The 246,057-nt window shown below is 36.5% G+C and overlaps 4 protein-coding genes and 1 long non-coding RNA gene across 6 annotated transcripts; 3 read left to right on the top strand and 2 right to left on the bottom strand.

Moving 5' to 3' along the window:
* Nucleotides 1–8,533: 8,533 nt before the first annotated feature.
* LOC134654604 (uncharacterized) lies at nt 8,534–151,203 on the bottom strand. The gene is made up of 3 exons (XR_010097343.1): nt 151,029–151,203; nt 68,300–68,571; nt 8,534–8,559 (listed from the first exon to the last, which is right to left on the bottom strand). It is a non-coding gene; the product is annotated as an uncharacterized LOC134654604 (long non-coding RNA).
* Nucleotides 151,204–157,145: 5,942 nt separating this feature from the next.
* On the top strand, nt 157,146–174,227 carry LOC134654545 (apoptosis-stimulating of p53 protein 1). Its single transcript, XM_063509995.1, has 5 exons — nt 157,146–157,172; nt 169,968–170,111; nt 171,525–171,649; nt 172,399–172,598; nt 173,368–174,227. The coding sequence occupies exons 2-5, from the start codon at nt 169,976–169,978 to the stop codon at nt 174,152–174,154; spliced, it is 1,248 nt and encodes a 415-aa protein (XP_063366065.1). The 5' UTR covers nt 157,146–157,172; nt 169,968–169,975; the 3' UTR covers nt 174,155–174,227.
* A 5,663-nt stretch (nt 174,228–179,890) lies between these two features.
* Nucleotides 179,891–187,529, bottom strand: LOC134654575 (proteasome subunit alpha type-1). The gene is made up of 7 exons (XM_063510043.1): nt 187,416–187,529; nt 186,764–187,014; nt 185,325–185,484; nt 184,629–184,754; nt 182,918–183,001; nt 180,822–181,016; nt 179,891–180,097 (listed from the first exon to the last, which is right to left on the bottom strand). The coding sequence occupies exons 1-7, from the start codon at nt 187,416–187,418 to the stop codon at nt 180,077–180,079; spliced, it is 840 nt and encodes a 279-aa protein (XP_063366113.1). The 5' UTR covers nt 187,419–187,529; the 3' UTR covers nt 179,891–180,076.
* A 13,544-nt stretch (nt 187,530–201,073) lies between these two features.
* LOC134654583 (FMRFamide-related peptides-like) lies at nt 201,074–241,116 on the top strand. 2 transcript variants are annotated; one of them, XM_063510052.1, is made up of 3 exons: nt 201,074–201,218; nt 239,322–239,464; nt 240,612–241,116. In XM_063510052.1, the coding sequence occupies exons 2-3, from the start codon at nt 239,331–239,333 to the stop codon at nt 240,997–240,999; spliced, it is 522 nt and encodes a 173-aa protein (XP_063366122.1). In that variant the 5' UTR covers nt 201,074–201,218; nt 239,322–239,330; the 3' UTR covers nt 241,000–241,116. The 2 variants fall into 2 exon arrangements, with proteins under 2 accessions (XP_063366122.1, XP_063366120.1); XM_063510050.1 differs by having other exon boundaries at nt 201,077–201,218; nt 240,603–241,116.
* Nucleotides 204,402–205,956, top strand: LOC134654544 (uncharacterized). The gene is made up of 2 exons (XM_063509994.1): nt 204,402–204,508; nt 204,809–205,956. Exons 1-2 carry the CDS (start codon nt 204,418–204,420, stop codon nt 205,954–205,956), a joined length of 1,239 nt encoding a protein of 412 aa, XP_063366064.1. The 5' UTR covers nt 204,402–204,417.
* Nucleotides 241,117–246,057: the final 4,941 nt, after the last annotated feature.

Here is a 246,057-nt window from a genome sequence, read left to right as displayed (position 1 = left end):
TACACCAATAGAGTCTAATCGTATGTATATTTAAATGGACCTTATGTATTGTACAAAAACGTGCCTTATTATTGGTGCCTTGGGAGACTTGTGCCATAGAAAGGCATTCTGGGGGTACAAATAGTTGTATGGAGAGTCACAAAATATATGCCAAACATTTTAATGTAATTAGACGGTATACGGCGGTTATGCGACTATTTCATTTTGTAAATACGTAATGTCTTGAAGCGATGGCCCACCGAAATAGTTTGCTGACTAGACTTTCCACCGAAATATACACAGTGTATGAATAGAAGTAGGTTATTCGCGTTTGCGTGACAGATCCTTACATTTATTGCACTCAAATGGTGTATAACAAGCTAATATTCCCGAATAGGAGTTTTATGGTACGCGTGCGTAGATAACCTACTTTTCCTTGTTCACTATGTAATATGATTTGATAGGCCAAAAATGCTTTTGTAAATACAGGCTGCATATATGTTAACATTTTGCTTCTCTTGGTTAAAAGCTGCAGTGAAAATTTTTCACAAAGACGTATCATTTTCAAAGTTACATTTTATAAATACAAATGAGAAACATTTCTGTTTTATTTTGACATCTAAATGTACGTCTGTTTAAAAATTAATTTGTAATAAATAAATATTAGGGCGTCCGCTAGCTGGCGCGGGTGCACGGAGTGGGCGCACGCGGGCCATTTTATTTAAAGTTGTCCCCTACACTTTTTTTTTCAGAATTGGATTTTTTTATATTATTTCTACTCATAATCACGAGCTCTTTTGATCCTAATAGGAGAAAAAAAGTGTCTTAAAATTTCCATACATTTCTCGATCTTTCCATTCCGTGATCGCCATACAAAGTCTATGAAAAATGGTAACGGAATGGAAATAAAAATCTTGGGACACTTTTTTTCTCCTATTAGGATCAAAAGAGCTCGTGATTCTGAGTAGGAATAACATATTTGAAAAAGAAAGTGTAGGGGACAACTTTAAATAAAATGGCCAATTTATAAATGTATTTTTTTGTGACAAGAGAAGCGTTTTGTCTTTGGAACTTGACGAGTGGACGCGTTTCTACGTGCAATATTGAACGTAAAATTTATATATTTATTAATTCCACTTGTTTATTTTATACTGAGATCTGACTCACACTGAGCGTTTTTATTTAAATTAAACTTTAAACTTGAAATTGAAACGTAGATTATTGTAATTTATCAATTAGGTAACTTACTTTTATTTGTAAATTTTGTATTATAGTAGTTGTAATTTTGTAAATAGTCTGAGAGTAAATACTTCAAGAATTAGCATATCTGTATTTAGTGGTTTATGAAATGTAATTTTAATTGTTAGCAATATTATTCGATGTTAAGTATTTTTTATAACATTAGTCTACTAGATTTAGTAGTAATGTAATTATTACATTTTTGTAAAAAATGTATATTTTATATAAACATTTACGCGGAGTTTTATACATACTTTTGTATTTGTTACGCAGGTGAATTTGGATTTGCCAAATTAACATAATTAAGTCTTGTTTTAATTCTTCCATTACAGAAAGGGTTGATTATATTTTGTAGAAGCAGACGCAGGTCGATATCGGAAGTGAAAATATAAATGATAAATTAATACTTTTGTGTTTGACTCTATCTATTTCCAGAATCCACCCTAATTATTAAGTATAGAGTCCGTTTAAAATGACTTTGCACCGACTAGAATAAAGTGAGAGAGTGTCATTATAAACGTTATATTTTAATAGAAATTTGACATTAATGAGGATGACATTGCCACACTTTGTCATTGGAGATACCATGCAGATTTAGCTTGGTCTATAACTCTAATAATTAAACATTAAGAGCTTGACCAAGCGCGCACCACGACTTTTTGTCGTGCGATAATTTTGTCGCAGAAATGCAACGTATGTGTTTATATGTCAGTGCGCGTAACGGTAGGTAATACGACAAAAAAATATGTACCTATTAACAGCGCGATTCTAAAATCGTGTCGCAAAAATTAAAATCGTAGTGCGCGCTTCCTTATGGCTCCTCTACACGATGGGCCAACGCCGGCCACTCCAAGGGACGCAGCCATGCGGTAGAATAAGATAAGTAGCAATATCACTTGCTCCCTCTAACGCATAAATGCGCGTTTCTCCGATGTTGATGGTGCCATGTGCACTACGTAATTTTATTTGACAATGACTCAGATTACGTAGTACAGTGTAAATATACCGTCCTGTTCGACGGAGTTGTATAAACGACCATAGACTTCGACCACGTTAAGTTTGCACCGACTTGTCAGTGACATTGCATATACATCCCGTAGGATCGCCATACGTGACGTACTTATCACTTTGCAAGAAACTTTGCGAGGTCGGACTCTAGGTCGCGGTACACAAAATAAACAACATAATTTACAGTACAGCTTAGTTGACAGTCGGTTAGAGTATAGTCACCTGCAATAATATGTTACTCTTCGAAGGCCGAAAAAATATGTGACACGCTCTTATGGCTCTACAAATAAGATCGTATCAGATATTTTTACGGCCTTTGTTGTGTAACATATTACTGCAGGTGACTGTACGTGTGATAAAATAGGTGACTGCTTGCCATCAACCAAGCTGTACGCTTATTCGCCACCAAATATAATAAAAAAGTAATTTAAACTGTCGCTTGCGTGTCGCGTACCCAGTATTGCCAGAATAAGCCCCCAACAGGCGGGAACCAGTAAAAATGTATGTAAGTATACCTGCCGCACGCAAACTACCAATCGCGGTATCGCGGCCATCGCTAGATTACTGGGTAAAGTGTGTACGCTAGGAAATGGTGCGCCGGATAGGAGGTTAATAAAACATTTTGTTATGAACTCCAAAGATATTAAAAGAAATTGTAGTGAGTATTGTATTCTTTCGGCGCGACTGTAACTACTGTGTTGACACACTTAAGAGGTCGGTGCTCTGTTTTAGATATAGAAACCCTCTATGTATATGAATACACTCATTACATTCTGTTATCAAAACGAAAAAACTCTAACAAGTGGCAAAATCCACGTAGTGTTATTGAACTATTATAATTATCTGGGAGACCGAGCTTAGCTCGGAAGACATAAATGCTAAAAAACTCAAAAATGCGCGTTTTCCCAGAGATAAGATCTAGCTAGATCTATTTTTAGCCCCCGAAAACCCCCATATAGTAAATTTCATCGAAATCGTTAGAGCCGTTTCCGACATCTCCGAAATATATATATAAATAAATAAACAAGAATTGCTCGTTTAAAGGTGTTACATGAATTGCTCGTTTAAAGGTATTACAAGAATTGCTCGTTTAAAGGTATTACAAGAATTGCTCGTTTAAAGGTATTAGATTATAGATAGAATTAGATTAGATAATAGATAGATTAGATCAGAGGTTCCTAACCTGGGGGTAATTACCCCCGTGGGGGTAAAACTGGTATTTTACGGGGGTAATAAGCTAACCTAATATAACAATACAACAAATGTACACGGTTTATTTTTTATTACCATTGGGAGGAGGGGTAGAATCAGGTTCCCTAGTTAGTCATAGGGGTGACCGGACTGAAAAGGTTAGGAACCACTGGATTAGATAATAGTGTGTAGTATTGAAAGATTTGAGTGAGTGTTTGATCTCCAGTACCTAGATCTCTGAAATCTGAATACAATGAAGGACAGAGCAAAACGAAGAAGAGAAAACGAAATTCTTACTCCATTACCTACCATCCGCGGAATGTATGGTTTGGAATAGATTACCTACGTAGAATTAGAGGTAAATGATGTTGGTGTTTTATTCAAATAGTAGATTCTTGTATGAGAAAGGCCGAGGAAAAGGGCGTCAGTTATAGGAAAAACCGTATGTAGCGAAAAGCGCATACGAACAGAGAACCCTGGGGTCGCTGGCAGTGAACGTGCTAGCAGACGCCCAAAAGTTCACAAAGTATCAAAAGAGTGCACACTTATTTACTGAACAATCTTTACCAGTAGCTCGCAACGTCCGGTCTAAAGCACGCTTAAATATAGTCCGGATTGCCCAGCGAAGGAATTCCGTTTTTTGGTCGAACTAAGGAGGTTTGGGAATAGATTACGCAATTTTTTGAAGATATGTCACTGGAGGAAAGTAGGTACACGTTAATGTTTGCCACACTGACGATCGAAAGAGTCGCGAAGTTACTTTGATAATTTTTAATAATGACCGTTTGTCGCTCGATTACCACGTAACACAGTAGTATATGTATATGTATCACTAGTATGGTTAGTTTATTAATAACTATTATTAGTTTCATTTGCAAGAGACTAGTGAGGACTAAATTAAAATTAAACTACTCGTTTTTCCTGTAAAAGGAGCATGTAACTTAAATTACCTACATGAATTTAACTCCACCTACTCCCACAATTAAGATGAATCTGGCTGGAACTGCAAGGTGTGACTATAAAATTACAAGTTGGCGAAAGTTTTAAAGTTGGAAATGTTCTCGGAAATTTCAGAAAAAAATTATAGGAAATTATACTGAAACTCATTTTATAACGGACAATTTCGATTTGAAATTTTTTCCATTTTTGATGCTTTTTCGCAGGATCTTGATCGTAGTGATCGAATCAACAGCGAGCATATGCATCTTGGTCTTGGCTAGGGTCCCGGTAGGTGTGACTTAGAAATAGACACACAAATGACCAAACGGCGGCGGGATGCCGCAAACGATACATACATTTTAGAGAATAAATTACGCTCCTTCTTCGTCAAGTGAAAAATGTTAACAAAAAATATAATTTGTCTGCTATAGTTGCGTATCTTCAATTATTACATAGTCTATATAGGTTAGGGTAGCTAATGCGGAATTTCATTGTAAGGTTTTTTCGTCGTAACGTGAAGGAAATCTGATTTAACAGCCATTAATAAAAATTAGGGGAGATGCCGGGGACGCATTTGAAATATGTTAATATTTGTTTACAGTACGTCCCTTGTCCCTTATTTTTGTAATTTAAACTGACTTTAGGTAATATTTCTTGGGGATTTTTTAAATGATTAAAATCCTCGATTTCTCGAACTCTCGAACAAGACAGGTGCCTTATACACATATATCTCCCAGGTTTCCATCGCATGAGTGATTATTCCTTTTTAGTTTTTATCGCATGAACGGCTTTCAAGCAGGTTATTTTCTACTTACTTATGACCTTTTATTAAAACAGTACACACTGGGTCCTTTCTAAAAAACTTAACGCCGCTTAAATTAAGCAAAAATGTAATATTCATAGCTTGATACGCTAGTTTTCTAACCCTAAAAGGTCAAGAGAATCAGTCAGGCAAACAACACATGGGTGGTGCAGTATTTAAAAAAAGTTGTAGTATTTTTGATACAAGATAAATGTAGTAATAGAGTTACCATCAGTCAATTTTCTATAAATTCTACATAAGGCAGCTTTACGGCTAAAATACTTACTATCCTTTCATCTGCAGTAGGTACATCTTTACCTAGCTAGGTATGGGGAGGGGATGTCACTACTTATTAGATACAGTCTGTTTGGAAAGAGAAGAGTCGCGGAATGTATTGGGCCCCATACTCTAGCTACATGTGTCAAGTACCCATAGTCAATCCTTACAATCTTTTACAATATAGACTGAAGTCCCTATCAAGCATGTGGTGCGTTGGTGCACAATATATTTTGTGAATTTTGTCACTACATATACGCCAAGGCACAAGAATAGTCAAGCTTTCCTATGTAGTCGGTCCATACAACCTTTTAGAAGACATTGACGTACATATATCTCGGGACGGGCCTTACGTGCACTAAACATGGTACTAGTTCAGCGGTGTCACTCACGATTTCGAGCCAATCGTGCAGTCTAACGCAACTAGATTCGACCAATAGTGCGCGTAATGCGAACTCGTCAACCAATCGCGCGCGTGACGCGAACTCAACAACCAAACGCGTTGTAGCATTGTCACACCGCTGTACTGGCCCAATTCATGCCCCATTTTTATTGCCCGTAAGGCCAGTCCTGAGATATACGTCAATGTTAAAAGAGGCCAAGTCCCCAACGAGCACGCGGTGCGTGTCCGCCACGCGCCGCTGCCCGGAAGTCCCTCAGTTCCCTGGTAGTCGTTAAGATACGGGAATGGGGGAAACGGGATTGTAATGGTCAACTTATTTATTTCAACTCGTAGGTTGTGTGTCTTAACTGGACATTTCTAATGAAAGTTGTATCCCCAACTTGCATTAGACTTGAATTTTTATATTATTTCCACTCAGAATCACGAGCTCTATCGATCCTAATACAAGAAAAAAAGAGTCCGAGTTTTTTGTCCGTTTTTTACGCTCATAGAAGGTTGCATTGAAAACCGTAACCAAATGGACCAAAAATTTTGGGGTCATATTTTTTCTCAGTAGAAATGAAAAAAGCTCGTGATTCTGAGTAGAAATAATATAAAAATTCCCAATTCTATTTTAACACAAAAAAATTTGGTACAACTTTAAATAGAATGCCCAATTGCCTTTAACCTAGTTGGTAGCAATATCTAGTGATCGTGATACCTTTGAATCCTGGTTAGGGAATTTATTTCTAACTCTTCACCTCGTCATAGTACCAATGGAGTGCCATGAGTAACGTGTCCTGCATACATCTCTATAGGTAATGTCAGTCACCTGTTAGGCCTATAGGTAATGTCAGTCACCTGTTAGGTATATAATGCCTCTATTAAGCTTATATGAGTACTTTAGTCGAATACGGAAAGAAAAAGAAATTAAAACTATGTAGTACAGTAAAGCTTTGGATTCCTCCGAATGCGGTGCCGTCATATAGCGGCCGTCTCCATACAAATACTACGACATCCATATTTAGCCGTATTATTTAGTATGGAGACGGCCGCTATATGACGGTGCCGATGCCGCTATCCTAGGAAAACCGATCTTAAGCTGCAGAGTAAAGGACCTCCTGCAGGAAATTTGGTTGATGTTTGGGGCGTCATTTTATTTTGCAGCATATTGTACAATGTACATACCTCATGATTGCACATCTCAAATAACAACAAACTGTTTGAGACAATTGAAAAAAAGTAAGCAATCTTATCGTTTCCATTGTGCTCCAGACAACATTTAGGTTTTTAGAACATATCCTGTTCAAGAAAATGTATCAAATTTTCAGTCCAACAAACTTGTTCAATTTCGCACCATTTGACAAATTACCACGCGCAGCCTACATTCCTATTCCTGTTTTCTACTTTACGTATACCCCAGCAATAATTCGTTTTTTTTTAATCAGTGCCAGCCCGTACAATGGTGCCAGTACTCACGTGGTTCTATTTGAATAGCCGATGGTTCAATGGTGCCGCTACCACATATTTGCGGGCCAAACATTACATGTACAAGTCATGATTTTGATTAGGAACGTCGTTAGCACGATTTGGCTGGTGTTATTGCTCTATTACTACTCAATGTAAATATTGGTAAATTACTTTAAAAATAGGCATCGTCTACGCAGTTTTGTACGAATAAATATAGAATTAAACCTGATATACTTATAAACTGAAATAAGATATACTTCCTGATATACTTCTCAAATTTATGGCTTCTTAACTTTTTGAACGGGCATTTTCAGAAAAAAATGTGGCTTTTTTTTAAATAACTGAGTGACATTAGAAATAAGCGCGAGCGACAATTACAAGTCTGTGGGACTACTACGCGTCAAAAGTATCGACCATTGTCTCTGACTCTGACAGGTCTTTGACTTTTTGATACGACACGACCCTAGTTTTTCTCACTTGATCTTTGGATACTTTAATATGAAATAAATTTTATCTTTATCTTATATTACCTAAGTAACTGCATCTGGTTTTTCCTCTACCTCGCTATGAGTTAACTACGTGAGAAATAATGGCGAATTAAAAATAGGGCAGTGGTATTTAACGTATGAAACGGCATCTGTTCCAATATTTTTACGCAAGCGAAATACTTACCAGAACTACCCTTTTACTCTGTAATTATACACGTAAAATATGACCGCGCCTGTCATTAAAATTGCTTTGGAGACATAGAACCTTGTCCAAGACAATCAACTATCTGATACTAGAGTAATAGTATACGTTCTGGGCATGGTGTTATTGTGACAAGGTTGTTGGTAATAGGTTGACGTACATGCCCAAAAATGGTCCGATCCCTGGGATGCCATGGCGCGTGCTATGACAGGTGCGTGCGCAGCTGTTAGTCTAACTAACAGTAGACTCGTTTTAAAGGTAGAGGTAACAAGTTGTCAAATTGTAATAGTATTGGTACAGTGGGCCAAGAAAGTGGTCTACCAGTTTTGACAAAAGTTTCTGCGAGATCTAACGATCGCTAAGCTTGACAATTGTCACTGACATAATATTAAATAGACCTTGTTGTCTCATGACGTTCAAACGAACCTCAACCGTAGGGTGGTAGACCACATTTTTGGCCGACTGTACAGGTACGAAACTTTGTAATCCTCGTCTATAGGACCCAACTGACTTATTTAGATTCTAGCAATTATGAAGAAAAAATATATCACATCATGTTTTTTTAATACTTGTTAGAGATTAACTTACTTTTTCCGTAGAAATGCTAGACTTTTCTGGAGAAAGCATAAAATGTACGCACCATGTACCAAATTTCAAATGCGTTATTTAGATAAATTAGTTCCACTTACATAGTTACAATGAAATGTGTGTTGTCGTCAACTGTGCGACGGTCTTGGTAGCTCAGATGGGATGAGCACTGTAGGTACTAGTGATACAGTGGTCGTGGGTTCAAGTCCCAGCCAAGACAGTGAAGTTTTCCACTTTTAATTTATTTCTAAGCTTAATAGCAGCGTTCGCAGACGTTTCTGCTTATACAAAATTAATTTAAGAGGCCGGTATAAATTTTAGTCGCAAATATGTAAAATTGATAGATTTAGTCGATGAAATTGTACACCTCTTGTAACGTAATAGAAATAACAAGTACTGTTATCTATTAGCACGTCTTCTTATTTTGCACTTCTACAGATATTTTTTTTGAAAACAGACTCACTAAATTTGTAATGTTTTTTTTCTGATGGACGTTTAGGTAAACGCGCTTAAGCACTGATTTTGTCGATCTTATTTGTAAATTTCGTTGGTTGTAAGTTTGGACTGCTAAAAATGGTAATTTTGTATTACACAATGAGTAATACAAAATTACCATTTTTAGCAGTTTGGAGTACAGGATATGTCATATCCTCCACCTTTGATATACTACATTTTTGTTATACGATATTGAACAAGAGTAAATGAAAGTTAGACGAAATCAATTTTCACCAGAAATTACTTCAAAACAAGTGACAATTTTTCGTGAAAATCGACTTAATTTCAACGTAATTTCGATACTTAAACAATCTACAACATTTCCTGAAACTGTTTTATGTATACATCATTTTGTATAATTTACCACTATAATTTTTTGATGAATTTTTAAAAACTGCCCCTTTATTGCCGGTGACGCACGCTCGGGACCTCATTATTAAAAGGCATGATGAGAAGACGTGCTAATAGAAACCAATACCTATTATATTACTCATATTTAGATATTACTCATATTGTAAAAGGTGTAAAATTTCAACAACTATCTCTCAATTTTACATTTTGGCTCTAAAATCGTTAACGGGCTCTTAACAACCTGCATTACAATAATGTACTTCAAACACATGTAAATGGAGTCTCATTTATGTGCCCAAAAGATGAAAATCACCTGATGCACAGCCCCACATCCGCTCCGAGCCACGCTCCGTGGACAGACGGACCGACGGAGCATATAATGAGCATTTCGGCTGTTCCGACAGACTGACGTAATTACGAATAAATATAGTGAACTACTCTTTTGTGTGTCGGGTATTGTGTAATTGATGTGGTTATTACATGAGTGTACCAAAAAACAAACGAATTTTTGGACTTTTTGTTCGTCAAAATGACTCAGTGATCTATCAATAATTCAATATACAATTGATAGGTAAACATTTTGTAAGTTCCGTACCAAAAAGGTTGAAAAGGAACAATTATGGTGCGGCTCTGTCAGTCTGTCTGTCTGTCATATAGCTAATTGATATCTATAGTTATAACCCAGACGTAAAGTGTTTTTTTAACTCATGAGGCTAATGCAGAGGGGTGTTAAAAATGGAAGGTAGGTACGTATTTGAGTGTATATCTGTTCCGTCTGTGGCACCGTAGACCACAAGTTATCATTTGGTAAACCACATTGTAGCAAAGTTCAGCCCGATAACCGTATGTCTTCGTTTGTACATAGAAAGTGACATCAAATAGTCTGTCAACGGCTTTCTACAGGGTAAATGCCCATTTTCCGTCATTATCAATTTAACACGACTGTTGTGCCACGTGTGGGCATTAGTCTGGTTTGTAACCGACGTATAATCTCTAAATAATGGTAACCATTATTGGTATACAGTGTTTATAGTTGCCATTAGATATCCTCCTAAGACCCAAGGTCCTACCTATAGTACTTCTTCAGTTCGATGAAATTTAAACCATATTCAATTGGAACAGAGTTGCATTTCATTTGTTTCGTTTAATTTTCAAACAAATAAAAATCTACTCTACTCCCTGCACTATAGGTTCGAATTTCAGTGGCAAATTTTGAGTTTTTCTATTGTATGGGCCTGGGCCTTAGAAGGATATATCGGAGCTGATTAAGCGTTAAGCTAACTTTGCACTGACTTGAACGGAATAAAGTGTGGGAGTGTTATCAAAAGAGTAATATTTTCATAGAAATATGACGTTTAATGATGACATTATCGGTATCTTTCGGTTCAGCCTATGGTTGACTGGTAGATAATGCCTTTTGGCATTAAGTCCGCCATTGTACTTTTATGTATCGTGCAATAATGTTTAAATAAACTTTTACTGGCACAATCTTCGGCTACATTGTCCAAAAACAAAACCATCAGATATTCTAAAATATTTGGAAATGCATATTACAAAAGCCATCAGATGTCACTGATTGCCCTAAAGGAAGCTAAACTGATCATATCTCACAAATGATTACATCTTATTGCACAATAAAATGTTTGGTTGCTAGTGTTGCTACCCACAATACCCACATTGGTGTTTCGCAACAATTCGTGTTACAATTTTCTCCACAGCCGTTTGTTTTGACCAGACCACACACATATTGTGGTTATGTTATGTACCAATATGAAACGCTGTAGGGAATTCACGTTTAAATGTGCATATAATTCAATAAGTAATTGGGATTGTATGACCACGAGTTTAATAATATATAAACCATAAAATTTTCGAACTTGAATTAATTAATGATCGGATAAATGAAGGCAATTAAAGTTTGTTTAGGCCTCCGGGGTGGCCGCGACTGGATTTGAACCTGTATCTTAAAATTCTTATTTTCGCTGGTTAATCTTATCTCCAAAAGTTTGTTGTCCCTAAAATATAAATAAAACAATTTCTTATTAAAAAATATACATATTATATTTATATAATTTTAACTTTGTCTTTACTAATTAATCTCACTCCTGTTTGATAGAAAAACGAGTCGTCATACGTGAAACACACGTCGTTGAAGAGTTCCGTTCTAGTCTTCATCAGCATTTACACTTTTTTTATGTGTTAATACATAATTAATATGTACAAACAACGCTATATGTACCTATTTATGCCTAATAATTAGCCACGTTGGTCCAATTTTGTCAAAAAAGCAGGGTAGCCCAATAGGCTAGACCGGCCGGTCCCGGGTAAATTAGGGTGTAAAGTCTATTTATTTTTTCATCTCCACAGGAAAGTCGCATACGCAATGAATTAAATTCATACTAAAAAGTTTTGGACCCTTTTGTCATGTAACAATACGTCATACTAAAACGAAATTAAAAACCTTTATAACAAACAGATTATGAAATAGATTATGGTTATTGTATAAACAGACTAGCGACCCGCCCCGGCTTCGCACGGGTTAACAAATTATACATAAACCTTCCTCTTGAATCACTCTATCTATTTAAAAAAAACCGTATCAAAATCCGTTGCGTAGTTTTAACCTTTTAACCCCCATAGTATACGTCATCGAGCGTGCTCGTGTCGCCGGGGTTACGAAGTTACACGAAGTTTTGTCTTATTTTTCAGACGAAATGAGCCCGATTTTGTATGTCTTATATATCAGTCTATTGAGTCTATGGCGGTTAAAGGGTTAAAGATCTAAGCATACATATGGACAGAAAGACAGCAGGAAGCGACTTTGTTTTATGCTATGTAGTGATTATCGCGGCCGTAAAAGTAGAATAGCAAACGTCCGAGTCAAATCAAGTAAATTCCGTTATAAAAGGAAACTGAGGGCCTACCGCGAACCACGTTCGACGTGTTGCCTCCCTGTCACACTTACGTTCGAATTTACAAGTGCGACAGAGAGGCAACACGTAGCGTCATTGTTTGACAGCTCTCACTTTCTTGAGATGACCCTCACGTAGGGCCTACTTCCGTGGGTGTGACGGAACGACTTAGGCACACTTGTACCATCCCACAAATCCGGGGTTAAGCGGTTAAACCGTTAACACAGTGTCAAATTCTACTGGTAACCATGGTAACTCCAGGTTTAACCGGTTAACCCCGGGTTAGTGGCATGGTGCAAGTGGGCCTTAGAGGTCTGTTTGACTAGCTCTTTAAAAGGGCACTAACAAACAATTGTAGTTTTAACTTGTCCCCCCGTCCTAATACTAGTACCAATTACAAATACCTATAATAAAATTCATAACATTATTAAATAGAACAAAGTTGCTTTTATTTTATTTCATTCGATTTTTCTAATGCCATTGATTCAAATGTGAATGCCAATTTTTCTAGTTTGATGGATCGCTATTACAGGTTAAAATAAAATATTTTACACTTTTTAATTAAGGATTAATGCCTTGAAACAATTAAAATGAAAACTAGACTTTGTTTGCAAGAGCAGACCCCTTCCAAAACCTTAGAAGGTTAAATTTAACTAGAGATAGAAAAAAAAACACGAAAACATGACTTATTTTGATTTATTTTCAGTTGTAAATGGTTACCCTGTAGGTGTAGCAGTATAATTTTAATATTAAATAGCTACTGATAGAGCTTAGGGATCTAGGTACCAAGCAAAATTTTAAACAAGTATATTTTCAGAGTACTAATTGTTATAAAAGGTAAATACCCACGCAGTGGCCAAATCTACCGTCACAAGTTTCGCGCGGCCATATATTTTATTTCCTTCTAATTTCTTGGCTTTACACCCCCATTTAACCGGTATTTTATACTAATATCTAACTACTGTACTAATTACTTATATACTAATTTCTACTAATATACTAATGTATGTATACTATGCTAATTTCTTGTTACTCGATACTTTAATTAAACGATGGCTAACTCGAGCACGTTTAAGCTAGGTCGTCGACCCCCCAATCTAGTTGTAAATAATATACGCTAACGATCGACTGCTGTTACGGGCTTCTAATGAATAAACTAATGCTACCAATAGCACAGTTTACACATAACCAGTAAATCGACTGCGGTGCAACACGATTTTGAACGGAACCAAATTCCAAAACGGTAGACCAAATACCGAGGCGATTGCATAGTTAGGTAAGAATGGACAGTTGGACACTATTGATCTAAACTATATAATATATATTGTTGTGATTGAAATACTTTTTTTTACCAAACCGAGGAATGGAGGTTGGTTGCCAACTGGTTGCCATAGTGATGTGGTCAAAAGTGGAATATCAAAAAAAAAAATATCCTTTACTTTTTGGACTTCTGTCTGTTGTATTCTTACAGAGTATAGTCAAATAAAAATTGTAAACGCTTCTAGAGTCGGTGCGGAAACAGAAGAGTCGTAGAATGTATTGGGTCCCATACATTTCGCGACTCTTCTTTTTTCGCACAGACTATAGTTGAGCTACTGCGGCTACACTTATTGTGATTTAACGTTACCAATAACTCGAATGGCCTTCGGTGTCTAAACTGGTCAAGGTAGAATCGGCTCTAGTAACAAACGTTCATTTATTATTTAAATTAAATATATTAGTTATAGTTAGTACTTGTATTACTCAGATTTGATCAGGTTGCTCGGACAATGGACAGTAAAACTGATATTTACATAGATTTTCTCTCAACTGGGACATCTGTTATGGACTTTGGAAGTACAGTCGGCATCCTGGCTGGCTACAAATATTTTAGAAGACGACTGTACCAAAGTACAGTCAGCATCTGAAGTAGCGGAGCAGACTACAAGTCAAAAGTATTCCCTAATAAGTACCTACTAATAACAACAAAAAGAGATATAGGTACATATATATTTATGTAGAACAATTAGACAGCTATACAGATGACTTTGAACGGGAACTGTACAGATATATCTCTTTTTAAAGAAAATTTCCATGGCAGATTATTTTGGCGAGTTAATTGCTGACTGAACATAGACAAATTTTCATTTTGAGTGGTTGTGTAGTAGGTAGATACAAAATACTTACTTTATTTTTTAAAATTATAATTAACTAGCGACCCGCCCCGGCCTTGCACGGGTTAACAAATTATACATAAACCTTCCACTTGAACCACTCTATCTAGGTATTAAAAAAAAACCGCATTAAAATTCGTTGCGTAGTTTTAAAGATCTAAGCATACATACAGACAGACAGAGAGCGGGAAGTGACTTTGTTTTATACTATGTACCCAGTGATAAAATTAATATTATTTGCTGATGCATATGTATCCTTAGCATGAAAATATAATGTTCTTTTTTTGTTCGATTTATCTAAGCCGTATTCTTATTTTAACTTTTTTCCATATTCCCTACTATACTTATAGATGTTTGTCACATGTAATTTGTATTCTTTTTCTATTCTTTACTTATCATCCAAAGAACCCTAAACAATCCTTAATGAATCACCTTTAATTGAAATCAACATTACCGCTATAGTTCAAGTTACAAAGATATTCGAACGTATTTTTTATATGATCAATAATTTACGTTCACAGAGCTTCTGTTCAACGATGAATATACAATTTAAGGTGTGTTTATACGGGTAATTTTAGGCAACAGTAACAATTTTCTTTTAATGACCAATATCTAATAATGGGGTCTACAAGGGGTAATGGGGTCTACAAGTTTCATGCGTACTATTAAGTATCAGTAGTATGTTCTTTAGGGTTTTGTCTCAGTTTTTTCTTTCATTATTAAAAAAATCTTACAAAGGCAAGGCATTTTAAATCAAAGTCACACCTGAACGAAGATATTCCATTTAATTTTGGACAATATTTAGTAACCCTTGGACTATTGTTTGGTGGTTTTACGGTAATGGCATTTATTTGCTTGTTTATCACCGATATTTGACATTGACGTTTGTGGTGACACTTCCACAGTCTGTCCCTGCATAAAGTGTAGTTCTATGGAACTTGCTAACCATGTAATTGTAAACAAACCGCCATATTGAAATTGTTAAAATATATGAATTTACTAGTGACTTGTTTACATAGTTAGCAAGTTCCATAGAATTACACTTTAAGTCTGTGTAGCAACTTTTACATTCTTTGTATTGGGAAGTTTCAGTAATATGTGGAGTAATACGGCATTTTATTAAATTTGCCCCCTTCCATTTGCCCCAGATTTATCAATAACAGTAACTGTTGATGGGCAATTGCTCAAAAAATTGCCCGTGTAAACGCACCTTTACAAAGATATCGATCGAGTCATTATGTCTAATGATTTCGATGATCAATGACAAGTTAATCTATTGATTGGGGCTTTTGTACTACGAGTAGGCATTTATTGGTTTAAAGGTCAACAATTAGGTAACAAGTTCCAATCTTGTTCGTCCAATCCTTGCTTGTTATACCAAATCATTACAATAATTTGAAATTGATACATTTAATTTAATTATAGGTCCGTACATGTACTATAATCATGTAGGTATTGTGTTCATTGATATAAATTTAACATAACATTATAACTATCGTAAAAATTGTTATTCGAGATTAAATACAAGCCATTTTAGAAAAAGTGTAATGTCACTGATTGCCCTAAAGGAAGCTAAACTGATCATATCTCACAAATGATTACATCTTATTGCACAATAAAATGTTTGGTTGCTAGTGTTGCTACCCACAATACCCACATTGGTGTTTCGCAACAATTCGTGTTACAATTTTCTCCACAGCCGTTTGTTTTGACCAGACCACACACATATTGTGGTTATGTTATGTACCAATATGAAACGCTGTAGGGAATTCACGTTTAAATGTGCATATAATTCAATAAGTAATTGGATTGTATGACCACGAGTTTAATAATATATAAACCATAAAATTTTCGAACTTGAATTAATTAATGATCGGATAAATGAAGGCAATTAAAGTTTGTTTAGGCCTCCGGGGTGGCCGCGACTGGATTTGAACCTGTATCTTAAAATTCTTATTTTCGCTGGTTAATCTTATCTCCAAAAGTTTGTTGTCCCTAAAATATAAGTACATAAAACAATTTCTTATTAAAAAAATATACATATATATTTATATAATTTTAACTTTGTCTTTACTAATTAATCTCACTCCTGTTTGATAGAAAAACGGGTCGTCATACGTGAAACACACGTCGTTGAAGAGTTCCGTTCTAGTCTTCATCAGCATTTACACTTTTTTTATGTGTTAATACATAATTAATATGTACAAACAACGCTATATGTATGTAGCCACGTTGGTCCAATTTTGTCAAAAAAGCAGGGTAGCCCAATAGGCTAGACCGGCCGGTCCCGGGTAAATTAGGGTGTAAAGTCTATTTATTTTTTCATCTCCACAGGAAAGTCGCATACGCAATGAATTAAATTCATACTAAAAAGTTTTGGACCCTTTTGTCATGTAACAATACGTCATACTAAAACGAAATTAAAAACCTTTATAACAAACAGATTATGAAATAGATTATGGTTATTGTATAAACAGACTAGCGACCCGCCCCGGCTTCGCACGGGTTAACAAATTATACATAAACCTTCCTCTTGAATCACTCTATCTATTTAAAAAAAACCGTATCAAAATCCGTTGCGTAGTTTTAACCTTTTAACCCCCATAGTATACGTCATCGAGCGTGCTCGTGTCGCCGGGGTTACGAAGTTACACGAAGTTTTGTCTTATTTTTCAGACGAAATGAGCACGATTTTGTATGTCTTATATATCAGTCTATTGAGTCTATGGCGGTTAAAGGGTTAAAGATCTAAGCATACATATGGACAGAAAGACAGCAGGAAGCGACTTTGTTTTATGCTATGTAGTGATTATCGCGGCCGTAAAAGTAGAATAGCAAACGTCCGAGTCAAATCAAGTAAATTCCGTTATAAAAGGAAACTGAGGGCCTACCGCGAACCACGTTCGACGTGTTGCCTCCCTGTCACACTTACGTTCGAATTTACAAGTGCGACAGAGAGGCAACACGTAGCGTCATTGTTTGACAGCTCTCACTTTCTTGAGATGACCCTCACGTAGGGCCTACTTCCGTGGGTGTGACGGAACGACTTAGGCACACTTGTACCATCCCACAAATCCGGGGTTAAGCGGTTAAACCGTTAACACAGTGTCAAATTCTACTGGTAACCATGGTAACTCCAGGTTTAACCGGTTAACCCCGGGTTAGTGGCATGGTGCAAGTGGGCCTTAGAGGTCTGTTTGACTAGCTCTTTAAAAGGGCACTAACAAACAATTGTAGTTTTAACTTGTCCCCCCGTCCTAATACTAGTACCAATTACAAATACCTATAATAAAATTCATAACATTATTAAATAGAACAAAGTTGCTTTTATTTTATTTCATTCGATTTTTCTAATGCCATTGATTCAAATGTGAATGCCAATTTTTCTAGTTTGATGGATCGCTATTACAGGTTAAAATAAAATATTTTACACTTTTTAATTAAGGATTAATGCCTTGAAACAATTAAAATGAAAACTAGACTTTGTTTGCAAGAGCAGACCCCTTCCAAAACCTTAGAAGGTTAAATTTAACTAGAGATAGAAAAAAAAACACGAAAACATGACTTATTTTGATTTATTTTCAGTTGTAAATGGTTACCCTGTAGGTGTAGCAGTATAATTTTAATATTAAATAGCTACTGATAGAGCTTAGGGATCTAGGTACCAAGCAAAATTTTAAACAAGTATATTTTCAGAGTACTAATTGTTATAAAAGGTAAATACCCACGCAGTGGCCAAATCTACCGTCACAAGTTTCGCGCGGCCATATATTTTATTTCCTTCTAATTTCTTGGCTTTACACCCCCATTTAACCGGTATTTTATACTAATATCTAACTACTGTACTAATTACTTATATACTAATTTCTACTAATATACTAATGTATGTATACTATGCTAATTTCTTGTTACTCGATACTTTAATTAAACGATGGCTAACTCGAGCACGTTTAAGCTAGGTCGTCGACCCCCCAATCTAGTTGTAAATAATATACGCTAACGATCGACTGCTGTTACGGGCTTCTAATGAATAAACTAATGCTACCAATAGCACAGTTTACACATAACCAGTAAATCGACTGCGGTGCAACACGATTTTGAACGGAACCAAATTCCAAAACGGTAGACCAAATACCGAGGCGATTGCATAGTTAGGTAAGAATGGACAGTTGGACACTATTGATCTAAACTATATAATATATATTGTTGTGATTGAAATACTTTTTTTTACCAAACCGAGGAATGGAGGTTGGTTGCCAACTGGTTGCCATAGTGATGTGGTCAAAAGTGGAATATCAAAAAAAAAATATCCTTTACTTTTTGGACTTCTGTCTGTTGTATTCTTACAGAGTATAGTCAAATAAAAATTGTAAACGCTTCTAGAGTCGGTGCGGAAACAGAAGAGTCGTAGAATGTATTGGGTCCCATACATTTCGCGACTCTTCTTTTTTCGCACAGACTATAGTTGAGCTACTGCGGCTACACTTATTGTGATTTAACGTTACCAATAACTCGAATGGCCTTCGGTGTCTAAACTGGTCAAGGTAGAATCGGCTCTAGTAACAAACGTTCATTTATTATTTAAATTAAATATATTAGTTATAGTTAGTACTTGTATTACTCAGATTTGATCAGGTTGCTCGGACAATGGACAGTAAAACTGATATTTACATAGATTTTCTCTCAACTGGGACATCTGTTATGGACTTTGGAAGTACAGTCGGCATCCTGGCTGGCTACAAATATTTTAGAAGACGACTGTACCAAAGTACAGTCAGCATCTGAAGTAGCGGAGCAGACTACAAGTCAAAAGTATTCCCTAATAAGTACCTACTAATAACAACAAAAAGAGATATAGGTACATATATATTTATGTAGAACAATTAGACAGCTATACAGATGACTTTGAACGGGAACTGTACAGATATATCTCTTTTTAAAGAAAATTTCCATGGCAGATTATTTTGGCGAGTTAATTGCTGACTGAACATAGACAAATTTTCATTTTGAGTGGTTGTGTAGTAGGTAGATACAAAATACTTACTTTATTTTTTAAAATTATAATTAACTAGCGACCCGCCCCGGCCTTGCACGGGTTAACAAATTATACATAAACCTTCCACTTGAACCACTCTATCTAGGTATTAAAAAAAAACCGCATTAAAATTCGTTGCGTAGTTTTAAAGATCTAAGCATACATACAGACAGACAGAGAGCGGGAAGTGACTTTGTTTTATACTATGTACCCAGTGATAAAATTAATATTATTTGCTGATGCATATGTATCCTTAGCATGAAAATATAATGTTCTTTTTTTGTTCGATTTATCTAAGCCGTATTCTTATTTTAACTTTTTTCCATATTCCCTACTATACTTATAGATGTTTGTCACATGTAATTTGTATTCTTTTTCTATTCTTTACTTATCATCCAAAGAACCCTAAACAATCCTTAATGAATCACCTTTAATTGAAATCAACATTACCGCTATAGTTCAAGTTACAAAGATATTCGAACGTATTTTTTATATGATCAATAATTTACGTTCACAGAGCTTCTGTTCAACGATGAATATACAATTTAAGGTGTGTTTATACGGGTAATTTTAGGCAACAGTAACAATTTTCTTTTAATGACCAATATCTAATAATGGGGTCTACAAGGGGTAATGGGGTCTACAAGTTTCATGCGTACTATTAAGTATCAGTAGTATGTTCTTTAGGGTTTTGTCTCAGTTTTTTCTTTCATTATTAAAAAAATCTTACAAAGGCAAGGCATTTTAAATCAAAGTCACACCTGAACGAAGATATTCCATTTAATTTTGGACAATATTTAGTAACCCTTGGACTATTGTTTGGTGGTTTTACGGTAATGGCATTTATTTGCTTGTTTATCACCGATATTTGACATTGACGTTTGTGGTGACACTTCCACAGTCTGTCCCTGCATAAAGTGTAGTTCTATGGAACTTGCTAACCATGTAATTGTAAACAAACCGCCATATTGAAATTGTTAAAATATATGAATTTACTAGTGACTTGTTTACATAGTTAGCAAGTTCCATAGAATTACACTTTAAGTCTGTGTAGCAACTTTTACATTCTTTGTATTGGGAAGTTTCAGTAATATGTGGAGTAATACGGCATTTTATTAAATTTGCCCCCTTCCATTTGCCCCAGATTTATCAATAACAGTAACTGTTGATGGGCAATTGCTCAAAAAATTGCCCGTGTAAACGCACCTTTACAAAGATATCGATCGAGTCATTATGTCTAATGATTTCGATGATCAATGACAAGTTAATCTATTGATTGGGGCTTTTGTACTACGAGTAGGCATTTATTGGTTTAAAGGTCAACAATTAGGTAACAAGTTCCAATCTTGTTCGTCCAATCCTTGCTTGTTATACCAAATCATTACAATAATTTGAAATTGATACATTTAATTTAATTATAGGTCCGTACATGTACTATAATCATGTAGGTATTGTGTTCATTGATATAAATTTAACATAACATTATAACTATCGTAAAAATTGTTATTCGAGATTAAATACAAGCCATTTTAGAAAAAGTGTAATATAATACATAAAGTATAATAGGTATGTATTTTGGATTGAAGGGAATAAGTAGGTCGTGAGCCTACCAGCTTAATTATTACTTAAATTCTGCTATTTACCTATTCAATGAGTTCGGCTTGTTTTTTCCAGTGTAGTTTTTTAGCTCTTGCCTTTTTTGAATTAGAAGAGAGAGCATAATCGCTTTTCGAAGTTCGCAGCAGCTCCACATTAACTTAGTGAACTTTTCTGCAGCTACGACATGTTAGCCATCTATTTCGCTTAATAATTTATATTAAGCGAAACAGTTGGCAAACATGTCGGCTTTATAGCCGCTTGCTCATTCCACATCATGTAAAGCGGAAATAGGCCGACCATCACAACTAATGGTAGTCTTTGATAGCCCATCTACGGTTACAACTCACTTGTAAAGATTCTAGCTCACCGTAACTCCCTACAAGATACTGTTTAGTGTTCCGTACGCAAAGGGTAAAAACGGGACCCTATTACTAAAACTCCATTGTCTGTCTGTTTGTCTGTCACCAGTGTCAACTCATGAACCGTGATAGCTAGACAGTTGAAATTTTCATAGATGATGTTGCCGCTAACAACAAATGTATATAAATACTAAATTTTGATTTTGATTTTGATTATGAAACAAACGTGTTATTTTTGCCGTTTTTTGCGTAATGATACGGAACCCTTCGTACGCGAGTCCGACTCGCACATGGCCGGTTTTTATATAAAATCGCAATAACTAAATCGGTCTAGGCACTTAATCCCATTTTATAATATGTAAAATAATTTAGTGACTTATCTACAGATTTTATTCCGTCGCAGTAAGGTTTAAAATAGCCGTATAAGAGGAAAGTGGAAGACCACTTCACCACACAAAAGTAGGCCATATTTTCCTTTATGGATATTAACTTTATATAAAATATTTTTACGCAATTCGAGTTATATTAACCAGAGCTATGCCCTCGCTATGCCCCTTTGTTTGACTTTATTCGCTTTTTAATTATTATAAGTTTTAAAAATATGTTCAAATATTCCTGATCCTTAATCTTATAACAATTAAAACATTGAAAAAAGTCAAGCAAAGGGGCATGCATGCACTTTTAATATACCTACGTCAAATTGAATGAAAATATTTTCCATAATCATAATAATCTTTCTTTCTTTTTTGCGTTCATGTTGGTACAAATAAATACAGATGAAAACTTACAAAACTAAGGCGCAACCTTGTGAGGGATAATGTCAGCATCAAGGAAGGAAAATAGTTTAAAACGTTTGTATGGACAAGCGGTAGGTCCACTTTCCTCTTAACGGTGAAGAAGTAACGCGGAGTTGTGATATTTCACTCTTAATTAGATTGAAAGGAAATGGGACTCAAATGGACCGTTACGGAAATGTGTCTCATTGAGATAAACGCATGTTAAACGTAACTAATATCACTTGGAGTCTCATTCAGATTTAAAGCCCCGTAGGTTCGTGTTCTTCTCTCACTCTCACTGAGCTTAAGCGTGACGTGAGCCAGATGAATGTGCGTGCTCGGGTCTCGGGACCGTGAATGTGGACATCATAAATTTATTATTTAAAAATTTTTTAGGTTATAAAAATGAAAAAAGCGATCGCTGAGATTCTTATAAAAATTTTAGAAGATATTTTCGTATTTTTAGCTTTTGTGCATAAATTGTTACAAATTTTTAAACTGCTTTTTTTGCCCTATGTTCGTGATTTATCAAGCGATAGTCAAAAAGGCAGGATTCTAATCGCTGAAGTCCCTAGAAAAAATCCCCAAGATTGCTAATTAAATTTTTGGCAACCGTATTGCTATAAAAAGCGGTACAAACTTTCAAAAACTCCGCTCTCTGAACCTACGGCACCTTAACAACATGTTATGGATCTGGAAAGGTTTTGATACGACCTTTACGATCGTGTTGGTGATTAGCGCATCTCACACACGACTTTCACTTCATTTCGCATGCACCGATCAGCGTGAGCGATCTTCAAGGTCGTATCAAAACAAGATCTAAACCGTAACAAGTTATTAAATCTGAATTGTGCTCTTGGTGTAGTTACAGCTTTATAGTCGGGTCAGCACAGTTTATAATGTATGAGAGCTCTACATGAATTCTCACACTAGAGATTTTTTGAGATGTGATAACCTATGTTGCAAATACTATATTTTTTAAAAAATCTCCACAAAATATGTCACATGGTTTTAATAAATCCAAACTATTATTAAAATAGAAAAAATATATCAAAACATGAATCCGACACTCGAGATTTTTTAATATGCAGTTCTCAAACATATACTCATTATGTATTTATATTTTCTCCCAGCTTGACACCAAAACCAGCTCCCAATAATTTTCTTTATTAAAAATATTTTTTTATATAAAAATAACAACTATGTGTACATAACAATTACATGTTAATTAAGCTCTGTATATTTACTATATCCTACAAAAAAATCTCTCACGTAAATTAATCCATTTAATTACTATTAACCATTTTTGTTTTGAAAATGTTTTCGTTGCTTCGAGAAAATGGACAGTGGGTTTGTTTCTCACTTTCTCAAATCTCTTTCTCATGTTAGTGTAACAACAAAAAATCTCCCACGTATATGTAATATTGTATGGAATAAAACCATTATTAAATCATCCAAGCTATTTAAATTACCCTAAATGGCGGGTACTGATTCACTGTAGAGAACGTTTTATCGACTTCCATATCTCCGTCTCACTTCAATGTTCGCGGCAGACGATTGTTCCGCTTCAACAGCCGAGAGTTCGCGATCCGGTCGACCGTTAATTCTCCCATGACTATCTTACCCAGTTTCATCGCTATGCGTTGCGCGCTTACTTAACACACCTCAGGCCAAGCTCCTATAAAACGCGCAATGCATGCATGCATTGCGGTATCTCCTATACGTCACATATGTCAGCTATGAGGCTATGACAGACTGTGGCAGTTAGTTCCAAACAAGTATACAGACTTGTCTACCCACCATAAAGTTTAGCGTAAAGAGAATATATCACTCCTTAGTGAAAAACCATACGGTTTGTGCGAAGTTGAGCGTTATCATCGTCAATGCTAATAAAGATGATGGTTTGACTTACGGAAATGAATAATATATGTAATATCATTTTATTTTATATTTCCAATTCCCGTTTCATTTACACCCAATATTAAATCATTTTCCGTAATAAAATGCGTATAGAGTCGGACCAAAAAAAGTCTGCAGCGGATTTGATAGCCCACGCAGTGCAAGTGTTGTTTATACGTCATAATTTCATAGAAGTTTGACGTTTAAAATAACACTTGCACTGCGTGAGCTATCAAATCCGCTGCAGACTTTTCTTGGTCTGACTCTATAATTACTGTCATCATCTGTATTTATTTTATTTCTTTAACCCCCGTTATTCATAAACGCGCTACAAACCTCAATTAGCTAATAATAGTAATAATCGTTTGTCCTTATCTGTCACTTTAACTTGTGTATTTGTAAGTAAGGGATAAACATAATTGAACTAAATCAGGCCCGTAAAGTTTATGAATAAAGTGGTTAATCTTTATTGCACAAAAGAAAAACCTTATAGTACAAGAGGCGGACTTAATGCCATAAGGCATTCTCTACCAGTTAACGATGGCTTGTCCTCCGGCCCATTTGATCGATGACCTCCTTTGATTATTTATTTTTAATGGACGCCAAAATCCAGACTTCGAGGAACTTCGATTTTGACATTTACCACAGTAATGCAGTCGGTAGCAATGTCGCGCTTCAAAATTGCTGCAGTCGACTGCATTGCTGTAGAAAACGTGAAAAAGGTCATTCAAAGGGACGACAATAACTTTGAGTTCTTTGTACCTACCGCGTATTTATGCAACTGATACAATTCGAATGGATTACTTTTCTGCCACCACTGTGTAACCAGTTTCTCGTTTCGCGAATCAAAGGGTGAATTCCTTCGGTTTTGGCGCCACATTTTGTAAACAGTTTATATATACGACTGGAAAATATCGTTATGTTGTCTAAATGTCGTGAATGTTTGTTTTTGCATTCCTGTCCGGGTTATTTCGTGAGTATGTTTTGGTGAGTCAACATCTTCATTTGATTTTACGCAATTGTTATTGTTTTTATCTTTAGATTAGTGCACTCGCTGCTACCAAGGTGATCCTTGGTATTTATAGTTTTATAAGATACTTAAATAAGAAAAACGGATTAGTTTGAAGTTTGTTGATGCAAAATAATTTGCCAAGATGCGAATCGCTAAACAGTTTCAACCGCCCGCCGTGGATTATCATCATCGTTAGTAACATAATGAAACGGAAAACAAGAAAAAATTTAATCTTATCACGATATATATATATTTTTTTATTTTTTATTTATTTATTTATTTAGAAACAAACAGTCTTATAAACATGTAGGTAAATAAGCTAAACAGCTAGAATTTTTTATAATGTAGACCTATAGTTTCCTATATGCAAAACATATTTTGTAATAAACTTAATACTATGAAATGCTATCTGAGTAGGTATAACAACTGTAAAAAGTAACAAATAATGAGATATCTTAACCTAACTTTCACACGAATTTAATAAAGAATAGACCTTCTTTTTAAATAACCCTAACGAACTGCCAAATATATCTGCGTTCATACACTTTTCATTATACAACCTGTATATATATGGTAGCAATATATATGGTAGCAATAATATTAGTCTTTGGTAAAGGAAAACTTCATGAGGAAACCTGCATAGGCACATCTGTGAAGAAATTCAAAAGAGTTGTGTGTGTCTTGTGTGAGGTATAACAACTGTAAAAAGTAACAAATAATGAGATATCTTAACCTAACTTTCACACGAATTTAATAAAGAATAGACCTTCTTTTTAAATAACCCTAACGAACTGCCAAATATATCTGCGTTCATACACTTTTCATTATACAACCTGTATATATATGGTAGCAATATATATGGTAGCAATAATATTAGTCTTTGGTAAAGGAAAACTTATATACACCGCGGGATTTAATAACCCGAAAGATTTAAACCAACGATTTTAGAGCCTAATTAGAGTATATAAAGTTATATAACACATAGTCCAAAAACCCTTAATTTAAGAGATATTAATTATTTAAAACAAATCACAAGTAAAAAAATCTCAATTCTAACACACCCTTATGCGTGACGTAGCCACCAACTAATTTTACACGCAGACGCACTAACTACATGGTTATTAGCCAGTTTCACTTAATTAAGTTTGATATCCTACAAAAAGGTTTCACTACCGAAATTTTGTTCTGTTATCAATCACGAGAGTACAAACTATTTACCTTTACGATAACTGGCTGATAGTTTGACGAAAATGACGAAATTGATGTCAATAAAATGACATATTTGATATGTCACACAAGATATGCGCAAGATAATATCTTTAAATTTGATTGACTGTAATAAATAAAATTCATTTAGCGGATATTCACTTTGTGTACGGATTTGGAAACCCGAAGAACTATGTGCTTCCGGCACGACGGACCCACTTCAGCCTAGAAGTTCGTAAATTGGCTAGACGAACAATACCCTGAGAGGTGGATTGGCCGTGGAAGCAACGTCCTAACCTGGCCCGCCCGGTCACCCGACTTAACGCCATTGGTTTTTTTCTATGGGGAACTCTGAAAGATAAGGAAGGAATACTCAACACCAGTGAACTCTGGAGAAGAATTATTAATAAAAATTCGAACGGCTTCCGAAGAAATAAAGAACACTTTTGTAAACCTAAATAATGAAATCCGTTTAAAATTAAATCTTTGTGCTGAAAACGGTGGTACACACTTCGAAAACTTAATTCATTAAATTAATAAAAAAGCGTAATTGTTTAACATAGTTGTTTATTTTACTTTACTCAGTATAAATCAACACATCGAGAATTTAAAATACGTACTGATAAGCATGATCGATATTTTAACAAAAGGTCATTCAAGTAATCATCCCTTTCCAGCTGTAGTATGAGTTAAAACAATAAGAGGCATGTTTTCTTTCGGATATAATCATGGTTAATGGCTTTGGTTACCTCACTCAAAGGAAAAGATTTTATCGCAAAGTTTCAACAATAATAACTGCACTGTACCTACTGTTGTAGTAATTAATAAAGTTTTGATACAATTTGTGGTATTTTGAGGTGCCAATCAATTGAAATAATTTCAACGTAAACATGATCCTAGACATAACTTGACACTTCTTGTCATGGAACACATGTCACTGCATTCGCCGTGCATCGTATGATATCGGAGTGATTCATGAAATGTCATGCTCGCTCTCTGTTTCTCTACTTGAGATTAATTAAAATCGCTCACTCTCTGAATAAAGGTTTGTTCACAAAGAAGCGGTAAATTAATATGATTTAATTTGTACTGAAATAGTAGTTTAATTAAAATATATAATTGGACCCATGTTGATATAACATTATTTACTCGTACTGTCGTCAAAAATACGTGATTTAAATCTTTCGGGTTATTAAATCCCGCGGTGTATAAAATGAAATGATGCATTAATAAAACTTTAGTTAATTAACAATATTATATTAAATCATTAACAACTTTGACAGCACGATCTCTTCGCAGGTAGGTGCTCTACAAGGAGTTTATATTACAACATTATTTCCAAGAAATAATCTCTCATTGTTACGAAAATGTTGGTAGGGTGGCTTTAGGTTACTTTTCGTTCATATCGTCTTGGATATGGGTGAACATGGTGTTAATACACTCGGTATCAATCAACCTGTAAAGATATTGTAGCCTGGCCTTTTCTCGAAAAGTCTTCTAGAAAAATTTACGCTCATGTCGTCTCGGATATGAGTATATTTGGTATCAGTGCATTCAGTATAATATCCTGAACACAAATATATGAGATGACAAGCGCGAAAGTGGTGAGGGTAGTTGCTATGACGCAAATTTTTTACCATTTTTCTTTTAAACATACCATGTGGGGTACCAAATGAAAGGGCCTTGTGAGTAGATCACCAATATATAACACACTGTAACACTTTTACTACTTAATCCAACAAATTATTTGAAAACGTTCAAAATTTTCACAATGAGTTGAATTCCAACTGCTCTAAATTGACTAAGATAACTTGATCCCAAGTTTCCTTGCAATTATACGTAATCGAGGGCCAGGCTCATACTAGTTCTCATGTCGCGATGCGCTAACGCTAACAAAAACTAAGCGTTACGAATTGCTGACATTTGCTTCTTTTAGTTTCACTCTACTCAAGCATCGGATGACAGGATCGTTGAAAAGGGACAAACATATCCTTTGACGTTACGTTACTCTTCTCGTGAATTGTCAAATTTTAAAATTCGAAATTAGCTTTGGAATTTGTCCGGGTGGCTATTCGAAGTATAACTTGGTGGACGGTACTTACTAACCAAATAAGCTTGAGATCCAGTATCATAGATAGTTGTAAGACTTCAAGGGTCTATTTATATCTGACTGTGCATCCTGTATTCTAAACGTTTTGTGAATAGATATAAAAATTGACACCTATCATTTTTCACATAAACACAGACACTTTATGCATTGAATTATTAAACCTTAACGCAATGCCATAAGTCATAAGGTATATTTTCCTAATATACCTTGATGCTAATTCGAACTTTGTTATAAAAGATGTCATTTTATATCATTCGCGCGTGCATTTCACTCGTACTAGATGAAATATGTATTGGTGCGAGCGAGACGGTTGGGCGAATGATAACAAAATGATATCTTTTTGACATCTTAAATAAAGTCTGACTTGGCCTCTGTGGAAGCCTGGAAATACAGCATACTTCATTGACTTTTTATGCTGGAAATTGATTTAATAATTGCGAGAAAAATAAGTATGTTATTCTTCAATAATTTGTACAGTTACTGTCAAAAAACTAGAAGTGTCCATTAATTGTGTAGAACATTATTTGCTGTTTGTTTCCAATATCATGCTGCTATTCTGCGAATATAGCAGTTCCTCAGGCAGATAAATTAAACATGATCGAAACAAATACTATTAACCACAATAGTAAACTTTTCTCTCAGTGTGGGATATTCTCGGTCATGAAAAACTTACAAAGTTATTGTTTTTTTCATTAAATCTATAATTAATATTATTGTCGGGAGAAATTCTGACCGTGTAGTCGTGTAAGCTTCATAGTCCATTCTTCAAAAAATCTCTAGTGTGAAATTACTGTTTAGGTAGTATAAAATATAAAATAAAAAAAATGTTATTTCTCAAAAACGGGAACAGATATCAAGTTGTTAATTCGCAGCCGGGTATTCAATATGATATATAATTCACCCGTGTAGAAACATTTGACTGTGCAATTAATGTAACTTTAACTTTATATTGACTCCACTATTTAGTGTCAATCAGGAGTTTTATGGTGATTGTGCGTCTTGCTTCCTTCTACATAATACTACAGTAACACTAATACTCAGAGATGGCAAGAGGTAAAATTCCGTCATACTAGGGACTATTCCGTCCACGAGCGTATATTTCTTTGCTTTTAAATCGTAAGAAACAAAACCATCTGCTTTTTATTGCTGAAACTACAAGCGATCGCTGCTTTGTCGCTGAAATTATCAATTTTGTTCTTTGTTCGAGAAAAACGCTAGTAGACAAAATAGTCCCTATGACGGAATTAGCCATGTTGATCTTAATATTTAAAAAAATATGTGTTGTATTCTATTCCTACATAATTATGTATTACTTAAATCTTTCTTTGTTTCTTTCTGCCTTACTGTTGAGTGGCCAATTACAATGGATGAGCCAATAACTATAGCAGGCATTATCAGACTACAGAAAAAATGTTTTAATCTACCCGCAATAACACTAATCACGGCGTTTAAATACCGTTAATGTCTCATGAATAAATATAAGACTGGTCCGGAAACAGTCCCACTAGCTCCATATGAGATGAAAGAGTACGCCAGAGAATGCCCTAGACATCCAGATCTGGAATAGCTATTAACTTTTTTCGCTTAGTTAGATGCTATTCGACACGCATTAGAGACATATGGCTATGGATGCGAGGCAACTTCTTGTAGCTTACCGAATGTATATCCCTTTAGGCCTTTAACATCTTGACAGATGATATGCAGCGTCTGTAAGCGTGGAACAACGTCTCTCGTGGCTGTATAAGCCAATGAGGGACCGGCATTTGCCACCGCATTTGTGGCAGCTGAAGTAGGGAGCCATGTCGGCAGTGCCATCAGGTGTATTGTTCCTCTTGGCGCGTTTTCGGGCAAGGTCTTGGAACAGTTGGAGAATTTCGCGACCTTTCGCGATGGCTCCCCTCCATCCATCGCGATCGGACGCGAGCTCCTCCCAAGTGTCATTACGGATTGTATGTACTGAAATCAAATTTCTTACAGAATACGATACATACATACTTACATATATGACAAAGAGGAGGGTATTAAGAATTGTACCTACAGCTTAATTAGAGGTGTCTTCTCGACTCGCACGATTGTCAATAGTAGCGGTTATATTAGGACGACCCTAGCTAACATTGCACCGACTTTAATAGAAATAAGTGTGTCATTATTGACATTATATTTTCATTTTTTTTTACATGAATGATGACATTGCCACACTTTGTCTCTGCAAATGCCATACAGAACTATGTCCGATTCTATGACTAGGTTATTTAATTTACTTATTTCAAACTGTATGGGGGACAGGTGATTGGTATGCCCTCCCCTGTTTTCCTTTTTTCTTTGCTAGGATACTGCTACCTATCCAACGCATGGTATAGCAATGTAACTTAACAACGAAACCATAGTTATTGTTTGCTATTGTTTTTTAATGGGAGGACAGGTGCGAAGGCGCGAGCGCATGCGCCAGTCCCCTTCCAACCTGCGTAGCCGCCGCGCGCGCCTCGCTCCTCCAACCGACCAATCACGTGAATTCCAAAAACAAAAAACTACGTGAAATTCAAATTTGGAAGTGTGTGTGATTTATAACATAAGTGTGAGTGTGTGTGGAAAGTTGGAAACATTTGGATTGTTTTGAAGGATAGGTGAGTTTTGGGTTTAGTTACGAATAACTACGATTAATGTTGGTGGGATTATGAAGGTTGATCCTTCGTTGTCTAAGGTAAAATGACTCGAAGGCATAGAAAATTGGGGGAGGATTTTGATAGAATTATGGACCTTGTGTCTATGCTGTTAAGATATATTTTGATTTTGTATAGGTACGTTCTAACTTTGTTGTTTTGATAGTATCTAGGTAATTATTGTTATTATACTATGCTCATAAGATTCTTATAAGAATGATAGAGGATTTAACTTAGTTTACTTACGATGAGACGTGTTTTAATAAATTACAATACATACATATATCGTTATTGATCCATTTTGATTCACGCTCAAACTGACTGATAAAAATTATATGGGTCTTGTTTTGGTTCCTATAGCAGCGTTGTTATTTGAAAAAAATCTTACCTTATCTGAAATTAAGAATATATAGGTACTTAGTATATTTTAATTTTTATGAAAGTGATATCCAATATCCTGAAAAATGTAACAAAATGAAATTGTTCAAATTCTAAAAAAACAAGTTATTATAATTTGCTAACAGATATTTATTAAAACTTTATTGCACATCAAAAAGGTACCAAAGGCAGATTAATGCCTCATAGCATTGTCTACCAACTCTACTACTCCACCATAGGACAAAACAGAAAAATGTCAAGGTGCTGTGAGAAGCGTTTAGAAATGTACAACCTATAATCAAGTACGTATAGCATCGTGTTGAATCGACCATAACAATAGTTTGGCTCGAATTTAAAACACGTGTTAAACATAATATCTGGGCGACCGAGCTTTGCTCGGAAAACATATAAAAATATAACATATAAAAATTAAAAACTCGGGGATAAACATAACATAATTATAAAAACTCAGAGATTAGGCCTAGCTAGATCGATTTTTCGCCCCCGAAAACCCCCCTATAACAAATTTCATCAAAATCGTTAGAGCTACGCCGCCCCCCAACAAACAACGGCGTATGCACCGAGACTTGCATTAATAACATAACTTACTAACATAAAGTGTGTAAACGGCTCCCCTGTCTACAAAACGCTCAGAATCAGAAAAGCCTATCACGCTCTACGCTCATAAGTTCTTACGCCATTTTATTCGAAAGGAAGTAAAGCATTAGCATATTTTTTACGTCAGTGTTTTAGCCAGTACCACTACCACCAGTTTGGCACTGCACTGGCATAAACGTCATCGAGAACGTAATTTACTTTCTATGCATCTCGCTCGTACTCGCATATTAGTGCAAGCGAGATGTAGTTCTCGAAAGCGTTTATGTCAGTTTTGACACTGTCAATGACTCATGGTACGGGCTCAGGTGAGGTCATGCTATTGTGGTACGGGACTAATTTACTTATCACAGAACAAGAGAATGCAATTATGTTTTTTTGGCGATGATTGACAAATATTTTGATGGAGGTTGGCATTGGATGGGATCACGTGATCTCGAAACTCGTTGTCTTCTTTTGTATCCAAGTAAGAACTCTAGTTTTATTTATTTATTTATTTAAACTTTCTTTTATAACTTATAAACATTTTTCAAACCTACCTACCTCAACACAAGTCACTCAGCTGATTGTGGGCCTAGGTCGATCTGTGTAAAATTGTTCTACAATATTTATCTATTTACGCTAGTTAAAATACTCGTACCGATAAAATTATATTTTCCTTATACAGGCTAAAATTCGTTAAACATACATACCTAAATTCGTTAAACCTATATACATGCGGGAGTCAACTCCGTAGCCCTTAAGGTCATCATGAGCATTACTTTGTAAATGAACTTTGGACTAGCATGTACAGTCAGCAGCAATAGTTGCTAAGCGGGCGAGGTGTTCAAAATGATCTTGACGCGACTTTAGTGTTAAAATACTAAGTGCGTCAAGGTCATTTTGAACACCACGCCCGCTTAGCAACTTCTGCTGCTGACTGTACATAATTATGTTTATTCGCTGCATAAAGCAGTGAATCATCATAAGGAATGCAACAAGAGTAAACTTCCAAATCGTCAAAAGCACGGCGCGGCATGCTTCCGCTCGTGACCGTTTTTATCTACTTGTCGGCCACAGAACGTGTTAAGCATTAGATACACCTGGCCCCTATTTCACCACGGTGACAGGTGTGACAATTATAAAACATCACTGTTGCTGACGTCACAGGCATCCATGGACTACAGTTACCGCTTACCATCGGGCGGGCCGTATTCCTGTTTGCCACCATTATTGTATTATTTATAAAAAACTTTATTATATCGGAAAAAAACAGATATTTCTCTTGCGGAGTTTATGACAATTGTTACAAGATTTAAAAGAATTTTGAGTAATTCTTGACAGGAAATGAGTTCTGTTTCGGAATTTCGTGACAATTGTCGTGTTTCTTGTGACAATTGTCATTAGCTTCGCAAAATAAGTACTTATTTTTGGCAATATAATGGAGTTTTTTATTTATTAAAATGTTGGTGGCCAACAAGCACATCTCCCGTCCGATAGTAAGCGGTTACCGTAGCCTACGGAGGTCTGTGACGCCAGCAACAGTGATGTCGACAATTGTCGCACCTGTCACCGTGGTGAAATAGGGGCCTGGAGGCCTCGCGCGCCCTAGAATGTTAGATGATGAAAGTATTTATACGAGTAAATCACATAAACTGTATACAGAACGAGTTAAGTATTAGACACACTGTGTGCAATATAATTTGGTCAGGGTCCTTAATTTACACAGACATCAAGAGGTTATTAAGGTAGCAACTATGCGGTCATAGTCTACCACTGGGACATTTATTTACTGGCTATCCAAAAACTCGACTGATCTCGCGTCAATAAGAATATGCCGGCATTAGGGTAACATTCCATTTCTGATCGCAGCTGCACTACTGGTACTGAACGCGTCGCTGTTACTGTCAATTTCCATAGTAAAATGAACAGTAGTGCAGCTGCGGTTGGAAATGGACTGTCACCTTAAGTGTCACAGCAATTTGTCCGCAAACAATGATCGCTATTGGAGCCGTAATGGGGTTTCCAAACACCCTGTAATTTTAGAGAAATTCCTGATCGTATCGGACCAGTTTCTATTTCGCTTTTATATGATTGTTGCCAACGCAAATAACACTAACATAATTTGTTGTATGTATACCTGCAATACAATATATGATGAGTTGATGACAGTTCTTAAATAAAATAAAAAAAAAATAGTTTTTAATTTTATTATCTTAGGCAGTGGAGTTGAATCACCTTTAAAATTTATATAAAATTTGCGCTAATAAAACTTAATTAAGTTAACCAGGCACTTTTATTAGGTACTAGGTTTTTTATTTGGAATTTTTAATGTTATTTCTACCAATAATTACGAGTTTCTTTATCCTAATGAGAACGTGTTCCAAGATCCTCCACCTCACCTCTTTTCATAGAATTTGTATAGCGATGACGGTAATGGTCCACGAGCCAGGCGCAAATTTCGTCAGTCATCGCCTCCCGGGTGAAAACTCGTATACTGGTTAACGGCCATATATGATGAACCCTCGTGGACGTCAGCTGCCGCTACGTTGGTGGGTTGAGGAATGGCAGCCACCGAAACACGTAAAAAAAAATTTTTTTTTCAGTCATCGCCTCCCATTTAGGGCTTGCAATTCGAATATTCGAATATTCGAATTTGTCGAATATTCGACCTGTTTTGATATTCGAATATTCGGCCGCTCAGGTTTCGAATATTCGAATATTTTGTATTACTATAAAAAAATCTATGTCATCCGCTGTAGTTACACTTTCTGTGTGTTTTACGGATATTTACAGTGAATGAGGAACGGTAGGTACCCAAATATGAAGGAAATAATATTTTTACTGAATTCCTCTCGATAGACTTCGTGAATACAGTGAAACCTAACCTAACTCAATTTAAAAGAAAACTAAATCAAAAAGTATGTTATTTTTACGGTGCGTAAGTTTTAAGTTAAAGGGTCATTCTGTTTATTCAGTACAAGCGTACGTTAAGCGAATTTTTGAAGTCTAAACCTTGCCACTTATCGCAATTCTCAAATTTAATCATACCAAACCTGCCCAACTTGGTAATCTAACCATGCACCTTTAGCTGACGAATAATCCACCCAGTACTCAACTAACTTTTTCCCTTAAATATTCCAATATTATATAATTAGCCGACCATTACGAATAATAACTTGCCAAAACAAATAAAGTGAATAAAGATTCAAAATACAATGAAATTAAAGGCCTTTTTACAGGCCTCTGAGTGATTACAAGTTAATTTACATCGGAAAAAAATTACCTACTAAAAAAAATATCTTACATACACTAGGTGTTTGGATGGTTAAAGTTATATTATTTCACGCAACGACGAATTTATAATAAGTTTTATCTAGAAATATTAAATACGTCTAATTTTGGCGTTTTACTTGTTTTGTAAATGTGGGCATCTTATAAATAGTAGGATGATAAAATCTAGTCAATTAAGTGGATTTCTGCCAAATATCCTTCGTTTTAGCAATATGTGAAAAAAGCTTTTGAATAAAACGATAATAAACCGATTTCTCGTTCCTTTTCTTATTTTTTATAATATTCGAATAATTATTCGAATATTCGAATACGTCGTCAGAAAAAGTCGAATATTCGAATATCTGAAAGTTTCGAATATTTGCAAGCCCTACTCCCATTTGATACTTAGTCAGATGAAAGTTTAGGTGCTATTGTTAATAAAAACAATCCTCAGCCGGTTGTATCGCGGTGGAATCACCGTCAGCTGTACACATGAACATGTAAAAAAAATTTTTTTTTTCAGTCATCGCCTCCCGCTTGATACTTTGTCAGATGATAGTTTAGGTGCTATTGTTAATAAAAAAACTCGTCAGCCGGTTGTATCGCGGTGGAATCACCGTCAGCTGGTCACATGAACATGTAAAAAAAATTTTTTTTTTCAGTCATCGCCTCCCGCTTGATATTTTGTCAGATGATAGTTTAGGTGCTATTGTTAATAAAACAAATCGTCAGCCGGTTGTATCGCGGTGGAATCACCGTCAGCTGGTCACATGAACATGTAAAAAAAAATATTTTTTCAGTCATCGCCTCCCGCTTGATACTTTGTCAGATGATAGTTTAGGTGATATTGTTAATAAAAAAAATCGTCAGCCGGTTGTATCGCGGTGGAATCACCGTCAGCTGGTCACATGAATTTATAAAGCAAATAAATAAATACAATCTAAAATTTAAAATAATTGGTTTCAGTCATCGCCTCCCGTTTGATACTTTGCCAGATGATAGTTTAGGTGCTATTATTAATAAAAAGAATCGTCAGCCGGTTGTATCGCGGTGGAATCACCGTCAGCTGGTCACATGAACATGTAAAAAAAAATTTTTTTTCAGTCATCGCCTCCCGCTTGATACTTTGTCAGATGATAGTTTAGGTGCTATTGTTAATAAAACAAATCGTCAGCCGGTTGTATCGCGGTGGAATCACCGTCAGCTGGTCACATGAACATGTAAAAAAAAAATATTTTTTCAGTCATCGCCTCCCGCTTGATACTTTGTCAGATGATAGTTTAGGTTCTATTATTAATAAAAAGAATCGTCAGCCGGTTGTATCGCGGTGGAATCACCGTCAGCTGGTCACATGAACATGTAAAAAAAATATATTTTTTCAGTCATCGCCTCCCGCTTGATACTTTGTCGGATGATAGTTTAGGTGCTATTGTTAATAAAAGAGATCGTCAGCCGGTTGTATCGCGGTGGAATCACCGTCAGCTGGTCACATGAACATGTAAAAAAAAAATATTTTTTCAGTCATCGCCTCCCGCTTGATACTTTGTCAGATGATAGTTTAGGTGCTATTGTTAATAAAAAACATCGTCAGCCGGTTGTATCGCGGTGGAATCACCGTCAGCTGGTCACATGAACATATCAAGCAAATAAATAAATAAAATCTAATATATGTTCATATGACCAGCTGACGGTGATTCCACCGCGATACAACCGGCTGACGATGTTTTTTATTAACAATAGCACCTAAACTATCATCTGACAAAGTATCAAGCGGGAGGCGATGACTGAAAAAAAAAATTTTTTTTACATGTTCATGTGACCAGCTGACGGTGATTCCACCGCGATACAACCGGCTGACGATTATTTTTATTAACAATAGCACCTAAACTATCATCTGACAAAGTATCAAGCGGGAGGCGATGACTGAAAAAAAAAATTTTTTTTACATGTTCATGTGACCAGCTGACGGTGATTCCACCGCGATACAATCGGCTGACGATTTTTTTTATTAACAATAGCACCTAAACTATCATCTGACAAAGTATCAAGCGGGAGGCGATGACTGAAAAAAATAATTTTTTTTACATGTTCATGTGACCAGCTGACGCTGATTCCACCGCGATACAACCGGCTGACAATGTTTTTTATTAAGAATAGCACCTAAACTATCATCTGACAAAGTATCAAGCGGGAGGCGATGACTGAAAAAAATTTTTTTCTTTACATGTTCATGTGACCAGCTGACGGTGTTTCCACCGCGATACAACCGGCTGACGATTTTTTTTATTAACAATAGCACCTAAACTATCATCTGGCAAAGTATCAAACGGGAGGCGATGACTGAAAATAGTTTTTTTTTACGTGTTTCGGTTGCTGCCATTCCTCAACCCACCAACGGAGCGGCAGCTGACGTCCACGAGGATTCATCATACGTAGCCGTTAACCACTATAGGAGTTATCGCCTGGGAGGCGATTGGTCATGGAAACCTGTTCGTGGCTCGCGGTCTATAATGGAATGGAAGAAACAAAAAATGTATGAAAATGTTCGGACAATTTTTTTTTTCACTATTTTGAACACAAGAGTTCGTAATTCTGAGTAGAACTAACATAATAATTATTATTATATTGTCAAAGCTACGTTAAATAGTTTTAAATCTTAAATTTGTAATGTTTATACGTATGTTAATTTTGAACGTTTGAATTTTAATAATTTTAATTTTATTTATTACGATTTAAGTGTTAATTTAATTTAATTTAATTTAATTTATTTGACTTAGTGTGTGTTGTGTTACTTGTGTTATGAATTTATGATTAATTATTAATTTTAAACACTGTTTGTTAATTTATTATGTGTATAATATGGACTATTTGTCTGCAATAAAGGTTACAATTACAAAATAATAAATTCCCAGAGAAGTGTAGTGTCTAACTTTATATAAAATTGCCCATTACGCAATAATTACTATATCTCATAAGTTAGTATATTTGTATAGTACCAAAATAACCATGCTCATCATCTTTTTTTAACATATAAGAACATATATTATCTTACCCACGGAGCGACATTGCCAAATCGTGACTATAAAAAAAGAAAATGGGTGTCACCCGTTTGTAGAAAGCGTTCGTTGAAGTCTTTTGTATGCCGATGGCAATAATTAAAACTTTTACCTTCCCGAGCATGACCCACACATAGTTTATATACCTATACTATGTAGCTATACTTATAATTTATAGATCTAGTAGCTATACTGATACTTTATAAATCTGCAGTCGAAATAATCGTAGCTATACTTATAATTTATGGATCTAGTAGCTATTTATACTTTATAGATCAGTCGTAGCTAGCTATACTTATACTTTATAGATCAGTCGATCTTAGAGCTTATTAAAGATCGAGACCTTTGTGAAAATTGGTAACCATCAGTGAAAACTCGAGTATATCAAATACACTAATCCATTTTGAAAAGTTAAATGTTGGTGTTACTCGTAAGTATCACGGCTTTTTCACAATTTAAATTAAATCCTTCGGCTATATCATTAATAGCTATTTCAAATAAAAGTATACTGCTATGATATGAAAATGAATGAAAATTAGTAGATTCATTATTAAATATTACAATTTTGCGTTAGCCTCTCTTAATAGCCAAGGGACTAATGGATGACTCACGTTAGAACGGCCCGGGTCCGGGCCAAGGCATCAGACACTTCGTTTCCTATAGAAATCACGTGATCACCGGCAACCTGTGGTAGAAAATGAAGTGTCGGTGGCCTCAGCCCGGACTCGGGCCGTTCTAGTGGGAGTCATCCTAAACTCAATGGTTGAAATCTACGTTCGGCAGTTAGAAAATAATACACTGGTGATTATGATTTTTTATTAAGTAACTATGATGGTCGATGAGCGTGCGACTTGCAATCCGGAGGTCGCGGGTTCAAACCCCGGCTCGTACCAATGAGTTTTTCGGAACTTATGTACGAAATATCATTTGATATTTACCAGTCGCTTTTCGGTGAAGGAAAACATCGTGAGGAAACCGGACTACTTAATCTCAATAAGGCCTAGTTTACCCTCTGGGTTGGAACGTCAGATGGCAGTCGCTTTAGTAAAAACCAGTGCCTACGCCAATAACTGGGATTAGTTGCCAAGCGGACCCCAGGCTCCGTGAGCCGTGGCAAAATGCCGGGACAACGCGAGGAAGATGATGATGGTCGATGAAGTCAAAAATTCTACAATACATTAGTTTCATAGCATACGGATGTAGCTATAGCTATTAGCTAGCTGTCATGCGCAGGAGTCGCCGCCGGTCGCGCGCGCGCGCAGCATGCTAATCCATGACGTGTCATTGTTACAGCAATTGACCAATAATCAACCTTAACACGTTGGAATAGGTGTCACGAATAGACAGTTACTGTCACAATTCAGGGGCATTCTTGTTTAGTACCTAATGTTGTACTGCCCTTCTAAGGTAAAAGGCCGTATTTTCAAAGAACACTATATGAAAATACGGCCTTTTACCTTAGGAGGGCAGTGTAGGCACTGCGGTGGTGTTAAATAAGCATCCTACTGGTAATCCATGGATTGCTTCGAGTATAATATCATAGCCATATTGCGTTGCCGAAAATTCGTTATTAGAAAATGTAATACAACTAATTTATTTAACTTTCATTGTATTTTTTTTCTATGCCAAGTTTAATGCAATTTAAACATGTTATATTTAAAATAAAGGGTTACTTCTCAATGTATGGGAGCGGCTTTTTGGCGGCGGTTTCGTATCACTTTTAAACTAACCTAACCTAACTTATCACTTTTTTCTTACGCAGAATTTTCAGGAATAACTATCAAATAGCGTCAAAACTTGAATTGCTTGAATTTTTTCGATCTAGTCCGTTAAAAGGTTATTATTAAATTACTATTAATTTATAAAAGTTAATTCAAGGTTTAAAAAACCGCTATTATTTATATTTTGCAAGTCAGCTGTAAATTACTCAAAGGCCTTGGCCAGGATTTTCCTCAGCAATTAGTTTAGTTTAATTAATTCCTGTGTTTAGCCTTCGTCATGGTGCAAATTGCTGTATTGTTGCCGTAAGTTTTAATGATCTGGCTTTTATCTGATTTGCATTCTATCATGATTGCCGGTGATTAAATAAATATTCAAATGTCACAATTTTGACTGGCTAAACATATCAGTACGGCTACCATCACTTTGGCACTGACAGAAACGCCATCGGGAACGTAATTTACTTTCTATACATCTCGTTCGTACTCGCATATTAGTGCGAACGAGATGTATAGAAAGTAAATACGTTCTTGATAGCGTATATGTCAGTTTTGACACTGTCAGTGACTCATGGTACGGGCTCAGGTGGAACAGCATGAGGGACTGATGCAAACGGGGAATTGTTTAGGCTCCGAACTTTATTTTTTACTTATTATATTTATATATTATAATATAATAAGTAAAAAATAAAGTAAAAATAAATAGTTTTTACTTATTAATCTCGTTAATATTTCTAACCATTTTTGAGATAAGTACAGTTTATTAGAGTCTGTTCGGAAAAAGAAGATTCGTGGAATGTATTGGGCTCCATACATTCCACGACTCTTATCTTTCCGCACAGACTCTAAACATTAGTGCAAAAATCTGTCTTTCAACCCTAGCAAGTAGATCCGATGAATGACATGACATGTGTCGATTTAAAATGTAAATAACTTTTGTAGGTTTGGTACTGATATAAAAATATATATTTTTTACTTTTTATTCCAGCTTTACGATTATAATAATTGGATTGTAGAACACTTAGATGACACTATCCTTTCAGCTCAGTCTCTAGAAATGTTCCAGCCTGTATAAATAGCAGTCGAATGTTTATAAATACGCCTTGCCTGTTTTATAGGGTTTTCCTTTTCCGGGTTTTAGGGTACCACTCTGGAACGGCCCCAAACACAGCGTACAGCGCGTCACGTTTTTACCACGGCGCGGCGGTGTTACGTTACATAATGGACACGTGGATGCGGTAGCAATAAAAAAAGTACAATTACAATGTATCAAATGTGTCTTTGTCCGAATCCGGTATTCCTCTAAAGGCCTGTGCACACCGGCTGCGCGTGTGCGTGACGTGCACGTGCGCGTGCAGCGTTGTAGTATACAGATCCTTATGAGAGACGGCACACCGCTTGCGTGACGTGTGCGTGTGCGGCTCCAACATTTTAGTGCACGCGCACGTGCACGTCACGCACACGCAAGCCGGTGTGCACAGGCCTTAAACGTTTGGGGCATAGCCAAGATCGTACATCGACAAACGCGAAACGAACAGACGGTCTAGCATGAGTTGCGTTCTCGCGCGCGACTCCATACATCAAGCGCGACTTTAAGCATGGAGTCGCGCGCGAGAACGCAAGTCATTCTAGACCGCCAGAAAAGGTATATGTATCGGGATGCTATAAAAAGTCACGTGATAACTATATCGTTTTGATTGGGGTTTTCTATGAACGCTTTTCATCTTGCCTAGGAGGCCCCCTGTAGGCTTAATTATGGTCGCCTATACTGCGCATCAATGGCATGATACCTACAGTGTTCTGTACCTACTAACCTTTAAACGAGCATTATATATTTATTTATTTATTTATATATTTATTCCTGGGATCTCGGAAACGGCTCCAACGATTTCGATGAAATTTGCTATATGGGGGTTTTCGGGGGCGAAAAATCGATCTAGCCAGGTCTTATCTCTGGGAAAACGCGCATTTTCGAGTTTTTATATGTTTTCCGAGCGAAGCTCGGTCACCCAGATATTGTGATATAATATAATGCTACATGAAATCTGCGCGCTGAATTTCCACCTGACATCACGGATCACAGAACCTGACAGAAAATACATACCTAATATATATATATGTATTTAATTTTTTTAACATATTACCATTAAAAAAAAAATTGATCAATAATGTAGATTGTAGAATATTCTTACACAAATGGAAAGTAAAATGAACTACTTATCCACAATTGAGCACGGAGTGCTTTTGAAAAGGAAAAGCCAGTCAAATTAATTTCTTGTCGGAACAACTGCTTACAATAAAATACATACCTACATTACAATACATTATATTAAATGGCGTTATAAATACCTAATCGTAAAACACAACCTTCCTTTCTATCAAGCCAGTAACATAGTACTAGGTACCATAGAGAAAAAAATACATAGAGTGCTCACTCCATACATCAGTTTTAGTAACAAAAACACTATTAGCATCTAGCATCGAGTAGCGGAACTATCAGTACTGCTACATCTATTGTCAAGTAGCAGTACTGATAGTTCCGCTACTCGATGCTAGATGTAGACACTGAAATTAATAGTCTGAACTGATGTATGGAGTGAGCACTCTTGTCTTACTGTATTCTCTATGGTATTACTGAGGAATGCATGTTAATTATAAGATGTAATTTTTTTTTTAAAAGATGTGTCCCGCCGAGTTTGTTGCCGGTCCTATATTGGGATACCCTCCTCCAATTGAGGGGGGATTTAAATTTTCTCGGGGCAGAGGTGTAGGGTTGGAGCCGGTCTACCTAGCTTTATTTGACGTTCATAAGCGCATTGTAATTATGCCTACTTGAATAAACTATCTTTTATCTTATCTTAATGCTTTTCGCTACTTAGTCCATTTTAAATGTTAAATTCTCGCTGTGAAATGGCATTGACATTCCAGGTACAAACCTGTCACCCGGTTTTGACAGGTTTTATAAAACATACGCGATCACTAAAATTCACATCCATATACTACGTCACGGTTGAAATAACGAAAGCAGTACACTAACTCTTCATCGACGTCGAAAATCTTAAATACATAGTAGGCAATAGGTATACTGTGGAGAGGAGTAAATTTACGAAAATAAATAATATTTCATAGTCATGGCCTATTTTTTTATTACTATTCGGAGATTCAACAGCTGTTAACATCAACTGAAATAAATATCATATACTCAGAAAAAGTGACCCAAGCCTCTAGTGCCCCAGGCTGGAATCGAACCAGCGTCCTCTGCTATCGCGGCAGGTGCCTGTTACCTCTCGGCCACCGGGGACAGCGGCATACTGAAGGCTTATGGCGCCCCCTCTTAACATGTTAATAGGTTTTATATAAATGTGATACAAAAAGCCAATTACAGGTTCTCACCAGTAAATACAGATTAAGAAAAACAATTGGTGGTTAGCACTATTGCACTACACATTCATTTCAACACCAAAGGCAGTAGTTAATTTTGAATTCGTAATACTAAAGAAGATTCAAAAGAAATGTTCTTAAAACTACTGTATAACATAACAACTGTTGTCATTTACAAGTGTCACAACCGTTTCACACGTTGCTGTGAGTTGACAAAAGCATTTCGTACGGCCGCTTGAAAAGATACGATAAAAATGGCAAGATTGTGCTAAAATGTACGCCGAGTTTTTCTGTTTGTAAATAATGTAAAGTAGGTCTAAATATCTGGCTTATCTGCAAATGGAATTTAGGAACAACATAAATATATTTTACAGTACATACACACTTGTGCGTAAAATAGCACTTTTCGTGCGATGTCGAAACTTTAAAGTGCCATATGTACTGTAAAACGTTGTTCGATACACGTGCGAATAGGTAATTCGCAACTCGTGTCGATTTAAAACACTCCCTTCGGTCGTGTTTTAATTTATCGCCACTCGTTTCGAATTTCCTCTTTTTCGCACTTGTATCGAAAATAACTATTTCTTAATTAAGACCGGCGGCCGCCCTTTTCGGCTACCGTAGTTACCGTACCCCGTAGTATGCATCAAAGATAAGATAAAATAAGATAAGATAAAATATAGTTTATTCAAGTAGGCATATTACAATGAGCTTATGAACGTCAAATAAAGCTACACCGGCTCCAGCCCTACACCTCTGCCTCGAGAAGATTTAAATCCCCCCTCAATGGGAGGAGGGTTTCCCAATATGGGACCGGCAACAAAACTTTCTATCTTTGAAAATTTAAAAAAGAGATGCATGTCTCTATAATAGACCAATTACACAATATGTTTGAACGCGAGATATATCTGTATCTAAAAAAGTATTCCAGGGTGGCAGATACTTTTGGCGCCTTGTTTGATGCTGATTGTAACTATGTATGTTTTATCATTTGTTCCGCCGTAGCTTGGAAAGTACTGCGTTGCATTAAGTTCAATTTTAATGCGTCTTCTTTAATCATTTTAAGCTTTGTTGCAGTTCTCGTGTGTTTTCATCAAAATGACACTGTTAAAACACTTTTATTTCTTAGCAATATCAAGTGCCAACCCAACATATTAAACTTGAGAAGTACTTACGCAATAAAAAACCTTCATTTTATAACGATGCTATAAAAGTCGGTTGTCGGTTAACGCCTCCATAATACGCTTTTAATTACCGGTTACCACCAACAATGCCTCCAACACATTTTATACGGATACGAATGTAGGAAAGTTTGTTATGACTATTATGATAGCCATATTCGAACCTTAAGATACGTCAAATATTAGATATAGAAACGATATGGATCGGATATGTCAGTATCAAACAAATGACGAATTTGTTTGAAGAAACGTCACTTTTGACACTTGTTTGACACTGACTTATCCGTTCCATATAATAATATCCATATCGTTTCTATGTCTAATATTTGACGTATCTTAAAGTTCGAATATGGCTGTGAGTCGTTTAATATTGTGTACCTACCCTACCAACATGGGTTGAAAGAATGCACTATTGAAATAGAAAAGCTCTGATAAATATACGAGCCTAAAGTCTACTTTTTTATTCGGTAGACTAAAATGACATTTCATAGTATGAAATGACACATGATGTTCATACTATGAAATGTCATTTTAGTCTACCGAATAAAAAAATAAACTTTAGGTATAGTCTGTTTTTTTTTTAACCATGAAGTACATACTTGCCAGTAGTCAATACTTCGGTTAGTTAAAAATACAAAAAGCACACAAAGTATTCAAACGTGAAATAAGTGGTACTATTTTAACGCGGCTACTCGTTTTAACCAGTTGCTGTGGATAGAAAAGCATATAACTGCGATAAATGATAAAGCGCTACCTTAACAAGACTATAAAACTTAATTGCATTTATATAATAGCTACTTAATAGTAGTTTATGTGACTGCTACATAATGGGAGGCATTAAAATACGAGTGTGGGTTTAAGAAACGAACGTTAGGATCACACGAGTGTTTTAATGCCTAATTATGAACAGTTACATACACTACTTTATCTAAACACATACTTAAAACTAACTAAAAGATAAACTGTACGTCAAATGGCGGTGAATGAAAACTTTTTTCACGCATGTCACACATCCGTAGTATTTTTTAATTCCTAGACAAAAAAATGAAGTCACTATTCTCATGTCACTCGAGATCAAATATCGTGCGGTTTATATTAACAAAACATACTAAATTGACGTTTCGTATCGATAACTGTTTTAATATCTATGGATACTAGAATAGAGACCCACTTGAATTTTGACTGCTGATCCAAATTTAAACTCATAACCTTACAAAAATCTATAACGTTATGTACATTAAAGTACAAACTTTCCTACTACCACAGATAAGAAAGTTCTCATAGTAAAATTGGTTGTAATAAAGCTTGTCATTTCCTACGGTTTCTGAACGCATTATAGAGCACTAATGACGTGTGTGTAGATAAAACTATATTTAATTATTATTTATTTATTTAATGTCTCCACTGGTTATATTTAAGCCGTGTGTTAAAACTACGTAATTTACGACGTTATTGCATAGGGTGCCATAACATCACGCTTTTGCTAACATACCTAAATACAAACACCATTGAAACAAGAATAATCAAATATGATTGCGTTAAAGTGCATCTGACTCGTAATTTCCTTGTGTTTTAAGCACAGTTTAATTAGTGCTCTTTAAATTAAATATGAATGTCGCCTGTCTAGCCAGTTTAGGGATCCGCAGGCATTGGCCCATGATACACTGGAACTGGAACGTACTTCCAGCATGTCTCTAAAGGTGACAGTCCATTCCCAACCGCAGCTGCACTACTGTTCATTTTACTATGGAAATTGACAGTAACAGCGACGCGTCAGTACCAGTAGTGCAGCTGCGGTCAGAAATGGAATGTTACCCTAATTCATTTTCAGTTTCGCATTTCACTTTTCACAACTTGAAGGTTTTGATAGATTAATGAAAAAATAAACTTCTAGCTGCAATGAATTAGAACCGATTAGGAAGACGTTTATTCAGAGTCAACCTGAGCTAACTTGGCACCGATTTGAAAATAACAAAAGTAATGTGTATCTTTATAAACGTCATATTTTTTTATAGAAATTTGACATTTATGATGACATATCGTTACACTTTGTCATGGTAAATGTCGCGTATAGTTAGCTTGTTCCGACTCTAATTTGCTATTTAATTCAATCCAATAATTGGTATTGTTATTTAATTAATTAAATGTAGGTAAAAAAGCGCTGGTGGCCTAGCGGTAAGAGCGTGCGACTTGCAATCCGGAGGTCGCGGGTTCGAACCCCGGCTCGTACCAATGAGTTTTTCGGAACTTTTGTACGAAATATCATTTGATATTTACCAGTCGCTTTTCGGTGAAGGAAAACATCGTGAGGAAACCGGACTAATCCCAATACGGGCCTAGTTTACCCTCAGGGTTGGAAGGTCAGATGGCAGTCGCTTTCGTAAAAACTAGTGCCCACGCCAATTACTGGGATTAGTTGCCAAGCGGACCCCAGGCTCCCATGAGCCGTGGCAAAATGCCGGGACAACGCGAGGAAGAAGAAATGTAGGTAATAAATACACCTAACTCTTTGGCGCAGAATAGGACAGAGTGACGCTCTCTTGTGTCAGGGGCCAATATCCTTTTTGGGTCATTGCGCCAGTGATATACATACATCACTGGCAGGGATGTTGCGAACATCTGCATCCGCATCCGCAACCGCGGAACGTCCGCATTATTTTCAACATCCGCATCTGCATCCGCATCCGCATTAAATCGATGCGGAGCTTATGCGGATGCGGATGTCGAACAAGTCGGTACAGGAACGTCTTAGCGGCGGCGTAAGTGCTAGTTCATTTCGTCATTACCTGTAACGAAATCGTCTAGATCCAGAAAAGTCGGCCAAGTTACTGTTTATTAAATATAACGCACCTATATTCTTGCTCAAATACTAAACGTTTCGTTTTTTAGGGTTCCGTAGCCAAATGGCAAAAAACGGAACCCTTATGGATTCGTCATGACTGTCTGTCTGTCTGTCCGTCTGTCTGTCCGTCCGTATGTCACAGCCACTTTTTTCCGAAACTATAAGAACTATACTGTTGAAACTTGGTAAGTAGATGTATTCTGTGAACCGCATTAAGATTCTCATACAAAAATAGAAAAAAAAACAATAAATTTTGGGGGTACCCTATACTTACAACTGAAACTCAAAAAAAAATTTTTCATCAAACCCATACGTGTGGGGTATCGTGGGATAGGTCTTCAAAAATGATATTGAGGTTTCTAATATCAATTTTTTCTAAACTGAATAGTTTGCGCGAGAGACGCTTCCAAAGTGGTAAAATATGTCCCCCCCCCCCCTGTAACTTCTAAAATAAGAGAATGATAAAACTAAAAAAAAATATATGATGTACATTACCATGCAAACTTCCACCAAAAATTGGTTTGAACGAAATCTAGTAAGTAGTATTTTTAACCGCCTTCAAAAAAAAAGGAGGTTCTCAGTTTGACCCGTATGTATGTATGTATGTATGTATGTATGTATGTATATTTGTTCGCGATTGTCTCGCGTTTGGCTGAACCGATTTTGATGCGGTTTTCAGAAAAGTGTTTCTTACATTCTGGAGAAGGTTTTAGTATACATAGATCTGAGCTGATGCTGAACCCTGGCTGTACCTAGTGGAACTCAGGTTTGGTGCAACATAGGCTCACGCTGTTTTGGTCATCCGACACGCCTTGATGAGCACTTGGGAGAGCAGTACCCAAGGTAGAGCTGATGCTGAACCCTGGATGTACCTAGTGGAACTCAGGTTTGGTGCAACATAGGCCCACGCTATTTTGGTCATCCGTCTCATCTTGATGAGCACTTGGGAGAGCAGTACCCAAGATACAGCTGATGCTGAACCCTGGCTGTACCTAGTGGAACTCAGGTTTGGTGCAACATAGGCCAACGCTATTTTGGCCATCCGTCACATCTTGATGAGCACTTGGGAGAGCAGTACCCAAGATAGAGCTGATGCACCAAACCACCCTGGCTGGCAGGGTTCACCCTGGCTGTACCTAGTGGAACTCAGGTTTGGTGCAACATAGGCCAACGCTATTTTGGCCATCCGTCACATCTTGATGAGCACTTGGGAGAGCAGTACCCAAGATAGAGCTGATGCTGAACCCTGGCTGTACCTAGTGGAACTCAGGTTTGGTGCAACATAGGCCCACGCTATTTTGGTCATCCGTCACATCTTAATGAGCACTTGGGAGAGCAGTACCCAAGATAGAGCTGATGCTGAACCCTTGCTGTACCTAGTGGAACTCAGGTTTGGTGCAACATAGGTCCACGCTATTTTGGTAATCTGTCACATCTTGATGAGCACTTGGGAGAGCAGTACCCAAGATAGAGCTGATGCTGAACCCTTGCTGTACCTAGTGGAACTTAGGTTTTGTGCAACATAGGCACACTTTGTTTTGGTTAAACGACTTGTCGTCGTGTGCCTATGTTGCAGAGTTCCACTAGGTGGGTCGATGAACTTTTTTCTAACTGCCTTTAAAAAAAGGACGTTCTCAGTTTGACTCGTATCATAATCATAATCATAATCATAATCATAATCATTTATTTCTTGAATGTGGTACAATAAAGATGTAAAAAAAAAGAAACAATTTCTGAACAGCACATCCTGCCTGAATAGGCATAGAAATATTGAATACCTACTACCTATAACTATGACTAGATTCTTATGACCTACCATGCAGCATGCAAAAGTAATACACGATATTTAAATACTACATTATACTATAAAACCTGCGGCATATAGTCTAAAAATTCTTTCAATGAGTAAAAAGCATTTTGTACCAAAAAGTCCAACAAATATTTCTTAAATAAAGGCATTTCGGATTCTCTTATTAATTTGGGCAGCTTATTATACAATTTGGGTGCCATGCCATAAACACTTTTTGCACGCAAGGCTGTTTTTGATTGCTGATATGAAATTTTGTGTCCCTGCCGCGCACTATTATAAGCAGGAAATTGATTAATATTTAATTTGACATACATAGCAATTTCAAAAACATATAAACATGGCACAGTTAATATTTTCAAATTAATAAAATATGGCTTGCATGAGTCAGGTATCTTTAGTCCACAAGCAGAACGCAGACACTTCTTTTGAGCCATAAACACCAATTCTCGTTCAGTTGAGTTACCCCAGAACATGATACCATAACGCAATGTAGCTGTTACATATGCGTGATAGGCAGTAAGTACCTCAGTCTGACTTACAACTTTATTTAAATTATACAATGCATATGAAAAACTATTTAACTTCTTACATACAGTGTCAATCTGAGGTTTCCACGTCAGTTTATTATCTAAATTTAATCCTAAAAATTTCGTATTATCAGTTTCCTCAATTATATAATTATTATATGTCACAGTTATATTATTAATCATGTTATTCTTTCTTTGGTAAAAATTCATAATTTTAGTTTTTTCTAAATTTATATGTAGATTGTTGCAACTTAACCAATTTATTATTAATTCCAATGTATTATTTATATTGACTTCACATGTCTGTGGATCTTCACCAGTGAATATAACCGTGCTGTCGTCGGCAAAGAGAACCATTGGGTAGTCAATAGCCTGTGGCAGATCGTTTATGTAGATGAGGAATAATAATGGACCCAATACGCTTCCCTGCGGAACGCCACGACTAATTTATCTGTATTTTGATGAGAGAGTGACTTCATATCTCGTTTTTAAACTTAAGTAATCTATTTGTACTACTTGTCTCCTATCAGATAAGTATGACCTTAGCAAGTCATGGACATTGCCGCGTATTCCATAGCTATATAACTTTTGCATTAAAATTTATGTATGTATATGTATGTATGTATGTATGTATGTACGTATGTATGTACTTATGTATGTGTGTATGTTTGTTCGTGATTATCTCGCGTTTGGCTGAACCGATTTTGATGCGGTTTTCAGAAAAGTGTTTGTTACATTCTGGAGAAGGTTTTAGTGTACAGTACATGGATGGTTTGAAAAACCAATTGGACCAGGTAGGTGGCCATGCTATCGGTATACCTACCAACAAATTTATGTTGCTGAAACCGATTTAGATAAAATAGTGGGAGTGGGAGTCGGACTCGGACTGGGACTGGGAATGGGAGTGGAAGTGGGAGCAATATACATACATACAAATCGTTTAGCACCAAAATGTCATATTATGTTGTGTCGCGATTATCATCGAGTTAGGCCATCACCAACATTAGTAGGTAGGTAGTAGGTAGTTACCAAAACTAAATGGAGAGCCTAACAAACTAGTATTTTAGCCCAAAACCTAAAATAAATGAAGTACCTACCTATCACTAAAAAGTAAAAAATAAAATAAAATAAATAAAAAATAATTAAAAAATTAAAAATAAACAAAAATAAAACCAAAATAAAATAACTTAATATAATATCTTTTTTAAAAAAAGGGAACCGCCTTCAAAAAACTAACCCACTGAAAAGTACAAAATAATTTTTATATGGCACCCCTTTACGTGTCCAATCCCTATCCCGTCGTAAAGCAAATTTTTGCCAAAAAGTAATTAATACCTAATAATAAGAAAATTAATAATCATCCGGGTAATTACTTAGTTTTTGAAGGCGGTGCCAAACCAACAAAAACAGTCTTTACTACCAATCAGAAAAAAATACGAGTACGTAGTACCTACAAGAACTAAATTAATGAGTAAACTAAGTATGTCTTTATAATGCAAGTAAGTGCAGCGTTCTTCGTTGTCTAAAAATATCGGTTCTCAAAAATTTTGGTTTGGCACCGACTTCAAAAACTAAGTAATTACCCGGATGATTATTAATTTTCTTATTATTAGGTATTAATTACTTTTTGGCAAAAATTTGCTTTACGACGGGATAGGGATTGGACACGTAAAGGGGTGCCATATAAAAATTATTTTGTACTTTTCAGTGGGTTAGTTTTTTGAAGGCGGTTCCCTTTTTTTAAAAAAGATATTATATTAAGTTATTTTATTTTGGTTTTATTTTTGTTTATTTTTAATTTTTTAATTATTTTTTATTTATTTTATTTTTTTAATACGTCAAAATCCCCTAAATACGGAACCCTTCATGGGCGAGTCCGACTCGCACTTGGCCGCTTTTTTTTAATAAAAAAATACTAAAAATGTAATATTTGACGTTTTCTAAGTACCTAATCTTGACATCCGCATCCACATCCGCATCCGCGGATGTCAACCTTTAAATATCCGCATCCGCATCCGCATCCGCGGATGTCAAAAAATCTGCATCCGCAACATCCCTGATCACTGGCTGTTTGTATCATTTAAAAAAATAAGGTAGCATTGTACGTATATCAAAGAACCCTTGAATATTTGTTTTCGCGCTTGGCCCTTTTTATAAACGATATGGTAAGGATAATAACCTGACAGGAATAAAGCATTGTTTTTGTATACGTTTATTTATAGTACCACGTTGTGTGGCCTTAGCAGCGGTTAATAGTTAAACTGATGAGTCGTTTACGGCTACCATGAGTTGACACTTGACGTTTAGGTTAGCGACGGCGTAAACTCTATCGCAGTCTATCTCGCTCGCAATGACGTATTGATGCGATAGAGAGGCATTGCGATCGAGTTTACCCACTCGCTAGAGTAAATGTCAAATTTCAAGTCATGGTACGCGGCTACTTAGAGCAAACCAACTGTAGCTCATGGTATAATAATTATAACATACTCCGCCTGGTACTCTCTTCCGATCACGTGACTGACACAAGCTACGTCATCATGCGACAGCGCTATATGATAAGATGCAATAGCGCTATATAAAGTGACAATGTTATTGTGACGTAGGCTTGTGTCACTCTGGGAAGAGAAGACCATGTTTTATTAGACTATGCTGTAGCTTACGGTTACAGATGTGGGAATTGCGGAATGTTTCAAAACTGCTGGAAAAAATACCAATGCTAATACAAACTCTTGAACACCCAGTTACTTTACTTCCGAGTTTAGTTATTGTACAGTCGTCTGCAATAATATGTTACACAACGAAGACCGCAAAAAAATCTGACACAAACTTATTTGTAGAAGTAAAATATTATTGCAGGTGACTGTACATCAAACCAGAATTATAAAAACTTACTATTACAGTAAAAACGGATATTTAAATAGCCGTAGTATATTAACCAGTTCTGGATATGTCGGGACACAATGTAAGCTGTTTGTCTAGAACAGGACCTATTAAAAGCTAGTCTGAGCACGTTTTTCAGGATTTGTGCGAAACAAAAAATGATTGTTTTGACTAGAGGTCTACAAATTTAAATAGCTTGTACGTTGTATGCGTAAGTCTAGATATAATTAAGAGTGTCTTTACGTCCTATTTAATTGCGTTTTTATTCGCTTTTTATCTTAACAAATTCTTAAACGATTATAATTGATGATATGAGAATTCTATAACTGACTTGAATTGATTTTTACTATTTTCGTTTACGATACTGTTTATGGATATCGACAATTCTCAATTTTCTGGTCTACATCCAGGATCTTATTTATAAAAATGTCCATATATAATAAAATAAAATCTCTAAATAATTCAAAATAAACTGTTAAACTGTATACTTAAACAGTTTAAAATAATTATGTCTCACGAAAGTTTAATATCTATAATTCAAAATACATTAAAATTAGCTATAAACTGAATAAAATCAAACTTATACCCACCTAGAGGGATGTTAAAAGTCCCCCAAGTTTTTAGGTACCCTGCGGAACCCCCCAATAAGGCTGGTTAAATGTGACATTATCTATGAAAAGGGACCTTATTGTCGATGGCGCTTACGCTATTATTAACGATACTCCGATATAAATACAATACCGCGCGACGCTGTGCGGCGTAAGCGCCATCGACAATAAGGTCCCTTTTCATAGATAATGCCCCAAATTTTCACGCTGAATGACGACGCCAATTCGTTTGGCCTAGTAATGAGCCAGATTGGGTCACTCGTCACCTCGAGGAATCTTTTTTTACGCCCCGGATGTACGAGCGTTGTGACTCCACGGGCCAAGGGTCTACCGCAAACCCCGAAAATATGAGGTTGTTTGAGAGACCTGTTATATACAAAATCATCTCGTCGCCAGCAGGTCTACTTCAATATTCGACCATCTATGCAGCGAAAAACAAAAGTAGATAGGTAATTATTTGGTATTCACATTCGTCACCTATCACTTTTTCAAGATAAATAGCCTAGGCTTTATTTAACGTAATGCTAATTTGTTTACTGTCAGCTTATCTTTTGTGAATAGTTTACCATTCGTTTTGTAACAAGGAACCAACTAATTAACGTAGGATCGTAAAATTAGTGCAATTTACAGTTGGAAATTAGTTAAAAGGACGGTGGCGGGACTACAGACGGTGCTACAAATGGCATGCGAGTGTGGCCTACTCCACATCAGTAAGTATCAAAATTACGTAGATTAAGTAAATAAATCCACAAAACCTTCTTCGTGTGGCCCGGTGTTCATCGCGATTGCAAGACCTGGGCACAGAGTTGCCCAAACATGTGTGTGCTCTTGCTAACCGCTTGTTTAAATACTAACGTTACCTAACAAATAATAACCACTGTAATTCTAGAAATTACATATTGTTTACTAAGTGCGTGCATTTATCATTTACGATCCACGTAGGTTCAACACCCACATGAGTTTAGACGATTGCCGGCTAAGCGGAAGCAACGAATTATTTATTTATCGTATAGCAATAGGTACACACACTTATTAAATTAACAGTTAACATCAAAATGTACAATGTTTATTGTTTAGTTTGTATTTTTATGTCCCAATAAATACCCAAGGCAAATGTACAATTCCGCAGGTACAAACTCGCGTTTATTGTCAGGTTTTTAAAATCCTCAACTGGGCCATTATATCTGGTAACAGGGCACTGAAATACCATATGATGTATGGTCTGTTCTGGGTCTTCACCATTGACTTATATCTCAGGACTGGCCTTACGTGCACTAAAAATGGGACTAGTTCAGCGGTGTCACTTACGAATTCGAGCCAATCGTGTAGTCTAACGCAACTAGTTGCGACCAATAGCGCGGCCGCGCGCGCGTGATGCGAACTCATCAACCAATCGCGTTGCAGCGTTTTCACACCGCTGTACTGGCCCCATTCATGATCCATTCTTATTGCCCGTAAGGCTAGTCCTGAGATATATATTATTATATTATATATGTCAATGGTCTCCACACTCGACACGAATTCAATCGATCGATCAAATGCCGCAATGTATTGCAAACCGCTTGCGATTATCGGTGACGTTAGGGTAAGCCATAAGCCATAAGCAAATGCTAATAAAATATTAATGTTACCAGTTGTTTGATCTATTTCGTAACACTTTCTTTATACGTTACGCTCGTAAATAAAACGGGATATTAAAATTATTACATTACATATCTTATTGGTTTGCGCGAGTTCAAAAAAATACTTATTTATGATCCACTTATTTACATTTAGGCTAAGTTTACATAATTAAATTGGCTTTCTGAGTGAAAAGGAACCTTAAATTTAATTACATTGATATAGGCAACGGTAAACCAAAGATCTAACTTTTTGTGTAGTTACAAGACAAAAAGCGGGCCAAGTGCGAGTCCGACTCGCGTTCTAAGAGTTCCGTACATTAAGTCCGACTCACGCTTGACTGCACATTTCTAATAAGTTTTCCTGTCATGTATAGGTAAAGAACTATTTTGTGTATTTTTTACAATATTTTAGACCCACTATTTTTATAGGACATTATCACTCAAATTGACTAAGTCCCACAGTAAACTAACCTAAACCTAAATACAACCAACATCACAAGCCTTATTGAGCGTAGGTACTTTGGGGCTAGGTCGTTATTTGTAAGATTATTCCCATAATATTTGTTTATTTATAATTTGTTATTACATAATCGATGTGATAAAAGTGGAAAATGATGTCCGATGTTTAAAATACTTACCCAAAACAATTCTTACCCAATTAATCGCATATTGAATCCATATCCTTCAATCAAAGCCATTATCAGGCCACTATAATGACCGCCATCACAAAAGCCCTTTCAAATGATCTATGGCTTACACAACCGGCGTACGAGCAATGGAGAAAGTTGCAATAAAACGTAATAACTTACGCACACTCTTATCCTAGCAAACTGAGCTTTTAGAAACGCTGCCTTTCGTTGTAGGGACAAGGTTTAAATTCCAATGCGATCCATGAGAAGATGAGGCTTTGTGTAAATTTAGTTTTTGACTTTCGTTTTTCAAACTATTAACGGCTTTTGTACTAATAAGGTTAATAGTACAAATTGATATTTGCGAATTGGGCATTGTTTTAAGTCCTGGGTTACGGTAATAGATATGTTGGGTGAAATTGATTGTAAATTGTAGTTAAAGATTTAAAAAAAGACAATAGATCGTTTGCATTCTTTTATAGGACTCTTAAAAGACTATCAATAGGTAATGAATAGGAAAAATACACGATCTTTTGACAGGTTGCGAGCTTGGTCAAAGTTCTTTTCGTCATTCTTATAATTATTTACTCACTAGCTTGTGCCCGCGATTTCGCCTGCGTGGAATGATAAATGAATAAATTATTTATTTGCTTAAAGATTTGAATGATGATGGTTCAAAAATGTTCCTTCCTCGGGCCCCAAAATTTCTCCGTGACAGCGTCAACAGCGTCAATTTGACATTAAGAATCCATACATGATACTATATCAACACATGATAGAATCAACACATTAGAGAAAATCATGTGTATATTTGATGTGGACGCGACCAATATCTACTGGTATTTAGTATGTAGCAGTAGAGCCGTAGAGCGAATACTTATGGGCCGTAAAAGTAGGATAAGTAAAAGGTTGACAATACTGTAATAACATTAATAACTAACTAACAATGGCTCAGCGACCCAAAGCGGAGGCCTACGGCACGAAAATGCGCAAAAGTCCCGATCTTGGGCTAGTTTTAGATTCGGTTGCAATTAGGTACCTACGCGTGTGTGGTTCAGCCTTTAGTCAGCCGAGAACTCTGAAACTTGACAGACACAGACAGTATTAGTAAACGCTATTGCCATTACATTTACGGATGGGTTAGCACAACCGGCCCTTAGGCGTTCTTCACATTGGATTTGGGCGAGTGGGACATCGCTATATCTATCTATCTAATACCTTTAAACGAGCATTTCTTGTATATTTATTTACATACATATTTCGGGGATCTCGGAAACGGCTCTAGCGATTTAGATGGTTATATGGGGGCGAGAAATCGATGTAGCTAGGTCTTATCTCTGGGAAAACGCGCATTTTTGAGTTTTTATATGTTTTCCGCGCAAAGCTCGGTCTCCCAGATATTATACGTACCTATATACGCATATAGCGCTGTTACGCATGAGCGTATATGAATAGTGACGTGAGCGTGAGTGACTTGCGAATTTGCATCAGCCGTGTTAAGGTGACGTTTGGATGTTACTTGCAGCTGTTACATTTAAGGTGACAGTCCATTTCCAACCGCAGCTGTTCATTTTACTATGGAAATTGACAGTAACAGCGACGCGTTCAGTACCAGTAGTGCAGCTCTGCGGTCAGAAATGGAATGTCACCTTTATACTATTGCGGCGTCGCTGTTGCCGTTGCTGATGTATCTGTCAATTTCCTTTGAAAAATGAGTGACGTTTGTCTCCGCAATACTGCCGTGATTATGATATCATTCAGTCAGTAATTTTATTAAGGAAATTTACAGAGGCGGCAACAAAGACGCCATAACAGTAATGCCAGCTTACCGCACTGATCTTTTCCGATCTCGGCAGACAATTTTAAGCCGAAAAACTCACGTCCACACGATCATCTCGTACATATCGCGACAATCTCCACGTTGCCTGAGGCAGAGGATACTAACAGGAACCCATTTCATAAAATACACCGTTGTTCAAAACGCATGTGTTCAAAACGCGAAGGTTTTAAATATTATACTCAAATACATACTTGTAGTAGTCCAGTAGTACTACAGCTATGTACTTGGGAACTTTTGGACTATAGTTCTGTTTTGTGATTTTGCGGTACTGTAGCCTCGTAAGACCCAAGGCAAAAATAGCGCTTTTGAATTTAGAACTTTCTTTTATTTCTATATGAGTTCATCTCGAATTTAATTTGTACTTGTACAAGTACACGGAGACATATGAGGGTAGAGACGGTATGTGAATTTAATTTATTCAGTGCTATTCTATGATACGTCCTAAAATAAAACCTAGTCTTCCAACGTGTTCTGTACTTTGCACCGTTCAAGCTTACTTTGCACCGAATTGAACAGAACAAAGTGAGAGAGTGTCATTATAAACTTCATATTTCCTTAGAAATTTGACATCAATGATGAATGTTGATATTTCCACAAATCATTGTAAATGTTATGCAAAGTTAGCGTGGTCCGTGTAGAAGTCTTTACACAAAATAAATATTCTGAATTACGCCCCTTACAAACAAACGCTTAAACACACAACACCTTCAGGGGATAAAAATACCAAGAGAACGACTATTACCTCAACTTTTGTAAAACTGGCCCACGACAGCCCCAGGGTTCCAGGAACTCGGTGCCCGTTTCCCCAAATTATTTATTACGTGGCCTCAAATTATGGCGTCGGGCCACTAAACACGTCACGACGTTCGCGGGTTAAATATACGGAGATATGTGGGCCTGGGGGCACGGGACGGTTTGAGAAGTGTCTTTCGGGGCCTACAGAGCCAAATGGAACGTTGTTATTAATTGTATTTGTGGGATATCAAAGCGTTTTCACCGCTTTTGCTATAAGTCATCGCCGTTTTATGTTATGGTGATGAAAGAATTGAAAGATGATCAAATGTAACTGTTTATATGAAGAATTGAAAGAGCAGATTCTGTCTAAATTTGTCACCACGCAGGCTAAGTATTAAAGTCAGTTAAAGTATGAAACAATAGACGCTACTTCGCGATCGCTCTTAATCGATATCGGTAACGTGATGTGGTGCTTTTACAAAGTGTAGTGCGGTAAAAATGTCCTAGTTTAACTGTAAACCAGATCGACGAGCATAAAGTACATAGATACATTTAGTACTTAGTAGTCATTGATTTTAGTGTGGATGCTACGGTTAAATTTTTTGCTTGTATTACAGGGCGCGCCCGGTATAATTGTAGTTTCGATGTCATTTATAATTTTTACGATTATTCGTTGCATGCAATACGGAAAGCGATTAAACGGTAATGTCCAAGATTTTATATTTTAGTATAATGAGCAGGAAACCCTTTGCACGGGTTTTTGAGGCAATGTAGAGACACTCACAGTAAGCTATCTTCAAATATTATGGAATTCGAACCCCCTTAATACTCCTGTACCTACTCAGATATTTCAGAGCCCGTACCATGAGTCACTGACAGTGTCAAAAGTAACATTTACGCTATCGAGAACGTAATTTACTTTCTATACATCTCGTTTGCACTAATATGCGAGTACGAGCGAGATGTATAGAAAGTAAATTACGTTCTCGACGGCGTTTATGTCAGTGCCAAACTGATGGTAGCCGTACCTATTAATCCCATTCTTTTTCAGGTTAAAAACTATCTGTGAGTGTGAGCCAAATTTCAACGAAACCCGTTCAGCCTTTTTTGCGTGAAAAGAAATGAAACATCCCCAAATAGAATAGACATTCCTACTACAATTCAAGTAAACAAAATCAGAGCAATTTTTTTACCGAACGCATACCAAAATATTATTCAAGTATTTTTTTAGTTCCATAGATCTGTAGTAAAAAATCATCAAATAGATAGCAGAATAAGAATAAACAATTTCATTTTTAGTACTTCTTGTCCATGTCTTGTACTTGTGGTGTTGTGTTGTTGAAGTCAAAGTCTAATTTTGACTTCATGTGGGACTCCTCCTATCCTGGGCTATAACCGCGAAAATCGAAGTTCGCAAATTGCGGGCATTTTTCTCGGTCACTCTAGTTACGCCTTCATTGGAGTAAAAGAGAAAGATCCCCGCAATTTGCGAAAAACGGATTTCGCGGTAGCCCCTCTGTTTCACAGATGGACTACTCTATACTAATCTACTCTACTAATGTCCAAGAAGGTTTTATTATTATTATAATGAGGAACCCTTGCGTTGCGTGGGGCGCGGGTCAGTTCCTGGGCGGTTCCGTTCGTGTGCCTTATCGACCAGAGATCTCGATTGCTTTGCCCGTGCAACCCTAAAATGGACTGAGTGGTTAAACCCTTTAAAAAAATAAGGTGATAACTGTGTATGAAACGTATAGGTAGTTAGTACTTGTTGGAAGTGAGGTGGTTGATATTGTGTAGCATATACGGATGTATGTGTGGAAGTACCACGAAATCGTTGTTTTTAAGTAGGTTTTGTGGAGAGGAAAATTTATACGCATGCTTTTAAAACTGTGTTATTAATTATTTACATTCTATATAACGTAGTGACCAAACAACGGTGACCTTTTAGAAAGGTTTTAAGTCCTAAATACTAAATGGCCTGTTTCTGAATGTGTTTTCTATTAATATGTTATGACATATGATGTGCCTATTTTAAGGACAAGAATTCAGCCCTTGTATATGATTGCACCCAAATGGTTATTATATTATAGAGCTGGAGCTGTTTTTACTAGAGTTAGGGATTTGCACCATTAACTAACCCGGGGTTAACCGGTTAAACCATGGAGTTACCATGGTTACCAGTACAATTTGACACTGGGTTATCGGTTTAACCGGTTAACCCCGGGTTAGTGGATTGGTGCAAGTGGCGCTTAGATAAATAACTTGTAAGCCAAGCAGTAATTACGATTTATTTATTTTATTTTGACGAAAGGTATTTAATTTTTTAGTTTATATACTTTTTACATAAACTACAATCTAAATTAAGTAAGCCTCTTCGGTAAACGGGTAAAATGTAAAAGCATATTTTTTGTTGAAATTGAATATCGCAGTGTAACGGAAACAGCTGTTATTGAAGAGCACCGCGAAACCTCAAAAATCGCACTTGCATATAAAAACAACGGATGGAGGCTAAAAACATTGAAACTTTCAATTTAGACTAATTTAAGAGAAATTGGAGCTTTTTTAATCTTGATAAGTATGTCGATGCATTTTATGATTTTATTGATTTCGAGTTAAAATTTAAACCGCTTGAAGTTAAAATTATCTTTTTAAACCAAAATGAAACTATTGGAAACCAGTAGGTACTGTCAGCTGCAGAAAAAAACTGTTATTTTTTTTATACCAAAGTTAACATCTACTTTACCTTAAAGTCTATTTTTTATTCGGTAGACTGAAATGACAGTTAATAGTATGAACATGAAATGTCATTTCATACTATTAACTGTCAGTTCAGTCTACCGAATAAAAAAATAGACTTTAGGTGTCAGGGTCGGTTGCAACACACCGTCTGTCACCACTAAAGCGTTCGTTAAATTTTATTGTATGCGAAGTTTCATAGATCTCAGCTGCGTGACGTTGATGACTCTGTTAATTGTGACTGGTGCAACTGGCCCTTATTCCGACTCACACCCATCATCTGTAATCTCCGTTAAATGTTTTGACCATTCGAAATTTGAAAATGGGCCCGTTGATTAGTCGAATGCATGCTCATCTCTAATTGGTTGCGCCCCGTGACCAAGCGAATTGCGCGTGCGCCACCACAGTGTTCGTCTCAAAACAGTACGAAAACATTGACTTTAAAAATGCTTGTTTTTAAAGTCAAACTGACAAATGCTTGTTTCAAATAACTCAAATGGTTTTTATTTCAAATCCCGTTAGGGACATTTATTTTAACTCAAATCATATTACTTATTTCGAAGTTTTTGAACGCATAAATAATATTTTATATGTAGGTACTTTTATATTCATCATGTACCCACGTCACATACCTACTCTATACAAGGCAACTTGAGATATATTATAATATCGTAAAAATACCTTTAAAAAACCTTCAATCAAGAGATAGCTGTGTATTAGGCCCTAAAAGTCTAATAAAGAATTGAAAAGAGGTAGTTACTCATGTTACAAATCTAACGACTTACGTCGCAGGACTTTCACGCATATAAGACTAGAAGGTGTGAGTATACTAATTTAAATTTTTAACAAGCAGAAACGTCTGCGAACGATGCTATTAAGCTTAGAATAAATTTAAAAGTGGAAAAATTACTGTCTTGTGTGAGACTTGAACTCACGGCCTCTGGATCGATACTCCAGCGCTTTGCCGTAGCCACCAAGACCACGTTAAGTACTGTTTAACACACTGTTTATTGTGTCACGATACCGTTGACCTGTGACTCACACAGCCATATTCATTCACAGAGTAGCTATCTTGTTGCAGGACTGTTGTTACGAATTATATATACCTAGCAATCAAAAATGTTATGCTCTTTATACTATTAGAATATGTAGGTTGAAGATGGGCAGATGGGTTAGAAGTCTCTGTACTATTTTGTTTCAAAGCTAAAAGAAACGTTAGAAAAGATAACGGTAGATATTTTTGACGCGCAGTCTGATCCGCTAGTTATGATGCTGACTGTATAAAGTTTTGTTAAAGTTTTGCAACAAGATTCCCACTGAACAACGTCTATTGGTACCCGCGAAGCCTTGAGTGTGTACGTGCGTGTTAACATTTTATTATTAGTCGTACAAAATGGACGTGTGAAAATGTATCCGCTAGTTAACGCACTATGAATTTAAAGTATAATTCTATTTTTAATTTAACGTTTTAAACATTTTGTGAGTAATTACATACCTAGTGATGTTAAGTTTTTGTGTGGTATTAAGACTTATACTAATGTTAGTTTTTTGTAGAATCCATGAATATAGTATGTAGCATATAGTATTGGAAGAACTCTAGGTACCTTACCTTCTATGTATATTATTACAAAAAAACCGGCCAAGTGCGAGTCGGATTCGCGCACGAAGGGTTCCGTACCATTACACAAAAAAACGGGGGAATATTTATTCTGTTCTGTTTTTAGTATTGGTTGTTATAGCGGCAACAGAAATACATTATCTCTGAAAATCTCAACTGCCCAGCTATCACGGTTCATGAGATACAGCCTGGTGATAGACAGACGGACAGCGGAGTCTTAGTAATAGGATACCTAACACTTACCTACGCTACTGCAACGCTCTCGATTCGTATAATGGAAAAATATCTTTTGATTGTTTACGCAAATATAAGTGTAATTGATTAATTTAATGTATTTTTCAATGCGTGAGTAGACACGCTAAGATTGGTTTTAACTTCGCAATAAATATTTATGTTTCTGCTGAACATTGCAATAATATATCGCATCAAAATTTTACACGAAATTTAAAGGAGACCTAAATCTTTACGGATGCAATATTCATGTTTGCATTTATTGCCAATAAAAAGTACAAGCAGCGTATCTTTATTATATTCCAAAAAAGTTTCAACCAATTAAAGTACGTATTAATAATGCATTAAATCTGGGGCCAGAATCTCAGAGAGAAGATTAAAGTTTTTAAAATTGCAGTGATTAGTTTAAGTGTACTGTAAAGGTACCTACATATTACTTCCATAAGGATAATTTTGTGATATAACGGATATTTACTGTTAAGATGAAGAGTGTCAAAAGCTGCAAAAAACCGGCCAAGTGCGAGTCGGATTCATTCCAAGTGTACATTAAGTCCGACTCACGCTTGACTGCACATTTCTAATAGATTTTCCTGTCATCTATAGGTAAAGAACAATTTTGTGTGTTTTTTCAAAATTTTAGACCCAGTAGTTTCGGAGATAAGGGGGGGGGGGACAGGCAGACAGACAGACGCACGAGTGATCCTGTAAGGGTTCCGTTTTTCCTTTTGAGGTACGGATATACATAATATACATACGAACAACTTTCATATAATCTTTCAAAAAATCTATTACAAACATGCATAAATAATTTCAAATCCGAAATCGGTGACAATCTCCATTTCATATTCCAACTCATTTGTTATTTCTGAGCAATAAATTTAAATAACAATAACACAACGACGCCGTATATTACGTTATGCTAATTTAACAATAAACTTAACAGTAATGACTGGGGGACGTGTATTTTGAATGGATAATACGATAATTTAGACTAAGTAACGTGCGGACATTTTGCTTTAGATGATACAAAAGTGTGGGAATAAAAGACAATCATAGAAATCTCTCGTGTCTTTTGTACATGCATTAAGATTGTTGAAAAAATATAATTGAGACTTTGATGAGATTAATTGGATAAGCAGCTAATTTAAAGAAAATTTTCATAGATGGGAGTTATATTTAGTTTACGATAGAGAGCCAGAAACTAAGAATAGAACAAAAATAAATTATTTGTAAGCACAAAACAGAAAAACATAGGAAAGAGAAAGTGCCACGAAATGGTCTCATCTCAGCATGGTGCTGGCAACTTCCAGCGCTGATCTTTCGGGAAGAACATCTGGTGGATATAATAAAGACAGTTCAGGGAGTTCAACCAACCAACCATGACCAGTGAAACCTGTGTCGTCGAAACGTCGGTAAATAAAGGTATGTGAAAACATTTCGCGTTAGAGCCGTCTATAAATGTGAGTTAATATGTGTTCAAAACGCGAAAGTTTTAAATATTATAAGGGAGTTCAACTTTAAAGAAAAAGGTTTTTTTTTATAACAAGTAAATGGCGTTATATAGTCTGAAAAACACAACTTGTCAGTCATAACCGTCAGGAAAACTATAGGTACCCCTTTTTTTGGGTGCTAGTACTAGCGTAAGACAAAGACAGCATGATTCTCTCCGTCTATGTTTTAAATGAGACAGTCCTGGACCAAAATTTATTAAGAAAATGTGTAGGTACCTATTGCCAATTTTAGAAACATGTTATCTCTTGTCACCCCATCTACTGTTCAAGGATTAAAACGAAACATGTGACATGCGACGAAAGCCGGGAGTCATTACCCCATCGTGTCATGAATAATTTTATGAGCACGTTGAATGGCTACTGTCTACACGACTAGATACCTACACTTAAAATGACGTCATCTAATGTAACACTTGTAAATGCGTCACAAATTTATGGGATCCCGGTAATGGGAGGTAAGTGGTATTCTTTACTTGGTATGTAAAAGCTTACAATGTTTTAAGTAAAGTGCATGAGAAAGTTTTTATGTGTAAGCCATATAAAGATACATTTGTTCACCTTCTTTTAAGGAAATATGTTTAGAAATTCCTTAAACGTATAGGTTTGTTTTAAATACCTAGTTGTAGACACAAATCGCCGGCTGAGAATACGTTTGTGCCATATCCATTTTTAAGCAAAATCGTTTTTTAATTATTTCTAAAATAACAAAAAATATGCTATAATTGACACCAATCGGTTTTTGGAAAAACATATTTTTCAAAAATGTTGTGCTATATCCGCATTTTTCTATAGGATAATTACACTCTGTTAACAGAAAATTATCACAAAAGTGTGACATATCAAAAACTTTTGTGTCATATCATACATTGTAGGTACGTTTAACATTTACTCATCAAAAACGGATATGGCAATAATAAAAGTGCTTTTATTTCATGATTACCACTATATTCACAATATTTGTATAGTACCATAAATAGTAAATATATGTGCCTAAAAGATAAATAAGTTCAATATTTCCTAAATGTAAAACTTTTCGAGAAATATATATTTTTTTGCTTCTTTTCGCTCTCCTGTAAACCAATGTAAGTGGCGTATAGCACAAACGTATTCTCACCCAGCGAAATAGTACGGATAACTCTCTGGACTTTGCATTTTCGACGAAAACACTAAACATACAAAATTTAGTCCCCTACACCAAAACAGATCAAAATAAGAGAAATCTACTCTTACGTGCTCCAAACGGTTAATGCCTCACATTCATGCTAAATCATAATCAAAACAGTAAAGTATCTACTCGAGGACTGCATAATAGCAGTTTGCTACATATGCACATATATTACAGGTTGTTGTTACCTATTTCTGTTAAACAGCTTATATTATACGCACCGGAATGAAACCTAGAATCCTAGTAACGGCGGGACAGTCACGTTTTGTCACAAGAACGTGATTACCATCTCTCATACCACGCATGTGACGTAATGGCAAACCCACAAGCAGGCACGTTGTGTAGACCAAGTGTCATTCTGGCGCATTCAAATATACCATTTTCCGGATTCGCAATCCCGGTTTTCGTGGTTTTCTGATATTAGGTACCTATTTGTACTCGTAACTGAGTGGTGCAGAGTCTGGCAGTTACAGTTTATATTAGTTTGTTTCAAGTTTCAAACGTGATAAGTAGTCTAAAATACGTATGTCATGGATTTATACACAAATCACCTACAAAATTAGAAAAAAACATTTATGATAATTTCAGCATAGATTGTACAAAGATCATCGTATCTGTGACTAAGCCAAAGGTCGTAGGTTGTCGGCTTATCGCAAGAAGACGATACTCGTAAATATCTTATTTATTTTATGATGATGTACCCGTTTGCCTGTCTCTGTAGCTGTAGCTGCCATTGCGAAATCAGTTTGATTTATGAACATAAGTACTTATTGCTTTTCCTTTTTTTCTAAAAAAAGAAAGTGCCCGGTAGTTGGTCGAATATTCTATCAGACTCGAAAAAGAGTGTTAGAAATACGATCTAAATATGCCAATGTAGCACATTGCAACATGTGTTTAAATAAATCTCATCATAAATGTCGAGGTATCAGCATGCATGCTGTTAGTATTGCATAGTTATGGATGTATTCTCATTACCACGAAAACTCATAAACATAAATAATATTAACACGTTCCTTTACTTTGTAATGAAGTCGTGAAGTGTTATTGATCTTTAATAAAATTCGTAATCGATATACGGTTAAAATTATGGTGTGAAATTTTACGGTTTTGATGGTTTTATTTATTTTAGTGACCTGCATTTGGATGTTAATGTTTTTTTGATTAAATCATATTTTAATTGCGTCTTCTGGAAAAAATGTTTTATTTTTATTCTCCAAGATATTGATAAGTGAAAGTGTATATGTTGAGATAATTTTTACTTAATGATATAAACATGACTCAATATAATATCAGGTGAAATTAAAGATTCAGTTTAGGTACTCCATAAATAGCGTGGATGATGATACGCAATACTTTTTGTCGAGAGGAGTACCACCTAAGCTGAAAGGGGGGTAAACGTTAGAACTATAAAAATAAAGGGGGGGAGGAAATTGCGTAGTTTTAAAAGGGAGGGAGGTTAGTTATATGACCACTACGCCGCCGGCCTAATCGCCAGTAGGAGCTAGCTGATTTAAAATTTTCTATCAAAAATACATTTTTCGAAAAGCGCCATCATATTTTTTTCCCAGTTATTGTCACAAACACTTCTATCGTCTTAATACTAAAATGCGTCTTTTAACATTTTCAAATTAGTTTTCAAATTACAAAAGTAATAAAACTAACAGTAAAACCTTTACAACATTGTAGATGCACCGTTAACTAACACATATTGATAACATTTGCGTAAACAAGTAGTCACCGTTTACGAGCGACGTTTCATTTAAAATGGCATTTTAGTACCTTACCTTACCACACTGCGATTTGTATCTACACAACCCTTGATGGGCAGTTTGATGGGTCATTTCGATAAGTCATTTAAATTTAGAGTCTGTGCGGAAAGAGAAGAGTCGTATAATGTATGGGGCTCAATACATTCCACGACTCTTCTCTTTCCGAATAGATCTATTTGCGATCTGCAGACGTATTCAGGGTGACGCTTAACGCAGACGTATTGGGGCGTTTTCTAAAATAAATATTGAAAACCCGATTCTCCCAGATCCTGGTGTTTTTGGGTTCTTTCAACTCAGAATCACTAGCATATTCAATCCTGATGATAAAAAAAATTGTCCCAAAATTTTGTATGAAAATTGTACATTCCACTACGTCACGTTACATACAAGTGAAAATTTTTCTCATACTAAAAACGTGACGTAATGGAATGGACATTTTGGGACATCTTTTTTAGGGTTCCTTACCCAAAGGGTAAAAACGGGACCCTATTACTAAGACTTCGCTGTCCGTCCGTCCGTCCGTCCGTCCGTCTGTCACCAGGCTGTATCTCACGAACCGTGATAGATAGACAGTTGAAATTTTCACAGATGATGTATTTCTGTTGCCGCTATAACAACAAATACTAAAAACAGAATAAAATAAAGATTTAAGTGGGGCTCCCATACAACAAACGTGATTTTTGACCGAAGTTAAGCAACGTCGGGCGGGGTCAGTACTTGGATGGGTGACCGTTTTTTTGCTTGTTTTGCTCTATTTTTTGTTGATGGTGCGGAACCCTCCGTGCGCGAGTCCGACTCGCACTTGCCCGGTTTTTAGGGTTCCGTAGCCAAATGGCAAAAAACGGAACCCTTATAGATTCGTCATGTCTGTCTGTCTGTCCGTCTGTCCGTCTGTCCGTCTGTCTGTCCGTCCGTATGTCACAGCCACTTTTCTCCGAAACTATAAGAACTATACTGTTGAAACTTGGTAAGTAGATGTATTCTGTGAACCGCATTAAGATTTTCACACAAAAATAGAAAAAAAACAATAAATTTTTGGGGTTCCCCATACTTCGAACTGAAACTCAAAAATTTTTTTTTCATCAAACCCATACGTGTGGGGTATCTATGGATAGGTCTTCAAAAATGATATTGAGGTTTCTAATATCATTTTTTTCTAAACTGAATAGTTTGCGTGAGAGACACTTCCAAAGTGGTAAAATGTGTCCCCCCCCCCTGTAACTTCTAAAATAAGAGAATGATAAAACTAAAAAAAATATATGATGTACATTACCATGTAAACTTCCACCGAAAATTGGTTTGAACGAGATCTAGTAAGTAGTTTTTTTTTATACGTCTTAAATCGCCTAAATACGGAACCCTTCATGGGCGAGTCCGACTCGCACTTGGCCGCTTTTTTAATGGTAGGATGGAGAGTGCTGTTGATTCTGAGTAGAATGAGCCCAAGAATTTAATGTCCAGATTTGAAAGAATCGGGTTTTCGATATTTATTTTAGAAAAAGCCCATTGTTGGCATAATAAAGTGTGGACACGAAGTATTCATGCATGATGTGGCGAATCTTTTAAATTAACGTGGATATTCAAGCAGCATTGTTTTTAATAATTTGTCGATTACAAACTACATTATAAAAATACAATCATTAATACATATTATAACGTTAGGTTATCCGTGACTTTTAGAATTATAGGTATATTCCACAGTACCTTTATTTTTAAGATATTGATTAAACTTAATGGCAGTATTTTTTGAATAATTCAATGAGTTCGGCTAATTATTTATTAATGACAATGTAACAACACATTTTAACATAACACCATATTATGAGGCATCAGAAAATAAGGGTATGCTATAATAAGCTTACTTTAAGTTATGATACGAAAATAAGTGTGTATATCTGAGGTCAAATGTCAGCAGTCATCGTCAGAATTTATTTGTACATAGCTATTCAAAAGCATATCTTATACGATTTACATACACATTCGACAATCTTAAGCTGCTTTAGATATCGGTTTGTTGTGCAGTATTCGATATACCGTAAAACGGGGCGAGTAGGTTTCGCGGGACGAGAAGGTTTGAGAGGGGGGTGAGAAAGGATTTTAAGGCTACTGCTACAAGAATAATGTATTCCAATTTAAAATGGAGCTATAGTAATACGCATAATAAAAAAAATCGATCCAACAATCTTCCAAAATCACCTTTGTATGAAAACTCCTCTCACCCTAAATACGAGGCACTACGGGGTGAGGTGGGTTTTCCTCTTATAAAGTTATGAAATGGAACTACCCAAAATAAAATAAAAACTAAAATACAAACGTCCGGAACACTTATTATATACACCATTCAGTTTTCATATGTAAAAATAAAATGTTGTCGAGGTTTGAATTTCAGTTTTGACCCTACTCACCCCATTTTACGGTACTAGATATAGTCACAGAATGCATCGTTTCATGCGCATAAAGCTTAATTTTTTTTTGGTTTGTTGAAATCGATACGATCAGTTTTCATAGGCTTTGTGTGACGGTAGGTACCCTACGGCCGCTCACCTATTTTTTTTAGTCTTGTGCGAAGGGTCTAGGAACCCTAGGTAATAATATGTTTAAACTATTCCATAGTTGAGGATAAAGGTTCCTACAGCCATTCCTAAGATAACATTTGCTTTTATGCGTTTACTATGTAAAGTGCGTAAACATACTAACCTAAAATCAGGCTCTGTTTACATAGGTTTCGAATTGACGTTGCTCTCACTGTGTAGGCCAATTTCGAGGCAAATGCGCTTGACTTTCCATACAAATGTTACAATTATACAGGGTGCTTCCTATAACAGGAGCAATAAATTAAACTAAAGGCTGTACTCCTCAAACTGACCAACATTTGTTCAGCAACTTTTGAAAATTATGAATCCTTTAGACTTCCTCTTTTTTATACAAAATAAATATTGCCTTCAATGTACGCTGACATCAGTGTGTTTGACGTTGCTTGTCAAGTTGTCACGCTTTAAACATAACAAAATTTGCAATACATTACGTCTTAGAATAAACTTTAAAGTGTAATAAAAATCAAAACATGAGTTATTTTCAAAAGTTCCTGAACAAATGTTGGTCAGTTTGAGGAGTACAGCCTACAGTTTAATTTATTGCTCCTGTTACAGGAAGCACCCTATATTAGAATTAGACAAATATTCGAGATGTCCTTCGGATAAGCCTTGGTTTCACTGCTCCTTAATTTCGTTTTACCCATTTAACGACCAGAAGTCACAAAACGTAATTGTGCCAATGTGTATTCGTAATATAAATCACTACATAGTATAAAACAAAGTCGCTTCCCGCTGTCTGTCTGTCTGTCTGTTTGTATGCTTAGATCTTTAAAACTACGCAACGGATTTTGATGCTAGATAGAGTGATTCAGGAGGAAGGTTTATGTATAATTTGTTAACCCGTGCGAAGCCGGGGCGGATCGCTAGTTATATTATAAATGCGAAAGTGTGTCTGTCTGTCTGTCTATTACCTCTTCACGGTTAAACCGCTGAACTGATTTACTTGAAATTTGGTATAGAGATAGTTTGAGTCCCGGGAAGGTCCCTATGGTAGTTTTTATCCCAGAAGTCATCCTTTAAGGGGGTGAAAAGGGGGGTGGAAGTCTGTACGGGGAATCGATAAAAAGCAGATTGGATCAAAAATAAGCTACCCAAATTACTAACACCACGCGGACGAAGTCGCGGGCAAAAGCTAGTATGTCTATAATATAAGGTAGGTATATACTCGTATCTTTATCCAATTAAGACTTTTATTGTCAGAATCGATTCTTCTCATCTAAACATACGAATTTGTTTTTGTTTTGCAATTATTAGATCAATATTTTGTGAGTATAATTTTTTACACGAATGTCATAATATAAATTATTTTTAATTTCAGATATATTTTCGCTGGAGACATTAGAAAAAGGTATGTTTTTGTTTATTAACTAGCAGTTGAGCACGCGGGTGGGTTGTGATTTATCTGCAAAACAGTCGAAGGTATCTCGCCTTGCTTGTAGACTTTTTAGTAGGTAAAAGATAAGATAAAAAGATAGTTTATTCAAGTAGGCATAATTACAATGCGCTTATGAACGTCAAATAAAGCTAACCGGCTCCAACCCTACACCTCTGCCCCGAGAAGATTTAAATCCCCCCTCAATTGGAGGAGGGTACCCCAATATGGGACCGGCAACAAACACATCTTTAAAAAAAAATTACATCTTATAATTAACATGCATTAAAAAAAATACAATTTAAATTACTATAGAATTCATGCAATTAAACATATCCTAAGAGTGACACGGTAAAACGGGCCGTTTTCGGGCCAATACTTGCGACATTTCGTTTTCTAGAGAAAAAATCACGTCTTCACCTATCACTCGCCATAGAAAACGAAGTATCGGTCGCCTCTGCCGATCCCGATCGGTCTAACGAAAGCAGTCTTTAATGTCGTTCTTTACTCGTATATATACTGCTATATCAAAATCGCGACATATGCGCACGAGTCTAATAACCTACCAATATGACAAAACTGTAAATTATGTACCAACAATAACCATAAAATATGAATATTTTAGCAAACTTATTTTTAAACCGACTGACCTACTATGCGAACAGCTAGATTCAACGACGACCAACATCAAAATTAGCATTTTATATCTCATGCCGTAGTAACATGCATAGTATCGTATAAATTTACATGTCATGTATAATACGTATTAGTTTAGTTAGCTATAATTTAATTAAGTGTTGTAAAATATTGGCGCAAGTTTGTTGTATATGTAGAACGATTGGAGGAATGAACATTAGTGGCTATTAGTTAGATAAGAATAAGTGATCTGGAAACTGGTATCAGCTACCTAATAGGAGCATAAAGGCCAATACAGAAGATTAGATTAGGAGATAGACCTGCCATCTGGCAAACGGGCACACAACATGGAATAAGATTTTGGCAAAAATTTCATTTTTGGTACAAGCTTTTATCGCTGACCGTACTTTTCTTTTCACAGGCAACTAATACTCATCGAAACAATTCTAAAAACCCCAAACACAGTTAGGTTGCCTTGTTTTATCACAGAGTTATGGCCACTTCCTGTCTCCATCATCAGATCAGCTCAATGATACCATAATATTGCATTGTCACCCGACTTACATAGGTATGTATGCAAATTTTCAGCTTCATTGGAGGTCGGGAAGTAGGAATTTAACTTGCAAGATTTGACCCGTACAAACATAAACATATATGCATACATATGTATGTAGGTACATTGCAAGTTAAATAAAAGCTTGTAACTTGTAAAAATATATAATATTTCAGAGATAACGATCACGCTAATCTGGTTTACCTAAACACTTAATTCTCTTGCGCGTACGCATCCAAAAGTAATACGAGCTTACATGCGCATAGACAATCCGATAAGTCACGGCGTTTGGTTCAAGATATCTTCCAAAATAAAAAAGGTGTAAGCACCCAAAAAGTCTGTACACTTTACTACGTTCTAGACTGGAAGGGAATTAATACCCAGAATTAACAATTCGTTACTCGTTATATAGCTGAGAGTTTTGCACACGCGATCTAAGTGTTAACGTTCTTGGAATGTAGTATGATTGGCTCGACAGTATCTCACGGCGAGATAAACTACCCGTCCTTCTTTTATTAGCAAATTTAGAAAAAGATGGGTAGTCTATCTCGCCGCGAGATACTGTCGCGCCAATCGTGTGCTAGGCCTACAGTCGATAAGGAGGCTCCGACAATTTTATTATCGGCCTTGCTAAAGTTTGCAGATTGATAATTGTGGGATAAAAGCAGTGATAAATAATGCTATGGGATTTTGTTCCACTTTACTGTGGCTTAACCTCATAAGGCTCAATGTGCATTACAATGTACAGTCGACGTCAAAGATATGTTTACACTTTTACATTATACTCCTTTGCTAAGGCGAAAAACGAAAACATATTTTTGACGTCGACTGTACATTCCATTTCTGTATAATTACCTAAAGCCCTTCATAAACTACATAAAGTATTTATTTTCGTTTATTGCTTTTTCAAACCAACGAAATTCCTTCTGAGTTGAGCTTAAAAAAGACTCTGTAAATTACTCGCCTAGGGATTTAAAACATTTGAATGTCTTGTAAAAACGAGACGAGTTTTTCAAAAGATTCGAGTACCTACTAAGTACCAAAACTAATCAGAAATAGGCTATTATCTTGATACCGTATCTAAAACCCAATTTATCGCAATAAAACAAATGTGCGGAACTAAACTGATGTCTCATTTACAGCTAAAACATGGTAATCAATAAAGTTTTGAGTTTAAACCTGTTAATCTATTAATGCATATGCAACAGTGAATAATAATTATAATAAATGACCACTAGGAGGTATATAATTTATTGCTGCTTTACATTATTAATTAATTTAACGTTATTTAGCATTAGTCGATCTCGTGACTTTTCGGGTCAAGATGTATTTAATTAAAGTGGTAGGTATGTATATGACACCGTAAGATTGTGAACCCGTTAGTTTATAATCTAACGTAGGTTAGGTTAGGTTAGATTATAATCTCCCTACCGTCAGTTTATAATGTAACTAGCGAGATTATAATATGACGAGTGTTTACAATTTTACGGTGACATATACATAATTTGCTCGTGATAAATTTACGTATCCTACAGCTTACAAAAAAACGGTTGTCTTAGGCAGAATGAATTTGATCTGCGAATCAGAAACACATTCTAATTTAACAAAACTTTTCTGGTTACATGTGTATGTATGTGGGTATGTACTACTTTATGTCTTCCTCTTAAAGTTAATATTCAAACATGGACCACACTAAGTTTTCATGCCAAGTGCTAAGTTAAGTACAGAGTTTATTGGGATATGTACCTATACATTCTTACTGCCAAGTTTGTGCAAAGATAGAGTGGTCACGGTTAAATAGGTACTTAAGTAATTCAAGCAACAGAACCAAAAAGGCTCAGCGCGTATTCGTGAATATGATATTGATTTGATACTTGACTGATTTCAACGCAATACAGTTGCAGTTTTATCATATAGAAAGTTCTACCCTAATCATTCCTTGACGGGGTAAAATGGGGGGTGATAGTTCCTATATACAAGATTGTTAGAGGGTTATTCGCATTGACTTATATCTCAGGACTGGCCTTACGTGCATTAAAAATGGTAATAGTTCAGCGGTCTCACTCACGAATTCGAGCCAATCGTGCAGTCTAACGCAACTAGTTGCGACCAATCGCGCGCGGCCGCGCGCGCGTGATGCGAACTCATCAACCAATCGCGTTGTAGCGGTGTCACACCGTTGTACTGGACCCATTCATGCCCCATTCTTATTGCCTGTAAAGCTTTGGTTTCCTACGAAAGCGGTGCCGTCATATAGCGGCCGTCTCCATACAAATACTACGACATCCATATTTAGCCGTATTATTTAGTATGGAGACGGCCGCTATATGACGGCACCGCTATCCTAGGAAAACCGATCTTAAGGCCAGTCCTGAGATATATATACGTGAATGGTTATTCGCAAGCAGAGTCCGTCATACATAATGCATGAAGTCCTGTCGTGGGAAACTTCCTCGTCCTTACCAGGCGTTACGCAACCGTTATGACAGGTGCGCGGGCGGCGGCCCGTGACGTCACTTCCCCCCTCGCTTCCGGACACATGGCGCTTTATTATATTATTAACGCGGTGTTTTTATGGCGATGTGATGACTAGCGGTTATGGCCGCGTAATATCCAACATGCCAATTGCTTACGCTCCGTAGTGATCGAAAGGCAACTGTTACTGTCGCACTAATATATGAAAGAGTGATAGAAAGACACAAGGCGTTTCGTTGTCGAAGCGATACCCATTGTAACCTTGGCTAGGCCGGCTGGGGACCTCGCCAAGATGCCAATCGCTTGCGTCGCAGCGAACGAAACGCTAATATCTCTATCATTCCATGTTAGTGCGATAGAGAGAGAGGCGTTTCGTCTGCTACGGCGCAAACGATTATCATCTTGGCTAGGCCCCCTGATTATACACGCAAATAGCAGACCGACGTATGATAGGCTTATTTTCTTGCATATGAAAGTAGCCCAGTCCCCGTAGACAACATGCCAATCGCTAACGCTACGTAGCGAATGAAACGCAACTCTCACTGTTACACTAATATGGAAGAGTGATAGAGACACAAAGCGATTCGATGGCAAAGCGCAAGCGATCGTCACCTTGGCTAGGCCGCCTGTGCCGAGCTATGGGACGTATATAAGGCTGCATTAAATTGGGTTATATCCACGTTTGATCCACGGCCCTCCCGCGCAGTTAGGGCCCGATTCGGATTTTGAAATAGATATCTATAAGATATCTTTTAGACATCACCAAGATACGATAACGATATTTTTAGGATCTAACCTGTCAAATTTGACATTTCCGCGATTCTGGAGATACTCTTGAACGATTTCCACAAGATATGACTTAGAGATCCAATTCACATCTAATAGATATCTAACTCTATCTAACGTAAAAGTGACATTGGTTGCCCGAATTGAGCTGCAAAAGAGAACTAGTAGAAATCTAAACTATAACGTATCTAGAATGGATCTAGTACGTGTCGTCTCTTGTGAATATCTTGAAGTTCGAATACGACAGTTAACGTCGCTAGATTTCTCTGTCAACCCAGAGATAGATCACTAGCTAACTATGGCTACATACTCAATATAAATAAAAAATAAAAAAGCCTTTATTTCTAGTCATTGGAAAAAAAAAACACTCAATATAGCTGACTAATACTGCTATCTAAATCGCAATATTATATCGCAATCATATATCCTAGTTTCCTTTTGATATAACCCGTCTCAGCTAACTTTGCACCGATTTGAACAGAAAGTGAAGGAGTGTCATTATGAACATCATATGTTCATAGAACTTTGGCATTAATGGTATGATGATGGTATTGCCATACTTCGTCATTGCAAATGCCATGCATACTATGCAGAGGCATGATATTTTTGCAGTGGATAATTATTGTGCAATAATTATAGGTATATGACGTCACAGCGTACGTTGTAGGCTCATTTAAATATAAGTGATATTACTGCTCAAATATCTAGGTATAAAAACGTTTTAGCGTTTGAAAAATCTTTATTTATTTTCTTTATTACCATCTTTCTAACTGATTTTTAAATATCTCTTACGGTTGTTATTATATGAGTAGGGGCAGATTACCAAATATATAGAACCTATATTTATAGACAAATATTTTCGTTTTGTTATTTAGGGGATCTCTACAGACAAAAGACATAAACGGGATTTCATCTCGTGAGATGTAAGTCGTAGGAGTGTGGGCTGCAGTGGACTCTGTCTTGCCGTTACCTCTTCACGCTTAAACTGCTGAACCGATTTGGATGAAATTTGTCATGGAAAGACGCTTGACGCCCGGGAAAGCACAAAGGCATAGAGAGAAAAAAATACATTGAGTGCTCACTCCATACATCAGTTTTAGTACCAAAAAGACTATTAGCATCTAGTATCGAGTAGCGGAACTATCAGTACTGCTACTTGACAATAGATGTGGTACCGACCGGAAAGTCTTATCTCAACAGCATAAGACTGTATGGAGTGAGCACTCTTGTCTTACTATATTTCTCTATGACAAAGGGTAGTTTTTATCAATCATTATAATAATTCCACGCAAACGCGGGCAGAAGCAAGTTTTCGCGGGTGAAGCCAGTTTGTTTTTCTGGCCAGTTTATTTATAAATCTTGGACAATGCTATTTCTTCATATACAGTAAAGATCCCCCATAATTTGTTAAACAGGGCAGAGCTTCGCAAGAGCGTGACACTGCGCGCTCCTTAGGGCACAACGGGCCGAACACAATTAAATGCCTCCCAGCTCGCATTCAATACGAAATGGTGAAAGCAGTGCTTTGAATATACAGGCCTTTCATGTTCTGGGAATATCTGCTTTTGAGCTTTTCGGAATTCTTGCGGAATGTGAATAAATAATTATATACTGGGTCAACCAAATCTTCTCAGTAAATAGGAACAAAAAAAACTATACTCATCTTTTGGGTGCTAGTACTAGTGTTAGACAAAGATAGTATGATTCTCTTTGTCTATGTTTGAAATCAAACAGACCTTTGACACACTATAGATATTACATGTAGTGTTGGTTGGTACAGTCTGGGTACAGTTGGTACATACATCCTTAGCGTTGTCCCGGCTTTTTGACGTGATATTAACGTCTTATAAATCGATGAACACCGGTAGCATGCACGAAAAAGTGTCACGTTGTGGACAGATCTCCATGGTAACGTTGTGGACAGATCTCCATGGTAACGTATAAAAGTATGCAATTGTTCATCAATGTTTTCTTATGACGTTATCACGCAATATTATCACGCATCAGGCTCATGGGAGCCTGGGGTTCGCTTTGGCAATAAATTCAGGAAGCTAATTCAAACACTAGTTTTTATAGAAGCGACTGCCATCTGACCTTCCAAGTTCCAACCCATAAGGGATACTAGGCCGTATTGGGATTAGTCCGGTTTCCTCACGGTGTTTTCCTTCCTCTTACCGCTAGGCTACCTTTTTATAATTTACTTTAAAAAGGAGAAATGTGTCAACAATTAGAGTGTAAAATGACGAAATCCTTATTCATCTCCTTTAAATAAAATTGAGTTAGTTTATACTTACCTATATAATAGTTTTTTTAAATTAAATTTTTAAATCGGAAATCTGCCGCAAATCATTATCACTATGGTGTATGTTGCAATTAGGGTTTGCAATCCGGATCCGAAATGTATGAAATTATCCGGATCTGGATCCGGATCCGCGGATATTCCCTTGCATTTCGGATCCGTCGTGCAAACCCTAGTTGCAATACATTTGGTCACTTTTGCTGCCATGTGTGCTATTTAATGTTTCTATTGAGGTAGATTGTGAAAATTTATAATAAAATTTTTGAAATCCTAAATACAGAAATACAATAGTGAAGACCGTGGCTTCTGCCATAAAGAGATGACGATATAAGTTAATGAGATTTTAAGTCTTTGCCAGTGCGTACTCTACATTTGCGTATATTAGGCTCAAGTTTAAAGCGATAGGTACTGTCTTCATGCTAAAGTGCGTGTGTTCATGCTAAACCACTATCATGTATTGTCATAACACATTTTTTCAAAGAAATTGCCACGCCCGCATCCAATCTGTAGCAGTAACGTTGCAATCGCAATCTAAATACAAGGCGGCCTAGCCAAGGTGACAATCGTTTGCGCTTCGCCATCGAATCGCTTTGTGTCTCTTTATCACTCTTCCATATTAGAGTGACAGTGACAGTTGCGTTTCGTTCGCTATGGAGCGTTAGCGATTGGCACGTTGGCTACGCGGCCAGTACGGCTACCATCAGTTTGGCACTGACATAAACGCCGTCGAGAACGTAATTTACTTTCTATACATCTCGCTCGTACTCGCATATTTGTGCAAACGTGATGTATAAAAAGTAAATTACGTTCTCGATAGCGTAAATGTCAGTTTTGACACTGTCAGTGACTCATAGTACCGGCTCTATATTCTGTAGCAGTGTACCGCTACATCTTCTACTTTAGGCCACGCTCTGTGGCTTGAAAATTGCTTGCGGTACGCTGGTCAGCAACAATGGTCGAGATGTTGCCTTTAACTATTTTATTCAAATTAGTTTTCACTCCAGCGACCCGATAAATGACCTGCCACGGCCGTTGGGCGGAAAGGATGGGTTCTGTCCATTCTATAAAGATATTTCTCTGTCCCAGCCTACTTTGGAGACCCCGGTGGATTTGCGCGAAAGATCACCAAGAGAATGACATTATATGAGTCAAAAAACGTCCGCTGATGGACTTAGGTTTTCCTCCCCCCCCGAAGACGTACCACGAAGACCGCGACAATGAGATGCAAGTGCTCTAACCTATCTTCGCATTTATATGCCGCTTGTTGCCGTCTTGCAAAATCCCTGTAACAAAAAGAAAATGCTAAGATTCTAGAAAAGGAGGCAGGTTAAATAAACTCATGTGATGTTTATCTGAAGTTATTCAAATACTATGCGATATTTACTAATTTTTTTAAAGTATGTTAAAGCATCTTGACATCAGAAAGGCTTAGGTATTAGAAAATCAGATTTTCGTAAAAACGTGCCTGTATCTACTAATGTTTGACAAAGTACGTTCTAATCTTCTTCCTCGCGTTATCCCGGCATTTTGCCACGGCTCATGGGACCCTGGGGTCCCCTTGGCAACTAATCCCAAGAATTGACGTAGGCTCTAGTTTTTACGAAAGCGACTACCATCTGACCTTCCAACCCAGAGGGGAAACTAGGCCTTATTGGGATTAGTCCAGTTTCCTCACGATGTTTTCCTTCACCGAAAAGCGACTGGTAAATATCAAATGATATTTCGTACATAAGTTCCGAAAAACTCATTGGTACGAGCTGGGGTTTGAACCCGCGACCTCCGTTTCCTTACCGCTAGGCCACCAGCGCTTCTAATGTTTCACAAGTTAAAAACCTATATAGGTACTGGGTTCCTATAGGAACCAATCGGGAAAGCGGTAAGATGAGAAGGAGAAATGTTAGTTAAAATTTACTTATTTAAAAAAATAGGTGATAGAACGCTAAAACCAGCTATGGAAAATGAATTATTGCCGCTGTTCGGATTGTTGAACAGTTATACTTTGTTATAAGTGATCTGTTCCCGATTCGAATGGCTACCTCCATAACTGATTAACTTCTGGTAACAAGCAAGATGTTTTATTGTAAAGGCGAACGCTGATTTGTGGTGTTGTAGATTTGATTTCGTTTTGAGGGAACTTTATTAATTGGGCAACCATTTGAGTAATGTCGTTAGTTCTCATCTTCATATCGCTAAACGTTGGTGTGCGCTTGAAGTTCGCTTAAAGGAAAATTGGGTCGGAGGTACTCTTATCATTATGCTGAGTCGTGACCCCTTTAGCACCACGCTGTGTGACTCAATTTATTTGGTGTTAGATAAAAATTCTCTCTCTCTCTCTCTCTTTCTCTCTAAATAAGCCAGGGCGTACCTATTATATCGCCTTGATGGCTAAATGTTGCTAAACATAGGTACCTCTTGATGAAGGTTGGAATTCTATTTGGCACCAGTGACTTTTGCATTTTAATGGATTTTAACGCGTCGTTAAACTTAAATATTTATCTCAATCATAAAATTCGTGATAATAATGTTATCATTCAATAGTTTCAGTTACATGTATGTACTTGTTTTATTTATATTTGTAAAATTGACGTTAGTTTCGTTTTGTAGTTTAGGCTGCAAACACCGCATTAACTCAAATTGGGGCATTATCTATGAAAAGGGACGTTATTGTCGATGGCGCTTACGCCGCACAGCGTCACGCGGCATTGTATTTATATTGGAGCATCGTTAATAATGGCGTAACCGCCATCGACAATAAGGTCCCTTTTCATAGATAACGTCCCAATTATGTTTTGTTAAGACTGTTGTTTGCTTCGTGCCAGCGAAGAAGTTTTTCAATTCAGAATAACTTTTCAGACAGTCGTTGCTTTCGAAGTAGACAAAAATAAAACCCTTTCTTGTTTAAGTTGGTAAAGTACTCAATTTGTATGTTTATTTTTAGAAACATTAAGATTAAAGATATTTTGTGGTGCCTACTTAAGTGTAAAAAGATTGACAATAAAAACACTTCTAGTAGTCATAAAAATAACTAAATAGAGTCTGTTCGGAAAGAGGAGAGTCGTGGAATGTACTTCTGTTTCCGAACAGATTCCATGTATGAGTATAACTAACACAAACAATATTTTTGATTGATATATTGTATATTAAATTTAATTTTCATACACACTATTAAACCGTTTTGTAGCCACATGATTTTTTCGCGTTTTCTATCTTAAACTCATTGAAACAAGATTCAAATTATTTTTGGTTGACTTCCCTGACCGTTCAAAGCCATGGTCAAACCAATAAAAATGGTTGTATAAATAAAACAATCCATTTCCCATGGCAGCCATAATGTTCGCAATCACCGTGCGCGTGCGCCGTGACGCTGGGAATGCAAATGGCTTGAATTATATGTGACGTTATCTATGAAAAGGGACCTTATTGCCGATGGCGGTTACGCCATTATTAACGATGCACCAATATAAATACAATGCCGCGCGACGCTGTGCGGCGTAAGCGCCATCGATAATAAGGTCCCTTTTCATAGATAATGCCCCATATAATAGCTTCATAGTTTTAGGTGGTTTTAGTATCCCAAGTATTTTTGTTTCACACGATATAAGAACTTATTACTAGAAGCTTTTGTTCTAGAATAGTGTGAACGATCTTATAGATTTATGGTCTTCTGACTTCTGATTAATGCTTCATACTTCTAACTTAGACACTTAACAATTCAGTCTATAATTATATTTATGCAAATATAGAGCTTATGTCAGAAAAAATATGATATACAATTATGTGCGCGTTTGCTTGCATTATATGTTCTTCTGACACTTAGTGTAAAGCTTTTTAAGGCAAAAGAGCAATTGTTTAAAAAGTTATGGACTTTTAAGTGTGAACAGTAAAGGTTTAAATCCAGTGTTGAGTAGAAAAAGGGATTCCACTACTAAATGAAAATACTTAATTATATGTATTTGATACCACAAAAATGTTGGCTCCTTGTTAACCGTGTGAATTGTAAATTAAATTTAAATTATTGTAATTGTTGCACGAAAACAATATAACAGATTAAGAGGGTTAAGCGTGAGTTGTTAAAAGCTTGTGCTGTCCATATTAGCTGCATTTTAGAAAATCTAAAAATATTTGGTTTATAGACGGAATGCGGTAATTTATATACATTGATTTATTTATAAGTACACATTACAGGAGCGAAATTTGAGATCTAGCCTTTGAACGCCACGCCTATCGTCCGCAGCGCGCCATCATGAACCTTGTCCGAATGCACGAAGGTTTATATTGGGCTGTAGACGCGCGTGTCACTTGACGTCTTCGGCGGTCACAGGGTTGAAAGTCGCAACTTTGAGAAGTGCGGTCGAAATAGACCAAGATAATTATCAAATACAGATCAAATCTTTCAAGCTACATTTTATCACATTTTATAATTAAAATTTCCATTGGCTTAATCTCCTAATTGGCAATTTAATTTATTGATTAGTACAAATACTGTACTTTAAAACGGAAATCGATAAAGTTGGTAGTATTAGTCCTTTCGTAACGAGTAATCTTCATTTCCGCTGAGTAAGGCTTGCTTTTTAAGATTAACGGTATCAGTATGGCAAAATGGTATTAACGGAATCGTAATATCCATACTAATATTACGAATGCGAAAAAACTCTGTTATGTTGCCTCTTCACGCTTAAACCGTTTAATCGGTTTAGATATTTGACACGGAGATAGTTTGAGACTTGGGGGAGGAAGTTAACTTTTGAGTATCCAATTTTAGCGGTACATTACAAAGTATAGAGCTTTTCTGACTGAAAAAAAAAACAGTAAAAAAAATAACCTTAGGTAGGTATTATTTAAGTTGCACAGAATCGTTGTTATGACGTAAACATTAAAAAAGGAACCATTTCTTTAATACTCATGAGTTATGACTACCTTCTACTTTAGTAGATGGCGGCATTAATTTTTGATATTGTATTAAAATCCGCATCATACATTTTAGCCCAATCATAACCACCATAAGTTACCAACCGTATGCGCGTGCGTCGATCACAATTCATACGGTCATTCACCCCAAATACACCATACTAAAACGACGTAACTTCACATTTACTACCATAAACATTATACCCTTTTAGATTGTGAACATCGCGATCAACGCTAACGACTCGTGAACAGGGAAACATAGGTTGGCTTTTGTTTTTTTGATGGTAATTTAAACATGACATGTATCTAAATACTTAAACACGAAGCCAAGAGTATAAATACAGCGTTAGACTAACTTAGAAAAGGTTCTATAAGTACTGCGTAGTGTTACAAGTTGGAATCTTATCTCATTGAAGTTTAAGCTTCTGGCGAAGAGCACTGCTACTCTATTTGTATTTTAAAAATGTAGTATCATGCCTACTGAAGATACTGTATATTTCTAAGTAGGCTTGAATATGATACTTATCAATGAGTTAAAGACATACTTATATCGACATTTAGCACCTGTTATTCGCTACTTTCAAGCTTTCAAGAATATTTACTTATTTATTTACTCAGTACTTACATTAGGCCTCACCTAATGTGCCTTGTTTCGTGATGTAAGGCCTAAAATACACTTGTAAGTTTTATTTTCGTAAGTAGGGACACAGCTATACCACAGAATGAGATATGAATATCATTATCTCATTCTAACAAATAGCTTTGTCCCTATACTTACGTAAGTAAAACTTACAAGTGTATTTTAGGCCTTAGGCCCAAGAGATGGGTTTGATATTTATCTCTCATTCTGTAGTATAGCTTTGTCCCTACTTACGTAAGTAAAACTAACAAGTGTATTTTAGGCAAGGACCGGAAAACCCCTCTTTACGCTTAATCCTATCCATTCGGTAACCCAATCAATTCGGTTACCTTATCATTCGGTAACCCTATCATACTGTTACCTGATTGTAACGGTAAGCTTATTGAAACGGTAACCTTAACCGTTAACCGAGTTAATCTCAAAACCCCATCGCTTTAGGGTTTTTGTTAGGGGTTTTTAACCGGTTTTTATTCAGTTATGGTAACCTTTATTATCGGTTGCTTATTGGTTTGCTACATTCGTATTTAGTGATGTGCCGTCAGTCAAATACTAAGAAAAATTGTTAATAATAAATTAACTACATATTTTATAATAGTTTATTTTGTTATTTTTGTCAATTTTCTTAATTTTGCTTATTTTAATGTTTTTGTTTATTTTACTTATTTTGTTTATTTTTTTATTTTGTTTATTTTACTTATTTCATTTATTTTATTTGTTATTAATTTTGTTAATTTTATTAATTTTATTTATTGTATTTATTGTATTTATTATATATATTGTATTTATTGTATTAATTTTAGTTTATTTACTTTATTTACTTTATTTATTTTATTTATTTTATTTATTTTGTTTATTTTATTTATTTTGTTTATTTTGTTTATTTTGTTTATTTTATTTATTTTATTTATTTTCTTTATTTTTTTAATTTTATTAATTTTATTAATTTTGTTTATTAAACATAACCTAACCATTGTTCATTAATTTTTGTCATAAGCATTTATTTATTTAATTTTATTGTTAAACATTTTTTTTTACTCTATTAAACATTTAGAAGACCTGACGTATTATCCTTTAGGTATATAGTTAAATGTTCCCAAGTTTTAATTCAGGCGTTCTGGGTTTCTGGCTTATATTGATATAGCTTGCATTTTTATACTACATACATTACTACTTAATTCCTTTTACTCTTTCGGGTTTAAAAAAATCCCGTGAGTTGGAGAAGAAAGTTTTGTTGGAATGTAAAAAGCATACTAAGTCTCAAGTCTCAGAGTTGGACTAAAAATAACTTGAATAAGAAGAAGAATAAGAACATACATTTTATTCTTATTCCAATCGATTTGAATAAGAATAATTCTTACACTCGTTATTTTAGAATAAAATAAAAGTTAATAAATCATGTCACTTTTATTTTATTAAATGAAAAATAAAAAACGGAATATTTATTCCAGGTGTAGGATTATTCTAAATAACGTTTTATTCAATTAGAATGTTAACTATAGATAGATAGTAAAATGAATGTTCGGTATTAAAACCTTCTCCGTTTAGTTATATTGATTTTATACATTTAAAACATTGACATATTAAAAGAGTGTGACTTTTCTATTTAGATTTGCACCAAAAACATGTATTCTTTATTAATAAATAAGAAACAACGATGATACGTGTTTAAATATACAATACATAATCCACTTCAATTTCACCCCTCTTTTCAATGGTCGGATTGATTTGAATTTTTTTTAGCGTAAAAGATTTTATTGTGATAGATAGGTACATTTTTTGAAGTCTTCGAAACGGTGATGATAATTTTATAATGAAGCTACATATAAAGTAAACTGCGAAATTATAATTATGATGGTTCAATGTATATTTCTTTGCGTATTAAGTATGTATGTATTTTGTTTATGATTCCTATCAGCCTTGAGGTCATACGTGTGCTATCTCTTTCACACCTACGGAAAGTGAATGAGATAGTAAATTACTGCAGGTAAGAAAAGAGTCCTACGCTTATCACTAGATTTGCAGAAAGTTGCAGGCGTGTTTCCACTTGAGACCGTCATTTATTACTCATTGGTAATAACAATAGGATTAAGTCGTGGCGTGGTGAATTCTTTGTCAGCATTTGCTAAACACGTGCGGCAAGCGTTGTGTCAAACGATATTAATATCTGTTAATTTCCGTCTAAATAATAAATGCAAATTTTAAATATCAGAAGAACTTTTAAAAACACCATAAGTCTTGGTAGTAACTCGGACACTGAAACCACATACTAAACATAATTCGAAAACAGAAAATAAACATGAGTATTTTCCCCATTTGTTCCTGCCCAACGTGACCGCCGCGATACATGAGGCGGGGACATATGGGAATGATTTAAATGAAGCGCCTATTCCCATCTGTGCCCGGCGGGGAGAAATAGGAATACACCATATCGAGCCATTCCTTATCCTACCTTTAAAAACATATTTCTTAGGGTTCCGTACCCAAAGGGTATAAACGGGACCCTATTACTAAGACTCCGCTGTCCATCTGTCTGTCACCAGGCTGTATCTCATGAACCATGATAGCTAGGCAGTTGAAATTTTCACAAATAATGAATTTCTATTGTTGCTATTACAACAAATACTAAAAACAGCATATAATAAATATCTAAGTGGGGCTCCCATACAACAAACGTTATTTTTTTGTTGGTTTTTGCGTAATGGTGCGGAACCCTTCCTGCGCTAGTCAGACTCGCACATGGCCGGTTTTTTTTATTCATAGCAGCTGAATTGTACCTGATGATTTAGATCACATTAAAAGAAATACGGGTATCGTCCAATACCAAGACTATGCGGCAGTAAATTAAATTTGTAAGATTTTATTGCATAAAATCAGGTATAAATTAGACAAGAAACATAGTAGTTTCTTGTCTAATTTACTTCTATCTATAAGTAACGCCTATACGGCACCCAGACTGCATGTTTAATCTAGGAATATTATTTAGAATATAAAATCATGATCTTGGGGCACGGCAGTGCCCCCGCCAAGTCGAGCGCGAAGCAAACACTGCCGTACCATCCTTTACTGGAACCATTTCGCCGCATTTTCAGGCCCCTATTTGAGAACCTCTGGATAAGACCAGAACGCAGAAATTTTCGTCATCCAGTAAGTTATAATCACATACTTAAAATCCAATTTCAAGTCTGTAGGTCATTTAGTTCCGAAGTTAAGCGAAAGCAAAGTTTCGCATTTATGACACTCATTCACTCATGATCATCAGAATAGAACTAGTACTTCCCATAAACTCAGAGAGCTGAAATTTGGTACAGAGTTAGGGTTTAATGGCCACATAAAGGGTACACCTAAAAATATTGCAATATCACTCACGTTTTAAAGATCTAAGAACTGCATAAGTAAGTTTGTAATCCCATATAAATATATGATATTACAAATTTACTGTTGCAGTTCATAAATGAAGATATATTTAGTTATGATATGTGTATACATAGTATGGGTATGAGTACCCGAAAAGAAGGACTGCCTACAAAAAGAGATGAGATCCCTTAAAAAAACATTACATGTAAAAAGGTGCAAGTCTCGCAACGCTTTTACTACAAAAAAGTTTTGAGATGTAATGTGAAACCAAGTCGGTTATTTCAATCAGTGCCAGGGGGTATTAAAACCGTATCAATAAGATATCTTTAATTTGTAATACATATAATGACTTGGCAATCGCACATAATGCTTTACTCGTACCGTACTCGTAAATATGTGTAATGCTCAAACTGCAATTAGCGCTAGCGTTATGTTCAATTAGAATTATTTTAATAGGTGACGATGATCCTTTTGCCATTATGCAGCCGTGCGATGGCCAAGTCATTATACGTATTACAAATTAAAGATATCTTATTGATACGGTTTTAACACCCCCTGGCACTGATTAAAATAACCGACTTGGTTTCACATTACATCTCAAAACTTTTTTGTAGTAAAAGCGTTGCGAGACTTGCACCTTTTTACATGTAATGTTTTTGATGGGATTACATTTATTTGATTAAGAATTATTCTTATTCAATTTTTTCACATACTAATTATTTCCGATCAAATTTATTTAAATAATTTTGACGGGAATAAAATCAACATGATTTTATTCTTAGGAATTCTTATTTAAATAATGATTTTATTCTTGAATGACCAACACTGCTTACTAAGTATGTATGTATCTATTTAATTTAAACAAAACTATTTCACCTAGCAATGTTATAGATACCCAATAAATATAATGAATTCTGGTATTAATGAAAGATTTGAAGTATTAAAATAAGTTTATTTATCACTGCTATAGATATATATTTTCTGATCGCTGCATTAAGCGGTACAAGGTAAATTACGGCTTTTAGCTCATACAAACTCACCGCATATGAAAACATTTTAAACTAAAGTCTATTTTTTTATTCGGTAGACTAAAATGACATTTCATAGTATGAATGAACATCATGTGTCATTTCATTTCATACTGTGAAATGTCATTTTAGTCTACCGGATAAAGAATAGACTTTAATTGCTTATTATAAAATAAGCTCGTAATAACTAGTACATATGTCATTTGTTAACAATGGTAAAATATCTACCACAATCCACTAGCGCATGTATCTTTATCACAAAGTGATTTTTTTTAATCACTCTATCTCTATTCTCTGGAATCTAAAGATAAATTATACCTAACTATGTACCAGTAAAATTACTAGTTAGGTAAAATTTTTTCTTTAAATCAGTCTTTAATCTGTAGGTACATACCAAGTGTGAACCCGAAAATAAAAATAATAATCTAAGTAGCATAAAATATAACTATGTAAATAATAGCAGATATTACTAGGATAGGATGTTGTTTACTTGCAACCCCTTTTCTAAACATTTCTAAACTAGAATTGCTCCGAAACACAACAATAGGAACACACAGGTATAAAGATAAACAAAGGAACGCTGCCTGCGGCTGTCGCTCCAAAATAATACTGTAATCGCTCACTTATGTTTTCAACTTTAGCTTAAGGACTCAAAGTGCAATATTGTTTGAATTGACAATAAGCGAAGTTACCGGCAAAAAAACTTGTTTGTGCTGGAGGCTTCATAGACCGCCCATGCCAACCACGGTTATTCAATAATGAGTTGAATTTAAGTCTGCGTAAAGATTACAATCGTTTGAACTGGTTCAAAACCTTATTATGAGGTAACAGAATCGACTGGGTTTTTATTTCGGTTACCGGTAACAGGGGTTAACTCGATCTGATACGGTTACCGAATCAAAGTGTTACCTTATCAGACGGTTACCGTTATGGTAGGGGTTTTTATAACCACTTCTAAAATAACCCTATGAAAAACCCCGGTTAAGGTAACCGGTTCCGGTCCCTGATTTTAGGCCTTACATCAGGAAACATGGCGCGTTAGGTTTGAGTTATACAGATATATTGCCAGAATAAATAACCGTGTTCTTGCTCAGTATGATTCATCAAAAAAATCAAATAAAACTTAAAAGGACGATGACTCTGAAGCAATAAAGGAAGTGCTACATTGGCAGTCAACAATGACAGGACAGACCCTTTGTTGCGACTCTTAAATATACAGGGTGGTTAAAAAATAACTGCATACCCGTTGCTAGGGAGGTTTTGGGATCATACTGAGCAACTTTTACTATGGGATCAACCCTGAAATCGCGTAAAAATGATTTGGCTTATTCATACATTTTGGCTGTTCCATTTTCTATGGGAGGGTAAAATTTTTTTTCATACCTCCTATTCAGAAAAGAGCTTTTTCTTCCCTGCTAGGAGGGATCAAAGTGGCACTTTTCCTCCCTGCTAGGAGGGATCAAAGTAACACTTTTCTGTTCTAGCACACTATTTTTACATTTTTTATTATTTATTATTTTAGCATCAGATTGTGTCAACACTAAGATTTTTTTATTTTCCTCATAGGTGATGTGAAAAGCAGTATTATATGTCATACGGTATCAAAATTATTTCGTCTTGGGCGTTAACCCCTTGTACCCCGTACATAACCAAGTTACATAACTAGTAATGTGAAAGGACAAATAATTCCTATTCCAGAACTGGGTTTTGTAAAAGGAATTTTTATTTCCTGGTACAAAACTTAGGTCACGTGCCGGTAATGTAAAAGGAAAGAAAATTCCTACTACAGTACCCGGTTTTGGAGTAGGAACTAGTTGCCTCGCACATAACCAACAACTACAATATAATTGGCAATGTTAATAGGAATGGGATTTCCTGACGCACAAGTCAGGATAATTACTACAATATGTTTAAGTAACTGACCAATAGAACATACATATACTACAGTACAGTTTTTTCTTACAACCAATATTTGACAGCTATCATCTAAATATGCCTATTAACATATTGTAGTTGTTGGTTATGTGCGAGGCAACTAAAGTTCCTACTCCAAAACCGGGTACTGTAGTAGGAATTTTCTTTCCATTATGTTACCGGCACGTGACCTAAGTTTTGTACCAGGAAATAAAAATTCCTTTTACAAAACCCAGTTCTGGAATAGGAATTATTTGTCCTTTTACATTACTACGAGGGCTGTTTGATAAGTACCCGTTTATGAAAAAAATAATCAGTTGTTTTTGTTTATATGCATTTATTTTTCTTCATAGTCTCCTTTTAACTCTATACACTTGTTCCACCTATATTCAAGCTTCAATAAACCATCCAAAAAGTATGATTTCGGAAAGTCATTAAAATAGGCCTCTGTGGCGGCAATGACTTCGTCATTTGATCCAAATCGCTTACCACCGAGCCATTTTTTCAGGTTGGGAAACAAAAATAAATCGCATGGGGTCAAATCTGGAGAATACGGGGGGTGAGGCAATAGGGCGTAGCGTAATTGTGTTAATTTAGCCATCACAACTCTAGACGAATGAGCTGGTGCGTTGTCGTGATGAAACAGTACTTTTTTATTTTTTAAATGGGGTCGTTTGTCCTCCAACACAGCGTCAAATTCATCCAATAAATTGGCATAGTACTGCCTTGTTATCGTTTTCCCCTTTTCTAAGAACTCAATATGTATAATACCCTGCGAATCCCAAAAAACGGTCGCCATGACCTTTCCAGCCGATGGAACGATTTTTGCTAACTTTCGCGCAGGTTCACCCGGTAAAATCCACTGCTTCGACTGCCCTTTCATTTCCGGGGGTTAGTGGTGACCCACGTTTCGTCTACGGTCACGAAACGACGCAGAAACTCCTTCGGGTTACGTTTGAACACGGCCAAACACTGCTCCGAAGTAGTCAGTCGGTTCCGTTTTTGCTCCTCCGTGAGTAAACGCGGCACCCACCTCGCCGATACTGTCTTCATACCCAATTTTTCTTCTAATATGTTTTGTACCCGCTCGATTGGAACATTTACAGCATCAACGATTTCTCGAAGTTCAATTCGGCGGTCGGCTAAAACGATATTTTCAATTTTCTTAACCATATCGTCTGTAGTCACCTCAATTGGGCGGCCTGGGCGATCCTCATCAAAGACGGTTGTTCTCCCCCGCTTAAACTCATTAAACCAGTATCTGACGGTTGTCATAGAAGGAGCACATTCATGGTAAACCGCTTGCATTCTTACTTTTATTTCATCACATGTTTTTCCTTCCAAAAACAAGAATCTAATTACAGACCAATACTGCTCTTTCTCCATTTTCACAATTTTAAGTTCACGCTTTCACTGAATCGCTGTCAAATGAGAAAAAAACAAAAGAATGCTGTTTTTTTTTTAAATTTTCCCACCTCTGAAAAATGGCTTAAAACGATTGTATACATATTTTCGGCCCGTGATATTAATACATTTGGAAAACGGGTACTTATCAAACAGCCCTCGTAGTTATGTAACTTGGTTATGTACGGGGTACAAGGGGCGTTAACACTTGAATCCCTCATTACGCTCAGGATTCTACTTTATTCAATGTACGCCCTCGACGGAAATATATCATTTTGATCCCTTGTAATACAAACTACTATTTCGCGATTTCGGGGTTGACCCCATAGTAGGTAATTCGGAGTTTTCCAATAGTGGGCCTAAGAAGAAATCGCGCGCGGGTTTAAAAAGGTCTAAGAAGCTAAAACACGTAAGTAGGACTGTTCTAATAGAACCATTGACAGGTACCAACAATAAGGAACTTGTTATTTACGGCTGCATTAGAACTGCCGGGTACTCATAAAACGTAAGTCATTCTTCGACTGACCTAACGTCATTTTGCCATTACAATTGACAGGCACCGGACTATTCGACTGTTTTTAATGGCAATTGGTTAAATGGTGACATGCATTTATGACATATTATGGTTTCTTATCTTAAAAGGAGAAACTGGCCAAGTTCGTGTCAGGCCACGCATAATGGAGGTTTCTGTACTTTCATACGATTTAAAAACTATTGTGTTGCTCACTAAGCTTAAAGGGTACCTATTTAGTATTTACCTTAAAATATACTGTTGTCACGTAGATTGTAATTTTAGCTTATTTATACATAATTATATTGTATATAATAGCTTAACGTATTTATACATAATAGCTTAAGTGTGTAAAAATAATTGTAATTTAACACTTGCTGTGGCAATAAATGATTTATCTATCTATCTATCAAAATGGCGGAGCGAACTTTAAACTCACCAATGCATAATACTGACACCACCATACACAAAGCGGCAATGTCACCAGCTATCTGAAAACAGCCGAACACCGCCCCTGACCCTTTCCTGGCGAGTTATCGACCTCGATAGAGTTCAAGTGTTACGCAAACCAAGTTTTTCCGAAACACATTGTATTGTTCACGCATTCACATGGCTGATGACTAATTTGTGGCCAAACATTTGTGGAATACATTACTTCCAGTCGTTCTGTGTCAGCTTTTTAACCGACTGCGGCAAAGGCAAAAATGGTTATGGTTTTTTTGTTTATTTATGATTTCTATGAAAGTATCTACGTTAGTGTGTATGTTTATATACGTGTATTTATGTTTCATGTTGTGACTAATACGGTTCTAGTCATAAGTCTGAAACCGGAAACTTTTCAGGATTTTCCTAAGGTTATTCTTTCTAGGTTAGGTTTGTTTTATCTCAATCCTGAAAAGTTACGCGTTCTGATAAAACCAAATTATGACCATCGAAAATGAGGTCAAACAATACATTATGACTTAAAACCTTATGGGAAACAATAGAGACCCTTTTGATACACTAATAAATCCCATATCAAAAAGTGTGTCAACGTATTTTTATCGAAGTCGAGTCGGTTAAAATGTAATAAGACTCCGGGGCTCAATCGTTCACAGTTACAAAAACCTTCGACTGCAGACAATTAAAAAACTATTAAGAATTTGTCGTGGGATCTCCCACCAGTTATTTTTCGATTTTGTACAGTTGACCTTATATTTTGTCTGATATTTTTATTTTACTTATAGCCACTTTTCTTATTAAGTCATACAATTACTGTTTATACAAATTCCAAATACAATTATCCAAATACTTATACAATTATCCAAAAATTAACAAAGGTAACGAAATGAAATAAAAAAATATGACTCGTTTTATTTCTCAATGTTAGATAAGTAGGTAAGTACCCAATGCTAGAAATTGTAATACTAAGAAATCAGAGCGAGTATAAGTTATTACTTACTCTATTTTCTTAATAATTTTTTTTAATGTTAGCGAAGTTCGATTGTATGGGACCGGCTTTTTAGCGGTGGGTTCATGTGACTTAATAATAGGCTACATGACTAATTTTCATTTATGGTATCAATCGATCGGGTTTGTTTTTAGGATCAAATGTCTTTACGGGACCCATTGCATTAAAATAACACAAAAGTCAGAAATTGTAGTTAAAGTCCGACCGTCGCACTTCACTCGCGAAACGCCCTATACAAAACGGCAAGGGAACGTGACGTCAAGGTCTCTGGGAGCCCATCTTGTAGAATGGACAAAACAAGAAATTTGCGTTTTTGTCGGTGAAATATTACGTTTATGTATATAGTTGCCATACAATATTTTTTTGGATGAAATGTAAGGAATCGAATGGTACCCTTCTTATCTCTTATATTATCTTATTATTTTCGGGGGCCCTTACGGATACACTTCGACCCATACGGATCTTTTGTGCAATTACCCCCTGGAGAAGATCCGTCAGCTACTCAAGAGCTTTTCCGAATGGTACCCTTACTTTTATCGTTTTTGGAAGTTAAAAAAAAAACTTAAATTTTGAAACTTTCAGGTCCTGTATTTTTGTAATTTTTCAATATTTTATTTTAATATCCATTTATTGTGATAAATTGCTCGTTTGCTATCTATTTTACTAAATTTTGTTATAAAATTCAACATGTGTCATCATCCCTCTTTCCGTAATGTATTACTGCTCAACTCGCGCTGACTGTACATGATGTATTAACATTACCGATTTGAACGCTTTCACTTCTATATTGTCGCCGAGACGAGTGCGCTATGCGGATCAAAGCTATCATCATGAGGCTATTTAGACCCACACACTAACCCCACAGCTTTTTGGAGCTCATGATCATCATATTAACCGAAAGTTACTGGGCATAGGCCTCCCCAAAGTATATCATGTGCTGTTCACTTTTTCATACCTATAAAACTTCTTCATCCCTAGTGCCCAAAACGTTCAAGTTAATATTTGTGGAAAACAATAAAGAAAATAAAGAAAACTAAGGTCAATGTGGCTAATTCCGTCATTGGGCCTATTCCGTCTATCTACTAGCGTTTTTCGCGAAAAACTAACAAAATTGATAATTTCAATCAATCAGTGTGTTTATTTGCAATAATAATATCTTTTTAAAAAAAAGGGAACCGCCTTCAAAAAACCAACCCACTGAAAAGCACAAAATAATTTCTATATGGCACTCCTCTACGTGTCCAGTCCCTATCCCGTCAAAAGCAAATTTCTGACAAAAAGTAATTAATACCTAATAATAAGAAAATTAATAATCATCCGGGTAATTACTTAGTTTTTGAAGTCGGTGCCAAACCACAACCGATATTTTAGACAACGAAGAACGAACGCTTCACTTACTTGCATTATAAAGACATAGTTGGTTTACTCATTAATTTAGTTCTTGTAGGTACTACAACGTACTCGTATTTTTTATGTTTTTGTTGGTTTGGCACCGCCTTCAAAAACTAAGTAATTACCCGGATGATTATTAATTTTCTTATTATTAGGTATTAATTACTTTTTGGCAGAAATTTGCTTTTGACGGGATAGGGACTGGACACGTAGAGGAGTGCCATATAGAAATTATTTTGTGCTTTTCAGTGGGTTGGTTTTTTGAAGGCGGTTCCCTTTTTTTAAAAAAAGATATTATATTAAGTTATTTTATTTTGGGTTTATTTTTGTTTATTTTTAATTTTTTAATTGTTTTTTATTTATTTTCTTTTATTTTTTACTTTTTAGTGATAGGTAGGTACTTCATTTATTTTAGGTTTTGGGCTAAAATACTAGTTTTTTAGGCTCTCCATTTAGTTTTGGGCTAGTAACTACCTACTAATGTTGGGGATGGCCTAACTCGATGATAATTGCGTCACAACATAATATGACGTTTCGGTGCTAAACGATTTGTATGTACGAGATATTGCTCCCTATCCCACTATTTTATCTAAATCGGTTTCAGCAACTTAAATTTGTTGGTAGGTATACCTATAGCATGGCCACCTACCGGGTCCAATTGATTTTTCAAACCATCCATGTACTGTACACTAAAACTTTTTCCAGAATGTGTAACAAACACTTTTCTGAAAACCGCATCAAAATCGGTTCAGCCAAACGCGAGATAATCACGAACACACATACATACATACATACATACATACGGGTCAAACTGAGAACGTCCTTTTTTTAAAGGCAGTTAGAAAAAAGTTCATCGACCCACCTAGTGGAACTCTGCAACATAGGCACACGACGACAAGTCGGATAACCAAAACAAAGTGTGTATGTTGCACCAAACCTGAGGTCCACTAGGTACAGCAAGGGTTCAGCATCAGCTCTATCTTGGGTACTGCTCTCCCAAGTGCTCATCAAGATGTGACGGATGACCAAAATAGCGTGGGCCTATGTTGCACCAAATCTGAGTTCCACTAGGTACAGCCAGGGTTCAGCATCAGCTCTATCTTGGGTACTGCTCTCCCAAGTGCTAATCAAGATGTAACGGATGACCAAAATAGCGTGGGCCTATGTTGCACCAAACCTGAGTTCCACTAGGTACATCCTGAGTTCCATTAGGTACATCCAGGGTTCAGCATCAGCTCTATCTTGGGTACTGCTCTCCCAAGTGCTCATCAAGGCGTGTTGGATGACCAAAACAGCGTGAGCCTATGTTGCACCAAACCTGAGTTCCACTAGGTACATCCAGGGTTCAGCATCAGCTCTATCTTGGGTACTGCTCTCCCAAGTGCTCATCAAGATGTGACGGATGACCAAAACAGCGTGAGCCTATGTTGCACCAAACCTGAGTTCCACTAGGTACAGCCAGGGTTCAGCATCAGCTCAATCTTAGGTACTGCTCTCCCAAGTGCTCATAAAGATGTGACGGATGACCAAAACAGCGTGAGCCTATGTTGTACCAAACCTGAGTTCCACTAGGTACAGCCAGGGTTCAGCATCAGCTCAGATCTATGTATACTAAAACCTTCTCCAGAATGTAAGAAACACTTTTTTGAAAACCGCATCAAAATCGGTTCAGCCAAACGCGAGATAATCGCGAACAAATATACATACATACATACATACATACATACATACATACGGGTCAAACTGAGAACCTCCTTTTTTTTTGAAGTCGGTTAAAATAGTAGTTTATGCAACAGTGATATAATAAGGGTTCTTAAAATTCAAGGGTCGAAGTTTTTCTATGACAGCTGCAGCAAAAAAAAAGAGTTATTATTAAAAAAAAAGAGTTATTATTTAAAAAAAATTGAGTTATTATTAAAAAAAAAAAGAGTTATTATTGTAAATGAAAACATACCTCTTTCAATCAAGATGATCGGAACTTGTATCTTTAAAAAAAATAAAGCAGTTGTATTATACTCATAAGATAGCAGTCATCTTATGAGCCTATAGACAAATCATTCAAATGACATTGCTTTAGATATCACTGTCAGTCATTTAATTGACACATTTAAGTGCTGGAGTAGAAAAACATACTTAAATGCATGCAAATAAATTATATGGTGCACAATAAAATCAATATAAAATATAATAAAACAATCACAACAATAATAATGCATTACAGATTAATAGAATGTCAGAATCAGAATTACACGTAGGTACAGTATCGATGTCAACAAAGTATAATCTAAAGCATTTGCAAAATATTCTTTAATCGACAAAGCAGCGATTGCTTTTAGCTTCAGCAAACAAAAGCAGATGGTGTTTTTTTCCCACGATGGAAAAGCAAAGAAATATACGCTCGTGGACGGAATAGCCCCTATTACGGAATTGGCCACATGGCCTTACACGTTTTCCTGCAGATGCTTTTTAATAGAAAGTAATTAACCTATTTCTACAGACCTTGGCTCTTTTTACATGAAACTTGTCATGCACTATCGCTCGCTAATCACAAATTAAAAGGGACGACTGGTCGTCTTACTGGTCGTCAAACTCGTCTAGTCATACAAGACGGGTAGCGGGTGTTTTTTAGATATCTGTATCGGTCCTTTATACCAGTTTCATGGGAACTGGGGTTGCTGTCGCTATTCCGAGTTCGATTGAACGATTAGGGCTCGTTTTATATAGTAACTAGCGACCCGCCCGGCTTTGAACGTGTAATTCAACCAATTTACACAAAACCTTTACAAATTATACACCTAAACCTTCCTCAAGAATTACTCTATTGATAGGTGAAAACTGCATGAAAATCCGTCCAGTAGTTTTTGAGTTTATCGCGAACATACAGACAGACAGACGCGGCAGGGGACTTTGTTTTATATAATATGTATTGATATTGATGTATGTGACTGGTAGTACATAATGGTATTTTATAATAGTCTCGACTTGTGTCTATTCTCATGTCTACTCTCTACAATCCTGTACCTAACTATCTGTCTCTGTTTTGCCCAATGGTTGACTGTTAGAGAATGCCTTAAGACGTTAAGTCCACCATTTGAACTCTTTGTTTTTTTAATTGTGCAATAAATTTAATTTTGTGCAAAGTTAAAATAAATTCATGAAAAAATAATGAAAGGCATAAACATGGGTTTATGAAACGAGCTCAAAGCGAGTGTTTTAATGCCTATTTATGTACAGTTACATACACTGCTTAAAGGTAAAAAAGGATTAAAGAGAACAAATGGTATTATTAACTAGGAACAGGTGGTATTATCATTAACAAGCGAACTCTTCCAGATAACCTTGGGTAGCAAGAAATAATAACTTACAGACAGTAAATCTTAATAACTTAATTGAAAACCTCGTCCAGAATAAGGACATCGCGCCGTTACTATAGAGACCACTGCTGTAGAGGTACAACAGTTAGTCTCTAGTAACGGCCAATTTCACCCAATTTTTTGTAAAAAAAATAAGACATTGAAGCCCTACTCTCAATTGTCATCGTGGCCAAGTGTGAAAATGTTACAAAAGTCGTTAAATTGCAATAACTTATTATATTAGGTGTTTAAAATAACTCCAACTGAATATGGTTTGAATTTCATCGAACTGTACTACAGCTACAACTAGGACCATGAGCCATAGGAGGATTAATTAACCGCCTGAGGAAAATGATTTGATTATAATCGTTTAATTAATGAAATACCTCATCAAAGACATCTCAAAACACTTCTTAGTATTTCTAATACTTATTACTATTTACTTTTAGATGTTTTGTCATTAAAATAAATAGTTACTAGGTTACTATTTACTGTATCTACGATAATGATATTCACAAATTAACGGAGGTTACTGATAATGATATAAACTAAGTATCCGGGAACTGTTAACCGTTAATTAGTCATTAACAGATGTAAAGTTATTTCGATAAGGTAGGGGTTATTACCATTTTAACCCGTTTCACGCCGATTAAGCCTTGAGGGTATTTGATAACATCAGGGGCCGATTCAGGTAACGATAGGTGTATTTTTTATTGCAAATTGAGTAATGTGTCATAAATTCATAATACCTACTCATAACCCATGGACCATGTTGAGAATCCTGACAGAAAGTAATGTCAGGACCAAATACGTAGGGATACCCTAAGTCTACTTACTCAGTACTTGATGGGTCTTAAGCTTAAGATACCTGTTGTAATAATCTAATCGCAACCCGTGGGCTTGCAATAATATTAGTCTAATACCGTTCGAGAAATGGACCCCTGTACGAGGTGTTCATTGTTTACATACAAAATTAGACACGTGTTATGATGAAAGTTATGTATGAATATACTCGTTGTTGAAAGTATAACTGCCTACGAGTTCTCTGAGAGACAAACTATAGACGGACATCTCTTGATTATCATTGTGAAAAGATGATTTTTTTGACGGCGCGTCGTATTTACTCGGACCAAACTAACTCCGCACTTTCGCGAGACGAAGTGTGGGAGTGCCATAAGGGAGCGTTCAAGTATTACGTAACGCATTTTTTGGACTTTTTTGACCCCTCCTCCCTCCCCCCCCATGTAACGCGCCGTCACGTTTTTCTGTACCCCCCCGTCCCCCTAGTAAAACGTTACGTAACCACCAAGTGACCATTTTTAGGGTTCCGTAGCCAAATGGCAAAAAATGGAACCCTTATAGATTCGTCATGTCTGTCTGTCTGTCTGTCTGTCCGTCTGTCCGTCTGTCCGTCTGTCCGTCTGTCTGTCCGTCCGTATGTCACAGCCACTTTTCTCCGAAACTATAAGAACTATACTGTTGAAACTTGGTAAGTAGATGTATTCTGTGAACCGCATTAAGATTTTCACACAAAAATAGAAAAAAAAACAATAAATTTTTGGGGTTCCCCATACTTCGAACTGAAACTCAAAAAAATTTTTTTCATCAAACCCATACGTGTGGGGTATCTATGGATAGGTCTTCAAAAATGATATTGAGGTTTCTAATATCATTTTTTTCTAAACTAAATAGTTTGCGCGAGAGACACTTCCAAAGTGGTAAAATGTGTGTCCCCCCCCTGTAACTTCTAAAATAAGAGAATGATAATACTAAAAAAAATATATGATGTACATTACCATGTAAACTTCCACCGAAAATTGGTTTGAACGAGATCTAGTAAGTAGTTTTTTTTTATACGTCATAAATCGCCTAAATACGGAACCCTTCATGGGCGAGTCCGACTCGCACTTGGCCGCTTTTTTACCTAAAGGCTACAATTATGTGGCGTAAAGTACCGGAAAGTCGCTAAAATACCTTTGTTATTGTTTTAATCGCGTTAATATTATTAAACACAATATTACGTAACGCGTAGTTCAAACCTCACCTCCCGCCCCTGTAACGCATCGTAACGTTTTACAAGACCCCCCCCCCCCCCAAATTCGTTAGGTAATACTTGAACGCTCCCTAATATACGTCGTAGTTTCATAGATATTTGACGTTTAATGATACATTTTCACACTTTGTCGTTATTCGCAACGACATAATTCGAATCTGACTTTGACTTTGAAGTTGAAGTTCACTCTTTGAACCATAAATTAGAAGAGCGGATGCTAATGACGCGACAAACGCTCTAACGATGATGTTCCACATTAGCGGAATAAAACAACAATCACCATTCAAACTGTGACCTTGTGCCATCGAATTAAGGTGCACAATGGCAGCGACAAATTGCGGCGGACAATCGGACAACTGACTATGGGAATAAGGCCTCCATTTGTCATAGGAAGTACAATGGGCTATTGAAGTTGGGCACATGAATATTCAAAGTACTACTGTGCTAGTACCTACATATAGAGGTAGTATGAGAGCAGTGTGTGTTTGTAGTAGCAGCTTAGAATATAATGATTTTTAGGAGTCTGTACTCGAATATTTTTAAGCCGCACCGCCGAGCGTGTGCTAATAAAATTTTCTTGAATATGCCGAAAAGTCGTGTCAGTAAAATTAAAATTGATTTGCATTGTCGTCGTTAAATAACATATTAGATAAAAAAACTGGTTAATTCCATGTTACGTAATGTGCGTACGATAGAGGATTCCGTGTGTTTAAAAGCAAAACTATACCTAAGCTTTCAAGGAAAAGAGACTATTATTTTCGCTTTTCAATACGAGAGAGTAGGTAGTAGAACACTTGTGAAAAATTGAGGAAAAACATAAATCGCTGAAAGTCAAAACTAAGATAATTTCAAATCCTATTTTTTGCTCATAAACATTAAATAATGTACCTACGTTACAATTATCACGTAATAGTGCATAATTGGTTATAGCTACCTAATTTTCGCTGTGAGTATTGTGACTTAACCATCACCGTTAAAATAACGTTCAAAGACAAAGACTAACCGATTTGTCAACATACATAAATACATACAGTAGTCCCAATACGAAGAAACAAGTTCTCAAGACATGAATGGGCAATAAATTTGTGATAATACATTACGTTGGTTTTGTTAACAATGAAGCAGTCACACATGTTCACACAATCGGTTTTCACTTTCGATTCTAGAGATCCATCTGAGTACCATTCGGATGACAACCTGGGAAAAATAAACAGTAGGTAATAAGTTGCTTTTAAGTATTCCTAATAGGTACGTACCTAGTGTAAACTTCAGTACCTACCTACCTTACTCATGTATACATTACATACGATGATTAAGTGAATTTCCAAATAGTTCTTCCCTTTTAAAAAAAATAATTTCCATCTTTACGATGATTTTGCCATGTCAAATGTGTGCTCGAAGAGTATGACGTTTTTCGATAGCGTCAATGTTTTCTTGGGCCCTAAGGGCTCATTTAGACGGTGCGAGAACTCGCATGCGAGTTTCATTACATTGCGTCGTTTGATCGGTTGGCTGAATTGTTGTAACCTCAATGGTCCGCAATGTAACTAAAATCGTATATTACGAGTTCGCGCGCCGTCTAAATGAGCCCTTTATTGTACCTCTTAATTCACCCCATATAAATTGATTGATTCTTATTAAAATGCATGAATACTTTCGAATTTCGACTAAAAATGTGTGACTATGTAGTAATTGAGTGCTTAGCTTTTAGTGGAGTCAATATAAAGTTAAAGTTACATTAATTGCACAGTCAAATGTTTCTACACGGGTGAATTATATATCATATTGACTACCCGGCTGCGAATTAACAACTTGATATCTGTTCCCGTTTTTGAGAAATAACATTTTTTTTATTTTATATTTTATACTACCTAAACAGTAATTTCACACTAGAGATTTTTTGAAGAATGGGCTATGAAGCTTACACGACTACACAGTCAGAATTTCTCCCGACAATAATATTAATTATAGATTTAATGAAAAAAACAATAACTTTGTAAGTTTTTCATGACCGAGAATATCCCACACTGAGAGAAAAGTTTACTATTGTGGTTAATAGTATTTGTTTCGATCATGTTTAATTTATCTGCCTGAGGAACTGCTATATTCGCAGAATAGCAGCATGATATTGGAAACAAACAGCAAATAATGTTCTACACAATTAATGGACACTTCTAGTTTTTTGACAGTAACTGTACAAGTTATTGAAGAATAACATACTTATTTTTCTCGCAATTATTAAATCAATTTCCAGCATAAAAAGTCAATGAAGTATGCTGTATTTCCAGGCTTCCACAGAGGCCAAGTCAAACTTTGTTTAAGATGTCAAAAAGATATCATTTTGTTATCATTCGCCCAACCGTCTCGCTCGCACCAATACATATTTCATCTAGTACGAGTGAAATGCACGCGAGAATGATATAAAATGACATCTTTTATAACAAAGTTCGAATTAGCATCAAGGTATATTAGGAAAATATACCTTATGACTTATGGCATTGCGTTAAGGTTTAATAATTCAATGCATAAAGTGTCTGTGTTTATGTGAAAAATGATAGGTGTCAATTTTTATATCTATTCACAAAACGTTTAGAATACAGGATGCACAGTCAGATATAAATAGACCCTTGAAGTCTTACAACTATCTATGATACTGGATCTCAAGCTTATTTGGTTAGTAAGTACCGTCCACCAAGTTATACTTCGAATAGCCACCCGGACAAATTCCAAAGCTAATTTCGAATTTTAAAATTTGACAATTCACGAGAAGAGTAACGTAACGTCAAAGGATATGTTTGTCCCTTTTCAACGATCCTGTCATCCGATGCTTGAGTAGAGTGAAACTAAAAGAAGCAAATGTCAGCAATTCGTAACGCTTAGTTTTTGTTAGCGTTAGCGCATCGCGACATGAGAACTAGTATGAGCCTGGCCCTCGATTACGTATAGTATGTTAGGAAACTTGGGATCAAGTTATCTTAGTCAATTTAGAGCAGTTGGAATTCAACTCATTGTGAAATTTTTGAACGTTTTCAAATAATTTGTTGGATTAAGTAGTAAAAGTGTTACAGTGTGTTATATATTTGTGATCTACTCACAAGGCCCTTTCATTTGGTACCCCACATGGTATGTTTAAAAGAAAAATGGTAAAAACTTTGCGTCATAGCAACTACCCTCACCACTTTCGCGCTTGTCATCTCATATATTTGTGTTCAGGATATTATACTGAATGTACTGATACCAAATATACTCATATCCGAGACGACATGAGCGTAATTTTTTCTAGAAGACTTTTCGAGAAAAGGCCAGGCTACAATATCTTTACAGGTTGATTGATACTGAGTGTATAACACCATGTTCACCCATATCCAAGACGATATGAACGAAAAGTAACCTAAAGCCACCCTACCAACATTTTCGTAACAATGAGAGATTATTTCTTGGAAATAATGTTGTAATATAAACTCCTTGTAGAGCACCTACCTGCGAAGAGATCGTGCTGTCAAAGTTGTTAATGATTTAATATAATATTGTTAATTAACTAAAGTTTTATTAATGCATCATTTCATTTTATACACCGCGGGATTTAATAACCCGAAAGATTTAAACCACGTATTTTTGACGACAGTACGAGTAAATAATGTTATATCAACATGGGTCCAATTATATATTTTAATTAAACTACTATTTCAGTACAAATTAAATCATATTAATTTACCGCTTCTTTGTGAACAAACCTTTATTCAGAGAGTGAGCGAGTTTAATTAATCTCAAGTAGAGAAACAGAGAGCGAGCATGACATTTCATGAATCACTCCGATATCATACGATGCACGGCGAATGCAGTGACATGTGTTCCATGACAAGAATTGTCAAGTTATGTCTAGGATCATGTTTACGTTGAAATTATTTCAATTGATTGGCACCTCAAAATACCACAAATTGTATCAAAACTTTATTAATTACTACAACAGCAGGTACAGTGCAGTTATTATTGTTGAAACTTTGCGATAAAATATTTTCCTTTGAGTGAGGTAACCAAAGCCATTAACCATGATTATATCCGAAAGAAATCATGCCTCTTATTGTTTTAACTCATACTACAGCTGGAAAGGGATGATTACATGAATGACCTTTTGTTAAAATATCGATCATGCTTATCAGTACGTATTTTAAATTCTCGATGTGTTGATTTATACCGAGTAAAGTAAAATAAACAACTATGTTAAACAATTACGCTTTTTTATTAATTTAATGAATTAGGTTTTCGAAGTGTGTACCACCGTTTTCAGCACAAAGATTTAATTTTAAACGGATTTCATTATTTAGGTTTACAAAAGTGTTCTTTATTTCTTCGGAAGCCGTTCGAATTTTTATTAATAATTCTTCTCCAGAGTTCACTGGTGTTGAGTATTCCTTCCTTATCTTTCAGAGTTCCCCATAGAAAAAAACCAATGGCGTTAAGTCGGGTGACCGGGCGGGCCAGGTTAGGACGTTGCTTCCACGGCCAATCCACCTCTCAGGGTATTGTTCGTCTAGCCAATTTACGAACTTCTAGGCTGAAGTGGGTCCGTCGTACCGGAAGCACATAGTTCTTCGGGTTTCCAAATCCGTATACAAAGTGAATATCCGCTAAATGAATTTTATTTATTACAGTCAATCAAATTTAAAGATGTTATCTTGCGCATATCTTGTGTGACATATGAAATATGTCATTTTATTGACATCAATTTCGTCATTTTCGTCAAACTATCAGCCAGTTATCGTAAAGGTAAATAGTTTGTACTCTCGTGATTGAGAACAGAACAAAATTTCGGTAGTGAAACCTTTTTGTAGGATATCAAACTTAATTAAGTGAAACTGGCTAATAACCATGTAGTTAGTGCGTCTGCGTGTAAAATTAGTTGGTGGCTACGTCACGCATAAGGGTGTGTTAGAATTGAGATTTTTTTACTTGTGATTTGTTTTAAATAATTAATATCTCTTAAATTAAGGGTTTTCGGACTATGTGTTATATAACTTTATATACTCTAATTAGGCTCTAAAATCGTTGGTTTAAATCTTTCGGGTTATTAAATCCCGCGGTGTATATAACCCTATTACCCTTTGAATGACCTTTTTCACGTTTTCTACAGCAATGCAGTCGACTGCAGCAATTTTGAAGCGCGACATTGCTACCGACTGCATTACTGTGGTAAATGTCAAAATCGAAGTTCCTGTCTGGATTTTGGCGTCCATTAAAAATAAATAATCAAAGGAGGTCATCAATCAAATGGGCCGGAGGACAAGCCATCGTTAACTGGTAGAGAATGCCTTATGGCATTAAGTTCGCCTCTTTTACTATAAGGTTTACTTTTGTGCAATAAAGATTAACCACTTTATTCATAAACTTTACGGGCCTGATTTAGTTCAATTATGTTTATCCCTTACTTACAAATACATAAGTTAAAGTGACAGATAAGGACAAACGATTATTACTATTATTAGCTAATTGAGGTTTGTAGCGCGTTTATGAATAACGGGGGTTAAAGAAATAAAATAAATACAGATGATGACAGTAATTTTATACGCATTTTATTACGGAAAAAGATTTAATATTGGGTGTAAATGAAACGGGAATTGGAAATATAAAATAAAATGATATTATATTATTCATTTCCGTAAGTCAAACCATCATCTTTATTAGCATTGACATAACGCTCAACTTCGCACAAACCGTATGGTTTTTCACTAAGGAGTGATATATTCTCTTTACGCTAAACTTTATGGTGGGTAGACAAGTCTGTATACTTGTTTGGAACTAACTGCCACAGTCTGTCATAGCCATGTCATAGCCTCATAGCTGACATATGTGACGTATAGGAGATACCGCAATGCATGCATGCATTGCGCGTTTTATAGGAGCTTGGCCTGAGGTGTGTTAAGTAAGCGCGCAACGCATACCGATGAAACTGGGTAAGATAGTCATGGGAGAATTAACGGTCGACCGGATCGCGAACTCTCGGCTGTTGAAGCGGAACAATCGTCTGCCGCGAACATTGAAGTGAGACAGAGATATGGAAGTCGATAAAACGTTCTCTACAGTGAATCAGTACCCGCCATTTAGGGTAATTTAAATAGCTTGGATGATTTAATAATGGTTTTATTCCATACAATATTACATATACGTGGGAGATTTTTTGTTGTTACACTAACATGAGAAAGAGATTTGAGAAAGTGAAAAACAAACCCACTGTCCATTTTCTCGAAGCAACGAAAACATTTTCAAAACAAAAATGGTTAATAGTAATTAAATGGATTAATTTACGTGAGAGATTTTTTTGTAGGATATAGTAAATATACAGAGCTTAATTAACATGTAATTGTTATGTACACATAGTTGTTATTTTTATATAAAAAAATATTTTTAATAAAGAAAATTATTGGGAGCTGGTTTTGGTGTCAAGCTGGGAGAAAATATAAATACATAATGAGTATATGTTTGAGAACTGCATATTAAAAAATCTCGAGTGTCGGATTCATGTTTTGATATATTTTTTCTATTTTAATCATAGTTTGGATTTATTAAAACCATGTGACATATTTTGTGGAGATTTTTTTTTAAATATAGTATTTGCAACATAGGTTATCACATCTCAAAAAATCTCTAGTGTGAGAATTCATGTAGAGCTCTCATACATTATGAACTGTGCTGACCCGACTATTTCTCTATGGCAGTAGTTGACAATCTCAACGATTATTGCGTTAGGTATATTCCCTATTCAAAACTCTGACTGTTTCTTCATAAACGAGTCTACTGCAATTTTCTCCATTGTTAGCAGCGAGAGCTGTATTTTTTGCAAAATAAATGCTGTTTTGTATATAAATATTCGTTTATCTGTTTGCGGCTTTGTGGTTTCCACTTTCGATAGAAATGGGATGACTGGAGACAGCAATCAGCTTTTTGTCGTCAGTTAAATAAGTCTTTAGTATTCTAGGTATAATTTTACTTTCTATGGTATCATGTTTTACATATTTCCATACAATCGAATCGAATTTGACACAGATCGACCTACTCCCACAGTAAGCTCAATAGGGCTTGTGTTGTGGGTACTAGACTATACGATATCAAATATAGTTATTATATATAAATACCTAATATCTGGGAGACCGAGCTTTGCACGTAATTATAGGTAATGTAAAAATAGACAGATATAAATGTGATATGCGATAGACCCGTCTATAAATGTGAGTTAATATGTGTTCAAAACGCGAAAGTTTTAAATATCATATATGTAATATAAAAACTCAAAAATGCGCGTTTTTCCAGAGATAAGACCAAACTAGATCGATTTTTCGCCCCCGAAAACCCCCATATAGCTAATATCATTGTAATCGTTAGAGCCGTTTCCGAGATGCCCGAAATATACATATACTTACAAGAATTGCTCTTTTAAAGGTATAACAAAAATTGCGCGTTTAAAGGTATAAGATAAATACCAGCTACAAACAGTAAACCATTTGCTTCGAAGGAACTCGGTCATATAATTGTAATCGAACTTCATTTATTTACAGGTAAGTTCGTTTAATCACTAAATATACATAAAAGATAGCGATTATACGTAATTGTTGAAAGCCAGTCCATGATCCCGGGGCAGTGTCTGCCTGACGCAATGCGCGAGCGCAACTTGAACAGAATCCTATAATTGATGCGTGCTCATTCAGTGCGCCATGAAATCAACACGGCTGCCTCTTACACCAACTCAACTTATTTTACTCGACTGACGGTGGCTGATAACAATTAAGTACCTAAATAAATAAATAAAAATATAGGATTTTGATTTAAGAAGAAAGTGGATAGTTGTCAAAAGAGACCCGCTACTCTCGCGTTAAACGATGGCCCCTATAACACATTTTTATAGAGATTAGCTGTGAAAGATATCGCTCTTTAGAATAAGACCGCCTGTTGTCTGCCTCTACATTTAATCAATTGTTTCTTTTCTTTTGTATCTTTTTATTGAGGTGTGCCTACAATAAAGAGTATTATATCTATCTATCTGTCGCTTAAAATGTTTGAGGACAATTTCTGGAAGTTAAGGACACTGATTTCTTCAATTATTATTTTAAATTAAGCCCACCCTCTTGATGTTGAAGGAACTTTAATAGGGACCATCATTCGATGCGAGAGGCCTTAGTTTATATTGTACCTTATTCAATACAGTACGGTAAATAGCGAGAAGAGTCACCTGGAGACCAAAGCTTCAGTAGCAATTCTTGATGTATCGCACAAATGTATCACACGGACGAGACTAGAATACTCAGTCATATCAAATCAAACTCAATTTCAATTACTAAATGTCGAATCCTGACTAGGCACACTGCACTGTTCGCTACGGTGTAATAGGTGCAACTTTAATAGTAAGCGGTGTCAGCGAGGCATCGCACAATACCTAATAAATGAGGTAACAGCCGCCTCGTGATAGAGTAAGCTGGATTATGATTTACAATAAACGAGTTGCGTTCAGCTTACCAAATATGATGTAATGTTTGCCGAGTTTTGATATGAATCAAACACAATTGGGTTTATTGAAAAGGTCTGTTGGTAATCAAGTTACTGGTTTATGAAAGAGCTTTTTGCGTTATTAAAAGATAAGCAGCAGACTGTTAGTCGCCGATAACTATAGATCTATGTATAAATACGAGTACATATACACGTATGACCATACGTGATACGTGTATATGTACTCGTATTTATTCTTTATTCTTTATTCAGGCAAACACTAAGTATAAGTTTACAGCTATAGCCAAGACACTTATACTGTTAATAGATATGTAGTCAGTATGATAAAATTAGTACACTTGTATTACACACATTATACATAGTAATAAATCAATACATTACAAAATCAGAGCTAATTCAATCATAACGCTTTAATTTGATATTTTATATCAAAAAATGAGTTAGTTTTATATAACATAAATAGTAGCGGCCATTTTTAAATAGGTCGCAAGAAAAACGTTTGATCAATTATAACCTATGTTTTTTGCATATAGAAGAAGAAGAAGAAGAAGAAATACATTTATTTTAACGCCACAACATGAATACAAAGAAAAAAAAATAAAGCATGCAGACATAAAGGACATTTGGACGCTAAAATAGGATCCCCACTCAGCATAATGCCGCGGCAAACCGTGGCGCTGGTTTTCTGTGGGGACCTGACTTAATCTAAAAAAGTTGACGGCGACACGTACGCCAACGACACACAAATAAATTTACATTGATATTAAAAACACAAACATTATTATTTATATAACAAGGAAAACAGAAAATTAATATACAAGTAAAAACCAGAATAAAAATAAAAAATAGAACAATCACATGACATAGACTACCGTCTTTTATAAAATTAATATAAAAACAAAAAAAATAAAAAAATTGAGAGAGTAACAGTTGCACAAAGTCACAGAAAGCCAAAACTAAAACTAAAGCAATATAAGTTCCTCCATTTTGTAACATCTAATACCTTTAAACGAGAAATTCTTGTATTATATTTCGGGGATCTCGGAAACGGCTCTAACGATTTCGATGAGATTTGTTAATGGGGGTTTTCGTTTTAGGGGGCGAACAATCGATCTAGCTAGGTCTTATCTCTGGGAAAACGCGCATTTTTGACTTTTTGTATGTTTTCCTAGCAAAGCTCGGTTGCCCAGATATTGGTTGTTAATTAAGTAATCAACTTACAGTATATGAAATCATCACGGCTTAGTACTAAATTAAAACACTAGGTACGGCATTCGGTACAAACTTGCTCCTTTTGATTTTGCCGTAATCGGTTAAAACCATTTATTGAATGGACATATTTCCCAACTCACTAACTGGAAATGTATTTATAGCCATAATTTGTGACATATCAATTATGTATTGTAGAAGAACGGACTGACATCCCTTTGACACGCTCGTAATAATGAATTCAAGGGAAAGTGACGGCTATTGTGGTTTATAAATTAATTAGTGGACGTCGTTATACGATGTGAAATGTAACGTCAAAATATGAAAATACCTAACAATAGTTGTATGATGATAATTATCAGCAGAGTAACGTCTATTGTTGCACCAAGGACATTTTTACCCTTGTCACAGTAGATACCTGCTTAGCATAGGGCTAACCAACCAAAAGCAACTACCTATATAAAATAAAGCAACAATTTTAAAATAAAATAACAATAAATTATATAGTTTTACAGCGTAGTCTGATCAGCTACATTTGTTCACTAATTGTACTCACTTAAATATATAATTTCCATATTTGTTGTGTTTTAACTCCTTCTAATGCGTAAATAACCAGCCAGCCTATTATGGATAGCTTTATCCATCTTTATCCACGTGATAAAATAACTGTCACTGTTTAACACCGTGGGAAAGAAAGTGACGGACACCGTTTTATCACGCTGTCACGTAGACAAGAACGACCATCATATCCGTACTGAAATAACTCTACTACTTTTAAGTTATAATATTCGTCATAAGACTATAATGCCGTTCAAGCCTGATATGGCCTTTAGCGCACGTCAACTTTAAAACATGGGTTATTTACTTAACTTCTTCTACGCTTCAAAATATTTTAGGTCAACAGTACGGCTACCATCAGTTTGGCACTGACATAAAGTTCTCGATAGCGTATATGTCAGTTTTGACACTGTCAGTGACTCATGGTACGGGTTCTGTAACTTCTGAATGTGTTAAGTCATTACGCAAACTAAAAAAGTTATAGTATAGTAAGTTTTACAAATTTCATCTATTTACGTAAGAGTTGTGTAAAATGTGTGTTAGAATATTATATTTATTAGTGGTTATTTAATACCAAATTGTATCACTTGCAGTAATAGTTGTTTTGCATTAACGGCATTACGGCATGATATGTAGGCAACAAACCCCGTTATCAGTAGAGAAAATTCAATGAAAAGGCACAAGTAGGTATACATCTAATTAATGCTACATGAATATTACGCACTTTATCTTGATTTGTTTTTTTACGGAACCCAGATAAAGGTCCACTCCCACGCACCTAGCGGAGAGGTGTGAAAACGCTAAAATGTGTGTTCATTAGTTATGTATTCTCAGAACGGTTTCTGATTCACGAACTACATTTTCTGTAACATATTGTAAGAAAAATATGAATGAAATTTTTAGGGTCGGTCGCACCAAACAGTCTGTAATCGTAAACATATACCTACCTAATTATGAAGGTATTTATCGTTAATTAAAGTCACTTGTGTGAAGTGCAACCGCCTTAATACTTTATATTTATTTCACAACAATAAAACAGATTAAAAGAACGGAATACATACGGGAAACGCACATAAATTTGCTGACGGTGTTTCATTTTCTTTACCAAATGGGGTAGGTATTTAAGAAGCGAGAACGAATGGATCCTAATGTTGATAAGTAAATATTTAATGTTAGAAACAAGCAAATTAAATTAAGCTCAAATTAATCAATTGTAGGTGTATGTAGGCGGATTCAATTGTCTCTCAGTACACAAACTACAATAACCCACGAGCGACGAATATTAAGTAACTATCGTTCCCATACGAGTCCTTGAGGCGTTCCAAGAAAAGATATCGACAATTCACAGACTATTGTCGATTGAATGCTTGGCAGATCATTAAGTGGATTTATGTGTGCTTATAGTTATAGAGTTGTCAAAGATGAATGTATTTATATGGATTGAAGCGACAGGCTTTCAGAAGGTCAAAGGTCTGTTATACAAAGGCAAAGAATAATGCAACGTTAGGAATCAGGGAATACCTGGCACGATGTTTTTTTACGATATTCGAGGCGAATAGGCATAGGAGGAACATTTAAATGTTGCCATTATTTTGCTTAAATTATTTAGATTAAATAAATATGGTTTATCATCCTTCCTGACAATGTGTAATGTAATGAAACAGTTTTTAAATCATTTATTCTGGCTTTAGAACCTAGCATTGGGCTGAACGCCATTATCGATCTGAATGTAGACACAGTAACCTTTCGTAAACACGATTGAATATTTTAACACCAATCGGCGTACCATATCTACATTATACCAACTTATCAACACACCCAATAAAACAAAAGCTAAACGTGTCCACGTACAAACTTTAAAGGGTATTCTTATTGTTTGCCGCTGTCAACCGCAAAAGTAACTTGGTTAGAAGATAATTGTGTTTTGGATTTCCTTTATCCATTAGTTTTTTTGTAATTTGAATAAAATTGTAGGTACACCAGGGCTTTGTCCGTCGTACATCAAAGTTGTTAAAAATTTAGGTTGTCATTAGTTTTGGGTAAAAAAGATAGCCGTTAATGACGGATTTGGGATGGGTAGACTGGTTTTGACCCTGATTGTTAACTATCGTGTTATTTAGTGGCTTAGTAAAAAGTATTGCTTTCATTTCAATTCTATAATGGGTTCTGGTTGACCGAAAAGGTATAATCGTAGGAATGGCTGACCCCTTTTCATGCGTGGAAACTCGGAAATTTTTAATTTTCCTTGCAATTGAGCATAGCTAGATCAATTATTTCTTTATATTATACCTATGGGTCAAAAACATTCGGGAAATCCGGAGTTTTTCTGTGAACATTACGAAAGTTAACGATTTAAGTATGTAATTGTTTCCAAGACTTTTATCATACAAATGTTAAGAAGTAGAAAAGCTTAAACATGCCGATTAGGATAAAGAACGATAATTTAGGCTTTATTTAAAGCCCGTTTATTTTACTAAAAATCACTTTTGACACTTACAGATCAGATCCATATCAAATACAGATCTAATTCTGAAGTTTCTCAACCTACTATTTATTAAAATCAGAACACACCTGCCATACGTATGTTTTACTACACACTTTGCGACAACATATTGCAGCTGTCAAAAATCGTCAGGTGAACAAGTCTGCCGTGGCTGAGCATTTACTGGAGTCAGGACCAAACCACTGAATTGAGCTGCATAACCCTAAAATCCTGTCCACGGATCGTCATTTCTACAGCAGGAAAGTACGGGAAGCCATTGAAATCAAAAAACATAGTAATTTCAATCGGGACGAGGGTTTCAAGATCTCATCCACATGGAATCCAGTCATTAGTAAATGTAAGCGTAAACGAATATCGACAGTCGATAAATCGAATATCGTTAGTGTTGTGTGTCGACAGAGTGACATCCCTAGTGCGCAAAACGTTCAAGCGGATAAACAAGACCAAGTGCGGGTAGTTCGAAAAACTCGCGCGGTTAGACGATGCTGATGTCAAGTTAAGCCAGTCTTCTCCGAGACCACGGGGACAACGCCGTCCTCGAAACATCGGAGGTAAATCTTAAAACTTAGATACGCGATTAAGTCCCGTTGTATAATTTAATAATGTGTAAAAATCGTGAAAGTTTAAATCAGTTTATAAGACCAAAACTAAATTTTAAACTACATACTTACTGAGTATAATATTGTCTTCGGTTACCGCGAATAGTAATAGGAATATTTGTAATGTAGAACTAGCCTTATAAACCAATTTTGCATGTATAATAACTGGCCTTCAAATTTATAGTTTATGATGGTTCATATTTTGTAAGTGGGATGACCACGAACGCTGTAAAGGGTTCGAAACGTCGGGATGCAGTATACATTCAATATACGCGATATAATCCGTTTTAATAGTTTTATTTCATACTTACTGACTAGTGAGTATACTGAGTACATAGTTAACGCCTCAGGGACATTCTACGACCGCTAAGTCAGAGACAAAGTCCAACCAAAATAAATAATATTTAATTGCTTTATAACTGAGTCCGTTAGTTTAATTGTCTGTAAGTAACACGTACGTTTAGTTATTTATCTTATTTCAAGAGGATTAAAGCTGTAAATCCATTGGCGCGTTTTAAATAATTGCATAAATCTCTATGATTACTTCTCCAAATAGGGTTGTCAAATTACTTAAACTGACAACTATACTTGGTCAACCAGATCTTGACAGTAGAAAAAGGCGGCAAATTTGAAAAATGTAGGCGCGAAGGGATATTGTCCCATAGAAAATTTGAATTTCGCGCCTTTTTTTACTGACAAGATTTGGTTGACCTGCTATACCTACTCAAACGTTTTTATTAAGTTTGATTTGTAAACTAGTGAAGTAGTAAACCCGAAAAGATAACATAAAACGCGTTTTAAAGGCACTGAACATGTAGGTGAAAATCGGTACGAGTATATTTATATAACTACATATATAATATATGTATTTACACAGAATAAGATGAAAAAGTCTAAAGTGTCATTCTATAGAACTTGCCAACAATACAATAAACAAGTCACTTGTAAATTCATATTTTTTGACAGTTTCAATATGGCGATTTGTTTACATAGTTAGCAAGTTCCATAAAATGACACTATACTTTCAAATAAAAACTAGCATTTTAAAAGAAAATAATACCTACTCTTAAGTGTTTTAATCGCCAGCCCTACGGGCAAAATGTGCGTATTTCCGCAGGGCAAGTTAGTGCTTCGTAAATATATCATTTCCCTATTAACTACTGAATGTTTATGTACTATTAGAAGACATAACTTCACGCTAATATCACTATTAGAAAATCAGCGATCTAAGCCTAATATAAATAGGGTCCGGTTTCCTTTATTCTTTGAAGGTCATTTAGATATAAATTGCTGTTTATTGGCTATCTAGGTATTACTACGTACTATAATTTTACTTGAACCTAGTTCAGATACTTTGTTAACAAATGTGCAGTCAGCAAAATTAATGTCAATGCCGGTCCCAACCCAATCCAGTAAATAACTTGTTCGTTGCGCCGATGATTGAGCTGAGACAAATCCACCTAATATTATTTGACTGTAGGTACCATCGAAATAAACTTACCTATAGCCTATTGAAGCCTCTAAAATGTTTTTGAGCCTTACCGAGGATCTTTTCATAAGATTATTGGCCAGCTCGCTGAGAAGCTACGCAGAATTATTGATATAGTTGACGATTGAACGGTGATATCTTGCAGTGAATGCACTTCTTCGTTGTAATGCGCTGGGCCTCCACCTTTAAGCGGACTTCAGTTTCTAGACTTTACAGACCGTCGTACCGAGCCTTTAGAGATATATATACCCACGGACGTAAAAATTACAACGACGACGCTTGGTTTAAGACACTCGCACGTAAGCGAGCATCATCAGTCCGATACCTGTTCACCACGGGCACATTACACCTGGGGCCCGTTTCTCACAAGCTTGTAATTTTGAATATAAGTGGAAGTCCCTTTCTAACAAAAGCTGACAAAAAGTGGTATCCGCTTGTATTACAGGTTACAAGCTTTTGAGAAACGGGCCCCTGCAAGGCTCCCGTATTGGCTTACACAGCCATGGAAAACGTCGCCACAAATATCAGCTAGTAGCTCAATAAAAGCATTGTTTGATAATTGTTAACCTTTATAGCGCACGTTCCCATTAAGCGCAGTTGAATCGTATTTTTATCTCCAAACAACCAATTGTTGGTTGTACAGAATAATGCCATAGTAGAAGGCTACTATGTGTACAAACAAGCGATATTTGTAGTTTCCGTTGGCTATTAAAGTTGTTATCAAATACAAATTGTTGGACTATGTATATTGTATATCTAACTGTATGTAGTTTTTGTACTAGGTAGTAGGTACATTTATTTCTGTAGGTCCATGGCGGATACAATTTAGGTAATTTTAACACTAGTAGTGCTTTATATGCCTTTAACGTTTTTTTTTATGTTTTGCCAGCTGTACACACTCTTCGACCCCGAGATAGACTGAGAACGAGCGTGTACTCGTTCATATCTACTCGTCCCGCTCTTACCCGTTTCGTCCTCATACGCGATTTTGCTACAGCTAGACAAAACTGGACCAGTATGCAATGTATTGCGTCACGCGCACGCGCCGCATACGCATCTCGATCCGCATCTCCGCTTTTCGCAACCCGTCACACACTGTAGCTACGTTCGTCCGATATGAAGAGAGTGCCAGTTGCACCATCCGCACTTGACAGACTGATCAACGTCACCTGGCGCGCCGCGGCGGTCTACTATGAAACTTTCCATACAATAAAATTTAGCGCACTCTTTAACGATGACAAACAGTTTGGTACAACCGACCCTATATAGGATGACTCACGCTAGACCGGGCCGTGCCCGGGCCGAGGTGTCCGACACGTCATTTTCTAAGACGGCTGATCGGTGATCACGTGGTGCTTTCCATAGAAAACGAAGGCCCGGTCTAGCGTGATTCATCCTTAACGCGATAGATGGGAACATGACGGTCCTATCTTATAGTAAGTCGTTGCGTATTTCGCCCACCAATTATGGAAATAGTTAAAAAAAACAGACTATATAAATAATTTTACCGCCGGTGTGCCAGTGCGCTCGTCATGTCGCAACTGTCGCGCGGCGGTGTGTCTGCGCAGTTTCCGTCCATTGTTGATGCAAACTATTATATTACTGGGATTTTCTGCCGCGAGGAAATGGAAAGTTATGTTCCTTTGAAAAGCGCAACTTCATGTTTATTTTTGATTAAATACATAAGGCTAAAGATTATCAAACCAATGTCGACAGACGGACAGCAAAATCCTAGTTCAGCTCTTATTAATTGGTTATAAAGTCACCTGGTAAATTTCTTCTTGACATTGTTTAGGTAGGTAACCACCGTAAGCCTGGCTTGCCACGATTTTTGTGTTGTAAGGTGCGCCTAACAACGTCGCTCTAAAGGCCACCCCAGACTAGCGTCTCCCGAGCGTCGGCGTCTAGTCAACTCTATGGCTGCTGCTCGACGCATCGTTGCGCAGCGACGCCATTTTTCATAGCGCTGACTAGACGCTAACGGTCAAAAAACGCTAGTGTGGGGTGGTGGGATAGACTATAAAAGTACAACTTCTACATCTAACCGCCGCTAACGAAATTCGCCTCAATCTTGATGTTACAGATAATTTGACACCTAGTTTCCCAACTTTTCATAACCCCGCTAAAGAGCCGTTTACACTGATACGATCGATCGGCCTAAATGCATATTCTCCATTGTTAGACTACAATGGTGCGTGTGGAGAAATGCAGGAAACACGCTTTCGCCATCGGTGTGAACGCGGCTTTACACGCCATGGTTTGGTCACGCCGTGATGACCCACTCGCAAAATGTCCTCTCGCTATTTTCAATGGATTCGTCGCAAAAGTTGCCGTCTACAAAATGCTTTTTCCAAAATAACGCATTTTAAAATTTCCTCTGAATTGCAAAATAGAGTCGGACAGGTAACTTTGCAATCTCTGTACCTATGATATTTGTAATGACAAAGTGTGGCATTATGATGACATCATAATGTCAAAGTATGAAAATATTACGTTTATAATGTCACTCCCGCACTTTGTTATATTAAAGTCGGTGTAACGTCAGCTTAACCGGACTTTAAAATACGAGTATTCTATATGATTTAAAAAAAATAGGGTACTAATTGGTATCAAAACTGGATCCTTGGATCTTGGTTTTGATTTAAAACTGTAACCGTGTCGAGATAAGATCGATTTATTTATGGTGTCGTTGTTCCTGCCATTATAAATCAACTTCACCGTTTACAGGGTAAAAACAGTATAGGTACAGATGTAGTGCATAATTGTTATCCATCGTATCTTCTCGGAAATGTTCGTATACTTCAGTCAACCTCAGTACAGAAATAGCAAGACACGTTCATACGTTTCCGTGAAAATATCATCGATCGTTGTTTCAGCGCAGAGTTCAAAATACCAAATAAGTAATGACAATCTTTATCAGACTTGGCTTGCAAAGTCACACGTTTACATAGCTTTTGAACAGTCTAACAGGTTAATTTATTCTAATATATATAAGATCTTTTTTCGCTCTAATACACCTAAAACATTATTTACATTTTCAAAAATAACATAAGGTGCATTGGGATAACCGAAATCGAATCGAATCGAAACCGGGGTAATTTTGAAAATGGCAAATATCTACTAAACTAAAAGGCAAAAGCACTTTCTGATGTAGCAACAGTACGCAAGATGCATGGATAAGCGTTGCAGTAGGTAGCGTAAGTTCTGCACCTTAATAGTGCGAGAATGACGCGTACCTACTGTTTTTCTAAAATATACTGTGAATCTTGTGCAAGAGTCGAAGCGCGGTACTGACTAAATTGACTGCTACCGATACTTAATCAAATGTCCGCGTAATTTATTGTTAAATAATTCGCTGATTAAAACCTAAATGTCATTGGCGTTACTCAGTATTTATGCCTTAAGTAATTGGGGTACCTAAGTTTAAACTGCCTCTTAACAGAGGCATCTAAAGTGGAGTCATTTCTTAAGAGCGCTGTTACCTTTCGGCGATGAGCGAGTTTAGGTTTTTTACGTGCTGCGGCAGGACCCGCGAGCTCAGTACGCCGATCCCTTTTACCACATTTTCCCTCTCGGTCGCACTACCATGATGGATTAAACATTCTTGATCCTTCGTGAAGCATATTGAAATCAACCATAACAACACTAACTGTACTTGAATATCAAAGTCCTAAAAATGTTATTTAGTACGAAAATTCTAAATCCAGTTCTAAATTCATTTTTCTATTACTGTCTCACCACAGTCCTCACGACACAGGCTTGACCTAGTGTGAGGGCTACTGTTAATCTAACTGTAATATATGTATTATAAATGTACAATTACCTATTTTTGTCAATCTTGCCTTCTCTAATTTGTTAATAAAGAAATGTTGTATATGTATTTTGTATTTGTATTTGTAGGTATATCTTAACGTCAAGCCACTCAGACATCAAAACTTGCCATGACAAATGCAACTATGATTTATCGAAATAAAGATTCAAAAAAATTGGTTGAAATGGGAGACCTTTTTATATCCTCCTAAGGCCCAAGGTCCTACCCATAGTACTTATTAACTTTCTTATTCAGACCCAGCTTCTACAACAATTGTGTAGTCATAGCGTACCACGGTCCTACCAGTAGGACTTAATAGAAAACCCATCATTTTGTTTTGAAATTTTGCGCTTATCGAAATTGGCGTGTACGAACTTCTAAAGGACTGTTTTGTTTTGTCTGTGAGCCCTTTAACAAGTTCGTAAAAAAAATCAAAGTGCTGTACAAGGTGCTGTATAAGTACAATAACATTAAAAAAAGTCTTTTAAGTACTTGGGTCTGAATGAGTATAAAACAATAGTACTACTGGTAGAACTACGGGCCGTACTGACTACATACTCAATTTTTCGTTGAGCCTTAGGCACAGATTATATAATAGTTCTTACGAACAGATACTTATCTCTCAAAGAAAACGCAAATACCTACCGTTTTAATACCTACACTAAAATACAATGGAATGACCTTCAACGCGCCGCCGCGCACCGGCGCAACGCTAGGGTTGCCGACGCTTAGAAATGATTTACTAATATAAGATACCTACCTACTTAGGTAGGTACAAATATAAGTTTTAATTGTCAAACTAACATTAGAACTGGTCATATAAAAGCATAGCGTAAAATAACCATGAGCAAGATAAGTTGCAATAAGTAATTACAATATTCCGTTTATGCGTTTCATTCCGACGAGTGACTGCGAGACATTTTAAAAGGTCATATCTCCCTGCAGTAAACGCAGTGTTTACGCCGTTTTATAAACCGCGCAATGAATCAATAATTCAATACCACCTAAAAGTAGCTTGTAGCTTGCAACCACAATTGAAACAATCGTAAAAATAAAACCAAAAGTACTTGTATTGAGAATGTCTACCTACTTTTCCTATCTATCGGAAGAGCAAAAACGGTATTTTTTATTAGTTTTGTTGTTTCTGGATTCATCCACACTACAAGTAGTGTTATTTGTTCATTGGTTCAAGACATTGTTTGTTTCTCGACATCAAATGCAATGAAGACTCCGAACTTTTACAACGTGATATTGACGCAGTGGCAAAATGGAGCGAAGACAACCGGCTTCCATTCAATACTTCAAAGTGTAAGGTGATTACTTTCACTAGAGCCAAAAACCCTATAATTACGACTTATCACCTCAGTAACACTGAGCTGCACAGGGTACATGAGATACGCGACCTAGGACTGACATTAGACACACAACTCGACTTCAGACTGCACATGACGATGACGTGTAAGAATGCCTGTAAAGCTTTGGGTTTCGTTATGAGGATAGCCTCTCAATTCTCTAGCACCAGAATAGCCTTAACACTTTATTACGCGTATGTTCGGAGCCGATTAGAGTACGCAGCCGTCGTGTGGGACCCGCACGAAACAAAGTATGGGCTCATGATTGAGCGACTTCAACGAAAATTCGCTAGGTATGTTTATAAACGGACTTATGGATACTATCCATACCTCTTTCCATCCCGCTTTGTCCTGGGAATGGTGGGCCTCGATACTTTGGAGCTCAGACGAAAACTAATGTTAATAGTGCATTACCATTCCCTGGTCCATGGCGGGATCGACAATCCCACTGTTTTGGGCCGGGTGGGTCTAGCAGTTCCTACGCCGAGCTTTCGTTTGGAAGGTGGGAGTACTGGCGGCGCACGCCTCGCTCGACGTTGCCGGCGCCTCCTGGCGAGCCCTGAGACGCGCACTGTGCATGCCGCAAACGCGCCCACCGCCCGAGCCATCTCTCTAATAAATGATATACTCACCAAGGTCCCGGATGCCGACTTATTCGCCGACAGGTTAGGGAAATTTATCAAAGCCACCATGTCTGCTCTAAACGATACCGAACTTGGTAGTTAATATTAAATTGTTACCTTTGTTTAAGGCTATGCCGCTATTTGTATTTGATTTCATATCTGCTCTATATTTCTATTTGTTTTGTTTTCACTGTATTTGAGTTCTACTTCTTTGAATTTATAATTTGTTAATGTGTCATATCTTCTATTTTACCGTGTAAGCGAATTGGTAAACAACTGTAAGCTTATATCAGAGAAATAAATGGTATTGTATTGTATTGTAAGACATTTCTTTCGCATACATTTTAGCATATTCGAGCGCGCGGCGACGCGACGTGCGTGCGTGAGCGCGCGTGGCAACCAACTGGCTTGCTTTTCTACCGTGAACGGGAACGGATTCGTAGGTATAAAACCGAGCTCGCGCGGAGAGTTCCATAGGCCTGCCTTAGGAGGATATAGGTTAAGATAATTTCAATACTTTTTTTAGAACATTTTAACTAAGGTACACTGTCATATTGAAATATAATTAAATATGTGTTGTTCTTATGTTTACCACGATGGCTAATTATTACTTTTCTTTTCAGGTACGTATGTTCATGTAAAGATCCAGGAAGGTCTGTGTGTCTGCCTGATTGTAGGTAGGTACCTATATATACCTATTTAATTTTCTATTTGTAAAATGTGATTAAATAGATGATGATTTTGAGGCTATTTTATCTTCTTCAGGTTATGTTATGGCCCAATCTACTGATGTGCCTAAGGAAACTTTCCAAAATTGCGAAATGTTGCAGAAATTTAACGTAGGAAAAATCGGAAAATTTCATACATTTTTGTATGAGAATTGAAACTTTCCAATTATAAATTTAAATTTCCCATATTTCCTAGTGAAAGTTTCATGAAATTTCCGAGAATTTGTAGAATTTTATGGAAACTTTCCGCAACTTGCACATCTGTAGCCCAATCTATGCCATTTAGTGGGAGGTTTAATAGACGGTCCAGTGATGATAATGTATTTTATTCTTGCATATATTTAGTATGTTTTTTTTTTACTTTATAGTATAACAATACAAAATCTGTAAAAAGATAATAATTTAAGTTAGTTAGATTTTTTATAAATAAATTTTATTATGTTACTTAAACCACACATGTCAAAAAATACAATAATTAGATTGATTCGGGGAACATTTCAACCACAATAACAAACTCAAAGTGAAAACCGGTTATATCCAAATCACATAACGCTTCAAAACTCCGATACTACCTAGAATACAATTAATACTTACAAGCCGCCTTAGCATTTAATCTTTCACGATTAGTTTTGGCCTATAAGTCTATGCGTTAACGAGTATGATTAACTATGAGTAATTTAACGTAGCATTTGCAGTCAAAGTGTGCACGTTAATAAGAAAGTTATTAGCGTTAGCTTGTGCACATTGGCATTTCAACGCACGCTTTAGATTAGGAAATAAATAAAGAATTGTACTGTAGTGTTAAACTAAAACACCAATCGTCATCAAATGAAGGATTTAATACAATAAAAACAGACATAACTTGGGAAGCTTCAGTACGACGCCGCCATTGCGGCGATGCTTAATCTGTCAGTCCTTGCCGCGCTATAGACTCTTCTCTTTCCGCACATACTCTAACGATGATAACGTTTGATATCTTAGCTTTAAATTCAACGGTATGGTAAATATATACTACAGATTTCTTGTTATTAAGTAGCTGTCACGTCCTCGACAAAGTAAACCTTTTTGTAGAATGCCCCAACAGTTGTTACCTACTGCAGTTATGTATGGTCGAACAGAACTGCATACTGAAGCTTTTGCAAAAGCGCGCAAAAAACCTAATTAGTAAATTGCAAGCGCACTTTTTAATTAAAGCACGTATCTTATAAATCTAAGTCAAATTCAGAACGTGTCTACATTTATTCTCTTAGAAATGGAATCTTTGAAATGTCGACAATTTTTTGACGTCCATTACCTACCTTACATTACTTGCATTACACAAGTACCTCGTAAAACCTCGAAAGTAAATAATTTAAACAAGAAACTAGCTTGTTTTTACATAAAAGAAAAAAGTTACGAGTAGGTGCATTTACAATAAGTCAACTCAGGTAAGTGTGGCTAACTTACCCTTACTTATACCTTACTTAATAAAAATGTACAAATTTGACACTTAACCAGTGCCTGTTATGTACCCACCTTTGTCAAGAATTGTCAAATGTATACATGATGCACAAAGGTTTATCTATAAACATTAGCGTGGTTAGTAGTTATATTTAAAAGATGAAACATATTGACCCAATTTTATCAGAGCTGATACAAATCATTTCATAACCATAATTCACAGTTTTACAAAAGGTTATATGCATCATTTTAAAGCCAATCAGTACCTAGGTATGCAACAGTTTTAATCAACGGAATAGATCTAAACTATCAAAGTGACATAATATAGGGCCGTGGGCCCATGTTCTAATAATTGATAATTGCTAAAATGATTGGTTGATATAAATCTTTCTAAATGAACCGTATAAATCAGATTTGGGATTATGAAGCGGCAACATTAAGGTACCTACTTTTAATTTTGGCTTTCATTTTGTGTCTTAGAAACCAATTTTGTTAATAACCATTTCATTTGTCTATAAAAATTAGACACAAAAAATGGAATAGATAACAAAATACAAGTCTTGTATTACACACATATCACAATGATTCAATTTTTTTAAACTTCCACAGTTCGATTACATTTTATTAAAAAATAGATTGTATTGCAACTATATACTACATATATATATAACGCACATTTCGCCGTCGAAATCTTGTGCTACATACTTCAAGACCGCGACAACGTGATCGTGACGTCACAATCAAGTACCGTTTAGTAAAGGGTGTTTCACGCGAAGAGTACCTACCATTGTCAGACTTCAACTGTCAGTTTCTGACTTTTGTATTGCTTTAAAATGCAACGGTTCCCATAAACACATTTGATCCTCAAAAGGAACCTGATCGACTGATACCATTAATAAGACCTTTTCATCTATCCTATTACCCCCCTATAGCAAAACCCTACATACCCTATTGTAACATTATTCGACGCGTTTTACCATGTCATGTTTTACTGCATTAATTACGACTGCTTATAGTTTTCTTACAACCCATTGTAGTAGAATACCAAATATCTTTTTTTTTTTCAACCTAAGTATTTACCAGTAACAGAGCACCTAGACATGTCGGCGGTCTTTTGATGTAACAGAGAAAATACTTGCACATATTATAGGTTGCTGATGAAAAGGTTTACTTTTAAGGCGACGACTTTACGACGACGTAAAAACAGGCCCCGTAGACAACATGCCAATCGCTAACGCTACGTAGCGAACGAAACGCAACTGTCACTGTCACACTAATATGAAAGAGTGATAGAGACATATATCAATTCGATAGCAAAGCGCAAGCCATTGTCACCTTGGCTAGGCCGGCAGTAGTAGTTAATTTCAAGTAGGATAAGTATGTGCCCCTACACTTACGCTCTATGTCAGGTCTACATCTTGCAGGCTGAATCTGGATACGGTACATTTGGTCCTTTGAAAGGTAGAACGCCTAGCCAATATGACAATCGTACATCGATAAACGCCAAACGAAAAGAGAAAATGTATCGTGGCGACACTTTTTTTCTCCTATTAATAGAATCGAGCTCGTGATTCCCAGAAGAGATAGCATAAGCATTCCCAAATCTGAAAAACAGTAGCGTACAATTTTGAATAAAATAGCCCTTTGTCTAAAGGGGCCCACAGATCAGCCAGGACAATATCAGCCTGTGAGATGTTCGGAAGTGTCACCGTTTTGCGTTTAACTGACATGCTGATATCGTCTGGTGAACTGGTATACTGTGGGCCCCTTAAGTAAAAGGTAACCGTAAGTCTTGACCTTAACTTAAGCTACAGTCCCCATATTCGTCTCCCCACCTGCAGTATTGGTTTTTAATTACTTGAGTATTTAAATAATTATCGATTAAAGAACATTCCGCTGTTGGAATCTTTGTGCAACAATGTCGATATGGTATTGGTATTTATTGGGGATAGTAGTTTCTTGCCCCTGTCAATCGAAGATACATTATGCATTAGGAAAATAAGAAGTATGAATGAAGGTTTTGCTTTTATAAATTGTGTTGAATAATAAGTAATTTTTCCGAAGATACTAACAACAAAAAGTAGTTACTGTTAATTGTTATGCAAGGGTGTATTAATTATTTGCCACTTGTGCTTATATAAACCGCTGGACAGACGAAAGATTTCCAAAATTCAAACAGTGGTTCAAAATGTGGAATCTGAAGGTTCAAGGCTCGAGAGTAAAAAAACGTTGATCCCTGCAACACATGGCTCCTATTCGAGATGTACAACTGTCAAATTTCGCAGTTCATCAACTGCGGATAATATCATTTGGTACAACCAATAATTCAACAAAAATCAACTTTGTTTTATTACTACTTTAAGGTTTTTAATGGTTTGGTTTGGTTCTTACCTAACTGTAGATTGCTATGACTTTCTTTGCAATTCTAGAACATAAAATAGACTTTTGCGCGATGAGGAAACATTAAAAATATTAAATACGTAGGTAATTGTATTTACATTACGTTTGCAGGAAAACATTAATAAATCAGCCAATTATAGAAAATATTTCCTTTTCTGGAAGTTGGTTAAAAAAATGCATTGCGTATCGGTAAATGATTGTAGTCCGTTTTCAAGGAGTGTTAGATTAAATTTAAATCTAGTTCACATTTCCATAGTAAAAAGGTAACGTTTACTTGTCTCATTCACTTTATAACTAGAACTGTCACATCATTAACCAATTACGCAAAACCTCTTATCTAATGTATGTAATTATTTCTGAGAGATCTTTTAATAATGGTCATTATTTAGAACCAATCCTAAAAGACCGCTAATCGCTAGCTATTAATACTAGACGAGAGTTCAACTTTTACTGGTAGGCAAGTTAGTAAGTAAGGCACCTTAGTACATATAAATTAAGCTTGATATATTCAAGTCTCAACGAATGGGACAAAGTTAATCAAATCTAATGAATTTTAATGAATTTTCTATTGAATATACAGTGCGAGTTGGCACTTGCGTGGCTAAGGAATATGGAGAAGGACTATGTAACTTTATGTTGTTATGTTTATTTTAGAATAGTTTGTATTTAGTTTAATTGTAATTTTAAGTTGTTTTTATTTATTGTTTGTGTCATTTTTTTATACCTTATATTGGAATAAAGATATCTTTAGTGAAAAACAAAACTTTATGTTCTTAATGTCGTTGAGTAGGAAAACAACTTTTGAGATCTTTGAGCTTGAGTCCTGTGGATGTATGTGGTCTCATGCAAGACTGTAAAATATAATTTATTATATTCAAACAAATTATCACCGATTATTCTTATCTTCTCCGACCATCAGTCACGTTCTTCTATCTTTTTTTTTTATTCATTTATTCATAATCCATAAATTGTATGTAATACATCTTTCCATGTGCTTGTTTTGTTTTGACCCTATAGCATAATTATATAACATACAAGACCCCATAAAAATGTTACAATTCAAATAAACCCTTCTGAAACTGGTAAAACTAGTAGAGAGAAATATCAGGTGAGGTTTTCGGATTGGGCTGGTGGAGTTAAAAAGTTACATGATATATGAAGCGAATAGTAAAAAGCTCACTAGGTATATTGTATATTGGTTTCCATACAAATGTACCCCAGTCAATATGAACGTAACGAGAGGTTGTGATAAAACCGGATACTTCAGTTAGTCGATAATTAGTCTGACACGTCACAATGCTTACAAAATCGTTTGAGTGTATTTTCAAAAGGGCTTTTTTCTCTGTCAAAGCCATAGAAAAATAAGCCATATAAAAGTCACTCATTTTATTAAGACATTCTAAAAGACCAAATCGAGTTTAAGGTTAATATAACGATAATGACGACTGTTTACTACTAGCCTATTTTAACTTGTCACGTTTACCGCATTGCGCTTTTCGACACGATGTTGTTTTGTCACATAATGCAAGGGCTTTATTGCAGTTGATGTATACATCGATTTTAATGCAACACGCAAGTTTTATAAAGCTCTGTAAGCTTTGAAAAAAGTGCTTTTACGCTGTACGTAGAATGCATTTTAAACAATTTCGCAGAACGGTGAAAATATTAACAGTTCTGTAAAAATCTTTCATTCATCGTAGGTAATAAGTATAGGTATAAATACAAGTGCGAAAATTAGGAAATACGGCCTAAGGGAGTGTTTTAAATCGACACGAGTTGCGAATTACTTTTTGGCACGTGTATCGTATAACGGTTTATAGTAGCTACATGAGACCCTCACATAGGCAGGTAAAGTCCTAATTACCGCTTGTGCGGTAAAGTATCACCATATTATGTATTGTAAAATACTTTACATATTTCTTAACCTACTTATTTAGATGTGGAAGTCAAGCCAAAAATCAATAATCTATAAGTCTATTTCTGGACTTTCAGTCACTGAAAGAAATAAATTTCCATCGCAGGTAATAAAATATTGACGAACAATCCATTATCATCACACCCTACGTAGTTTTTTACCATTCACACCAATAAATCACAGCTACAATTAAACATGAAAATTCCACTTAATGGCCAAGATGACTGGAAGCATACAATAAATCATTCCTTGCTACATAATTAATACCTGAATCAAATTCCCCAGCTTGCTTTATCAATTTCATGTCTACCACAAACGCACTAAGCTTATAAACCTGAGACTACGCTTGCTGCTTTTCGGTTTGGTGGTGTGATGGGGTAAAATCAATAGGGTAGTACCACGCGCGCAGGCCCGAGGTGTGGTGGTGGTGGGTTCCTGGGTCCGAGGGTTGTGGCGTGGCGCATTCAGCCGTGGGGCGCTAGCGAGGATGGTGCTGTGGGACGATCCACCATGTGAGTATGGGTTATTACTTTTCATATTTCGAATACCATCAATTCCTGGGATTTCAAAACTGTTTGGACGACAACGGTTTCACTCACTTGAATTTTTAGTCGCTTTTTATGTTTCGGGCCCTTCGGGGGTCCTTCCTCAGGTGCTCGAAACGAAAGTTTAATATCGATTTTAAAACTAGTATAATGGTCAAGGTATTATGTAAAGACACTTCAAGTGACCACTAGAGCTTATTTGTTTGAAATAAGGTTTAGAATGGACATAAAATTTTGTTCGTAATACGCAATTCCTGATAAATTCTGTACTCTATCGATCGTTTGAGTGGTTACTAAGAAATCGATACGTTTAAAAAATATATATGTACGTACTTGGTTTGAATAACTAAATAGGCATAGTTACACATTTATAAAGTAATTTTTATTTATTTTTTACTACCTATGTAAGAACTGAGTCTCTTCTATTTATCTTTGATTTGAAATTTGAAATCTGAAGTCATCTTACGTAAGAGTTTCATTGATCCTTATACAGTAGTAATACGGACTCCTGCCGCCATCTTGGTAGGAGTACATTGTTTTTTTCTTGCTAATAATGTATAATTAATTTTGTTATCATTTTATACCTCTAACAGACTCTAGCAAAGGCCCTACGGGCTGCCATTTCACTAATATAATAATAACAAAGTAATAATTTCGTTGAATGATTCACATTACGTTTCCCTAAATTCTAAGCTACCTTTAGTTCCTTATTGTATAAAAATATTAAAAATATACAACGATCGATTTATCTTGCAGAGCGCCGACGCCGCCGCGGCAAAATGTGGTAAGAAATTTTTTCGTGATTTTGTAAAATGCTTAAACTCCCGTCACATTAGAAGCACGCATTGACATGTACTTTTTATGTGTTCTGTTGAATAAACTTGCTTCACCAACACGCTATTTGTTTTAAGCCTCACCTTTCCGTTTGACACCGTTAAGGGGACGTTGGTCGCCATATTTTTAATTAATTTAAATGGCGCTCAGACCGTAACGCACCTAGCTGGGGGAACCGTGTGTTAACGTGTAGACGAATGAATTAACAAAATGCGTCATACAGAAGGGGTAATATTTGAAAAATTCAATGGGTGCTAAAAAATGGTTAAAATTTCGGCCTTATGCCGTAATGAAATAGGTACCATATTATATGTAGAAATGTAAGGTAAGAGTGATGTTTAACAATTTAGATGTATTGTTATTAAAGCTACACAGAAATTAGCTTTCTGAATATTTATGCTTAAAAACATGTTAGTAACTATTAGGCGCACGTGGTAGGTCATTTTGCGAAAATATCCTAATGTAAATAACCATTAGATATAACGTATGTAGTTAAACCGTTTTACCTTAGTTTTAAATGCTTTGCATGTACATACGTAGGTACATGCTTATGTATTTTTTTTTCAAACCGTAACATGTAGTATACTTAATAAATTAATCAACGGGTAGAGTGATGGCACGGAAGATTTCGTACTCGAGAATAAACTTTGTCAAATTCAATGCAATGCTAAAACAGAGAGTTTACCTTTGAGCAGGCGCTTCTTGTTATAAAATTATTGCGTCATACTTTTCTTGAACATGTCTCTCATCGATTAGCAATCATTTGTACATTTGCATAACTAACAATATATTCTAATGGAAAAATGCTCATTCCTACCTTCCTATCTTCAATTTATATACTGACGTGTCTTCGTTATCGCGTCAACGGTACATTAAAAATATCCAAGGCTATTTATAAACTATTTAATAATGTAAACTTTTCCATATGTTTCTGTATCGCGTAATTACTACACGGTGCGATCACTAATTAACTAATATTGTACTATGATTACTTTCATCAAACAAGAATTATAGTACTGTAAATGTGGACAAGATAAACTTTGGAGCTTGAACCTGGTATAATGATTCTGTAAAATTTGGAATTATTTGCGTCTTAACTATTGCAGTCTAAATTCTCCATGATATTTTTATAATAAAATATGTTTACATTAACCATAATTAACCATGAGTCTGTAACTCATGATTAACCAAGATTCTAGCAAATAAATTTAAGAAAAAGTTAATCAAAAATAATGGCCCATACATAAATTGGCTTAAAACTAGCATACCAACTTACATATTTTAAATATAACTTAAACTAAAACGAAATTAAAAAACAAACAACAAAAACAATACACATTTTGAAAGCGATGCTCTAAACAATCATGCGGTGTCAAGGAGGCGGCCGCGAATATTTGTTATTTGAAATCACTTCAGCGGACCATTAACCTTAGGATAATCCCCTTAAGGCCGCGCCTCGACGTGCTCAAACAATGTAACATGATAGGCGAGTGGGACACTTCTCGATTTCGGTAGTTTCACTATTGGGCAAATATTTCCTAACTGTGTATAATATTACTTAATTAGTATCAGGTTTTACATATATCTAGTACTCTAGGTTTTAACTGGTGTAGACTTATATATTACTTAAGACACAGTTTTTTTTTTAATGACAAAGGTAAAATTACCAGCATTTACCCACTGGAAAGTAAGACATACCTATGTATATTTAACATCATGGTATGGTACGGTCCCTTTTTATATAGTGGTATTTTTGTAATCCCAACAACATTTTTAGAACTACAATTAGTTAAGAGATTTAAGAGTTTCAGCTAAACATTTTGTCTACGCTTCACGCTTAAAGGTTAATTGTCTTCTAATTATACTAAGATAAATCTCCCGTCAGATAATTTAAACTAACAAACACGTTACATAACATAAATCAAGTTTTATAATAACACGTTTGAAATTGACCTACATTTTGCAAAAAAACGACTTATGGCACTTTGCTGTCGTGACGGATGTTTTATTCATGCGACGGAAACGCCTTGACCAACTAGCTGCAATGTTTATGTATAAATCTCGTTTTATTGTGAGTTACGTACAGTCAGCGAGTGCTTTATGCATGCCACTTAACAAAAAAACCGGCCAAGTGCGAGTCAGACTCGCGCACGGAGTGTTCCGCACCATCAACAAAAAATAGAGCAAAAAAATCGTGTTTGTTGTATGGGAGCCCCCCTTAAATATTTATTTTGAGTACTTATTTGTTGTTATAGCGTAGCGGCAACAGAGATACATCATTTGTGAAAATTCCAAATGTCTAGCTATCGCGGTTCATGATATACAGCCTGGTGACAGACGGACGGACGGACGGACGGACAGCGAAGTCTTAGTATTAGGGTCCCGTTTTTTACCCTTTGGGTACGGAAAAAGGGGTTGGCATAATCATTTCGTACGTCTACCTAAATGACTTATTCTAAAACAACCGTAGACCAGAGGGCCTACCGCGAACCACGTTCGACGTGTTACCTCCCTGTCACACTTACGTACGAATTTACAAGTGCGACGGAGAGGCAACACGTCTAACGTGGTTCGCGGTAGACCCTCAGTCATTAGGCATATCTAATGTGTATAATTTACAATTTGCCATGTTAACGTCACTATACCGTTTTACATGTATGTTTGTAGATTTATTAATACATAATTTACAACATGAATATATTTACAACATGAACCGTTACGTTGGGCTGATTGTTTTCAATTGTTGATGTGGGCGGTCGGGATTAAGAGTCCGTTGTAATTTAAAATGACTAAATATGTAATGATAGTGATGGGAAAGTTTTGGGTCATACACGTTTTATAATATACTTAACTCGTTCGTCTTTCCTGTTGACATCGCAAAATTAATAAGGGATTATAGGTAAAGCTAATTTTACGCTGCACAGGCCGGATATTTTTTTTCAGTCTTGAGACTCAAATAAGAAAAGCGTACCTACCTATATTACATATATATATGATGAGAAGTTAACGAACATTTATTGTAGGTATTGTGCACAGAGGTGACCTTTTTCAAAAATCTGTGGACCCTATTCTCTAATCACCAGTGTGACTAGTGTGAGCAGTACATTTTGGCCCTCTTTTTGCATCAAACATCAACATTTATTCAGCAAATAGGCCACAAGGGCACTTTTACACGCCAACATGGAATTTACATACAGCAAAAATTAAACACATCAACAATTATAAAATACAACTAAGTTGCATTTCCTGACCAGAGTCAAAATGACAATTCATTATGATCAAGGAGTTTTAAATTCCGCTTATTTTAAATTGCAACGCGTCTAAATTGTTAAAATTGCTCATAAATTAGAATAGACATTTTAATGTAAACCTGTTGCTTATATGGGGCATTATCTATGACCTTATTGTCGATGGCGCTTACGCCGCACAGCGTCGCGCGGCATTGTATTTATATCGGAGCATCGTTCATAACGGCGTAAGCGCCATCGACAATAAGGTCCCTTTTCATAGATAACGTCACATATTCCCATCCGCATTTCCATCTTCATCTTGAAACGCACGCGCACAGCCCTACGCGCACGCGCGCGCCCACGCCGCCATTAAAGTTTACAATGTTGACATCCACTTTTATGCTCCGATGTCAACGGAGCGCTTTGGAAAGCGGTAGCCATAAGTCATGGCTGACATTAGTTCGGTAATTCACGTGTGTGTGTGAAACGGTATGTTATTGGAAATGGGAAAATGTAACCGGTTTTTTTTTTTCGTGTAAAGGTAGCTAGATTAGGGCTCATTTCGACGGCGCGCGAACTCGTATACGATTTTAGTTACATTGCGGACCATTGAGGTTACATCAATTCAGCCGACCGATCAAATGACGCAATGTATTGAGACTCGCATGCGAGTTCTCGCACCGTCTAAATCAGCCCTAAGTCATTCGGTGAATTCATTTTAGTAAACAGTCGCAAAAAATACAGTTCTTTTGAAACAACACAACATTGAATTAATTAATTATTTATCCTTTACATTATCTCAAATCTTTGACACCAACAGTAACAATATATATACTTCCAATTTCGAAATTAAATAGGACAATATTACACAGATCAGCTCAACTCAGGAAAAAATATTTGTGATAAATACACAAAGAGGTAAATGCGGGATTGGAAAAGGTAATAAGTATACTTCATTTACCATAGGTACTTTACCACACCATTACCATTTACCATACTTGGTTTATTAGGGACAAATATTTAAATTTGTTTTGGTATTTACATTTAGGACCTGAAAATGTTTACACTTATGACAAAGGAACACATATTGTACTCAAAATTTGTCACAGGAAATTGACTTTTACTAACTTGTGAGACAACTCAAATTGTATTGTTATTTAAGCAAGATTGACTTAAATGGATTCAAATATTGTCCAACGTTTTGTAATCGTAATCTTGCCCTAGATCAACTCCATACTTACATGAACCCTTATATTTAGAAAGATACATAGAAGACGAAGGAAATCATGTCTCAGATTAATTTGGTTTTGTATTATAATGAGATACTGTCAGTCAGTAAACTTAAGGGTATAATTAGTAACGCTAACATTTCATAAGATCGTTGTATGTATTTATTAAAACAAATGGCATGTTGGCAACCGACTTTTTTTAGAAACGGTTGGATTCAAGCCGAGAGCAAAAATACCATAAATTATGCAATACATTGTTTAGATATCAGCCATCAGCATAATACTTAATACCTACATTAAGTAAATAATTTGATTTAAACATAAATTATCTCCAATACCTATGTAAAGAAAATATTTTTTCTTTTCCCAAAGGTTAATTAATTAGAGTTTGTGCGGAAAGAGAAGAGTCGTCGAATGTATTGGGCTCCATACATTCCACGACCTACTTTGAAATAAATATAGTCGGATAAGTTTTTAGTGCAAATAGGTACAATAAGGTGAGTTCGACTAAGATCGGACACCGGGCAAGATCGGAGTAAACGTTTCAGCTCTTGTCAGACTTCTAAAGTTATTCTAGTTCTTTGGTATTTCCACATTCCGTTGCTTGCTAAGTCAGTACAAAGTTAACTTGGTCTTGGTCTGACGTTTCAAAGAATTTCGCACATAGTCAACTAAGTAACTAAGTAGGTACTAATGAAGCAGGTACTTCTAATCATTTACTTGTGCAAGTAAGTAGTCAATCCTAGAGCACTCTTACGCCATCAACGAGTAGATCGCATCGAATCGGTTTTAGCAATTTCGCAATTAGTTTTAATTAGTTTAGATCCCAGTAAAAATGAGAGGCGCATTGCGAGACCACGCGAATGCGCAGGTTACGATAGGGTTGGAAAAATAAGCTCTAAATATGAACTTGTAATGCCTCAAGGGCCTATTTTAGATTTAAGCTAGTTTTTAATTTCTGTATATATATATATCTTACTTGTAATTTTAATTTATATACCAAACTATAACGTACCATAAGGAAGGTTTTTTCCTAGCCTATTCTGATGTCCCACTACTGGGCAAAGGCCTTTGCCCTTGATCTCCACGACTCCCGATTTAGTTCTAATAAGCCGATATCGGCGGGGGTGAGCTACTTTCCTTATAATATGACGTGAGACATGTCAAATTATAAGGTAAATAAATAGCTCACCTCAATCTTCTGGCATCTTGGTGCTGTACTAGCCCATCACCTACCTGGATGCATGCGGCAGATGTGACCGGCCTAGTCTTAACTGAGCCTAGCAGTCTTCTCGCCAACGTCATCAATGCGGGTTTTTGAGCGCTGTGTTGTGTTCCGGATACAATCGGTGATCGGTCTTTGCAACACGTAAAATAGTGCTGCGCTCCATGGTCCATTGGCAAACCTTCTATTTGGACTTCTGGCTCTCTGTAAGCGATCATTTTAAGAAACGTAAGTTAAAACAGGCAGAATACACTTGTCAACGAGTTTTCGCTTCAGTGACAATAGGAGATTACCCGTCATCAGCTCTCTCATGGACAAGTAGCTCTTCCAGGCGTTTTCGACACGGTCGACTTCTGTGCCCTTCCTGTTGTTGAAAGAAACTAACTGGCCCAAGTAATATACTCGGAAACGTAACCAGATATTTATTCAATTAATCTAAAACTCTATTAAATTGCCTTGCTGTCGGTACAGCGATTACCGCTAGTATTTAGGTTAGGTCCTAACGCAGCTCGCCGGATACTGCCGATTCTAAATGTCTTCAACGTGGCCGTACGGCGATCATTTTTCCATAATTAAATCCTGGTGTTTATTAGTTTACATATGTATAAACATATAATATCCTGCAATTGTATTAATATTAACACAAGTTTATTACCGAGTATTTTTACACGACTGCCCCAAAAAAAGAGTGTATTGTTTTTCCCCACGTTTTACCACATACTTATTGTACCTATAGGTCCTAAAACATCTGTCCTTTAAATCGGTAAGGATTTGACCGGATGGTATGTATTAATTACCTAATCAGGTAGTTTTGACTGAGCAATTGAGCCTTTTAGTTCATCATCATCATATATTTAAGAGTAAGACTCTTGTCGGTGAAGCAATTTCCATGTTTGGCGGTCTTCTGCCTTCTCTTTGACATCCTGATACTTTTACTTAGCTCAATAGAATACTTGAAGCAAACGAAACGAAATATTCCAAAAATAAAAGGTAAACTCCTATGTTACCTTCAAATTTAACTATATCACAATCATATTAAGATTGAATTCAGAATGCACATTTTTGACCGTCGAATTGGTGCCTACTTCAATCCAGCCGGGAACATTAATCAATCCTTGTGGACGGGAATTTATTGCAAACCCACTTATTAATAAGCGGGGAAGGTTAAAAACTAACGTCATTGCCTTGTGGGACTAGGTAGTTCTTCAAACTCTAGCTTTGTGTAGGACAAGCCTCGGAACCGGTTTTATCTTCATACAAAAAATACCGGTATTATTACGTTCTTTTTCTTTCTTTGGTTTATTATTTAATTATTGGGACAATTTAATAATACGAAGTTGTTACTTAGATACACGATTCAGTCCTACGTACCTAAAGAGCATAAAATAATTAAAAATATTGGGCTATTTTGGGTTTTATAACAATAAAACCAAACCAAAAAAAAACAAAAATTGTTATACGTAATAACAATATCTAAAATATTTGGCCAGCCATCGACGATGCCTGGGAAGGTTACTGCCTACTAAAACCAATCGTTGCTTCTATTTTCAATTTTTCATAGCCAATACCGTAAACTGGGGTTACTTTGAATCGCAGGGAAACATATATTGATCATCGTGTCTCGGTAAATGTCGGAAAACTTTTACAATTCCGCTATAAATATAAACTTCGTTCGACAGAAAGTAAACTCGAAATAAAATGCATAAAAAAAACATGCGCATTCCATGCCTTAAAACCTTACAATATTTTGAGTCACGTACCGGCTAACTTGGAAGACCTGCGGCGGTAGCACGGCCGCATTTTTATCGCTTGTCACCATGCCTGTCACGTTCTAACAAGTATGTAAGCGATAAAATTGGAACCATGCTGTGCCCGCTGCGTCGGTATCATGGTCAACATTCTTATCACTTGTCATGCGTCACTTTCGCACTTATTTACATAATTACTTGTTAGAACGTGACAGGCATGATGACAGATGATAATAAAAAACTGACCATCTTAGCCCTACTGAACGGTAGATTTTCCCCGTATCGGCATAGCCCTTACCTTTTAGATATCTGAGATCGCTAATTGGTCGCCGGATACGGCATTAAATATCACTCGTATATTATAATCAGTTTATATGACGGCAGTTTTACTATACCGCCTATAGATCATTTGCAGGTTCTATCGTTCTAAATTTGTGCAATTGAATTATAAATTGTCACAGGTTTAGAATTGGTCGGAGAACCTCATTACCAAATTATGATTATTATGATTATGATTTATTAATCTCACAATATACAATTTCACTTAAAATTACACATAGTAGATTTTCAGGAATTTATATTGTGATTGTAGTAAGTACCTACTTTTTTACATATATTGTAATTGCGGGGATCTTTCTCTTTTACTCCAATGAAGGCGTAATTAGAGTGACAGAGAAAAGTGCCCGCAAATTGCGAAATTCGGTTTTCGCGGAACGGAACCTGTGGAACGTTACATCACTACATAGTATAAAATAAAGTCGCTTCCCGCTGTCTGTCTGTCCCTATGTATGCTTAGATCTTTAAAACTACTTACTCAACGGATTTTGATGCGGTTTTTAATAGATAGAGTGATTCAAGAGGAAGGTTTATGTACCTATAATTTGTTAACCCGTGCGAAACCGTGGCGGGTCGTTAGTTACAGTTATAATCCCGATCTAAACTCGTAGTAACAGATTAAAACAAATGAAATGCAAAGGTAAACCAATATGGTTTCCAAGTAAACGGTAATGTCCAACGCATGTGCAGCCAAGGACCTAGCTTTCGCTCACCCACGTAGTTATTGTGGCCGTGAGAATTAATAGCCATGTTTTTATGTACATTTGATCCCATTGCGACTTGTTAGTCACGGTTGATATAAAGTTAACAGTCTTTATTTACTAACAGTCATTACTGTTAGGAGATTACTCTAATGTCCGATGTCTAATATTTTCAGTTGCGAGAAGAATAAATGAAAAGATTAATAAATAACTATAGTTAGTCAAACCAATTTGTCAGTAAATAGGAACAATAATCCTTTTCTTTTGGGTGCTAGTACTAATGTAAGACAAAGATAGTATGATTATCTCTGTCTATGTTTGAAACGAGACAGTCCTTTGACACACTATAGTAAGTATGTAAAGAAAAAGCTAATGCTCTTAATGTAGGTACCTATATTGTTCAGTTCAAGAAGGAGTCATATTATTAAGAAATCACTTCATAAGTAAAGCCTGATCAGTAATATATTGTTTTGCGGGCGCTGTTATTTTCATGTTTAAATGATAAAAAATAAGCATATAAAATTATTTATTTACCAAAAGATATAGATATTATATGAGATAAGACCTCAAAGACCTGTATCGCGGGGGGCATAGGTATTATTTCGATAACATTAAGTTGAAAAGGTTGAATAACGAAGCACGTTTAAGTATACATTATAGCAATCGATTTCCAGCTGTTCCACATATATCTTGTTTTTCATGTTCAGATAGATTTTTTTTACAAGATTCGATTAATGAGATGTGATATGATTTAAAAAAAGAAGTTTACTTTGCGTAAACAGTATCCAGTTATGTCCGCAAAACTCAATAATCTGTCCATTCAAACACCTGCCTCGATTGATATATGTATAATAGGTATCGTACTTATATCAATCAATCGACCAAAGCCATAATAAGTACCTTGTCACATTACTCTCGTCAACGAGATTACAAAACAGTAGTTTAACTGCTTGAAACAAATGAGAGCGATAAAGTTCCATAATGGTCTGTTTACTATAATATGTCTTAAGGAGATAGTGGACGACCGCTTCTACAACTATATACAAACGTACTTAGTCACCATTTTCCATTTCAAAAATTTCTCTCACCAAAACACTTTTACAATAAATTGTAAAATATTAAATTACAAAGCACACTTTTACAAATATTGTAAATTATACTCAGTAGCAACAACTAATTATAAATAATTGTCATTAAACTTAAATCAATATTACATAAATTGTATTATTCAATAAATAAGAGTTGGGAGAGAAACAAATCCTTACAAATTTTTGGAAACCGTTAATTCTTAATATGATCAATAATTTAAAAAAAAAACAAACGAAGGGGTATAACTATAGTTATCAATGTTATCATACATCGAGTTGTGTAGGTACCGTAAAATGGGGTGAGTAGGGTTCGCGGGGAGAGTTGGATTATGAATGGGGAGAGAAGGGATGACAGGGGGTTGAGATGGAATAATGTATACCTACCAATTTAAAATGGAGCTATAGTAATATTCATAATAAAAAATAATCGATCCAACAATCTTCCAATATCACCTTTGTATGAAATTCCATCTAACCCCAATTACGAGGGACTACGGGGTGAGGTGGGATTTCCTGTTTATCGTCAAAGTTATGAAATGGAACTATGTACCCAAAATAAAATACAAACGTCCGGAACACTTATTATATACACCATTCAGTTTGCATATGTAAAAATAAAATATTATCGAGGTTTGAATGTCAGTTTTGCCCCTACTCATCCCATTTTAATTACGGTAAACATATATTCCATAAGGAATAGCGGTCGTCCACTATACCCTTAAAGTTTTAAATTATGATAAAGCGGCATATATGCATAATGAACGAGGTGCATTCAAAAAACGACCTTGCTCGGAGCGTGTTACTCATTAACTTGTTTAAAGGCTTGCTCATATTGATGATTTTTTTAATCATTAATCATTACGTGAGCCATTGTGTTGAAAGGTTCTTTAACTTGCGTCGTCATTAAATCGAAGTTACGGTGTCATTTTAAAACGACATTCTGATATAAGTAACATGACATTTGACATGAACATTCAAGTAACATATATCTATGTAGGTATGGTACTACATATTTGTCGTTGCTAGAAATTGAAATATGTACAAAGAAATGAGAGCCAGTGGAAGTTTTACATATAAGCGCGTTTTTTTTTGTTGTCCCCTACACTTTTTTTTCAAATTTGGGATTTTTTATTTTATTTCTACTCAGAATCACGAGCTCTGTCTATCCTAATAGGAGAAAAAGTGTCCCAAAATTTCCATACATTTTTCGATCTTTCCATTGCGCGACCGCCATACAAAGTCTATGAAAAATGGTGACGTAATGGAAATAAAAACCTTAGGACACTTTTTTTCTCCTATTAGGATAGAAAGAGCTCGTGATTCTGAGTAGAAATAACATAAAAAATCCCAAGTTTTTAAAAAAAGTGTAGGGGACACCAAAAAAAACGCCCATAAAAGCTTTACTCTCTTTACTTTCTTTGTATAACAATTCTTAGCTAGGAAAAGTAGTATCATCATCATATAATTATTATATGTTGTAATTTTATATGGCAAGTTTCATGTAAGCATCTGTTTTAAAATGAGAGCGTCGAACTTTGATTGTATGATAGCGGCATTTTGGCGACGGGTTCGTGTGACATTTAAATATATTTATCTAGGTGAAAGATACCATATCCTTACGAGTATCTAGACATACTTAGACTAAACTTACCAGCTCATTATGTACTAGGCTTTACTTCAACATGTCACGTACACCAATAAATAATAATTTATGTAAATACATGAAATTCTTCAAAAGACCCGCTTTTCTATATGCAACATTTCGTATGCTGCTTGCGTAGTAACGGAATAGGTTTACTAGCACTAAGAAAGGTCTTAAGCGCCGTAGAATACGTATGTTTTTAAGCTGTTTTAGGTGTATCTGTAGAATAAAAACATACAAAGTGCCGGCTAGTAGTTAAGCTCAAGGAGGTAATTATACGGAGGTAGTGCAGTTTGTTAATTGATTTTGTAAAAGTTTTTGTGGGTTGCGGGTTAAGTTCGGATGTCAACTGCAAACTGCAACTGCATTACTGTTGCGGCACCGTTATTGCCGCCGCTCTATCTGTCAAGTGTCAATTGCCTTGATAAAATGAGTGACGTTCGCCGCCGCACTAGCCACTATCGACGTTCATATTGTAACACGTTTTATCATGTAAATTTACAGTAAGGTACGTGTCAAAACAATGAATCGATTTTCAGCTAATTTCATTCAAACCGGCACAGTACTTACCTAAGTTCAGCGCTACGCGGCGAACATACCAACATTTATACATGCTAAATATTAATACATAGGTATATATAAAAAAACTGGTATACCTTCCCGAAATCGATAAAAAATCATAAATTTTGGCTTACGTGATTAATCAAGAACTTTCCTCAATATTTTTTTTTGAATAATCTTAAAACTAGAAAAAGAGCTAGAACTCTCTAAATGCACCAAGAACTCAGGACTCAGGGACCAGAGAACCAACCTCGAAAATAGATTTCGTTAATATATACCTCTCTATCAATCTTTCATATTCGAGCGACTGAGAGGCAAATAGATACACGGATGGAGTCGGAACCTACCACAAACTAGGTCAATTAAGCACTTGACTCTCTAATCTGGGCACAAAAAGCTAGATAGTCGTTTGCGGTAACCCTGGCTGTTTGTTCTATTTCGCAAGTCATTTAAAAAAACGTTGTTTGTTTTAAATTATCTATGGTCAAGACCGCAACATGGTCGGCTGTGGGGCAGGGCTGGTACATACGAGTATATAAAAACTGGAATGTGTTGTACAGGTTGATTTTAAATGATGTCAACTTTGACAGTTATGTTGACTATGAGATTGATTAGTATGAATTGAGAAAAAATCGGCTGCTTGGGAGAAATGAATTAGTACAAGGAAAATATCATTTTAGAAAATATGTTATGTAATAGTAAAAAAAGCGGCCAAGTGCGAGTCGGACTCGCCCATGAAGGGTTCCGTATTTAGGCGATTTATGACGTATAAAAAAAAACTACTTACTAGATCTCGTTCAAACCAATTTTCGGTGGAAGTTTACATGGTAATGTACATCATATATTTTTTTTAGTTTTATCATTCTCTTATTTTAGAAGTTACAGGGGGCGGGACACACATTTTACCACTTTGGAAGTGTCTCTCGCGCAAACTATTCAGTTTAGAAAAAAATGATATTAGAAACCTCAATATCATTTTTGAAGACCTATCCATAGATACCCCACACGTATGGGTTTGATGAAAAAAAAAATTTTGCGTTTCAGTTCGAAGTATGGGGAACCCCAAAAATTTATTGTTTTTTTTTCTATTTTTGTGTGAAAATCTTAATGCGGTTCACAGAATACATCTACTTACCAAGTTTCAACAGTATAGTTCTTATAGTTTCGGAGCAAAGTGGCTGTGACATACGGACGGACAGACAGACGGACAGACGGACAGACAGACAGACATGACGAATCTATAAGGGTTCCGTTTTTTGCCATTTGGCTACGGAACCCTAAAAAAAGAGGCTATAAGAGCTAAGTTCAGTTTGTATGCTAGAAATATGCTAACTTTAATGCTACTAAGAAGTCATTTTTTATTTTACAAATTAGTCGTCACTATTCAAACACATACCTACAGATATTTTTTATATCTAAGTAAGTCAGTATCTTTCTAAAATACGCCTCACATAGTTCAGCTTTCAAAGACTACGTAGAAATTTTTTGGTATATCTGAAATTAAGAGTCACACCAACCCGCCGCCAATTTTTTTTCCATATCTCGCTCTAATATGTTTGTTTTACAATTACTTACTGCTCTGATGAAAAATAGTTTTCCCTTTTTTCGACAATCTTCACATTATGATTTAGGTAGGTTTTACAGTACCAATTTGTGTAGGTAGTACATATATTTTTGTATTAACTCGTCCGTGGACTGTGGTACGCAAAAAAAAAAGTTAAGTTATTATGAGTTATAAAAGTTTACATTGTGTCTTGTATTAATTATGCAATCAAATCATGCTGTATGCAGCTAACCGATTGATTAACAGGTCAATACGACTTGTAAACCGAACACATATGTAAAAACCTACTTTATCTACATACGAGTATATGCAGTAGGTACTTACGAAGTGAAAGGGAACTTGTCATATTTAATTAAATAAGTATTGATTAACTTAAGGACGTACAAGTAGGCAATTAGCTTTTGCCCGCAATTTTGTTTACTTATTTAATACTACTTAGCCTCTGCCCGCGTCTTGGTTCGCGTATGTTGCGCGCGCGCACGTGTGTGTGTGTGTGTGTGTGTGTGTGTGTGTGTTTGTGTGTGTGTGTGTGTGTGTGTTATGTATGTGTCGCGCGTGTGTTGCGGGTATGTTACGTTCGGATGTTAACTGCAGCTGCGTTCCTGTTACGGCGTTGTTGTTGCAGCCGATGTATCTGTCAATGTCTTTGATAAAATGAGTGACATTAGCCGCAGTATTACTGCCGCGATTATGACTATAATTCCGTTACTAAAATTGACTCGTACTTATGGCACCCCCATTCGATTTTATGTACCTCCATTGCACCCCCTTTGGTGAAAAATTCTAGGACAAAGAGTATCATATTAAGTCCTTCCGTACCGTTAGTTCCAGGTTATACATTATAATCTACGTGTGTAAATATCATTCTTCTTGATTGCTTTTTGTTTCCCAAACATACAAACTTTCACGTTTAATAATATTAGTTGGATAGCGACCACAAATGGCAGACTCAATGCCGATTAGCAGTTTCTACCAGCCCCCATAGCTATAACATAACGCAGAAATAAATTCAATATTCTTTTGCTCTCAACTCCAAGTAAAAGCGAATTAAATTAACAAGTACTTACTTAAAGTAGCTCTCAATCTACTTAAACCTAACAAAAAGCCAATCAAAAGCGATTAAAAATCGTCAAAAAAACCGTATGGCTCATTGAAGATTCGCTCCATAGCATAGTTACTGTAAGCTGGGTTTGCTTTTTGTACACGTTTGCGGTAAACCTAATTGTAAACTTTTTGCTCCACCGTTAAAGCGATCACAGTATAGGGATATTGACAGTAAGCTATCTAATCTATTTAGCTTCTAGCAAGCAGGAGGTCCGGGGTTGGAATCCTGGTAAGGGCATTTATTTGTGTTAGAAGTGACGAAAGAGCTTTCTTCTTCTTCTTCTTCTTGTTAGGGGCTATATAAGGCTCCAAAGCCTATGTATCACTGCGACCATCGCTGATCTATTGTGATCGCCACCTACTACAACTCTCGATCCAAACCTGCAACTTCAAACAGCTGCAGGATCTTTTTGATCTCGAGAGACTTTAACTCCTCCGGGCGCAATATGTGTCCGCCCAGGATTAAGTCACGAGTACGCATTAGGCAAGGGCACTCTGTGAGGATGTGCAAGGGCGTCTCCTCTGCCTCCATATAGAGTCTGCACCGCCCCATGTCACGTTTCCCCATAGTGTACATGTGCTTATTTAGGCCGCAGTGCCCAGTAAGCACCCTTACAACGTCTAACTTAACGAAAGAGCTTATAGACGGCCTTACCGGGTCTTCACCACATTGACCACCTACCTACAAGACTTTTGGTGCAAATGCCTTTGAACACCTAATAAAATGTAACAAAACTAATAATGTATAATAATATACTAGAGATTATCGATTATGGCGATTATTTCAGATCCCAGTTCAGTATAAAGTAATCTAATCTCCGAACAAAATTTCATTTCGTTCTATACGTTTAGTGATTTTATTCAGGCGTCTTCAAACCTGAGAGTTACCCTAGTCGACATAGCTTATCAAATACCATAAAAACATCAGTAGCGCGATCTAGAAATTGCCATATTCGGTGCAGCGACATCTTCCGACATATTGGGTAAACTTTACAGCTATCCGAACAACCGGGTCACTGGCAGTCGATTGACATTTATTGCGTTTCGCGTAAAACGCAGTAATTGCGTACCTATTTGCAATTAAACGCGCCTTTAATCGGCGCGCGCGCTGGTAATGTGATGGTCTTTGAATAGACGTGTACGGGATACCTAAGATTGTTGGGATAAAATAGCGCCAGATCCTTAAGGGGCTCCCCCACGCCAAGTACCTTCGATCTTAATCCCTTAGTTTTCTTAAGTTTTTTGTAGCTTACCATAACAGCAACGGCTTTAAGCAATATAGTATCCCATATTTACTTCAAAATTCATTGTCTTCGAGATATTTGGCATCAAAGTTGAACAACTTGAGGCTACAAAACTGGTTTTCTGGCCATACCTTTTGTGTTAATTCGTTTAAAATTAAGTAAAATCCTTGACACGTTTTTCGAGATGTCAAATACGAACCCAAATATGTAGATTTCGTATATGTAAGATCCTTTACAGCAATCTAGTTACGAAAAAAGTGTTTTTTTTAGACAATGTATAAAAAAAATCATAAAAAAATAAGTATTCATCTCTTTCAAAATCCCGTCGACAAAAATGGAGATAAAAGATTGAAGAACCGATAGCCGTTTGTCTTATAATTCTATCTGTAGTGCAAAAGTAGGAGATACGATTCAAAACTTGTCAACAATCGATGAAAACCTCGGGTAGCTCCTTAAATGGCAATTACATCAGGTATAATTCGCCCATGTCGGTGTATTTATTATCTGTACCTACTGTAATGTGCAGTACAGATACTCTTAAGAATGTTTTATAGTATATTAAATAAATCAATAGGCGTTTCTTTTATTTTTTGCCATTTTTATATATTGTTACCTTTTTTGCCACTTTTGTATTATTTCTACTCAGAATCACGAGCTCTTTCGATCGTAATGGGATAAAAATGTCCCAGAGTTTTTTCCTATTGTGTTACCATTTCCCCATATACTTTGTATGGCGGTAACAAAAAGGAAAGTTTGAAAAATATATGGAAATTTTAGGACACTTTTTTTCTCCTATATAAGGATGAAAAGGGCGATCCTGACTAGAAATAAAAATGCCAAAAAAAAAAGAAACGCTCAGGTAATTGAAACTAAGTTGCGGAGCATTTAAATAATAAAATCTTAAAATAAATTCGAAATAATTATTAATTATCTTCAAAATTATCAACGTAGGTGCGAATAAAAATAATAATGACAGTCCAGCCGGCCTAGCCAAGGTGATAAAATTTAGACCCCGGATTCTTGTCGCGATCACGTGACAAAAGGGTAATTTGGGGAGTAAATGGAATGGTAGAACAAGATAATACTTAAATTATAAGATAACTATTATCATTGATAATAGTTAATTCTATATTATATATACCATTTCCTGAATGGAACAGTGAGACGAAATAATTGTATACCAAAAAAATATGACGTACTTTTTTATGTTATCTTATAATTTAAGTATTATCTTGTTCTACCATTCCATTTACTCCCCAAATCACCCTTTTGTCACGTGATCGCGACAAGAATCCGGGGTCTAGATAATCGTTTGCGCTTCGCCATCGAATTTCTTTGTGTCTCTCTATCACTCTTCCATATTAGTGTGACAGTGACAATTGCGTCAAACTCCAGAAAAAAAGTTAATAGTTGTTCTTATCGGTGCAAAATTGCGACACTGCATGAATTACGCGATTTCAAGCAAAAATTATATTATATTCAATAAACAGATTTTAAGAAGCTATCTGCCATTCAACTTTCAACCTTAGTTTCATGCCATTTATATTTAAAATCGTATGGCTATATCATTGGTACAGTTTCTAAAAATAATTAGAAAGGAGTATTGATCCATTGGCAGCGTTGACACCTGCCGACACATATTTATTTATATGCAACCAGTATGGACCGTGTTGGGTGCACCTATTCATATGAGTGCAACTAGATTGCACCTAGTTAACATTTATTAATGGAAATATATTATAAAAAATATTTAGGTACATTTATTCATACATAATTATATATTGGATTATATTAATTAGCAGGGAAAAACCATAAAAATCACATGATTAAATCGCCTTCGGTATTTCCGGACTGAAACGACCATCAAAACTACAAGAAAAGAGCGTAGGTACTCCCAATCTTTAAATGCCGGCAACGCACTTACAACCCCTCGGGTGTTGCGGGTGTCCATTAGCGATAGTAATCGCTACATCTGCTCGTTTATCCTATATAATAAAATATTTGATACCTTACTGGCATTGCAGCGTTATGTAGAGGTAAGTAGTAGACAGTTTCCTCCTACTTATCAGCAGGACTATTCTAGTAGAACTAAAATTCAAAGGTTGTTATGGCAACCTTATACTAACATAAAAACTACCACATTTTCCGCGCAAATACTGACACCATAACTCCCGGACACTAACGATATAATATCACGATCCACGTCCAGATTAGATCAGTCAGTGCATTGATCGATACGCTGAGCGTCCTTGGTGCGCAGATATAATTGCATATAATGACTACGGCTTCCGAGCGAAGGCGCCGACGCTTTATCTAAATTAAACGGACTAGATCTTTGTTTATCAATATTTTACAATGTTCCTAACGACGTTGTTCCCACGACGAGAATGATTAATTATGTCTAACTTTACCATGATACACAACACAAGAGATGAATACACTTACGGATTATCCACCTAGGTACTTCAGCTTAGGTACTTTAGTGTTTCCCATCCCAACTATTTGAAACTATGTAGGTAAGTATAGGACCTACATAGTAGTTTCAAAAATAGTTGGGATTGGTACCTAAAAAATATTTATTTTCTTTAGAAATTATTTAAAAATAAAATATAAGTAGTAAACTTTGGCAAAAGGGAGAGGATTCCCGCTCCGAATCACTCGAATAGCCATCCAGCGAGGTGATGCTGTGAGCATTATGGGCACTTGTGCACCGGAAGCGATAAGGAACGGGTTTAACTAATAGTTACTTCGTGTAATTATTTGTAAAATAATGTGGATAGAATAAAGAATTAAGATTAAATAGAAAATATACTTCCTCTATTTATATGTGTCATTTTGATGAAAATATTTTAACACCATGTCATAAAAACAAATGAGTTCAGATCTCAGATCTAAATATCATTGTTTTCGACAAAGCTTCATTATCTTTATTATTTTATTTTTTCATTAGCTTTTTATCTTTCATTTCAACCGTATTAATTCTGTATCAACTTATTACTGACATTACTAATTCTATATTTAAAAGTAAAACATACATACAGTTAGTCATACTTACAAACTAAACACACACAAGTTATACTAACTAAACATTGCTGCCGCTCCTAGACGCTTCCGGTGCAAAAGTGCCCATAATACTCGCGGCAGTGCCGCGCTGGATGGCTATGGATAGGCTAAGGATAACTTATTACTAACTTGCTTAATTTAACTTTACCAAACACAGTGAATATTAAACAGGACCAATAATGAAATTCTTGGCGTTGTCTCGGAGACACTTGCTCGAATATTTAATTGCACAAAGAAACGGGATCATAGTATCATCTGCTTACAAGTAACATTTAACCTATTTTATAGTCAAAATATTATTATGATTGTAAGTATTTTAACTTCTAGTATTGTAAGTATTTTATTATTGTATTTTTTGACATGTATGGACTATGACTATATTTACTTAATAAACGAAATGGTTTTAACTTCTTACAAACAGAACAACATTTAAAAAATCTAATGTGATTAAGGAGCAAAGGACCAAAATAAATAAAGAAATAAAAGGACACAGTTAAAGGTAACAAACATGCAGCCTCTGTTAGATCACGAAAAGATATGTGTATGCATATCAAAATACCCCAATGCACTTAAATATTAAATTCTGAAATTAGGTGTGAACAGATAGAAAGAAATTCGAATACCAATAGGTTACTATAAATACATTTTGCGGTTATTTTTATGCGTGCCTACAGATGTGCAAGTTGGGAAAAGTTTCCAAAAAGTTGAAAAATTTTCAAGAACATTTCACAGGAAACAAAGGAAACTTTCATTTTGGAAATGGAAGATTTTCGATTCCCATATAAATAAGTAAGAAGTTTTTTTGTAAGAGAAGAGAAAATTTCGCGATTTTGGAAACTTTCTGACATCACATCAGTACAAGTTAAGTAGACGGGGAACTTACGCGTGCGGCAGACTCAACAACAGTTAATGAACTGCCTTAATATTTTTACTGTGTATCATACATTTTACTTACTACAGCTTATTACTACAAAACTAAAAGTCGATAATTTAGTCCAAGGTCAGTTTGCGATGATACCGTTAATATTTTGATTAAAAAGCAATTAACCGCTAATAGGCAGTTTTCTGCATATGCCGTCATATGTGCTTAGCATCTGGAATTTATAGTAAATACTTGGCACCTACCTGTTTTTTTATAAAACTCTTCGCTTCGCACGGGTTACAAAAAAAAACATCTAAACCTTCCTCAATTATCACTCTATTTAATTGATAGGTGAAAAACGGATGATAATCCATTCAGTAGTTTTAAGTTTATCGCGAACATACATACCTACAAACAAACAGACAGACGCGGCGGGTAACTTTGTTTGAAGTACCTACAAACCTAATTTGTACAATTCTGCAATAAGGTACCTACCTTATTACCTACTTTACCTACATAGAAACTGAGCTAACCATTACAACCCTTTGCACTGATATTCAAAAAAGCCTTAACAGCATATTAATAATAGACACTTAATCCCTTTTCATAATATAGATCTGATTGTGGTCACGCACCGATTACACTATCGAGTCCATCGTTTCCTTTATTTAAGGACTCGCAATAAGTATCGATATATTAATAGCACCTACAGGTATCTGCTTTTTTTTTCAGAACTTCCCATTGCTGTCTCGAAGAGTCATCCATTTTATATTCCGAGTTTTGCTCACAAGAGACCTTCATTTGCTTTTGATTAAATTAAATTAAGTAAATATCATTTATTATCAGGCAACTAAGGCCCATAGATACAAACCTTACAAACTAACATACATACAATAATAAAAATCTTACAAACTATCAATTATTTCGGCGACACGGTGGTTTTCTGTTATGTCGCATGTTCCGGTGTAGGAGTTGGCAGATTCCCACGGAACCACCGAAACACCACACCCTTCGGCCAGAAAAATGCTTTAAACTGAGAAGAGAGTGAGAGTATTTTGGTTACGGGAAAGTATAAGGGATTAAATTAAAAGCGATACCAGCGGAAGTTTTTGAAAATATAGCTTACACTTCTGTAGTTTTTACAACAATCGAGTGAAAGAGACTAATTGTATTAACAAGTCAAAATGACAATCGTAGAGCGACAAACGCTAATCGAAAATAAAATAACATATTCAAAAACATTTCAAACCGACTAAGTATCGAGTATCGATACATTTTTGCGGGCCCCTACCTCCATTATTAATAATCGTAACCGCCAAAGGTGTTAACGGGCGCAGATAACTATTACAAAGTTCCAACTGTTTATATAATTGCTAGTAACGTAGAACCTTGGGCGATAGTGCTAAATGGAGGGATAGGTACGTGTCCTAGGGCGACGGGATCTGATAGAAATGTTACTTAGCTAATCTATTACTGGTATCGGTAATTTTAACGGCTTGGACAATTTTGTCGATATTATCTGGGTACGAGTAGAGTTTGTGTTATTATTTAACACTGGCTTCTTCTCGCGACTTTGTCTACATGGAATGATGATGATGATTGACAAAACAATCGTATGTCTAAACTATCTCCATACCAAATTCCATCTGAATCGGTTCAGTGGTTTGCGTGAAGAGGTAACAGACAGTGTCAGACAGAAGAGTTACTTTCGCAATACCTACTAATTATCGATTTGGGTTTCTCTACGTTTTTTCTTCCATTTATAAAAATATTTAGCCACAGCCTCTACATTTTTAATAAATAATACTACAAATAACATTTAAATAAATAATACTTAATACTAAAAAATACGAAGATGTTCACGATTATGTAAAGAATTTTGGACCATAGTTGCGTATGGAGCTTTGGGACTATTATAGTTACGGTGGCTTTACGGTACTGCTGAACAGCAAAAACTTTAAATTTCTTTACATTAATGATTAATCTATTAAAATAAAAACCAGCTCTTATTACTTTTCTACTTATTCGCAAGATTACATCAAAGCTTGCCTCTCAATATCATACTTTAAACACGTTCCCGTAATCAACAAATAATTACAAACAAATTGTTCACCAATTACGGTGTAATTTCACTAGTCCTGTAATTATGGCCTTGGCCTTTACGATACGGGCAATCCTTGCCTACTTTTATAATTTGTCTACGTAAGTAAAATAATGTTAATAGCATGCAACAGGAGATACAAGTAGACATACAGAATACTTAAATCATAAACGTACGCCAAATTATAACCGCTAGCCGCCCACAAATTAAAAGATGCCAGGACAAATTCAATTCTTATTTGTCACAATGAAGATTTAATATTAATACAATGAAATATTAAAGTCTAGCAGTTCAGCTGGGTAACGCAGCCAGCATCTTAGGGACCTTGCGCAGGGGTCTTTTTAGGGTTCCGTACCCAAAGGGTAAAAACGGGACCCTATTACTAAGACTCCGCTGTCCGTCCGTCCGTCCGTCCGTCTGTCACCAGGCTGTATCTCACGAACCGTGATAGCTAGGCAGTTGAAATTTTCACAGATGATGTATTTCTGTTGCCGCTATAACAACAAATACTAAAAACAGAATAAAATAAAGATTTAAGTGGGGCTCCCATACAACAAACGTGATTTTTGACCGAAGTTAAGCAACGTCGGGCGGGGTCAGTACTTGGATGGGTGACCGTTTTTTTTGCTTGTTTTGATCTATTTTTAGGGTTCCGTAGCCAAATGGCAAAAAACGGAACCCTTATAGATTCGTCATGTCTGTCTGTCTGTCTGTCCGTCTGTCTGTCCGTCCGTATGTCACAGCCACTTTTCTCCGAAACTATAAGAACTATACTGTTGAAACTTGGTAAGTAGATGTATTCTGTGAACCGCATTAAGATTTTCACACAAAAATAGAAAAAAAAACAATAAATTTTTGGGGTTCCCCATACTTCGAACTGAAACTCAAAAATTTTTTTTTCATCATACCCATACGTGTGGGGTATCTATGGATAGGTCTTCAAAAATGATATTGAGGTTTCTAATATCATGTTTTTCTAAACTGAATAGTTTGCGCGAGAGACACTTCCAAAGTGGTAAAATGTGTGTCCCCCCCCCCCCTGTAACTTCTAAAATAAGAGAATAATAAAACTAAAAAAAATATATGATGTACATTACCATGTAAACTTCCACCGAAAATTGGTTTGAACGAGATCTAGTAAGTAGTTTTTTTTTATACGTCTTAAATCGCCTAAATACGGAACCCTTCATGGGCGAGTCCGACTCGCACTTGGCCGCTTTTTTGTTGATGGTGCGGAACCCTCCGTGCGCGAGTCCGACTTCCACTTGGCCGGTTTTTTTAAATTTAGTTTAGTTTTATTTTAGAATAGTTTGTATTTAGTTTAATTGTAATTTTAAGTTGTTCTTATTCATTGTTTTTGTGATGTTTTTGTACCTTATACTCGTATGTACCTATATGAATATTTTTTTTACCATCAATGGAATAGAAGACTTTATATATACATATATTACTTAGGCCTCTGGGTGGTAGAGGATTAATGTAGGTATGTATTGAACTCCATTTTTAAGCGCTTTTGAAAAAGGAGGGTTATCAATTAGACAGTTTTTTTTGTATGTTTATTACCTGAAAACTCCGTCATACTGTGTGAACCGATTTGTAAAATTCTGTTTTGTTCAAAAGTACTTACCTATTTAGTTCCAAGTTGGTTTCATTTTTGTCAAATAAAGTTCTGATGGATCTTATAGACACACATATAATAATTTTTATTAACCAAAGCAAGCATTTTCATTCAAAAAACTGCCATTTTGCAGTAGAGTCGCTGACGAAAACCAGCACGGAACTCTTCAATTTTATTTTATCATTTTTAAAACCGATCGTTCTAATATTTTTAATAGTAATTGTTTTAATTATGGTAATTATGGTTAGCAGTTAGGTATTTAGATATAGTTTTGTGTAAAGATAACACATGTATATTTAAAAATAAACCATACAAATAAATTCATACTAGATACAACGTACTACTTAATAATATGTACCTACATGTTTTAGCATTTCTATTTCATTAGTTATTTGTTGCATGTCTCTGTCAAATTACTGAAATTACAATCACAGGCTATGCAAGCATAGCATGCAACAAAAAAATCCAGTTTTCAGTAATCTTTGTCCTAGATTCATGTACTACACTTAAAAGATCGAAATTCATTATAAAAAATCAAGTAACTTACGACCTATTTACGCGAGGATTATCCGGCTAATATTAAACTGTCGTATGTTCGTTGTTAACTCTATGAAGTTATTTAAAACGATACAAAAACATGTTACTTACGACATTTTTTGCAGGATCTGCCTGTTAGTAACGAAATGACTTATGTGCTTTAAAAATGCTTTAAGGTTGTCGCCTTTTGAAATGTAGTTTTTATATCGTGACTAAAGTGCATTGTTTCTGCGAATTTCACAGCAATGCAGCCTGACTTGCGTGTTTTAGTTTTTTTTATGGCTGAAAAACTTGTCCGAACATTATGTACGCGGGCCAGCAATATTTAAAATATTGGTGCTATATAGGTACTAGTTACACTCGTTAAATAATCTAGATTTATAATGGATAGTACATTTTAAGCGATAAACTTAATTATGTACCTATACAATTCAGGGTTTGGTCAGATTATATATACATCTATACTTGGGTCGTTAACTTTTAATGTAAGTATTGGTCATATAAGTAACCATAACTACATATTACTGTTTAAGTAGGTAGTATAAAAGATAAAATAAAATAAAATGTTATTTCTCAAAAACGGGAACTGAAATCAAATTGTTACTTCACAGACGGGTATTCAATATGATATAGAACTCACCCAGGTAGAAACATTTGAGTGTGCAATTAATGTAACTTTAACTTTATATTTACTCCACTAATAGATGCATGGGCGAGTGATGCTGATGACATAATGAGATTAAATTGACATCAAAGCGACCTCGATATTAAATCATTTTGTGATGAATATTTTATCACGTACATTTGAATATGCTCAACGTGTAAGTATAATTATGTTATAAACCACATAAAAACCATTTCTATTTTACAATATCCAGATTTCAAACCTCGATAACATACACGAGCGTACACGGTCATTTGATGGGGGGGTTAACACGCAACGTGGGGGTTAGATTACGGGTTGGAAACACTGCCATTATAGGCTAGACTAGAAGGGTTAACTTTTTGGATTTCAAAGCAAATTCGCAAGTAAGGTGTAGTTATGTCAAAGAAATGGACATAATATACATAGATTGGTGGGGTGGTGGACGCAGTGTAAAGTTAGCCTTACTGTCTAGTGTCTAATAACCACGACAACAATCTAGCTGCCTATACACATTTTTTGTTTTTAAATAGACACTTATATTCAGCTTCACTGCGTTTGTTTGTATAAGTACGTTGCGACACATATGGAAGTATATATTTTCATGTGTCCTTAAGCTTGTAACTTAAATTAGAACTTCCCGATGTCTGATTCGGCTGAAATTTGGAGTAGGTACTTCCGTAATTAGGATGACAATCTCTGATAATTAATGATCTGATGATGCCAAAGGAACTTTTCGATGGAGAAACAAACCCACATCGAGTTTAGGCTAAACACACAAGTAGTCACACTACTATATATAAATTATCTAATCTATCTATCTATCTAATACCTTTAACCTTTTAGACGCCAATGACCGATATATACGCACCGCAGGTCCAACGCCAAAGACGTATTAATCGGTCATAGACCACAGAGCAACATAGACCTAGGTGCATATGCATAAAGTTCAATATCAGTTTTGACACTTCGGTGACGTGGCGTCTGAGTGACAGCTTTTGTGTTTGACACGGCGTCCAAAAGGTTAAACGAGCAATTCTTGCATATTTATTTATTTATATGTATATATATTTCGGAGATCTCTGGAACGGCTCTAACGATTTCGATGAAATTTGCTATATGGGGGTTTTTGGGAGCGAAAAATCGATTTTTATATGTTTTCCGAGCAAAGCTCGGTCTCCCAGATATTATTATATTATATGTGGCGGGGTGGCCAAGGGGTTCAAGGCGTTAGCCCGGATTGCTAAAGACGCGTTCGAATCCGGCCTTCACCACTGGAGGGCTTCGTCACTTTTTCTTCAAAATATGACATCTATTTAAGTTTGTAACTTAATTTCTTATCGGAAAGCTAAGCTTAGCGGAAGGCATGCCTCAAACAAGCGTCAAAAAGGCCCTGTTTATACTTATGCTTTATACCCCCTACCCTACCCCCCTACCCTAAACCCGTATTGTAAATGTTTCACAACAAAAGGTCTATTCTCGACCTATTTTACTTGACCTGGCTGACCTTAGGGGGAGGCTTACACGCTCTGCCCTGATTTGACACGCAATCACTTTTATAAAAAACGAATGATTAATGTTCTCTGATTGTAAAGCTACTTGGAAGTGTATTCAGGTAAAATATCATAATGATATATCTTTATTGCGTTCATGTTGGTACAAATAAATACAGGTGAAAACTTACAAAATGAAGACCCTGTTGGGTATTGCAAAACTATAACTAAAAACAGACACACAAATCATCATCTTCCTCGCGTTGTCCCGGCATTTTGCCACGGCTCATGGGAGCCTGGGGTCCGCTTGGCGACTAATCCCAGTAATTGGCGTTGGCACTAGTTTTTATGAAAGCGACAGCCATCTGACCTTCCAACCCAGAGGGTAAACTAGGCCCGTATTGGGATTAGTCCGGTTTCCTCACGATGTTTTCCTTCACCGAAAAGCGACTGGTAAATATCAAATGATATTTCGTACATAAGTTCCGAAAAACTCATTGGTACGAGCCGGGGTTTGAACCCGCGACCTCCGGATTGCAAATCGCACGCTCTTACCGCTAGGCCACCAGCGCTTCAGAAACATACACACAAAAAATTTATATACGTCAAAATAATCTTGTAATATGGAACGAAAACAGTTCTCAATTAAATATTTTCTCAAATTATTTACAAAACCATATTTTCCTCTTTGGTTATCTCTTTAGGTAGGTTATTGTAAATTCGTATGCTTGTCATATGAGGGCTCTTAATGCTTATTTGCAATCTCCCGTGAATGTCGTTGTCGAATATCTCATTTCATAACAAATACGGGTTACGTAAAAGTTACATGACTCAGAAAGGCCCTGAAAATCTAATTAACATCAACCTGAACAAACAAATCACATCGTTAACTAAAAACCTCAATTTATCCAAAACACCCTTGTTTTTTTAAAAGCTACCCCGTCTCTATGGCAACGCGCGTAACAACAAAATTTATTATGGACGTACCATTGACAGTGAAATATGGACTCTATTGTGTTGATAGAAGGTCGACGTTTGAATGAGCAAGGATACAGTTATTATTTCAAACGCTTCTAGACATCGACGCCGGAACCATTTTGAATTTCGAAGAAAAACGGTCTATTAAAGAAATGCCAGGGTAATTTTATTCTCGTATGTGGTTAAAAATTCCGTTTATGGTATAACGTTGGACGTTTGCGATACTTTTAAAAACTTAGAATACCAAAATTATTAAGACTAGTTACACACAGTGGAGGGTTCCATAAATTCATACAATTCGAGCCCCAAACCAAAATCTTCATGTCGCATGCTGCCTCCAGGGACCTCATGCTTCGTAGGCAGGGTCACTACCGACTACAGGATGTAATAATAGCCTGACCAGTAATATAATAATATGATCATTGTCAAGAGGGCGCTGTTATTCTTATTCAGTATATACTTAGTATAAAAAAATAGTTCCAGTGAAATTCCGCAACATGGCGCGTGATTATATATTCCTGGCCAGGCTTTATATATTCCGTGAAAATACGATGGAAAATAATTATGCACTACATCTGTAATCTGTAGGCTATTAGGAGGCCGTCAAAAAGTTATCAAAGTATCGACGGTAATTATGTTGCTCCAGAGTTCAATTCATCCTTTTCTACCACACTAATTAATTTATAGCTTATTCATCGCACTTGAGCGAAGTTTGTTACTGGATTGTTTTGAGTTAGAACTGTCGCTCTGATAATTATAAATAAATAAATATTATAGGACATTATTACACAAATTGACTAAGCCCCACGGTAAGCTCAAGAAAGCTTGTGTTGTGGGTACTCAGACAACGATATATATACCTAATATACAAATACTTAAATACATAGAAAACAACCATGACTCAGGAACAAATATCTGTGCTCATCACACAAATAAATGCCCTTACTGGGATTCGAACCCAGGACCGCGGCTTTACAGGCAGGGTCCCTACCCACTAGACCGGTCGTCAAATTATAGCTTAAAGCTGTCGTGTCACTGTTTTATTCCTTATATTGGAAAACCTTACAGCTATTTGTGTAACAGTTCATTACTTTGAAAGCTGGTGACGCATCAAATAGGGCGCGCTATCGATTTTACTGTATCGAAGACAAAAAGGTTGTATTAAGCCATCGTAGAAATAGAGTTTACGCTTCTTTTGAGCTATTGACAAGTAAGATATAGCTAAAAATGGTGTCTATTTCTGGGATTTGGTTTTGAACTTTGTTTAGTGAGGAGGTATAGGTAGGTATAGCGTGTATTTTTGACTTAGCCGCAAAGTTAAACGAGACGTAGGTTTAGTGCTTATAAAACGTTTTAGACAAAATTATTTAACTGAGCCTAAGGTGGTAATTAATTACTGTTTTTTTTTCGAGCGGTAATACCTATATTGCGTACATAGTCATCACTTGTCATAGTTGTGACGGCCCGTCCATAAGTGCGATGTTTTGAATAAAAATAAATTAATATAAAATGCGTGCTGAATTATTTTATGAAGAAAAATCGTAATTTTTTAGGAAAACATATGAAAGTTTATTTGTCTAAGGCCTATAATACTAACTACCCTTGAATAAATAGGCAAATTTACGTAACACGCAGTAGAAATAATACTTTTTTACTGAAATAATACAGCGCAAACTGACAATATGATTTCTTGTTTCAGATTTACCTACTGAAGATTGTTGAAGATTTACTATACCTACGTATGAGGTAAGAATTAGTTTTTTAGGTTTAAGTACTTATCAGACTGTTAATATTTCTTTAAAAATTCAAAAACCTAATACGAACATCGGATTACAAGTTTACAAAGGCCCAGAATCCTTAATAATAATGCTCTTAATTTTTCTAAATTGCAAACTTATGTTTATAATTTATAGATTTTTTTTAAAAAAAGAGGAATGTCAACGCTTATTCATGTTGAGCAAATCTAATGGGGCAGTAAGCTTAAATATACCCACCTTTTATGTACCTAATTAGGAATCCTGAGGCCCGTTTCTCAAAAGCTTGTAACTTGTAAAGTGGAAGTCCATTTCTCACAAAAGCAGTCAAAAAGTGACATCCGCTTGTATTACAAGTTACAAGCTTTTGAGAAACGGACCCCTGGTCGGCAGGAGCCTCTATTAGCCGCGCCGGCAAGTATTTATTTATACAACCGACGCACACTTGGCCCCCAATAACTGTATCAGTTATAAAATTCATACAACTTTATCACCTGCCAACTGTACCTTACAGTAAACGGTACAGTTGAGTTGCGGCTCGCCGCGACGGCGCGACAGTACCAAAACCATTGATCGCCGTGTTGATGGCAAAACTGTGCGTGACTGTACCGTTAGAATTGTTAGATGAAACTGATCGCTGTTAATTGTGGTTCTTTATAGTGTGAAATTGCATTCGGTTGGGTTTGTGGCTTTAAAAAAAATGATACACTCGAGAGAAATAAAAACAGGTTTATGTATGAGAATTTTCAGAGTAACTCGTTTTCATTGATTTTGAGTGTCCTTTTGGATGGTTTATACTAAAAAACCGTGCGTTTAAATCCTAGCTATATTTACCACTAGCTTTTTAGTGGGCGAAAACGTCGCCAGAAAATATATGTAGTTAGATAATTAATCAGAAATCGTTTATTGCGAACCATGGTATAGTTGTTAGGTACAATAAAAAAAACATAGAATCAAACAACAAAAATAGCAAGTAGTTGCAAACAAGATCTATTTTATTTACCTTCGGGCTCGGAAGTTGGAAGGTCAGATGTCAATTACTTTCGTGATGAAAATTAGCGCCTTATGGCCTTTGAACTCCTTTCGGATGCAATCGAGAAAGCACTAAAATGAGAAAGAATAGGCAGTCTTCAGTAGCTTTTTTGAGAATAAATCGATGATCGCATTTGTTAGTTTTAATCTTATTCCACATATTTCATTGTATTGAAATTAATTTGTATCCTCATAACCTCAAGCTTGTTCTCGATGCAAAGAAGCAAAGAAGAAGAATAAAGAAGCAAGAAGACTGACCACGCTGGGTCTTGGCACTGGGAGAATTCACAGGAGTTATACCATACCCGTGAATTTCCTGATGCCTTAGCTCATCGTGGAGACCCTACTGGCGTGAAAACTGAAAAGTTCTGCAGGAAACTTGTCGACCGAGCAAAGTGACGTCTTACTTAGCAGTTCTTATGTTTGTATGTTCCATGTATGTTAGATGATATCTTAATTATTATTTATTGCACAATACATGATTATACAAATGGAGGATTTAATATCTTAAGGCGTTCTCCACCTCTCAACCAAAGGGCTAAACCAGAAAGATTAATCAGTCAGTTTTTTTAGAGTAAGTACCTAAATAAAATTGTAACCAAGACATGATTGCTACTTATGTTGATAATAGGTACATATGGTAATTATCTAACAACATCTTGGAGAATATAACCAAACGGAGTAGGTAGCCATCATTAACAGGTGTTCCCCTCGGTCGACAATAGGCGGCCAATGGTTATACACAACGTATGGACTGATGTTTATCCGACATGGCTATTTTTACGTTACGTACCTACATATAATTATTTGACTCCCTCCCCCGCAAAAATCGGCTGTTTTGTACAGAAAATTACAGACAAGGCGTCTCCGTTTGGTCCAATTGAGGGGGGATTTAATTCTTCTCGGGGCACTGGTGTAGGGTTGGAGCCGGTGCATGTAGCTTTATTTGACGTTCATAAGCGCATTGTAATTGTGCCTACTTGAATAAACTATCTTTTATCTTATCTTATATCCTCCAAGAACAACATAATCATTCACATCAATAATATCTACGCGCTCAGTGATTACAGCGAGGAAGCTAAACGGATCGTGTGTCGCATCCATATGGATAGCTTCCCGTCTTATTGTCTCGTTACAAAAGAAATGGATAATTCCCCATACATTATCTGGTTGGGATAAAATATAAGCGAAGGCGTTATTTAATGCGGTTAGAATTTTAATGCGGGACAAGTTTGACATGAACATTCAAGAAACATACCTACGTCTCTAATACTAATACTAGTTTTCGTTGCTAGAAATTGTAATGCAAAATAATTAGAGCGAGTAGAAAATTTACATAGAAAACTCGTTTTCGCCCTTAACCCTTTGAATGCTTTATGTCATAAATACAAACCTCACTCAAACGCCAAAATTCCGGGCGCAAGCGAGCTAATGTAAACCCTACTCGTAAGTGTGAGGGTTACTTTGACAGCGTCCGCCATAACACCTATCATATAGTGGACCTTGGCGCTGTGGGCATGACTAGTAACGACACCTTTAGGTGTTCTTGGCGTTCAAAAGGTTCAGATACTCACGTGATTTTTTTATTCGCTAGCTCTTTTAGCCTATACCAAAACCAACAACAGTTATATCTCACTACTGAAGTATTGTTCCCGATTGGCTAACGCCAACCTCCTCAATTCTAAATGACGTAAGCGCCTCTATTCCCTCACAAAAACCCGTCATTTCACCGCCGACACATATGTGGTAATATGCGGTAATCCATTGTAATGACGGTGTGAAACTATCTTTATGCATTGTAAACGGTAACGGTTTTTATCGGTGTTTCTGAGGATTTGTAGGTACGTGTGAGTTACGATGTAGTTTTAATTTGTTGTCATTTGTATAGCTTTTCAAATTACGTGTAATTTGTCTAAGATAGCGCTTTTTAGAACGCAGTTAATAGCTTGAGATTGGCTTTTTTTATTTCTACGAAACGTTCTCTGAGAATAGCATTTAAACGATTTGCGAGACCAAAGTGATCCCATAAGTGATCCATGAACAAAGTTTTATACGGAATAAGTACCTATAAAACACAATCATTTTCTCAAGTGATCGTCAACAATTCACTTCCTATAAATGTCTAAGGGCCCGATTCGGATTTTGTAATAGACATCTATTAGACATCGCCAAGATACGATAACGATATGTTTAAGATCTAACCTGTCAAATTTGACATTTCCGCGATTCTGGAGATACTCTCGAACGATTTCCACAAGATATTACTTAGAGATCTATTTCACATCTAATAGATATCTAAACACGATCTATCGTAAAAGTGACATTGGTTGCCCGAATTGCGCTGCGAAAGAGAACTAGTTGAAATCTAAACTATAACGTATCTAGAATGGATCTAGTACGTGTCGTCTCTTGTGAATATCTTGAAGTTCGAATACGGCTGTATGACGGAATTTTTATCTTTCCTGTATAATTGCTAAATGCCATTGTCAGTTTGCAAGAAATCGAATAGATTGCAACAATGCCAACAATATCTAATCGTCACGATAAGTATCTGTCTAAAAAACTAATGATGATAATCTGAAACTAGGTACGTAAAAGTGAGAAAAGTTTTCACAGTCCTAACTTTCTAAGTCTCTATGACTAAAAATTAAGGTAAGGTTATGTGGGGTGAAAGAAACATAGTGTATTTTGCTAGGGGCAAGAAAAACAGGATTTCTCTACAAGGGGTTTGCCTCAATGTTTGTCTTATCCCATCTAACCTTATTATTATTTTTAGTATTAATTTTAAATAGGTATTTTAATCTGTGTTATATAATTATATTTTGAGATACCCTCTAATTCTGCGTATATTTTTATACCACGTCAATGGCAAACAAGCGTACGGACCGGCCATCGTAAGGGGAAAGCCAAAAGGTGCATCCACACCGTAAAAGTCAAAAGGTGCATCCACACCGTATAGTTAACGTTTGCTTCACAAAATTTTATATGCGGTGTGGATGCACCATAAGGTTTCCAGACACTGTATTCTAAAACCCTATTACGGTCTAGAAATGTATTTTTTTTTGTATAGCGTTCCGAAATATGCTTCAAGCACCTTGTAATTAGTTTTTCATAGTAAGTTTTTTTTCCTTGGCCCTCCTACTTAAGTAGGAGTATGTCATGCGAAATGGCACTTCAGTAAGCAATCTTAGACTTAATCGATTATGTTTCTATCGCGTGATAATACTCATGACATTTAATTTAACTAACATTAACAATATTATCTGTCAGAATGAGACTTAACGACCGGGAAGGCTGCGTTAGCGCCACAAGCAGACCACTTACTAACATTTTAGATGGCGCATGTAGGCAAGTCGTGGTCAAAACTAGTGGGGCATTAAACAAAAAGGTCTACTTTATACGTGACGCGTATGGCAGCTACCTTAGTAACCTGCAGAAATCTGCATTATAGACCGTTGAATTTATTTTACCTAATAATTTTGGATATACGAGATGAGATGTTAATGTGCTATTACATTGCGGTATTTATAATCGCTGCCTAAGGCTGCCCTTCCACTGAGGCTGGGCTTCCACGAGCGGAGATGAGAGGAATTAACCAATAGCATTAGTTGTAATCTACATCTCTTCTCCACTCCGCTGAATTACATTCAATGCTGTTGATTCGATTTATCTCCGCTCCTATGGAAATGCACTCTAAAGGTACGTCCACAGGGCCGTACCGCACGCATCGGACGTATCGCACGCAACGGATTTTAGTATTATATTATTTGTATAGAAAGTCAGACAAGTGCGTCCCCTGATTGGCACTGCGGTTGCGGCCCTGTGGACGTCTACCCTTAAGGATGACTCACGCTACAACGGTCTGGGCTGGGCCGAGGCGTCTAAAACTTCAGTTTTCTATAGAAATCGTCACGTAATCACCGTGTGTGAGAAAAAGAAGTGTCGGACGCCCCGGTCCAGGCCAGGACCGTTCTAGCATGAGTCAACCTATAAGCAGAGTCTGTGCGTCGTAGTCTGTCGACATATCAACCGCGTTTTTCCTGATCGTCGACTGATGGGAGCCAGACACAATGCTGAGAGCAACATTATCTAGCCAATTAAGAACAGTTGTATCGGCCGATAAGGGCTAATGCTGCTTTAATGTAAAAAATGGCTTCCTTATGGCTCGTTGTGCGACAAAGTTGGGGTTCGCACGCGCTATGTTGTGGGCGAAATTCCCATACGAATAAAAAAAACAAATACAACATAGAATAATAATGCCAGTGTTACATTTAAATGCTGACCTGTCAAATATGGCAGGCAAATAATATGGTTTACAGTAAAAAAAATTGGTTATTGGCATAAGTCCGCCTTTTTGTACGTTTGTATTTTCCTTTATAAAATACAATAGAGACAATTATTCAGGTACTTATTTAAAAAAACAATGAAAAAATAGGGGAATGTAATTTAAGTTTATTGTAACTATAATTTACAGTTTACAGAGATGGCAAAAAAAGGCAGAAAAAAAAATATAATATAGCTGGTCAAGCAAATCTTGTCAGTAAAAAAAGGCGCGAAATTCAAATTTTCTATGGGACGATATCCCTTCACGCCTACATTTTTCAAATTTGCCGCCTTTTTCTACTGTCAAGATCTGCTTGACCGAGTATACCTACACACTTTTTTCAGACGCAAGTAAGTGAGATAACTTATGCTGACAAAACTAATAAATTAAGGTACCTTTCGGATTCTTCTACTCCAGCATTACTGCAGCGATATTGCAGCGCGACATTACTGCCGACTGCATTGCTGCCACATATGTCAAAAATCCGGGCAGCAACACTGTACAGCACAGTAAATGTCACGCCGCAATACTGCATCAGTAATGCAGCAGGCTGCTGGCGCAAATACCAAAAAAATCATTTCATCGAGATATTTAGGTATATTAAATTATAGACTAGTTATTCTCATAATATCCCAAACATTGACATACTTAATTCGGAATAACCTTGAATAAGTTACACAAAGAACAAATTTCTATTTTTTTAAACTACAAGCCAGACAGCTTCCTGTCTTAACCTCTAAAACCTGATTTTCCTCATTCAAAAACGCCTCCGGTCTTAAAAACCCTTTTGTTTTACAAAACGAACCAAACCGTTGAAACACCCATTTAACGCGTAGTTAGCCCAAATCGCCGGTTCGCGGAATACCCTCAATTTTAAAAGTAATTTGGCTCGTGCCAGGTTTTAGTTTCTTGGAAGTTTCATTCATACAAAAAGCTTAAATTGTTTTAATGGGTTTATCCATTAGTTTTTAAGTTATAAACTTATAAAATAAATGCAGCGGTTTGTGCTGGCGATTCGCCGTCACAACAGTAATTTTATAAGTTAAAAAAAATATTTATATGAATTAAAAATAACAACTATGTATGTACCTACCAAATAAAATAATATGTATCTTATCTTATATGAAACCTGAAACACTCCGTTTGGAGGGAGCGGTACCTCCTAACACAAGTATTGTTATACTTAACAGGAGGTATCGACCACAAATCGTTGTATAAATCCACCTAGATACCAAATAAATAATTTTGATTTTTGATAAGTAGGTACAGTCGACGTCAAAGATATATTTACAATTGAAAGTTACAAAAAAATCTTTACATTAAAATAAGTTGCCATGTAATGTGACAAGTACTTGTTTACGTGATATATTACAGTTTTATATTTTCACACAATGTGCCCAAAATATGTATACACTATTTAATCCATGTAGTTTGCCCCTTTTTCTGACGTATGTTCATTTACATGACAAGTTACAGAATAATATTTACACCCAATGTGTCAAACGTGATACACGTCAAGAGCAACATTTCTGTTTTTACGTTTCATGATGCATAAAAACTTTTACGCATTCTGCTACAAAAACATATTTACACAATTCACCTGTTTATTTACTAATTTCTTTATAATTCACCTATTTCATTCTGGCCTACTTTTTATTTATGAAACCTCCTTGCTATAATTTTCTTTACCTTCTTACTTATTTTTATTAATTCATATTAAGAATATTCATATTAGCTTTTGCGTTTGACATGGCGCCGAAAAGGGTTAACTTATAATTCTTCAGTATCTATGCATTTACAAAATAACCGGCCAAGGTCGAGTCGGATTCGTCCATTAAGGGTTCTGTACAATTGGCAAAAAATCACGTTTGTTGTATGGGAGCTCCACTTAAATATTTATTCTATTCTGATTTTAGTATTTGTTATTAAACTTAACGGCACAGAAATACATCGTCTGAAAGTTTTAACTATTTGTGAGATAGATGCAGTCTGGTGACAGACAGACAGACGAACGGACAGTAGAGGTTTAGTAATTGGGTCGGTTTTAACCTTTGGGTACGAAACCCTGAAAATCAAAAATACTGAAAATGGTTTAAATGTAAACATCGGAATTACATACTCGACATAGCATTGACGTCATCTAAACGAACGAGACAAACAGACCATTTGACAGTATGGTACTCTTTTCGACGATTGTCATTATTTGAAATTAGAATGTAGCTTTCAAATGTTTGTAAAGATATTTATTTAGCAGGAGGTATAAAACTGTTTATGTATGGTTGATTGTAAATATTACATTAGATCTTTACATGCAATTTAATTTGGTACATTAAGAGTAAATATTATTCTGTAACTTGTCATGTAAACGAACATACGTCATAAAAAGGGGCAAACTACACGGATTAAATAGTGTAAACATATTTTGGGCACATTGTGTGAAAATATAAAACTGTAATATATCACGTAAACAAGTACTTGTCACATTACATGGCAACTTATTTTAATGTAAAGATTTTTTTGTAACTTTCAATTGTAAATATATCTTTGACGTCGACTGTACTTACTTGTAAGAGTGGCGGCGAATGGGACTTTATTATGCTGATGATAATAACTAACTTTTTATAAAATAATGACTAAAAACAAATTGAAAGTGGACGTCAAGCCAGGAAATTGGAAGGAAACAAAATATATTGCCCGCCTTGCGAAACTTGCGACAGGAGATAAGGATAACCCTCACTCGGGTTTTTAACTTTTATGCCTCTGAAAATATACTTCTGTTTAAAATTTTGCTCATCAGATCCCTCGGCTATAATATCACTAGTTATTTTATAATCAAATTATACTGCTAAATTATGCAGGGTAAATAAATTAAAAAAAATTGTCTATCGAACTAACTTTAACCTTTTATAGTTTTGGTTGGAGTCTGCTCTTGCAAATATACCTACTCTCTTTTTCAGGTAATTTTTTTAATGGCATTTTCTCTTGATTAAAACGTGTAAAAATAAAAATTAAATATACAAACTACAATTTTCAGATATTATGTTCGCCAACAAGTTCGTCGAGCTTGCACGCCGTGTGTGTGCTGATTCGGCGCGGCCTTGCGTGCGGTTGCCGCAATTACGCGGCTACCGATAATTCCCTCTAACTTTGTACCGATAGTTCATAATTTACCTGCTAGGGATGGGCAAGTGTCGATGGAAATAAGACCACAGACAAAACCACCAAATTAAAAAATGACGCTGAGAAAACGATGTCAACGATAACGAGGTAAAGTCATTTTTTTAATTTTGATTTTAATAATTTTGGACACGGTGAGGATAGTCCGCCGGTTCCTCTCTCTGCAGCCCTGACCACCGGTAGCTTGGGCCTTGCCCCGCTGCCGACAGCACCCTAGGTTAGGTTTTTTTATAATGTGCTTATATGTATTTTTTATTGTTTTGAAAGTGTTTTTATATTTTACTTTTATATTCATATTATAAATCACCCACACTCCATACGACACGACCCTCACAAAAGTGGGGGTCGTGTCGTATCAGAAAGTCAAAGAGCTGGCGGAAGATAGGGAATGCTGGAAGATACTCCACCGACAAGAGAATAACTCTTAAGTTAATGATGATTATATAAATCACCCAGCCTAAGAATTTTGTCTGTTTTATGTAGGTAAACCTGGTTATGTGCCAAGTGACATACATACATACCAAATCTATCTAAAAACCGTCGCTGGTTAATAATTTTTTCAGAAAACCGTAATTAAGTTCGACTATCTGTTTTAGAGATAATTAGGAACATTGATTGGTGTGTACAAACATAAACAAATCCTAAACACATCTTACCTATACTGTGACTCGGTTCCATAGCGAGTAAAATCTACTTATACCTACAATTACAAACGCTAGGCTATTTTTCAAGAACACACATGATAATTGCACATATTTTTAACAAACTATCAAATGGCAAAAAGAAAAACTATCGATATCTTATGCCTGTAGTAAATACCTAATATCGATGAATGTCCATCCCTAAGTACCGTAACAATCTCGCTTTAGGCTTCCCGCGAACGCCTCTATATTACAATTAAATAAATGACGACCATGTACCTTGTACTATTGGCTACCTTATTATTATGTACAGATCTACATTAAAACATTATAAATCTTAAATTTATGCACTTATGTATATTGCAGGTAAATTGAAATCTTAATGCTCTTAAGTGATACATAAATGTTGGCTGAAATACCTACACTAGCTGGCCGTAAGCTCTTGATGGGATAATTTTATTATAACACTCATTTTAATAAGCTAATTACTTTACTACATGATAATCCTTTATACTCCTTTGGCCTCAGTATAGATTGTATAATCTTTAAGAAACTTATAGCTACAGGCTCTTTTTACTTCGTAAACGGTGCAAATTACAAATAATGCCGACATCCCGTCTTCTCGTTGTTTTTCGAGTTGTTTCTGTAATAGCCTATATTAACTAAGCAAGAACTGAACACCTGGGTAATAGGATAATACTCTTAACAAGCCTATTATGCATTGACACTTGCAATGGAATTTAAACTTTACGTTAAAGCGGGAAGATTGTGTTTGCTAAGCTGAGTTTCTGTCAGATACGAGATTGCAGTGGTGTCGATGTTACAGTAGGTATTGGAAACCAGTTTGTCTTCAGTTTTTTCCGGTGTTAGAGGAATAAGTATGGTCGGAAGACTCAAAAGGAAGAGTGGTTGTGCATATGCAGCTGCTCTTATCTTAATTATAATGGTGAAAACAATCAGGTGGTCCATCTGTATTGAGTTGGGTATCGCCCGCCCAAGACTAAGGTTGGAGGCTTTTACGTTAATTTTTTAAACCTTTGGCTACAATGCGGGGCACAGTATGTGTGAAACAATATCTATCTGAATTAAGGTCATGTGGGGTCTGAGAAAGATAGTTTATTTTACTCGGGGCAAGACTATGAGGATTCCCTAAGTGTTACCTTCTCTTACCCCAGTGTTAGTCTTAGATACCTTATCCCATCTGACCTTATAGGTAATGCTACGTGTAACTACGCATATTACTACATGTATTTAAAGAAAAAAATAGGTATACCTAACTGATGGTTGGATTTACCTACATACGTAAATAGGTATGTAAATAACGATTAGGTAAATGCCGAAAATATGATTTATGTAATATTTCAGTCATGAAAGGTGTTTTATATCGTTTGTTACGATAACTTGTTAGTCTATTTCAATTTTGTGAATAATGTGGCAGTTTACAACACTTAAAAAACTTCAGACTTCAGATTTATTCAACTGAAACTTCAGACCAAATTAATTCGTATAAAAAGTGTACCTATAGCTGGCTAATTTATAAAAGCGACAGAAACTAAGTAAAACATAAGATTTTGAATTCCAAATGACCCAAATAAATCAGAAGCATTCCAATGTGTTTCTATATAGCATATAATAGTGCTGGGTGTGGTAGGGGGTGGCCTAAATGCCACGGGCGTGGGCCAACAATGGGGTAAAAGTGGGGTAAGGGGGGATAAGGGGTAACCCTAGGGTAGGGGCGGATATGCCTAATGGCGCCAAGTCACGAATCCAACACTCAAATTACCAAGTTAATGTGACTAAAGCAGTTTATAGATTTATTATTTTATTTTCACGCTATACTGTTGGTAACTGATTTTTTGCGGGCGTGTTGGTAGTAAAAAGTTGTAATAAAAAGTAATACTGTTAAGTTTATTCTTTGCTACGTAACGTTAATGCTAGAATTTAAATAGGCATTTTAAACATGTAGGCACTATGCTATAAGTGAAACTTATTAAATGGGTAATTGAAAAATACGGTGCTTTAATTTACTAGATTGGACTTAACAAAAACACACAATATTCATGGAATTAATTCAGTTTGTACTACAACTTTTAAGTAGGTATACCTACTTCGATGTTCTCAAAGGAATTGTAAGAAACACTGAGTTTTCTAAAAAACTAAATGTTCCACAAGCAATAAACCGTTTACCATAACTCCACGTCCATAATACCTAATACCTACACTATCTTTACTCCACATCAGCAATATCAAATGCAAATTACGTTGCCAAAACCCCAATTTCCTGCGAAATTCTGCATTCCAACATTGCATCATGGGGTTACCTGGGGTGCCTCCCTTCAGTACCAGGCGCGGCTGGGGCATGCAACTCACCTAGCAGGGGTGGTTATAGGTCACCCTACCTTAATTACTCTGGGGTACATGTGCGTATGCATATATTTGTGTGGCGATGACTTTGGAGTTTTAATGTTAACGCGTGTTAGGGTTTAATGTGAACTGTGAATATGTTTAATTGAAGTTGTTATGTTAATATATCTGTATTTTTATTTTATTTTAAGTAGGTATGACATCAGGCATTCGTTTTACCAATTTTCTTTACTTTAGGAATAAGAATACAACCTAAACGATATCTATGTATGATGACATTGATTAAGAGAAAGGTCAAACACAAAACTGTGTTCACGTCTTTCCTGTAGACATTTATTTGGATAAGTATGATACAATCATTTATACCTACAAGCCCACAAGCTATTAACTATTGACACAGGAGAGAAAACTTGTGTGTTCGTCAGAACTGTACAATTAAACACTTAAATAGAAAAAAAAACTTAACTGTAATCTGAAATAGTAATTTTAAGACATACGAGACAAGCGATAGGTAATAGTACTTAGTTGATTGATTACACTTTATTTGTTTGGTTTATTGTAACTATAGTACCTAATAATGGAGATCAATACTTTATACTTTGTTTGGTACAAAACTTCGACCTAGAATCTGTTTACAAAGGAATAATAATCACCTATAAATATCGATTAACAGTTAAGATAACTTACAGTTTAACTACTATTAATACGCCTCTGCTATTCTTCAGTTTCGTAGGTAATAGTAATTATAGGTAGGTACCTACCTAATAATTGTAATGTTTCTATAATCCCTGCACCTATTCATTTCTGAAACCGATGCTGAGGCTTATAACTTGAAGCGAATAACATAAGACTCAATACAATTCATAAATGTAAATCAATTCCTAAATGCTTTTGATAATCGTGTGTCCCTATCCGTCATTTGGTCATTTGTGTTTCTTATAAGATACAAAAAACAGAGGTTTACAGAAATAATTGAGTACCTGCTGCTGTAATAGCCATATTCGAACTTTAAGAATCGTCAAATATTAGATAATATCTAAACGATACGGATCGGATATGTCAGAGTTAAACATATGTCGAAAATGAAGTTTTTGTTGTTTTTTGAAGAAACGTCACTTTTGACACTGACATATCCGATCCATATCGTTTGGATGTCTAATATTTGACGTATGTATCTTAAAGTTCGAATATGGCTGTAAGTAGTGACTTAATAATCCAAAAACTTTAGACCAATGTTCACTCTTTCCAGGTGACGTCATGGAGCCATCCTCGTCAGATTACAGCGACGAGGAGGTGGGCGTGCTCGCTCGCGGCCAGAAACTGTGGGTGCGCGGCGTACGTCCGCACACAACGTGCGCGGACATCGTGCGTGCGCTGCAGGACGCGCCGGAAGGTTGGTCTACTCTTTACAAGTTAGACAAGGATAGTGGTAATCGTCGGTCAGACAGTGGCGAGTTAGGCATGCTCGTGGACAGAAGCTGCGGGTGCGCGGCGTGCGTCCGCACACAACGTGCGCGGACATCGTGCGTGCGCTGCAGGACGCGCCGGAAGGTTGGTCTACTCTGTACAAGTTAGACAAGGATAGTGGTAATCGTCGGTCAGACAGTGGCGAGTTAGGCATGCTCGTGGACAGAAGCTGCGGGTGCGCGGCGTACGTCCGCACACAACGTGCGCGGACATCGTGCGCGCCCTGCAGGACGCGCCGGAAGGTTGGTCTCTCTGTATAAGTTGGACAAGGATAGTGGTAGTCGTCGGTCAGACAGTGGCGAGTTAGGCATGCTCGTGGACAGAAGCTGGGGGTGTGCGGCGTGCGTCCGCACACAGCGTGCGCGGACATCGTGCACGCCCTGCAGGACGCGCCCGAAGGTTGGTCTATTCTGTACAAGTTAGACAAGGATAGTGGTAGTCGTCGGTCAGACAGTGGCGAGTTAGGCATGCTCGTGGACAGAAGCTGGGGGTGTGCGGCGTGCGTCTGCACACAGCATACGCGGACATCGTGCGCGCCCTGCAGGACGCGCCGGAAGGTTGGTCTACTCTGTACAAGTTAGACAAGGATAGTGGTAGTCGTCGGTCAGACAGTGGCGAGTTAGGCATGCTCGTGGACAGAAGCTGGGGGTGTGCGGCGTGCGTCCGCACACAAAATGCGCGGACATCGTACATCGTACATGCGCTGCAGGACGCGCCGAAAGGTTGGTCTATTCTGTACAAGTTAGACAAGGATAGTGGTAATCGTCGGTCAGACAGTGGCGAGTTAGGCATGCTCGTGGACAGAAGCTGCGGGTGCGCGGCGTACGTCCGCACACAACATGCGCGGACATCGTACATGCGCTGCAGGACGCGCCGGAAGGTTGGTCTACTCTGTACAAGTTAGACAAGGATAGTGGTAGTCTGTCCTGATCAGACAGTGGCAAGTTAGGCATGCTCGTGGACAGAAGCTGTGGGTGCGCGGCGTGCGTCTGCACACAACGTGCGCGGACATCGTGCGTGCGCTGAAAGACGCGCCCGTAGTAGGTTGGTCTACGCTGTACCTACACGTTAGACAAGAATGGTAGACATGCATCTATCCTCGTCAGACTTCAGTGAGGAGGTGGACGCGCGCGGCCATAAACTGTACCTAATTAGAACATAACCATTTATGCAAGACGAGCAATTGGTGGACTAAACTAAAACGAATGACTTAATGAGCTATTAGAGCCTGTTAGATTTAGGGTCACTAATCTGTTGTCTTTCCTGCAGCCTGATAAATAAGTAGTCATTGACAGAACTAGGCCGAGGTAACTAAAGCCTGTTCTCCCTTTTGTTACAGCGGGCGGATTGACTGAGCACTCAGAATGGATCCTAGCTGAGCGATGGCGTGGCGTAGAGCGTCCTCTACCACCTGACGCTCCTGTGCTCCTGGTACTGGCAGCTTGGGGAGACGCACGGCATGAGGTACTTACATCTCTCTCTTTCTCACCTTAGCATAGTTACATGTAGTAAGAATTAAATCCTCATGCAGTTATTGCTTCAGAGCCCAAGGATCCATGCTCCAACTTTTCTCCTCCGAGATAATTTAATATTATCCACCTAGGCATATCATGCATTATATCGACCTCATATAGCAAGTTACCATCTCTTATAAGAATGCTATTCTAATAAGACTATTTAGTCAAGGAATTTACCTTGTGCCACTTCGTAATTTGTCAGTGACAAACAATAGGTTAAGCGCCACTGGCACCAACCCACTAACCCGGGGTTAAACCGTTAACCCAATGTCAAATTGTACTGGTAACCATGATAACTCCATGTTTAACCGGTTAACGCTGGGTTAGTGAATGGTTCAAGTGGCCCTTAACCGCGTAAGAGCCAGTGCAATTTTGGCGCTTTAAAATTTGGAACTTTAAAAAAAAATTATAAATGGGCTTACTCATGGCCACAGACTAGCCGAGGCGAAGACGTGGCCTACGATGGAGCGAGCCTGCCCAGAAGTTGCCTATTCACCCTTGACCCTTGGTTTCTTTCATTTCTAAATATGAGTTCAAAACTCAAATTCAATTTGTACTTGTACAAGTACACGGGGACTTACGAGAATAAAAGCGGATGAGATCTTGTATTGTATTGTCAATGTGACAAGGTACAAAGTGGCACTGAAATAAAACTGTCATACATACACACAATAACACCCACGGTTTATTCTAAAGGTCCGCCTATCCCTGCGCCGCGCCTCCAGCGGTGAAGAAGACTCCGGCCGCGACAGCGACGGCAGCCGCAGCGGGCGGCGGCGGCGGCGCGGTCGGACCACCCCGCCCCCTCGGGCCAAGAGTGAAGACCCTGCTGCGAGGCTGGTGACCGTGATACAGCATCAGAGCAGGACTATCCATCAGCAGTTGGACAAACTACGGTGAGTTGATACTTGTGCTATGGGTATCTACCTCGGCCCAATGATATTATATAACCATAGACAGGTTATAGGTACTCATACTTGAGGAACACAAAAAATACTTCCATATTTATTTCTGTGCCTACGAAGAAATCTGTTATTTTTGATTAAATTTCTCATTCCATCCATCTTTGTCACACTCGTTGTTAAACATTAGCTCGTCTCATTCTCTTTCGGTGTACAATTTGTCACAGATTTAGGAACGCCTATAACCTATAACCTATCTTGAGTTATAAATCATTGCCTCGGCCCAAGCCCTCCTACACATACACTTACGACTCAAATGGCAGCACGTACGTCTTCGGGCGGAAGTTTAAAACAAAACTCGGTTTCGCAAGTCACGTTCGAGCCCATGCACATCAGAATTTACAGAGTACATGATTTGTCCGGGTATCGCCGTCGATGGATACGTCTGGGAGGACATCATCCACCTAGAATTCCCCGAGGTGTTTCCAACCAATTGGGCGAAGAACGAGAACTGCCGTAAGACGGTGACGGTAATACATCCTCAAAGCAAAAAGTTTAGCAACCAGACAAACTTTTGAGGTCATTCGGTGGGTCATGGTACAAAATATCTTAGACATATCCAGTATATTTTTCGTAGGCACCATTTTCTGTGACGCACCTGGAGAGTCTGATATCTGTATCACTCCATCGTTACCCTAACAATGGGCACATCTCTGTACAATTAAAAACGTCCAATTCATTATTTATTTGTTCATCTTTGCAGGGAACAAGAAAAGCTCATCGACCAACTAGAAGACCAGACGCATAAAAGCCGTATGGAGAAGCACGGAACCAACTACCTTCTAGAATCCTACCTTCGAGACCTGGGCCGCAACACGGAAGTCAACGACAGCCAAGCAGCCAACAGCGACAGCGGAGTTGGCGTCGGCAGCGGCACACCACCCAGAAGACACACCAAACACAAGTCTAGAAGAGAAAGACACCTCATGCGAGAACACTACTTCACTAAAGAACTCACAAACATCTGCCAAGTCAACTCCGAAAGACTCACACAAACACACAACGACACAGACTCAGACGCCTCAGCAGATGACCTCACAAAAATCAGAGAAGAAATCGAACTCCTCGAAAAGCTAGCAATCATAAACAAAAGACTACACCGGGAAGAGGAACTCGTCGTCAGATTAACAGCGAAAGTCAAAAGATATACAGACGAAAACAAAGCGAATAGTTGTGAAAATGTCTCTCAAGTCACGATACTGATCGACAAAATAGAAGAAGAGTTAGCACGGACGGCGAAAGAGATGCAAGATAATACCTTAGAGCTATCTAAAGCGGAGAGAGAAGTAGAAATGAGATTGAAACTCCTCGACGAGTTGACGTTAGAGTTAGATGAGGAAGAGCTACAGAACACGATATTGGAAAGACAGTTGAATGAAGCGTCGAGTCGACAACCCATCTTGTTGCAAGATAGCTACGTACCTGTCTTAGACCAAGGCACGGCTATCGATTACGGGGGACCTAGTTATGCGTTAGACACGCTCGTATGACATTAGATTTAATTGTGAATCTGTCCCAAAGATGTTTGAAATTACCAGCAGTCTCCTCGGAAATTTTGGGAACTTTAATTAGGTAATGTGAGTTTTGAATCGGGTACAAAAAACCGACAATGGATCTCAGTTTTTAAATAAATTAATAGTACCCAATTCATATTAAAATAGGCATTCTGCTTTAATTCACTTTCAAAGGAAATTGTACAGTTTCATTACCCAACGGTGATAAAATAAAATAAAAAATTAATTGAGTATATATTCAGCGATTTGTGTACCTTTAGGCTCACGTGTGTTACAGTGATAAGACTAATTAGTATTGTAAAAATCCAAAAGAGTATTATAAAGTTATGATTTACCAACGTCATTAAGGCATACTAAACTGTGAAATAAGTCTCCACGCTCTCTTTTGATTGGGTTAAATTCGAGAGCTGTGATTGGCTAAAATATTTGAACACAAAATCTTGAATACAATCATTTTGTACTTTTGTAAACCAATAGTTATATAAATAACATAGTATAAGACAATAACTGTGGTGCTTAAGCTGTTTAAAACCTAAGAATGTTATTTTACTGCGTAAGAACCTAAACGTAGTTAAGACAAAAGAAATCAACCAAAATCATTGCAATTACGGCCTTCTGTTGATGACATAAGGTTCTAATATTGCTTAGATTCAATCGTTTTCACTTAGCTACGTCCAAATAAATTACGCTGGATACATTTTTAAATATTCGAGTCCAATACCAAAAATATATGACAAAAACCACCAACTGTATGTAAGTACGTAAGTTAGGGTATTCGTCCACTAAACGATGTCACACGATAACTAAACGTAACAGGGATCGGATACCGGTATTTTTTGTATGGGAACGGAAACGGTATTTTTTCGTTCTTTGCTAATTAGCAACTTCATTTCTAATTGGGCAATCTAATAATACGAAGTCGTAACCTAAAAACACAACCGAGTCCTAGATTTCGAGTATAAAATAATTCGAAAAATATGGTTACATATTTCTAAGTTTTTGCAAAAAACCGGTTCCGATCCCTGAAACGTAAGATTTTGTTTTGTGACATTGTTAGCGAATGGGCACCATTAGGCCTAGTCAAAATGACATCTTTTAGTGCTGTTCCAAATATTGAGATGCACAATACACGTACGTATCAAAAGCATTCGACTAATTGTTTGTTCCATATTTGGGACAATGCAGAAAAAGGCTGATTGGGTTTGTAAAAAATACTTCAAACTAAACTATTTATTTAAACAGAGGAAGCTTAATTACTGATCCATTTGGACTTATTTTTGACCATTGACATGTTAGTTGTCTGTATAACAAAAACCGGCCAAGTGCGAGTCGGACTCGCGTTCCAAGGGTTCTGTACATTAAGTCCGACTCACGCTTGACTGCACATTTCTAATAGGTTTTCTCATCTATAGTCATCTATAGGTAAAGATCTATTTTGTATATTGTTTTCAAAATTTGGGAATGGATGGACAGAGTGAGTGATCCTATAAAGGTTCCGTTTTTTTGCTTTTGAGGTACGGAACCCTAAAAAGTAAGTTATTAAACGTAGGGAGCTTTATGAAAGGTTTTTACTATTTACTGACAATTCGTAAATTTTATGTCTAAGACATAAGGCCGATGGTCAGTTCATTGGTGTTAATATTTTCAAAATAACCTGATAGTATTTTTACAAACCCATAAATTGATATACATTCTACAATAACTTCCACTAATGACCTGATTATGTAGGCTCGGCTAGACAAGTATGTTAATTTAATACATTATTTTTATATTTACTGTTAAATATGTTTATACCTTGTGTACAGAAAAATATACAACGAATATAATGATCATGTGTTTGACTAAATATCCTTTTATAAATGACTAGCGACCCGCCCCGGATTCGCACGGGTTAACAAATTATACATAGACCTTACTCTTGAATCACTCTATTTAAAAAAACAGCATCCAATACCGTTGCGTCGCGTTGTTTCAAGCAGGGGCCGGCGTTCGGTTACTGTGTAAATGTCGTATCTTCGCGCGTTTTCAAATCGACCACGGCCTCTTAAAGATCTAAGCATACATAGGGACAGATAGCGGGAAGCGACTTTGTTTTATATACTACTAGCGTTCCGCCCCGGCTTCGCACGGGTTAACAAATTATACATAAACCTTCCTCTTCCTCCACTCTATCTATTAAAAAAATCGCATCAAAATCCGTTGTGTACATAGTTTTAAAGATCTAAGCATACAGACAGACAGCGGGAAGCGACTTTGTTTTATATACTATGTAGTATGATGATGTATGATAAGATATCCACCAATGACGACTGCTTTTAACCTTTTGACCGCCACAGTCGGCTGTGGGCGTCATCGGAGTTTTGCCAAGGATGCCAACGATGGCTACAGCCGACAGCTTCGCCAATGCAATAGGGACTTAAGCAGGACTCCGTAAAGTTCAATTTCGCTTAAATAATCGCGTTCGCCTGGCGTCCGAGCACGCATGCACGATTAACAAATAATATATGAAAGTTACAAGTCTCTCTTATTGGTCCTTCATTCATCGTAGGTGAGTAATGTACGTATATTATGTAACTAAAAAACTAAACGCAGATGGCGCCTGTAAGGATGTCCTGTCAATGTGACGAAGTAAATGAATTCCGTCATAGGAGTATATTCGTAAACGTCATATTTTCATAGAAACGGCGCGATTCGGGAAATGAATTAGACATTCACTAGATATGAAATAGTAACGATATGTGACGTTCCACGGCAAAAGGTACCCATGGCGGTTGGCGCTTACGCTATTATTAACGCCGCTCCAATATTATTGCGGCCATGAGGTACCTTTTGCCGTGGAACGTCACATATCGTTACCATTTCATATCTAGTGAATGTCTAATTTTTATTTTTAATTTCCCGAATCGCGCCGATATTTGACATTAATGATGACGTTGCCACACTTTGATAGGTTTATCAAATGCCATGCACGCCCCGCCGAACGCTCCGAGTTGGGCGTGCAGCGGGGCGGAGCGTGCGGCGTGCATGTTAAACAAATGCAAACGTATAGGAGCGGCCTTGCACGCTGCTCAAATCACTTGTGAGAGTTGTGAGCCCACTGACAATCCAACCTCTAGACTGAGCTTAGGCCAATTCTTTCATGAAACCGATGCTGCCAAAAATACGGGGGTGCGGGGGGACGAGGTGAGCGAATCCCGTGCCGTGATTGGTCCGTTCAAAGACACGGACCAATCACGGCACGAGATTGACTCGAAGATGGAGTAACGCTACCGTATGTGTGGCAGAGGGGGTAGCGCGACTATGCTATGTCTAGAGGTTGGATTGTCTGTGTGTGAGCCCGACGCCACGCTACACGCCCCGCCGAACGCTCCGCTTCGAGCGTCCACTCAGGCCTTACACTTAGACCTCATCGTTGTTTTATTTGTATTGTAACTTAGGCTCTACTAATTGTTCTTGCATTTGAGCTAACTGATATGTACTTATAACTTCGAAACGTCTCAAGTCACATACCACATGCAAAAAGTACAAAAAACTGTTTCTACCAAACTATAGTTGAGTTCAGTCCTCAACTTCGGCACCTTCATTGAATCTAAAGCACAGACTGCGGCCAGAAAGCTGGGCGTCCTAAATAAGGTGAAGCGATACTTCACACCTGGACAGCTTCTAACACTTTATAAAGCTCAAGTCCGATCGTGTATGGAGTATTGCAGCCACCTGTGGGACGGCTCAGCTAAATACCAACTCGCTGCTTTAGACTCAGTGGAGCGCAGAGCCAGGAGGATGATTGGTGACAAGAAGCTAACGGGTAAGCTTCAGTCTTTGGCCCATCGGCGGAAAGTCGCCAGTCTGTCGGTGTTCTACAGATTGCACTTCGGGGAGTGTGCTCAAGAGCTACACGAGCTTATTCCACCGTCCCCATTCTACCATCGGACTTTTAGACGCACGGCCGGTTTCCATCCTTACTTGGTAGATATTCCACGAATCCGCACGAAGCGCTTTGCTTCCTCTTTCCTTATGCGCACTGCCAAGGAATGGAATTCCTTGCCGGCGTCTATATTTCCGAGCTCATATAACCCGGCAACCTTCAAATCAAGGGTGAACAGGCACCTTCTGGGCAGACTCGCTCCATCGTAGGCCACGTCTTCGCCCCGGCTAGTCTGTGGCCATGAGTAAGCCCATTTTTAATAATAAAAAAAAAAAAATAGTCAGGTCAATAAAAAATACAAGAATTATAAAGAGCGTGCTTTATTTTACACAGAAATAAACAATAGATACTTAATAAAAATGCATAATACAATTTTTACTTCTGTTCTGCCTTGGCCAGTGCTCGAGATATCAAGTCACTGGCAGTTTCAGTATTTTGGAAACTATAGTTGGTCAAACCAATTTGTCAGTTAGTAACAACCAGGAAAAATATACTCATCCCATAGACTAGGAATCCTCTAGACGGAGTTTAGAGCAATTATTTCATGAAACCGATGCTGCCAAAAATACTGGGGTGCGGGGGACGAGGTGAGCGAGTCCCGTGCCGTGATTGGTCCGTTCAAACACACGGACGTCACACAAAGACACTTTGACTCGAAGATGGAGTAAAACTACCGTATATTTGTGGCAACGCTTCTATGCTGTCTGGAGGATGTCTTGTCTGTGACTCATCCTCTTCTTTTGGGTGTTAGTACTAGTGTAAGACAAAGATAGTATGATTCCCTCTGTCTATGTTTAAAATGAGACAGTCCTTTGTCAAACTATATTAATTAGTAGAACATTTTAGTGCAGAGGTAATTTTTACAAGGTTTTAAGATTATATGTATACAAATATTTCGTACGAAATATGAATTCAGCCTAGTATAGGTCATAAAGCCATTATTTTCTAGCTACATAAATATGTATCAACAAAGGAAAATGTTTTTACACAACTTATTGTCTATAAGTATTAAGTATGCCCCTTCGTTTAATTTGTTAGATTTTTTGATTATGATAAGAGTAGGAGCGGAAAACGAATTTTAATAAAAGCTTTTAACTTATACGGGGTGCTTCCTGTAACAGGAGCAATAAATTAAACTGTAGGCTGTACTCCTCAAACTGACCAACATTTGTTCAGCAACTTTTGTAAATAACTCATGTTTTGATTTTTATTACACTTTAAAGTTTATTCTAAGACGCAATGTATTGCAAATTTTGTTATGTTTAAAGCGTGACAAGCAACGTCAAACACACTGATGTCAGCGTACATTAAAGGCAATGTTTATTTTGTATGAAAAAGAGGAAGTCTAAAGGATTCATAATTTTTAAAAGTTGCTGAACAAATGTTGGCCAGTTTGAGGAGTACAGCCTTTAGTTTAATTTATTGCTCCTGTTACAGGAAGCATCCTGTATAATAAATTAAATTAAAAAAAAAACAACGAACGGGCATAGCTGGTGATAATATACGTCAGTATCAAATTGCGTCAAAACAATTTATATAATAATAAAAAATTAAAATGTCTGCAATGTTAACAACCAGAGCGGAAAATGGGAACTACGTTTGTATGGAGAAGCGATCACGTGACTTCGTCCCCTTTACTCTTAACCTGTCGAATCCCACGATATGACGTCACCATAAGCGTTCTGGCTCATATATGAGCCGTGGGAGCTGACAGATTAAATCTTTACAAATACGGTTCACAATGGTGTACTGACAAGAAATAATTTTGGACCATTGGGCAATAGTATTAATATTCAAAAGTACCAGTCAACAAGCAACCTCGAACACTGGCCAAGGCAGGTCTTTCTGTGTCCAACGGGCGGGGGGAAGGTAGGCTACGGTCGGGACCGGGGGAGAGATGGTCCTTAAGGTCTTGTAAGTCACTGTGTCCACTGGGTCACGGATGTCAACCGGCCGCAGCCGTTCGCTGGAGCTTATTCTGTGTCCATCGCCACCTGGGAAAAAGAAAATGTATTATTAACCGAAACCTATATACTTGTGTTTCAAAGAGTATGGGGATAATATTATTGTAATCCCTCAAAAAAAAATAGTTTATTCAAAATTTGATTTGTAAAAGATAATAGTTACTAGTCACTACTAGTAACTTGGCTAATATTGTAGTTGAAACTTGTGGTCTGTATGGGAATGGCTAAAGTTAGACAACAAAATTGTATGGCGTCGTGGAGCGTTATGTAATTCAGTTCCTTTTCTCCAATTTTCACATTTAAACTTTGTTTCGATCGTCCCTTGTCTTCTTATATGTTGGGTATTTCTTGCAATGGCGAGGGTGCACTAATAAAATTCAGCACATTATATTGAGGATTACCCCATAACGCGCTATGCCAATCGACCTGATCACTCTTAGCGACGAGGCCATCAAGGGCTACTAGGGGGTTGCAGATACATCGGGCGCGAGTACACGGTGCCGCTTCCGCGCCGACACCGCACCGCCGCCGCACCTCCGCGCTATGTACACGAGACGCGTAATGCCCGCCTCCGCGCCGACACCGCACCTTCGCGCTATGTATGCGGAGGTGCGGCGGCGGGCTTTACGCGTCTTGTGTACATAGGCGCAGAGGCGGCACCGTGTACACGAGCCCTTAGGGCCCGCGTCGACACGACGAGCTAACAACCGAGTGTGTTCAGCCTCGTCGCACCAACTCTGTCTCGTTCACTCACCGCGACCTGCGGCTCCCGGTCCCTGTCGTCCCCCCCCTCCCCCTCGGGCTCGAGGGGCCCCGCGTCGCCGGTAGCCGCCCCCGCCCCGCCCCCGCGCCGCTCCTCCCCCTCCACGAGCGCCAGGAACTGCGTCAGCTCGGCCTCGTCGCTGATGCGGAGCGGGGTCTTGGGGCCGACGATCGCGATGGAGACGTTCTGGAAATTAAATACTTTTATATTAAATAGTAGGTGATGATCCTCTTAAAAAGTTAAGGCCTGATAACAAGCCTTTTTAGGGCGTTTTCTAAAATAAAAATTGAAAACTCCACAAATTGGAACATTTGGGAATCCGTGGGAAACTATTATTATGGATAAGGGCCTTCCTAAAGCACAGAACCTTTAAAGTTAGAGTTGGTGAGACCAAGTCACGGCAACGAGAGATACATAGTGGAGTACCACAGGGTTCAGTTTTGGGCCCCGTGCTTTATATACTGTATACTGTTGATCTTCCATGTCGCCTAAAATGCAGTATTAGTGCCTTTGCGGATGACACCAAGTTATTTGCTAACCCACTCGTAGACTACAGCCATCTACAAGATGATTTGGATGCATTAGCAAGCTGGTCTAAAGAATGGCTAATCAATCTGAACTCTGCCAAATGTACTATACTTCACATAGGAAATCGGAACCCCCGCCTGACTTACAACTTGGATGGCACCCCACTAACGGCTGTAAAAACACAAACTGACCTAGGCGTTAGGATCTCAGAGGATTTAAAGTGGGAAGAGCACATCTCTACAATGGTAAAAAAAGCCAGAAGCCTCATTTACCTCATTAGAAAAGCTTTCAAAACCTTGACACCAGAAATGATGTTAAAAATTTACAAAATGTACGTCAGACCCATACTGGAGTATGCTTTTCAAGCCTGGAGCCCTTACTTTGCCAAGGACATAGATATGCTGGAGAAGGTGCAACGGAGTTTCACGAAATTACCAAGGCAACTTAAGAACAAACCATATGAGGAGAGACTGAAGGAACTGAAGCTCACTACTCTTAAGCACCGCAGAGAACGTGGAGACCTAATAGAGACGTATAAAATACTCTCTGGGCACTATGACCTCAAGGATTTTCATGAAATGTTCAAGCGCAACAACAACACCCGTCTGAGAGGTCATCACTTAAAGTTAGAAAGGCATAAGTCCCACAGTAACCCATACAAACACTTTTTGAGCAACCGAGTAGTGAGGGCTTGGAACAAACTTCCTGAAGATGTGGTCTCAGCACAAAATGTGAACCAATTTAAAAATCAACTGGACAAGCACACCTATACATCAACTTGTCAATGACAACTGTCAATGATTACTGGATACAGGCAATATCAGTTGTCACAACTGCCTGCCTGCTTATAGAATAATAATAATAATAAAACCCGATTCTCACAGATCCTGGTGTTTTTGGGTTCTTTCAACTCAGAATCACTAGCATATTCAATCCTGTTGATGAAAAAAACTTGTCCCAAAAATTTGTATGAAAATTGTACATTCCATTACGTCACGTCCATACAAGTGAAAAATTTTCTCATAATAAAACGTGACGTAATGGAATGGACATTTTGGGACATCTTTTTTTAATGGCGGAATGGAGAATGCTGTCGATTCTGAGTAGAATGAGCCCAAGAACGTCCAGAATTGAAAGAATCAGGTTTTCGATATTTATTTTAGAAAACGCCCTTTACCATTTCAGATTGCCCGATGGCTCGGCTCTCAGCCCAAACAAATTCAAAAGTTTCCAAAACAATATGATAACGCTAAAGCTATAATTTTTTTCGTCCATCTGTAAGCTACATTTACAGGGACGAAAAAAAATATAGTGGAAACATGTCTAGTGGTTGATTCTCTTTCACTTTTGTGTCCAAATTTGCTGTTTTTAATTAGTCTTTTTAAAACGGTTGAAGTCACAACAAGGCTGCCATTGAACAATAATCTCCGTTACATCTTCTACAATAGCAATTATGACGCTCGTTCTGGTCTAAGCACCAACACTTAAATGCAATCTTAAAAATAAGTTCTACAATAAAATTTAACTGTTCATAAACATTCTTTGCATTGTTTTTTTACCTTAGTATTAAGATCCACTTCATTGGGCAGAGTGTCTCTCAGAGCTCTCAAGCCGTGAGCTACCAGCTCATGAAGGTCGCAATCCTGAAAAATAATAATATAAGAGTTACTAACGAAAAAACCGCACTGGCACTAGTTTATCCGTTTGCGCGTCACAGACACGCAAACAAACACACGGTACACACGTAAGGAGGTGAATTCGTGAATGCTCCAGATCGCAGGTGTTTGTGGCCCGAACCGAAGGCGAGGGCCATAAATATGCGATCTGGGGCTTTATGAATTACCGCCCGTGGTTTGTCTAAAGTTTTACGTCTTGCCTTGGCCAGGAAGTGAGATTTTCTCCTCACGTAGCGTACGTAGTGACGTAAAACCATAGAGAAAAAAATACATAGATTGCTCACTCCATACATCAGTTTTAGTAGCAAGCAGACTATTAGCATTTAGCATCGAGTAGCGGAACTATCAGTACTGCTACTTGACAATAGATGTAGCACCGACCGGAAAGTCTTATGCTGTTGAGATAAGACTTTCCGGTCGGTGCTACATCTATTGTCAAGTAGCAGTACTGATAGTTCCGCTACTCGATGCTAGATGTAGACACTGAAATTAATAGTCTAACTGATGTATGGAGTGAGCACTCTTGCCTTACTATATTTCTCTATGGTAAAACTTATAACATCCCTATTTTCTGTTGGGGAAGATCTTCGTCCGTTGACGCCGTACGCTGTTTGTATGTATGAATCATCACTAAATAGTATAAAACAAAGTCGCTCCCGCTGTCTGTCTATTTGTATGTCTGCTTAGATCTTTAAAACTACGCAACGGATTTTGATGCGTTTTTTTTTAATAAATAGAGTGATTCGAGAGGAGGGTTTATGTAATGTTAATTTGTTAACCCGTGCGAAGCCGGGCCGGCTCGCTAATATTTTATATAAATGTTGCAGTAGATTATTTTGATCACCTCACCCCATATATACCTGTACCAGGGATCGGATACCGGTATTTTTGTATGGGAACGGAAACGGTATTTTTTCGTTCTTTGCTAATTACTTCATTTCTAATTGGGCAATCTAATAATACGAAGTCGTAACCTAAAAACACAACTCAGTCCTACATTTCGAGTATAGAATAATTAAAAAAATATGGTTATATCTAAGTTTTTGCAAAAAACCGGTTACGATCCTTGTCCTGTATTGCTGATCATTTGGCAGTTATTTCATTCAATGGCATGGCATGCATGAAAATAGCTTTGAGGTTGTAAGCCCAGGTAACCAAAGCTGATGTGATATGGAGTCCAAACCTCCAACCGGTCCTCAATACGAGTGGAGGCAGGTTGTCTCGTAGTGTAATTCAATGTTGACGTGTAAAAGTGCCCTTGTGGCCTATTTGCTGAATAAATGATGAAGTTTGAAGTTGTGCAGGCCTAGGCCACAGAATAAGTAATAGTATTATCATACAGAACGGACACGCACCGCTCCGCTCCGACTCGGATTACCTCGCCCCTCGACAGCAGTTAGCCGAGTTTTAGCCGCGCGCTCAGTTCGGTTAGCGTGTTTAGCGACGCGATGACGGACGGAACGTTCAAAATGCCGGTTTATTGTGCTATGTACGAGTACCGAGTGTACCCTGTGTGTGTGTGTGTGTGTGTGTGTGTGTGGTGTGTGTGTGTGTGTGGTGTGTGTGTGTGTGTGTGTGTTAGGTTATAGCCTACCTGGAAGGTGTTAAGGTGCTTCTCGAGGTAAGTCCTGGCTGACTGCGAGCGCGCGCCGATGGCCATCGCGCGGCAGTCGAAGTAGAGAGCAGACGGGCAGGTCTGGTAGATGTGCGGACCTTGGTCCTGGAAGTAGGACAGACAAAGTTAGGCAATCAGCACCACTCCGATGTGCAAGCGGGATGTTTATTGTCAATAAATATTTCTATTACTATCTTAACAATAAAGTTGTGCCCAGATCATTTTGGACACTTCCTTCTTAAGGTACTTCTGCTGCTAGTTATTGCTCAAAGAAAAGAAGAAAATAGTGAAAATAAAGCCTTGACACCAGTACACCATTGTTCTTTTAGAGGAAAGTTAGTCTATATTATCTGTTTAGCAGCAAGCTAACAGGGTTCGAAAGGATAATTATCAATGATAGGTATCATGATGATTATCATGATTTTTATGCCTGATAATTATAGATTTGATAATAACCTAAAATATAAAAACTAAAATATATAAAACACCCAAATCATTATATTTTACTATCAAAGATTCAAAGAAAATAAATATAGCACTATCCATACCTGGGATAATTATCGCGATAATTATCAAAGACTATAATTATCTGGATAAATTCGAACCCTGCAAGCTAAGCAGTTTTGGTATAAAAAATGCTATCCATCATAACTGAGCACTGATTTATGTACTTACATCATAACCAGCAACCAGCAGGCCGACACCGAGCGGCCGCTTGTCATACCGCTGCGTGCAGATCTGCATCTTGTTGCCCACCATGGCGATGAGGCGGCCCACAGGCATTGGGGAGTCGTGGGAGTAGCGGTAGTTTAGGCACTCTGTGCGCATGTAGCGGCTGGAATATCGGATTATATATTTTATTTATGATGGGTATCTGACACTGATACATCAAACTCATAGTTTACCAAGACTGCTTGTTTTAGTTTACTACTAAGGTTAAAAGTTTAGTGCCAGAATGTTATGCCGGATGAATATATAGTTATTTGTACAACAAGTGATCAAAGTTTGATATTTCTTCGAGTGCTTATTTTGAGTCCCGTGCAAGCGAAAGATTCTATAATAGATTCACGAGCGTAGCGAGTGAATCTAATTTAGAATCTTGAGCGTAGTAAGGGACTCAAAAGCGCACGAGATGTAAATAACTTTGATCTCGTGTAGTACACAACATTTTTCACCTCAGCGCAGTGAGAACATACCTATTAGACAACTTGAAAAATGTAATCCTTCTTCATCACTTAATACCTGCACTCATGTTTTCTTAAGATATACAAACAATTAAGTTTAATTACCGCAATGGAACACAAAAATAAAACGTAATAATAAATTCCAGTAAAATAATATAGAAATAACAAACATTAACTGACACTTCAATCGCCAACTTTGACAACAAAAAAAATCTTTGTAAGATACGGTCCGAATTGCGGATACGTACTATTTGTCAACTATGGTAGAAATTCTTAAAAGTAAGATAATTAATTTTGCGTGATGATCTGTGTATTTTTTGAGTTTGTTATTTTAATTGTACAATAAAATACCTAAAATATAGTATTTTATCAGTTTTTATGAAATCTTAAACTTTATTTTTATTTATTAATTATTAAGAATTCATACTCGTACGTGGTTTGGAACGATGCGGTCTGAAGTTTTTCGGGGGTCTATTATAAACCGTGAATATACTGTTGAATGTCGTTTTAACTTTTTTTGTCTGTTTCTTTTTGCTAACAGTGTGAAAGGGACAGAGATAATAGAACCCAAGTATTTCGAACTTTTATTAGACCCCGCATGTTGAAATGACATTTGACTATAAAGGTCACTTGAATGTCATTTTGTCTCACTCAGTGAGCAAAATCGCATTTTGCTCACTGTTTTTAAGAATCAAAGTACCCTTGTTCGAGCTGCTGAGGTGAAAAAAAATTTGCAACTTATGATTAGCCGGGTCCACACAGAGCGAGCATATGCACGAGGCAATTTCCTCGCACACAAAACGGCCAGTGTAGACGTGCCTCGTGCGCGTCGCCTCGGCCGAGGCACGTCCACACTGGCCGTTTTGTGCGCAAGCCGGCTGTTACAGATTTAGTTCAAGTACTAATAAAGTTACCCAAAGGAATTCTTACCTCAACATTCTAGCATCAGCAGTTAATCCCGAGATAGAAATCCCAATATGCTCATCAATAGTTATAATCTTCTTCTGATATGCCGATAACTCACTGACAGCCCGTTTTAAAGCTATTAGCACTGCAAACTCCTTATTCTTCAGCGCTACCGTCGCCGAACCAAGCTTGACGGCTTCCATGGCATACTCCACCTGGTGGATACGGCCCTGGGGACTCCAGACTGTGACGTCACTGTCATACTGATTTCTGAACTGTGAAAGTAAGAAAAAAAATATGGTACTGGTTGTTCACTGTAGTAAATGGAACGTAAAACAAGTTAGATTTAGAAGAGGATTACATTAAAAAGAATTGATTGTGCCTAACTGTCCGTTTAACTACTTTTAATTTGTATGAAATTACAAAGAAACTTTTTTTGAGGTTAAGGTTACATTTGATGAAGTTTTACGTAAAAATCAATGTAAATGGTGTAAAATAGCTTACTTTTAGTATATTTTACAATGATTTCATAAACGAATATAGTCTAGAACGAGAAAATCGTTCACTAATCGAGTTTTACAGTTCCGGTGACAATGCAAGTTTTAAGTTTATAGATTGCTGGATTTGCAATGCCAGCACAGCACTTAAAGTTATTAAACGATTATAAATGACTTACCATTGTTAAGAAGTGTTCTTGATAATATCAACGATATTCACAATATTGTACGCTTAGCGTACGATGAAAAGCAAAATTGAAAATAATTATAAACGTCAAACAATAATGACGCTTGTCTATGCCGTGCTGACTGTTGGCAGGCGAGGCACAGACAATAAGTGTTTTGAAACATTCAGCCTCATGTTTAATCAAAAATAAAATTCAAGTTTTTGGAAAACGCGGAAGGCAAAAAGTTGAAATTATTGTCCTACTTTTTGCTAATTTCACCTAATTCATCAAAATCGATTTAGTACTTACTTTCGACTTTACAGACTTTTATTAAACATCCGTAACAGACTACCGCACCGCACCGCGACCTTGGTGCGCCGCTCCCATAAGTGAGAGCGAGAAAGAGATTACGGCTTTTTATGTGAAAGGCCGGTTAAAAAGGGCTCCGTTAACATTACAACAAATCGCATGCGATTTTCGATACATTGCCGAAATGGATGTGCAAGATGCAACGAATTCAATCCATCGATTGAGTGCCGGAGACCCGCTCGGCGGGTTCTCCGTTCGTTGTCGCTTTCCTCTACAAAGTGCGAAAACGCTGGGATCAACAACAAGCGTAGCGCTACAAAAACATTGGCAGTGAATGTGTTAAAAAATAAACGTATAGAGCGTTTTGACGATCCCGCAAAACTTTGCTTATAATTTTTTGTAGGCGTTTATTCCACTGGTTGTTTTAGATGCAAGAATGGTGCAAAAAAATTTGTTTTATTCAGTAAATTCACTTATTATAAAATCAATAAGTAGTTAATACCAACTGGTATTGGTTTGAGTTCATACTCTTCATAATATATAACAAACACATAGGTAATCTGCCGTATTCGAACTTCAAGTTATTCACAAGAGACGACACGTACTAGATCCATTCTTGATACGTTATAGTTTAGATTTCAACTAGTTCTCTTTTGCAGCGCAATTCGGGCAACCAATGTCACTTTTACGATAGATCGTGTTAAATATCTATTAGATGTGAATTAGATCTCTAAGTAATATCTTGTGGAAATCGTTCAAGAGTATCTCCAGAATCGCGGAAATGTCAAAAAAGCTTAGATCTTAAACATATCGTTATCGTATCTTGGCGATGTCTAAAAGATATCTAATAGATGTCTATTATAAAATCCGAATCGGGCCCATAGACTAGTAATAAGCATGTAGCTTGTTAGGTATACCGTAGAGTCTGTGCGGAAAGAGAAGAGTCGTAGAATGTATTGGGTCTCATACGTTTCACGACTCTTCTCTTTCCGCACAGACTCTATGTAATTAAATAGACCGGTACGTCCCCTGTAACGTCTTGCTCCTGATATAACCCTAGAGAAATTAGGCAAGATTAATTCAGTTCAAATACGGGGATATAGCCGACAGGTGGCGAGATTGCGTCGTTTCAGACAGTTTCTGTTGCTAATTTGACTTAGTACCAGAGATGAGTATAACATAAAGACTGGTGACAAAGATTGAATAAATAAAGGGGGACATTGGTTGTGTAAATCTAAGATAAATGCGTGCTTCGAATTAACAGCTGATGTAACTAGATGGAGATGGATTGATTTTACAATTTAGGGAAATTAGTAGGTACACAGTAAGTAGGTAATACACAAGATTAATAGTTTCCTGCTTTGGTCTATTTAATTATAAAAGCGGAATTCTCAACCAGCGCTGAAGAAATAAGTACAGTCGAGCCTCGCTAATCCGGAGTCGCATTAATCCGGCAATCCCTGTAATCCGGTTGGCCGGTGTAAGTCACGTGATCTTTTCCATACAATATTTAAGTTTCGATTGATATTCTCTATAAAAATTGTCAGTTGGCTAGCCCCCCAGATACAGGGCCGGATTAACCCTAAGGCAGAGTAGGCAACTGCCTATGGGCCCTGCCTCGGCTAGGGGGCCGCCTCGGCTAGGGGGCCCCGGCGGCCCCGCGCTCGTAAAAAACATATTTGTTCCAAATAGCCAAAATTCATAAAAAAAAATTATGGTACCAACTCATACCTAATGTACAATATCAGTTTCTCAGACACAGAAACATTAATGATTATGAACCTAAATTATGTTATTTTATAGCTTTTAAAGTCTGTAATGTCGAGCTCGAATTTCAGGCTCTCGAGGGCCAAAAACCTCATCAATGTAAAGTCAGTAATGTGGAGATTGCTGAGCTCGACCTTCAGCCTCACTTTTTACCTCAATTTTTGGTTTGTCTTCCAAATTTCCTCTTCTTCAGCTTAGCCTTTGGCCTCGCTGTGCCAAGCTCGGCCTGCGGCCTCGCTTTTTAATGCAATGAACATTGGTTGGCGTCTGTGCTCTAGCCGAGCTTATCCTGAAACACGGCTTTGACCTCGCATGAAAGCACGCCTCACTTGGGAACTTCGGATTTTTAGGCCCGGCCCGGCCTTTTTAACACGCTTTCACAATTATTTCACAAAAAATTTCGCGCTCGCTGCGCTCGCGTTTTTTGCTGCTTTTCAGGTTGACTCTGTACCTACATGCTAACTTGACTGGTGAATGAAGTGTCATTTATACATGGAAAGTATATATTATTATGTTAATTTTAATCATGTGGCTCGGCGTATGATCGGACAATCGCTGTTCAGCCTGGCAAAATATTTAACTACCTATTGAGAAAATAAGGGCTCTCCCCACACTTGACGCAAAAAGGAATCGGCAAAAACTGATAGAAAAAAGCTTTATGTCCACGCAATAAGAGCGAAAAAGACATCGCTCGGCATGTTCGGATCGGCTCAACTGACACCTGAAGGTTGAAATTAAAATCGCAAACTTACATCCTTGTACTGAACAATTGAACATTATGTATGTAAATAGAATTGACTGTAAGGGGGCCCCGAGCATTGCACTGCCTAGGGGCCCCGACATGCTTAATCCGGCCCTGCCCAGATAGGTACACTGTTAAGGACAAACTAGTGGTACAATTTATTTTAAGCAAACTGGTGGTAGCTACTATCTTATGAGTTTCGGAGTTGGGCGGGTTTCGATTAACATTCTTTATTATTTACATTTCTCTGAGGGAACAAAGACAATGCGTAGGCACACCTACCAAACTTACTAACACTATTCCATTTAATGAATTAGAATCCTACTACTTCTTCTATTTACTACTGTGTACCCATTGTGTACCTATGATCTATCATTATTAAAAACCGGCCAAGTGCGAGTCGGACTCGCGCACGGAGGGTTCCGCACCATCAATAGAGCAAAACAAGCAAAAAAACGGTCACCCATCCAAGTACTGACCCCGACCGACGTTGCTTAACTTCGGTCAAAAATCACGTTTGTTGTATGGGAGCCCCACTTAAATCTTTATTTCATTCTGTTTTTAGTATTTGTTGTTATAGCGGCAACAGAAATACATCATCTGTGAAAATTTCAACTGTCTAGCTATCACGGTTCGTGAGATACAGCCTGGTGACAGACGGACGGACGGACGGACGGACGGACGGACGGACGGACGGACAGCGTAGTCTTAGTAATAGGGTCCCGTTTTTACCCTTTGGGTACGGAACCCTAAAAATGATCAAGTATTGTATTTTCTACAACACATTCCTTTCTAGTCATTCGATTTCGAACCGTAATTCTTATTGTCGAGATGCGTTTTTGTTTTAAGAAGGATGGTAAGACTGGTAACTATGTACTATGTATGTTTTCGCTATCTGGACTTAACCTTTTGGACGCCAATGACCGATATATCCGCACCGTAGGCTCAACGCCAAAGACCGATTAATCGGTCACAGACCACAGAGCAACATCGACCTACGTGCATATACATAAAGTTCAACTTCAGTTTTGACACTTCAATGATGTGGCGTCTTAGTGACAGCTATTGTGTTTGACACGGCGTTAAAGACAGAGTTAAAATTGGAATTTGAGTTAGTCCGGTTAGGGACATTATAATTGTGCTGCAGAATTTCGTGATTATTCCGTCCTAGGAACTCTTCAAACATACCAAATTTTATCAAAATCTGACAAAATGAAAATCAACAAATAAAAGCAGCCACAAAATATAATATATTTTTTTAAATAAATGCCGTGTTTATATAGAATAAAGAAAAAGGGTTGCAGGGTTTATATAAAAAGGTTACCCTAACCTCTCTGCATTGTTTTAACTTGCCCGGTTATAAGCAAAGAAACGATGAAGAAAGAAATCAATTGGGAATTTCCTGGCATTGTTTCTACCAAGGATTTTTAAAACTTTTTTGTAGCTTCCTTGGTTGGTAGGTTTCAGTGGTATTCACGTGGCAGTGGCACGTTTATATGACATTGACAAGGCTAGATTTGACGTAGCTGCTTTGAGCAACACCGGCTTCCGACACGTAGCTGGCGATGCCGTATTTAGGATGGTGAACCGCCTTCACTAAGGAGCTTATTAGTATCCAGCCGCCCTCTCCTCTCAAGGTCAGAATTAATCATCTATTATGGGTTTAGTACCGTAAAATGGGGTGAGTAGGGGCAAAACGACATTCAAACCTTAATAACATTTTATTTTTACGTTAGGTCAGGGTGGCCAAATCCGTCAGCGGGACAAATCCGTCCAACAACATTTGTGGCTATTCTAACAACTTATTTACTTATTTACAACATATTTAATACCACTAGTGAAAAACAGATAGCGCTTAGTCGCCAGTAAATGAAAAAAAAAATACGCTATTATAGCCTGACCAGTAATATATGATAATTGTCAAGAGGGCGCTGTTATTCTCATGTATAGGGTGACAATTCAGTGTAGTACGAAAAAATTAGTTCCAGCACGTTCCAGTGAAATTCCGCAACATGGCGCACCCTCAATAGATCCTGGTTCACCTATAAAAGTTCAGGTGAAAATTAAATATCACGTCAAGTTATGACCAGTCAAAGTGAATTTATACAAAAGTATGACGGAAATGCCCTCATTGACCATAAGCAAACTGAATGGTGTAGGTATATAATAAGTGTTCCGGACGTTTGTAAATATTTTAGTTTTTATTTTATTTTTGGTAGTTCCATTTCATAACCAGGATAAACGACGATAAACGATAACGAAATCGATAAACAGGAAATCCCATCTCACCCCGTAGTCCCTCGTAATTGGGGTGAGATGACATTTCATACAAAGGTGATTTTGGAAGATTGTTGGATCGATTTATTTTTATTATGAGTATTACTATAGCTCCATTTTAAATTGGAATACATTATTTTTGTAGCAGTAGCCTTAAAATCCCATCTCACCCATGTTTTTCCCACATTTTTTTCTTGATTTTGGCCGCCGTAGCTTATGGAGACTAACAAGCAACGCTAAGCGGTTTTCGTAGTCTATGAATGTTGCTATATGAAGGGTGTCACATGCGCGTTTCTGACTTACGAAACAATTGTTTCTACTATACAACCTAAAATAATTAATTTGAGCTATCGTTTTGTTTCGTCCTCTTGACCGAGGCGAGCTGTGATTGGTCAATTTCATTATAGTTGAGTAAACCGTATCGAAATGAATATTATTGCCTATAGTTGAGTTGGGGTCCCATAGTGAAAAAAGTATGCGATTTCACTTTGGTATACGTAGTTTTAATTCAAGCATTGCAGTCGACGAGTAGAAAAAAGGATATTTCACAACCTGGTCCCGTTGTTTCCCATAAAGTTTTAAGTCATAATGTAATGTTTGTCATAATATCATTAAGTAGTCATAAAGCTGAAACCGTTAACATTTCAGGATTTTCCGTTATCCTATAGATAGGTTAGGTTAGGTTAGGTTTGTTTTATGGCAATCCGGAAAAGTGACGCGTTTCTGAACCAAATGAATTATGAGTAACGAAAATGCTGGCAAACAATACATTATGGCTTAAAACTATTTGGGAAACAATGTAAACCCTTCACAACACTACCATGAAGTCGTGATGGGTCATTAATGTCATTATTTAAACTACGTAGCAAAACAGTTCGAACAGCAAACGGTTAAGCATTATAAATGATTATTACGGACATGTTAGTTATACTGCGAAACGGAACACTGTCATTAAGAGGTCTAGTTACGTCTTCTCCTCGCTGGCGCCGTGAGACACTTGTATCGTATATTATGTCGTGGACATAGCCACTCGAGACTTTAGCAGTCCTCGTCTTGGAGGATATAACCAAACGGAGACGCCTTGTCTGTAATTTTCTGTACAAAACAGTCTGCCGATTTTTGCGGGGGAAGGGCACGTCAAATGTATACTTAACCTAAAAATAGCCAGGTCAGATAAACGTCAGTCCATAGGTACCTTTTGTATGACCATTGGCCGCCTATAGTTTGTCAAAAGGACTGTCTCATTTCAAACATAGACAGAGATAATCATACTATCTTTGTCTTACACTAAAAGGACTGTCTCATTTCAAACATAGACAGAGATAATCATACTATCTTTGTCTTACACTAGTACTAGCACCCAAAAGAAAAGGATGAGTATAGTTTTTGTTGTTTTTATTTACTGACAATTTGGTTTGACCAACTATATTTTCGACACAGGGGAACGCCTGTTAATGGCTACTCCGTTTCGTTATATCCTCTAAGGTCCTCGTGGTTTGCCTATAGGCCGATTCAGATTTAGCAATTTGTTATTTATGGTTTTGAACTTCTTTTAATACGACTTCGACGATCATCTTTATTTCACCCACGACTTTCACTTCATTTCGCATGCACCAATCAGCGTGTGCGACCTTCAAGGTCATGTCAATGAAGAAAGTAACTACTTGATGCGTCTAATGTAAAAGTAAGATATTTATTAAACAACATAATAATAACAGCATAGATACCTTCAGATCCACAGCGCAGGCTTCGTCATCATACAGAAAGCTCATCCACCTCAGGTTTCGTCAAAATAAAAATGATGTGTCGATATTTTTTGTTTAAAAAAAAACAAAAAAACATTAAGTAGTTGTTTGTCGTTTTTTGCATCATATCAAAACCAGTTCAACACACTACTATAGATTAATAAATTTATAAAATATAAAATAAAAAAATGGGGCTAGTAAAAAAGTCTAGGAGCCCATTCAGATTAATCAATCTGTAGTAGTGTTGAACTGGTTTTGATATGATGCAAAAAACGACAAACATCGAATGTTTTTTTTTTTTTTTAAACAAAAAACAATCGACACATCAAGTAGTTACTAAGTCTTCATATGTTGTATCACAACATCAAAAACGGCCATATACCTACCGAAGTTTTCCTCGCAGCCTACACAAATAAATCTTTTCAAGTATTACGTATACAAATAAAGTCGCTGCCAGATCTACTGACATCCATCCTATTGTGGTCATTTTCGTATTGTGTGTCTGAGCCTGAGAAATGAAGCGAGTGCCCACTGAATAGGTATAGTGAAACACGGGCGGACTCGGTTGGAATAGCAATGCGTTCTGATGATTAGTTGACTTTACACGTAGGTGTCTAGAGAGAGAATATGTTCCCACTGAACGAGAGTCGTTCTAGCGCTAGCGGTTCGCCAAAAAACGCTGCAAATGGGCGTTTTTTTTAAGTTGCCCCCTACACTTTTTTTTCAAATTTGGGATTTTTTATGTTATTTATACTCAGAATCACGAGCTCTTTCTATCCTAATAGGAGAAAAACAGTGTCCTAAGGTTTTTATTTCCATTCCGTCACCATTTTTCATAGACTTTGTATGGCGGTGGCGGAATGGAAAGATCGAAAAATGTATGGAATTTTTGGGACACTTTTTTCCCAAATTTGAAAAAAAAAGTGTAGGGGACAACTTTAAATAAAAACGCCCAATTGGTGTTAAAAGGTATGAAAATCAGTACGATTGATGGCTATTTGAATCAATTTGACCCGAAGCACCAAAAAAAGCAGAGGAGTTATGACGTCATCTTTATTTCTGTATGGAATAAAACAAGTTTAGAAACCTATCGTGTGTAATATTAAACGAAAGGGCTTTCTGAGCCGATTCTAAAAATATATAACATCATTACATTTCAGTATTTTTTTTATTATTATAAAAACAAAAATCAAAACATACCAAGTTTGGGCTTCTCCAGATACAATACCGTTCAAATTTTTTTGTAAAATAAAAATTATAAAAACTTAATCACCTTAGGTCTTTATGGTATCGGAAAAAGGTTAGTTATCACACAAACGAACAGTGGTTTCATTTTATTAGTTAACAATTAGTAAGCGCTAAAAAAATTCCCATTCTTTTTCGCTTACTTACTTAGCTCTAGTTTTTACGTAAACCCACTTTAGATTATAGCATTGATTGATGGAATCTATAGGGAATATTGTGTAATAAATAGATGTAACTTGGTATAGTACTGACTTAAGACGAAAGTGGAGGACCTGTGCGAAATAGCCTTTTCATACAAACGTAGTCCTCATTTTCCTCTCTGGATATTAACATTATTCGAAATATTTAAACAAAATTTGTTGTATGTTGTACAGCTATGTCCCTACGTTTGAGCTTTTTTCGAATTTTTAATAAGACTAAGGAGCTTTAAAAATTTGTATAAAATCTGTTTTTCGTTTTCGACAATAATCAAAATATCGAAAAACGTCAAACGTAGGTAGAGGCATAGCTAGGTCATAGAGAAATATAGTAAGACAAGAGTGCTCACTCCATACATCAGTTTTGATACCAAAAAGACTATTAGCTAGACTATTAGTTAGACTATTAGACTATTAGGGTTCAATATAACGATGCCTTCAGAATCCTGATGAAGTTGCCAAGGTGGTGTAGTGCATCGAGTATGTTTGCGGAGGCTCGTGTCCCCGATTTCTTTGCCGTAATTCGGTCTAGAGTGGCGTCCTTTTGGAGTAGGCTGCGCAGCTCTGAGAACTGTATCCTTGCCATGATTAGTGAGGATTTGCACAATCCAATTTGTAGGTTTTGGCTGTCTCTGCACCAAGATGCGAACCGGAAGTAGTTTTAAGATCTATTCTAAATTGTAATTTTATTTTTTACATTTTTTGTCTTTTTTACAGGTAATTTTTGTATTTTTGTATTTCGCTTTGTGTGTTTTGTATATGGGTGCTTGCCTGAAATAAAATCAATTTATTTATTTTATTTTTTTTATTAGCATCTATCATCGAGTAGCGGAACTATCAGTACTGCTACTTGACAATAGATGTAGCACCGACCGGAAAGTCTTATGTTGTTGAGCATAAGACTTTCCGGTCGGTGCTACATCTACCTATTGTCAAGTAGCAGTACTGATAGTTCCGCTACTCGATGCTAGATGTTAGACACTGAAATTAATAATCTTTTTGGTATCAAAACTGATGTATGGAGTGAGCAATCTATGTATTTTTTTCTCTATGGCTAGGTTAATATACATCAAATTTCATAAAAATTGTCCATAATGGCAATATCCAGAGAGGAAAATGGGGATTTCGTTTGTATGGAGAAGCGGCCGTCCACTTTCCTCTTAATAGGTCTTATTGTTGAACATCGGTCGTCCTCATGTTCTTGAAATAATTCGGTTATCTTGAGCATTACCATCAGATAAAGGAAAAATATAGTAAATATCTCTTGATGATAATGTGCTATAGTTGTTTATCTTAATAATGTACCGTTCCTGAGAATATTTACGCATTTGTAGTCCGGAGAGCTGAGACAGATTTATAAAAAATATTGGCACCCATAATACCTAAATGACAATTGTGTCAAAAGCCATTTAAGTACATATGGTGCTACTTTTCCGCACTAGTACGGGAATAAACACTTTCCGTGCCTATGTCGAAAGTCGAATCTAAAGGGCCATATGTACTGTAAAACGTACGATACACGCGCGAATAGGTAATTCGCAACTCGTGTCGATTTAAAACACTCCATTTCCTACTTTCCGCACTTGTATCGTAGATAACTATTGTCGTATAGGGACCTATAGCGAAACTTTATGTTTACCGTATAAACCTGTTTTTAGTGAAAATGAATTTTTCTTTGTTAAACTGGTTTTCAGTATCGCCTCAGGATACTACTTTTAACACGTTGCCGCATAAATATTGACTCTTCATTTGGGCGTTTTTTTTTTGTTGTCCCCTACCCTTTTTTTTAAATTTGGGATTTTTTATGTTATTTCTACTCAGAATCACGAGCTCTTTCTATCCTAATAGGAGAAAAAAAGTGTCCTAAGGTTTTTATTTCCATTACGTCACCATTTTTCATAGACTTTGTATGGCGGTCGCGGAATGGAAAGATCAAAAAATGTATGGAAATTTTGGGACACTTTTTTTCTCCTATTAGGACAGAAAGAGCACGTGATTCTGAGTAGAAATAACATAAAAAATCCCAAATTTGAAAAAAAATTGTAGGGGACAACAAAAAAAAACGCCCATTTCGGTCTTCATCAGCAATACAAGTTTACCAATTGCGCGTTTTGAATACAAATTCTTTGCCACCGAATTGCACTTTTTGAATGCAAATATGTACTTTAGGGTCTAAAATCGCTTTAAGTACGAGTAGAACTTACAGTATATTCGATGTACAAATAGTCTTAATATTTATGAAAATGTACGGTGTTTACTAGACTAGAAATAGGGATGAATCAAGCCGCCTTGAATGGAAGCTCAATATTACGTAAGTTACTTTACGCAAAATTTTGTCAAAGAATAACGTACTTAAATAATAGGGATAAAAGTATTAATTGAGAGATTTTTCTTTCTCACTGATTGGCTTCGAGCGAGTCTATTTTGACTAAATTAATACCTAGTTTTTTATTTATGTACCTATATAGGTTTTATTTACAAAGTAGATTGATCACTGTCAATATGTGAAATACTTAAGCGTTGAATTAATCAACTGAAGCGTGAGTGGCCTATTAGCGGTAAGGGCATGTGTGACTTATTCCGCGGAGGGGTTTAAAACGTCGGCTCGTATATCAATGAGTCTTTCGGAACTTATGACATCATTTTGATATTTACCAGTCGCTTTTCTGTGCCAAATGGAGCCGGACCAAAACGCAGGGACAGCTCTATAGCGACGGAATATATCTTGTTTGTCAAAGGACTGTCTCATTTCAAACATAGACAGAGAGAATCATACTATCTTTGTCTTACACTAGTACTAGCACCCAAAAGAAAATGATAAGTATAGCTTTCCCGGATCTTACTGAATGACAAATTGGTTTGTCAAACTATAATTTTTTGATTTCAAAAAACTGTCCGCTTACACATGACTGAAAATTATCTGACACGTATCACTGACAATTATCCCTTCTCTATAAATATACCCCGCCCGCAGCTTTGAATATTACCCAATACACAATTTCTCGCTATTAAAAAAAAGTTTTGATTCTTCTAGTTATTTTAGTTATTAGAATAGTTGCAATACGAATGTCACCTTATCACCTGATTAAAAAAAATGTGGTCATACCTTCTAAACTACCTAAACAAAAATGTAACATTTAATTAACTAATTTATTAATTTAAACTTTATTGCACAAAAGAAAAACTTATCGTACAAAAGGCGGACTTAATGCCAAAAGCATTCTTAGTCAACCGTAAGGCAAAGCAGAGAGATTTAATTTACTAAACATCTTGATTTTTGCAGCTCTCTTTGATCTTTGACCCGCTTCGAATACAGACAAGTTGGCCAACGTCCAAGAAAATTGAAGAATCAAATGAACGCCCACGACTCTTTCACTGAATATGACAATTGTTTCTCTCTAAAGGTGACAGTCCATTTCCAACCGCAGCTGCACTACAGGGGCCTATTTCTCGAACGATATTAGTCTAATATTATTACTATTATTAGTGTGTTGTCATGACAACCCATACGATTTGACAGTTCGTGGACTAATAATATTAGTCTAATATCGTTCAAGAAATGGGGCCCTGTTCATTTTACTACGGAAATAGGCAGTAACAGCGACGCGTTCAGTACCAGTAGTGCAGCTGCGGTCAGAAATGGAATGTTACCTAAGAAATGCGCTCAGCAACTTATGGTAATATGAATTTATTAACTTTCTAAATAACGCGCGCACGCGTGGGGGGGACCCGCCGCCGCGCGAACTCAGTTCCTGTCAAGAATTACCGAAAATTCTTTTAAATATTGTGACTATTGTCATAAACTTCGCAAGAGAAATACCGGTTTTTTACCGATATAATAAACTTTGATTTGATAATACAATGATGGTGGCAAACACGAATACGGCCCGCCCGATGGTAAGCGGTAATTTGCGTATAAAAATAAGCGTATAAAAAAGAAATAAAAACTATACTTTAAAGCAGACAAATAAATCTCGTAGTATGTGGAACATTTTTGCGTCGACAAGGTCAAGTCCTGGACATAAACACGTACAGATAGCTGCAAAAGTGTTAAAATGTTTTTACAGAATGTTTAACTAGATTAGGGACTTAATCCATTCCATTTTCCAGGATGGAAAAGTAGGAGCAGGTGGCAGAAATAAGGTATTGTGTAAAATAAAATAAAAAATAAAAATCATCGTGTAAGTCAACTTTAAAATTAGAATTATAGCATTAGCCCCCATTCGCACGGCAGCTTTTTCAACGCGTGTTAAAAAAGCGCTTGAATCTGTCCGCACTCTAAATTCGATTTAACGACCAAGGCTTAAAGTCGAAAATCCAACAAAGCTTGATAAAAAGCGCCACCGCTGTCGTGTGAATATACATGGTTATCCATTTGTGTTATTCAAACGCTTTTTAACGCGCGTTGAAAAAGCTCCCGTGCGAATGGGGGCTTAAGCTATTCGACGCCGTGTCAAACACGAAAGCTAAAATCTGCAATAAAATGAATAAATTTTATTAATTAACATTGCAATACTATGGGAATGAATTTCATACTCACAATCATACTCACAATCAGCTACAGGCTTCGTCACAAGACAACACAGCGGTAAAATCTGCAATAAAAATGAATAAATTTTATTAATTACATTGCAATACTATGGGAATGAATTTCATACTCACAATCATACTCACAATCATCTACAGGCTTCGTCACAAGAGAAATAATATTCAGGAACCATAATTTTGTATCCGCAACGCAGGCTTCGTCAGGAGACAACACAGTGGTAAAATCTGCAATAAAAATGAATACATTTTATTAATTACATTGCAATACTATGTGAATGAATTTCATATCTGTAATAATGTTTGCCAGGAATTACTTATATGAAACTAAAATAGATGTACCTGAACACACATTAAAGATTAATTTCAAATTTTTAACCCATTTGTGAAGCAAAATTCAATTAATAAATTAAAAATTAAAATAATTAAGAAAGGAATCTAATTAATTTTTTCTGATAAGTCTATTTTAAAGTAAATACTTAAGACAGAAGTATTCATTTAACTTATACAGTCTCAGTAATTGTTATCAGAGTCACACACTTAATCAAAACCATGAAATGACCATCTTTAAACCTCGTTACATGTAACGACTGAAGCCCTCTATATTTTAAACCAATTAATTTTCTAATAACCGACTCCTAAGATTAATGTACGCAACTGTACACCATCCCACCATCTCCGGACTCTTGGTCTGATGCCAAGTGACGTCATCCCAGGTACTCCACCACTTTCAAAATGGCGGCAGTTACTATAACTTCTATTGTATATACGACATTTTGTACTTATAAGGGTGTATGTTTAAGAAAGGCGTATGTGCCATATAAAGTGATGTAAGATAAGACGTTTTGGAGTAACGGATCAATGTAGGGGGCACGCATAAAATGCTACGCGGAGCGGCTACGGGCGCCAAAACCGTAGGACCACCGTTACGGCGTAGACGCGCTACGCGACGCGACCGAGTGCAAACTTAGTTCGATCGTGTATTTGGGTATGTTGTTTTATTTGTATTTTTAATAAGTGAAAACGAGAAATGAGGATTTCGGAGTAAGGGATATATATTTTTCTTTTTATTTTTGTTTTTGTTTGAAGGTAAGTTTTTGAAATGAACACTTTATTATACTTAAAAAAACTGAAGTTATATAGGTATATTTTTTATAAATTATAAACAACTTACATATTGAATGAAAGTCGTAACTCTGTGACGAAGTAAACTCGTTGGAAACTTGAAAAGTTCGAAAGTTCGGATGTTATGAGGAACTTTTGTGTTAAATGTTGTTATACGAAGCTTTTAAACGGTTTCGAGGTTGTAGTTAGTTTCAATTTGGGCTTAAATCTTATTTAAATAATTGATTTAGTTTAAGCTAGTTTTAATTAGATCAAGTTATAAAGATTTAGTCAGTTTTTTTGGTAGTGCTAGAGAAATTAAACGTGGAAAACGTGAAAAAAATAATATGAAATATCAAATATATAATTTCGGTGAAATAGTAAATGGAAGTTGATTTCTAGCTATGATTAAAATATATTTAAGATGAAAATACTTATTTTCTTTTAATAACTTTAATAATAACAATTATAAAATATATATGAATTAAAATTTAAAACCTCGTTTTTTTTGCATTAGAAAAAAGGTAAACAATCTTGGCGTGTATTTTTATTGAAAAATGCATACACATATTGCACGAAGAAGAAAAAAAGTAAGTACCTATGTGAGTGAAACCGTAACATTAGCTTAAAAGAGGATATTTATAACTCGTAATAGCATTTTCTAAAAGACGTGTAAGTAAGAAAATACTTAAATATTATTATATCCACCCTGTAGTAAGGAAAATGACCTAACGTTTATTGCTATAAAAATCACTAGCCAGAAAAAATTACAATAACTGAATATTTTAAAAGTGATATCATAAATACGAATATCATGTCTTTCCCAGTTTAAATCCATTACATTATTATTAGCATTAAATATGCCGCCTTTTCGCTTAAATGTATTCGCACAACTTCTGTGAATAAATTTTTCGTCACTTAAGATTCGTATTTTTAAGTTTGATACATCACAATGATTCAAATATTTTAGGGACTTTTAATGAACAAGCAACTGAGCAAAATTATATTCAGTTATAGGATTGTGAAGTTTGAATTAGTTATACGTAAAAAATATTATTTAAACCATTCAAACTCGGCATGACTTCATTAGGTATTATTAAAAATAAAAGTAGGTACCTAAGTCATATTTTATTATCTACTCTACAGTGGCAACTTAATTCAATGCACATCGTGCGATATTTATCCACACTAGATGAAAAAAAAAACATGTGAAAATTTCGCAATTATGGATACTTTCCGACGGCACATTAGTAGCTCTTTCAAACTTTATTAAGTCACATTTTATAGCTAAAGCTATGAGTTTTGACGTATAATAAAATGTGTCACTGACTAGGCCAGCGGTTCTCAATCTTTTTTTTTTTTGACGGAACCTTTTGGAAAGCGAAATATTTGATGGAACCCTACAATAAAACAATAGTTTTTAGAAGTAGGTATCGGCGGTGGCGGCATAGTAAAAATTTTCGAGGCGACTAAAGCATAGTTTTCTAAATTCTTGCGGAACCCCTGCAGGAGTGTCGCGGAACCCTAGGGTTCCGCGGAACACACTTAGAGTATGGCTGGACTAAGCTATCAAAATCACTGCGAACTTAGATTAGCATCTACTATCTTTTATTTTTATAATTTTCGGATGTGGGTGTTTTTAAAGTGAGAAAAAAAAAGGAGTTATATTTACGAGTATAATTGCAGAGGTAACAGAAGCTGTAACAAATAATTTATTGAGAGCTTTATATTTTGAGATTAAAATCTCATTTTCAATCTCATCTTCAAAATTGACTATAGACATGTACTTACCCTTCATATTGTGTAGACTGTTAAAACTACAAACATTTCTTTTAGCATTGTGACAGGAAAAAAATGAAAACTCTTTTGAGAACTCCGTTATGTCTTATAAAAAATCAGCATTTCAAACTTCCGTTGTCAAATGAAGGTTCTATTGTTTAGAGGGGCTGTATCCGGCCTGAAAAAGGCAGACTTTTTTTTAATAAAATGTAGAACGAAATATAAAACATAATTCCTGATATTTGGGGTAGCAATTAAGAAATAAGTTGGTGCTGAAAATTGACTTCGTCAGACTCACTTTTATTGTCTTTTATAGACGACAGTACTCTTTTCTAAAAGGCTTTAATCACTCACAATTGACCTTTAGTCACATCTATCAGCATCGAATCGCATTTTGTAATATAAAAACGCAATTTTGTATGAAGATGCGTCCGCATTCATTCACCCTTCCGCATCGATTCAGCTTCAGCATTAAATGCGTATAAGTGTAGCTATCCATTTAACATACTGAAGAATGCTCATTCATGATAAAGTATGAGAACGGCTGTTTAAGACGTGATATGATACGTCATATGATACGATACGATACGTGTGATACGATACGATACGTGATATGATACGTGTGATACGTCATGCTTGTTACGCGTGAGACATAAATCTTTTATGTAACTTAGTAGGTACATATAATTTTATTCAGAAGTAATTAAGAAAGCAAGATTTGTACTATACTTCGTTTTTTTGTTAACATTAGAAATAAGGTATACAATCTTGATGTGTCGTTTAATTGAAAAACATATTTTAAAAATAAGTTACGGTAAATATGTAATAATTATGAATCTAATACGATCTTTTATAGTCTTCTGCTTTCATAAGTAATAGTTATTGATTTTTAAAAAGTGTTTTTCAATTAAAAGACATATCAAAATCGCTTACCTTCTTGCAAGTTCTTTCTAATGCTAAAAAAACGAACTATATTTACTGATTATTATGGGTGTTTTAATTTCTAATTGTGTTCGGGACAGCTGACAGTCTAGAACAATTTAATGTTTTGTAATAATAAATTTTACTTCAATATTGCATCCTCCAGATTTAATTACCATGTAGTCCGTTTTTCGACATACTGCATCGTCACACAGTTTTAGAAATTAAAAAAGAAAACATTTTGACCATTCGATCGCTCATTCATTCACCGACCGGTCAGTCGCAACCAATCTTGTTCATTCGTTTTTCGTGTGCAGCATCGTCATCGTATTCTGTTATATTTGATCGTGAATTATAACTACACATTGAAAACAGTACGAAACATGGGAAAACGTAAACACAAACACAATGACAAGGATATTCGTCGCAAGATTCGACGTTTGGAGGATAAATTGCGACACAATAGGCGCAAAGGTAAAACTACCCGTTATTTTAAATTTTTTATTGATTTCTTGATTTTGTTACTTTTCCTGTGAATACGTTTCGTAAATTAAGTATTGTCTTGAGGTGGTAACACGAGATGTTATCCTGACAATTAATAATTATTTGTTTCTTGACGTGGTAATACGAGATATTGCCCTGAAACAATAACTTTTGTGTTCCTTAATGTGGTAATACGAGATATTGCCCTGGGCCAATTACTGTATGTACTTTCTTAAAGTGATGATACCGTGATATCGTCCTGAAAGTAACAATGTATTATTATTATTTTAGATTCGGATCAAAGATCTGTCTCCTCGATGTCAGGCTCATCACAAAGCTCTTACTATGATAGACAATCACCAGATGTCGAAGATGTTGAAGGCAGAAATAGCGAGTATGGCGAAGACTGGATGCTTCGTGAAGAAGCCTTTATGGAAGATGAGATTCATGATAGTACTCGCGGCTTGGCATCGCAGGTGCAACCAGTGGTGAACAGCAGCATAGCGAGCCCCTTGTCTCAGATCGCTGTAGCGCCAGCGCCAGCGTCATCTTTGCCGCTAATACCTACCGTACCAGCGCCAGAACATGTAGCCTCGGTTCAAACTAACCCCGCTCAGTCTGTACTACCCACAGAAATAAATAAATCTACAACCGCACTCCCGCAAGAGATCTTATGTATACTGGGAGAGGCAAAAAAGCTAGATGAACCACTCGGTGAGTGTATTCCTGATGAGCTCTCTGAACGCTGGGGGAAAATATTAACGGACGGGCGGGCCAAGGAAGTGAAGCAGTCTCTCGTGGATAAAATACTGATGCCTAGTAATTTTTTACTAGCCCGTGCGCCTAAGTTAAATCCGGAGGTGGCAGCAGTCATTAATGAATCAGCAAAAAACCGTGACATGCGTTTAGAAAAAGCTCAAAATCAACTGGGCCGGGGCATCGCTGGACTTGCCAATTTAGCAAATGATCTTATAAAATCAGAGTTGGATAAACTTGATATCATCAAGAAAATCTCGGAAGTTACCCAAGTCCTGTTAGACCTTCATTATGAAGAATCAATCAACAGGAACAAACTCCTAGTTCCGTTGTTAGATAAGAAGTTCTGGAACACAATAAAAGGGGTTAAAAGAGACGAATACCTCTTCGGTGAAAAACTGGGTGATAAAATCAAAAATTCTAAAGATATAGAAAAATCGGGTCAACAGATTAAAAAATCCTTTACATTTAACCCGGCGTTCCAGCAACGTAAGCAAGCGGCGCCGCCGGGAAACCCGAGAGCTCCTCCTCGCCAATACAAGCCGAAAGCAACACCAGCACCGACGACGGGCAGATACTACGAGCCTCATCAGTCCTCGACGTCGGCGAGGAGGACGACTTCGAGCCAGCGTCGCGGGCGTCACTACTCGAGCAACAAAGCGAACGAGCGGAGCCGGCGTTAGAGGTACCACATGCCGGTCGCATACAATATTATTATAATAATTGGTTATTAGTCACCGACGATCCGTCGGTATTATCTATTGTACAAGGATATAAAATTCCAATTGCCTTGCCGATTTCACAAAGCACCGAATCCAATAACCCTCCCTTTTCAAAAAGGGAAATGGATACAGCAATAGCTAAATTAATTGAATTAGGGGCCATTACGAAATGTAATGAAAATACCCCTGGTCAATTCATTTCGCCTATATTTTTGACTCCAAAAACTAACGGTGACTTTAGGTTTATCTTGAATTTGAAAACATTAAACAAGTCGGTTTATTCTCACCATTTCAAAATGGAAGATATTCGCACAGCTATTAAGTTAATATCAAAAGGGGCCTACATGGCTACAGTTGACCTAAAGGACGCCTACTTTCTGGTCCCAATACATCCATCGTGTAGAAAATTTTTAAGGTTTAGATATGAGCACCTATATGAATTCAATTGTTTGCCAAATGGGTTGACTTCAGCGCCCCTTGTCTTCACTAAGCTATTGAAACCGCTTCTATCCTTACTAAGAAGTCGGGGGCACATATTAGTAGCTTACCTTGACGATATCTTGTGTATAGGAAATACCAGAGAAGCTTGCAAACACACGGTACATGTTTTAATAGAAAATTTGGAGAAACTTGGTTTTGTTATCAATTTCGAAAAAAGTATTTTTACTCCTGCTCAAAAGTGTAAATTTTTAGGTTTAGTAATTAATTCACAAGCCATGCAATTACAATTGCCTTATGATAAAATTTTAAAAGTCTCAGAAATGACAAAAAATATGCAAGCTAAAACTTATACAAGTATACGTGATTTTGCAAAGTTCGTAGGTACACTCACGGCCGCTTGTCCTGCAGTGGCGTATGGTTGGGCGCATACTAAGCTTTTTGAACGAGAAAAGTTTTTAGCCCTGCAACAATCCCACGAGAATTACGATTCACAGATGATTCTTAAATCGTGTTTACTGGATGATTTTAATTGGTGGTCTAATATTGCGTCCAAAGCTCAAAATAAGATGCAAAAAGATACTTATCATTTAGAAATCTTTACTGACTCATCTCTCACCGGCTGGGGAGCAGCTTGTAACGGCGAAATTACTAGGGGGCATTGGTCGGCTGTCGAAGCTCAAAATCATATTAATTATCTCGAGCTTTTGGCAGCCTTCTTAGGCTTACAATCATTTTGTAAATATAGTCGCGATTTAAATGTTTTACTCAGAATTGATAACACCACAGCTATATCCTATATTAATAGAATGGGTGGTATCCAGTACCCCCATCTAAACAAAATCACAAGAACGATATGGGAGTGGTGTGAACAGAGACGTATATTTATTTTTGCGTCTTATATTAAGTCACGTGACAATACCGACGCCGACCAAGCCTCTAGACATACCAATATTGACACAGAATGGGAACTTAATTATAAAAGTTTTCAAATCATTCGTAATCACTTGGGAGAACCTGACATAGATCTGTTTGCATCTCGTCTAAATAGCAAATGTCGAAGATACGTTTCTTGGAAACGGGATCCCGGTGCTTATGAAATTGATGCGTTTACCTTTTCATGGCGCAATTGCTTTTTTTACGCTTTCCCTCCATTTGCGCTTGTTCTAAAATGTCTCCGAAAAATAGTCGACGATGGAGCAAGGGGTATCCTGGTTGTCCCTCATTGGCCGGGACAGCCATGGTTTCCGTTGTTCCTGTCCCTAGTTAAATCAGAAATTATCTATCTGACACCTAATAAAAATCTTTTACTGTCACCTTACAGAGAGTGTCACCCCCTTTGGCGCAGCCTTACCCTGGCGTGCGCAGTGTTATACGACAAGCCTACGTAAAACGCGGCATACCGGATGATTGTATTGAGATAATGTTACAATCTTTATCAAAGAATACTCTTACCCAATATAATGTAGGGTTAAAACAATGGTTCGTGTTTTGTCAGGTGAATAATATTGATTTGTATAATGGTTCTGTTGCTGTCATCTTAAAATTTCTTACAGAAAAGTACCATGCAAACGCCAGCTATGGCACATTAAATTCTTTTCGATCCAGCTTGTCCTTGATTATGGATAAAGACCGCTGTAATAATGATTGTGTTTCGAGGTTCCTCAAAGGCGTGTTCAAAAGTAAACCGTGCTTTCCTAAATATAATTCTATATGGGACCCTAATTTAGTCTTGGATTACCTGTCTGGCCTTTTTCCTAATGAATCGATAACGATAGAAAATTTGACAAAGAAATTGGTAACTCTTCTCGCGTTGTCAACGGGACAACGTGTGCAGACGTTATCTTTAATAAATGTTGCAGATATCCAGATACAAGAGTCCTGTATTATTATTGTCATTAATGAGATTATTAAAACGTCTGCGCCTAACAGACATAATCCAAGACTGACTCTACCCTTTTTTAAGGAAAAAGCCACTATTTGTCCAGCATCGGCATTATCCTGTTACATAGAAAGAACTTGTAAATTTAGATCCACTATAAACTCGAGCAAATTGATCTTGACAATCAAAAAACCGATTCACAATGCTAGTTCCCAAACTATCAGCCGCTGGATAAAGCAAACACTAAGTAACAGCGGAGTGGATACCAAGACGTTCACCGCTCATAGCACCCGGCACGCCTCGACGTCCTCAGCTAGCCGATCTGGTATTTCCACAGATATAATTCAAAGAACAGTGGGTTGGTCGGGAAATTCTCTTTGTTTTGCCCGCTTTTACAATCAACCACTAATAAATACACAGGAAGATTGTACTTTTGCTCGAGCCGTCTTAAATAGTTGAACTATGTTCATTATCATAATTGATTAGTTGAATAATCTGTGATTATCATTAATATATTGAATAATTTGGATATATTATTTCTGATTAATATTGCATAATAATAATAAACTTAATGTTATTAATTATTATGTTGCCTTTCATTCTGCAACCAGCGCTAAACATCTACATGGTAATTAAATCTGGAGGATGCAATATTGAAGTAAAATTTATGGTTAAAAGAACTTACCTAAGTGAATTTCAACCAAAATTTTACGAAATATTGCATCCGAGAGATTTAATATCCCGCCAACCCCAAAGAATAGAACCCCATGTTGCAGAATAAAAGTCTGGGCTAATGATTAAGCTCTAAAACGAATGAACAAGATTGGTTGCGACTGACCGGTCGGTGAATGAATGAGCGATCGAATGGTCAAAATGTTTTCTTTTTTAATTTCTAAAACTGTGTGACGATGCAGTATGTCGAAAAACGGACTACATGGTAATTAAATCTCTCGGATGCAATATTTCGTAAAATTTTGGTTGAAATTCACTTAGGTAAGTTCTTTTAACCATAAATTATGTGAATGACCATCACAGGCACTATAAGCGCCATTTGTACCATCCCAATAACCCGGAGATAACGGTTTTACCGCTAACCCAGTGTCAAATTGTACTAACCATGGTAACATCAGGTTTAACCAGTTAACACTGAGTTAGTGAATGTTACATGTGGACCTAAGAAATTAAATACACCAATTATGATTGCCTTGATAAACTTGACGCCGGTTTTCAGAATAGCAGTGGTATAGGTCGTCATTTGAAAGGAGGGTGGGCAAATTGGCCTAATGACCAATAAGGACAAGCAATATGTCACTGGATAGTGTATTCTAAGTTCTAATACTTTTACTATGGCAGACAGTCCCAAATCTTTGTGTGAAAAAAGTTATCACCGCAAAAAGTAGTGTGAGTTTAAACGTGACTGTATAGTTTTTTTCGATACTAAGTTCCTGTGTCGCAGATCATTAAGGTTTTGTTACTGTGGATGATTTGGTGTCACGATATTTTAGTTTTTTATTCGTTTTCTTATGTTTTTTGTGTCATAATTGTTTTTTTAAACAGATTTGACAAGTCTCGTCATACAAAAAAATGGAGTATATAAGAAAACCTTTCCAATGGTATGTCGCATATTCTTATTGGTTCATAGGCCAGTGTCCCTACAAATCTGCCCATCCTACTTTATGTGGAAATATTAAAATTCAATGGCAAGGAAGCATCAGTTCAGCATTATCTATTTTATTATTACCTACTTACAAGCTTTTATTTAACATATAAAGTTCTTATGTAAATATGTAGTCTTCAAAATTCGCAAACTATTTATTTGACTGCTTGTTGGTACCCGATTGAGCTGAAATTTGACATGCGATTTGCTTTTATGAGTTGATCTGAAGATGCAGACACTTTGAACGTCACGATCTTGTTCAAAAATAACTTTCAACGTCTACAAATACCTATAACTAGATCACATACAAAGCACCTAGCAGCCTATATATAAATTACAACTTTTCCAGCAATTCTCAATGAATGGTGTGAAATAATTCACTGAGGCAGTACTTTTAAATGTAATGAAGTACCTTATTATTTCTAATAATAGAAATAAACACTACTTATTTAAGAAAATCGTGGGTAGTCTCTTGTAACAGATTTCAGTTCAGTGCGATTAGAGACAAGTCAAATAATAAATACTATCAAAAATACTCAGGAATGAATATAATTACAAATGCATCACCATTTACTTCCCCTTTCCCTATCACATAATGATGACTTACGTTAGTGACTACCGGGCCGTGTCCGGGCCGGAGCTTCCGGAGCCTTGTTTTCTATGGAAAGCATCAAGTAATCACATTTCATCTGTCATATAAAAGTACGTAAGCGCCGCCGGAAGCTCCGGTCCGGACACGACCCGGTCACGGCCCGGTCTAACGTGAGTCATCCTTTAGCACAGGGCGGACAGTCCATACATCAAAAATCATTTGCGTTTATATGTGTGCACGGCGCGTCTGTACACGCGTCATTGTATATGTGTGGGTAAGTCGCTTTACTGAGAGGACGCTAGAAGTCCGCCAGATTCAGTCGCGCGGGGCGAGGTAATGCGAGTCGGGGCGGGGCGGTGCGTGGCCGTTCTGTATGATAATACTATTACTTATTCTGTGCCTTTAGGGTCGGCAGATCATGTTTATTTCCTCCATAGGTATACCTCTCCTCGTTCACTGTTCACCTGCTTTCATTTTATATCATCTCTCACGCAATCCATTCAGCTTTTCCTTGGTTTTTTCTTTACATCCTCCATCCACCCTCCACGTCCATTCCTAATAATTTTCGCGTCACATTACTTTCATCCCGCCGCATCACATACTTATAATAAAATCTATTCTGGCAACTAGTGGCCAATGGATAAATAAGTACCTAACTTAAAACGATCATACATAATTATAAAAACATATATTATCTTAAAACCCACACACACAAAACAGAAGCACTGTATGACTGTGATGCATTACGCAACCCGCGCAGTGTCCGTTGGGTCACTTACTGTTGGTAATAAATAGGTAACTACCAGATTGGACCGCTCATATTTTTCACGTTACCCCAGAGGACAGACTATAAAGCGCAAAACGTGACAAAAAACAATCACAATAACTAATTCAAAAAAATATGTCGTATTCCAATTAAAAATACAAACAACGGAGGAAAAAACTTTATTAACAAGATGCTCGGAACGTAAACAAAACGTGTTGTATTTATAGATACTGTTTTTATTACCTATTTATTAATAATTAAAAGGAAAGTGCGGTCATTGAAAATTCTATTGGAAGATTTGGAAGTGGCGTACTTCGGGTAATTAGGAAAGAATACGAAATATCTAAACAGTTCAAAATCATCCATCATTATTTTATGGTGAACTAGAGTACAATTTCATGACATGCTTTTTACTAGCTTCTAATCATATTTCGTGCTAATAAGTTATTATTATTTTTGCATTTCAATAAACATCAAATGCAAATAGAAGGCAAATCTGTATAAAGCTGTTTATGTTACAATAAGTAGGTATATTAAATCAGAAATATACCTAGGTGCCGATATAATACCAAACTCATTTTAGACGGTTCCAAAAATTACCTAATTGAAATTGAAACTAAGTCCTTATGAATTCTGTTTTAATTCCCACAATCAGAGTTACGCAATATGCAATTATGCTGGAATTATGTAAGAATTCGTTGTGGCTGTTTAATACTCCAAATGAAATTATTTTTAAATTAACTTAATTTTAATTATTGCAAGCAATTATAAGAGCTTAGTATCTCATTTTTTCAAAATTATATTTGGGACATGGTATAACATCGTGAGGAAACCGGACTATTTTTATTTATTAAACACTAGCGACGTAGCCACCCGCCCCGGCTTCGCACGGGTTAACAAATTATACTTAAACCTTCCTCTCGAATCACTCTATCTATTAAAAAAAAATCAACGGGTTGCACTCCGGGAGTGCCGACAGAAGTGAAAACTCAATGACTAGTCCAAAATGTCTGCAGCACTATGTATCATTGACCCATCCTTCTTTCTATTGAAAAACTTTAGTTCCGAAATTGCTGGTCAGTGAGCTTGTTTAAAATTCGAAATTCAAATTTGTAGCGTTAATTGTTTAAAATTCGAATAGAAATTGTAAAGTTACCTTGCAGACCTCGCACCTAAATATAATTGGTCATGATATTTTGAGTTTTATTAACCAGTACTAGAGTTCACTTTTATTAGCGATTTCATCTAGATGTAGCTTTATTGAATTATGTAAGTAATTGAGTTTTTCTTTATTGATTTAAATGCCATCTAAATGAGTGGCCATCTAAACCTTACGGTCACGTGATCGCCTTACGGTCACGTGATCGCCTTACGCTGTCTCGAGTTTATCATTTTTTCCCCACCTCAAAAAGTGTCCAGCGCCGCTAAAGAAGTTTTCACTTTAAAAACCGCATCAGAATCCGTTGCGTAGTTTTAAAGATCTAAGTATACATACAGACAGACAGACAGCGGGAAGGATTTCAACTGTCAACCCGGGGGGGGTATTATATCAGATCGACATAACCTCCAACCGCCCATTGACCTATAAAAAGGTCTTCCATTCCATTATATTTTGTTGAATCTTTATCAAAATAAAATCATATGTCAAAACATATCAATATTGAATTTGCTTTGGCCAGTTTTGACGTGAAAGCGGCTAGGCTAGAGGATATGGAGACTAAGGGCTCTATCTATATATTATTCGACTAAAATATGAATGAGATTCAATAGTAGGATTCAATAAGCGAGCCAAGCGTCATCAGCCCGATACCTGTTCGCCACGGGTACATTACACCTGCCAGGCCTGTGGTCGTGTTTGCCGCTCCCGTATTGGCTTACATAGCCACGAAAAACGTTGTCGCTACCTGACACTGTTTCAATAGTCTGTAATATACTTTAAGGCCAATGATGATGAGATGTTAAGCTCTAAAGTAGAAGAGGAGCGCGATATATTTATAAGATACAATGAGCGAGCGAGAGAAAACAACATTGTATTCCAGTTGCTAAGATATACGTGCTATGAAATATTATAGCGGAAGAAATACAATTGATTGTGCTTTCCTTTAAATTGATTGAGTCTCAACGATTGTATTCTTTGGTCTCAACTGAACAAAGCGGAGACAGTCGTTTGTAATATCAAAGAAAAATAAGCTATTAAGGAACGCTTTTTTATAAACCACGACAGTGGCATGTAGCTTTACAGTAGAGTCATAATCATTTTATATCAATACTAGCGACACGCCCCGGCTTCGCGCGGGTTAATAAATTATACACAAACCTTCCTCGTGAACCACTCTATCTATCGAAAAAAACCGCATCAAATTTCGTTGCGTGGTTTTAAAGATCTAAGCATACATAGAGACAGACAGACAGCGGGAAACGACTATGTTTTATACTACGAGTTTTATACTACTCGTATGTAGTGAAGCAAGTTACAGAATATTCTGACAAATGCAGCCTAATCTAATAAAGCCTGTATCTATTAAAGATAAAAGATAAAGATAAAGATAAGGCCTTAATGCCTTGATGTGTTTTAATTGTTAGCTAAATTTAAATTTCTGAGAACTTTTCCTACAAAAATTTGGCAATTTTGGGTTCATTTATCAGTTAAAATGCAATTTTGCCACAAAGAGTTCTAGCGGGCACGAAATTGGTTTAAAATATCAAAATTGTGCATACTATTTTAACCAAACGGGGTTCCGAAGCAGGCTCGAAACAAACTCAATTTCAGCTACAACACAAAATCGATTAACAGAATTCAAAGTGCGGCCTTAAAATTGAATTTGCTGAGTTTAATTTTATTTTACTAATATAATAACCTTGTGAAGAATTTACTTCTACCCACGCTGTGGTCGCTACGGGCGTATTTATTTCGGTAGAACTTAGTGTAAGGCCTGAGTGGACGCTCGAAGCGGAGCGTTCGGCGGGGAGTGCAGCGTGGCGTCGGGCTCACAAGTGATTTGAGCAGCGTGCACTAAGGCCGTTCCTATACGCACGTCGCACGCCCCGCCCCGCTGCACGCCAACTCGAGCGTTCACTCAGGCCTTACACTTAAGGATGACTCACGCCGAGGCGTCCGACACGTCATTTCCAATGACGGCTGATCAGTGATCACGTGATGCTTTCCACAGAAAACGAAGCGCCGGAAGCTCCGGCCCGAACCCGGCCCGGTCGAGCGTGAGTTATCTCGCATGATATATTCTGTTTAACCACTGAGACAATTGTCACATGGCAATTTCCCGGACATTGCTGGTCCATCAAATAAATATGTATTGAAATTGACGTTCCGCATTGTCGGCCCGGAAATACTGCCGGCCTAGCCAAGGTGACAATCACGTGCGCTACAACTAAACGCTTTGTGTTTGCTTCATCCCTCTTCCATATTAGTGCAACAGTGACAGCTGCGTTTCGTACGGACGTGGTGACCACTTTCATTTCATCTCATTTCATTTATTGAATGCCAACCATGGCATTACAAGGTGTTTCCATATTATAATAATAACATTATTAAGTACAGCATGGACCCTGCTAGGGCGGTACAAATCTTAAAATAACTAACCTAACTAGGGCATGCTCCCGGGAATTCCCGGTTCTTAATTTCCCGGGAATTCCCGGGAATTTGGTAGTGTCAAAAGAACCGGTACTGAAGACCCGGAACCGGTACTTCCCGGTTCTCCCGGACCCGTGTTTAAATTACCTTTATATTACTATTTTGTAGTAAGTAGTCATAATATATATGGCGTTATTCATAAACGGCTACTAACTTAATCAGTTGATGATCGTCGTTATGCCATAGAGAGAGACAAACGACGATCATCAGCTGATTAACTTAGCAGACGTTTATGAATAACGCCGATAGTATTTTAGCTAGGTGCATTAAGTAGCATTTAAATATGTTGGTTTGATTGAAATAACCCGACGCGGATGACGGTCGATTGTAAAAAATAGCTATGTCGGCGAAGTCCGAATAATATTTCGTATAGTCATACCAAGCTAAGTTGGTAGCGATTTTGATAGCACAGACTGTGCAAGTGTTATTTTAAACGTCAAATTCTATAAATGTTGGCGTTTACTTTAGCAGCGACATAAGCGGTTGCTGAAGTAATAGCGGCTCGGTCACGATATTGAGCAACTTGCGACGGCGGCAGCGATAACCATAGGATGGAGTGAGACACGGCGATTGGACCTTTCGTTCCCACCTATGGTTGTCGCTGCTGCCGCCGTCGCCAGTCGCTCAATGTCGTGTCCGAACCGTAGGTGTTATACCGCCAATGAGAGTAAGCTTGCTTAAGCAGCCGACACAAAAGGTTGGGAGAGCTAGACCGCACTAATCACATGGATACTAAGACCGGCATAATTAATCGGGACGGTAGCTTGGGTCCAACTGGAGGATGTGAATGTAACGTTCTGGATTTTGTTGAAGTGTCTCTTAAAATTTGGTCAATATTTGTATTGAATGTGGGTAATTTCTAGAGTCGCGGCGGATGATGTTCATAAATATGGGTAGGAATGGTCAGTCTCAAAATGTAGTCATGGGTTAAATTAGTATTATAGTGATTTCATTTATGGCATTCAATAATACTTATGAAATTGTAATTATTTATATAGAATTTATTCATTCATAAGGATCGTAATAGGCTTAAAAACGAATTTCTTAAAAATTATTATATAATATCCTAAGAACCGGGAAGAACCGGGAATCCCGGTACCGGCCGTGCCCAGAACCGGGAAATGAAATTCTCGGTACCGGAACCGGTACTGCATGCCCTATACCTAACCTAGGGAAAAGAATTATACAATTTACATTAAAAACTAATACGTATTATTTTCCGATCCGTAGTTCATAAATTTTATATTCTTCGAGAGTGTAAAAAGTCTCCGGCTAGAAGGCCGTAAAAGAAATAGTAGTAGTAGTAGTAAATCACTTAATTTTATAAAAACAGGAAATACGTTTATTAGCACTTTAAATTTTGGCGAGGCAACGAAACTAACAGAACCTTAACGCTACAATATATTGGTCCCTAGTAGTCAACAGAGACGGAACCTTAAAAACAAGTGACTCGTAAAAAGAAGTGTTTTATGACAGTTTTATTGTAAAGGTTAGGATTACTAGCATGATCAAACTTCCGTAGCTTTATTCTGAAGCCAATCTATTTTACTGGTTTACTGCCCTACTAAAGTACAAGTGTTACGTATTACAGACGAATAGGCACAATACTAACGTCAAGATTTAAAAAACCGGCCAAGTGTGAGTCAGACTCGCGTTCGGAGGGTTCCGCACCATCAACAAAAAATAGAGCAAAACAAGCAAAAAAAAACAAGCAAAAAAACGGTCACCCATCCAAGTACTGACCCCGCCCGACGTTGCTTAACTTCGGTCAAAAATCACGTTTGTTGTATGGGAGCCCCACTTAAATCTTTATTTTATTCTGTTTTTAGTATTTGTTGTTATAGCGGCAACAGAAATACATCATCTGTGAAAATTTCAACTGTCTAGCTATCACGGTTCGTGAGATACAGCCTGGTGACAGACGGACGGACGGACAGCGGAGTCTTAGTAATAGGGTCCCGTTTTTACCCTTTGGGTACGGAACCCTAAAAAAGATCGGCCAAATAAATAGTTAAAACAAGTAAACTTTAAACGTAAAAAAAACCGTAGCGAATCGAATTTACGTAAATATACCGAGGTGTGTAGGCGGTATGAAAATAACAAGGAAGCCTATTCAAGCTTCAAAGAAATCAACTTAATTTGATATTGACTGACAGTACTTTGTGTTAAGTGCATTTCGGGTGGACTAATAAGTGCGTGAGATGCACTACTAACAATATTAGTTAAACTATTGCTACTTATGAATGCAGTATTTTTTATTCATGCACATTAATGGTAGATTTTAATTTCTTACCTTTTTAGGGTTCCGTACTCAAAGGGTAAAAAACGGGACCCTATTACTAAGACTTCGCTGTCCGTCCGTCCGTCCGTCCGTCCGTCTTTCACGAACCGTGATAGCTAGACAGTTGAAATTTTCACAGATGATGTATTTCTGTTGCCGCTATAACAACAAATACTAAAAACAGAATAAAATAAAGATTTAAGTAGGGCTCCCATACAACCAACGTGATTTTTGAAGTTAAGCAACGTCGGGCGGGGTCAGTACTTGGATGGGTGACCGTTTTTTCGCTTGTTTTTTTTTGCTTGTTTTGCTCTATTTTTTGTTGATGGTGCGGAACCCTCCGTGCGCGAGTCCGACTCGCACTTGGCCGGTTTTATTTGCTACTTGTTTCTATTATATGTATGCCCGTAGGACAGTTCTGTTGTAGTGCTGAAATATATACGAGAAAAATAATGATAAGTATTTGTAACATTATACTTGAATAGCCTTAAGGCAAGTAAATATGACATCGTCACGAATAAAAGCGATTTGATTTGGATTACGTGAGTTAAAGGAAAAATATTAGATTAAATTTTATGTAATCGTGTATTTTTGGAAGTTTCAAGATTTTCCTCTAGATTAGTTATTTTTTTGATCTTTGACTTATTTTTAATGGATACCTACAGCAGTTTTATTTATTTTTAAATTAATTTGCTACTCTTATGGATAAAATGCAAACTTTTATTGTTAAATAAAGATATTGTTATTGCTCAAAAGCCTGGAATGAATATTTTATCGCGGCTGTGAGTAACGCGATATAGGAAATAGATTTGATTTACTATTTCAAAAGCCTTTTTTATCATAAAAATCTAGGTTATTTAGGCATTTTTCCACGGTCTAGTTTCTCTATTTTTCGTTATTTTTCCTGAAAAAGGCACTAGTTAATAGGTATACACCTGAGCACATTAAAATAACCAACATGTTTTCTGATAGGTACTCTATTTAAAATGTTAGAAATATACCGTCTTCGTAAACGGCAAGAATCTTGTTTAATAGGTAGTCGTATAGAGTTAGACCAAGATAACATGCAATGATTTTTATAGCACAGGCAGTGCAAGTGTTATTAGAAATGTCAAACTTCTATGAAATTATGACGTATAAATAACACTTGCACTGTTTGTGCTATCAAAACCGTTGCAGACTTATCTTGGTCTAACTCTAAACGCGCGTGTAACAACTTTAAATGTTTGAATAAGTATTAAGTATGGACAGCTTTAGTTCCCGTGCGCGATGCTGACACACTGCCGTATTCGAATTTCAAGATATTTACAAGAGGCGACACGTACTAGATCCATTCTAGATACGTTATAGTTTAGATTTCAACTAGTTCTCTTTTGCAGCGCAATTCGAGCAACCAATGTCACTTTTACGATAGATCGTGTTAGATATCTATTAGATGTGAATTAGATCTCTAAGTAATATCTTGTGGAAATCGTTCAAGAGTATCTCCAGAATCGCGGAAATGTCAAATTTGACAGGTTAGATCTTAAGAGCCAACAGGAGTGGTCATTTCTCCATACAAACGTACTCGACTGTTTCCTCCGTGGGTTTTGAAGCTAGAGCAATGATTTTTTCAACACAGATTAATATTGTCAATATCTGTGTCGGACCGTTTTGCTTTTTTTGATATTTTTGTTTTTTTAAGGCGCTAGAGCCCTTCAAAAATGGCCAAAATGGCCTAATTGACTATGCCGCAATGAGAGGCGTGCTATTCAAAACTGACATCAATTAGTCAAAAAAGCAAAACGGTCCGACATAGATAATGTCATAATCATTTAGATTTCCAAATTTGGTTACGATTGGTTAAGTTTTGGAGGAGGAAACAGGCGAGTACGAAACCTCGATTTTTGATATTTTTACGCAGGATTTTTCGCCTTGTCCTTATCGCACTAGTTTTAGGAGCCGCTTCCGTTAGCGAGACGGGTATATTTACCTAAAATATTTAAATCTTAGCTCCTGTTGGCTCTTAAATATATCGTTATCGTATCTTGGCGATGTCTAAAAGATATCTAATAGATGTCTATTACGAAATCCGAATCGGGCCCACACTCATTTCCGCCTCCCAACTGAACGGACTAAATTTTGTCATCAGTGTTAATTTCGTGTTGAAGCGCTGGTGGCCTAGCGGTAAGAGCGTGCGACTTGCAATCCGGAGGTCGCGGGTTCGAACCCCGGCTCGTACCAATGAGTTTTTTGGAACTTATGTACGAAATATCATTTGATATTTACCAGTTGCTTTTCGGTGAAGGAAAATATCGTGAGGAAACCGGACTAATCCCAATAAGGCCTAGTTTACCCTCTGGGTTGGAAGGTCAGATGACAGTCGCTTTCGTAAAAACTAGTGCCTATGCCAATTCTTGGGATTAGTTGCCAAGCGGACCCCAGGCTCCCATGAGCCGTGGCAAAATGCCGGGACAACGCGAGGAAGATGATGATGAGTGTTAATTTCGTCGATAGATATACCTATTTATTCCTCATGCTTCATATTTTCCATTCACGCCCGAAACCAACAAGAAATACATCCGTCAAAATGAAACAGCTCGCTAGAAGACGATTTATTTTGCTAAAACGTTTATAATATTCCAAAAATGATTTTCTTAAGTACTTACTCCAAGCGAAAATATTCAGTGCTCCAAGATTGTCGGTACATCAAAGCTTTTCTAATTCTAAATGAAAGCATGTATGCTAAAGATTACCGTTACATAAATTTGTCTGAAGCCAAAGCCTGACAAATGCCTTCTTTTGTGTCCCCTATAATCCAGAAAATGTACATCGAGTGAGATTTTAATCTGGCCCCAAGATTTCAAATAGACGCACGGCGTTCCTTTCAAAACAACTTATGTCAAACTTTACTGAATATCCAAACTAAACCTTAAGTTATTTCTGATAAGGAGTATTTTCAAGGAGCTAATTTAACAGAATATATATAATTACATTCTTAATACATTTCTGAAAAAAATATTTATCCAATCATATTTATGGAAGACGGAATATGTTTATATGGTTCAGCTGTACTTAATAGTCATTATTTAATACCTTTAAAATGGTAAAGTTTATAAGTGTATTTTGTGTCATTCCTCATCAAATCATATTTTTCACGTTAAAATTTATATTTACTAGTATTTTTTTTCCTTATTTGCAAAAATATTTCCTATTTGATAATATCGAGCGAGAGTACCTACTACGCTAGCTATGGATCCACAAATATAGGGAGCATTAAAAAAAAACAATTGCAGAGATTGCGTAGAGAACATGTAATATCTTACCTATTGTTTTTATAAAAATTAAAACTACAAATCAAACACAAATGGTAAGGGAATAAGAAGCTACATAGCAATTTACATCCTAGGCTGGAACTATACTGTAGAGTAAGGAAATTAAATTATTTTCAGAAAATATTTTAATTTCAAGCAGAAACACTACTATATAAATTATAACCTGAAATAAAGTCATATACTAAGAAAAAGTGCCTCAGGCCTCCAGTGCCCCAGGCTAGAGTCGAACATAGCAGAGCTATCGCGGCAGGCGGCTACTTTTTCTTAGTATATGACATTTATTTCAGTTTATACTGTGTATTCTTAAGTTACGCGGGGCAGGGAAATCTAATTTACAGGTTTTCTTGCAAAGGGTTATTGTTTTACGGTCATCTATCAAAAACTATTTCAACATTAAGGCTCAGGGGTTGATACATGGTACGAGTTATTTAGTTGGATGTGATATCTGGAAAGACTTTTTTGTATAGTTGGTTTTTTTAGCGTTAGAAAGAAGATACCTAAGCAATCTTGAGGTGATTTTTAATTGAAAAACACTTTTTAAAAATCACTCACTATTGCTTATTGAAGTGTAAACTTCTTTAGCGGCGGCGCTGTGCACTTTTTGAGGTGGGGAAAAAATGTTAAACTCGAGACAGCGTAAGACGATCACGTGACCGTAATATTTAGATGGCCACTCATTTAGATGGCATTTAAATCAATAAAGAAAAACTCAATGACATTACATGAAAAACTGTTACATGTAATGTCACTGAGTTTTTCTTTATTGATTTAAATGCCATCTAGAGACAAACCAAAGAAAGTCTGCAGCGCAATAATTTGACATCGAATTAAAAAACTACATATGGCAATGTTTTTTAAGCAGTCAGTAAACGTCATGCACTATGGTATGTGTTTGTCAAAATCGTTTAAATATTCATTATGTTTTGTGATGAACGGAATAAACATGGTGAAACCTTACAAAACCGATGTGCGGGAGTTACTTTTCCGCATGACGAATAATTTTACACTTGTAAAAAGTCAGCACGAGGCGATTCAAGCTGAAAAACGACAATGTTTACAAAATTTGGAGTTGATGACGGGTAAGTGGAATGAAACATCTTAATACTTCACCATATGTACCTACTTAGATAATATAATATTGGTTTAGACTAAGGTTTCACAGCAAATTGAACACACCTAATAGGTATAGGCATACTTATGAACTTCCTCTAACATTTCGAGAAACTCATTGGTACTAGCCGGGTTTTGAGCTCGAACCCACAACCTCCATGCTTATGCTCACGGCATGGGTACCTACTAGTTAAAGCTAAAATTAATTTTTAATATATGTTTATTGTTTTAATGGTTTATTTCGTTTTTCCGAAAACTTTAGTTCGCAAATTGCGGGCAATTTCTCTGTCAATCTAATTACGCCTTAATGGGAGTAAAAGAGAAAGATGCTCGCATATTGAGAACTTCGGTGTTCGCGGTAGGCCCTCTGTAGGTACCTATATACCGCCGTCGCGGATATTACAAAAGCTTATTAATTTTGATGAAGCCAAATGTCACATTCTCCCAATATTATTTATCAATATTAGTATATGTCTACATATTAATAGTGACATCTATTGTTGGAATGAAATTTATTTTACCATAAAAATTAAGCTGTGCATACAGCTTAATTTTTTCATAGACGGTAAATATGGTAGAAATTGCACAAGTATCAAGACTATTTAATCCATTTTCTGTGGTGTTGTCGCATACTGATTTTTAAAAACTACTTTTAATCTAGCGCTGCAGACTTTCTTTGGTTTGTCTCTAGTGAGTTTCGCTCTAACTGGTATTTATATAACTCGAGTGCTAACAGTGATGTGCTTAGGGGTGTCAAGAAATTATCGATAACGCCAGATGGCGTTAACCTCAATTATACATAGTGCATTTTGCACTAGTCATTGAGTTTTCACTTCTGCCGGCACTCCCTGAGTGCAACCCGTTGTTTTTTTATTTGGAGCCTGTCGTGTCCCACTGCTGGGCAAAGGCCTATTACTTATGAAAGCAAAATAATGTAAGTAATCTTATATGATTCATAATTGTTACATATTTGCCGTGACTTATTTTTAAAAAGTGTTTTTCAATAAAAAGACACGTCAAGCTTGTTTACCTTTTTTCTAATGCTAAGAAACGAACTATAGAGTATTTGTATTGTATTGTATTGTATAGAATAATAAGTGTCATATAGTTTTTCCCGTCTTCTTTTACCTAACATAAAATCGGAAAGTGATTCAGACATCAATAATACATGAGTTACAGACGTTTTACTCGTATTTCATTTTATTACGCAACATGGTCTTAAAACATTACAGTAACATGTTAATTATCTGGCAGTGTTCCAATTTGTACATCGTAGACGGAATGCGTCACGGGGTTAAACTATTCATTGTTTATGAATTATTACATATTTGATCCTAAGTAGTTGATATAGAGGTCGCGACCGTGAGACGATTAGTTTACTTAAATGAATAATATAATATAGATATAAATTAATCTTTATGTAACTAGCCAAAACCGGGAGAATTGCGCCTGTCGACAAAAAATACGCATACCTACTTAAAATTTACAATACCTAAATATAAGGGCAGTTGGACGTAAGGCCAGTTTTTATGCTGAGATCTAATTTTAATCAGTTAGGTTAGGTTAGGTTAGAAGTCTTAAGATCTACCAAGGTGTGTGCAAGATCGGAACTATGAGTTTAGCTACCTCTATAAATACATATACCTACTTATTAGTATTGGTTTATTTATTATAAGTACTAAGTTTTACTTATTACGTAAAAAGTTAATAAATTTACTATTTTCGTCAAGTCATTGACTTTTATACTAAATTTTTGCATTCGATTAGATAATGTACCTATATACCCTGGATACGTGTATACCCGGCGACATCGCGACAGTGGTATCCGCTTGATACAAAGCACTGACGTCTATTGTGGTTCACCGTACAGTAACTCTAAACAATATTGTAGACTTAACTAAAGATTAAGTAAATATTGTTTATTGCACCAATAATTATACATTTTACATACATGTAAAACTACAAATAGTTTTTAAAGGAAAATAGAATCAGTTAACAACTGGCGGTCTTATCGCTAAAAAGCGATATCTTCTAGACAACCTTTTGGTAGCAGGAAATGTAGAACTCATACCAATGTCAACAGGTTGTGCAAGGAGCTAATGAATGAATGAATGAAATCTTTTATTTCAGGCAACTAGTGGCCCATACATAAATACCTTAAAAACTAGCATACATATTATAAAAATATAACTAAACACTAAAAAAAAACACATTATAATTGCGACGCATTACGCAACCCCGCAGTGTCAGGGAACCGGCCGCGGAACCGCCGAAACTTGACACCCTTCGGCCAAAACTCCTCCTTGGTGAAGACTATTAAACACAAACACACATACTACCTTATACTCTCCTCTTCAATGTTCGCCGGATATTAACCTCATGTCCGTGCATGATAAGTTTTATCAGTTTTATTCAAGTTTTTGTATTTGTTCGAGAAAGCTGTTTTTTACATAGGTTACCGAGTTTTGAACCCACGATTTTTTTCCAGCACCAACATAAAAAGGTTAATCGTATCGTATAGTACTACGAGGGGCGACTGAAAAGCTCGCGGCCTTAGAAAAAAAATGAAAGACTGCCGTATTCGAACTTCAAGATATTCACAAGAGACGACACGTACTAGATGCATTCTAGATACATAGTTTAGATTTCAACTAGTTCTCTTTTGCAGCGCAATTCGGGCGACCAATGTCACTTTTACGTTAGATACAGTTAGATATCTATTAGATGCGAATTGGATCTCGAACTCATATCTTGTGGAAATCGTTCAAGAGTATCTCCAGAATCAAATTTGACAGGGTAGATCTTAAACATGTCGTTATCGTATCTTGGTGAAGTCTAAAAGATATCTAATACATATCTATTTCAAAATCCGAATCGGGCCAAGAGAGTATTAAAGTAAATGTACATTATTAATCGTTAATAATCATTAGTAATGGCGGCAATATTTAAACTGCCAAAGAGGAGAAGGAAAAAGTAGCATAGTTTTTGTTTAATTTTTCCTTTTTTTTCTAGCTTAGGCCGCCAATATTTCAGCCTCCCCTCGTATGTCCTAGGTAGGCTACCTTTCCTGTCCTTTTAAAAAAAAGGGGTAAACAATCTTGTGCTTGACATGTTGTCGCGGCGCACTTACGTTAGGGTGGCAGACGATCCAATAACTAATAAAATCTCCGCGAATTCTAAGCCATTCCCATGTGAACAAAACATTTTTTTGTTGAACGCACTCAAACATAATATAAACAAGCAACAACGGTTGCACTCCGGGAGTGCCGATAGAAGTGAAAACTCACCTCACTATGTTACCGACGCCCGGTAACATACATACGTTTAGCGGAGGTATTCTATTTATTTATTATATATTATTATCATTCTCAAATAAGATCACACTTTTTCATTGACATGTTTATTTACATACTGCCATGACAACGTCAAATTATTTGAACATACCTATGTTGTGTAGAGTCTTGAAAAGGAGTCCGCAACATAAATGTCAAATAACATTGAGTTTTTCTTTATTGATTTAAATTATGAGTGGCCACCTTACGGGGCTTACGGTCACGTGATCGCCTTACGCCCCTTACGGTCACGTGATCGCCTTACGCTGCCCGAGTTTATAATTTTTCCACCTCAAAAAGTGCCCAGCGCCGCTAAAGAAGTTTTCACTTCAAAAATATTTCAAAGAATTCTTGTCGGCAAAGCTTTTCTTTTCAAAGCATGGGTACCTATTTAAATTGCAACAGCATACCTGTAGACCCGGACTGCTGTTGCATACCTACAAGTATACTTATAACTATACTTTCTATAGGTACCCAACCATCGTCCTTGTTTTTTGATGCAAATAATTCAAATTTCCCCTCAATTACTTCAAACAGAATTGACGCAACACAATTCAGCGTTGCCTTCAGTCAATTTCAGTTCTCTAAAGCGCAGCAAATGAATTTGAATCTAGCAAATTCAGAATATCAAATGAAAACCGAGCTTGAATATTAGACCCAGTGTTCATTGGGACAAGGCACAAATTAACGGATTTAGTTCTCAATCACAAAACTGACAAACAAATGGAGTGAATTTTGGATGAGGATTTCCTAAATTTCAAAATTACCTAGTTCAATTTGATGCAGTAGTGCATAAGTTGTTCGCAGAAATCGCGAAGCGTCTGGTTGACGTAACTGGTGACCGAAGAGCTGGCGGCTACCTTGTGTACCTTGTGGTTCAACGTATCAGCATTGCGATACAGCGAGGAAATGTCGCCAGCATCCTTGGTACAATGCCTCAAGGGCCTATTTTAGATTTAAGCTAGTTTTTAATTTCTTTTAGTAATACACTGTATATATCTTGTTTGTAAATAAATGATTCTTTTTTTTATCATATTTTCTTTCATCTCATATATTTCGACGCTCCGTCTCAGCTTGGGTAAAATGCTTTTATATTATAACTGTCCGACTGTTCTCCTCTACAGTACCCGTAACATGAGTTACTGACAATGTCAAAACTGACATATACGCTAATGTCTACGTAATTGACTTTTATACAGGGTGCTTCCTGTAACAGGAGCAATAAATTAAACACAAGGATGTACTCCTCAAACTGACCAACATTTGTTCAGCAAGTTTTAAAAATTATGAATCCTTTACACTTCCTCTTTTTCATACAAAATAAATATTGCCGTCAATGTACGCTGACATCAGTGTGTTTGACGTTGCTTGTCACGCTTTAAACATAAAACAATTTGCAATACAGTAATTGCGTCTTAGAATAAACTTTAAAGTGTAATAAACATCAAAACATGAGTTATTTTCAAAAGTTGCTGAACAAATGTTGCTCAGTTTGAGGATTACAGCCTTTAGTTTAATTTATTGCTCCTGTTACAGGAAACACCCTGTATACATCTCGCCCGCACTAATATGCGAGCGAGATGTATAAAAACTATGTTACATTCTCAATAGCGTTTATGTCACTGCCAAACTGGTTGTAGCCACAAAGGTCGCATTTCTCGGCCGATCCTCGTAAAATGGTGGCTATGGATTTTCGTTCTAAAATTACTTAATTACAATTAGGTACATATCTTACGTGGACCGTAGCTCATTCGTTATGCGATGCAGAAAATATGAATGAATTAAGACTTCCATTGATAGCCTAGAATAGCTTTTATAATAATACTAGTTCAGATATTATCTCCAAGTCGGGCTCTGTCGTATCCGGCTCCTTTGTCTCGGCAAGTCAGTATTGTGCCGATGTAACCCTAGAAACAGGTTGATCAGATTCTCCGATAGATGGCGTAGTAACGGTGACCCGATTTCCTGAATCGCGCTTTGATCATTTTCACTTCTATATGTTAATAGGGTATTTTCCTACTAGTCAAATCAGTTTCTTTTTTAGAACTGTCAAAACGATTTGCTAAAATGAAATATAAAACATTACATCATGACGTCACGGTCAACTCACCTACTTTTTATACTTCTATCCGATTTATTAAATAGAACTTGTGTTTAAAAATAACTGATATCTAGATGTTTTTCTAATAATTGGTCTGAAATAATTTATTTTAAATGCAGTATAATAGAGTAAGACCAAAGAAAGTCTGCAGCGCTAGATTAAAAGTCGTTTTTAAAAATCAGTATGTGACAACACCACAGAAAATGGATTAAATAGTCTTGATACTTGTGAAATTTCTAACATATCTACCGTCTATGAAAAAATTAAGCTGTGCATTATGGTAAAATAAATTTCATTCCAAGCATAGATGTCACTATTAATAATAATATGTAGACATATACTATTATTGATAGATAATATTGGGAGAATGTGACATTTGGCTTCATCGAAATTATTAAGCTTTTAAGTGCCTACCGCGAACACCGAAGTTCCCAATATGCGGGCATCTTTCTCTTTTACTCCCATTAAGGCGTAATTAGATTGACAGAGAAATTGCCCGCAATTTGCGAAATACAGTTTTAGGAAAAACGAAATAAACCGTTAAAACAATAAACATATATTAAAAATAAATTTTAGCTTTAACTAGTAGGTACCCATGCCGTGAGCATAAGCATGGAGGTTGTGGGTTCTAGCTCGAAACCCAGCTAGTACCAATGAGTTTCTCGAAATGTTCGAGGAAGTTCATAAGGTAAGTATGCCTATAGGTACCTATTAGGTGTGTTCAATTTGCTGTGAAACCTTAGTCTAAACCAGTATTATCTAAGTACATTATGGTGCAAGTATTAAGATGTTTCATTCCACTTACCCGTCATCAACTCCAAATTTTGTAAACATTGTCGTTTTTGAACTTGAATCGCCTCGTGCTGATTTTTTACTAGTGTAAAATTATTCGTCATGCGGAAAAGTAAGGTTTTGTAAGGTTTCACCATGTTTTTTCCGTTCATTACAAAACACAACGAATATTTAAACGATTTTGACAAACACATACCATAGTGAATGACGTTTACTGACTGCTAAAAAACATTGCCTTATATAGTTTTTTAATTCGCTGTCAAATTATTGCGCTGCAGACTTTCTTTGGTCTTACTCTACCCTATTTTTAATACCCTACAATTTTGCCAGATGAGTTCTATACATACAGGGTGCTTCCTGTAACAGGAGCAATAAATTAAACCGTAGGCTGTACTCCTCAAACTGACCAACATTTGTTCAGCAACTTTTAAAAATAACTCATGTTTTGATTTTTATTACACTTTAAAGTTTATTCTAAGACGCGATGTATTGCAAATTTTTTTATGTTTAAAGCGTGACAAGCAACGTCAAACACACTGATGTCAGCGTACATTAAAGGCAATATTTATTTTGTATGAAAAAGAGGAAGTCTAAAGGATTCATAATTTTTTAAAGTTGCTGAACAAATGTTGGTCAGTTTGAGGAGTACAGACTTTGGTTTAATTTATTGCTCCTGTTACAGGAAGCAACCTGTATATAACCTGTTTAAATTTACTTAAATCTAAGTTCACGGAAAAATTGTGCTGTACTTTTTTGTCATTCACTTGTTTTCTCGAGTAAATATTTTTCACACTCCTACACGTTTAATGTTTATTTTGTTACGCAGATGAGTTCCATTTGCATAATTTCCAAACAAAAGAACGCATTTATAATTCTTTTGTTATGTTTAAAAGCTTTTTCTAATAAGATTTCAAGGAAAACCTTACAAGGAGATACTTCCAGATAAAATATATCTTGTGTAGGAGTTTAAGGAACTGTCATGTCTTGCTGAGGATTAATACATCAAGCCTAGTGTAACATTTACAGGTGATAATGATAAACACAACAAAGGCTACTTGAAAGGTGAGATTAACTGAACACTAGATGTTGAATTATTAAATAAGCTCCGCTGATATATATGTCGGAGAATGACTGAATTGTGCCATCTACCGCCTTTGAGAGGTGTTTCATCACGCAATCTTTGACAAATAGAGCAAACTAGGGTGTTATGTGTACACCTGAGTGGCGTTCGGCGCAGTTCCGCCAAGGCGTCATAGAGTGCGCTGTCAAAAACAAATGAAATCGAGAACAATTGAAGTTATGCTGTCAATCAATCTTCAGATGAGAACATGATGAGAACGAACGGGAGAAGATGACGTCTGTGGCGGTTCCTAGGTCTAATCCACTGGTTTGCTTTGAATAAGAAGTGTAACGTGTGCTATGATTTGTAATCAGTCTTATCCAGTAAAGACTGTGAGTTGAATAACATATTTCATTGACGAGGGCTCGTGATCCATGATTGAAGGTCCTGATGTGCTCCTGATAGTATGATACGCCCACGATTCCGACATATAAATAAATTTATCTATGTTCAGGCCAAGTTATACTAGACCAGTTCTTGTTTTATAAAAAAGACTGCACGTGTTACCTTAGAACGAGGTTATCGGACGACATCTTGACATGTCATTTGTTACTCGCTGAATCCTGCTACGTATGAGTTTCTGAACTTTTATTTGGTTCTGGAAAATATTCGTGTAAAATATATGAATACATTCTATTCAGAATAGAATAGAATAGAATAGAATAGAATATAATTTATTCATAAGCACAGACAATACATAATATGACAGAAAACACAAAATAAGATTAAAGTGCCACGAAATGGCCTCATCTCAGCATGTTGCTGGTGGCTTCCAGCGCTGATCTTCCGATGAGACCATCAAGTGAGAAGAATCACGGAGGGTAACACACAATTGAAGAAAAAGACATCAAAATAACATACAGTGAACGGATAGTAAAATAAAATAAAATAAAAGTTACACAGAAGGAATACATACACACATAAGCAACATAGTACATTACTAACACAAATTAGCACCTACATTTTTAGTGTGAAAAGTATTTGGCCCAAATGAAATTACACAATAGTTATTTGTACAACAAGAGATCAAAGTTTGATATTTCTTCGAGTGCTTATTTTGAGTCCCGTGCAAGCGAAAGATTCTATACTCGCTACGCTCGTGAATCTAATTTAGAATCTTGAGCGTAGTAAGGGACTCAAAAGCGCACGAGATGTAAATAACTTTGATCTCGTGTAGTTCACAAAACTTTTCACCTCAGCAGTGAGAACATATTAGAGAACCCGAAAAATGTATTCCTTCTTCATCACTTACCTCTATTCACTCATGTTTTCTTAAGTTATACCAACAATTAATTTTTCACCTCAGCAGCTCGAACAAGGGTACCTTGCTACTTAAAAACAGTGAGCAAAATCGCATTTTGCTCACTGAGTAAGACAAAATGAGCAAAATGCGATTTTGTTCGAGCTGCTGAGGTGAAAACTCTTTTGCTGTTAGAGAATCCGACAAAACAGTGAAAGTGAGATTACAGTACAGATTAGACTATAAAAGTTTATTCCTGATTTCATCTCTTTAATCACCCTGCAGCCCTGTACTAAACTTTATTTTAAAATATTCTACCTGTCTTATGAGTAATATTATTTTTTTAAATTCAGGTTCATCAATACGACGTAACCATGACAATCTATATACAAAATAGATATCTACATAGAATCGGCAGCTATTTACTTTAATAACCGGAAAAATCTGTATAATTATACTAATGAATCTAAAGCCTATTATGTTTCATTGATACGTAAAGGCTTCTTTTCCGGCTCGTACCAATGTGTTTTTCGGAACTTATACTGTACGAAATATCATTTGATATTTACCAGTCGCTTTTCGGTGAAGGAAAACATCGTGAGGAAACCGGACTAATCTCAACAAGGGCCTGGGTTGGAAGGTCAGATGGCAGTCGCTTTCGTAAAAACTAGTGCCCACGCCAATTCCTGGGATTAGTTGCCAAGCGGACCCCAGGCTCCCATGAGCCGTGGCAAAAATGCCGGGACAACGCGAGGAAGATGATGATAAAGGCTTCTTTTAAATTATGTAGATTTAAAAAAAGTATCAAACATCATCTTCTTAGTTTTATCAGAAGTGTTAAAAAATACCGTCACATACCCGACACTTTTCTGGGATGCCCCGTCAAATTTCCATGTTTAGGTCAGTATTTTCTTGTAATAAAAACTCCGAGGTCAAAGAAATAGTGTATATCTGACTCAACAATTTAAGATGAAATACTCGTACTTAATCAAACGTATCCAACCGTATAATCTGGATAAGATTAAATATTTACCCACATACCGTCCACTTCCACTTGTTACGTGCCTGAAATGTCAGTAAGCTTTGTAGGCTTGTGTCGGTCGTGAACTAAGAACTGTTAAGAATGAAATCCCGAGAAGGACCGAAAGGAACTAAATCTTTTTGCGCGCTCTTAATCGGTCTTTAGGTCCTTTAGTTCAGTGAGATTGGAGAGCGTTTGAATGAGTGAAACAGAAAACGGTCGGAACGAAACGGTTCACAATGTCGCTGGCACAAGTGCGAACGAGATGAAAGAATCACGTGACACGCCAAATCCTGAAAAGTTTTAAGGAAAATCAAATATTTTTCTATATATTTTAATTTTTTTATTGTGTTAACGTGTTTTAATGTTTAATATCGACCTAATCATATCGTACAAATTGAATTATATTTAGTTACCAAAGATTGGGACAATATCAAGTGTAAAACCGATTCCTATTCATTCCCGGCTCTCAACAAGTTCAACGACCGAATTGAACTAAAGGAACTAAAAGAGCGAACTAGTTCGTTCGACCGATTGACCGAGAGCGGAACGCTCTCTGTAGTGAACGAGCAGGCACAAGCCTAGTAAGCTGTATTGGGATTTGTCATATGATATGACTTGAAGAATTCAATCTAGCCCAGGAAAGATTGCGCAAAACATTAAATTATTATAGCCTTTTTTAAATATCAGTCTAACAAGTTATTAACATATAATATGGGCAGGAATCCTACAAAAGTTCTATCCGGAAGTAGGTAATTGGCAAAAAAAATAACCCAGTTTTTTATTCAAACAATTATAATTATTTTTATCTGGACACATACAATACAATACAATACAATAAATACTCTTTATTGCACACCTCACATACACGTAGTTTACAATAAATGTACAATAACATAAGCAAAGACAATAGAGGTAACAACAGGCGGTCTTATCGCTTAATAGCGATCTCTTCCAGACAACACATATATACACACACTGACATACACAGACACACTGGGACACATAACGACATTTTTGCCTGATATAAGTAAAAAGAAAAAAGTATAGGTTAGGTTAGGTTATTCATCTACAAAGGAACGTCGGGAGTGATACACCGATGCATGTCTTAATGTGCTATAAACAAATAGTAATAACTAGTACCTACTTTGTTTAGATGCATATTAAAAAACCTAAAAATTATATTCTTATAAAAATCATACAAACTTGTACCGGAAAGCATAACGATATTTTGTTGGATTTTAGTTTAGGTATATAATAATATAATAGAATCATGACAGATCCGTTAAACTATGTAAAAACATTAGCTATTATAAATTACTTACAATTCGCCATACTTTCGGTCCGTAAAATGACTGGAGTACACCAACTTAGGACCGCACATATTTGGGCTGCTGGGTAACACATACGACTAGTTAGAAATCGTAAGACTCAGTTTTGTGCTATTTTAAGAAATCCTTGATCCTAATATCTATTTACATTTTTTAGGGACATCACCTACGAGCTCGATATTGTCTATGGTAATTGGTATGCCTTTTTGTATAGAATAATCTCTATGGTGACGGAATATCTGAATTGAATACCACAGAGATGCAGGCTCTAGGTTTCTGAAAAAAATCAGTAAGTATGTGATGTCCATAATGCATGTATATCTTGTTTTTCTCATTTGAGTTTCAAGTACTGAAAAGGTAGGATGTACACCTGTATGGGTGTAGCGTTAAAATTAGCTTTACATTCCCCTTACTTGACTATGTCTACAGGAAAGATGCGAACGAATTAACCATACTATAAAATGTGTATGACCGCCTACGCTCAGTGTATCCATCAATTATTCACTACTTTTATCTGACTGTAGACATAAGAGTTTTATGTCCAAGCCATACACAACAACTAACAAGACATAAAGGCATGTAAATATAAAGACATAATATAAAAAAAATAGTCGACGAATTGCGTGTACAGGCCTTGTAACTTTCATGAAAGGGCAGAGCAGGAACCCCATTCAGGTTGCGTCATGCGACATAACAGAAAACCACCGTGTCGCCTAAATTTAGCTTGTAAAAGATTTTTATGTTAGTTTTAAGTTATGTATCTATGGGCCTTAGTTGCCTGATAGTAAATGATATTTTATTTTATTTATTTATTTAATTAACAACTTTTTACGATTTTGATATGACCTTGACGAACTGTCACTTCATGTCACATGCACCAATCAGCATGAGCGATCTCGAAGGTCGTATCAAAATCGGACCAAAACCGTAACAAGCTGTGAAATTTGAATCGGGCTCCAGGCCAATTGCGTGACAGCCTACCCAAAGATTAAGCCGAGAACATTCACGATTGCAATATTGGGACTGACCGGCAATGTTGCTGGCAAATGAACTTCTTTGGTAAGGTGAATGTGAATACAGATAAGTTAGTGTGGCTACGGGATACGTAGCCACGCTAGTAGTAGAAATTAAAAGTGAAAAAATGTAATATACTACCCAAATATTATTTAAGGTCAAGTAATATTAACCTAAAATAGACAATATGAGCAGTACAAACAAATATAACACATTTAAGTAAGAGTACTTAAAGATTTGTTTTCGCATTTCAAAGTTGGCATCTCCTATAATTGGACGGTATCTGACACAATTACCATATGTACCTACTTATATTATACTCCTAAAATTATAAAACTTTTTTCTACTCCCGTACTTTTATTTGTCATTTACGAGTAAAATCCTACCTTATAGTTGTCAAGACAAGTTTTTAGTCTATTCTCCAAAAAAGAATTTGTGCATACACGCAGTATTTATCTTTTTGGCGATTTTACGATACTTCGTGTAATGACCACTTAAAAAATATTGAATGAAATACAGTGTTACCAACCTTATTTTAAATGTCATCTCTGACAAAGAAGTGAACCATAGACATGTTTTTATTTTATTTCATTCATTCATTCTTTTCCCGCCCGTACCCTCCATTTTTGCTACTTCTTGAATTAAAAATATTTGTTAAATTTACAATTTTATTTCAAAGTAAGTGCTTAGTCGTAGAAAAAGTATTGTATGCAACGTTGTTTAACTGAGTCAAAAAATACTCGTGGCGTCTTTATTAACAATTTTCGGCTTCGCCTCAAATTGTTACTCACGCCACTCGCCTTTTTTTACCTCTCTTAAACAACGGTTGCATTAAAATACTATTGTTTAACAACTTTTAAAAATTATGAAGTCTTTAGACTTCCTATTTTTCATACAATTTAATTATTATCTTCAATGTACGCTATCATTATTGTAACATATTTAAGTGACGTTGCTTGTCACGCTTTAAACATAACAAAATTCGCAGTACATTGCGTCTTAGAATAAACTATAAAGTGAACTAAAAATCAAAACACAAGTAATTTTTAAAAGTCGCTAATCAAATGTTAGTCAGTTCGAGTACAGCATGTAGTACAGCATGCAGTTTAATTTATTTCTCCTGTTACAGAGTGGCCCACCCTGTATAATTACCATACATCGGGGTTTTCGGCGCGGGAATGATTTTGTGTATTTATAACTATGTTTATTGTAAAATAATTACCAAACTATGAATTAAACGTAGGTGGTAAGGTCCAAATGTGCTTAGAAATGTTAAATTAGTATAGTTTTTTTACAGTTTTTACCTGTTATTTGGCTAGTGTAAAACATTCCCGCACCGAAAACATTCATTACATATTTCAGCTTTAGAAATCTCTGCGATCAATGTATATCTAAAACCTTTAAACGAGCAATTCTTGTATACCTATTTATTTATTTATTTATAATAATAATAATAATAATTTGAGCCTATATACGTCCCACTGCTGGGCACAGGCCTCCTGTCATGCGCGAGAGGGCTCGGGCTATAGTCCCCACGCTAGCCCAATGCGGATTGGGGACTTCACATACACCTTTAAATTTCTTCGCAGATGTATGCAGGTTTCCTCACGATGTTTATTTATTTATTTATATCTATATATATATTTCGGGGATCTCGGGAACGGCTCTAACGATTTCGATGAAATTTGCTATATTGGGGTTTTCGGGGGCGAAAAATCGATCTAGCTAGGTTTTATCTCTGGGAAAACGCGCATTTTTGAGTTTTTATATGTTTTCCGAGCAAAGCTCGGTCTCCCAGATATTTAGAATAATGTGTCTATGGTAGAATGATAATGTACGCTGGTGCCGGCAAGTCTGGCGGTACAACCTTCGCATTAAACTGCGTAATACAAAACGTTTTATTATCTCTTGAAATCTTGCCATATCACTCTTACGCTAGGATAAATATTTATGCACTAAATGGGAAACACTTAGGGTGCGTTTCCACCAGAGATTTGCAAGGATGCGTAATGAAAGATGTGTTTGTTAAGAACCAATAGAATATTGTCAAATAGTGATTATATCGTACATTGGTTCTTAACAAACATATCCCTCACTACGCATTTTTTCAAATTTATTGTATACAGTAAAACATGCACTTTGTTTTGTACCATGAATGGAATAATGTAAAAAGTATACACAATTATATTACCTTGATTGTACTATTACTCAAGTCACTAAACATATTATAATTACAATGTGACACCTCCTAAAAAAACAACATATAGGTACAGATGACAAGCAAAGCAAAGTTTTAATAAGCAAGGTATATAAAGTAATCCAAACCGTAATATCGATTGTTGTTGAAAGAAGTAGGTACGATTGAATGTACCTCAGCTATGTTCTAATATGTTCCTTATTTTAATAGCAACATAATAAATAAATAAAAGCTTGAAATAAGCAAACAGAAATGAATATGCTCAGGCTTAGCTTTTGCATTGAGTGTTCGTCATATACGGTTCTGGTTACAAGATTAACGTAAATATGGCTTAAGACATTTATTTCTCAAAAGATTAAATTTAAATGCGCTCGACGTCAAACCGGATGGACACTAAATGGAACTCGTAATAAATTCAAACTGGAGCGAACGTTATTACCGGAAGTGATCGGATCAAGCCAGCCCGAATATGACAAAAGACAATAAGGGATCACACACACCACTGATTTATTTACGCGTATAGGAAATAGATTAAAACGCAGCGCATAAACACGTACCATGTTAGGGTCAAGGAGGGAACAGTGGCTCGGTAGAAAAAAGTCGGGTAAAGTGGCTCACTCAACCTAATTTCAACACGAGAGAGGCGATATTTAGGCGACTGAGCCACTGTTCGAGCTGAGCCACTGTTTCCGCGTATAAAATCACACCAACCCACCGTTAAAAAGCCGCTCCCATCTTTAACTTTCCAATCGATTTTATGCTCTCATTTTAAAATTACATGCTTCAATTTCATGAACCTTGGCATTAATATTTATGTAACATATATCTATGTCTTAGTTATCACGGTAGAATAAAATTTATTTAATTGATAAATACAGTAAAAGACAAATAAATAACTTATGAACTAAATATATCTATGAATAATGCTAAATTAAAACTAACAACCCTAAATATATCCAAAATAAAAGAAGGAATATAAAAACTACCGAAAGAGGCCTCCCCGCTCTACCCCCCACGCGCAAAGGTGCCCATCACACTAGCTGCGTTACCGCGTTGATTTGCGAAGTTATCATTGCTTCCTAGTGTTATACAAAGAAATTAGAGCGAGAAGTAATTTTACATAGAAAACACGTTCATAATTATCATTTTGCATGTTATTTCAGGATGTCATTTTAATATAAAATAACGCGTTTAATGTTTATATGTTCGTATATCAGTTTCTGGTAAAAAAATAGAAAGGTGAAAATTTATTTTGCTTTTGCCTCCAACCATTTTTTCCTGAGTTTTCTCGTTTATTGTACATTCAGTCAATGTGCATGTATAACGTATCGTTATTAAGTTAAAATAGACTGTGTGTATTATTTTATACGAGCAAGCGTAGCGTGCTCATAGTTCCTTTAAAAATATATATACCTACATAGGTACCGCGAAATTTTATCGCTGTGCTGATCTTGGAAATTTAGGGACGACTCACGCTAGCCCGGAGCTTCCGGCGCTTCGTTTTCTATGGAAACAACACGTGATCACCGATCATGCGTCATAGAAAATGACATGTCCGACGCCCGGCCCGGGTCCGACCCGGTCTAGCGTGAGTCATCCTTAAAGCGGCCCGTTGACACGATCTTCTAGTTAATTAATTATTTCATAGAGCAAAGGACGCACTTTTTCTCAGGCTCCATTTTTCTGAAGCCATATTTGCAACTACTTTAATTTATTAAAATTAAAACTGAGCAATAAACTACTTTTTAAATAAAACAGAGTCAAAGGCACCGAGTAAACTAACGGAGAAGGAAACAAGGCTGATTAAAAAGAGAGAAAGGAAGGAAAACTTTTAAAAGTCGTTTGTAGGATCAGAAAACTAAGTAACTACTTGCTACAACCACGCTACGACAGGCAAATGCATGCTAAACAGTTTGAAGAAGATTTTGCGCACCCTACTTACAATATTTTTATAATTCTCATTTAAATGTAAAGGAAATTTGCAATAATATCACATTTTACCTAAAGTTTTGTGACTGGGTTATTCTTTTAACGGTATTGCGTGGGTTTGCTTAGCCTGCAAAATGCAATTTTCTTTTATACAAATGGTTCGGTTCACATTTAAACACTTGTTTTGTTGTGTTTCTATTTAGGTCGATATGTTTTTGTTACAAAAACGTCAGTTTTTCATATGGTATCTAGAGCTAATTTTTGACGTATACTTATTAACCCTTTCGCCGCCATTGACTTGATATGAAGTCCGAACATTTCGTGCCCCACACGCCACTACTTGATATCAAGTCGTAGTTTTGATCAGGTTTGTAGGTATACGAGCAATTTTTGACATGGCGCTGATGACACTTTATTACTTCATTGGCGTGGCAACGAAAAGATTAAAGTTCGAATCAGGCTGTTATAAGATGAAAGGGCGTACCCTACAGTAACTTCCGCACCGCTGAACGATTATTCTTATAATTTAATTGAAATGAGCTTCTTTAGATCTTCAATTCTTGTTAACCGCATTGTTAAAACAATAAACTCTGAGTTTGAATGCATTAGCTATTATTTAAACTGTCAAATGCAATGAATCTTACAAACGTTACAGCATTGGCAAAACGCATTCATAAATACATCTGAAGGTTCTTACTGTTTTGAAGTTAAAGAAAACACTTAACATGAAAGGCATGAGAGGGGGGAAGGTGGTAAGTTTATTTTCCAGGTTTTGGTGGTTGTGGTCCTTTAACACAGGGAAATAACTAAAAAGGATATTATAATACTTACTATTAGAAGCCTACCTATAAGAACAAATCAAATTATTTACAGAAAATATTATTTCATTTTAGTTATAGGATAAATAAATCACATAAAACGTGAATGAATAAAATCTAAAGATAAAACTACTCGGGGGAGTCGGGGGTACAAGTTTATTTTTTTGGGGATTTGCGAAGATTTTTCTCATCTAATTTTAGCACTTAGGTGGTACACAAGCATACTGAAGCAGCTGATGGCAAACACTTGTTCAATTGGTCGCAATGACCCTTTTACAAAGGTTGTTAAATAGTCCGGAATTCATTTTTATTCCCGTCTAGCTCTTGCATTCCAAGACATACTTGTTGCGAACGCAACCTTTATATTTGTATAAAATCTCAATACCTGTATAGACCGGCCAGCCGTTGGGCTCGGCTAGTATTCGGAAGCGTTTTCTTAAGCACTTCAATAGGAGCGCTCCACATACTTAGGTACTCAGTATCGCGGCCAATTAGAGGCACCTAAATTTAAACCACCATTTGTACTGATCAAATATTGCAAATCACTCTCTCATCAGCCTCCAGACAATAACCGCACCACTTCTGCATTTAACCGTTTAGTCAAGAACCCTTGTAAACCAGTACTTTGGAAAATTATATCAGTTCACTAAGAATTGAAGCTTTTTATTTGAGTCGTCGAGATCCTGACCGGCACGGCGGCTACATACTACTTAGCACATCTAAACAAGAAACGTTGTTCCAGGCCACAGCCATGAAGACCGGCTACCGCAACCTGCTGGCGATGACGGCGATGTGCCTGATGATGGGCGCCGCCGCCAACCCGGCCAGGAGGACGCAGGACATCGAGGCCAGGCGCCGGAGCGCCGTGGACCGGAGTCTGATCAGGTGAGGACACTTTGCAGATACAATGTTATTGATCGTAGAAGAAAATATATGGGGGTCCATTTGTTTCCCATAAAGTTTTAAGTCATAGTTTTTCATAATTTATCATTATTCATAAAACTGAAAGCGTTAACTTTTCAGGATTTTCGTCAGAATACCCTATAGATGGGTTAGGTTAGGTTTGTTTTATGGCAATCCAGAAAAGTGACGCGTTTCTGAACCAAATCAATTATGACTAACAAAAATGCGGGCAAACAATACATTACGACTTAAAACTATTTGGGAAACAATAGAGACCCAAAAACATGTCTAAGAAAAAATCGTGCCTCGAGTTTGACAGCTGAACTAGACGGAGCAATTAGTTTTTGTTGTGTGGTTGACGAAATATAATTTGCACCGATCTCTTGAACAACTTGTATGCCGAATTGGTGCAAATTATATTACGTAAACTATAACTGTTATTTTTATTTATTTTTTACATTAACTGTCAAATTCTAAGCTCGATTTTTTTCTTAGTCTTTATTAACTTTTTGGTAGTTAGTAGTAGATACCTAGTTATTAAGGAAAAATAGAACTTAGAGCCTTAGAGCATTTAGTACCTAACTGGAGACGCCTTATCTGTCATTTTCTGTACAAAATAGTCTGCCGATTTTCACGGGGGTGGGGCACTGGCACTTTATGGCTATTTGTACGTAACGTACAAGTCCACAGTTGCTGCAGCAGAAAAAAGACAACAGTCTGATATATTAATGTCTTGATTTAATGAAATTTTACAAGCCAATGCAGCATACCTACGTTTGTAGTTAATTCTTACTAGAGAAACCAACATTAAAACGTTGCATGTTCAATTAGTTAGAATTCCTATAAGATTTTATGTGCTTAGGAAAGTACAGTCAGCAGCAGATGTTGCTAAGCGAGCCAGGTGTTCAAAATGATCTTAACGCGACTTTATTGTTAAGAGAATAAGAGCGTGTCAAAGTAATTTTGAACACCTCGCCCGCTATTGACTACTATTAATATCACAACAATATGTTAGGCCGAGGTTTCCATTTAGTTGACTTTTAGCCTTTTAGCCAATACTTAATATGCACGCTGCATGTCAAGGCTTCTTTTAAAATTGAGCGGTTTACCAACTCCACAGGTTCGGCAGATCGTACCCGGCAGAGCCATCCGCGGCAGACATCCGAGAGATGCTGCAGCGTCCCGTACGACGAGGCACCAGCTTCCTCCGCCTCGGCAGATCTAAACCCTTAACCATGAACTCCGACGACCTCATATCCCTCTTAAGGTCTTACGAAGAATACGAAGAACCAACCAAGAGGGGAACCACCTTCATGAGACTCGGAAGAAGCCCGACTTTCATGAGGCTGGGCAGGTCCGGTGAGAAGCCTGAAGAACCTGACTACCAAGAAAGGAAGAGCAGGGCTCGGAACCAGTTCTTGAGGCTTGGAAGGGACAGCGAGGAATTCAACGAGGTTGATGAGGAAGATGAGGAGAGTAGAAAGAAGAGGGACGCGTGCCAAGAGTGTCAGGCGTAATCGTGTTGTGGTTCATGGCTTGGGGTTTCTTGCACTAACCGGTTTACCTTTTAGTTTCCTAAATCTGAAATAATTGAGTAAAAAAGTAAGGTAACTTAAAATAAGTTTAGGGTCCATTCTGCTCAACTCTGCTCCATTATCAGTAATTTTACATACATAGATGTTGTTTTTTTTTATATCTTACGGACAAATGTTTTCATTTTAAAAATGACTTGGGTACACAAACCGAATGAATTGTAAAAATTATAAATGATTATTTTTACCGATCTCTCATCTATTCTGTCAAATTTTCTCTCCTGTAAGATTTTGCGTGAAATCTCAAGCCATCATGTCTCTTACTGACATCCTAAAGGTTGTCTAAGAAAATGAATTTCCCTGGCTATTCGATGTTTCAAGACGCTATGGTGCATTTAACAAATTTTAAAAACCTAATACGTATTTTTAAACAATTACACACTATTTACATGTAATTATGATATTATTGTATACCTATTTAGGTTAAATTTCTAAAATAGATACCTAAAAGTGGTGTGGTTTCGTGATCTCGACTTCGCATTTGAACAATTTTAAAGTACCTAAAGCAAAAAGCGCTTACATTATATATTAAACATTATAATCGTACCAAATTATTTACTACACTTACAGTTACATACCTACAGTATTAAATTGTATTATTTTTAAAAGAAACATATTTATTATGAAATAAATCCTTCTAATTTCAAACTATTTTTGCAACTATATAACTAATTTAACTGAAAAAGGGGCATTCCAGAAAAGCGTCGGGTTCGTGACATACGGCACGATTCGAGAAATGAATTAGTGATTCACTAGATGGGCTTTTTCTAAAATAGATATCGAAAACCCGATTCTTTCAAATCTGGACATTCTTGGGCACATTCTACTCAGAATCGACAGCACTCTCCATCCTACCATTTAAAAAAGATGTCCCAAAATGTCCATTCCATTACGTCACGTTTTTAGTATGAGAAATTTTTTCACTTGTGTGTAACGTGACGTAGTTGAATGTACAATTTACATACAAAATTTTGGGACAATTTTTTTTTTGTCATCAGGATTGAATATGCTAGTGATTCTGAGTTGAAAGAACCCAAAAACATCAGGATCTGGGAGAATCGGGTTTCAATATTTATTTTAGAAAACGCCCAGATATGTAAAGTCTATTTTTTTATTCGGTAGACTGAAATGACAGTTAATAGTATGAACATGAAATGTCATTTCATACTATTAACTGTCATTTCAGTCTACCGAATAAAAAAATAGACTTTAATAGTAAAGATATGTGACGTTCTATGGCAAAAGGTACCTTATGGCGGCTGGGGCTTACGCTATTATTAACGTCGCTACAATATTGAGCCGGGGCAATGGTAACTTTTGCCGTGGAACGTCACATATCTTTACTATTTCATATCTAGTGAATCTCTTATTCATTTTCCGAATCGCGCCGGCTATTTCTTAACACTTCTGGTAAAGCTAAGATGCCGATATTTGGCATGATAGGGTTTCATAACTTAGCTTTAAATTCAATTACAAATTACAGATTTCTGCAAGTTATTAAATAAGATAGCTCCCATACATTTGACGTCCCCGACAAAGTAGACCTTTTGTGGAATGCCCCAAAACATGGGTTAAGCAATTTTTAAATATAGACTGTTATGATGTTTTTAATATCTGAAAGTATCTAAAACTAAAAAATAAGGCTGGGCAACTTTTAGTCTTGGATATTTTCTCAATAGATGTATGTACCTAATTATAAATAATAAATATATAATTCAAAAAAAGAATGTTAATTACTTAGATAATGAAGAAAATGCATACTTTATTATATTATGAATTGTTGTAAAACTAAATAAATGCAATGAAAGTGTAAATTAATTGTGTTACAGTTTATTTCATTTTTATTTGTAAATAAAATGGTATTATATTTAAATTTTTTGATTAATTGGTTGTTCTATCTATTTCAAACCCCTTTTTTATGATGTTAACCGAAAACAAAAAAAAATAACTAGATATTTTAATGTATATAAACTCAATAAGAGTCTTAATAGGTCAAATTTCAAAGGTTTCTACGGTAGCATGTGATATCAATAATAAATAAAAATAATATAGGGACATTCTTACACATTGACTAAGTCCCACGGTAAGCTCAAGAAGGCTTATGTTGTGGGTAGTGCCCCCGCCAAGACGAGCAAAGCGAAGCGCAACCCACCTTTTCTCGATGTAATATACAAATACTTAAATAGATGATTTGATATTTGATAGAAAACATCCATGACTTAGGAACAAATTTAATATCTGTGCTCATCAGCATCACATAAATATCGCCTCCCCATCGACCCACTAGGCCAGACCAGTCGTCGAATAAAGACACAAATATTTAAAAATAAATAAATACCATACATTGTTTTACAAAATGCTTTGATTTGTTAGGAAAATTTGATATTTATGTTTGTAGGACAAATTGTTTGGGATATGAAAATATGGAATTAAACTTTAGTTGATCCATTAGCGACAGTGAGCAACAATAAAAAACCGACCAAGTGCGAGTCGGACTCGCCCATGAAGGGTTCCGTATTTAGGGGATTTATGACGTATTATAAAAAACTACTTACTAGATCTCGTTCAACCCAATTTTCGGTGGAAGTTTGCATGGTAATGTACATCATATATTTTTTTTAGTTTTATCATTCTCTTATTTTAGAAGTTACAGGGGGGGGGGACACATTTTACCATTTGGAAGTGTCTCTCGCGCAAACTATTCAGTTTAGAAAAAAATTGCCATTTGGCTACGGAACCCTAAAAAGGTGGCTAGCGCAATAAATATACCTCTGTCACTGTCACGTTCTGTAATCGTCAAAAATGTGGCCGAGTGTCGGAGTGATCCGTCGCGTCGATGGGTGAGTTAAAACAAATGGTTAGGAAAACTATTTAAATTCCTACTTACGGCAGTTTAGACGTTACCAATAAGGGACTATCCAAAGGGGGCGCATAAATATATAAAATATATTTTATAGTTAATTTTCGCGGCGACTATCACCAGAGAGACAGACACAAAAAAAGTCGACAATAAATGGCTGTGAGGTTAAAATTTAGTTCCTCAGCTCACGAACAGCTCAAACAAGTTAAGATCACGTCCTATAAGCGCTGTTTAAGTATCTCGTGACATCCATTAAAGCTGCTACTCGACTAATTCTCAGTTACGACTCGTTTAATTGGCTATTCTACGCTTAGCTTCGAGTTGCAGCAGTAACACTTTATTATAGCTGGCCGTTACATAGGATTAGAGTATGACGGGTTTGAAGACGATTTAGCTTGATACTGATTTTTTAGGGTTCCGTACCCAAAGGGTAAAAACGGGACCCTATTACTAAGACTCCGCTGTCCGTCCGTCCGTCTGTCACCAGGCTGTATCTCACGAACCGTGACTAGCTATCACAGTTGAAATTTTCACAGATGATGTATTTCTGTTGCCGCTATAACAACAAATACTAAAAACAGAATAAAATAAAGATTTAAGTGGGGCTCCCATACAACAAACGTGATTTTTGACCGAAGTTAAGCAACGTCGGGCGGGGTCAATACTTGGATGGGTGACCGTTTTTTTGCTTGTTTTGCTATATTTTTTGTTGATGGTGCGGAACCCTCCGTGCGCGAGTCCGACTCGCACTTGGCCGGTTTTTTTACAGTTAGAGTGATTCGATCCTTATGATTGTCCTTCCATTATTCCGATGACAATGCAATAATATGATAACATTGAGCTGATCTGATGATGCGGTCGGAAAATAGCCAAACGAACTCATCGATGGAAAAACATAGACACATGAGTTTAGGCTCATTTGGAAGGTCTCGAGAAGTACTTGATAGATATGCAAAGTTGAGAAAGTACAGTCGGCAATAAAAAGTGTGTATCAAAGAATATTTTTGACGGTTACTTGTTTAATTTTAGTCGGTTCGATTCCTGGGTGAGGAAAGCGTATTTTCTTAAATCTTTGAATGCAGTTTTGTTTCTTTCCGAATATCAAGGAATGTTTATTTGAAGTGAAATTTGCTATCTCCATTATTTAGAGTACTTTCCCTCGAGGTGATTTTAGAAGATTCCATCCTGTATTAAGTACATGTATTATTTGTCATACAATATTACATTTGTTTATTAAAAACGGGAAACAATTTATCACAATGATACGTTAATACGTTTCTTTTTGTGAATTGTATATAAATGAAGTAGGCGAATAGAAATTGTAATCATCTGCGTCACAACAAAGACACCCATTATTACGAAAAAAGCATCAGAGCGGTTGAAATTCATTCCGAAAGTAGGTAAGCCTGTACCTGTAGAGCCAGCGGCCCGTGAACCTGTCACTTGCGGCCCACGAGCCTCCCTGCCTATTTTGTATGTAATATTGACAAACGACAATGTCTGATAAAGTCGTAAATATTAACAAAGTGCAGCCCGCGTCAACTTCGTTAACTACTATGTGGCCCTTGGCTGCTAAAAGGTTGCCGACCGCTGCTGTAGACTAAGGGCTCATTTAGTCGGCGCGCGAACTCGTATACGATTTTAGTTACATTGCGGACCATTGAGGCTACGTCAATTCCGCCGACCGATCAAATGACGCAATGTAATGAAACTCGCATGCGAGTTCTCGCACCGTCTAAATGAGCCCTAAGAGCTAGCCGCGGAAAAAGGTACCGTAAAATGGGGTGAGTAGGGGCAAAACTGACATTCAAACCTCGATAACATTTTATTTTTACATATGCAAACTGAATGGTGTATATAATAAGTGTTCCGGACGTTTGTATTTTAGTTTTTATTTTATTTTGGGTACTTCCATATCATAACTTTGACGATAAACAAAACCTCACCCCGTAGTCCCTCGTAATTGGGGTGAGATGGGATTTCATACAAAGGTAATTTTGGAAGATTGTTGGATCGATTTTTTATTATTATGAGTATTCATATAGCTCCATTTTAAATTGGAATACATTATTTTTGTAGAATTAGCCTTAAAATCCAATATCACCCCCCTTTCATCCCTTCTC

The sequence above is a fragment of the Cydia amplana genome, chromosome 15 (assembly GCF_948474715.1).
Source record: "Cydia amplana chromosome 15, ilCydAmpl1.1, whole genome shotgun sequence".
NCBI lineage: Eukaryota > Metazoa > Arthropoda > Insecta > Lepidoptera > Tortricidae > Cydia > Cydia amplana.
The sequence above is the reverse complement of the archived record's forward strand: the minus strand, read 5'-3'. Positions and strand labels throughout refer to the sequence as shown.

What these genes read in the sequence shown, in the direction of transcription:
- LOC134654545 (XM_063509995.1), top strand. Translation starts at nt 169,976, where the DNA reads ATGGAGCCATCCTCGTCAGATTACAGCGACGAGGAGGTGGGCGTGCTC. An exon ending in GGGGAGACGCACGGCATGAG is followed by an intron (nt 171,650 to 172,398) that starts GTACTTACATCT and finishes TTTATTCTAAAG; the next exon opens with GTCCGCCTATCCCTGCGCCG. An exon ending in CAGCAGTTGGACAAACTACG is followed by an intron (nt 172,599 to 173,367) that starts GTGAGTTGATAC and finishes TCATCTTTGCAG; the next exon opens with GGAACAAGAAAAGCTCATCG.
- LOC134654583 (XM_063510050.1), top strand. Translation starts at nt 239,331, where the DNA reads ATGAAGACCGGCTACCGCAACCTGCTGGCGATGACGGCGATGTGCCTG. An exon ending in GTGGACCGGAGTCTGATCAG is followed by an intron (nt 239,465 to 240,602) that starts GTGAGGACACTT and finishes CCAACTCCACAG; the next exon opens with GTTCGGCAGATCGTACCCGG.
- LOC134654575 (XM_063510043.1), bottom strand. An exon ending in AGCACCTTAACACCTTCCAG is followed by an intron (nt 183,002 to 184,628) that starts GTAGGCTATAAC and finishes ATTATTTTTCAG; the next exon opens with GATTGCGACCTTCATGAGCT. An exon ending in ACCGGGAGCCGCAGGTCGCG is followed by an intron (nt 180,098 to 180,821) that starts GTGAGTGAACGA and finishes TCTTTTTCCCAG; the next exon opens with GTGGCGATGGACACAGAATA.
- LOC134654544 (XM_063509994.1), top strand. Translation starts at nt 204,418, where the DNA reads ATGGGAAAACGTAAACACAAACACAATGACAAGGATATTCGTCGCAAG. An exon ending in GCGACACAATAGGCGCAAAG is followed by an intron (nt 204,509 to 204,808) that starts GTAAAACTACCC and finishes TTATTATTTTAG; the next exon opens with ATTCGGATCAAAGATCTGTC.